We start from the raw sequence: 288,358 nt of genomic DNA, 5'->3' as shown, positions 1-288,358 counted from the left end.
AGTTTTACTTCGTAGTCACAAAAGCACTGTTCCACCCTTCTCAAGAAAGTAACCCCAAACTTAACAATGAATTTACCATTCCAAAACTCAAAGATATTTATCTCTTCCTCTAAATTAAACCATCACTTTCAAAACCAAATTATACACAATACACAACACCTAGTCCGGGGTACTAGGGCCCATAACTAACAATTTAAATAAAGGGTTAAACATCATGCGGTCACAGACCGTCTTTGCCCACGATATACGATCTACCCTTCTCACTATTGGGACATATGACCATATTTCGTATAGGATTACTCCAAGATCAAATAGCAGAGTTAATTGTTAAAGGATTATAAGGGATAATGTTAAATGTGATGCTTCTAAGATTCCAGTTTAAATTAAGCCGCGGTTGGAGGGTTATTCGATAAGTGCGGTTTAAGTATCGGTTTAGTTTGCCTATTAAGATATTAAGGTTTTAGTTTAATTAGCTGTTTGGATTAATTTAAACTTAAGACTGAAGAAAGTGAATAATATTTTCTACGAAACAGGCTTTATTAAAGAAATATTATTAGATGAGAATAAAAAAGAGTTTCTTTTATTTATTATTGTTAAAATGCCAAACATTTTCGATGCGTACCATATCAATTAATTACAGGCATGAAATTAAACGTGCACTAAGTTATAAAGCAGAAGCGGCTACCCATCAATAGGCTATCCTCATCGCGTTGCATAATTCATTGATCGCTCACGATGTAATCTTAGAACTTCTTAAATAGGAAATTATTAAATGGTTCCCAAATCCCAAATATATTAAACGACTTTTCCAAAATATCCTGTTCCAATTTCCATCTACCGATACCCAATACGTTTCGTACGGGCTAAGCTGAGCTTATTCACGTAGCACAAGTAAGGATATAAGGCTTTACATAGATTTTTAAAGTCAGTCCTGTGTCGTAACAAGTTGCGCCGTTACTAGTTGTCGGGGAAATTCCTACGGTCTGAGCTGGTTTGCGTTTTGGCCCAAAAAATTTGGAAACGCCCAAATTAGAAGAAATAGCGAAATAAAAAAAAATATATATCTAATAATATGAGAATGATAAAACTGTGATTGATAGTCCAGTCGTTTTTAGCTCGATTCTCTACCACTATCGGCTACCGACAACCGGCTAGCTATCGAATTATTTTGTAAGAAAATCTGATCAGCGCCTCTAGCAGGCGTTGCAGGAACTATTTTGGCTGTACATTTTAAATGTCAAACTTTCGATACACGACAGTACAGAATCGCGCTTCTAAAGTCTACAATAATATATTAATTAGATGGTGATAACATAGATATGAGTCTGGAGTGATTGAAGTCTGGCAGACTTTAATCAGTGAAAGATAAGAAATATCATGAGATTATAATATGTTGTGTCCAAAAATAAATTTATACGACAAGTACGTGGTAAAATTGTATACTTTCAATTTTGGTGTTACTACGCCAAATAGAAAAGCGAAAAGGTGAGATAAAAAAGTACTAATTAACAAAATTAAAAATTATCAATTTAATTAAGATCCGCGGTCTCTTACATCTTAATCCGTATCTACGCTAGATAAATCCGGATATGAGCCATCCGGTTAGTTTCACCGGACGGATTTAACTATGCTTAACAAACCGGAGTTTCGTACAAAGGCGATACGGTATGCTTGTGATCTCTGTTGAAAATGTTTGTACACGTCATCGCTTTATGACATTAGGATTATAGTTTAGTTTGAGGACTTATTTTAAGTTGTGTAGAAACTGATAGTTTAGGCTTTTGGTTCATTAAAAGTTGTTGTACCTATAATGCATACTCAGTTGTTCATCATGAGATCCTTAATTTGATAACGTTTGGCGAGAAAAAGATTTGATAAAAAAAAAATCACTGCCACTTGACAAATACAACCTTGTTCAGTACAAACTCGTATTTTATTATTTATTTTTGTTTTGTCTTTTACTATAGGATCGTTTCAGAATATCATTATATCTTTATAGAAAAATAAGGCTTTATTGTAACACATATATTTTATTAATAAATATTTTATGTCACCAACCTGTACTTGTCCAGCGTGTCGTCAGCCCAAAACCTTAAAATCATATACCTTCAACACAGTTCATAATAATATCTACAAAAGGTGTATCATTTTGTATGACACCAAGAAATATAATTTCAAAAACAAACAACGACAAAGTACTTGCAACTAAATAAAAACACGCCACTAAAAGCGTACAAAACTTAGTTCAAACAATTTGTTTCAACGTAACTCGGCCTTAATGTTTCAACGAAACTGTAAGCTATTTACATCGTATTGCCCCAAACTTTGCACTTTACACCAAGATAGTGCATTAAAAATGTAAGTTTCAGTTTGTAGTGCACTGTTCTTAATTCTTTGTGAACTTAGGGCGGCTTTTTTAACCACTGGATACAAAGAGGTAGTTGTTAATGTGATTGTTTTGTGTGTCTGTTTGTCTGTTTATTTGTTTGTCTGTTTGTGGTTAATGTGATTGTTTACGTAACTGTGGCTCCTAAACCAAGAAGCCAATTTTGGTGTCTTTTGTATGAAAGTTGACATGATTGAAATATTTCATTGCGATATTTTTCTGACATCTGTACATTTGTATCGTGTTTTCTTTTATATACTTTTCTTTTTTATTCAGATAACGACACTTTGGCAAAGTTAGTAAAACAAAACAGTAAAACAATTTGTAGGTATTTTTTCATAATATTAGATACCTACGGTATGTCTATCATTACACATATAATTAAAACTGCAAAAATGTGGTTTTCACAGCCATTCCAGAAAATATTTTTAAGAACCTTCTTCCTTATTTATGTGTTAGGTATTTCTTTAACGTAATTTCAGTTTGAAAGCGTGTTACAAAATAGGACGCTCGGGTATGTTGAAGTTGTACAAAACTTTGTTTAAGACCTCTAGCAGTAAAGTTTATTTAAAAGGAAACGCAAAGACGTGGTAATAATTACGATGCTTATGTATTTAATTTAAAGTTATTTGATGTAACGACTACCTGATATATTTATAGTAAATTGTTTACGCGAATCCGCTTAATTATCGCCTATGATAATCTCTACGTTTTAGAACTATAATGGACTAGACAAACACCTTAGTAGTACCTGTACCTATACCTGTAGTCCTGTTAATAATAATTTCTGTGTGAGAAATTATTATTTTACGATATGTCAAGCTTTACCTTATCGGATCATGTAAAAATATAGCCTTTAAACTATATCATAGTCTTCCTCAACATTTTATTTAACCCACTGTCCCACTGCAGGGCATGAGTCTCCTCTTCAATAGACTCTCCTTCGACAACGAGGGAGGGGGACCACAGCATCATGCATATTCTAAAAGCAACCTCAAATTATTTTCACTTAAACAACAATTCAAACTCCAACAACAAAATTACAAATTCGTATCACATCTCTACCCTCCTAGAAATAGCTCTAAGATATATCAATACTGAACTAAAGCATAGTTCTTAACTGCATTATACATTCTCCGGCTTCTCGGCCACTTTGCCAACTGTGAGTACTATGACAGTTGCTTAGGGACTGCCCGAACTCCAGTTATTAATTTGATCTGTCAAGTTCGCCCGTCACGCTAAACAATGGACCGGCCCGTCCAGGGAATTATTTGTTTGCCCGTTTCTGATTGGTAGCTCAATTTGATTTGTTATTGAAAGAATAATTGGGGTTTGTGCAGTGTTTTGTTATGTTTGATATTTCTTTGATGTTTTATGGGTAATTTAAAGGTTGGTTACCTTTCTGTGTTTTGGTTAACTATCTGTTTAAAAATGTACCCTTTGACAGATCTTCTCACAACTTTTTTTATCGACATATTATTAGAACTAAATAAAGAAAAGACACTCGCAACACGAACCTAAAAATAATTTTACAACCTTATCAATTTTTGTTGAATAAAATCTACGATATCGTATCAGGTTAAAGGAAAGAACACATACTTTAATCTGTCCAACAGTTTTTATTCTTGCAATCTTATAAATCATAAAAGATAATCACACATTTATGATAATCATCTTGAATCACACTTAGTTTTATAGTTGCTTTTTGGTAGAGTTATACGCCCTCTTAAATATTTAAGCTTCTTTAGGCCACAGCTCACTTTGAACAAAAGTCAGGTGAAATCTCTGCATGGTACGGCTGCTGTAATTCTCCGCGTTATGACGAACAGTGGACACGAGTTGATAAGTTCCACTCATAGAAACACTAGCTCCTAGGAAGCCAACAGCACAGCTGGTGAAAGGCTGGACTGCTTCAAGGAAAGTCACGGGACCTTCGGGTAGTCGGTTCAGGGGGAAGGCTTCGTAGAGTTGGTTGTCGGGGTAGAGGATGTGGCAGGATTCCAAAGTGTCCAGGAAAGATTTGGGAATGCCAATAGTCTTGGCAATCAGAGGGTTTGTAATAAAGGTATGGTATTGATCTGCTAGGGTAATTTCGACTAAGTTGCGTGACGCAGGAACGCCAGCGAATCCTGAAACAAGAGACAGGTAGATTAGTTTTTCACATTTATTAAAGTTTTCCATACATAATTATTATGATATACTTGATCCCTAAAATACACACAAGCTGCTATTTTCAACATGCTCTTTAAAATCGGAGCCGGATATATCTCATTTTTGATTCTGAAATCTCCTCAATTTTATAAAAACTTGTTTCACTCAAAAATAAACTTCCAAGTTACTGAGTATTAAAATATCGTTTTTATATTTGGATACAAGTCACTTTCCATCAATCTCAACCTTGATGAAAATAGACAAAAAGTCGCAAGTAATGATATAATTTTGAAGGCGCCAGAACTTATTTATTTGACAAATCCTTTTTTAGACCCAAAAACTTTTGCTGCCATTTTCCATTTCATTTCTACGTCCTTTCAAATTGTCACATTTATTTTAACTTTGCCTTTTGATATATTGCCAAAATCTTTTTCACACTGAAAATGTTTTCACAAATTTTGGCTTCGAAACCCTTTCATAATTCATTTCTTAGAGTAAAAAATTTAAGTCACCAATAGGGTCACGGTCAAGCCGTAGACAAAAAACTTATTAGTAGCATTTGACACAATAACTACAATGTAAAGGACATTTTTGTACTGTTTTCGACAACCGGCATGCTACTGACAATTTTGTATGAAAACACAATTAGCACCCCTAACGTCCTTTTCTAGAACAATTTTCTTTAAGTTAATCAAACGCCTACTAGTAGATAATACCGATTATACAATATCACGCTACAGGACACAAATTTAGCACTAAATGGATCACTTATAACAAAAAATAAAGACAGTAGATATAATAAATAAAAGCACCTGGAGCGACTGCTGCAGCAACCACAAATAAAATCAAGAATTTAGCTGTCATTTTGATGTCTAATGAGAATAAACTGTACAAAGGAACTGAATACAAACCTTTATAGAATTTTCATAGATTATGCAATACAATCTCTTATTAATCCGCAATCAAATCAGCGACTCACGATTAGTTGTCTACAGATTTTATCAAAGTATTGTAGTAAATATTGGATATTCAGATTGTAAAAAATCAAACATTTGCCGATTTTATCTGCTTGCGAGGGTTCCGTATCCATATCAAACAGGAACCTTATTACTAAGACTTTGCTGTCCGTCACCAGGCTGTAACCCATGCACCGTGATGGATAGAAAGTTGAAATTTTCACTCTGGTATGGTCTCTGTTGTCATTATAATAACAAATGCTATAAACATAATAAAATAAATATTTTAAGGGGCTCTGATACGACAAACGTGTTCTTTTGCCGCTTTTTATAAATAACGTACTTAAATGTACCGAGCAACACTTCGAGCACAAGTCTAAGACGCACTTGATCGGTTCTTTTTTGTTTAAAAGGATGACCACAAAAACAGCTGATTGTTTTATGCCGTTCATCATCTAAGTCTATCGTGAAATAGAATTATTTGTTAAGATATTATAATAATACTAGCTGACCCGGCAAACGTTGTTTTCTATCTAAACCATTCTCAGATCCCCTTGAACACACACAAAAAATTTCATCAAAATCGGTCCAGTCGTTTAAGAGAAGTTCAGTGACATACACACTTACAGAAGAATTACGAGTATATATATAAAGATATATATTTTTATAGTAAGTAAGTACCTATGATCGTTTATACAGGATGTTTTCAGAATAAAATAAAACAAAAATTCCGTGTGGCAGGTAAATTGAAAACGATAAATGTTGATTAACACTTTGATTAGATGTTGTCAACTATACTATATTGAGTTTCGACTGATTAAGTATCGAGATACAGTCGATTACGACTTGATACTGAATCAGTATTAATTTATCATCTATAATTAACATTTTTAAATTACAAGAAATTGTTACTATCAAAATCATATAATGTAAAGTACGGATTTATTATATTACCAAGAATTTAAAAATTAACCTGTTTATGACAAAATTTAAACTGTTTCGGACTACCTATGGACTTCACCGAAACTTTTTAATTTGTATATTGACCGCCTGATTGGAGAGCTGAGCAGCACAGGAATTGGATGTCATATCGAGGGAATTTGTGTTAACAATATTAGCTACGCAGATGACATGGTGCTGCTCAGCCCTTCAATCGGAGCGTTGCGCAAGTTACTTCGAATATGTGAAAGGTATGCGGAGGCCCATGGGCTCAGATACAATGTTAAGAAAAGTGAGGTTATGGTTTTTAGAGCTCCCAAAAAAGATTACTCAGATATACCACCCGTCTCACTCTACGGTACACCTTTAAACAGAGTCACTCATTTCAAGTATCTGGGCCATTGGGTCACTGAAGACCTTAAAGACAACATGGATATGGAGAGAGAACGTAGGGCGCTGTGTATCCGCTGTAATATGTTGGCTCGCAGATTCGCACGTTGTACTGAACAAGTGAAGGTCACACTATTTAGGGCATTCTGTCAGACCTTCTACACGTGCAGTCTGTGGGCCAATTACACGCAGGGGACGTACAGCGCTCTGCGTATACAGTATAATAATGCGTTCAGGGTGTTGATGGGGCTGCCGCGCTACTGTAGCGCGAGTGGCATGTTCGCGGAGGCGCACGTGGACGGCTTCCATGCGATCATACGCAAGCGCTGTGCCTCGATGCTAGCCCGGGTGCGCAGCAGCCCCAGCACCATGCTGACGACGTGTGCCGGCCGCTGGGACTCGGTACTGTTGGCACACTGGATAGGCCTCCACACGAGAGCAAGCGCCTGACTTATGTGTACTTGTATTTGTATTTTTACTAACATTAGACTAAGAACATTGTTACTAACAAGAATATGGACAAAGTCTGAAATAAATGTTATTATTATTATTATTATTATGGAGGGTATTAAATATTATTCTTTACGAAGATTCTTAGCAGTCTTTCTTCCAACTATGTTGGAGTCGACTTCCAGTCTCATCGAATGCAGCTGGATACCAATATTTTATATGGAGCGACTGCCTATCGAAACTCCACAACACAGTTACCTGAGCTATAACACGATACCTTTCCCTAAGTCTGGCTGTCACACTTTCAAGCTTCTACGAATCTAAATACAGTCCATATTTTTATAAATATTGTTTTGATAAACACAATAAAGTTTATTGCATTGCAGGATACGGGAGAGTATGTAAAATTTGTGGGTAAATACGAGAGCATACAGCACCTGTGGCGCAATTTATTGTATAGGCTTAAATTGTACAATTTGTTCAGTACATTTGCATGTAGAGGATATTATACGGATGGCTGTTTTTATGACGCGGTCTGTGTGCGACTTTCGTGCAGAAGTCTTTGGTTCGTATCCCAGGTAAGGCCAAAAAATTGTTCTGGTAATTTCCCAGAATGTGAATGTTGAGGTGTCATCTCAAACCCCTTCAGCTGAAAGTAACATACCTGTAGTCGTCTGTTTTTCGCTACATGCTATCCTCTCGGCGTTCATCAAATAGGCCTGATTGGTCAGATATTAGACTTGTGATTCCAATTGTACATTATTCGTACATATAATCATACTTTCTGTCAAACAAAAAAAATCATTTGCTGTCATAAACATTTGTTTAATTCACATATTGTCATACAGGACCGCCGGTTACATTAGTACTACGCTCCTGACCTGCTTTTAAAGAAATCACGCAGAATCTGTGTATGTCTTTCTCAAATTGAGACCATTTAAATTTCCTATTTCAAGTGACCTAAATCGTTCTACAAACATTATTTATATTTTTGACTTTGTCAGACGAGGTTGGGCCCAAAATTCGACTGTCGAAACATCTTTGAGAAGGGATCGAGAGTGAGACATAGTGACGCATGGACACTTCCATCTGATTCCTTAAGTGGAGCTTGTGATGGCAAAAGCGAAACTGGAATAGAAAATGGAGATGTATTTTGGGAGTCACTTAAGTCTAAGAAAATAAGATCGGCGAAACTGTTTTTTTATAATTTAAGAAAACGTTCAAGACTATGCCTTAACCGGCTTAACCCCGAATTTTACCTATTTAGACACTCGATAGAGTAAAAGGTAAATATATTTGATTTTTAAATCAGTGTAATGAACACTAAAAACTGCATCTAGAACTGAAATCCTTTGAATATTATCCTTTGATATCAATAGCAAACAGACACACTTACTTATATAAGCTATAAATGTAACGTGTACATATTCACGAATATTCGCGTTCTTTACGACAGCAAAATGAAAGGAATAATAGAAGGACATTAACCTCATCTTTATTAAAAAAGTAACAGTAAAATATAAAGTCATTGACCTCAAACTTAATACAAAACAAATGAGTGGTTTTCAAACAATACTCCACTAATATAAGTCACAATATAGCAAAGAGAGTCGTCCAATAACCGCGTACTCGATAAACCGGGTAATTCTCCAACATCGCTAACCACTACTGATCAAATTAAAATGGAAAAGCTTGCCTTTTTCCCCTTTTTTCCTTCCCCATTTGTTTGTTTTTCTCCCTTATTAGCGGGGTAAGAATGGTGATAGTGTATTTAGTGTTTATTTTCTCTGCTACGCTTTTGTGTTAAGATAATTAGGTTTTGGATTGTGTTGCATGTAGTACCACTTTTATTTGTAACGAACGTTTTTGATTTTGTGCATAATTTACAGAATAAATTAAGATTTGATGTATTTTTCATTCATTATTTTTTTGACAAGCAAATGTCTTAAATACCTAGACTTAATTACTAACAAAACTAATAAATAAATAACTTTCCAAAAAAAATAAGATTACTTCGGGGATTTGCTAATGCAAAGTGAAAGTATGCCTTGAAAAATTGACAAGCAAAGAAAATGTCACTATTACAATTACACAATTTAAAATCATATTTTCCAAATTGTAAGAAGTATTCCGAATCCTCTACTAATATATATTCTATCCTACTAATAACTAGTAGCTCTACAGTAGTCGTAAAAGTAAGCTAAAGCTTCGAAAACGGATATATACCAGTAGACGAAGCTCATCAATTTATTTAAATCGTCCATAACGCAGTTCTCGGTTACATTGGACTATAATAAAGAGTCCACCAATCACGTGACCGCATACTCAGTGGCGATTCCGCAACTATTGTATTTGTATTACAAGTGCAATATAAAAATTGCAGTTTTAAAATTGGTACTTATTTGTTTTTAGTTACTTTTTTTGAGAATGGACCTTATCTTGTTATTTTTTTTATCTAGCGATAAAATTGCGTTTGGAAAGGTTTTTAATTAGATTTTCCTTAATGTCATATATTGTTTTATTTTAAAGCGTGTTTGAGTCCTCAAAATCTTTTTACACTACTTCAGCAGCATGATTCTCTACGATCGGAACCATCAAGGATCGGGAGTGTGCCATTTGAAATGTACTGCCAAAATAGTTTCTAGGACACTCGCTAGAGGCGCTGAAACGCTTTTCATACAAAATTTTTCGTCAGCTAGCCGGTTGTCAGTAGTCGATAATGGTAGAGAATCGAGGTACAGTTTATCTTTATATATATGTATAATTCTTCTGTTAGTGTGTATGTCACTGAACTTCTCTTAAACGACTGGACCGATTTTGATGAAATTTTTTGTGTGTGTTCAAGGGGATCTGAGAATGGTTTAGATTTTTGTCCGCCGGACAATGTTTTTTTAAATTAATTTTTAATTTATTAGACAGGACAACGCCTGTCGGGTCCGCTAGTATAATTAATAGAAATATACACTATCACATTTTTTCGCTTATCCCAAATATCCAAGCAAACTTAAGATCAATTAGTTACATAGTACAGTTACAAAGGAACCGCTTTATTTTTTCCCGGAAAACCATTGACCCAATTGTCGAAAACCACATCAATCAGTTAATGTCACCAATAACGCCATTCTCGCTTACATGGAGCCATAATAAAGAGTCAGCCGTTCACATAGTTGAACGTAACGCTCAACCGAGCGGGTAATTCCGCAACAGTTCTACCGCAAACCACTGGTAATCAAATTAAAAGGTTATGGCGTACTGAAATACAACAAAATGGGAATTAATTAAACGACATCCGCGGATTCCGTATTTACATTTATATTGCACTGATTTGGAGGTGGAAGGAAGCTCGTTTGGTTAAGAATGGAAATCGATTTTGAAGCGTTATTACGGTAATGCTTTTTAGATTAATATGGTTTTCCGTTTATTTTTGTTTACTTTAAGGCTTAATGCTGATATTTATTTGGTGGAGTTATATTAACGTAATACCATTAACGCGAAAATGAATAATCTTTTGATTGCATAAATAGATATGAATAAAAATATATGTGTATTAAATACATGTTTTTAGGAAATAATCATAAAATTTGTTTCAGAAACAAAATAATATTTCATCCCCGATCTGCTTCTTCCGTTTCATTACATCCCCATCTCAGTTTTATTCACTAAATTCAAGCATCTCTGTATATTTTTAACAAAAAGCTATGGCTTTTATAATCTTCACACCATACAATATATTCTCATTCCTTCAAAGTATACCATTAAAATCTCGTCACCTAAGAAATCGGTCGATAACTTTAACAATTCAAAACGCGTCCAAAGAGAACAGTCTCGTTCGTTACATAATGTGACACGTAAAACAATTTCCAAGACCCTTATCCGAGACTACGTTGGGAATACAATACACGTTGCAAGCGGCCATTGAAACATGACCTGTCTGGAGTAACTGGTCCTATAGATGATTGTGAAGATTGAGAGGTCAATGTAAGTTGGTTCAGCTATGATATCATTGAGATCTGATGTAGGGATGGAAGAGTACGTCGTGCAGAGGAGGTTGATGGAGTGGCTTAATAGCTAAATGATTGCGTAGGAGCGATGATAGGCGAGGTACGACATTAAATGAGAGATATTAATGCTGTTTTAATAGTGAGGCTTGATAGACTGGAGGATAAGGTAGGTGTAATTTATTTAGAATGTGACCTAGATATTTTGAGATTAGATGCGCTGGAAGGATGTCGACATAGTGTAACGGAAATTGAGTCATTTTTGTGCTATTATTTTAGGCATTTGCCTTATAATGCAAGTGAAGTTAAATCTTCACGTGGAAGTATATGAACATAAATGGATATTTAAGTAGTAGAAAAATAAGGTAACATGAAAATGTGAAATGGGTATGTCTACTCGTATAAATATGTGATGTAAATTATGAAGATAACCACATAAGTGCTAAAATTGTTTTCTCTAAAAAAGTATTATAAGATGTGGTCAATTATGCACATCGTAATTTTTGCTTGACTATATACTTAGCGTACAACGGTTGTACCTAATTCTACTTCCAACAGCAACCAAATAAATGTACTACCACTACCTAAACACAAAAACATTACAACTAAACAATTTACCCGAAGCACATTACTCCAGAAAACCACTTAAGAGCTAAAAAAAATCAATTTATAACATCCATTGAAGATATTTACGCGACTTGTGCAACAGAAATAAACGTAGCCGTCGATGGATTCCGTACTCGTTCGGGTAAACTGCCCAACTTCTCCCATTTCGTACACTCGTCCTATTTACAGCCTCTTATTAATGTTGTTGGCTTATTTTTTTCGGTTGTCGAGTTGTGAATTCTTTGTACAATTGTTTTGGCAAGCATTTTTTTGTTGCAGGATTTGCGACTGTTTTGCCAAAAAATACTGCATTGTCAGATTTTGATGCTTATTATTTCTGGCAAAAACAATTTTTCCCTTTCAATTCAGAGACAGAATATGACAATAGTTTGCAAAACAGTAAACCTTTGGCCTTCTGTTTTCGAATCCACCAACAGCTAGTATTAATTTCATTTCTAGAGCAAAATACTAAAATAATTAGAATAACTAAAACTGCAGCTAAGTAATATTGTGGCATTAATACATGTGACCCAGTTTAAAATTATTTATAGAAGACAATAATGTAGATGTATTAGTAAATTTTTACAACTGTTTGACTATCCGTTGTATAATGTGTATAAAGTTAAAAATCATCTATAATTCCAGCATCAATTACTCCATATTTACTACTTCCATTTTCCCTTGATTGAGTTAGTTGCAGCTCTGAAACAATTGAGTATCCCTTGAGAACATGCGCTCTTTCTACTTGCATTTCTTTATATTTTTTTGGAATCTATTGCAGGAATTATTGTTTATTATTTTTAACGGTTAAAAATAGTAATAAGCGCCTGTAATTAAATTTAATTCTTGAAAATATTTGACATAATTTTTGCTTAGTTGAACCTAGATTTGTTTTCGTAATTTTAAAACGAGCTATGACTATTATAGCGGTCTACTAAAGTGAGTTTTAGATTTAATCACTCAGTAGTACGTTGTTGAAACCTTAAAAAATCAAATGTATCGATATCTAAGCAGCTCTAATCAATCAACCAAATACTGCTACAGAAAACCAAGACAAAACAAACTAAACCTTACTTCAAAACCACTTAACCAAAATTTAATCATCCACACATTAGCTATCCTAAATCCGTACGAGAGGAACAAAAAGCTGCACATCCACTCTCGTTGATTAGGTATCGTAGAATCGTTAGCGACCATCCATCATGGTGTCAGAACGGCTCAACCCGTCCAGCTTTGTCTCAAGAGTGGCCAAAACTTGCTTCAGTTTAATAAGAACTGCTATTGATGTATATTATAGATGCGAGGAATATATGGATGGATATTTTGAACGTGCACGGGCAAAAGAGTGAAATTAAAAACAATACTTTGTTTGATCAGCTTGCTTATTTTTTTATTTTATTTTTTTGATATAGAGACCATTGTCTTACTAACCAGCAAAAGATAAACTGGTACCACTTGGCGGATAAGTCATTGTCAATGACATTATCATATTATTCCCGCTATACTGTGTATCTAAACTGATAAAGTTATTTTATCGCTTTCTGACAACTTATTTCCTATTGAAAATTAATTATATGGCAAACTAAATACGCAATAAAAGATAGATCACTTTTTGGCATACACTCAAAATATTGACTCAGTTTCAGTCCGGATAAAAAAAACTGCATAAAATCGAAAATGAAGAATAATTTCCGACTATAACTCGACTATATTCCGGCATTAAATTTTTTGACGAAACAATAAAGCTGTGATAGGCAATCAGGTTCAATTCCACTGAAATTTTGAAAGGAAATTCACATATTCTTCGAAAACCGCGTTTTTGTGCAATTATTTTCCAATATGTTTTCAAACACCGTCGATATTTGAACTAGGGAACTAATGTGTCTTGTTGTTGTTTAACTCTTGTATATTATGTTCCTAAGCGTTACCTTTCGTGTGTGAGGGCTATATTGAACAGAGTTTGAACCAAGTTCGGGATAAGATAGTTATTGCATATCGATATCGTACTTAGAGTGAACAAGAACGGGATGGAAACTAATTGCAGTTTCGTGTTATGTAGTAGTTCTTCATTTTAATTAGATTATGGTCAGCTATAGAGCAATATTATACAAATAGGGGGATATGGTATTAAACGACGAGGCTTTTCGAACTGACCACCAATGTTTTTTTAGAGTCGAAGATTTCAGTAGTATTCTTCTTTTTGATGTGATTAATTTCTATTACATTATCTTTTCTTGAATGAGTTTAAAGCCGTTCTCGGGAATCTTTCCTGTCTTTCAAAGCTTTACACCCCTTTTCGAAGTGATAGAAAATTCAGTCACTTTTATGACTCTATACATCCTGTTCAAGCTAAAACTGAACTAGCCAATTTTGCCTCGCTATAGCAGTAATAGTTTTGCGACAGTTTTGAACGCCGTTAACAGTCAACATAAAAATTTAAATAAATTCAAACCAAACGCACTAGCAGTTTCAAACATTCAAACGTATAAACCCCACGTTACGTTTTGGCATCTGAACGCAATTTTCAAAAACCCGTTTCGCTTAATATTCCCAACGCATTCGCTAAGCCTACATAAATGCACTGAAATGGAGTATCGCATTAAATTTAATTGCAACGGACCTTTTCAGTGCAGGCGCGCACTCGCCGTAATGAAGTCATTCCTGTAATGCTATTACGTCGCGATTTGGATTACTGGTTGAGCACAGATGGCTTCAAAGCTCAGTTCACAGGTCGTAGTCATTTTAAACTATTGTTATTAGTGACGTTTCGAATCTGCGTCGACTGTTTTAGTACTGACTAGTTGACTACTCCCAGCAATAGACTGCCCAATATTCTAAAATGTTCGTCAATGTATTTTAAGTACAGTTAGTCTGTCCTAATTTTATCAGTTGTTTTACAATGATTATACTAGTCTGCAAAAGTCAAGATTCTTTTATATCTATTGTCTTAAATAAAAAGATAAAACAACATGATGAACATAACATAATCAGCATGCTTAATATTTATTTAACAGATTTCTTGTGCATGGAAAGTCTCTAACCGTACTTAGCCAGTGTAGTGGATTCAAGGCATAACCCCACTTTTTTGTGGGGAGACTCTTACCCAGCAGTAGGACAAATACTAAAAAACCATCATCAACATCATGGTGTTTTGTCTTAAAGAGTTTCTTTTTAATTAGAAGTCTCTCAATTTTTTTTATTTTTGCATGAGTACACCACATGTATTAGATCTCACAAGATTTAAATTCTACGATTCCATACGAAGATCTACGATTGTCTTAGCAAGACAGGTGTACTCTAATATTCAGAATCTATACTAACATACGTTCAACGTGAACAATACAACAAACCATTACATATTGTAAGTGCTCACGACAAAGGGATTACGGCACGAAGACGGGTACCAGTTGTGTACGATCTAATATTAGTACTAGGTACCTACTAGTACTTGGATTAGGTGGATGTGTTACTGATTGTAAACAGAAGCGGATAAGCATTAGTGTTGAGCCGACTATTGATTTACAATCAACGATTTTGTACGAAGGCACCACCACAAAGACCTTAGGGCAGCTATGACACTCTCTTGACCACTAGCCATACGATATGAGAAAATAAGACACGAAGCGTCGTCACGTCCCCTAAAATATTAAATTAGTCTAGTGTTAAAGGCGCTATATGAAAAATAACACCGTGTTATTGAAAAGAACGTAATTTAGCATTTAGTAGTGTAGCGTGTAAGAACGAATTAGTTCGCTTAAAAGTTAAAATGTAGTCGCAGGCTAGTTGTTTCTTTTTTATACAAAGTAAAAAATATATATAATTATTGAATCACTTGGTTGTAGATATTTACATTATTTAAATTTATGCTTGGTCGTCTTTCAATAAGTTCGATTTAGTATTTTTTTTTTCTTTTAATAAATCTAAATATTTTTTTTAAAAGCTTATTTTATTTGCAATCAAAAGGCATCTTCAACACTAAAATCAAACGAAAACACACTATATACCTACAAATACCTAACCGAGTAAATACGGCTCTTATTTATTTACAGAGGTCTGATGTGGTAGCCAATTATGTGGGTAAGGTATGTACACATGAATGTTTACCTATACATCAAGTAGGCATAGAAAATATTGGTACGATAAAAATATAATTGACTTTCTGAGAACGAATAAATAAACGAAATTGCCTCAGTCACTAATGAGAGTGGTCTTTGAAATGAAAATAATTAATATTGGCGACATTAATTTTGTTCGCTGTGTATTTTAATTTGTTGAAAATATCCTCAAATATTCTGTAGAGTCAATAATAATAATTGAAAAAATACATATGACATAGACCTTATTGTTTATAAACATGAATACTAACACCTATAGAATTGTAGTGTAAAAACAAACTCAATATTTTTGTATCTTCTTGATATGATATTGATTTATTCATGTGAATGAATTTGAAATTCATGAATAATACCATGATATAAATTTTTAAACTCTCTAGTTTAATTAATGTTTTGCATGAATATTAATAACTCACAAGCATAAAAAATGTAAGTACGACAAGTATATAAACGTAAATCAGAGTTTACAAAACTAAAATTTCAATAGCAAAGTCGATAGTTCGTAATTGCCCTTCAAAAACTTTAATAACACATAGTTGGTAGTTGTACTCCGAATTTGTTAACAAGTGCAGTTAAAAGTTTTCGATTCTTACTTACACTGCACTACTTAAATTACTGCTTACATTCTTACATAGTATACAATGAATCTCTTAATATACAAAAAAATGTTTTACTTTCCGGCTATTCATCCCATATATTAGTGCAGTAAGCCATTTTTTACTAGGTTTAAAGACTTCGCTGTCTGTCTGTTTGTATGTCTCCAGGCTGTATCTCATAAACCGCGAAAGCTAGAAAGTTGAAATTTGTAGGTCCGTATACAATAAATGTTTTTTTTTCATGCACGAGTCCGACTCGCATTTGGCCGGCTTATTCTCCTTCTTTCAACGTCAAAAATATCTTACCCTAACACTTCCGTCCACTTGGTCTCTGGCTTTCTTCTTGGTCATTTTCCGGAGACGGAGAGCTACAAAACCAGCTTGCCAGCGTAATCAAAACTTATATATTTCTCTTAACAAAAATATACAAAAAAAATGTTTGTTAAATCGCTCGCAAAGCCTTATCTTTTAAACTCTCGCGTTGCATGTTTAATGTATAATAGAATACGGGAATTAACGCGAACACGCATTTTACCTTAAAATGCCTAACGTTTCGGCGCAGGTTGCACTCGCCGTGGTCCCAGGCAGACTGGAGCAGCGATGACAGGACTTCGTGTATATGAGGCGGACGAATGTCCATCCACCCTCATATTTTGATTTTTCTGTAGTGTTTGTGTTTATTTGTGTAGTGTGTGTTGGCGGTTGGAAAAATCAAAATATGAGGGTGGATGGACATTCGTCCGCCTCATATACACGAAGTCCTGTCATCGCTGCTCCAGTCTGCCTGGGACCACGGCGAGTGCAACCTGCGCCGAAACGTTAGGCATTTTAAGGTAAAATGCGTGTTCGCGTTAATTCCCGTATTCTATTATACATTAAAGCCTTATCTATTGCAAAATCCTAACAAAATAACAGTTTAGGAAAAATTACAATATAAAAAAATTGCTACTAAGTTCTAAAGGTCAATGTTTGAACTATACAGAGCTCTGAGCTGTATCGTCGCTGTACCCACTCATACAGAGTGGTTGTTACACATTCTCTCTACCCCAGATGTACAGTGATTAAGTGACACTTAGAGTAAGCAGCTCTAGAGTGAATGATGTGGTGGTTCCATAATGTAAGCTGGTGTGTTCTTTGTATTGCACTTTCTTAGTGGGCTGTGTGAATGAGAGTGTTTGTCATAGGTGTTAATAGTGTACGGCTTATTAAACAGACATTGGGTATAAGAAACTTTGAAGTATTCACACGTTGCTATTCAGCTTTTGAAGAAACAAAACGATCTAGTCAATGCCAATTTCTAATTGACTTTAAACGTTTATGACAAAATTTTTCATGGCGAGGGTTTTAGGTGTTTGAATAAGATTGAAATCCAAACGCATGACTTCATTAATATTTTCTGCACAGCTTTACAGAACCTCACACATAGTTATCAGATACAAGCATTTCAAAAGCAAAATGATTAGATAAATGAAAAAAAGTGAAACCTACGTTTTGATTGCCAAAAACTCACAGTCAACTGTCATGTCACGCTCAACTAAAATAAACTGCCAGCAAAAAACAAAAACCTAGTCTGAATTCCACTTATTAAATATCACAAACTGAACTACAAAGAAAGAGCAACGCAGACAGTATTTTAATAAAGCCAACGAATAATGAAAAGAGAAAAATATTTTGACAAAACGTGAAAATTGGCAAAACAAAGTTTCTGTAGTTCAAAACGCTGGTAGCATTTTACGTGCATGCATGCGGGCTTAACGTTTTCGAGTGTCAAAAATTCAACATCTCGACTCCGAATTCAAGTGGTTTTGAATTTAAATAGAATTGTGCAAAAATTCCTACCGTATGCATGTTGCTTTTGTTCTTTTTTCTTTTTCTTTTTTTAGTTTTTGGCTACGGTGTTTGTTCTGCCGATATATGGCTTTGTTAGCTATGGCCAGTGTTTGTTAGCACTGTTTGAATTTGTTTCTAAAGTTACAATGTTGTAGTTCGAATTTGAAACATAGCTCTAGTAGGAACAGGAATCAATAATAAATAATAATAAAATATATGTGGCATATAATAGTAAGGCGAATTTCATGTCCATGTTAGGAGAAAATAGCATTCAAACTTTAGTTTCGTATATCACGTCAATTTGTCCATCAAATTGTCTATTTGAATTTGGCCTACTGGCATCCAGTCTCTTTTCGTTTGATCCAGTAATAGAAAAAAACATTAGGATAATATGTACATTATTTTTCTCATATTTCGCCAAGGACGGAAAAATCCACGACACATCAAATTAAATTTTAAAATCAATGTATATTCCAACGAATTTTCCTACACGTGCCTTCAATTTGCAAAAGAAAAATACAAACAAAATGACAGCGGCAACAAACAACACTTCCGCGGTTTTCATTTCTTGATAGAAAATGTACAAACAATTTATCTAATTAGTACATAAAAGGTGTCATCAAACAAAGTCAGAAGGCAGCCTTTAATGAGACCAAAGCACGGAAACGTGGATACACTCCAGATGTTCATATGTCGTCACAAATTCTTAACATTTCTCACAGGGAATTACGAAGCGCGAACGTTGAAACCAAACAACATTTCATTTGCTTTCTTCTAAGAAATATTCACGCAAATACCACCTATATGACTATTGCCCTAAAGATTATAATTCCTTGATGTGTGTGAAAGGAATGCATGTAATAGGTGGACCGGAAAATTAATGTTGTCATCCCAAACCCTATTTTCGATTCAAGCAACAATTTTCACGTAGAATTGTAACGTAATTTTGGATATACAATTTTTCATATGTGTAAATCAATCGTCATATTTATGTCAACCCTTATCTTTTGTTTTAGAGATGAATTTGCGGTGTGATATATCATATTTCACGAGAAGATGTCGGTATTAAACTTGAACTAAACTTTAAATAATAGGTATACAAAGTTTATAATTACATCTGCCTCATTGAAAACCGGCTAAAGTTTAAAATGTATAACTCACTGCACTAAAAAAGGGTAATCGAATATTGCCCGTAAAAGTCAAATAAGGTATTTTGATATACTAGTATACTATATTATAATTTTAATAATTTGATGTACAGGGTGTTAAGCAGAGGGTTGTCCAAAATATAAAGTTATCTAGTCTAAATTTGAAATAAATAAATAAAATAAATAAATTTCCGCCGATATGATTGTGTAAGTTGAACAGTACCATCATGTTGGCAGCAGCCTAGACCACCGACAACCGTCCACCTAACACCCTGCATAACCTTTACTCGGATATTGCAAATATCTACAACAGTTGTTAAAATAACACTCCCTTTTTGCAGTCAAATGACAAATTGGTCTTTAACAATCAACAATAACATTTAATTAATGACAAACGAAAACAGCCACTCGAGAGCTTTAGCCATTACTTCATTATCGATGTCAACAGCCCCCCAAGTGTCGCCATAGAAAATGAATTCTAAAGCGACTCTCACATTTACAACTTATACAAACGTACCCCTTTATTTTAAAGGCACTTATCTGCCCTGTAATTAGTAGTAGTGTAGTTTCTGGTGCTATTTTAAAGGGTGGGCCACGCTAGAGCGATTGTAGTGGCGATGTTGAATGCAGGACGCGCGATCACGTAACAATCAGTTCGTCAGCGTCTGCTACTCTTGTATCTTTATATGACCTTTGTTTGCTGCAAACTTTACATAATGTAACCTAAAGCTACATACACGACAAAGCAATCGACACAAACGATATAACAAGTGTACTTAAATCCTATAGTTATTGATAAGGAGACGCATTACTTTTTTGTACTTTTGCATGCGTTGGTCAGCCTTACGTAAAATGATATGGCGACGCGGCGCCCTTTGCCTCTTATACAATTGACTTACGCTGTTCATCACGCGAGACACATTGCACTAGCGTGGCATTCGTATAATTACTAAGTCCAGACATTATTCTGGCTTAACCGGTTGTAGAGAATTCTTTAAAAATTTACCGTCATTAGACCACTGTTTCCTTGAAAGTTTAATGTCTAGTAGATGTTATTTTTTATTTAATGTAAGGAGATGTATCGTGTTGTGAACCCGTAAGATTGAGTTTTCTTCACTTGTATTTTATTTTACAGTAATTCTATTAGTTGTGTGTTTATTTCTTTAAATTATTTACACACATAATGCTATTTTTACCCTATAATATAACCATCTTGCCCTTTATATTGTTGGTCCAAGAGACGATAGGAATAAAATTATTTGATATAATTTGCTCGAAACACCCAGTGAAGTTTTTCATTCCACCTGTCTGATTTCTTCTGCGAATACAATTTACTTTATATTAATAATTTTTATTTGTTCACAGCAAGCAAACGTCAATTATTTCGCTAACGAGGTATCAGTAATGACTGTAAATCAACGCCTACGCGTTCATAAAAGTACGGGAAAATAATATCAAGAATCATTATGAATGGAAAAATATGTCAACGTCGTTTCTGAATTGGCTAAAAATAACTTATTCATGAATGTTTTTCTATTTTTATTTCTCTTTTTTGACAGGAAAATCCCCAAAAATATTGAAACTCAATGCAAAGGTGGTACGTCATCAGGCAAATTCAGAAAGTCTTTATGAGTGAAGTGAATTATTTCAGAGCGTATTAAGTTTATTCATGCATTCTGTGGATAAACCAATTATTGAAAAAGCATTGAAAGTGGGTTTTTCAGGTTTTTGTGTGAAATGTATGTCTAAATGTCGTAAACCTGTCAAAACCCTAGGATTGAACCTTAAATCCAATAGTGACTTTGACATATGACATTTACTCATAACGATTAAATTTTAATCTTTGGGTCATTTAAATGTCTGTTTATTATTTTTTAAACATTTAATCAAAATGTCAAACGTTGGAAATTATTAGAAAAATAATGTATAACGGTATAAGAGGTGCTAAATAGACTTGCTGAATTTCCTATAAATTTTGGAATATTAAATCATAAAAGTTTCCAAAGTAGAAAGTATCGTTTAACCGAGATGTTCGTGAATTATTTAATTAAGAACACGTGGTATACTTTGCACGCCGTGAGTTTGAACTTATGTGGTAGCTGAGTATCCATTTAATTTTAATATGTTGAATAAATCATTCGAAGTACCACGTGCAAGACATATCATTTCTTTTATACTTGTTCGTTTAATCTGATAAATCTTTTACCGATAGATCCTAGAATATGATTCTTCTGCTCAAGTAGTTCAAGTCATAGGCCGTCACGCATTTCTGCTCTACTTTGCGAGCTACCGAGCCTCTAGATATCGTAATGACTAGTTTATTTGCACAATATAGTAAACCTAAGCAGGCAAGATACACGTTTCCACCAATTTTACGTTTTTAATGAACAAGTGATGATCTTTAATCCTCTATTTTTGCTGAATTGTCACCCAATTCGACTTTTGTTTATTATTTAACCGAATGATATTAAAGAACTTTTGTTTCGTTGTCCCATTCTACATTACCGTAGAATGGGGTTACTTTAGGAAAATTTGGGGTGAATTTGATTATAGAAATAAGTAAATTGTTCGCATAAATAGCTAGCGACGAGATCGGTTTTCTGGTTCTTGGTACTAAATATCGTTATGAATATAATTATAGCATTTCAAATGAGTGCTGACCTTTAACATGCCTATTTTTTTCCATTTTAAAGTAACCCCTGTATTCAAAAGTAACCCCGTTCTACCGTACATTATTTATTCGTTTACCATCCGTCAGATACCTACTGCAGAATACATAAACACGTAAAACCTTGCCAACCAGGCATATTTCCTCCAAGTTTTTACCATCGCGTGGTAATTTCGCTTCAAGCGTGTACTAATGAATTTCTGAAGGCCTCCCTAATCAAAGTTTTCTCGTTTACGATGATGTATACCGTTATCTCGCAGAATTTAGGCTGTTTGTTAAGATAAGTGGAGCGGGGAGTGAGGCGATATCTGAAAATATGTGCCAGATTTAACGTGCGTAGTGTCAAACATATTTTTTAGGTTTTTCCCTTAAGTAATATGTTTTATCGGACGTCGATCGTGATTGGTAGTCTGACTGTAGAGACGACAGAGACAATATTTGATCCTTAAAACTTGAGATTTAGAGGGTTAAGGAAAGTACCAGCGGATTACTTTTATTAAAATGTTCTACACGAGCCTACAGTTTAATAATGTGTCTTGCATATGGCATTAGATTCGCTCCTATTACAGACATATAGCTAAATTGTATATGGTGATACATGGGTTTATTTCATATATTTCTACCTACATCTTCGGGTATAACTACTATTATTATAATGGAACAAGAATACTAAGCTTACACGCTTCCCCGCCCCGCTATAAGTTCCGCTCTTCTAACCGTACGGTCTTATTTTTTGACAAATTCCCTTTTTCGTGAATGTTTTAAGTTGAAGTTATAGATGGGAAAAAGAATTGTTCTTTCTTTTTACTTGAAGTTTTGAGGTGACATGCTGTCCGTTTCTGTGATCGAATTTGTGAGAAATGGATATAGGATTTGTGGGATTCAATTTTGTATTGTATATTAGGTATGTGTTTTTATATTTCAAAGTGAAAATGGAGAATTTTTTTAGGAATGGAATATATTCTTTTTATTTTTAAACAGTTTAAGCTACATACTTAACAGTATGTTTGTTAGTGGATTAGCTTAGTCCGGTTAAACTTATTTATAGAAGTAACATGTACCATAAATGTTTTTGCCATTGAATAGCAAAACCATTTTAGCCGATTTATTATTACGTGTGATGTATAGACAATAATTTAATTTTTTTTAATAGTAATCGAATTATGTTCTTCTTTTCGTGGATAATATTATTTTCATGAATATCAAACGTGTACTTTTCGCGCGTGTAAGTGCTAGTGAGCCTAATGTGTCATAAGCTCATCAACTTTTTTCTCGTTAATTTATGCATATATTTGCCCGAATATGAGACAAACAAACAAAAACCACGTACTCAAATATTTATCTATCTTCCCTACCTTTGTAACATAAAACTTGACGCTCAAACGTTCTCAAAAACAACAGTGGTATGTAGGAAATAACGCTTCATCTTAATTAAGTCATCTCCTCAAATTGTGACAACCATAGGCGAATGTGCGGCATTCTTTGTTTAAACGTATGACGCGGGTAAGTTATGTATTAAATGAAATTGTTGAAGTCAGGGCTTGCACTGACAAGATAACGTAATATTTTTTGCACAAGTTAACGTAGTTTTAATTAAATAGTCTAGTTTATAGTATTTATTTGTTAAGTTAATCATTAAAAACATTCTTAAATGTGCATCTTGGGAAGAAGGCGAAGGGTTTAGGCAGACCAGAGAACGCCAGTACGATTCGTTTAATAAAAACAACTAACTGTGTATTTGTACTTGAAATTAGACTTTGAAAGTACTTATTTGGAATTAGCTGAAGGATATTTTCTTAATCATTATTTTATTATTTCTTAAATGTTTTAAATAACAAATATTTTATAAACAACAAGGTTTGTTGTCCATCAAATTAACGAAATACTAATTTGATCTAGGTTTTTTCAGTGACAGAAATACTTAAGATTTTTTGAAAGAGACCCTTCTTGGCTATCATGTTTAGGTACTATCAAGAGTGACAGTTGAGCCTTAGATCTACCTAACGTTTTTATTAGCGACGTAGAAAAAATCCTCATCTGCGGTAACCCTAAAGAAAAGTGGAGAGTAAGTAGCAATTTCAACATTATGAAGAAATAAAAGTTTTATAATACCACCAGACGTTTTAGTACGAATATTTCGTAAAAATATATTTTTTCCAAGCTTTGTCCCCATTGTTTTCTGTAGCGACGTTGACTTTTTAAAACTCATTTGTTTAGGTCTCAAATTCAGGGCGTGGAAATGACGTATAATTTTTTTCACACAATGGAAGGTGCGGCTATAAATTTAATGAAAACGCGCCTACGCTTTTAGTATAGCAAACAAACGCTGTTTGTATAATTACTGCAGAAGTGAGATAGGTAGGGACGTGAAAGACTAAGCTTTTGAGTTAGTGCTGTACTTAAACTGTGTTTACAGTTCTAGACACTTTAAAACATGTAGTGTTAAATTTATTTACCTTGGTTAAAACAGGTGCCTAACTTCAAATATTTATTTTTCAAACAATTAAATGGATTTGTAAGTACCAAATTAGATTATTACACCCGCTAGGTCATAATTGACATACATTTTTGGAAACACCTGGAATTATTGTGTATGTGTTAATACACCCTGTACATAAATAACACAACAAGACATGAATCAAAAGTTGAATATGTTAAAGCGAGTAAACTTGTGAATTTAAAAAGAATCCGTTTCCAGTCCAGTTTTCAGGATATTCCGGTTTCCTCTTTTTTTAATCGGTTATTTGGGAGTGAGTTCACTGCACATGGCAGTAAAACGCGTGCGTGAACTGTGGTCAATTAATCTTTGGATGAATGACTGCTGTTTACTATTCCCGACTTTTTGGCGATTTGGTTGAAGTAGATACCGTTGAAATATTTATGTAATAAGTTATGTATTTTAGCCCCTAAAATGTATTTTATGGATCCTCATCTTCGGTACGGAACACTTTTATATAAATGCTAATGTATGTATGTACGTGTATGTAACGGTATGTACGGTAATTTCATTTCTTCACTAGACATATTTAAAGACATTCATAATTCCTTATTTATACTATTGTGCAAAAATTTGTATGTCTGTTGCAAATTTTATTTATGAAATTTTGCTATATGTGGCGGTAGTTGAAGACCTAGGACAAAACATAGCAGTAACAAACATACTGTTGGTTTTATTCTTGTTCAAAACAGTATAATTTAGACAAATGCGTACCAAAACTCTGTAATATTCATGTCACATTTCAAAACCCTACCAAATTCACTTATAGTTTTCAATTCATTAGCAATTTACAAGGTAAAAAGTTTATAATTCAAATTCTCTGTATTTGTCTGTCGTGTGACTGAAGTGAACTGAACTTTTTGTCACTGATTAGGGTAAACATTTACTTTTCACTTTTACAGGAACGAGGTCCGCATTGATTGAGATACCTTTCACTTTTACGTTTTTAGAAGTTGAAAGTGTTTGATTATTCCGTTGATTTAGACCCTAGTTAAGCCAAACTAAGAAATTTTATTATTACATTAAAATATCGCGATTACAAATCAATGAATGGATTTAAATTTAAAGGTGTGGTCAAGTATTTTAAAATGTCGCGAGGACTTTTGCAAACATACAAATGATAGTTACAAGGATAGGTACCTGGACCTACTTCAAGATCACATAAAGTTTTGCCTGAAATGGGAATAAAAGTATCGTCAATGCAATAACGTTATTCAAATAAATATTACTTTTAAAATGAGTTTTCCCGTTTTAATTTTTGAATTTAGTGTTAAAGAGGCCGTACTAGACTTAATAGAAACGAAGCGTCAATTTAGCCGTTTTCCGAACACGGTAAATTTTCCAGGAAATATTGAATATTCCCGAAATTTTGAAATGAACCTCTCTCGATTTTGTCATTTCTTGTTAACCTTTGCAAATAGTGTTAGCAAACGCCTGGAACTATTTTGAAAGTTTCGCTAAACTTAAGTTAGTAAGTCTCTCTTTAGGAAGGAAAATAATGGATATTCTAAGATACGGATACCCCAAAACAGTAGATTATAAGTTTGTTACCGATGGGAAGCATAACAAAACTGATAAGTTTTGCTCTGCCCCCCTACGTCTGAAGTAGCAAATGAGAGGGTGATACATGGGATCAACAGTGGTCGAAGTGTCACCTCTAAGAAAAGATAAAAAAAAAGTGCTATGTTATATATTAATTTTAACAACTGAATATTTCTGCAGAAAAATTTTACCTCAGTAACACATAAGTATGTAGTATTGTAACTACATTGTACATTCAGCAAAGTTCCCGGCAGATGGCCATTGGCCTATTACATGGGACTTACATAGTTTATGGCAAAACGTATAGGTAGAGGTGGTGGTGGTCTATCTATACGTTCGGTTATAAAAAGTCTAATATTAGGTATCTATGTATTTCAGTGTATGTTTCAAGTATCGGATACGCTTATTAGTTAACGCATAAGCGAATATGATATCAATAATAGATAATATGAGATCATTGTATCGATAAAGCCAATTCAATTGTACTACATTAACACAATAGGTTTATTAGCTATGTGCATTTCCTAGTATAGTCGATAGCGGTTTCAGTTAATTCGAACAATAGTAATTGATAGCTTTATTTAAGTCAAGTGAGCTGAGAATTTGTGGGCAGTGCGAATTAATTAGCGTTGATTGTACTAATTATGAATACAATTGGATAATAAATGAACGAGTTATTTAACATTTTTTATCTTCTGTTGGCAAGCGAAAATGTATGAGAGACGATTTCCTTCCACTATCGACCACAAAGGAGCTATGGAGAATTTTGTGTGAAAACCAAATCAGCTCCCCAAGCGTGTTTTGACCGAACTATTTTTACCCACAGTATTAATCTATAGCATATCGAACTTATGTCAATTCTGAGTTCGTTACCCGTGTTGAACAAAGTAATATTGGGAATGTTAATATTTGTTACAATGTTCTCAATAGTAACATAGAGATTGATATGATAGCATGGTATCAACATCATAAATGGGGTACTCTTACTTTCAGTCTTATCCATACCCTTCGATTGTCAATTGTAGGGTTTTAAAAAGGTAATAGTGAAATAAAGAAATATAAAAGTTCATTGACTTCAAAAATTCATGACAAAATGTAAGCAAATAAAAGACTTGGTACTTAGTCAAATAAATGCGACGGATTTATTTTCTTTTACAACTAAACTGTCTTCGTGAACTTGCCTTCACAGTTAAGTGTTAGAAATATTAAAAATATATGCAAATAAGGACATTACTGTCCTTTTGTCGGGGCAGTTAAAAAGTTATTTTAATATAAATACACTCTTTATTAGAAAACTTGGTGTAACTCATTTATCTTCATAAGAATTGTCGTAGGATTGTTTATTGCCAGTTCTAGAGGTACTTTGCAATCTTTGAAGTTAAATTGCGGTGGTTGTTTTAAGTTTTTAGATATAATATTCATATTTATTATTTTATTCTTATTCGCTGGATTTCTTCTGGTTATCCAAAAGTAGTATTACCCTTACTTATACTATTAGATAGAATTGGATATTATATGAATTTGATAGTTGGTTTTGTAAATTTACTGTCGTCTTATCTGGCAAATAGGTTATCCGACACTTTTTCATTAGCTTATGTTTGTAGTATTTATTTAGTTTCTTGTTCCGTGAAACTACTGACCACATTTAAAATATATAACAAGTACAAGGTTAGACCTAGTTCTAGGCGATTAAAGATTAATTTCATTCACGCAACTGCCGGTTTTACGATTGAGAGTACTATATTAGAATTCACTTGATTCGTAGACAAACATACATCCGCACATGCCACTACTGACAGTGCACTGCGGAGAAAATTAATATTGATCCATACATTTCTATAGAAATGCCACTTATAGTAGTGACCCTGTACCACTTCCTTGCAGCCGGTACTAGAGACTAGTGATAATGGAGTATTAAGTTGGACATGTAAAATGTATCGCAAAAATAGTTTCTACGGCACCCGTTAGAGGCGCTGATTAGTTCTTCATACAAAATTTTTTGATAGTTGGTGCTCGATAGTCATAGAAAATCGTGATATTGGTCTGCGCGAAAGCATTTTTAAGCGTTTGCTTAGGCTCAAAATATATAGACCGAGTAAGATAATGTAATTACGTATAGTTAAGATCTATTGTACTAGTTTGCATTATTCACTCACTAGGAATATGAATCGGGGCTTACAAAAGAATGAAACCGCATTTAAAAAAGCGTTCCATTCCTAAAAACAAATATAATTACCGAAACACAAACATTAAACAAAAACCATGTTTATTGCAAACAACTTTTCCCGAGTTATGGGTTTATTACACAAAAATATGCAAATATAAACATTAACAGCTCTTTTGTTCGACATCTTTCGAGAAGGTTCGTGATGAAAAAAGTTCTTAGGTCTTATTATCACAGTTTTGGCGAAATTATCTCGAAAGTCTTTATCGCCTTGTCGATAACTTTGTCTTGGAAGATAGCGTTAAAGAGTTGGTTTTGGAGATTGCAGATAAGTTGGAGTTTTCTTGGGTTGGTAATTGGTTCGGTCGGTTGCTGGGTTCATTTTGGTTGATACTTATTAAATATTTAAAAAAGCAAACACCCTTTCTTGCAAAGGCACAAACAATGCTGTAGAGTTTGTGAAAACTGATCACTGAAAAATTTCCCACCATTATTAATTAAATTTACAACTGAGAAACTATCAACAAAGGAATGTATGAACAACTTATCAGCTCTCTTAGTGGGTGCCATAGGAACTATTTTGCAGTACACTAAAGAACTACTTTGTTAGTCATTTTATATGTTAAACGCTCGCTAGTAGAGCATTGTGCTCCAAAATAATATAAATTCTATTTAAATTTAATTTTAATTTTAATAGCTTACATATTCTTCAAAATGAATATTACAAAATTCGAAACATTATAATGTGCATATTTCAGTTCCTAGTAATCACTGTTTTGGAATATTACAATCCAGGTCAATTACAATCATATGAACATATGAATCACAATGAAATCCACTAAAAGCCTCATATTTTACTATGGAAATAACAGGGGCTTTATTCCAATACATTCGTGTTTTCAAGCTAAGCTATAGTGCTCATTCACGTTGACTCGCGGGCGCGGTGGCGGGCGCGGTCGCGAAATATCAAACATATGGCGATGTACCGAAGTGTTCACGTACAAACCGTTCGCGCGGTCTAACTAGCGGGCGAGCTAGCGGTGTCGCGCGCGGCCCGCGTGGCGCGCTCGCGTCAATATCAAACGCGTGAAGATGTTCGTGTGTGTTCACGTCGAACTCGCGGTGGCGGGCGCGATTCACTCGCGACGTCAAGTAAGTTCAACCAGTTTGAGCCAGTTTGAGCCAAACGCCCGCCTGGCGGCCAACGTGAACACAAAACGCCACGTCCCCGCGCTCGCGACCGCCACCGCGCCCGCGAGTTCCAACGTGAACAAGCACTTATGCCGGCTCCACATTATTGCCGTGAAGCTCCGTGAACAGACGCGAACGTGAATGTGGACGGTTTTCACGGGGTCCACGCGCGTTCACGCCTGTTCCCCGATCAGAGTCGGTATTAAGTCCCGTGACAAAGGGTTCGCGCGGCGTTCACGCATACACATACACATTCACGGCCCCGGCGCAGTTTACTGTGGACTATAATTATTTATTATATAATTACGATGTATTTCTGTCATCCACCATCTTCTTTTCGAACGTTTTCTTTTAATAACTTTCTTGTTTTTGACATCTATATAGTGGTATAGGGACACAGCAAATAAAGTTATCGCAGCAGCAGCTTCTACGTCCATTTCGCGGAGGGCTTCGAACTATTGTGAGCATTCCGTGAATGTGGAGGGCATGGAGTCGGTCCGTTAATTCACGGCGAGAATACGCGCGTGAATTCACGGCAATAATGTGGAGCCGCCATTATGCAGTATTTGATTCACGTACTGTGTTGTTTCTGAGAAATTCCTGAACGAAAAATCAAATAACTATTTGGGAATCATAGTCTCTTTGTTATTCACACAAAGCACAGTGTTGGTTTAATAGTGTTTCCGTGTACAATATTGATGCATGCGCCTAATTTCTGTTATAAATCTAAAGATATTCTGGTTTTTATTTGTCCTATTTTATGTAATGTCTTGAAACTTGGCAATTATGGTGTCCTGTTCATTGTTGTACTGCAGGTCTTGGATTTGGGTCCCGTTCAATACAAATTCTTGTGTTATATACTTAAGTATCTAGCCTAAGTATTGTTTAACCTTTTCACCGCCACGGACGTTAAGAGACGTAAAATTGAAAATCGCTCACGACGCCATCGACGTGATAGCACGTCAAAAATATCACTTTTTTATAGTTCAAAATAAACATACAACAATACGTTTCAAGTGTTTTCTTTCTCCTGTTATTATTACCTAAACATATTTATTACATTATTACACAAAGACATATAATAATTAGACAGTTGTACCTGAAAAAAAAACAAAGTAAATCATCATGCAAAATGTATAAATTTAGCCCGCAAATCCACGCCACAGACGTGAAGACGCGTCAACTAGTGATGTGCAAGGAAAAGGACTACAATCTAAACACTTTATGCAATATTTCGAAAACAAATTGAAATACTTCACTCCTTTCTGAAAAAAAAAAATTTTGTCTGATATGTTTTAAATTAGATTCAATACAAACCTAAATATGTAATAAAACTACCATATCTAGTGATAAACTCATGACTAAATAAGTGCAAATCGATCATTTTGTGGCAACTCTCGCGCATCTCTATTAGCGGAATCCCTTACAGTGCTTCGTACGCCACTGACGGAATCAGACGGCGCGCTCTGACGTCACCCGCGCTGCTGGACACTCGTAGTGTTGTTGCAATACGTTATTAATAATAGGTACATAAATTCTTGTGTATAATAAATTTTTCGTACACCATCTGCGCCACAAAAATGTCTTCAAGTCAAATGACGACAGAAGAGCTGTTGAGAGTGTTAGAAGGTGTAGAAGATGATGTTACATATTCTGAAGCAGAATCTTTAAGGAGTGACGATTTAGAGGTAAGTTATTGTTTGAATACATTAAACAAACAATAAAGGTATTATTAATGTTGTAGGACTAACAAAAAAACACAGTTATCATGCCAATACGTACTATCTATGTTTATTGTACCTTTTAGGTATAGTTACTACTTTTGTCGTTATTCAATATTAGAAATATGTTATCACTACATAGTATATTTGTATGCTTAAATCTTTAAAACTACGCAACAGATATTGATGCGTTTTTTTAATAGATAGAATGATTAAAAAGGAATGTTTTATGTATAATATTACATTCAAGAAATAGTGGAGAAATATTGTTATTAAATACCCGTGCTAAGCAGGAGCGGGTCACACTGGTACATCTCTAATATAAGGCGGCAAAATTTGAAATCGCAGCGCTGACCACGCCAGTGGCGTTTCTTAACGTCAAAAGGTGTCGTCACAACTGGGATTAGTGCTGTGACTTTTTGAATAAAATATTTGAATTAAGTACTTTTTTTATGCAAATTGTTCGTGTATATCATTGTTATTTTTGGGTAATGAGTACTGAGTAGTGTAAAGTTGACACATGGGAGAAATTCAATAAAATTTTGTGGTACTTTTATGCAATTTTTACTCATAATATAAGAACACGTAAAATTAATCGAAGTTTTATCGATATACACTTTTCCCGTGACTATTATTTTGTAGGTATAAACGAAGGAATTTATTGCTTGGCGTGGGGAACACCGATTTTCAATATTACTCTGGCGGTGAAAAGGTTAAGCTATATTTAATAGTATTGTATACAAGTAGGTACGTTTCATCGTTATGTCATCAGCTAGCTAGCAGCTACAGGAGACAAAATATGATGTCTGCTTAGTTTTAATTCAAATGACTATTATTTAAGGATATTACTCAAAAGACAATATTATGTAGGAATGTGAATGACTTATAACATAAGTCATCTTTAATACAAAAAAACTAAATTGAAATCACTGCATCCGTTCGGGAGTTATGATGCCACAGACAGACAGGCACACACACAGGCAGACAAACGCGTCAAACTTATATCACTCCTCTTTTCGGGGGGTTAATAAGCTCGTATTTAGCTAGATTGTAGCAAGTGGCGCTCTTTAGTCACTACCAACATTCACGAGAAAAGGCATAATTTTTGTATTTATTAAAAGTCTGTCCTATTCACAAACACAGTTCTCATCCATTTTCCTAGTAAACTAGTTGCCAAACAAGTATAAAGGACGGCTACACTGGAACTCACGCGTTTGGCACAGAACTCAAAACTATTTCTAGCGTTTGTACTGGCTATTTTTAGCTTTGTTGCCTTTGCTGCTACGATCGTTTTATGAAATGGGTTTCTTGATTAAATATAGAGATTTCCATGTTATATAGCTTTTTACAACATTTTGTTACTATTGTAGTTTATAAAGTCGCTGTTTAGTTCAAGAATAAGACAGACATTATTGAGATTTTCTATTAAGAATCTTGACAAGACTTTGTGTATTAAAATCTCACCCATGTTTTCTTGTTTCTTTGAAGATTATATCATTGAAGACACATTTCAAATGTCGCTTCTGGTTAAAGGAATAAACAAAGTAATGCTCTAATTTAGTTTTAAAAATGTGTGGGATTTAACCTAATGCTGTAAGGTATCCTTTGATTCAAAATCAAACATTCTCGTGACTTTCGAATTGAGCACTTTTACTCTAACGTTGTTAGAAAAACGTCCAATCCGAAGCAACACTACATAAATTTCTCAAACACTCGCTAACTAAGCTAACTCACGAATCAAAGGATGCAGAAAATACAGAGTGACTTCCGAAATTCAACAGCAGTTCTATGTGTTTCTGACAGCCCTTTGAGTACAGCAATCAGTTGATGATTTGACGTAAAATAGTTAATGGTTTGAGATACCCTTTGAAGGTTTGATTTCAGATAAAGGCTGTTAAACGATTCAAATATTTAACAGTAGATGATGACGTGTAGTTCATTTTAACGTATATACGTTCAAAGGTTAAGTCTTGTTATGTTGTTGTCGGTAAGTAAGAAGTATAAGGAAACACTTCTTTTACTTTGCAAATCAAGAATAAATTGGGACCTAGGCCTGGGAGAAGTGGCATATCACAGGATATATACTGTACTTACATACCGAAGGAGCAGTGGGTTTCAACTGTAGTGTAAAATATCATCCTTTTTGTCTTACAAGTTTACATTGAATTAATATTAGGTCCACATAAATAGCTTGAAGTTAACTTAACATATCAGAAAACCTGTTGCTACACTTGTGTATCTTCCAATTTAAATATCAATTTACAATAATTCATATCTATTTATTCAAGAAAACCAATAAAATCATATTGCCAATTTTCACAGACATTTCAAATAGTAATGTAAATGCTTAAACGTAAACACATTCTAAAAAATACATCGATTTATACAACTGAATAATACACGCGTTATATTACAGGGGTGAATTATTCAATAAAAATATCGGCTCCACTAAAATGTTAAACGTTAGTAAAAATATGTAAATTAAAACCTATTTTCGAACTATTAGAATAGTCCATTTGGACATAATATATTCAAAAAAATATCTGAAAGCCATTTGACATTTGTCGCGAATGAAAGCACTTGCTGGTAGCAATTTCCTCTTTAGGGGGCGGCCGTTAGTGACACGGAATTGTAACAATAATATTTATGGAGCTTCGCTATGATGAAAAGGGTCATCGAGTTTGCGGGCTGTCCAACGCACGCTTAATAAAAACTATGTGAATTTTTAGTACTGCCTAGTCATAACATAATTTTGTGGAAAAAATATGTGAATAATAGAATAAAAATACATTTGGACTAACCTATCGTGTTAAAGTATTTTAAGCTATCATAGCGAACCCACTTGAACACAATGAAGCGAGTAATATATCACGAAAAATATTGTAGGAAAACTTTTTTTTGAAATCTAGTTTAATCATTCATAAAACATTCAGGCAGAAGCAGGTATTATCGAACTAATGTCAAAACTCGATGTTGTCGACTATACGTCATATTCGCTCACGGTGTACACGCAACAAAATTCAAAAATGTCATAACAAACGCTTATCAAATAGCAGCTTCATAATAAAGGTTGGAAGGGTGCCTTTGTATGATACCTGAACGGAATGTCAAGTCATGGGCTCGCGACTGCTGAACTTTGAAGAAAGCTCCATCGTTAATGGAACTGAATTCTATTGAATGGGTTTCGGCTGTGAATTTTGAAAAGCTGCCCTTTTTAATGTGGTTGAATTTGTAAAGTGTTATGAATATGAATAGCCTTAGCTTTTATGAAGGAACGTGACTTCCAAGATTTTGGTGGCATGTATCGCAGTTTGTGTATAGGTACGTATTTTCACACTATAACAAAAATATTCATAAAGTTAAGATATGAGTATATTGAAAACCCGATTTTCTTGGTTAGAAAATGTTTTCAGTGGTGAGCCACCTGTAGTTTTAATTCATTATTTTTAACGAACTTCAAAAATAAAGGCGGTTTTGAGTTTGATACACCGACACAAAATAAATCAATGATTAATTAAGTACATAATTATTTATTTACTTTTTGAAAGTAGTATTTAGTTTTTTTTTTCAAATGTTTTTATAATCGAAAGATTCTAACTTTTAACACAAATTACGAGAGAGCAGCCTCTCTCGTAATTTGTGTTAAAAGTTAAAACATACGATCTCTCAAACAAAAACAAAATAAAGTTCATTGTAAACTTTGGCATCACCTCCTCATATTAAAATAAAGTAACTCTACACAGATGTACGGTGAGAGTGTGTTACGTCTAGACGGATTAAAAACAAAGTAGAGCAACATTTGATCCGATTAGGTGCGCACTGAAGCGGTATGCATATCGCACATCGCTGGATTATACAGGACAAAGAGAAACAAGCCTTTTTTGTACATACTGCATCTCTATTAATATTCTAATGATATTTGCAGGATTTTATTCTTTGAGCTGTCTTTGTTTATCAAATTTATTTTGTTGAGGAATTTCATTAGTTAAGACCAATTGCATGAACTCACGTAAAGCAATTTGAATTCATTGAAGTGATAAGCTGGCTAGTTTAAACTGAGTTTAAAAGAAAATAGAAAAGTATTTTCTTGAAATTAAATATCTAGTTGCTTAGTCAAAAATATTTATTTAAAAAATTATCCATATTAACGGCATTGTTTCCATGGCGATTTTATATATCTATCTTCTATTAACAACTGGGTAGATATCGACAAGTTTTGTATGAAAACTTAATCAGCGCCCCTAGCGGGTGCAGTAGGAACTATTTTTAAGTATATTTGAAATATCACGTTCTTGATACTCTATAGCACCGGCTAGACTGTTGAATGATTCTTTTGAAATAAAGAGTCATCGACGTCTTAGCGTGTTATCGGCTTTTTGTATATTAAACTATCAGAAAACAAATTATCAATTAGAATTTTTCTCACAAAAGCAACACAAACATTAGGTATACAAAAACCCTATCTTAGAGACCAGGTGAAAATGACCGAGTCTGGCCAGTTATAAATCACTACCCTATCAGGCTAGTGTGGATGAAAAACTGCCATGTCCAACGTTATGAAAGGATTGCCGATGATATATACCGCGGCCTGATCTTATATAATGACATTGTAGCGAAATACACGCGAGGGTTCGCTCTCGTGATGGTTTTTTTCTTCGTTAGCGGAATAAAGGCTGTTGATAGTTTTGGAGAAGATTTTTGGTTTCCTGAATTTTGTGGTTCTCTCTTGGTATTTATAGAAGCTTATTTCATAATACATATATTTATTTAAAAAAATACGTTGCACAGTGAATTAAAATGATTAACGTTTGAGATTTATAAACATTGAAATGGTTGCATCGATTTTCTTGGTATGAAAAAGTGTCACTTTTCTGGCGACATCATTGATTTTTTGGCTTTCAAGAACCTTTTTCATTAATCAAAACTAAATTGGAAAATTTGAATATTTAAAAAAAAAATCCTTAAATTGCTATGTCTAGTAACACATTCGCAAATAATATACTCGTATAAAAAAAAGCCTAGCCATATTAGAATTATATTTTCTTCTAAATACTGATACCTAGCTAAAATTCTAAAATACCGATGCAATAACTTGAAACCTCTCACGTCCCAGGGACCTCATTCCAGGCAACTTATGTAGCATTCTATAACACCTGTTACCAGTTAGTCTCAGGAGACGTCCTACGATTAGTTTCAAAGTTCAAAACCTTTAGATATAGGTCCCCAAAACATCATTTCTTTACTTATATAAGATTAAAACTTCCGAAACTAAAATATGAAACTATATTATAAAAGACGTCTGGCTGTTAGTTCCTTTTTACCGCGTCAGTGTTAAACCTAAAATTCGCTTGAATATTATTTTATTCTTCTGCGAAAGATTATCATAAACTTTGATTCTAGAGGTATATCAATATCATATCATTGATGTCTCACTGCTAGGCTCGAGTCTCATCCCGAAATCAGACTAGAGGAGAGTTAATTCTGGAGTACACATAAGTATAAGATACTTTAAAAATATAAGGTATATTAAGCGCAGGCAAAGTCACGGGTAAAAGCTAGTTAAACCACAACATGTAAAAGTCTAAGACATTTTGTAATAACAAAAGCCCGACAATTCCATCCAAAGCCGCTTAAACTTGGATAACTTTAAGAAAATATTGTGTACAAAGTTTTGTACAGGAAAAATTCTTATCTGGCCACCCTTTAGTGGATTCCGGGAACGTCTATTATCCTTGCTTCAAAGGATGGTGATCCTAATTGCTGCTTCAAGTTAAATTCTGCTGTGGTTACTTTAAAAGACAATGGATTGAGACTGTTGTATGAGTTTTGATGTTATCTTTAGGTTAAGAGGGTCTTCGCTTGAATGTTGTCGTTTTTGGCCGTAGGGTTCAACAAAATTGGCGAATCTGCACTTTTTATGGTAAGTACAAAGGTACAAATGTGTAAGTAGCCCTTGAAACGAAAGATGCAATGGACTGACATGTGTTTGTTTTTGTTCTTATGTGTGTTATCTAAGCGAATGGGGGATTTCGCATAAAATACTTTCGAATAGATGTTAATGAAAATTACTATTTAGAATGTTTTTCACCTTAATTGGTACAATGAATACAATTTTCAGAAAATGGTTTCATAAAAAGACTTAACATATTGAATGTCTATTAAAAGATATTGTGCAATAACATAAATTATGCAGAAACTGTTTATGGACGTAATAAAATAAGACTATAATATGATCAAGACATGTAGGTTATATGGTAATATGGAATCTTTTTATAATTTTACTGTTTTCTCTGATAGCTAGATTGATTAGCTTAAATTGCTATTGGATATAGAACGTGAACTAATAAAACAGAACATAAAATCTTGCAGCATTAAACTTAAGGCTATTGCCTAAATGGAAATAAGTGTGTTTTTAGTTTAATATTGGAACAAGATATTATATGGATGTGAATGAATCAAGGGCAGTCAGTAGGCAACGTAACAAAAGATCTTCTTTGGTGTCTAGTACCCCTTAGGAAAAATACGTGACTTTATGTATGTTTGTACAATTATGTCACTGAACAATCGAAATCTATATTTGACGAAAAAGGATTCAAAATCAGTACCATGAACTAAATTAATTCTTAGAAAAAGTGTTTAGTTTCACAGCAACGAAGATTCACAGACTACCAAAAATTTCAACTCAAAAATATTTTTTACAACATTTTCTTTTTATATCGTACAAACATCTGCTCTCAAGAAGGATCGATAAACTCCTAGCTTAGTACAGAGGTGAACATTGTTCCTAATTGAATCTAGAAACTTGGGAACTTTTTAACAAGAAACCCAGTTATACTTTACTTTACGACCTTAGAAGCATCGTGCGAACTAACTTAGATGACACGTCAGATGTCAAATAAAAGATAAGAGCCTTTTTTGAGAAGTTTATAATTTATGCCACCATATTATTGTATTGTGTTAGATCTATAAAAATGAATCGCAAAATTTATTGCTAAGCGCAAATTTCGGAAGCAGTAAGGATTTCGCTAACCCTTTTATTATAATATACCAGAAGTACGGGAATTGTTCTTAGAGAGAGAGAAAAAAAATGCAAAAATATATTTAACTGGCTGACCCGCGCAACTTCGCTTGCGTCACATTAGAGAGAATGGGTGAAATTTTTCCCCGTTTTGTAACATTTTTTACTGGTACTCTGCCCCTATTGGTCGTAGCGTGATGATATATAGCCTATTAGCCTTCCACGTGAAATATTTTTTCAAATCGGACCAGTAGTTCCTGAGATTAGCGCGTTCAAACAAACAAACAAACTCTTCAGCTTTATAATATTAGTATAGATTATAATATTAGTATAGTTTTAAAAATAAAGTATCGATTGTAAGGCAGTACAAAGTTCGCCGGGTCAGCTAGTCTATTATAAAAATACTGTAGAAAACCTAACATAACATTATTTTTCCCTACATCTTATAGGTTTATTGCAACCTCAGTATTGTACGGTGCAGCTTTATAAGCAGAAAAAAAACATATATCCTTCACCCACATATTTACCGTTTTGACACCACTTGTCAAGCTATTTGGAGATACTAATTTTTGTTAAGGATTTAATTGCCTTTAACAGACGAGGTCTCATCTAACCTTGGCGGTAGCGCTATAATTAAGATGGCCAAAGCAACAGTATTCGAAAATCAACACGCTCGTAATTATACTATACAGCACGAAAGAATACAAGTGATTGTTCAAGACGGTATTGAGTTTCCTAAATAAATGTTACATGTAATTCTCACAATTTCATGCAATTTAAAATAACACTATCAATATGAGTCACTTGACTACAATAATCGAATTATCTTCGCTAATTGGAAAGTGTTTTTTTTACATTGCTAGAACAATCGCCGCTCTAGCAATTATGTTAATTATTCTAATCGTTCACGGTACACGAATTTTACCTTCCGGCTGTTGCCCTTCCAATGTCAATGTTGGAACCAATCGATTTGGTTTGGATTTAAAAATAATAGGCTGTTTCCAAGAACAATAAATTACGGAAAATTAGATCCCATCAATATTGTCAATAAACATCATAATGTTACAATGCGAAACTAACGTAGTCTGTCGTTTACCCTATTTTTTACTGTTAAGAACGATGTTGTGATTATATTTTATACTCGAGCATTGGTATTTAGTTAATTACACGAATTCTTTTGCGTGAGTAGAGCTACAGGCAGAACGTAGTAAAAAGACATAAAATATTTTCCTATACATTAAAAATAAAGGCTTAATGTTGACTTTATACAACACATAGCATTTACAATTTGCTAAGCAAAGCGAACCATGCGATAATTTAAAATAGTATTCTCAGGTCATAATTTTTATCAGTAAGTAAGCAAGTAACCTTACCAATAAAGAAACAAAATTCTTTTAGAACACAAGGTTTCATAGCTTTGATACTCTACCTGAATATTTCGTAGAAATACCTGTATCATGTTGTCTTTTGTCTGGAACTTGGTCGATTGATCCAAAAGGCTTCTACGAAGGCTTGTCCAGGCTTTATTGGTTGTTTCCATGAACCAATCCTATTTTCATCCCATGTTGCTCAGGTTTCTGCAACCTTTTCATTTTCACGTTTTCAATTTGTAAATTACTTTGAAATTGAATGCCTATTGTTTTCGAGTTTAATTGGTTAGATTTGTTATTGTATGGTATGTAATTTGATACAAGTTTACAGTCATTATAAAATGTATAGATACTGCGAAGAAAATAAATTTACTTAATTTAAATTAAAACAAATAATCATAATATCCGGAATGAAAAATGAAAGGCTTTAGAATATTTATTATTTCGTACTCAATTTTACAAACTATTCATGAGAGGAGGACTTCGTTTTCCTCTTGTTAAAAAAAAAACAATCTAACTCTCATAATAAGGAAGTTGATAACTCAAAAAACTTCTAATAACACAGTTATTTATAAACATTTTCGTTAAATAAAATCATACATTATCTCATAAAAGCCTCGTCAGTTTTATTTACTCTATTAAATGATCCAAACACACGAGTTAACTGTATTCAGAAACACAATACCTATAATTGTGATATCAATTATTTCGAAGGCCGGGCCATTGATTGATGTTGGCGAATTTCTCCCGAAGATTGTATTGCTGCAGTTTGTTTTCTGTGCCACAGGAGTGAGTTATAACACAAATTTATTGTTATATCGTATTTATGTATGTAACAGAATGTATGGCAATTTTTTAGTAGTTTAAATTCAAATTATAAAATAATAAAATGAATATATAAAATTCTAGTAAATGTTTTTATGGCACCTGACCGACACTTTATACGTATAAAATGTTTATTTATTTATATCGACCAAGACTCGGCACTGAGCTGAGGCACTTATAAGCCTCTAATTTGTTTATATACTAAAAATGTAGTGTCTCTTCTGTATGTGCAAAACATAATAATATGTAATGTAGATATCAGAAGAAAAAAAATCAATAAGTTAATCGAACCAAATCAATAGTATCAAAAAAATGTATCAAACTATAATCCTTCCAACAATCAAAATACTAAACTGAATACTACTAAAACTCATTTTCATCTCACGACGCAAACATTATGTAAAGTAGTATCGGTATTGAATGGCATGTATAATTGTACATCCATACATAGTATATTTGTATAAACAGCTGAAATGATGCAATGTGACTTGTTGCTGACGTCAAAGTGCTCATTATGACTGTAGTGCATTTTTATCTGAAGGCAAGACTAGAATCTAGAGATTTCAGTCGGCGCAAGAGTCATAGTCATGTGGTAACTGCATTATTTGTAGATATTAAAGATTATCAGGGGTCGAAGATTACTTGGTGCGACACTTGTATCATATTTTCGTTAAGATGAAATGCCTAATATAATGTTGTATGCAGCTTGAACTCAAATTTAAACATTATCAACAAACACATCTATCGTAAGCATTTTTGAATAACCCTTTTGTGAGTACAAGCTTAATATTTTTTTGTTAACCTTGAGTTTTGCTAATATGTTTATTAGTTAGTTTATCAGGTGAAATTTTGACTGTTGTTTTTATACACTAGAATCACTTTATTTATCTTTCACTTATTCGCAAGCCGTGAAACTGGCACTAAGAGTACCGGGACTTACAGTCCCGTTAACAGAGGGAGATTTCCTACTACTATCGAAAAGTTTTATATGAAAGCCCGATCAGCGCCTCTACCGGGCGTCGTAAGTATTATTTTCAAAGTACATTTTTGATGTCAAACTGTCGGTACGATACCACTGGCTGCAGACTAAACGCTACTGATCGTAGTGTATCGATCTTACACTGAGCAAACCAAAGCAGTTGTGTTTGTTACATGACTGTTTAAATAAGTAACCACTTGTTGGTACATACTGTTAACGAATCGATAATTGAACATTTGAGATGTTTGTACATAATATATGTATGTATGTGACTGAACTATATTGATGTAACAGATCTTGAGCTACAAACCAATTACTTTTTGTTACTTTCGTGTAATAACTCAACTCGCATAATAATTGTGATGTTTTGACCATTAAAGAGACACATTTAAAACCAATATTTTAGCGTTTAGATCAGATTCTTTCAGTAATAAAGGCAGTTGACTAATGTAAAAAAAATGGCGTGAATTTGTGAATTAAGTTTAACTGAAACCATACTAATGAACATGCTTTTATCACTCAATAAAATACAACAAGATTCTCAATAGAATATCCTGTCTAATGTACTTAAGAAAATATGTAAGAGTTTAAACCGAACGTCTAAAATTATCTCGTTACTGGTGATGAAACAGCCTCGATACAATTTCTATCAAGATAACCCTTGGAAGTCAGCTGGATCATTATATCACTTATTAATTATTATAGTACTCGTTAACCTAAAACCTTTGTAAACTTGACCGTTATTGATAATGACTACAGATCATGACCCAAGGAACTATTACGGCATTAAGAGAATACCGGCAGCTCTATGGATGACCAATGCACCTTTTTTAATAGATAAAATAAAAATTTCACCAAAAACATAAAGGTACAACAGGAGAGCCAAGGTCAATACAAAAATTATGCTTGGCTGTGGGCTTCGCCGCAAAGAAAATGGAGACGCTAATTTCTCCACTTTTTTTTGTTTTTTAGATTTTTTCTATGCTTACACGCAATTGTCGAGCTAGGTTTCAAATTTCATCATTCTAGCTTACTCGTCTCACACGTGGCGACATTCCTCTAGCTTCATGTCAGACATAGCTGTTTATCGTGTGATCGTTACGTGGATACAGTGCATTGTGCGTACGACAACAGACAGAATGCGTGACGAAAGTGTGTGATACGTCGACACAACGCCATCGCAACGAAATGTGTGGGCTGGCTTTACGTGATCCGATCAAGTATCAATATTCTGCCATCCTTAACAAGATTAATTACAATTGCGAAAAGAACTGATGACACTGGACCAGACTGAATAAAGAGAACAAAAGTATTTTTTTAGAGAAAACTAAGATATTTGCTACGCTAATTTACGCTATACTTAACGCACGTATTCTATTTACAACAGATGAGATTATAGTGAAATATTGTGATCCCTAAAAAATAAGTCGTGGGAATCACTAAATTCAGTGTGGCATAAACCACTTACTATGGGTGAAAAGTCAATTAGATCACTCTAGTTTTGCCGTCGTCAATTGACGCACGGAAGCCGTCTCTTATAGTAGGAAATCTCTGGTTTAAAAAACATACGCAAATATTTGTACTTGTAGCGTGGCAAATCACGTAAGTTTTACGATTGTGATAAGCAGTCAACTCGGCACTGAGTGTGTGTCACACAGACAACAGCTGATTTAAGTAATCCTTTTGATGTTTTGATGACACGGCATAATCTACAAGACCCTTTTTATCGGCAAAAAGATAATCGTTGTTATGGAGTTATTGCATAATTATTTTTTCTGTTTACTAATATAAAGTACATTTTTAGAATCCTAATGAGAGATAGTAATTTGAAACTAACCCCTACTTCCGACTTTATTATCGGTCTGATGACATTTTGCAGCTAAACGACTGAACCTATTTTGATGAAAACTTGCTGCTTAAATTCCCTATAAGTATAATAACAGTTTAAAATAGTTGATTGAACGGATCCGTAAGGAAATAGCTAAGTTTAAATAGTAAAATTATTTCATAATATTTAACACAATTAACTCACTTTTCGCCATCATTTCAATTTCGCAACACATCTGTATAATTTAGTTTATTAACCTTTTTAAAAGTAGCACGATCTAATATTATTGTTTTGCTGCTGTGTTATTAATTATACGTTGATCGTAAGCTGACGCAAAAATTAAAATCAAGGTCTTGGCCGCGTCATGGATTCTGAATCGATAGCGATGTGCGCGTTTCCATTGTATGAGTTGATGATTCAACGTTATGTCATGTGTTGCGTGTTTTAATTTGTGATGTTCTTTTCTATGTGTACAGTATGCGGTGAAATATATTTCTGATGTTAGAGAGAATAATAATATTGTAATGAGTGGTGATTATTCGTTTATGAATATTGAATTATTGTTTAGAAAGTTGTCGATTGAAAAAAACTGTATTTAAATGAAAAATATACCGGTTTAGTTTCTAGACACAATATGTATGTGAAGCAAATGTATGATGATGACACCGAAGAAAACAATATACCTACAGAAAATGAAGATTGGATCAAAACCAATTTTATAAAACAATGTTGTGATTTGTTGTCTATTTCAATACAAATAATTATTATTTTACTTCTGTATTACTAAGTCACGATTTTTTACTGAGATCGCAAGAAAAATCCGCATTCAAATCCATAGGCAATAAATCAAGATAAGCAAAGGTGAACGACCGCGTTAAACAGGGGCGAATGGATTTATTATCCATTAAACTTTAGTCGCACCCCTGGGAATCATTCAGTATCTTAGCCTAGGAAATTTATTTGTTTCTAGGCTACTGAGAGATACTAAATTTTAATATACAGGAAGTAAATAAAACCAAGAAATAAATGTTTTGCTTAATTTTACAATTGACAAGTAATTGTATTTAAAAAATTAAACTGTCATATATGACAGATTGCGGAGAGTATACAAAAATGGCAAAATTATTTATTGATTATTGATTTATTGATATAAGATTGACGACTACTTAATGGATAAGAAAACATGGGATTAGTTAGTTACGCGTTCTACACAAATCAAGATTAAATATCTATATATTTATACATACATCTTTGCATTATATAAACATTAATCAGTCATTTCAACTCTGTAACAGAGAGGTATTGCACGAGTCTCAGTGGTATTCATTATGTTTTTTTTTCATTGAAATGGTGGGCTCCCATGCTAAGGTTCGTCATGCTCACTAAAATGTCATTGCTTGCGGCGGCGTCGTGTGCCGGGTCACCCCCTTCCCTCTAATATGTGCGAAGGGGGTGATGGCTGGTCCACGCGTCATACTCGTGAACGGGTGCTGCTTGGGGTGACTGGTCGTCCTGGGTGTGGTGACTGCCATAATTTTAAAGTAACTACGTTTCAATAACTGTACTTCCTTTACCACAGTATGCTCTTGAAATGCCTCTTATGATTTCATTACTCTATGTGGGTAGATGCTCCCATCATGCTTCCAATACTATTTATATCTTGTTTTTTAGCACCTTAATATATTGATTTAATTTAGTTTATGACCAAAGTGTGTTCGGTAGTGTTGGTAGGTAGCAGCTACTTACATCATCAATGTTTTATACCAGCATAAATATTGTTAAAATCATTTGGCGATTAAAAAGAGTGGCCAGGAGTTTCTTGCCAGCTCTTCTCATTGGCCCTACCTTCCGAACTGGCGGTAAATTCACTCTCTGTATCATTGACTATCATAAGTGTCAGCACTTGACCTAAATGAATAAATGATTTGATTTTGATTTTGATTGATTGAATTAAGTTATTTGACAGCTGTAGTGAAATTGGACGGTTGGAATTTATTTTTTAATAAAGGGATTTAGCAGAGTGCATGCGTTTATTTTATTGAAATATTTTTTTATTTAATACATTTTTGTAACAATTTGTTTTATGTATTATAATCTCTAAGTACATTCTTCATATTACAGTTGTTTCTATCTTTCCGCATTACAAGTGTGGTTCCATGAAGTACTTTATCGCAACAGTGTGCTTATCAAAATAATTCAATGGCAATTACTCACAACCTTGTATTCGTTATATTATCCGTTGCCCTATTTTATTCCCGTTTAAACATAGACATAGTATATCAACTATATAATACTAGTACGAGACGTGCATTGATAATTTAAAAAAATGAGTTGGTTTTACATTCAATATCCCTTAAAATTAGTATAATCAGAAAACAGGATTTTCTGGTCAATAAAATCCAGATGACAAGCAAATAAAAAACATGATTTCGTCATTTTATCTACAAAAACATATAATTAACAAATTATTTCGTTTCTGTAACAAAACTACGACATCCAACCTACACAGTTTTTTAACAGCAATAAACTAAAATACTCTACTAAAAATCTTGAAAGATCTCAAACTCATTAAATCTTAAACCTTATCAAAAAACCAAAACAGTCTTCTTTCCTAAAGAACAACGATCCAATGGAAACGAACACCAAAACGTCAACTTTATATTTACCCGCGTTTCCACGCAAGCGCAGTACGTAACGCGACGAGGTTATGAGCGCACGTGTGAATCGTTCCACGTTTTATCGTTAACATAAAAATTGATTAGTGAACATGAATTCTACCCCTGTGCCTTTGTTAGACTTGAAACCTGAGGAGTTTCAACGTTTCCTGGATTCCTTCGACCATGTGTTTTCGGATTGTGATGGTAAGTTTCATGTTTATACTCGTATGCTGTCGGTTGGACTATTGTTTTAGACGCATGGGTGTTTTTGCCCGTTATAACAATCATTATATCGTCTCCTACCATGGTTTTGTTATAATATCCTGGTACATATTTAATTCTGATAAAGTTAAAAGCTTAGTGCTGTGTGTTTTCGTTTAATTTGGTGTTTGTTTTTGATAGTTCGTAAGCATACAAGATTAATTTCTAATGAATAAATTAACTTTGGTAAAATATTCGGCTTTTTAAGATGGCATATTGTAAATCAGTACTTTTATCAGTTCCACAACAATTTATTTGGTGTTAGACAGGTATTGCACAATGGTTACCATGGTAACGCAAGATGTTAGGATGGCGTCGTTATGCAAAAATGTATTCCCGTCTCTTTCAGTCTGATGGTTCCTAACCAACTTTTAAACCCATTATAGTTACTTAATAAACGTGATTTCGTTTTACACGATATACCTATGAGAAGAATAAAAATAAAAGCATAGTAAACATACACAAGCTATTACGAAACAATAAGATATAAAAATCTTAAAATATTACACTTTAGCATTAAGATATGATAGTTATTTTACGGTATGAGTGAAAAAAATCACTAATTTTTAATTTCCAACCAACTTCATATTAGAATTTTTATCTAAAACGAAGAAACCTTTAAATAAATAACCTTTTTTCTCCGTCAAAAATATCAGAACAGACCATTTAAAAAAAACAATATTGACTCTATGTATGTATATAACGCAAAGTAAGTAATTCGTTTTATAGAGATGGTTTAAAGAAGGAAAGACAAATACATAAAATGTGACTCAAGTTTGCATTCTGCTGTAGATAGGTGCATAGAGAGATAGATTCATAATACAACTTCCGCTACACGTAAGTTGTTATTCTAATTAGTTTTATTCGCTGAACCAGTTTCAAACCCGTCTGATCTAGTTGTTTTCTATTTTTATTATTTTCAGTACTTATCTATTATGTTATTGTTCGTGGTTTACCGGTATAGTCAGCAACAAACGTCAATTAAAGTACCTAACTAACAAGTAGTTTTTTAAAGTTTTAATTAGAATCTTTTGCAGTACTGACGTAATCTCACTACTTGTACTAGTGTTTGGGCTTAGATGACGAAGTTAGTGGGAGGGTTAAGAGTGTATCCCACTGAAACGTAAAAAGAAAGGGTTAACGAAAAATTATATATAATTATGTCATGTCACATAATATTTTCTTTGTACACTTTGCGTTAAATTCACTCTATCAATAATTGACTATTATAAATGTCAGCATTTGACCTTAATGAATAAATGATTTGATTCTGATTTTCGTTTTCAGAGTCATTACTCTTGAATAAAACGGAAGTTTTTAAAAATTAAGGTTTGTTCAGCGACCTTCGTTAACGGTACTTATATGATTCATAAAATCATCTGCTCGTACGAATATGGCTGAAAGCCAACGGGGGAACACGTGAAGTGGACGGAAAATTTCATTCATCTGACGTACATTAAACTTCATGAAATTGATGCTCGTAATCTATATCTATATCTATAGTTAGTAGTAGCTATTTTATGCAAGTACACTCCAGAATTGATTATAGAAGCAACGTTTTTGAAATCCTACTGCAATCATGTGATGATACGATGATGAAAACTTTAGCTAATGAATCGTATATACCGACCTGTTTTTTTTAAGTGGCTAATGCTTTAAGCATACACCTGCACTCTGGGTGGAGTGCAGGGTTATTTGGGACTCACCTGCCAGAAGGGCGGGCAGTGTTAGTACCGACCTGCTAAAAAGCAATGAAATAATTTTCCGATTATAAGTCTAGCATAACTACATTTACTTCCTGCATCAATTCAATTTTACGGTTTTGTTTCAGTCAATCACTGAAATGGCAATCAATCATGTATTGTTCATTGTTTCATTAATTTGTTATTTCATGGTCAAACAGTAATAAGATCGAAACAAATAACTCTTAATAATACAGTAAGGCTCGTTTAAGAATCAACTTATAACGTTGACCGTTTATTCTCCTCTCAGAATGAGGAGGTCTTGACACCGGTGCCAACTCTACCAGTGACGTGAAAATTGTTCGGATTGATTTTCATCCCTCCAAAAAGTTTTAAAGAACTCAGTCAGGCATGTTTAGTTTCATTACGGCTTTTTATTTCCCATTATAGGTCAATATGTACTATTATTGCACTCATGACTTCGATAAATTATTGGTCCGATGCTTTGGGTTTGAATTCTCGAACTCTCGCGAAGTTATAAGAGTGCCTTCTCTCTTATAACTTTTATAATTAAATGTAGGATAAAAGTAAAAGGTACAATTATTGTTGTATGTATTTTTAAAAATAGGTTTCTAAATCCAAGTTACCTTGCCCACCTTTTGCTATTCTCCAACCGTACTGACAGCTCCTTTAATAAAATGTTTGTATTTTAGTATATTTTTTATATTCTACTGTAGCTTTAATATTAGAAATACTACATCATATTATCGTAAATTTTATCGATGCTATAAATAAAATTGTTTGTCATGTAAATAAACCCATCAAATGTTTATATTATGCAATTACACAGTTCAAGGTTCATATTAATGTACGAATTTGACTATTTTATCTGTAAATAAATATAATTTTATTGATGAATAAATATTGATGAGTCACTTATTGCATGTGCGTATAATTTCACCAACTGTAAATAAATGTAACTTGATTTAACAAGTAAAATTTTGACATAATATTATATTCAGCGTTCACGCTTTTGCTGTCATTTATTCATTGTAATTGATTGAAGAAATAGCCACTTACATTATGAAATAAAATAATAATTCATGTACAAAGACTAAATGTAGCAGAACGAATATACGAAAAATCAGCAGTAGTACCTACACGTAACAGGTGGTCCTGTACGACAAGATATATGGATGTCAAGAAAGCAAAAGAAAATTGTAAGAATAGTAGCAAGTGGAACTCTCTTATCCGTACCCTACGAAAAGGGCACACTTAAAAATATACTACTGCCAATAATAAATAATAGTCTGTCTGGTCTGACAACTAGTCTAACCTAAGGGTATTGTTATAACCTAAGTAACTCGGTTGCGAAGGTCAGATAGGCAGTCGCTCCATGGAAAACACTGGTACTCAGCTTCATCCAGTGAGACTGGAAACCGACTCCAACATAGTTTGGAAGAAAGGCTAAGCCATGAGTTATTATCAAAATGTATCTATGCATCAAGTACCATTACAAAACCTTATGCAATTTCTTCATACCGTTGTCTTTTGCAGGAGTAATATGGACAACAAACGCGCTACCTCGAGTAGGCGAGTTCTTCGATCTGATGAAGAAACATGGAAAGACTGTCCACTTTGTCTCAAACAACAGTATACGAACACAAGAGAACTATGAAGATATGTTCAAAGAGGCTAAAATTGAAAATGGATTCGTAAGTATTACTACTACCCAAGCTATATCAATCGTAGTAGGCTTTCGAGTTTGTTTCTTTTGAGTTGTTTTCAAGCTATTTTTGATATTATCGGTTAGTGCTAGAAGGTATTTTGCCTATGGATCTCCATTGGCTAAAAAGTTACCTTTCAGTCAGATTTTATTCAGATGACTATTGTTTCACGAATTTGCGAATTTGTGTTATGTGTTTTTAATATATCGCAGGCATTAGATGGGATTATAGACACATCTTAGTCTATCAATTTATTTGGTTTCATAAGATTTGGTAAAATTTTGTATTTAGTACCAACATGGTCTACTTACTATATGTCATTTTAAACACTTAATATTACAAATCAGAATAATACTCTATGCTACATATTATTATATATTATTGCATTCTACTTCATCAGACTGTAAGCAATAAAACAATAGAAAAGTAATATAACTATCCATAAAACTGGTATATTTCCCATATGTGCACCAGCTAGATTAATTTTATTGAAGAGGTGCTCAACACTAGTGATATCTTATCTGCTACAATAGATTAGCTGGAGTACTTTATAAATAACTAAATAAAATACTGTGCTGTATTACTGCTTTCCGCAAGTAATAACCCAGCTGTTGGTATTCAAGGTCAAATGTATAACTGAAGGAAAAATATTAACTCTTAACCCTCTAGAGTTTATCGCGATATTCAAAATTAAACTGAGCCTGTTGCTACTGCCAGTTTGTATTGATCAAGTGTATGTGCTGTGCGTAAATTCTTCAATAAGTCATAACCCAGTAGATCAGTAAGCCTTCAGGACTAGGGACAGCCTAAGATGTAACTACGAGAATCTATCCCCTCAACTTCTAACCATTCTGTCAAAATATTTGTTGATTGAAAACTTCAGGAACAGCCTTTTTGTCTTTAAAAGACCATTAGACTAAATAATTATGATCGTTTCAAAGTACAAGTACCCACAAATTTGTCCAAGAAACTTGTCGTTCTTTATAGAGTAAAGCCACGGATACACACAGGGACAAATATTCGATGACATCTATGCTTGACTTAGCTCGACACGATACACTTCGCTTAGACTACAGACATACAAGTTGCGCGCTGTCGCCAGATCGAATCAAAGCAAAATCGCCATTTTCGATGGACATGTGGACATTTATTTTGTCCCCCAGTGTATTCGTATCTTTACCTTTATGACCTGGACTGGTATTCACATGTATCTCCAACAGCCCTTAAACCTACCTGTCGCGTGCCAAACATATAACAGCACTTAAATGTGATTATTTCCTACAATGAAACGTTAGTACGAGCAGTTAAGTTTACAACTAAACGACTATTTTACTGCTCAGATAAGATTAGTTTTATACTTGCATTGTTTTCTTGATGGTGTTATTAATTGCTATCAGATTGTCTTATTCCCGGTTTCTGAGTACCTTAGTTAGTTTATCTATCCAATAGCGTTTAAACTCATATAAAAAAACGCAATTGAATAGATAACTACCGCTAAATGTACCTCAGATACCGTGGGTTAGTAAGGTAACTTGGTTTACTCGTAAATTAAACTCCTTTACACAGTGATTTACATGCGATTTTTTTTAAATTATGTATCAGCCATCATAACGACTATCATTAGTGTCCACTGTCCACATTTGGCCTAAATACAAAATTTTTATTTTGACACCCACTCAGATGAGGCTAATGATTGGATATCGATAGGATGACCTAGACTCGTCGTGGTCATTGATTTTGCATATTTCTGTATAATTCTGAATTAAAAGATTACTGCTTAGTTCTATTAAATGGATTTCAAAGTAAATAGCAGCAGTATCCCTTCAACCAGAAGATATAAAAAAAAAGATAAAGTGAAAAATATACCAAATTATATAGAGTTTTATTTAATTTTAGCCAAGACTCACAACACCCTCCGTGGCTATCGTCGAGTACTTAAAAGCAGCGAACTTTAACAAGGCAGTGTACAGCATGGCCTGCCCGCAGACAGTAAAGATGTTGGAAGCTAACGGCATTAAATGCAAAACAGGGGTAAGTGTTAATTAATGCTGAACGAGATAACAATATATTTATCTATAGAATTTTATACACTAAACCACTTCCAAATAACTGTGAGTCGCACGTTTAAAATGTACTACCAAAATAGTTCCTTCGCCGCTCATTAGAGGCGCTGATCAAATTTTCATTTCTTGATGACTAGTCGGTAGTCGATGACGGTAGAGAATTGTGCTACCGGTAGCTTGTTTTATAGGGATATTTTGACAGTTGTTTTTATACACCTGCTGTTACTTTATTTATTAGACAGGTTATCTGGCACTTAAATATAAATTGTGAAACTGGCCCCTAGACGAGAGATTTCGTACAGTTCGAATATTTTTGGGCCTAAGTTATTGACTTGATAAGTTTGCAGCTTACCTGGTAGCAAACAATATCTTAACTTTTCATTTTGACCAAGACAATCATATTTTTTATATTACCTTTTGTTTTTCTTTTATTCGTAGCCAGATCTACCAGCGGACTACTACGAAGATTTCATCGAGTACTTACAAGAGGACCCGGAGATCGGCGCCGTGGTGTTCGACTGTGATTTTAGAGGGAACCTCGCAAAGCTGCACAAATCTATCACTTACTTGAAGAACCCCGAAGTTTTGTTCCTATGTGGAGCAACTGACAGGAAGATTGTTTTCAAGAAAGGATATTCTGCTTTAGGTAATTATTACATATCTACACTAGGGCTTAATAGGCGTAGTCCTTTGAAGGTTGTGAAAAACTTTCTTAATGCATATTATTATATTTATTTGCCAGAGTCCCCTCACTATCGTGGCTTTTGGATTAGTTGTCTTTTGTTTGTTTATAGACAGCAATCATTACTTTAACGCAATACATCAATTAACCATTATCAGATAAAACGTTAATCCCAATGTTAATAATTGTGGTGCTCAATATTATGATCAGTTTTTTGAAGAAAAATATGTTTAGTGCCTACAACTAAAATCATAGCAATACGTATTTTGTCGGATTGCTATACTTTTTTTTCAATCGCGTGCTTTTCTTGTAAGTGCACATTCAATCGAATTTGTTACGAACTCATCTAATATAGTATCTTTTCTTTATTTGTTCAGGTTGTGCAGTATTCACAGAAGTAGTAGCAGCTGAAACAAACCGCCAGCCGATAGTTCTAGGCAAGCCTAGCAAAGTGTTCGGAGAGTTCGCCATGAAACGAGCTGGCATCACCGATCCTAGCAGAGTCCTGTTTATTGGTGATATGTAAGTTGTGTTTAACATTTTTTATGAGAGAAGTAGGGCGTATAAGGGAAGCACGTTCCCACAGTTATGTTTTAAGTTTTACCAAACACAAACGAGTTGCCAAAATTCGAGCCGTTGATGACAAAGTTGACTCATCAATTGGATAAACAGATTTTTTTTCATTCCTTCTTTTTATAATTTTTTACACATACTAAAAACTTATTTTCAAGACAAATATATAAATAAAACTTTAGCTACTTACATATTTTAGATATTTTTATCAGTTTTATTTGGATAACACTGGCCTCAAACATTTAAAAGTATTTCCATCAATTTTATAACACAATCTTCTTTTCATGCAGGATCGAGCAAGACGTCGGCCTCGGCAGAAACACGGGCTTCAAAACACTGATGGTCCTTACAAACATTCCTAAAGAAACCATGCTCGCTCACAAGACCACGAGACCTGATTATTACGCCGATTCACTCGCCAGTATAGTGCCTTTACTTTAAACAAATTGCCTTAAATAAATGTGATACTTAGATAATTTAAAAATGTGTTTTATTCCAAATGGTATTCAGATTTTTTTTATGACATAATATAATATGGGAAATGACTGGATCGAAGCTAACATACCGAGGTCAGACCTATCATTCAGGGATAAAAGTACGCTAACGTGGCACCTGATATTTTTTTCAATAATGCAAATATACATTTTGTTAGTATTACCATATTTTTAGTACTAAATGTAAAAAATGACACACAAATGGCTCAATATGTATCCACTAAATAATTAATGATGAAAGTTCCAAAATCCAAACATTAAAGTATATGCAAATACGTAATTATCTAAAAGCTTATGAACAAATGTAATAAATGTCGAATTTTATTTATGTTTTATTACTTTTAATGTGCTATACGTGGGCGCCTTGTGTTCGACGTCAAAAGTTTATGGGCATAATATTTATGACTTATAAAGTTGCGTGAATTTTGCAAATTGATATGAATCGGTATATTTTGCAGCAAGTAGGGAGAGGTCTTATGTGGTCTTTGCACACCTTTAATAACTTCTACCATGAATTTTAAAGGAGGCTGTCCGCCCGCGTCTTTGCCCGCGTGACATTTCACCCAATGGAATTTAGGAAAACACTCTCTTAGTGCTCTACGCTTTCTAACCAATCTACATACCAAAATTTCAATCTTCTATGCTCAGTAGTTTCTGCTCTGGGTGGACCATCAGTGTGTCATTTAGAAACAGAAGAATCATATTATACTGATTAAAGTATTTATTGGCGTTCGTTCCAATTGATTATTTTAAAACGATGAGATTACAATAGAAATAAACTTAACAAAGTTGTGGTTAAAATCCTTAATTTTAATACAAAAGCCACTTTAATATCATCCGTAACAACGGCGTGCACAATCCCTATCAACCCAGCCCAAAAAGGCTTTTGTGTGACAGGGGATTTTTATCAGCAAAATCCAATCAAACTTCGGGAGTCGAACCCTACATCAAACTTTAGTCGTGCAACCAACTGTTGCCGCTAAACCGATCCCTATAAATCACCAGAACAACATTGTACTGATCAAATTGGAATTTCCACCGAAAGATCACAGGATGAATTCAACAGTTGCAATTAACTAAAGTCGACCTTGCTAAAGAGTTCATATTTTATCTCCACAATAAGGAATTAAAATCAATACAATTGTGTTTCCTATTTTCTAGTTGAGGAGTCTCGATTTTGTCCTCAAATTGTGCCCAGTGGGCTGCAAAAAGGGCGAATTGATTACGTATCCGAAAGCATTTTTATTTATTGGTCTTTTTTTTCAATATAAATTCTAGCCAGCGAATGTTACCAATGCTTCCGGAATTCGTATTGGTTCGACAAAAAGTGGGAAATAGCCTGAAATACCGCAACTTTCTCGTTTTAGGATTCCTTCGGTTTTAGTAGGCTTAGTGTGGGTGTATCGTACGTTTACCTATATTTTGTAAGGGCTTGTAGGGTAATATCGTAGGGTTGCTGGTAATTCCGTAGAAAGGGTATAAGGACTATAGGTGGAGAGACACTTGCCTAAAATATTTACCTTCTGTAGGTGTAAGTATCGATCTCTCTAATGTGTCACTGAGTGAAGCTAATGGAATTAAAAATGTCACAGTTAGATACACTTTTGTTATTTAACTTCTTGCAAAAAAATGTTAGGGGAACGTATTAAATACCGAAGCTCAGTATTTACAGGGCATGCTAGTTTCCAGATATTTCTTCAAATATGAATGTAAATAAATCAAGGCTACAAGCAAGTAATTTAACCTGCAGCGCTCAGTTGATAGATTTACTACGTTCACCCATATAATAGTTGTTTTCGAGTTACAACTGTTTGCAGTCACATTTATTTCATTAAAGCATACCGCACAAGCGCGTACATAAATAACACAAACGTACATTCTTGAATTGCAGGAGTAGAACAGCTGATTCCCTGTATAATTACTGCCAAGTAAATAACAGCAACTATGTATAGGTCCTTATTTCAAGAACTCGAGTTCCAAAGGTCCCCTTACATCAAAAAAGCGTTCCCTTTGGTGTGTAGTAAAATGAGGACTTTACTATGGAGTAAAGTATGGTTTGTATAGATACAAAATTCCCTGAATCAGAAAAAAAACACATACAACATAAAGAAATAAGTCATTTTTAACATCATCATTAATGAGCGACACTAATTGTGATAATTACGAATCCACGCAGAAGTTAAAAGTCGAACCCAATAACTACTGATGGCCCACTGCTGAGCAAAACTCCACTCATTTCGATATTCTGACAACAGTAGGAGAAATATACCAAAATATTAAAAAAAATTGAACCCACGTCTAAAAAGGTAACATCCCACTTTTCCGTAACAATTTTTTTTCAGTGGCCACTGTAAAACGTGCACCGTTTTATTGCGGTGTGATGTCATTCAACTTTTTAGCATACATTCTGGAGTTTCCACCGTTTCGTACAAAACGTTGATACGTTGGTGTTTACAGATTCAAATGAGAATTTGTATGTTCGTGTATCTTTGATTGCTGATGGTTTGAGTTAGAAATGCGTATTACTGGAAATCAGTTTCGCTTATTTTTACTAACTATTTCCTGCAGGAAAAAAAACTATTACATACTTCTCGTAGTAATGTATTATTACTTTGCTAAGTACAATCTTTAAATCGTCAGCCACAACAGTAAAGTTAAGTTTTACTAAAGCAATTTTCTGTTAGAAAAAAACTACATACATTTCTAAACTCAAAGAGAATCGGTATCAGTTCCGGTCAGACCGGAAAACAATCACAAAAGCATATTAATTTAAACATTTTTATCATTTATTATAGACAGCAATAATTCCTATTAAAATAATATTGCATACGTAGTGTATCAATAATTGGAACTAAAATCATTGACTTATGTGAAATATCGCAATAACATAAATTTTCTATCTGTAAGATCTAAAAGACAATAAAATTAACGATAACAACAATAGACTGTCATATCGCTACATGCAATCTTTCAAAAACAGCGTTCAAAAACGAATTATGTCTCTATTTTCAAAGTTAATAGTTGAATGGTAGAAAATTACTCTAAGATATTAAAATACATTTCTGCAATTGTATTTGCAAATACCAATTACAGATTTAAAATAAATATTGGTGTTATTTTAACGATTTAACCGTAGAATTATTAAATACTTCCTTCCCTCGATGAAAAAACCAACTTTTCAGTTATGACTGAAAACTGACAAAGAAGCAATTATTTCACCTGAATAACGATTAATAATTTCAGCTAACAGGTTTTAATTCTATATCTTATCGTTATATATGTGTGAAAATACGCTTAGAATACGAGGTCGATTTATCATAAAGGAATCGGGATGCTTATGTGGTTGATATTATTTGCTTTAATAGTAAACCTCCACACTTCAATAGCCCGAGATATTCAGTGCAAAACCTCCTCAAAGAAAACATAACCCTGTCAAGTTACAACGCTCTATTTTTCCAACACATTCTTCAAAGCGAAGTGGCCACTCACCTCGGTCTAGTTTTAGCAAACTTGTCAAAGCACTTTTATATCGAGTGGCTATTCCGCAGAGGCACCTGAGTTTTACGATAATGAATATTACGGTACAAAGTTAGTAAGTTTAGAAGTATGAGGGTGTGTCGTGATGAAAACCTGGTTGCCTAGTTTCTGTTTTAAAATATGATTGATATTTTAGTACGTTACTGCTAGTTCATTTTTTTTCTTCCTTTGATTGTGTCGTTGAAATTGACAAAATAATGTCATTTGCTATGAATTTATGAACACTATATAAGTTTCTTTTCTTCACCCCAGCTAATGAATTTTTTACATTACATTGTAAAAATTAGAACATTACAAACCTCAAATTTCCATAGTTCGGTAAATTATCAGTCTGTATTTTTCTAAAGTTAGTTGTTGTAAATAATGCATTTACATATTTAAATATTCAAGGAAGCGACATTTTCAATTACTATCGTCAACTGGCTAACTACGGAAATAAAAAAATATATAAAAATCTGACCAACGCACAGTGTGTTATAAACCCTATTTTTGTTTCGTCGTCTTTTTATTGAATTAATCGATAGAGTATACCATTCTGAGGATTAGAGTAAAACTCCGGGCTCGCTAAGACTTGTACTTTTTTCGTTATTCAGTGTCAAAGTTCCGGAATATCCGACTATTGAAAAACGAAAAAAAATTAATTACAATTTAACGGAAGTACTTATTCCAGAATTTATTTATTCTATCGAAAGAAGATGTAATAGCCGACCATTCCACCAATTCCTGAAGCTTTAGCATGAATAGGTCGAGAGATATGATTTTTTTTCTCATTTTTCGTTTTTATTTTTTTATTCATCTAAACCGCCGTAGTAGGTGGTCATTCCTACATCAAAAAATTGCTAATACTTTCTTTTATTTGCAGTATTATTTCTAAAACCTAACTCGTTGGTTTCCAGGAGATATTTGAAATTTTAAATTTTACTTAGGGTTGTCACTTTCGAGTATCCGAAAATTATATAAGATTATAAACCTTTATTTGAAAAAAAAGTTAGGGCAAGCCCCCCGGCCGTAGTTCTGCACGACGTACCTCAGTCACGCCTTACTGAGGTTGTTGAAGTGCAGAGTACGGTTACGGTATTAAGGTTGACTCGCTCAGTCCCCTAAAATTGTTCCAACTCCAGATGGAACAACCATTGATTTTGCTTGTTAGAAAAAAAATCAACAAATATAATTACATAATATGTGTATAAATTATAATAAATAAATTGTTGACGAAAATAATTTTATCGTATTTTTAAATAAAAAATCGACACAATTGATGTAAGTACATACATGATAAAATTTGATTTAAAATTATAGATAGGTAATGTATAATAGAATACGGGAATTAACGCGAACACGCATTTTACCTTAAAATGCCTAACGTTTCGGCGCAGGTTGCACTCGCCGTGGTCCCAGTCTGCCTGGGACCACGGCGGCCAGGTGTTCGCGTTAATTCCCGTATTCTATTATACATTAAACATGCAACGCGAGAGTTTAAAAGTTATAGATAGGTATATAATTCATGTAGATATATAAAATACATTAAAAATTATTCTTAAAATTGTTATACCACAAAAATTACAATAAAATTGATTTAAAAAAAAATTGTTGTAAATCATTATGAAATATATTTTGAAAAAAAAAAACAAAATTTTGTAATAGTACTTATGTTGAATGTTGATTTATAGGTATACTTATGAGATATCGGAAAGGATTTTCTTTCATTTACTATAAGTTGAGTCTTTTGAGTTAGAATTTAAAGACAGATTCCAAATAAATGTATCAATCAACATCATACCAATTTCTTAATTTGTTTTTTAATTTCCTTTATAAAATTACCCAATCTTTGCCATTTTAAGCCACAAAATTATGATATCTTGTTATGGTCGTGATATAAAAGCTAAAACTTTATAAAAATAAATTTATTAAGTTTTGATTGAAGTGGCAGCCCTATATGCGGATATTTCGGATATTACTAAACTTTCAAATATCTCCTGGAAACCAGCGAGTTAGGTTTTAGAAATAATACTGCAAATAAAAGAAAGTATTAGCAATTTTTTGATGTAGGAATGACCACCTACTACGGCGGTTTAGATGAATAAAAAAATAAAAACGAAAAATGAGAAAAAAAATCATATCTCTCGATCTATTCATGCTAAAGCTTCAGGAATTGGTGGAATGGTCGGCTATTACATCTTCTTTCGATAGAATAAATAAATTCTGGAATAAGTACTTCCGTTAAATTGTAATTAATTTTTTTTCGTTTTTCAATAGTCGGATATTCCGGAACTTTGACACTGAATAACGAAAAAAGTACAAGTCTTAGCGAGCCCGGAGTTTTACTCTAATCCTCAGAATGGTATACTCTATCGATTAATTCAATAAAAAGACGACGAAACAAAAATAGGGTTCATAACACACTGTGCAACGCCATATGTCAAAATTTCGATACTTCATAGTTGTGATTGTAAAGATTCGTGCTAAAGAACTGTAATAAAATAAAAATCTGCTGCTAAATATATCAGTAGAGATCTTTATTTTACTGCACCAAACATCTACTATTTATCCCAAAGAATTTATTTCATTAAATTCCTCCATGGAAATGCAACTGCTGTTTACATTAGCTCTCCAACGAGAATATAATGGCTCTTACGAAGAGGTTTAGCTTGTAAAACGTGGTGTAAGTTAATGTACGCTGTGGTTCAATTTTGAGGGAAACTGCATCATGTTTCTGAAAGAATAAAGTACTCAGTGAAAGAATGTTTTTGAAAGAAAAGTGAGCTTTATTTTAGATATTTTAGTTGGAAGCTTTAATCTTTTATTTTAGATGGGAACATTTATAGTATTTTATATACTAAAGGAATAAAATGATGGTAATATCTTGCTCAGGTAGTACTCATAAGCGGTCCTGTATGACAAGGTGTCTGGATGGGAATGAAGCAAGAGAAGTTTGTAAGGATCGAACCAAGAGGCGTTCTTTGGTCTCTGCCCACCCATATGGGAAGAAGGCGTGATATTATGTACGCTGGTAAATATTAACACGAAAAATGTGATATTCCCTTCCTATTCAAACTGGGTATGCTTAAAGCTAGTTTATTTGAAAATGAAGGGCGTGCAAAGTATGTACCATGACGCCCCTATTTATTAATATTTTCAGAAAAAGCAGGGTTATTTGAAGGGAATGGATCAATGCTTTCTTTCTGTGTCTTTCTTCATACTCAGTTATATGCACCTCAAAATAAATCTCCCGACATTGTATCCAGCTACGATATAATAGTTACAACAGTAAAATAAACTCAAGAAAATTTATTCCCAGATTGCCTTTAAAAACGTTCCCATTCAAAATTAAAAAAAGCGGCTTCAACCGGTCACAATATTGAAATCGGCGACGCGTTCATCCTTGACCTATCAAATGGCATGTTTGCCAATCCCACCTAACATAGCATAAAACCGAAAGCAATCCACGTTGAGCTCGTTCAACCCTAATAAATCTACCTATGTCCCCATTCTGGAATTTTGTTTACATCGTCGTTACGTGTTACGAATACCTCACTAGGGTTGTCCAGAATGTATTTTTTGCAAATGATCGTTACAGGTGTTGTTTGTTTTGTTACTGATAATGATTGATGGTGAGTGGGTCTTATTAAGGACTAATTTGACCACCTTTGTGACAAAGTCGGTAATTTATCCGGCTGTTGATCATGAGGTTTCGGGTTCGATTTCCTAGTCGTGTTTTTGGTCTTTTCTTATCTGTTTTAGATTTTTTCCGCAGTTTGATAACGTGCCTGATAAATGGTAATAGACTAGCCCCCTATTACATGCGACTCAATTTGAAAATTCCTAACAGTTTAAAGTTTTACTTAGACTATGACTAACTTAAATCAAAGGAGCAGACAGTCATCTGGTGCCAGAAGGAGTTACTTTTAAATTTAGGTTTAGTTTTAAAATTGAATCCATTGCGCGAAGAGGTCCATTAAGGAATTTGTGATACGTAATGGAGGAAAAAATAATCATATCCGAGTTAAAAAGATTCCTCCGTTTTGAAGTCGCTAAAAATAAAACAATTTTAAAAGTACTCACTTTAAAATAATCAGCCATCATTGTCCAGTACAAAACCATAACAAAGAGAAACAACAAACGATTGCAATCCATAATTGAATACAGTAACAAACCAACCACTTGACTATTTCATTCGAGCTTCAAACACTTTTCTCAACCTCAATTCACTAGTCCGTATAACTTGAACAAATTTTCAAACCGGCTCAACGAGGTACGTAAAAATAAACAAAAAGCTAACTGTATTCCACCGGGGTTCGAACTGTAGAACAAACGCTAATTGGGTCCTAGCCGGATGATTGCGTTCATCAAAACTTTAGTGCGTGTACCATGGAGGTACTATGGTTTGAAGATAGTGACTGTAGTTACGTGCTATCTTCAGTTACGGGTAGGCTTACTTAAGTTTTATTATAAAGTCGCAAATGTTAAACTAGCATTTCACTGTAAAAGATATCAGATTGACAGACTTTTTACACACATAAATCCTCGGGACATGTGAACTTAAAGTGGGAGTAAAAATTTTGTGTAAGTATGCTGATTGATTAGCATATGATTATGATTTAAGTATCAAATGCTTGAAACGCGTAAGTCAAATGAGCCCTTTGCAAGCTTGAAAACAGATTGGTCAGTCAGCTTGATGCAGCCAGCCAGTGTCTTCACTAATAATTATGTTTTTCTATTTTTTCCTAGCAAAACGTCTAAACGTTTTTGTTACGTTAACTATAGTAGTTAACCCATAGTAAGGCCAGTAGGCAAACGTGTACCGTCCTCTACATCGGTCGATGTTAAGCAATTATGTATGTTGATCACGTTGCGTGTTGCGTCGCGACAATTACGGATTCAAGTAACTTGCGCGTGAATAACACGGGTATATTCATTTAGCTGAAATAAATCCTGTGATAATTAACCTGCCATAATAATATGTTTGGTAAAATTTTTAACACAAAAATATTTTTAAGACTATTGTCATAAAAATCAATGCCTTTTTTGCAATTGTATTGAATGACAATAATTAATGTATATTTCCTGGTATTATTAGTGCGAAAATCTGTCAGTTACAATTTTAAAAAGAATTTTAAAATTAATATGATTGAAGACACAAAGGGTATTAATAGAGTAATACTAAGATGCGTGACGTACTCCTCTCTGCATATTATATTGTAAATGTTTTAATTTTAGATTTTTATTTGTATTAGTTCCAAAATTAATCATGTAGTTTTATAAAATGAATTGTAATATTATTAAAAATATATAATGCTTCTAAAAAAACAACAAATGTTGTAAATTCTTGTGACTTCTTCAGCGAATTCAATAGTTTCCTGTATTACAAACGCTATAACAGAACAAAAATATTGAAAATTTTCAAAACACAAGCCGGCATTAAGGCGTAATCCTCAAAAGTTCTCCACATCCAATACCGCAAGCCGGATAGCGTTGTGTAATCCCAGTTAGTGTATGTTACGGTATAATGGAACAATATTCATTATACTAAAGCTCAGGTGTGCTGCCATCTAACGTGTCTTATTTGTGTAAAATTATAAAAGGATATGAAGATATTAAGGCTGATGAGGTTTCGTTTACTTGGTGTCTGTTTTTTTTTTGTTGTTCTTTGTTGAAAATTATGCCGAAGTTTTTTAATACGTATTTTTAGGTAATATTATTAATACTTGAACATCGGTACTTATATAAGATAAATGTGGTAATAATATGATAATTGTAGAAATGGTCTAGGCCATTTTTATTTACTTCCTTTTTTAAGACTAATTAAAAATATGAAAGTAATCTTATAAAGGCTTTGGAAGAATGTTTACGAAATTGAAACTAGTTTAATTTGAACTTTGAATTACTCTAAAAAGCCTTTAATAACATATTTACTCATTATTATATGTAAATAACCAAGTGATGTTAGAAGAAGAAAGGGTTACTTAAAGTATGTGTTAATATATAAAATTAAATAAGTGGTTCTAGTTTCTTGCTAGAAAATTGTAATGTGTAATAGTAATCAAAAATTGAGATATCTGAGTGACTGATATATTTTCGAAAAGTCATAAAGTTTTTCAATTAGTAATTTATAGTTGGGTTAAGTTATATTAGTTTAAGTTTATTTACAACACATTATTACTTTGTTTATTACTTTTTGAAGTTCTTGCTAACTATGAGATTAGTTCAATTAATTTTAACTTTAAGAAACTTGTAAGTACACTTTGTAATTCTTGAGGCATATGTACTTATCGAATTTGTTACTAACGAATATTGTAGGGCTTTATAGTATAACTAGCTTGTTGTAACATATACCATCTTATAATAATATATCAAATATTTTTTTGTATTTAGTCGCTTGATCTTTCTTAACGGTATAACTTATACTCCTTTATACACAAAGGTATACTAATCCAGCAGGGGAATGCAAAAAAAATATCTACCTTTACTTTCAGTTCCTTATTGCATTGGAAAACGGATTAAACTTTCCATACAGAAACAACGGCTTGTTGGACACTAAATTAATGAATGTTAAAATTATCAAATAATCAAATACGTAGCTAAATATTTTATAGATGTACACACAACAACAACTACAAGAACCTACCAACTATATCTCAAAGGTATTAAACTCGCTACCAATTCAAGTTCTGCTAACTCCGTCATAAAATCTATGTTGCACTTTCATTGCAGTTTCGGAAGGCAGACATCTGTGGCCCCATCTGTACCAGTCTTCATTGTATGCTAACGAGCTTTCTTTGAAACTTTTCGAACATATAAACTGCAGTCCCATCAATTAAAACTTATAATGGGACATGTGGCGTTTTTGACATAGTAAAGAGAATTTTCTTGCATATTCTAGAAAGCATTTTTATTTGTTCAGAGATAGTTTGTTCAACTTTAAACTACACTGTGGGCGTTTCTTTGCTGACGTTATGTGCGATACTGTAAATCGGGTAATTTGATAGTTCTTATAATAAAATTACTGAATCTACCACCAACTCGGAAAGTGGGGAAAAGATTTCGTTTAAGGCACATGTTGTATACTAGCAAATATAAAATAATAAATAAAATAAATTTAATTACTGGCCCACTGCTGGGTATTAAAATAGACCAACACTGCGATTGGAAAACTCACATAGAATTTATTTGTAGTAGGCTTGATCGATTCGTGTATGCACTTAAAAGGTTACGTATCACAGTGTCAACAGAAGCTGCTATTAGCGCATATCACGGATACGTATCATCCGTTCTTTCGTATGGTCTCCTATTGTGGGGAAACTCGGTAGACATCATAAAAGCATTTAGAGTTCAAAAAAAATGTGTTCGTGCAATCTGTGGAGCTTCAAACATAGAGAGTTGTAAGCCACTGTTTAAAAAGTACAATATATTACCTCTACCGTGCATGTATATCAAAGAATTGTGTCTTTTTGTACAACAGCACCCAGAATGCTTCACTAAACATATTGATGTAACTAGAAGAAAAGTAACACCCAGAAATAAATATAAGCTTTGTCAACCACTGTGCAGACTCGAATTATACAAAAGAAATTCCAGAAATATTAATGCAATAAAAGTGTACAATAAATTGAACAATTCATTTAAAGGTTTGCCATTAAGTTTGTTTAAGAGAAAACTAACAGAATGGTTAAAAGAGAAATGTTTTTATAATATAAAAGATTTCATGTTGTATCACGAAGAAGGAAATGAACCGTTCAGAACTTAAATAATGTATACATTAACTGCTAAACATCTATTATTGTTATTATAAAGATGACATAAAATAAATACGGACATTCCATTACATATATATGACATTCTTCTTTTTTTTGTCATTTATTCTTTATCTAATAATAATTTCTTGACATAAAACAACTATTGTACTAAGTAATTTAATTTCCATTGAGTAAGTCTTAATATTATGTAAATAATTTTGACATTATCGAGCCGTAATTATTTTATATTCCCTAAAATTGGACATTTGCACACCATATGTTATGGTAGAAAGTAATGGACCAAAATAAACTTAAGACCATACTATGTACTACTACTTTCTGGCAAATAAAAATAAAAATAATTTGAATTTGAATTTGGGCAAGGGTCTCCTCCCGTAATGAGGGAGGGGTTAGGCCTTGAGTCCACCACGCTGGCCAAGTGCGGGTTGGGGACTTCGCATGCCCTCAATAAATGTATTAAACAAATTTTAGGCATGCAAGGTTTCCTCACGATGTGTTTCCTTCACCGTTGGAGCATGTGATAATTATTTCTAATACACACATAACTTCGAAAAGTCATTGGTGTGTTGCCTCGAGTTCGAACCTGCGACCACTTGAGTAGGAGGTGTCAACTTATACCACTCGGCTATCACTGCTCTTTAGAATTTAGAATTGTTTGAATGGTATACTATTGTCTGTACATGCACCTATGTACCATAGTTATTGTAGAAGCAATTGAAAGATAACATCTTCGATAACATGAAAAGATAAATTATCTTTACATATTTTTTCTTTATACTATGCAAACTGTTCTACATTCTAAAGATCATACGCTACTCTAAAATCAACGCTCATGTAAAGGATGCTTTTCAGCTCGATTATGATCATGTGTAACATAATACATTTACTAACCCTATTTGAACAAAGTATAATAATTCTACTTAAGTTATTCGTAAACAATAAAGACGAAGATGACGTGTTCAATACACGTGTTGTTAGCAAGAAATGTCTAATGTAAATCAAATCAGGAACAAAGAAAATTCATTGGAGATCAAATTCTTAGAAAATTGAATCCCTGTTTACTTCAAAAGTCCTTGATAAATAAAGGAAGAAGTGAATTGAGAATAATTATTAATTGGACGCTTCTTCTAATTGTGAATAAAGGCAATATAAACATCACACCTGGATTTCTTTGAAAATCTCTCCTTTGTTAATGAAATTAATTATTTCTAGCAGAAGTGGGAAGCAATTCATTTGTTTGCAGATTTTATAATACGTAGGTATCAACGTTTTATAGAAGAAGGCTTTACTACATTTACCTAAGACTAGCGACCGCCCGTGACTTCATCTGCTATCCATAACATTTTTTATTGTCGTTCCACTTCTATTAGTTATGAGCATGAACCTATAACCTTTTGTAATACATGAGCTAAACAACACAAAAGGCTATATATGTATGCCGGTAGTTTTGGAGTAACAAACCAACTCTTCAGTTTTAATTATTTATTTACACTGACTTATACTTTTTAAGACATACACAAAACTTATTATTATAATCGAGATAAATCTTGCATACTTTTCTACTTCAAATTACATTATTAACACATCACAAGCCTGAAAATTCCGAAAATAACGTAATATTACGTAAATATCTTCGCTATAGTAATTAACATAGTATAAACGGGCTATTTGAACCTAATCGACCATTACTCCCTTACCCATTATTTGAATATCTACATCATTAAGCGATAGAGCTAACGATATGATATCGTAATCAGTTGAGGTCAAAAGGGACGATACTGATCAAAATGACCCAATTTTGACCTTAATTTTCAATGGCTTTTATTGATACAGGTCTTTTAGATGGTCGAGTTGAAGCAAAAGGTATTTGAATATGTTTTAATTAGTATTATTTGGCGGGGTAATTGACAAATCTTTGCGAAACAAATTGCTGTTATTTTAATTTAAACTGTACCCTACTTAGTAGTTGTGGAGTAAAATATATATTATGTATGTGTATGGTAAGTGGAAAGTTATTTTTTGTATTACTGAGCCCGTTATTTTGTTCAACACTACATGGGATCCGCAGTTTAACTTACCTTCCCAAACACTTAGGGACTCCGGTATGTGTAATAGTCACCCACCCACTGACCAACCTCAGCAAACGTAGCTTAACCCGAGAGATCGATCCGCGCGATTACGAGTTGAGTCCAGTCCTTTTGTTCCAATTTAAATATTTGTACGGCTTCAGCTCTTTATACAATGGACCACGTAATTTGTGGGTTTAGATGAATATTTTGGATTTTAGTTTGAATAGTAATAAGTACGTAATATGTTTTGTCTGTAGTTTTTTAACGTAAAATTGAGTTTTGTTCATTTTGTATACTTAAAAAATATAGTGTTTTTTTTTAAGTGTTATGTAACAGTTACTACAATATTTTTTTATACTTTGTTATTTTGTGTAACTAACTAGTTAAATATAAAAGTAATAGAAAGGCAATATGTGTGTTTGGTTTCTTGAAATATTGTACATTTTTAAATAATTCGTTGTGTATTAATTTGTATAAGAAAATTAGAAAGACTATCACTGATGGTCTCAAATAAATATATAAACTGCAATAACTAGGTTACTCTCTCAACCATTAATATGTTATTTTTAAAACTTCTTCTTGAACTTATCTTAAAAGGTTATTTAATTACATAAAAAAATATAGTATTGCTGTCAACAACTCATTTTCAAATAAAATGCATTTATATTATTTAACTAACATTCAAAATTCTGAATGACCGTCTGTAACCAGTTTTCAAATTTAGTCTCATTTCAACCATATAATAACGCAGTCCAACGTTAAATTAGACTTATGTATAACATTATTTGGATAAATAGGTTTTCATACTAAAATTGTGTTTTTAAAATATTATGTGGAATGTAATAGTATTATTATCTAGTTTGTAGTGGCTTTGGTTGTATGAGGTTATTTATTCATGAAGGATGACTAAGTAGGAATTTTAATAATTTAGGGTCTGCATAAATTATAAAGAAAGGAATAATGAATTCTCAGATGGATTATTTGGTCTATGCTTAACATTTAACGCAATTAGTTATTGCGTATAGCACATACTCATCTTCCTGACTTCTACTATAGGTACAAAACCTTAATAGAATCAAACTTTGATGTATTTTAACAAAGGAATATTTTCATAGTCTCCCTTCTCATAAACTACACAATTTAAATAGTAATCAACCACAGAAATCAATACACTCTAAGACCATTCAAGAAACATTTTCTTCAGATTTAGCTCAACAGTCTAAGCACTTGCCAACTTAAGTGAAGAAAATGAACCAAAAAACCCATTTCTTACATCTCTCAGTCTTTACTGACACTGCACTCTACGAATGCCAATAAAACATAGAAATATGACATAAACCACGGTTGGAAGTAACTTGGCTCGAACAAGGATACTTTAAAAGCATTCGCCAATGAACGCCAACATTGGCTCGCCACCAAACCAAATGTGTTTTGTGGCTATCGACTGAATACTAGATATTTTTCTGCAGTTATACATATTATAACTTTAGAGAAAAAAAATGATATTTAATAAGTATATTTTAATTCGAGCTAATAATCAACATTGGCTCGGCACCAATCGGAACGTGTTTCGTGGTTATTGTATTTCGTATACAAAAATCTAGATTTATGTCAGTAGATTTCCTTCAAAAGAAACTCGGCCGTGTTTTTTTACTACATTTCGATACAAAGGAAGTATGAAAGTAAAACTACACAACCATATTCTGCCTACATATCTATAAAGAAATTAGCAAATAACTTTAAATTGAAGTTTAAATATACGTTGACTTTTTCTTAAATGTCAAAAATGTTATTAAAATGCGATAAAATACGTTTCCTTTACATCATAGCACGAACAAACAGTCAAATTTTAATCAACTTCCCTCCAAGACTCCACTATCTTAAAATTAATCTTCTAATCTTTACTACTATCTAATAAAATTCCCGAGAGTCCTGTTTACGACGTGGATTACATCTTTAAACAAATCAAACAGGTCTTATCAATATCCTTTATTAAAGCGATTATTCATAACCACGTTTAATAACTACGCAGTGCCCGAAGCATAGTGTAATTAGATGTAAGAATTCCTTGATTTAGGGGCCTGTGAAGAATAAATATTCCGGAATTATTGTTTGCTATTTTAAAGACTCGCAACAGTACCGATTCTACGTAATGTCAACAATAATTTTGGTGATAATGATTTTAAATGGTCTTAAAAATGCCTATAGCTGTCGCGTCAAAAAACATCTTTGGGTAGTTTTTTTAACATTTTTATAAACGTGGGAGTCGCATACAAATACATAGCATTTTTTGCATGATTAGATTAATTAGATTTTATTTTACCAAATTATATACTAGCTTACTGTATACACTGTAATATAAAGAGGGTTGCCAATAAACAAAGAACTGAATACCACTCACCGCTGTCAACTGTGGTGATAAATCAAGGTATCTATTAAAATGGAGCAGTGATTTTGAATATTAGCGTACTTATTCAATTGACAATTGTTCATTTGTAGACAGAAAATAATTATATGTATAAAGGGAGTGAAGCTGAATGCATCCGCATAGGCCTTTTCAGCCACGAACGAAAGTGCACTAATTCTACCTGATGCCACCTTAATCATTTGCAATAGATGTATTCAGGCCAATGATGATGATGATGAAGCTGAAGCTGGCAAAACAGCTATTTAAATTAAAAGAAAATTTTAGGTATATATTATAAATTTTTAAACTGATAATTAGCTGTCATACCATTATTGTTACATCAATAAGTACAGTGATATTTCACTTTTCTTAGAAAGCTCGCTATCGGTAGACTAGCCCTAAACTTTACTGCATTAGTGGATATTAAAAAAAAAGTTTCCTTATTTTTTAATTGTGTGACAAAAAAAAACATATTATATGTAAAGCTTCTTTAGTATTTAAATTTCAGTAAAGCATTTGCAACCCGTTTCTCCAATATAAATGCGCCTTAATATCTATTAAAATATCCCAGCAAGGCTTAACCGAAGATAACAATACGATGAATGGAGTTCATAATTTGATACGTCTATAAACTTAGCTGGTTTATCGAGCGTTGGGTTTCATTGGTACACGGTTAGTGGTAATATTGTAAGGAAAAGGAAATGGAGAGATATGTACGTGTATTTGTTTTATTGCTATTGTATATCGCTGTTTTTTTTTCTAAACTTGGCTTGCTTTCGCTACTGATATGCTTCAGTAATTGATATTTTAATTTCTATAATTTATATAATATGTGGCAGCACTTTTAGTATTAATGTAATTTATTTATTAAATTTAAGAATACCCGCTGAATTCTGTAGAAAACGGAATATCCTAGAAGTAGATATGACTATTTTGAAAATCGTTCCACCAGTAACACGATTCTTAACCCCTATCAGTTCACAACCAGCTAGTTATCGAGAAAAATTGTATCAAATTCTGATCAGCGCCGCAAACAAAATCGTGCTACTGATTTAACATTAGTTTCCTTAAGAACATGAAATGCAATTCAAGTTGACCTGTCCTCAACTTTATGGGGTCCAAAACAAAATTAGGCACGCTTTATGACTGAACTAACACGTCTCGGCTTTTTACGAGTTTTACAACTTTTTGTAAATTTTCTTTTTGAGGTACGATCGTAAAAAAGTTTTCAAATGATGCGACAACATTACTTTGAGAAGTGAGTTTAGGAAATGCTGTAAAATTCTTCGGGCACATAGCTATGGTATAAGAAACGGTAACTCAGCGTGAGTGCTTGTCTTTTGATTTGGAATACTATATATAAGTATAGTGCTATTTTCAACAATGTGCAAAATAATCTTTTCTGCTTAATTGTGCTTAGTTCGAAGTTACATGTTTTGTTGTTATCTGTAATGCAACGTACAACTCGGGAGACACATGACGGGTCCTTAGGAAGCTGTGATGATGATAAACAAAAATATCTGAAAAGCTTGCGAAAATCTAGCGCAGTTCACCAATGATTACGTAAGTAAAAAGACTAGTTGTCTTAAAGTTACAAACTGCCCATTTGAAATACAAAACCATTTTCATTCAAAGCTACTAGAAAAAAATCCTCACCGTTTTACTTCAGCCACACAAAACTAAAAATAAACTTCAACTAAAGTTCATTCAAGTGAAAAGCTAAACAAACCTCGGAAATTTTAATAGGAGAAAAAACTAAAAACCTTACCTTAAAAGCCGAGTTCAATGAGCGAATGAATTCAAAAAGTTCTTCAGACTCATTCAAGAAAATAAATTTGTTTTTGGCAAAGAAAACTCTGATATTGAACTGTTTTATTAGGGTACGTAGGCTAATTATGTATTTATTCTAATTTTATGAAAATAATAATTATTATAAGTATAATTGCTATGATTCAGTTATAAAGACAGAGTGATTAAAAGATAATTTGAAATCAATAAAATACAACACAATATTATTTAGATTGAGGAATATGGGGTTGAAAACAGTTAAAAGATATTTCGGCTTCCAAACGTAAAAAGATGCTAGATTCTATGGTAGCTGTTATCAATATTCTATCCCAGTTACTGCTTATTAAATACTAGCTGACCCGCGCAACTTCGCTTGCGTCACATAAGAGAATCATAATTTTCCCCGTTTTTGTAACATTTTTCACTGGTACTCTGGTCCTTTTGATCGTAGCGTGATGATATATAACCTATAGCTTTCCTCGATAAATAGGCTATCTAACACTGAAAGAATTTTTCAAATCGGACCAGTAGTTCCCGAGATTAGCGCGTTCAAACAAACAAACTCTTCAGCTTTATAATATTAGTATAGTATATGTAGATATAGATTCAAAAACAATTTTGTTATTAGATTTCATTGCGTGCATTAGGAATTATTACTCGAACCAAAATGTTCATAATTAAGTAGAAATTTATTTGGCACTATCCCGGTTGAAAAACAACACCCATTCACCATTCATCAGTAATTAAATGTTTCCATAACCCTCACGGTGGGCACATTGACAGCAGAAATATCATTTAAATTGTACATAATTGTCCATTTCAATTTATTCAACCATGGGGCTCTAGGTTTTTTAAATATAATCTACTTGTCTCTTCTGGTTTTCCAAAACCAAACCCCCATCTGATCTGTCTCATCAGTACTCCTCACTATTTGTTAGAAACTTCAATCAGTACACAACAGTAAGGCTATCGTTTCCGCAACAAGTATTTAATTAATTCTACTACACCTTCAGTGGCACTTAACCTAAATGGCGAGCTATTGCAAAATCAATACTCAGTAAGTGCTGTGTTTATTTTTAAAACGAACTTCAATGTTTTAAAAGCGTTGTGAATCGAGTTTGTTTTATATAGAATTGAGTGCATGTATAGGAAGATTATACATGCCCTATGTTCTTATGTAGACTTAACGTTTAGCACTTAGTAAATTTATTTTGACGAAACATTCTGAAAAGGGTTTTCACAATAACGTTAGCAATGACACTATTGATTGGGATGCCATTAAATATTGTCGTTCGTGCTAAAGTAAAAATGTGTTAAAAATAACTAGTTGCTCAATTTATTCTTAGATGTCACACTAATCACTACACACTCTTGATGTTGCTTATAAAATCAAGCAATGGTTTTTTGTGCCTAAATTTCAAAAGGTTGAAAGTCCAATGATTCAACTCACTTCTACAGCAATAACACCTTATCTTGTAAAACATAAATTCTAATAAAACCATCAATAAATATAAAAGTACAATAAAAAACTTCCACAATACGTCAGATGTCAATAGACTTTATCAATATTCTATCTCGGTAACTGCTTAAACGGACCGTTAAGGGGTTCGAATGGAGAAACTTTTCTCATTGCTTTTACTCACGATGATTCCCTTAAGATTAGTTCTGTTAAAGTGGTAATATGTTGGAGTTTGTTATAATAGAATACGTGTTTACTTTTATGGTCTGTTGTTCTTTTTGTGGGGAATATAGAACGTTATAGTAGGTAGTCATTATAGAGGGGAAGAGAAGACACGTGGACGGTCAATAGAAAGGGAGAATACATGGTACAGTAATGAAGTCTAACGCAGAGAGAATTTAAGTTCTTATTTGGCTGGTAGTACTGGTCGTGGAGGTTTTAGGCTTGATCCTCATACAAAACGATTATTTGTGTGATTAAAAAAATGATGATTGTTTTTAATATGATTGTACTGTGTGTTCATTAGTGTAAGTTTGTAAAAGTAGTTAAAGAAAATTGCCATCTAACAAAAAATTTAAGTCAGACAATATAATATAGATTCTTTTAGTTCTTCAACAATAAAACAAGTAATATTTGTTCCAAACTGCATAAACATTCTATCTATTCCCACTAAATACTTTTCGTAACCACACTCCCGAAACTATTTTAATCCCATCAAACACTACTCATCAAGGGAAGTTTCAAAAAGACAAACACAATTTGGGATACACTGCATTAGAGGAGTTTGCACCCTTCAGTTTGCGCCCTTTGTGACGTCAGACAAAGGCTTGCATCATGGCGGGATAATGGTGCTTTCAATCTCGTTGCTTCAGATCGTATGTGTTTTATACGTGGTGTGGTTGAATGAAAATTGAATTATAGAGAAGTATATTACGACATAGCAAAGGAAAATGTGAGGAAAATTATTTTTAATGGTCTGGCTGATGAAGACAGTTAATTTAGTAAGTACATGCGTTGTACATGTCAACGTATGTAATGTATAATCAAACCACCATTTAAATAGATTTATTCCTTTTGCGGTCCAGAAAAGTACGAGTAAATTTTTTACAAAAAAGGAGAATGGGCAAAATAGTATGGAGCCTGGGCGATCCGCGGCCAAACTTGATTTTTTGATTTTTTTAATGTAGTTTAGTCCTATAATTACCGTGTAGAAGTTTTATTGCCGCGACGCACTTATATGACGAACAAAATACATTTTTGTTTTTGAGCACTTTTAATAGTATAAAAACATATTTTTGGCTTATATTCGGAGATTAAATAAAAAGTACTATTTATATTATTGCATACAAATGTAAACATTATTAATATTCGAACAATCATAACATGTAAATATATAAATATCGTAACAAGTAAACATCTTGCTCTTCTATAATATATTCACTGAGACGACTCATCTGTCTTGAATGCTCAGCTTAAAAACGAGGCGTTCATAGCCAGTTGCGCTCACTGGTCGGTAAACAATCTGTTGGTTAAGCAACCGTTGGCGCGGTCATTCCATAGATGGGTGACCGCATTGTGGTATTTGAACTGAGCTTCTCCGTGCTTCCGAGGGCACGTAAAAAGTCGGTCCCGGTTGTTGTCAACTAAGATAACATTCGGGCGGCTTGAACAACTTTGAAACTGGGTGAACCATATGATAGATAGATACGAGTTACGATTATTGTTCATTTTGATGGCATTGCAATCGTTATAAGAAGATGTAACGTTATTACACAACATTAAATGCATTACAGACACGAAATAATTGTATTTGTTCTATGAAATTCCATTATATTTACATGTCAATATATTGTTTCCTGAAAGGATTGCAGCGAAACGTTCTTAGTAAAAGTTGTTCCTAGTTATCATTACTTTAATTTGACACTACTTTCATTAATGGCCGCCGACCGCCCAGGAGTGCCCATTCTCCTTTACTCGTACTTTTCTTTCTCTCTTATAAGCTATACACACAAGGACTTGGTACAGATTAGGTTTTCATTTTACAATTTTAATCAATAACTAAGACATAACCATTCACCGCGTATAGATAAATAAACACAAAAAAAAAATCTACTGGATTCAAAATCAAAATACACCTACAAAGTTATTTTACAACAATATCTTTACCGAAGCACTTCATTATCAAAGTATTCAGCTTAATTTGAGAATGAAATATAACCCTTCACCTCGTTAAAACTTCAACAATGGCTCAATTAACGGATTCTTAACTGGTGTTCAAATAAAAGTGCTTAAGTGCCTACTCGAAGGGCGGACTATCAATTTCTAATTTACCACATAATCTTGCTAAGTTCAATATTTGAGTTTGAGTTTGAGTCTGATCTTAGTTTGAAAGTATAATGGTATGTCTATAGAGTTTGAAGACTGAGAATATGAATAGATTTTGAGTGACCTGAGATTTTGTGAGGGATAAAACCTGAAGAAATGTATTAAAACATCAAGTTATTTTAATATCTGCTAACATAAAATGTTTAGGTAGACTTGGATTTTTTGACATTTTTCAAAAGCTGAAATAATTGAAAATAATTAATAAGAAATAAATCTGCGTAATATAAGCTTCCATGTGTCTTAGGGCAAGATTTTTTATGGGAACGAAACCAAGCGCATCATAGCTCATGTTAATTAGTGTACTTTATTTTTAAACAATAAGATTAGAAAATGCTTATGAATCGGAGGTGATTGGAGTTCACTGAACTTCAATTAAGATTAGTTATTGATTAGATTATTTGAGACTAGAATTACCTTTAGAACGTGGAATCACAGACTCACGTTTACTGGCACCGAGTAATAACAATAAAATTAAGCCAACAAAAACCCAAGATTAAAAAAGCGAATTTCATGAGTCATTAAAAAAATAATTCGCTTGTTTAATTAAACAGATTCTGCGTTAAAGTAACTTCGTTTCAAATTATCATAAAAGCGTCTTAAAGTTTCAGTTTTAAGCTATCAAATAATGAAGCCCGATATAAAACGAAATCCTGTGTCAATCTTGATGGATTGGACAGATTTACTTGTAGTCGATTATTAGAAAAAAAACTAAGAAAAATATTCACAAACTTAGGTCCTTTCCAAGCAATTACTTTGCTTATCAATTTTGTTGAAGAAGACCAATTTTATTGTAGCTCAAATCTTTGTCTAAGTAATAATACTAATGCTATCGAATCCTTTTTGCACTGATTACTTTTTATATCTTCTCTGGGTGAAAGTAATTGTCGAGATGAGGGACAGTAATTAGCTTTAAGACAATTAGGCTAATCTTGATTGTTCATAGTAATTACGTGGCAACCTGTTTCGTAGTATGTCGTAAGTGGTAAGATGCCAAAATTGATCAACACTGATTGCTAGCTACATTCAGAATTCATTTAATTATTATTTGCGAGTGGTATATCTTTTGCCATGATATTCTTCTACGCTGGCGTTGCATCGGTCGTGTACGTTGGTCGGTTTTCTGGGACACGACACTGATGTGCGCGGCTCCTGTGTAATATGCAACTGACAGTTCGCCAGACCGCCGACAGCGTAAGAGTAAACAGATCCTATGGGTCGGTTCATATCTGACGGAACACACGTCGCGTATTATGGGTCGCGTAACGCCCGAACAGAAAAATGTATTAAAAAAGACTCGGTTCACACTCAATCGATGATGCGTCGGTGCGAATGCCCATACTAATTAAGCTACGTCCGACGCATTTTCCGTCAGAAGTGAACCGATCCTAAGCCTTACAACGACGCAGCAAATCTAATATCAAATCACAATCTTTGCTGTAGACGCAAAAACGTGAAAAAACACGTACAGACATTAATTTCATATTATGAAAGATTTATTATAATCCAAGTGTCACACATGCTGGAATTTACGCCAATCCCAGGTACTGAGTAAACAAACAGTGAAGGTTCCAGACGTTACATATAGAGATAAAGAAAATGGTGCGTCTTGTACTGATACAGATTTTGTAGTCTGAGTTAAAACTCGGTGGGGTCCAAATGATTATTTTTTACAGGAATATCTAATACGAGTTAATTGCATTTGTCAGTTTCAGTAACAATAAAAAACTCGTAAGTTATAAACTTCGTATATTTATATATAAGTTTTCAGCTTCGGCACTTTCAAGATAATAATATGAATAAGAAAATAATAGATATTTAGCAATAATGTTACTCTGCGTGATTGTTACACAAGGAAATTTTTCTGCTCTTTCCCTTGGTATAGCGAGGAGCTCCTGACACGACCACTCATAATATATCTAGAAGAAAAAAAATGTTGATTGTTTAGTTCAAAATTTTATCACTGGGTGGCGTATAGGCTAATTCAAATATTAAAACATACACCATATTTCTTGTTTATAAAGTTTTCACTTCTTGAGAGTATAGTGATATTCCTTTAGTCTTTAAAACTATGTCATGAACCTTATACATTTTTCTCGCTGCCAGTCACACCGTACCCAAAGGTAAGGTCTCAGGAGAACGCTCACATCTTCTTATTGCAGAGAGTTTTTCCATCAAATCGGTGTCCTTTTTGTCAGACCCTGTTTGTAAATTGTACCCAAAGAACAATACAGACATCTCGCGATCAGACGGATGTTGTTACATAGAGCAGTAACACACTAGCACATGACAGTATTAATAGTTCCACTTTTGTTTAAATATGTGGACTACTATTTTTATGTATTATTTACCAAAAAATATTAAGGAAATAGTTTATGTGTCTTCAACATCAGTCGATTGATATAGTAAATAAGTAACAAATACCTAAACTCGTTAGGTTTTGTTGATATTTTTTGTAACAAAGACTACGAAATTTCGCCGACAAATTATATTATTCAGACAAAAACTCATTTATTCGCAAAAAGTCTTTAATCAGAATACCATAGTCGACTTTCGATAGTTAACAATAACTTTACTTTTTTATTGTGACAGTAGACTCATAATTAATACTCAGCGGTATCATAAATCTATGATCCTCAACTACTACTAATCCTTACTACAAAATATCATCAATGGTATTAATATAAGAAAACCGCAATAAAAATATTTCTAAACGTCGGTAATTACAAAGGGAAAATCCCCGCCAATAAAAACCTTTACCACTTTCAATCATAAAACAAAACACAATCTACAATTTGGCCATCATTGTAACAAGTTACCTATATTGTTCTACTTCGGTGTGACAGTCAGTCTACCTGAATATTCTGGAACAAAATTGTGATAAACCTTTATTGGTGCCCTAAGGTACCGAACAGCTTTGTACGGAGATATTTTTTGTGTGTCTGTACCGTAAAATGATTGGTACTTTAGCAACGATGAATATCGTGAGGATGTATGTAGAAGTCTGGGAAGAATACATTTTTTGTGTAGTTTGAAAGGAAAATTTTGCGATACATGGTCCCGCCACTAAGCTAACGTGTCGTAGGTTCGATTCTAATGCTCAACCAACTTTTGAATGCTCCAATAGTAGTAGTTATTTCGGGTCTGGTAGCCATTTGTGACGGGTGTCTGTGGTGAACCTAAACTCCACCTAAACTCCTTCTACTCTATGGTAGATGCCATATATTAATCATATAACGATTTGGCATTCTCTGTCAATAAATATATCAAACACGTAATGCTCGTATTTTATTAATACATAATATTGGCGACGAGAAAAAAACTGAACCTAAATGGAAAAGCTACGTAAAAAACGGAGCACCCTACGTGGGATGCTCACCAGACTCGATACCTACATCGAGCAGAGGGCGACGATGTCTGACGAGGACATCACCGCTCGCTCCGCAGCCTTGAAGGACACCATAACAGCACTGCGAGAGTTACAAGAGAAGATAGAAAACAAAACCATAGATGATAACGATGAAACAGCGTATTTACACGAACAAAATTACGGCTACGAATTCGAAGAACTTCACACTATTTTAGTATCAAAACTTTTAACAAAAAAAACCATTATTCAAGGTCAGCGACAGGAAGACCAACATAGAATATACCAATACCATAAGATTATACCAAAAATACAATTTAATCCTTTACATGAATCAGAAACGTTCAATAACTTTAAAAAACGTCTGGAAGTGTACTTTAGACTTAATGAAATTACTGAGCCCCACATGAAGACAAATATTCTTCTGTCTACATTATCACCAGAACTCCATGAAAAATTATGTGATTTAATAGCACCAGACGAACCATTGAATAAGACATTTAACGAAATTACTGAAACACTTGACGACTACTTAGACCCAAAACCTAGCAAATGGGTTCTACAACATAAATTTATATCGAGAACTCAAAAATCGGATGAAACAGTAGCGCAATACGCCGCAGATTTAAAAAAGCTCACTACCAACTGCGAATTTAAATGTCAACACTGCCAGAAAAACATTTCAGAAAGCTTTTTATCTCTTCAACTCATAAGAGGATTGAAAGATAGCGACGCACGTACAAAAATTTTACAAGACCGAACAGTATGTACATTTAAACACCTGACACAGATTGCAACATCTATTGAAATGAGTAAAGCAGAAAATACATCAATGCTTCCGAATGAACAACCAAGTAGTGACAATATCAATAAAATTTCCACTGATTCCTACAATAATTCAAAAAAATCTCCTTTTAGAGGAATCACACCAAGAGATTTAAAAGGGAAATGTTTCCGCTGTGGTTTAAATCACGAAACCAAGAAATGTAGCGCTATAAACATAACATGCTATAAATGCAAGAAGGTCGGACACTTAGCTAGTGTGTGTCTACAACGGCGCTCAGATGCGAAGCCCAGTAAGACTACACCGGATATAAATCAATTAAACGACTCAGCGATAAGCGATGATGATGAATGGAATGATATTAATGTTATATCTGGTGAAACATCCGAAAAATACATGATAACGGTAAACATTGAACATGCTAAGATAAAAATGGAATTTGACACTGGAGCCACACTTACTTCTATGTCATTACGAGACTACAGAAAATTGAAAATCGGCAAAAGAATCTTTAAAACTAATATAAAACTCAAAACATATACCGGCGAAGTAATCGAACCTGCAGGTGTTGCATACGTTCAATGCAGATGCCAAGGAAAAGAATTCCACGGTAAATTATACCTCATCAACAACAACGTTGACCCCGTTTTTGGCCGGAGTTGGATGAAAGAACTCGAAACTCTAAATTTAGCAGATATAAAAACTTTACAGCAATCAGAAAATCTAGAATTAGACCAGCTTTTGGAACTTTACAAGACATCAGTATTTCGATCCGACTTAGGCGAAATACCCAATTACAGAGGACACCTAAATCTACAAGAAAACACAAGACCAATTTTTATCAAACCACGTAGAATACCGTACGCTTTAAAAACCAAAGTGGATGAAGAGATCGAGCGACTATGCAAACAGGGTGTCATCACGAAAGTCGACCACTCTGATTGGGGTACTCCAGTGGTACCAGTTGTCAAACCGAATGGGAGTATCCGATTGTGCGCTGATTATAAAGTTACACTAAATAAAGTCATACAAGATGAACAATATCCAATACCTATGATAGAAGATATATTTGCAGAGATGAACGGAGGTAAACTATTCTGTACACTCGACATCACCCAGGCATATCTCAACATGACAATGGATGAAGAAAGCGCAATGCTACAAACACTAAGTACGCATCGAGGCACTTTTAAGGTGAACCGCCTAATGTTCGGCGTTAAGGTCGCGCCGAGCCTTTGGCAGAAATTTATGGATAAACTCCTTCAAGATCTCGAAGGTGTAAAATGTTTCTTTGATGACATCATCATTCAAGGCATCAACAAAGAACAATTACTACAGAGACTTAAGCTCGTGTTAGACAAACTAAAAGAAAGTAGCCTACGAGTAAACAAAAATAAGTGCCACTTTTTCAAAACAAGCATCGACTATTTGGGACACACTATCGACAAAGAAGGTCTACACAAAAACAGAGAAAAGATTAACGCAATAATTAAAACAAAACGCCCAGTCAACACCGCAGAATTGAGGACATTTCTTGGAATGGCAAATTTTTACAACAAATTTATACCCAACCTATCATCGATCACGAATCCACTGAACAACTTACTCAAGAAAGAATCTAGTTTTCGATGGTCTACAGAATGCGAACAGAGCTTTATACACATTAAAAAAGAAATTCTAAGCGAAAGAGTACTTATACATTTTGATCCCAAGAGGCCCTTGGTTCTTGCAACAGACGCATCTCCACTGGGAATCGGAGCAGTACTGTCACATAGACTCCCAGATGGATCAGAAAGACCGATAGCATTCGCTTCCAGAACACTATCGGATAGCGAGAAGAAGTACAGCCAAATTGACAAAGAAGCTACTGCCATATACTGGGGATTGAAGAAGTTCTTTTATTATTGTTACGGTAGAAAATTTATCCTAGTGACAGACCATAAACCACTGACAATAATTTTCCACCCACATCAAACGTTACCAGCAATGAGTACAATGCGATTATTCCACTACGCTCATTTCTTATCTGGATTTGACTACAACATTGAATACAGAACTTCGCCTAACAACTCAAATGCAGATTACCTATCCAGGTTCCCAGTAGAAAACACAAAGGCAAACAAAATGGACCAGAATTACAGCTTTCAACTTCAACAAATACATACCATTGATGTCAACCCAAATATCATAGCGAAAGAGACAAGTATTGATTCCGATTATACACCATTAGTACTCGCATTACAAACTGGCCGATCACTTAAAACGCTCGGTTACAATGATAATGAATTTACTTTACAAGATGGATGTATACTAAGAGGAACGCGAGTCTTAATCCCAAAAACATTACGCGAACGAGTGCTGGACGAACTACACCTCGGTCACCCGGGCATTGTGAAAATGAAGCTACTGGCCCGCAGTTTTGTATACTGGAAAGGAATTGACAATGATATCGAAACAAAAGTTAAGTCCTGTAGAACATGTAGATTACAACAAAATGAACCAGAGAAAGCACCACTACACCACTGGGAACACCCAAAGGGCCCCTGGCAAAGGCTTCATATTGATTTTGCCGGACCTGTTTACGGATACTATCTTTTAATAGTTGTAGACGCATTTTCGAAATGGACAGAGATTATACCTACTAAATCAACGACAAGCTCTTGGTGCATCCAAAAATTGAAAGAACTATTTTGCACCTATGGAACACCTCTACTCCTTGTCTCAGACAATGGCCGACAATTCGTATCGGGAGAGTTCGAAAAATTTCTAAAAGACTGTATGATTTCGCACAAAACCTCTGCTCCATACCACCCTGCAACCAATGGACAAGCTGAACGATACGTACAAACAGTCAAGAGAATCTTACGAAGCTTAGAGGGAGAAAGGGGTAATCTTCAAGAGAAACTTGTTATGGTAAAAACTCGCCTCAGACGGACACCAAACTTGAATGGTCAGACACCTTATCAGTTAATGTTTGGAAGAGAAGTTCGAACAGCATTACACTGCATGTTTCTAAACACCCATAAGGAAACTACATCAAAACATCAAGAGATCAAGGTCAGACAGTTGGAAGTCGGCGAACGTGTACAGGCCCGTGACTACACGAGTGCTTCGCACCGTTGGCAGTTTGGTACTATCACAAGACGTCTAGGCCGACTTCATTACGAGATCCGCACCGACAACGGCGATGTCTGGCGCCGACACCTCAACCAGGTGTTGGCTGCATCTTATATTCAGAACAGCTAAGAGGTTAGGAGGGGAGAAATGTGGTGAACCTAAACTCCACCTAAACTCCTTCTACTCTATGGTAGATGCCATATATTAATCATATAACGATTTGGCATTCTCTGTCAATAAATATATCAAACACGTAATGCTCGTATTTTATTAATACATAATAGTGTCAAATTTATAAAATCCTGGAATTATAAAAGTTTTACAAAGAGCAATCTCAATTTCTTAAGAATTTTCTCTGCAAGCCAAGTAAATTATTATCGTTAGATTTTGGTACAATACATGGAAACATACAATTGTTTGGGGAAATCTTTGAAATATGTATGTGATTTCTTTTTCCAGGATTACTAACATAGATCAGACTTGAAAACATTTCTGACGATATTGAGTAAAATGTACCGTGATATAAACCACATACATACATAATAATTATAATATTTATACTGAAAGCCCAACCCCTCCCTCATTTCTAGGGGAGACCCTTGCCCAGCAGTAAAAATATATTCTTATCAAGTCTCTCTTCCATAATATCTATGCTGTACTCATGAGAAAGTAAAATTTTCTTTAAGTTTTAAGTTTACAAGCACACATTGTGGATTGCAATAAATGATTGCCATACATACATACGTAATATCACCGAATGTTAAACCTGAAAGAGGAATGTAGTATGAATGATCGAATATTGAATGTAGCACTCTTTTCAGCGCTGTTTCAGTGGTGTTAATTACAAAATAGATACATTATTAGCAAAATCAGAGTAAATAATTTAGCGAGAAAATTACTCAAATAACAAACAATACGCTCACACGACAGTACACAGAAACAAACATTCATATTAAATTACATTAAACATTTGGAGTGAATCCAGTCGGAATTTCGAATTGATTTGCGGCGCTGATAATGCGTGGAATTTAGCTAACAAACTGACCTAATACTCGTAATAATAGGTATTGGAAATGAACTGAAACTAATATGTACTGTGTAGCGTTATCGAATAATATCGTATGAAAATCTAATCAGCGCCTCTAGCGGACGACGCAGGAACTATTTTTGCATACATTTTAAATGTTTTAATACCCGATAGTTTGACTATAGAAAATCGCGCTTTTATACAGTCCGTAGTATCGAAGAGCAAAAGTTTGAGTTTAAAATGATACTACGTTTAATATATACTACAAAAGTAGTTTCTACTATGGCCACTAGAGGCACTGATCTAATTTTCATTCAAAAATTTCGAGAGAATGAGCTTTGATTGAATATATAGACGGGTGATTTGAAGCATTAAGTCTTACCTGTACTTTTTGGTCTCTTTTCGTGGTTGAAATATACTTTGGGTCGTTTGGGTAACAGGCGTCTATAAGAAATAGTGAATTTCTAAAATACAAGTCTAAAATATTGACAAAATAAATTCTTGTGTCCCAGCAAAGGTCTTGAGCATATGAAAAAACACGCGGAGAGATACTTTGTACGATGAAAAATTAATATCAGGTACACAACACACATACACAAAGGAAACAAATAGGTACTTTAAAGTTAACCCGTTCAAGCAATAAAATATCTGTGCAAGTCTATTACAAAATGGCTCGCTATTCTATTTCTGTAAAATATATGAGAAAGCAATTGTCTTGAAACGTTCGGTCTAACCAATTGCTTATCTCGAGTTGCCAGACTGGCCTCACTCCAAATAGATTCTTCGTGGACGTAAAGTACTGTATTCTATAACCTAAGTTGAATGTTACACACAGTACCGAACAAAGGCTAACTTTTTACACATGAAGCAACTTTGTCTATTAACAATTGCAATATTTTCGACTGATTAAATCACTTTGGGAATTGCAACGGAAGTTTTAAGCTACAGTAAAATTTTGGCATGCAATTGCAGTGTAGCATTTCTGTCTGTAAAGTTTAATAGTAAAAAATAAAGTTTGTGTTTGTAGTAACACCAATAAAGGCACGATATGAACTTGCATTGTTCATTTTCTGTGTGTGTTACTTAGTTCTTAAATATGTGCGTACACATCGTAGTATTTGCCAGAGAATTTAAGACAATCAACATAATATACGAAACTCTTCTGTTAGTCAGTGACTGACTGATGGACAAAGCCGAAACTACTAAGCGCAAGTTGAAATATTTTGAAGATTCCTTAGGAAGTGTAAAAGAATGAAATTTAACGCGGGCAAAAAGTTAGTCTTACATATACTAGTTGAAACACATACAATATGAGATTGTAGGCAATCAGCAAACATAAACAAAAAAAAAACAAAACAATAAAGAACATAACATAATTTTGAAACTTCTAACAAAAACAACTATCCACAGTCCATACTCGCTGTGTATCACTTTATGAAAATTGCATCGTAACATTTTAGTGTCGTAAAAACATTCATTTCATACATCCTGATCCTCACTTGTAATATGAGGCTATATTTCATATTTTACGAGGTCAGGCCTCAACTTTTCTCGTACCGTCAAGTTCCCAACTATTGAAAAGGCGAGACATACACAACACGGTTGCGAAACGAACTTGCATTGAAGCGATAGTATATACATACTAAATAACTCTATGTATCTGAATAACAAAAGAGATACAATCTTAATTTCCTCTATAGTCTGAATATAGCAACAAGACGTTGCGGCAAAAGGGAAGAAACAGTTATTCTACATCGACGTCACTCGCACGCTTTCCCTGCGTACGTCTCTTATATGTAGTTTTCGTTTACTACACAGCAATTTGTTGCTACATTCAGGTAAACAAACAGAATGCTATACGGTATGTATCATTCAAAGTCTTTATATGGACGGTAACATGTCCAAAACGGACACAACAAAAACCACGCAATCGAACTGCATCCGCGTCTTGTCTGAAGATAATTAACCGCGCGGCTCACGCATTGTAAACGCCGCGGCACGCTCCCGCTCTTCATGTGTTTCTCTTCAAAGTATGTTCTTGTGAACGGATAATGTAAGAAGAGAAATTGTATTTTGCAAAAGTGTTAAAGTTGTACGTTATTATAACAGCCTTTGTAAGTTCACCCTTTGGATAAGCTGACATGTTCTCAAGTAATTTGTTCTGACAGGATAGTGCAATAGGTACTGTCTTAAGTTTTATTTTGCTTGCATTTTATAGAGTAAACATCTGTTCACAAACTCTTTACATGCGAGATAGTTTTGTTTGTCTGTCTAACTTTTGAAGAAAGTGAAGCAACCTTTAATCTTACTATTTACAGATTTATTAGAGAAACCGGTAACGGTTTCGAGCGTTTGAGGATTGATGGACCTTCAAAAATAGTACTTGCGAAATACGCTAGGGGCGCTGACTAACTCTCCACACAAAAATACTACAAGTCACGACTTCGTACATAAAACTCATTACTCCTAAGTTCCAAAATATGGTTTCTCTGATCAAAAGAATTAGGTACCTTATACATATGTATATATAACATATATAATAATAAAATAAATATGAATGCAACACTATTTCAATGCATGTAATATAGTAAAATCCACTAATTTCAAAACAGATTCCACGTTGAATACTCAATCAGTAGCAAATTAGGTCACGCTCGTGTTGCTGTGGTCATACATCAGTGGTTCCGTACAAATATTTGTGGCATTTAAATGATATTCCGATGAGATTTACGTGGAATATTATGTTAGATTTGCCACAAACACTGTTATTACGCTTATGTGATGATGGGTTTTGTTGCAAAACTAGTCTGTGGATTAATTCCACATATGTAGGAAATGTACGAAATACATGAAATACGAAGCTACGGAAAAACAGTTTTTTATGTCTGCAATTTGTCCTATTATTCGAGTAATATTAATAAAGAATAAGAATTAAGTGGTATTTTGCCTATATAATTTGCACTGATAGACTTATGTATCCGCACAAATGTTAACAGATATTATCAATGAAGAATATGAAGGCACCATTTGAATGAAATCCCCATTTTTCGCAATTTATTTGCAAGCATTCAGAAAAGCTCTCGATTTAAAACCAGTCATCTTAAGGCAGTTTTGGTCATAAACAGACGCAATAAAATAGAGATTATTTTCTTTTAAAATCAATAGTCAGGTCCCAAAAAAACCATCAGACGTTAAAATTATTTTATGAATAACAAACCCGAATGAAGAAATAACGTCCTTTAGTAACTGTTCAAATAAATTCAAGATGCCAAACAATACCGCTAAATTAGTTTCCATATTGATACGCAAATATACTGAAAGAGATAAAAATGTTTTCCACTGCTCCATTGATTCTCATCCCAATAAAAAGTTTCTTGCGTAAATCCGATGTGTAACGATCTACAATATTTATTATAGTGTTTTTGTTCTTGTTATCAAACGGAAAATGGTCTGAATGAATAGAAACTAGAGAAAAATCTTTGTAGTACTTATGAGGTAATGTGTTATTTTTCAATAGCTGAGTCAATATAATATATAATGTTGATGTCTAAAGAGGAATGGTGAGTCGTATTTTTTTTGGCCAATTTATTTACGTGCATGAAGTTCTTACAATATCACTACTTTTTACTTCTAATATAAAGCTATTCACACCAAATGGTTTAAGCGAGGTCTCCTGATTTAACCAATATAAAAAAATTATATTCCGTTGGTTTCGTTTCAAAATAGCTATAGTCGTTTTAGAGATATTACTCTAGAAATGAACTGTCAAGTATTCTTACTCTAAAGGTAGGTTACTTAAATGTTAGTTAAAGATAGATAGTTACTACTCAGTAAACGTGCAACTACTAGTATTTGCACTTAAAGCTTTCTAGCTTCAACATAAAATATCGAGACCCATATATCACAATTATTGTGAGCAAATAACTAAAGTAGATAAATTATTCTCGGAGCATAAATTCACGCGAGAATTCTTTTGTACGAGAAGAATCGAAGAATCTTAACAAATAGGATAGATTTTCTATAAGTCCGATTGTGAAAGGATTAATAAGTATAAAACATTAATTCTAATCCACTTATCGAAATATAAGCTATTTTTAATCTTTAACAAGATTGTGGGTGTTTTTTTTAAATACTTTGAATTATAATTATCTTCCGAAGTATTAATCTTTTAAACCATTGGCAAATATAAAGCTACAGAGGTAAAACTATTTCCTGGAAAACAAAAAAAATATAATGAAACCTTCATTTACTCTTCAAATATAATAACAAATAAGTGATTGGAACTAAATCTTATGGTTGCACAATTGCTTACTGTGATTTAAAAAACTGCCGTAATACTACGAAAAATTCGGTCTTTAATCTGGTCACACTGAAGAAAGAAAGAATCCATGCCTCACAACATAAAACTAACAAAGCACGCCAAACCAGGAAAAACCCGAAAAATACTACAAAAACCTTCTAAAAAATGGCTTCAACAATACACGTCAGATGAAACACGAGCGGTAATAATTCCAAACTTCCCATAGTAATACGTTAGGAGTGGAAATTAAATTTAGGAAAAATTACCCAATCCCAACTGGGTCCGGCTTCGTAAAAGTTATACGTCATTTTTATGTGCGGTTACGTTGTATGTAACCAAATATTTGTATTGTGTGTGGACGAGTAACGCATATTTTAAGGATTTATGTCCCACCTTTTTCTATTAGGGGAGTGAGATCGTAAATAAAATCAGAGAATTTTGGCTTCTATCTTTTCGTGCTGTATTTGGCTTGTTTTGTGCTTTTAGACAAATGTGCTACAAAATTACTGACATAATTTTCGGGTCTGTTAAGTGCATGTTACAATTCCAGAAAAAGTATAATAAATGTGTGTATTAATGTCCAACGGACGCGGCGGTCGAATTCCGAATATCGGATTACACTGGCTAATGCAGACGTTGGATCCTTCAAGAACTAGTTGAAAGAACTTTCTAGCAAAATAGTCTATGTACTCATTAATTTCCAACTGATGGGAGATAGAGTCCAGAATGAAAGATCTCGTTGGCCAAATGAGGACGTTGCATTCTGTATGAATGATTTTAAAGTATTTTCAAGCAAAATATCCTCAGAAATCCTGAATTAAAAATCAATGCTTTAATAATTACGCTTAATAACTAAATCTATTCATCTCCTCTTCAACGGGGACTATAATTTCAAATAAATACGAATGCAATTCGATCAATTTCAAATTTGCTCGTTAAAGAACGATCCAAAGGCAATGCTCGACCATGCAAATCTTTGAACCGATAATGGTGCTATTTATACGAAGGCTTCTCTAAATTCAATCGACTTTATTTATATATTTTTTTCTAAATATATTTCCACGGCGTACTTACGCTGATTACTCTGAGGCCGATTGATTGAGGTCTTTTCTACTTAAATGAAGATTTTACCAAATTGGCCTCGTTTTGAATTTTATCAAATATTTTGTTGTCAGTTTTTTTGTGCCTTTTCCTTATTTATTTGGGTTAATCCTTAGGATTTTTTTACACAATAGGTTCAAAAAGTTGAATGAAAATTACTTTTATTTAAAAAATGTTGTTTCTTTTGTTCAATATGTCCTTGATATTCTTGATCATTGAATAAATAAGACTGGTCCTAACCAGTCGTCCAAGAGCTGTTGTTACCAACGATCCCAGACTCTTTTTACTGTTTCACAGTCATAAAAATACTTATTTCGTATAAAAGCGTTATTAGATAGGTTTTATATTCGTCTTAGCGTCACCTATCAAAAGCCCTATGACTTTTGAACGGAGAAGAATGTTAAGCTTGCTTACCATCGTAAATGAAGTTGGTGTGATGATTTTGTGTTCCCCAGTTGTCCATTTCAAAAAGATTTTCAAAGATTTTGATACACAAACTACTTTTTCACAAGACATTTATATTATTCTTAAATGACTTACGTGTAGAAACCTTCCGGTAAGCTAGCTTTAAATAATCTAACAAGACTACTGTCCAAATTGTTTTCATAATTTTCACTTTTCATTGTCATTTTAACATTAATTTCGCGTCAAAGTCACAAACAACATTGTATCAAATCCCACGAGTAATTTTACAAACTTTACTAAGTAATTTGCATACATATGGAAAAATAATTCTGCCTAGACGTAATTAGATATTTCTAGGTTATGAATACATGATAGGCTAAGTTTGTACCTAAGGGCTTTAAGGGTGTTTAATTTTAAATTTTAGGGTCTATCGTATTTTCTACGTAAGCTTGTATTAAATGTTATTAAAAGTTATTTCATATATTTCAATAGAGTCAGAGTAATGTAGAACTCAAAAATAACACTCTGCTTGTGTGGTGTTCAGAAGATTTCTTCAGTAGTACCTAGTAGTAGTGTACAAATCTGTGACACCCAAATCGGCATAACCGACATAAGAAAGTTACTATAATTTCCATTTGTAACGAGATATACGTTAGACAGCCAGTATGTACCAACGAGCCATTGACATTTTAAACTTCTTGAAAAAAAGTTCCTGTTAAATACGTTAGGGGCGCTGATCAGTAGCTCGATTCTCTTTTACTACCGACTATTGACAACCGACCTGTCATCGAGAATTTTTTTATGAAAATCTGATCAGCGCCTCTGACGGGTGTCGTTGGAAATATTTTGGCAGTACATTCTAAATGTCAAAATTTCGATAGCTAGCCGGTTGTCGGTAGTCGATAGTGGTAGAGAATCGAGGTACAGTTGTTAAATTAAATTTGTCAACCGCTACTCGATTGCCGATAGTGATAAGAAATCAGCTGACTCGTCTTTATTCAGGCTAAATATTACTAGACTATTCGGTCTACCTGTCCTTTCGGGGAATACTATCGTGACTTTTATTACCTAGTACTTTACAGTATCAATTCACTACCTGCATTTCTAACAAAGTAGGATTTACGTTTGTTCCTGGAAGGGAATTAAAATAACGTGTTCTGGAATATCCCAGACTACCGATTATAGTAATATAATCTTTGTATAGTTTTATTACGAGGATGAGCTTTTTATTATACCAATACACTTTTTAACTGTAGATTTATAAAGAATAATTGAAAGTTTTGTTTTCTTGCATTGATTTAGCATAATATCTTTAGAACAGTTTATATTTATTTAAAGAGGTCCAACAGTGACAATATTATGAATTCAGTTTTTGGGTACAAGTCCGTATAACTGTTATAAGTTGCGTAAAAGTAATTCGAAAAGTCATAATTAGCGTAAAACTTTTAAGAGTATAATCATTAGTAAACCTTACTACATTTTTGTCAAATTTTATTCAGTCTAAAAATATTTCAACAAAGCTTCCCTTCACAATACGAACAACTTTTTATTCCTCAACATTTCACACACCCTTTATCAACTGTCACACGAACAGATTCGGATAATTACGCATGCATACATTGAAATTAACATTATTATCGTATAATACGCATTCACGAAAATTCCAGAATATTTTATTCAAAATGTAGACAAGTAATATGAAGTTATAATTGGGTAACTTTTACTATAGTACGCTGTTGTATTCGACTTCTGTGCACTGACAGAACGCGCGGCTGGTCAACGCGCGGGTTGAAATGTATGAAACTTTCTATCTCTGTAAAGAGTAAAAATCGGACTTCTTGGCTTTTATAATATGCTTATCTTTATAATAGAGCTCATTTACTTGCTGCATATATTTATCATTTCAACACAGCGTGGATACAATTTATAGGTTTTTGTTAGGTTAGATAATAATAATGCATGAGTGATAGATACAGTCCACTGTAACCCCATTTGCTGTGCTATATACTATTCTTTGTTATTACAAAATTTTCTTAAATTCAAACATATTAAAGTCGAAATTTTATTAACAATTTACTCCCCATGAATTCACGAAACAGACGCTTACACGCGCGTTCACGATCGGACTCGTCTCTAGTGACGTCACAATAAGAAGAATTCTGCACTCGCAGTCATTACCGGTCGAACAAGCTTGCACCAGAACCGTGCGACCGGAAAGACACAAATAGACTGCATTAAAACGACCTTGGTGGAAGTTAACGGTACATGCGATTCAAGTTTATCAATGAAATGTCGAATTTACTCGATCGAAATTATTGTTTAGTATACATCGATGCATCTTTATATTAAGTTTCCAAAAACCCGCCTAAAGGATTGAATTTCTAACATCATTGTAAAGTGTTCTGCTCAAGTGATTATTTATCTTATTTATGAATCTCGGGTTTTTTATTCCCAGGTCAAAAAATTATAATTATGCTATGATTAATAATACAAAGCAATTAAGACAGTCAATCCTACATACACGGAATAGATTGACAAACCGCGCAATTTGCAACCTATTTCATTGTAAATTTGTAACTGTGAAACAAGCCTTAGCAAACAATAAAATATCAATTCATAGAATTTTAATGCGATATTCAAAGTTCAACACATGAGCACTAGGATTTATTAGATCATTAATTTTGTTTTTTCTCCGCAATCCAATTGTTTTTGAAGATAATTTCCCAACTGTAATAAAATTGCTTCAGTAATTGTGGCTATTAGGGAACGTGATTTAGTATTAAACTCGTTCCGTTGTGTTTTTTGGTCTTTTGGCACATAAAAATCTTTTTTTTGAATACTCAGTACTACAATGCCTATTTTATTCACAAGTTCACTTATTTTCCCATTCACTCACGTGTTATCTATACTTATAATAAATCTGTAGGGAGGTCAATTCTGTACATTGAATATATTGAAAAAAAAACCAATGGGGGATGTTTAGTAACGGATACTGATACCGAATCTGCAATTTATACCAAATTAATTGGTTGCATTAAGGAAATAAATTGGATAGCTATAAAACAGACTATGTGGTAAGTTTTAAAAAATAAACAACGGATGATATATAAAAAATAATTACGGGCTACGCGGTTTCGGACGTATCATCGCAAGTATACATTATTACGCGTGTGAAGAGCTCCGGCGCAGATAGGTTTGTCTGTACCTATAATAATACTCTGAATCCAGACGGGTAAGCAATGGTCAGTCTATAATAAGGTATTATATTTTACACTGTAAACTGGTACGGATACAGACGAGAGCGGAAAAGAAGGTAACCACAGGAAATCAGGCCTGCCTGAGCCTGTGTCACATTGTGTGCCCTTCAGGTCCCTTTCGTAAATAACCATTAGATGACAAAGGAGTTGTTAGCATTTTTATGTGTAGGTGTATCGAGTGCTTCGCAATTCGCGTGCTCAAACAAATAAGAAACAGTACGAAATTCACGCGAGCGGAGCTGCACGGGTCAGCTAGTTTCCAAATAAAAATCGAAAAATTTAGTATTTCTTTTCTAAAAGTCCTCTTTACGGTTTTTGATATTCGTATATTTGCTGTCGTAATAGAAATTTTGCCCAATGTTTCCTAGTATATGAAGTGATTAACAAGTGCAACATTAACTTAGTGAATGCATAGGCAAAATGTATCAAAACAGTTTTAAAGTCAATAGTTTCTAGCTTACGTCAGCATCTGTCCAAACTTGCTCAAAAGTCGATAGATAAGCCTTTACAAAATCTGCAGATGTTACCAAACTTTACCTGTAAGTAGACCTGCTAATACAAATCCTTGCACCTTTAACACCCATTCACTAATCACAATAGTCAAACATCAATGGATTACGAAAAACCCGAGCCACATTTTTTCTCAGAAACCCATCATAATTTACAACCTTCATCCCTTTGTCTTACACTCACCATTGTGCTTTTAACCTTATGTTTAGCTCTTAGAGTTGAAAATGGTTTGTCGTGTTAAATTAGTTTTATTATTGTATTATTATTTAACACCTGTCAATGAGTGTCAATTTCAGTTAGTGTTCAGTCGTCGAGCAGAGGAGTTGTGTGGTTCTTAAGACGTTTTCAAAGTAGTTGCGTGCGAGTGTTATTGGATTTGGTCGCCATTGTGATTGTCCTGGGATCTTTTGTTGAAGGTTTGTTTATAATTTTATATTACATATTATGTTTATGTTACAGTGAGACTTGGTTGAAGTTATTGTGTAGAGGGTCAGTCGGTTTGTTGTATTATTGAATAGGCAATTCCGGTACTAATTATGAATCGGCTTGGCAGTTAATAAAGACCTAATTACTATTACTTGTAGATTTCATTCATTATTTTGTTCTTTGCGTAAATCGAACCTTGTGCAATAACTATAGGCATTTATCTATGCGTCACGATTGCGTTAATTGAGTAATGTACAAACCATTAATGACCAACCAATAACTAAATTATCGGTAAATTAAAAGGATGATAACAAATTACTTCCGGCTTTCTATCATTGTTGATAATTACTATTCGTTTAAAAAAATATATAAAAAAATCTTTATTAAACATTGAACAAAATATTTTTATCAAAAGTTTGTAACCTGATTACTGCACAAAAGGATCATCAAATAAAAAACCTGAAGCTTTATAATTTGTATAATCGATGCATTAATTAGTAAACTGCAATCATAACATCATTGTATCAATGTAATTAATAAACAAGGCAGAAAACTGGATCACTTCTCAAGCTTCACAAAACGAACTGCATTGGACCCATTTATACAAACAAGAATCATCCCACAACAGGCTAGTTTCGAGTAAGCGACATATTTTTACTCGGATGGGTTGATATCACAAGTGGTTAGTAGTCAACCTTGTGTCAAAGCTTTACAAGCCGCCTGAAATCGACATGGCTAAACGACTGCTATCTTAATTGACAACAACCGGGACCGACATTTTACGTACCCTTCGAAGCACGGAGACGCTATGTCGAAATACCACTAAGCGGCTACCCATCAATAGAACGACTGCGCCAAAAGTTAGACACATAATAGATTTGATTCGTATTTATGGTCGTCAGTACGTAAAAATATTTTTTTCTTGATCTAGTAAAATGCATAATTGCAACGCCTTAAACGTACTAATTCAATTACTCCAAATGTTTCCGTGGTTCCCCTTGCTGCCAATAGTTCCAATTTGCATAAATAGGTCCGATTAATAACTCAAGGTAGAGAAAAGCCTGTTTCAACGTATTGTAAAACAATAAATACAGGAAAAAACACTTAAAATTAAAATGTTTCCAGAAAATTGAATACTCTGAACGCAATGAATAAAATGAAATTTTAATGTATTAAAAATATTGCATTATGGATTCTTACTGCGAAATACTGAATTTTAATTATTTCATTTTTAGAGTTCCGTATATTTTTGTATAGTGACTAAGTGTATGGATATTATTTTTAAGTCTCGATTTCAAAGTTTGAGAAGAAACTTTGTGTCATAAAACACAGATTTACAAAATCTTTACATTGATTATATAGTACATATTTTTTTAAGATACCACTCCCGCATTTGTGCGGGAGATTGTCATAGTCTTGTTCTTGTACATACATTGATGAAAAATAAAATTTTGAAATAACGATTTCTACAATTTTTTTTATGTTATTAGATTAAGAGTAAATATTTCCGTGATAGAAATTTCAACACGGATGGAAAATATTATCAGATTTACTTTTAAATACTGAAACATTCGGCATCAGTTTTTTTATTCAATTCTTGTTAAGCCTAAGCGGCCACCCGCCCGCGGGCTATCCGCTCTAGCGGCTGCTTTACACAAGACCACAAAAAGTACAGTATCGCACTTATTCCAAACACTTTAGTATGCAAACCCGTACATCTAACACCATAAAAAAGAAAAGTATTTGTCTAATCTCGAGAACAATTGAACGGGTTCCGTGTGAATCCCCCGCTCATAAATTACAAACTCCTTGTCGAAGATTTGCTTGTATAATAAATTGCTTTTCGATAAGTGTTAAGGTAGGGGTAAAGTTGCAAGGAAAACGCCATGGGATTTTAAAATGTCGTAAAGAACTTTTATGGGAGTTTTGTTTTATAGGGTTAAAGTGTGTCCTTAATATTCAGTGCAGAGAATGATGATTGAAGAATAAATACATTAGCTCGATTTTTTAAAGTCGATAATATTATTTTTCTAGATGTGTTATCGAGAGTTTGACATTTAAAATGTATTTCAAAAATAGTTTCGCCCGTGCCCACTAGAGGTGCGGATGATCCGCACCTTTCATTTACATAAAAACGCAAGCCATCGAGTAATTTTGTATGAAAATCTGATCAATGCGTCGACTGTCGTCGAATTTGTACTAACAAATCATGTTTTAAAACTATGAAAGTACTAAGTTTTCCGACTGATACTTCAAAAAGAATTTTCAAAGTAAAACACCCACCAACCTACATTTAAAACAAAGGCTAAGAATTCCAAACAGTAGTTCCACCTGTTTTAGTTATAATGTTATATCTGTCAAACAATCACGTGTTATTGAACTAAGTGTCGGGCAAAGGTTAAGTAAACTAAATATGTGAAGCACTAGTCATAGGAAATATTATTTTAATAGACAGTGTTGATAAAACACTAGAAAAGTTATAGGATTGGAATTTAGTATGAAGAGGAATAAATGTTCGAGAACCAACTATGACCGTTTTTTTTATTATGAGAAGCTTTTATTGTAGTTGGTTTTACGCCCGTTGTTTTACCCGCGTGGAATTTCACCTCCGCCGGGGTGAAATTATTAGTTAGTAATAATTAGGATTCAAATAATTAGTTAATAATACAAGAAAACAAGTGCTAAGCGTTTATGACCGGGACAATATATGTATTGTTATACATTGTGTTTAGTAAACGTAGGATTGACTTAGGCTTCTACGGTTGTTGGCGAATGTTTAATAGTTTTAACTACTACATACTTTGATAAAATTTCAATCAATATAATTCTAGGCTTCGGTTCCTTTTTAGAATGTCATTAATAACCCAATATCGATTATATACAAAAAAATATCACAAAGTCTAATTGTAGTAATTATTTTTACAAACAAACAAAATAATTTAGATTACTCACATTTTATGTTGAAAAAATCAATTGTTCACAAAACGCAATTACAAATGAACTTACTCATTACGACAATTGTCATAGCTTTAATTAAACATTTTGTCCATTGAAATGACTCAGTCACGCAATTAGACTATTAGAAACTAATCGAAATATAATTGTCTTACATTATCATAAAAAGAAACATTGTGTAATTGGTTGAACAAAACGTGCCAAAGCTAATGTCGTAATTTCTAACGTTACAGATCCAAAATGGAAGCAATAATGTCAGAGAACGCTACAAAAGAAAATATAATGCAGCCAACGACACTTCAAGAGGCAATAAACATTATTAAATTCCTGAACACGACACATAAACAAGAAGTTGTGAGGCTGAAGGAAGCATATACGAAACAGGCCGACGTTATAAAGAAATTGGAATCGAACAGGAAAAAGGAATTGGAATTCCTATCGGGTGAATTGCAGAAATACGAAGTAAATTTGGCATTGAGAACAGAGGCGGTGGCCGAACAACTCGCACAAAAAGATTTAATTATAAAGAAGCAGGCGGATAAGATCGATGAGTTGAACAAACAGCTTGCAAAAGTAAACAGTTTCAATGTTAGCATACCTGAAATAAATATAATGGTCGATTCGAATTCTGACTCAGGTGTTGCTCTAGAAAACGACGATAGTAAAGCCGAGGAGGCTAAACCTGAAATGAAAGCTGTTAGAAAATGTAGTCGACGGTTTGGCGATACTATAAGTTTTCTACGGAGAGTTGACTTCTCGCCGATAAAGTATAAACCTTGTAATCGAGAAGGGACGAAAAAGAAAGACGAGAAAAAGGACAAATTGCAAGTGCCTACTCCTAATAAAAGGATGTTTCAACGTCAGACTAGTAACGATAAGTCGCCGAGCGATGACGAACGAACCGCACTCGATGAGGCTATATTCTCTGACAGTGGGGTAGAACCTTTAGTAATTAGGCCTAATAAAATAAACGATAGTATGAATAATCACTTTTCTGATGATGGAAGTGAAGACACCAGTGAAGAAATATTTGACAGAGTGATGACTAGAAGCAGTATAAGAAGATCAGTTAAAGCTAATCCTAAATACAAGAAAATAAATAGAACAAAATCCAAACTTCTAGAACAAGTCAAAGTAAATATTGTAGATTGATTTTTGAATAATACTTTTGATAAAATGTGCAATCCTATGTAAAGGCCTGAATATTAAAGTTCTTTATATCAATAAATTTTCTTTCGATTTTATTGAATCGTGCTATTTTATGAAAGATAAAATAAAACTTGTACCGAAAGATATGATTGTTTTATTACGCAAATCTAAAACAACTTTTTCCGAAGTTTTTCTAGAATTCACAAAATATACAATATTTTTTCTAGATATTCCACAATACAAGGCTTACTCATTTAAGACATGTTTTAACCCACAATCCTAAGTCACGATAGTAATGCCTGATAAACACAAAAGGATAGAAAGTATTCCTAACATTTACATATTTTATACTTATCACAATAGCACTAGTTTATAAATCCGACACTAATGATATTTTCTGCATACAAATCAACTCATTCACAACTTCTCATTTCATAAACAAAGGACACCAATCCAATTTGAGGATTAATCGCCAACCTGCACCATCAATCCTTTACCCTACACAAAACTCCATAGAAATTCCCGTCCGAAATCAATTGACACAACAAACGCAACTAATCGAAGCCATGCATACAAGCTGTCGGAAAATAAACATTAAACCTGGCCAAAGGTCGAGGGTGTAGGGAATAAATCATTCGTGAACGAAGCCGACGAATAAATTGAGGGTCGAGGCCAAGCATAACGTATTTGTATGGTTGCCGACATTTTTTACAGATTTGAAAAATTTCCGAGCAATTTTCCCGACCACCGATTTTTGGCAGAAAGTTCAGAGTTTGTGTTTTTAAAGTAGCTTTAAGGTCAATAAACTGTTCGTAGAACGCCTCATGTTTTCATTTAGAAACAGGGTTTTTTTTTTAATTGGACTTTTGAGAAGATCATCAAATATAGTCTTGTAGTCAGCACGGTCTGTGTGTTGAATACTTGGATCACAGCCTCACTTTTATTCTAAAGTTTAACGTTTTTCTAGCATGTTCATGCGTAACAGGAAATGCTAAAATACAGGACTGTATAGAAAAAATAAGTAGAAATCCTTCTTCAGTGGTGGGGGCAGACAGTCAGTTAAATTTTTCCTTTTTCTAAAATATTTATCCCCTAGAACTAAAACGTGCTCGTAACTTCCTATTTCCACATCAAAAACTTCAACTACAGAAAAACTGATCTAAAACAACAATTACAAGTCCGGATAAGCTGAACTCTTAACTGAACATAACTCTAACGAGAAAGATTATCTTAAAGACAGCGGACATAGTTCAGTTATCTCGGGCAATAACAATCTACATGGAAGTACGGCCGTAAAACTAGTTAAACCGACCAAGTTAAATTGTTTAGTAAACAGTTCTGTTGCTGGGAGTGTAACTATTTTGTAAGTGGCAATTTTATCTTAACGGGTAATCGGTTTGGATAACTTGTATTATTTGCTATTTGAAATTATGTGGTAGAAATATGTCGGTTAGATATTCTGCCGCAGCGCGTTTTCACTATCATTTCCAAAATGTAAATTCTCTTGGATAGTATTTTTTGGATTTGTTATATCAATGTAGGTAATTGGTAAGTAGGTATGTTTAAAGAATCACGCTTTTTTTCCAATTTCAGCAATAAAAAGAATATTTCATTAGGTTTTGAAGATTTTTTTTGGGACGCGGAGTATCCAATTGGAGGTACCGTGTCCTGGCCACTTTATGGTGACAGTTGAAGGAACACCGTCAGGTTTTTAGTCGGTATGCCCAAATTTAAGCCGGAACGCCTAGCCGGCGGGAAAGCCCGACAGACCCCCGCTACCTCCCTGGAGCGGGACATGCAGTAATGCATTTTCCAGACGAAAAAAAAAAAAAAAAAAAAAAAAAAGGTTTTGAAGATTTTAAATCGAATTCTAAAGTTCCTTCACTACTGTTTCAGTGTCGTATATAGTGATCATTGCCATATCTCATCAACCTCAAAATATCAAATCTAAACGAAAATGCAGTAAGTACAAAATATATTGGTAAAAGTTAAAACCAAAAAGATCTAAAAACAGACAGTGAATTTAAAAATAAAAGCTAATGGCGGAAGTGTAATCTTAGAACAAAAAAAAAACTAAGCCGAAAAAATGTTCTGAAAGTAAGTAAAAATAATACGGCCAGTAGCAAAATTTTCTAAGCCTTTAACTAAAAGAGGAAAAATAAAAAGGTTATTAAAATCCGGCCGCTACAGCATAAGCCAGATTACGTTTACAATTTTAAGCAATTTCAAAGCTAAAAGGTACTGGAAGGATTTATGAGATTATTTTTAAGCATTCTTGAATCTTAGCGATGTTTTTGAAACATCTGCGTGAGCTAAGTATAGAAATAAATGAATACGTTTAATGAAACAGATAAGAAAAATCCTTGGTTTTCCGAATAATCAGCCGAGCATTTAATGTTTTTTCTTTTATTATGCGTAAAACCTGCATTTATAAGACTTTTTTTGTAGATTATTTAAAATCTCTAAGAAAACCATTACAGGGTTCATAATTTGCTGTTTTGGACCTGTATTGCACCCACAAAGCTTTATACCTTCTTATATAATAATAATAATAATAAGCCCCCTAAATTCCTACCTTACGTCCGTGCCGAACGTCAGGCCACGTGGGGGGCGGACACGCATACTATAGAAACTTATGCGGCCAACGAGGATAAAGGTAAACCCTTTATGGAGATGAGTAAAAAAGTATACAATTTACGGTCGCTGCCCGGGGGTCGCCGGGGCACATCTGGAGCCGGTGCTGGGTGTAGCAGCATGCGAACCGTCGGCGATCAGGAGTCGAGCAGGCGGGCTCCCATCGATAAATCTATGACAGCCGATCGTCGGGGGCTGAACAGGCGGGCTCTTGGCGTAGAAGTGACAGCCGATGACTCAGGCGATGAGACTAATTCATTATTTTCTTCCATCCCTTCGACTCGCCCTTCATACATGACAAGAAGTACATCTACCTTGTCCACCATTAGTACGCCCGACAGTGTTGTGCAAGAAGTCAATCTCGACTATGAGCTTGCACCCACCTCGGGCCAAACGCGCAGACGATGGACACCTGAAATAAATAAGTTCATACTGCGCACCTATCTCCAATTAACCGCATTAGAAACCGATACAAAAACTTATTTAGAACCCCTGCATCTTAAATTCATAGAGAAGTACCCAGACATTCAAGTTAGCCGACAGCGATTAGGCGATCAGCGTAGAGCCATAGTACGTAATAAATTATTACCGCAAAAAATAATAGACGAAATATACAGAGAAGTTAAAGAGGAATTGAACCAGCTACAAATAACACTACAAACACAACACGTACAAAATCCATACAATCAACAAAATGTACCTACCCAAAACACAGTACAAACGGTAAGCTTACGGCCACAATCCCAAAACACAACACAGACACGAATGAGATGGACTAATGAGCAAAACGAAGCTATCATGAGATCCTATTACCGTATCACCAATCTAGGCACTAATGAAACGGCATATCGTCAACAGCTGCACGAGGATTTCATTTCCCGATTCCCTTCACTAGCCCACCTAAGTGAGCAAAGAATTGCTGATCAGAGACGTGCAATAGTGAATAATAACTATATTAAAAAGGATAGGTTAAATATACTAAAACAAGAAATAGCAGAAGAACTCCAATCACAAAACCGTAATTCAGCTGTAACTTCTACGGATCATAATTTATTCTGTAATGAATATAATATTGAAAACACACAACAACCACACATAAACACAGAACAATTAGACCTATTTGAAGAATTACCATTGAACATACAAACAAGTACGAGTATAATAGAAGCACAGACTATTTTATCTAGGGAACCACACATAGACGAGACATTTCAACAAGCATATACATTTTATAAAGACACTGAACCAACTAACAGAACATACATACCTAAACAAAAACCATCCAGAAAACTTGCTCACATAGTAAATTACTTAAATATTATCACACTTAGCGAAAACACTAACAACGACACTGATTTCCACACCTTACAGACACTTATTTACTGTGCAGCGTGGACGGCTGCAAAATTAAATGGAGCGAAGATTTTACTACAGTCTGGAGACAACAACACACACCACACTAAACAAGAATATAAACCAAGTTGGCAGAAAAGATTAGAAAGAAGATTAGAGGACTTAAGAATGAAAATAGGAAGAGTAACCCAATACATAAATGGTAATAGAAGTAGGTATATAGTAAAACAAGTCCAGAATATAATGAAACAGTACAAAACACACACCATTCATGAAGAACCTAACACACAAGCCGCACACACCCTAGACACACTTAAACAAAAATTGTCAGTAGTAACAGGTAGACTAAAAAGATACAAAGCGTGCGATCTAAGGAAACAACAAAATTCACAGTTCACACACAACGAGAAACTTTTCTATCGCAACATCCGACAGGCTACATCCAACACTCAAGACAATAGACGCCCCAGTGAAATGGTCAACACTCTCACTCCAGATTTATTACACAGTTTCTGGGCACAAATATGGCAAAACCCAGTACAACACAATGCTGAAGCTAGCTGGATCCAAACTGAAATGACAGCCAATTGTGCTGAGGTCCAGACTATGAATTTTGAGTACATCTCCCCTAGTATTCTTGACAATGTTCTCCGTCATGTACACAACTGGAAGTCCCCAGGTTCTGATAACATCCACAGTTATTGGTACAAGAAATTCACAACAGTACAGCCATACTTGCACAATTTTATTAATACCTTCATCCAGAACCCCAACACAATGCCGTCATACCTGACTTTAGGTAAAACATTCATGATACCAAAAGACCTCGATGACCTGTCCAACCCTGCTAAATATCGACCTATCACATGCCTACAGACCCTATACAAAATCATTACTTCCTGTGTATCAGAAGTCATTTACCAACACATCGACTCCAACAACATCTTGGCTGAGCAACAAAAAGGGTGTCGAAGATTTAGTCAGGGCTGTAAAGAACAACTAATCATCGACTCTGTAGTTCTAAAACAAGTACAGAAAACGAAATCCAATCTCTTCAGCATGTATATTGATTACAAAAAGGCATATGATTCCGTCCCCCATACTTGGTTAGTACAGGTACTTGAGATTTACAAAATTCATCCAACAATAGTCACATTTTTGAAAACTATTATGACACAATGGTCTACTGTTCTTAAACTCACTACATCCAATGAATCAATAGAAACTCAGCCTATTCACATACAGAGAGGCATCTTTCAAGGTGATGCTCTTAGTCCATTATGGTTCTGCCTTGCCCTAAATCCATTATCAAATATTTTGAACGCTACTACATTAGGATACCCTTTGAATGACACAATAACTGACGGACAGACAGACGGCCAGAGAAACTTATTAAATCACTTACTCTACATGGATGACATCAAATTATACGCTGAAACTGAAAATCAACTTACTGAGCTCGCTAACATTACAGAACAGTTTACAAAGGACATACAGATGGAATTCGGCATTGATAAATGTAAAATTAACTCAGTCAGAGCAGGACAAAATCATCAACATAACTACACCCTCAGCACAGGAGAACATATAGAGGCACTTAGTGAACAGGACGCCTACAAATATTTGGGATACAATCAACTTTTACAAATACACCACAAACAAACAAAACAAAAACTTACAACACAATTTCAACATCGACTTAACACTATATTAAAAACACAGCTTAATTCAAGAAATACCATAAAAGCAATAAACACCTTTGTCATCCCCTTACTTACATATTCATTTGGCATCATAGCGTGGACTAAAACCGAACTAAGAACACTACAACGAAAAATAAATACAACCATGACAAAGTTCCGCAAAAATCACCCAAGATCTTGTCTACAACGTTTGACGCTACCGAGAAAAGAAGGAGGCAGAGGAATCATAGATATCAGTAACCTACACAACAAACAAATTACTTCTCTTCGCAATTACTTCTTTGCTAAGGCAACCCAATCTACACTACACAAATCTATAGTCCAAGCAGATCATAAACTAACCCCCCTTAACCTCAAAGATACAGCAGAACAGCCCAATGAAAAAATAATAGACATTCAGACTAAAGTTAGAGAATGGACCCAAAAGTCTCTGCATGGGAGACATCGCCATGATTTGTGTCAACAAAATGTCGACAAAGAGGCGTCGAACGCTTGGCTCAATCGTGGCGAACTCTTTCCAGAGACAGAAGGGTTCATGATTGCCATACAGGATCAAGTTGTTGAAACTAAAAACTACAGAAAATATATCATCAAAAACCTAAACGTAGACACATGTAGAAAATGTAATAGCTCTCCTGAAACCATTCAGCATATAACTGGTGCATGCAAGACATTAGCCCAAAATGATTATAAACACAGGCACGACCAAGTAGCTAACATAATACACCAGAAACTTGCACACCGGTATAACCTGATTGACTCCATCACGCCTTACTACAAGTATACGCCACAAACTGTCCTAGAGAACACCACAACTAAATTATACTTTGATCGCGCCATCCTCACCGACCGAACGATTCACTACAACAGACCCGACGTCACATTAATTAACAAAACAACAAGAACAGGTTACCTAATAGATATAGCAATACCAAACACTCATAACTTACAAAATACAATAGCAGAAAAGCTTTCCAAATACACAGAACTCAAAGATGAAATAACCCGGCTCTGGAATCTACAAAAAGTTACAATAGTCCCTATAGTCATATCCACAACAGGAGTAATACCAAAACAACTTCATCAGTCCATAAACACCCTCAACCTACCAACGAACACATACCATCTCATGCAAAAAGCTGCTATATTAAATACTTGCCGAATAGTGAGAAAATTTCTTCAAACCGAAACCGATCTCCCACACAACACGGTTCAGTCAAATATCCCTAACTCAACCTTATCTATTTCTACTGATGTTCACTTGGCTTAGGCCCGTAGCATTGGTTTGCCCGGCAGTACGCCGAGAAAAATAAAAATCAAAAAAAAAAAAAAAAAATAATAATAATAATAGCCTTTATTAACAATCTTTTACAAGTTTTTTTTTTTTTTTTTATAAATTACAACTTTATATTATACTATATTATTAGCCTTCTTATATAGCATACAAAAATACTGGAAGCAAAGTTTTTTTTTACACACGTCGGCTTGTTTTATCAAATCTACAATATATGCTGCCTGTACTGAACTCCAAAGTCTAAATTGAAAAGCTGACTTGAACTATTACTGTCCGCAAAAGTACTAGAGCCTACATAAAAAGAAAAACACATCATGACACATGAATCACAGATATCAAACCAATATTTAATACACACAGTAAGCCTCCCTTTGTACCTTAAAGAAAACAAGATTAACTTTACAATTTCAGGCAAATTTCAAAGCTAAAAGGTACCGCTGGATTTATTGCTTGACCCGCAGGTATGCTTAAGCTTTCTACGTTATTCGTTTAAATTTCTTGTTTTCGAAATGCGTCTCTTGTGTATTTCTTGTCGTTTGAATAGCTATTGGGCGGCGAAGTGTACGATGGAAAATGTCTTGGATTGAAGAAGATTTTGATGCGGCATTCTTTGGTCCTGAAGTTGAAATTCTTTGGATATTGGGTAAATTAATGGATGGATATTTTGTGCATGTATTTTTAAGAAAGATCATTATTACTATAAAAAATGTTTCTGAGACGTGTGTAAGCACTTATGTGATAAAAAAAATTAGAAGACGTCTATTAAGCTGAGCGTATATCACTTGGTAAGAAGTCGATAAGATAATATAATAAATAAGATCATAAAGGCGTTACATCGAAAACATCATAGGCAGCTAAAAAAATCTCCAGTTCTCAAATATGCCCAGAACAACTGCTGAAATCTTCCATATACTTGTGATATCTCAGGTGTTTTCAAGATATTCAAGTTTATCGTATCTACGTATAGTTTTAATTCTTGTAGAGTGCCAATAGTCCGTGTAATGCAAGAGGCGACAAGGCGCCAACTTGGACCTCCCGATACAAAACTTTTCACTCGATGTATGCTGATTTTTATATGAAGTAGGGATTGCAAAAAATACAACAATTTTCTCTGGTAGACTACTCCTATGTAAAGAAGACGTGATCTTATACTTATGTATGCACAGCAATTATTATGTATAATGTTTTGAATACACACATAATCATCTGCGTCGTTAGAAAATATGACGGGCAATGACGGTGAGAGAGATCCAGCAGAAAGAGAACGGCTATTGACGATATCTCATGTACGTTAGGGTTAACATTTTCTGTTCAAAAAAGCGCGAAAGGGTTATTATTTATAGTAGAGTCAATGATACAAAATAAAGCCAACAGTGAATTGGATTCCCAATTCCTATAGATAATTTATTAAAAAAACAACTCGGCTCACTATAAAATCCATTGTCCACACATCAAACAGAGCTTTAAAAAAGAACGCACAAAAAAATTACAATATCAGTAAAAAACATTTATTATTCACCATTGTTTCAGCATCAGCGAAAGAGAGAAAAATCGTAATTTTTCAGTATTTACCGCGTAATGTATGACAATGTTTCATGAAAATCCAACGTGAAAAATTTTTCGGGGGGAAATTCAATGTGAGCGCAGTTTTACGGTTGGAATCTGGACATATGTATGTTGTTTACATCGACAAAATGGCGGCTATTGTGCAAAGCACAGGTACGCTATTGTATAAAACTTCTGCTATAGTAATAAATGTCATTTGCAAAACCCGACTGTGCGATTGTTTGGATTCCTGTATAATGGGTATCTGTATGCTGACGTACGGGAAGTGGTAGATACAAGATATTATTTTTTGAAACAATATACTTTTTTGTTAATAATTATAATTAAACGAGCGTAGCGTGACTCTATTTAATCGGTACTATGGATTTTCTAAGTATGATATTTAAAATACCTACATAATATATTGAACAATTAGTACCTACGGTTTTCGGTTGAGGCGCTGATTAGGTTTTGAAAGAAAATTAATTATTTATTATTATAGTAGTAGGGAATGACCCTTTTGGATAGTTACCGTTAGTCTGTGATAGTCATTCACCATTATTGCCTATCATATGATTAAGTTGAAATATCGAAATCATATTCGTGACTAAAAAATACCTCTTCCTAATACATTATGACAATGAGAATATTAAATTACATAAAAGAAATAACCATTGGTCCTTAAGTTCAAACACACTAATATCCAAAAAAACCTATGATTTAATTCGACACTTCAAGTTCTTGTTAATATGTGAACGCTACAAGTTTAAAACTTTACCGTGCAGTGTGCACTCCGCCCATCACGGGCACATTCTGATATACGAACGAATATCCTATGAATTGTTAGTACACACGTTCTTTGGAAACTTTCGGTACCTTTATGCTTTGTATGTTTGTATGGCACAGAATTTATTGAACTGCTAAAATGATATTGGGTTGTGTAACGTTAAATATTTGGCCAGATAACGATGTCAACTTTACGATCAAATGCAACAACGTCACTCCTTTCTTTAAGAAATTACTCAAACAAAATTATTTTATGCCGTTTAGACCTGAGAAATCCGAGTGGTCTCAGCTTGTCAACGGTTTAAACCTAGGGCAGCCCACCAATGGTCTTTCGTAGTTGAATTTTTGTATGCCTGAAAGTTTTAAAACACATTTCTTAAGGACATGCAAACCCTCAAGTCCCCTACGTGCACCTCGCCAGCGTGGTGGACTGAAGGCCCTTTCCTCATTTGGGACTCTTCCTGGCAGTGAAACAGAGTGCAGTTTAGGTTTTGAAATGTACCAAATTTTAATGTGAATATCTAATCAACACGAAATATTACATTCAAACTATCATTCAATATTGAAATTTCGATTTGATTTGCTAAAATGATGATTTTGACCGATTAATTAGTAATTTGATTAGGGAAATGATATTGAATATAAGCTTTTCAAGTCAAATGAACAAAATAAATTGGTAATATAATGGAACAGAAACCAATTTTCCATTTAATTTATATTCATACGTAATCATACTGAGGATAATCATAACTGAATTGTATATTATTACTTGTTATTTGACTGCCTCTGTGGCAAATTCTGTAGTGTATGCGAGCAGCGGTCTCGGGTTCCAATCCTGAGTCGGACCAAAAAGTATTTTCTAATTCTTTCTATTAAGCTTTTCTAAGAGATTGCCCAAAGTTGGAAAGTTGAGGTTCTAGACCTCCGTGCCTGTAAAGCCATCGGTCCTGAGCCTGACTTCTCTGGTCTGGTCGGCACTGGTCGTGTCGGTTGAGTAGTGTATGTGTAAAGAGCTTACAAGTGTATTGTGTACACACTTAGACACTATGAACAAAGTCCTGCACAGTTGTTGTGGTTTCAATGTAACTGCTGCTGTAGCCGAATATGGACTAAAAGGACATTATAAGTACGCAGCTCTGCTCATGTCAAAAGCTTAAGTTTTAATAGTAGCCTATCTTTCATAGCCTAGCTTAACGCCAATTACTATATTAAACTTCTTCAATATCCGTTCAGCAGTTCAGTCTTTGAAGATAGATAAGGAGGCAGACAGCCTTTCACATACATAATATTAGTCACGTAAGTATGGACAAATACGAAACATTGTGAGTACTCAATTTTTTTACTCATTAACGCAAAAACTATTGAAAAGTTTACGATAGAAGGCACACAGATTCCTACGATAAAAATTAATAAAGTATTTAATGAATACTTTTTATTTCAGAGGTTTTACCACAGGAAGCTTTTCACTCGTAATCTTTCTACGCAAGCAATATCGCAGGTAGAAACTAATAACGCTATAATAAGTAACCTGATTCAATTATAATATACCTTTCTACAAGTAAGAACCCACGCTAATACAATTGCACCACAATTGTTTGTATAGTCTAATGGACTGCACTGAATTAACGCTGATTGAATACAAATAAATGATACATAATGATATTGCTTCGTTACGACTCATTACTTCTAAATTATAGGTTTATTGATCACTAGTTGTTAGATTAGATTGCGTAATAATGGTCGTATATATTACTATCTATTTTAATATTTTAGTACAAACACATTTCGTCGAATTATGGATTCATTTGGGCGTCTGCATTGCAAAATAAGCTTTTCTGAATGATTAAGTTTATAAGAATTTTTTGCTCGATATTTAAGGTAGAGCCAGAATCCGTGTTTTCTAATTCTTAGAAAATAAAGATTATAAAGTCACTCTTTATACTTACCTATTCAACGCAGAAGTTTATATACTGCAGGTTATGTGACAAGAGCAGGGCCTTAGCGTTTCAGTAGACACGTCATCGACTACATTTGGAGACTTGCTTGAAAACGAGCTACTCTGCTAAAAACGAAACTAATACAAAATAAGAACTACGCGAGAACTAGCTCCATATTCCGTTCACAAAACAAACATTAGCAAAAGTCACTAACATCTATCCGTCATCCAAAATCAAAAAACTATAAATAAAAGACCATATTAAATATGACATAGCGTCAGAGCAACGCAACACGACCGAAAAGGAACACATAAAAAAATCAAAGAGACAAGGGTCGCCTCAAGGGACAATATCGTCCCTTCTGCTATGGACCTGCCCCCAACAGAAATATAAAAATAGAATGAAATAGTAAAAATGTTGACGACATGCGACTATGCGAAATGATAGGACCTTCCAATCTACATTTTGGGTGGCGATTTACGTCATACAAGCATTTCCTGGGTATGTTTGGGATCATTATAAAGAGGCTTACATACAGCGTGAAATGTGATTTTGATAAAAATAGGTTGTGGTCTTATGGTGGTTGAGTGATTCCGTTCTTTTGTTTTTAGGGATTTGATCGCAATTTCGATCATGACAAGAAAGTACGTAATACGTACTGAAATTTAAAAGTGTTTGATCGAGACATACATCTTGAATAATTTGTAGATATACCTACAAATATTTCTGTGTGGCAATCGACGGGAAAACGATCTTGTTTTCTATTAAAACAGAAATCTAACTAACGATATCTGCGATAATACAGTAGTTTCATTGTTTTTGTAGACATCATGGCATAAACTGCATCACTGCATTCCTAACTAGTAACAAAAAAAATAAAATAACTATGAGCGCAAAGTATACTAACGACAACTGAACAAAATATCTACTCCAAAATTGTCTCCACAGGTCTCTTTAAAATTGATTTTATAGTACTATCAACATCCAGCGCCCCCAGTGGGTGTTATTGAAACTAATTGTTCAGTTCATTTTAAATTTAAAATTGTCGATGCTCGTTATTATCGATATCGCGCTACAGTAGCTTGATTCTCCACCATTATCGAACAGCCTGCTAAATATCGAGATCTGCGTCGCTAGCAGGCGTCGCAGAAATTATTTTAGCTGCACATTTTGAATGACAAACTTTCGATACGCGACAGTACCGACACTAGATAATAGCACTACAGTTGTCTTCCTCTAACTCACCCATTCCTAAACCGTCTGGCTGTTATGTATACGTTGCATACAGCTCTAATAATTCTCCATTACTATTCCTAGAATTAATAGCCATAGCATGTCAAGACACAAGTCATCTTAGCAACAGCATACAGACAATAATTAATCCTGGTGATCCGGTCAAGTATCAATATTCTGCTATTATCCTTAACAGGATTAATAGTACCATATCGTAACAATAGAGGGAGCGACTGAAATGGCAACAATCGATTAGAGAAGTACGGCAATGTTGTTTTGTTTTGTATTTGGTAGGTGACCATTTAGGATTGGTAATGTTAGGACAATTTAAAGCTTGTTTTGGCCATTCATGCTTATTTTATAAGTGCAAAAGACTATTCGTCTGTCAGAACTTTCAAAATTTCGTGTAGTAACTATGTTTTTTTTACGGGAATTACCATGGATTGCTTGACGTTTCGGCGCAGGTTACAATGGTCGTAATCACAGGCGGACTGAAATTTGTGTCTTTTACGCTCTTAACTGCTGCATTGTTTTTGGTAGAATTTAGCATGTATATAGATTATTTTTCTTGGCTAGACAACTTTGGAACTACTCCTTTGGAAAATAACTTTTTCAAAGAAAAATTTGCCAAAAAATTTAAATCTTTGTTAGATAAAGTTTCTCACTATAAAAATGGCCAATAGATGAAGTCAGTAGATCATGAAAAATGTATACAAGAAGATGTAACAGTAAGTAGAAAATATTGCAACAGTGGCATTTTATACTCTCGTGTATGTAACGTATGTTAAAAGGCATTACACGTAGCTTGTACTGAGTAAAACGTGGTTTGTTTTAGAAAATATCTCTAAGACGAACACAAAGCTTTGGTCCACTGAAAATACCGTACCTTGGGAACACATAGTCCGAATAACAGTAACTGGTATTTCCTGAGAAAATATTAAGAAGCGGCTACAGTTGCAGTCTCCTTTGACCACACTGTGCGGGGGCGTTTATATTCACGTACTATTGAGAGCTGCCTTAAGACACAAGTTAAAGCGATTTAATTTTGTTTGACTGTAATTAGCAATTGTCAATTTTTTGTATAATTGTGATAGTAATAATGTTTTTGTGGGAAATGTATGTTGAAACATTAACCATTCTTTCTTGTGATATTGTATGGTTCATATTACAGTTTCTGTTACCTACTCTTTTTTTGATATTTTTTAGAAACAGCCTATTTGAGGTCTCATTTTCAGGTATGTTTTGCTTTTTTTCACAGTGATTTTGATGTAGCATAGTTAATTCCAGACATTACAGGTACTTAAGTCATCTTTTGAATGCTACAATTCAGGAATGAGAGTTACGAGCTCCTTGTATCAAAATTCAAAATTTGGCACAAATTGGGATAAACTAAACACTATTGAAAACAATATTTTGATATAAGTCAAAAAACAATTTAGCTATTAACACCTTAAACGAAGTAATTACAGATACGCTATGCCCTATAACTTATACCACACTTAGTGGTTTGTGGGTGCAATCGCCGAGCGTCCTTTGTCTCCAGAGAACAGTTTATACCGACGTGATCATCATCAACACTCGCTTACAGGCAACTCTTATATTGGAAAATGTTGCCTTTCGACAAAGTAAATCTAGAGAAAATTAACAGGAAATAGGTATTTTTAGCACTGCAGAATGTAGCATAATACATTTTTGAGATTTAAAAAAAGTGAATATCTTTTTAATTTTTATATTAATATATGAAATAATATCATTTAAATATAGTTTTGTTTAGTAAATTATAATTAAAAAAAAAAAAGTAAACCATGTTTACAAGTTTAAGTAAGCGATGTGGTCAATTTGACAGTGGGTACACTTTGAATTTAACACAAGTTTCACTGATTAGTATTCCAGTATAAAACCTTAAACAAATCTATATAATTGAAACAGTTCAAGAATTTGGTTAAACACGAAAAGATTTGAATCAAATATTTACAATGCAAAAGTCTATGCGATGTTGCCTATAACAGAGGTTATGACAACCTATAAAATTGAAGTATGTCTCTATCCAAATAGAATTTAAGACAAACTTCACGAATTTTGCAAATGTCATAACATTTATGCGGCAAATTAAAGGCTTCCCCAAGTAAACAGCTCTCAACTTTCGACGAAAATCGTCATCAAAAATGCATTTACCTTCAATTTAATAGAAAAAAATGTGCGAAAAACTTGAACATTACAATTGCGGGTGTACAATAGACGATCATTACAACGACGGAACACCAGACGCTAGCAATTTGCACTAAAGGAAATCCCGCGGAACAGACGTGCTATTGAAAATAGCAGACTGGTTAAAAATGTTGAAGAGGTTATTGTTGGAAACCATTGTGTGGAATGTGAAGGATTTAATTTAGATTATGAAGTAGGAACTATTGTGAAAACCGGTTAAAAAAGATATTATTTTTATATGGAAGATACAAAATAAATTACAATATCAGGTATTTTCGGTGGCACTGGGCTTTTCACAGTGAAAATGAAACTAAACTACTTCATATAAAAACACTTTGAAAATATATGTTTGCATCTTTATCAAAATAGTCCGATTACGTTGAGAAAGCATTAAAATATCACTAACGTAACAACGCCTAAAACAAATCATAATTATCAGAAAGGAGTGGACACTCACATTCTATGACCAATATCTTTTAATACGTGTTAAAACCTGTATATAGAACGCTTATTACATTTCAAAAATGTCTCACTATTTTCTAAACGTAAAGGTTGTCAAAATATGAATATGAATATGAATATATCTGAAAATCTACACAACGTTTTGCCAGCAAGTATTTATAATTCAGTATTCATAAAGCTATAGTCATATTCGTACGACATTTTCAGTTTTATAGTCGCCGAGGTGAGATCTTCAACTTTATTGTTATTACATTTTACTTTAAAAGCTTCGTCGCATTACAGAAAAATTGTGTGCAGGTTAACAGAATATACGTGTATTTGCTTTTCTGTTGCGAGTTAGTAAAATAAAAATGGTAGGATAGTAGTAAGCGGTATTAGTGTAACAGTAGAGGTGTTACAAATGTAGAAATCATTTATTTATTTAGGTACTACCCAAAACTGATCTTAATACAATTTAGAGACAACATGCATAATGATGTGATTTCGATTTTATACATCACAACTTGAAGGAAATAGATAAAATATAGTAATATTTTGTCTAAAAAATATAATAATTATGTAAAATATCGATTTACTGCAACATCGTTAGTCATATCGATATTTTTTTTTGGGCTTTGAATACCAGAATTGTATCTTAATTGAAAGCAAATAGTTTCATTAATGTTGTTTTAAAATAGCTATACAAAATCAAATTGTAAATTACTACAAAATTAGTCATAGTGCAACACTAAAGGCTCCTTCCTACTAAAATCGTGACCCCCAAAATACTCAAACCAGGAAAAATATAATCTTATCCAGTTATCTGAATGCAGATTTCAACAAATGGAGCTCGGGTTACACTACATTAAAACATTTCATTATTTTAGATGCGAAAAAATTATACAGGGTGTAGAAAAACTTCGGTAACGTACGTTGTTATGTTAAGACTTTATATTTTCGGTATTAGTAATAGTTTATAAGAAGCAAGGTATCGGCAATTTGAATAAAAGTTAGGTCCCTTATACACTCCGTTTTCTCCGACCTAACACTTCTCCGATACGCAACGCCTTCAAAGGACTACTTTTATACAAATCTAATGACATTCTACCTCCACGAATCGCATCCGGCATTAAAAAACAAAGTAGCTGTATGAATTTCATTGATTATTAAAAAAGTATCGATAATGTGCTTGGCAAGCAGTGGGACACAATCAACATGAAACGCACGAAGGGCTGAATCGAGCAATCGGATTCGACATACATACATTTTTAAAGGTCTATCTTTCAGCAATCCTGTATATAACAAGGAAACTGCAACAGAAAGCTTTGGCGTCAAATGTTTATTCATTTTTATTCCAGCACTGGTATGATGAAAATGTACGCTTTTGTTTAAAATCACTGCATTACTGTTATTACGTTTGGGATCGCGGTCCCGGAATTTGATACTGTATATTCGTGTATATTTTATTCAGAGATATTTTATTTTGCTTGAAAAATGGTAAATAATTCTTTGAAAGTCACATACTATTATTATGTGGCTATCATGATAAAACAAAAAACAAAATACGAATGGTATTATAAAAAGTTATCGTTTAAAAAAGCCTTATCACAATGTGATTGACATTGTATGAAAACTTACTAAAAACGTGATTGTACTACGGTGAACAAAACATACATATTTGACAACGAGCATTTTGGGTCAACTTACAATAAAATAAAAATAAAAATTAATCAATCCAAAAATGTATTTTATTATTATTGTATTTTTTATTAAAATAAGAATAGTAATATCCCAATTTATTAATGTCATTAAATGTATTTCAAAAACAAAATATATATTATGTCACCAACTACCCACATTTGTAAAAAACAATATTTACAAACATACCCTTGTATTTCTCTATTCTAATAGCATGACGATAGTAACCAATACTTGACGCGATTTTATCAAAATTTCAATTACTTATAACCTGCAGTGGTTTCAGTAACAAACTTATTTTTTCAGAGAATTTAGAAAAGTAAGTAGTATCTTTATTTACTTATAGTTTTTAGCAAATTCTTAACACTTAGGAAATTAATTACTTTTTTATTTTGAGCGACACATGTTTTTCAACATTCTAAAGAACTTTATTTACAATTTATTAATCATTGTATAAATACTTAATTTCAAAATGTGTTAAAGATGTCTTCATCGGAATGAAAAGCCGACGTAAATGTATTAAATACAAAAATCACATAAAAATAGTACCTGTTACGTCATTGTTTTTATTTTTCTTTCAGGTATGTATCACAATGGGTCCCACATCACCAACAAGTAGAACATTATGCTCTCGCCACGAAGCCTTACTAAATGCATCAACACAACTTGAGGCTGAAAACCTACACTACCTCAGAGATGCCAGGCACTTGCTAGCAAGAAAGAAAATCATCAAAGGAAACATCATCCTCAAACTGAGGAAGAAGATGCAACCAATGCCAGCAACTCATTGCCATAAACTTTGCAAAAAGCAACTGGTAGCATCAGGTCCGATACCAGCCAGTAATCTTGTTACAACATGTTATCCATACCAACAAGATTACAATTATCCTCTCACTATGAACGATTGGCCACAACCTTTGTTCAGTGCAGTACCTGTCATAATACCTAGTACTACCCAAGTTTTCGCTACACATCTTACTCCTGTGATCGGTACAGTTGTTCAACCTCTACTGTCACCAGTAATACCACAATACGCTCAAGATGATGCAGGGAATATAACAAATTACGGTCAGGAGTATGGTTTTTGTACGGAACAGACAGATGAAATTTCTAATGAACAAACATACTACGTACAAGATGAGGTTTTATCAACATTAAATACAACGGCTGATGTAAGCGAAGTTGAAAATCAAGATCCTGTAGAATCTTACTTGAAATTACCAAAGGAATTATTTCCGACCCCAAATATGTTGGCTGTCGACCCAAATCCTATAATAGATGAATTTTGTAAAATGCCAAATTTGCAGCGTCACATGCCTTGGATATTGGACTTGGAGTTTGGTATTCCAAAATCTCCAATAACACGGCCCATACCGACGTACAATGTGAAATTTAATAGTATACATTGCAAGAATGCGCCTGATGCCATACATCCGGGCTTTGAGAGCTGCGACCCTGATTTCAAGAGGGTTTTACTATTTTACTATGATTGTATAGTGTCTGCGTGGTACAGAGGCTATATGATAATGCATTGTGATAGATCGGTAGAGAATTTCCAATCGTGGTTGTTACTGCCAATGCAGGTACTAGGGATGTGCTGGCCCTGAAGCATGTTTGCATGATTTAAAAATATGTTTTTATTTTCTTTTTTAGAAGAAATATGAAAATTACCTCAAAGGTTTTGTTTTGGTTTTAATAAATTTTGAATGCCTTGCTTTGTTTATTTTATTCAATCACCTGTTAAGTTAAAATGATTAACAGAGGACATTCACATACCAATTACGATGATAATTATTTTTTAATGTATGTCTTTTATAAAAAATGTGAGCTTATTACCATATACCAGCCAAGTAACTAAAATTCTGTATACGTTGGGTAGCTTCTAAGATTATTCTAAGGGACAATAGACATTCTTGAAGCAACTTCGAAACCGGGAACCAAACTTGAAATATTATGATCAACATTCCAACCTATGGTAGTCAAGTCCTGATTTTATAAAAACATCTAACTTCCCACAATTTCCTTGCAAAATATTGAATAATAAAGACCTAATGAAAATGAGAAGTGACATCAAAACACAGTAATGACACGACATTATAACAAATGAGGCTTATTTACCATCTGATACGGACAGAGCACCAATTTGAATCGATTCACACAAACCACTAATAGATGAACTGATTTTAGTCACTGAAATAGATATGGCGTTAGATAAATGAGTGCTTGTTTCAATGGCAGTACTTAATTGATATTAATTTTGTTATGTGGTCGCATATTGGGTTGTTTTTTAGATATTTTAATGTTAAGTTGTGTAATTATTAGATAACACATCGATTCATTTTTTTAATGATAAGTAATTTTAGGTAGTTTGTATACCACTAGACTCTGGCCTTAGAGAGAGAGAGAGATAGTCCAAAATTTAGTCAAGGCATTTGTCCAAATAATAATATGGGCTCTGACTAACAAAGTGGGCTGGTAATGGATAGTTTATTTTAATGAAATACCTGATATTTTTATTATTTATAATCAATTTAAATGGAAATTTTAGAACAATCTAAGAGTAATTTGAATTATTTGGAACCTTAAGTGAAAAATATAAAAATAGTTGTAAAATACGTTAGATTAAATTTAATTTAGAAATCATGTTTCTCACCGTCTACCTTTCTCAGTTGATTGTATAATGTAGAACCGCATTCTCTCATCAAAATCTGACCCAAATTTAGGGTCCCTAATGACCCTGTGCAAATTTGTGGGACCACCGTCGGGAATTCAATTCACGCCAGCTCTTTATTTATTGACCTCTAAGTTGAATTCTTCGGAGGTAATCAAGCACTAGTTGTTTGGGTAGACGCTAATTAATTACTCATTTTGTGTATGTAGAAGGGCTACTCGTTTTAATGCGCTTTATGAGCTTGTGTGAATAGAGTTGCAAAATTAATTTTGTTTTAAATATACTTGCACTAATTAAAGTGAATGAAATACTAACTTTCTTAGATTTAATTATAAGCCCGATGGGTAAATATTTCGGAATTAATTTCCAAGATTTCAATGCCTACCAATGCATAAAATAGTAATTTTAATCCTGTTAAGGATAGATTGATGTTTTGCAACAAAATTTGATTTGCCGTATTTTTGAAAATAATATAAATTAGTTACCAACCAATTATTAAAAAAAAAAATATAAATGCGTAGCGAATGCAATGGCAAGAATAAGTAGGCAAATAAGGATAATAGACATAGCCAAGAATAAAAAATCAAAAAAATATCTCAATATTTTAATAATTATTAACAATAATATTATTGTGAAAACAATCAACGTCATCATAAACTATCATTTAATAAAATCGCAATAGTTAACTAAATCAAACAACATCACTTGAGCGCCGTTATTTTACTAAATGCAGTAACAATGCGTGATTTGGTAAAACTCATCCATTTTGTTTATAACAAGTTAATATCAATTTACAAAAATATATTATTTATATTATAATAACTAACTGTTATATTTGAAACAGTATACACTGGAGTTATAGGAATAGACTTGCTATCACACGAAGTAGGTATATTAACGCATGTACGCAAAAAAATCGACGGTTACAATACTGGCTGTTGTATATTTGAATCTTCAAAGAGCTAAACTATAAGTAGCTCCAACTGGATGTATCTTCAAGTTGGGTACGTATTTTCATTTTTCATTATATCAAACAATACATTTACCACTGGTTTCTGAGGTAGATTTAGCGGTAGTTTATCTATTCAATTGCGTTTTTTGTATGAGTTTAAACCCTATTGAATAGATAAACTACTGCTAAATGTACTCAGAAACTGGGCATTACAAAGATTATTATAACAAGCACATAAACACCTGTCTCTTTCATTTAAAATTCGATAAAAATTACATAAGTCAACACTTATGTTATTCTTCAATTAAGTGTCATAGCAAGTCTATTCAAATTCCTATCCGCTTTTCACAAGGAACTAAATTATTTACAAAATATGCAATTGAAAATTGTATAATACTGTATTATCAGTAAGCTTAACTAAACGGCAAGATACATAACGCAATATTTACATTTGAGCATATAAAACTTATGTAAAATTATACTAGTAAAGATAAAAATGATCTTAAAATAGATTGTATTTACAAAGAACTATGTTTCAAGTGCATAAGGCAAAGTAGCTGTATGTTGGAATTAGTGATCGTAGTAACTGTTTTCAAAATATTTATTTATTTTATGTCAGATAATTCATACAAATCTCGTTCTAACTAATATCCGATAGCTAAGGCATATTTAGAAATGGTATAAGTGGGCTTATAGAAATAGTAAACCTCACGTTATTAAGTTCAGTGGTGAAGATTTTCAACAATCAGGAATTCAGGCTTAGTTGTATAGACGAAACTAAATTTCGAAAATGAAAGGTTTTACTATCGACTCTATTGACAATAACCTATCGAATAATTGGCAAGATTTTAAAGTTACTGACCATTGAAACTGCGTACAATAGAGAAACAGTAACCATGATCACTAAAACACATACTCATGCTTAACGTTCAGGCGTCTAAGTCGTTGTCAGGCGTTTCCGAGCGAGAAAATGTCACCATATTGAAGCTTCAGGTTGATGAAGAAACTCGCCACAGCGAGTCTCACACAGCTTCTAGGAAGTTATTCGATAACAAAACGCCTCAGAAAACGTTGAATCAAATCAACATTTTTGAAGGTAACGCTGCACTTGTAACAAATTCGTTTCGAGTCATCACTCAACACTTGTGTTCTGAATGTCACTTTCACAGTTCATGTCGGCTTAGGAGTTGACAGTTTGCAGGATCCAGGGTACGAATTTTGATATCCTGGTGCAAACGCCTGGTAAGTTGGCTTCGCCGCAGCCGATGCCCCAACTGATGATGCCGGCCAGGAAATACCTGGAGTCTTTTCCTTTGACCTAAAAGAGAAAGTAGTATAATACATTTTAAAAAGTATCAAATCCCCGCTTTTTCAGCCAGAGCTTTACACTTCTTTATAGATGTTTAAAAATTTTGGATAAAAAGTGTGAATGCTTGCAGGTTCACATCAACGAAGGTATGTTCTTATCCAATGCAAATCAAGAAAGGGGTGATGTAGGCAAAGAAAATCACCTGGCTTTAACAAATACATTTGCAGATCATACTCAAAGGCAGTCGGCACTAGAATGTTTTATCAAGGGTCTTCAGCTTAACTTTTCTTCCGGCAGCGAGTCAAATTAATCAAGGGTAATTAATTCAAAGCCAGATTACCTGCAAAGGTCCCCCGGAGTCCCCCTGGCAAGAGTCGTGGCCACCCCTCTCGTGACCAGCGCAAAGGAAGATGTCAGGAATAAATTCGTGTCTGCCAGCCCTCAGGAACATGGATTTACACCTCTCGTTTGATACTATCGGTACTTGGACCTGAAAGATATTAAAATTACAGCCTTTTTAATATATTGTCACGATTAGTTTTTAATCACTGTGCTCACAAAAAAATATTTTGTTACATGGATCTAGCCATTGTCTAAAAATTCGTGATTGTCAATCACTACATAATAATATGTGGTCTTTAAAAAATATTAATTATTATATTTCTGACTGTCAGTATCATGATAGTATAGCATTTTTACAACAATTCTTAATATCTTGTCGAGATTACATATCAATCTTAGCGTCGACACACAAATTTATATATATCAGCAACACAAGTTACCAAAATGCGCTTACCTCTTGCAAAATCGACGGCAACACACCCCCTTCAGACAGTCTTCCCCAGCCAGTGACGGTAGCATTCTCTCCCACTAGCAGATCATCAGTAGCCGGCAAGCAAATGGGTGAAATATGAGGTGCAAACACGACTGGAGACTCCAACTTTACCAGAGCCAGGTCATATTCATATGTATAGTAGTTGTATTTAGGGTGAACAGCTTTTCTGGCGACGCCGCGCTCCACGAACGGATATTCTTCGGATACTGATGAAAAGTCGTATTCTCCAACACGGATCCTTATTTGAGATGTCAGGAGACTGGAAGGAGAAACATTTCGTTAGAATAAAAACTATAACATTAATGATGCTATTGGTTCAAAAGAAAGAATGCATTCTAAGTATTTTTTATTTGCTCTTATGCTATTAAATTTATCCTTCATATTAATGATTATACAACTTTTTGTTTCCTTGAGCTACCTATCAAACCACAGCCGGTGGTAAGCAAAAACACAGATCAGAGCAAGAAACAATGTAATACAGTTTTTTATTCCATGTGAGACGCCTGTATTCAAAGGATTAAAAATCCATAAATCACACGAAATATATTAAATTGAATACGAATAAATCTTATAAAACAACATTGCTTCAATTGTCAATATAATACCGCTGTTTGACAGCATTAAATATTTTTATTCACAAAGGCTACTTTAACACTGCAAAAATAAAAACAATGGACAATATTGACATTAATCCAACAAAAGCACAAACTCAAAAAAGAGCCGAGCATATTCAATTCAAAAAGTAATCATATTAGCATAACATCAAGTCATAATAAATATCATAACGACGTCGAGAATAATAAACGTCACTTCTCATCCACTCAACATGATAAAAAGTATGACATTCTTTTTGTTCAGTCCCATATTAACATGGAAATTGAAAAGCCGACGTGAAATAACGACGGACGTAATTTTCAGGCTTCTGCACAAGCTTTTGTCATTCATTGAGAGGTCTGCTTACCTCAATGAGATCAGGACACTCGTAAAAAAACCAATCTATTCTCTCGAACATAAAAACCACAGACTTAAACATTTTTTAACTAGGTTATCCGATTTAAGGCAGACTCCATTAAAGAAGTTCGTTTTAATTCTTTTTTACGGTGTTTAGACCATTCCCTTTACTTTGTTTTTACAGTAATCTACTTAAAACAGACTAAGAGATGGGAAATATAAAAAATAAATGAAAGGAAACCGTCCGTCTGTCTGTATGAATGCGTTAATCTCGGGGATTACAAAATGGATTCTGATAAAACATTTCTCAGGAAGGCTTAAGATGTTTAAGACTTTTTTTCGTGATAAAATGGAGGGCGGAATACGAATTGCGAAATTGTGGCCAGTTTTGTTTCAAGCCTGTTATCCTTTGTAAGACGGTTGAGTTTCGTGAAGTGCTAACTCTTAGAGTGAACGTATTTCATTAATATGTATGAATCTTAGGAGATATTTTCTTAATTAAAGTAATTAATCATTAACCTACGGGAATGTTCATACTATCTACGCCTTTCAACTTAATTTACTTTTATTATATTCTGACTACAAATAACATTCCAGAAACAAAATGAATTTCATATCAGCTAGTTTTCCAATTTCATCAAGTATAACATTTTCGTTTATACCAGAGATGCAAGAACACAATTCTTTCAGCGCAGTGATTCCGACAAAACTAAAATACTTTTAAAGCATGTAAAAGCTGGAAAACAGCCAGTCCAATTTTCATAGAGTTTCTTTTAAAATATAACTGCTTTATCATAAAACGAAATCGGCGCACACTCGCTGTTACGTACTTACATATTTATTCATAAAGAACGGTGAATGTTTGCGTTCATACAATAAATGAAATGCAGCAGAAGTTAGATATATAATTTTATAACATAATACGAGTGAAGATAGGTTCTCGTAGTTTAATGTTTATTTTAAACTATCAATAATATAAAGCTAAAATCAAATCAAATCATCTCAAACCAAAATATTTGATACATGGCACTTTGAGCCGGGCGTCTGCATAGGAAGTTTATATAGTATCTAGTATTTTTAACGATAGTTCGTATATTCATCAAAGTTTATACGTTGCCCATAAACTAAGATATGTATGTGTGTACAGGACACTTTGAATTTAGTAGTAACTAGCGGTCGGCCTCGGCTCCACTCGTTTTATATAGTTAGTGATTAGCCTGAATATAATTTTGTTTTGATCACTTACTCATCAACACAATGGCCAGCTGTAGCTATCCAGCCTTCATTGATGATGGCTCCTCCACACCTATGAGTGGAAGAGAAGCCAAAGAACGATGTTCTTCTGACGGAGACCTGCCACGGCCACCGACCGAAGCTGGAGTCCTTTCCACCCATGATCCGCACCTCAGGTCGCGGCCACATTGATGTTACACCACATTCTGGAAAAAATATTTATTAAGTTATTATCCAGGCAAGTCTACTGCCATATGCCGAAATAATCTGGTTTAAATTAGAATAACCCAATAGTATTTTGCCTGACCTAGGAATAGAACCCGAGATCAGCTGATCAGCTTCATGATCAGTTGTCGTACATACTATAGCAGGAACCACAAAGGCAATTTTATTTTGTTTTATTATCGTGCTGCAAGTTTTCTGAAAACTTGAAATTTACCGATGATTCGTTTGTTTGGTGCAAATTCGTCTATAATATAAGCAACACGCTTATCAGGTTTTCTTGCCGGCTTTCGATAAAAAATGGTGTTAATTTGCTAAAACTGTGCCTCGATTCTGTACATTCGATACTAACGTCACGCTATCGAGTACCATACATTCCTATCGAGCTACTCGTTAGGAAACCGGCAGCAATCCGGCAGAGAAACGCGACCTATCGAGTATCGAAAACTTGACATTTAAAGTGAGAAAATGTTTCGTTCTGAAAATTCGTTCTTTAAATAAAATTCTATTGGTAATAATTGTGTCTAAACTAATTTTAAATACATTCTATTGTGGATAAAAAATAATCATGAAAGGTATTATTCTCATAAATAATAATTAAAGTCTACTTTAAACGGTATTAATAAAAATAAATCAATAATATAAAAATATCATAGTTAATGTTGTTCAACGAAACATTTTCACCACAAAAAAAGAATCAGCGTCATTTTTTTTCTACGTTGAAGCAGGCAAAGGAGACAATACCTTTTCAGCCTCGTTGGCCTCGTCTTCCTAAAATTATCTAATATAGAATATTTAAATAATTTATTAAAATTAAAAATGGAAAGAATATTTTATTTCGAAATTCGAATTTCGAATTGCCCCTAAGTGCGCTCCAGCAAATAAAATATTTTATTAAATTTGATTTTATTTTATTGTTTGGTGGAAAATGGCGCCATTGAAGAACATAGTTGTTGCAAAAATCCGCTAGGGGCGCTGATCAATTTTTCATACAAAATTTTTCGATAGCGAGTCGATAGTCGATACTCGATAGTTGTACAGAATCGCGGTACTGCAGAGGCGATGTAATCAAAATACGATAATTTTTCACGGCAGTAATCATGAGTATCACTTAAATCCCAAATGAATTCATTAGTCTTACATTTTTGCGCATCATCAGCTTCCATTTGCAATGTAAATTGATTTTTAAAATGCTAATGGCGATCCGAATAAATGAACGCTTAATGCCTCTTAAAAATTAAACCTAGTTTTTAAGCGATGCATTTGCACTGATTTACAGAAAATGCGGGCGAAATGAAAATCATAAAATGCTATCATACGTTTTTAATATAAAATTAAAGGGGAAAAGTTGAATTTCGTACTCCATTTAATGCATTTTAGGAACGGAAATGTTTTTGAGTGGAAGATCTATTTCGCTTTGTGCTTTCATTCTTTAATGAGCGAGAAAATTATGCTTTAATTTTCTGCTTTACTGTGTTTAACCATTTGCTTCCCAGTTGAGGTTTTAATTCTAGGGTACATTGTTTCACTATTATAATGTTGCTCTCATGTACTAGAAGGCGAGTTAATTGTAATTAAAATAGACACATTATAAAATTCCGAAACACTGTTTTAAGGAAATTCAAACAGAAGTTGAAAAAAAAACGTAGGTGTTAGTAACTCGCGACTCAGAAATAGAAGCCAAAACCTCGTAAACACCGCAGTCTAATATACCGAGATGGTCTAATGAGGCCCATGGTAATTTTATAATCATAATATTTATAATAATTATAAAAAGCTAGAGCACAATTCTACCAACTGAGAGAAGTCTATATTCAAGACCACTTCTTTGCCTCATGCCACATCCTTTGAAGATACTTCCAAAAAAAAAATTCTAAGTGTAAGCCTAAAGAATAAGAATACAAGCCTAGTCTAAAGAAAATAGATCTTTTTTCTTTAGACTGCGTCTGTGGCAGTGTTCGTGGGTTCGATTCCCACACGGCACAATAATAATTATTTGTGCGATTCACAAAAAAAATTATTAGGTATGGTTGTACTTTGTGTGGGTTGTTTGTGTGTTCGTAAAAGTCTCCGCGACACAAGAGCAATTTTTAGTGCGGGTGTTGTCTTCAAAAAAAAGATCATCTTACCAACAACATTAGTAGCCGCCGTAGTCTGTGCCGGCGCTTGTGTAGACTCCTCAGTCCTGTTTATCATATTCATTGCTGGATCCTTCAGCTTTATATGATTCTTGTGTGGTTTGCTTGTCGTCGTCGGGAATTTCTTTGTGGGCTTTGGTTTTCCAACTGGCTTATCCCAGGATGGCCGCGGCTTGGTGATGAAGGAAGGTTCTGTTGTCGCCTGCCAATGTATCGTGTTCAGGTTGCTCGGCCGCGATATGAATTGTGCTGGAAAAGATGTGTGAGGTGTACATTAATCATAAGTTTAATCACATTGTAAGTTTAACAAATATGTGTCTCGAGAATCGAACTCAGACCTTTGTACATTAATCATAAGTTTAATCACATTGTAAGTTTAACAAATATGTGTCTCGAGAATCGAACTCAGACCTTTGAGAACAATGATTATTTTAGGACCTAAAGTCTGCAATTTTATTTAGATACACTGCCATCTATTTTTTGTTGGCTGAACCACAAGTGTTCACGTTAAAAACAGATGCAAAAATGTTTTGGTTTGGCAAATTTTGAACAAGCGAATATTACTATGTTGTGACATCTAGTATTATCATTGTAAACTAAAATGATACTCACCCGAGTTGATGCTGTTATCAGCGTGTTGCTCTGAGACGGCCATAGGCCGCGCGCCAGACAATATGCTAAGACTAGACGAAATCTTATTGTGGGGACTAGTTTCCTCGCTAGGCCTATTTACATTTTGGTATTTATTTACATTGTTATAAGGTATTTTATTAACTATATCACTATTTTGTTCTAATGAAGGTAAGTTTATTTCTGGCGGGCGGTAGGAGTACGACGTAGGCCCGCCATCTATTGGTTTGGTCATGAACGACGGCCTCTGTGTCTGCCAGTTACTGTTGGGCCGCGAGATGGTTTGTGTAGTCTCTGGCGGAAGAGTTGTGGTGAATGCTGTACTAGATGGCGTTGAGTACGTGCGCTCCGAAACTGTGACAGTTGTAGTTTCTGAAAATATTATGAAAAATTTATGAGAAAAAGATAATTACATACTTAATGAATTGCCTGGCTTGTCGTAATAATTGTGCATGAGTAACATTCTTCATCTTTCTGTTAATTAGATATTTTCAAGATAATTTTATATTAATCAATACAACTGTTTCATTATCACCCTTCACTGGGGGTTCAAGAATTTAGTTTAGAGTTATGTGATTTCGTTCTTTTCGCCGGTATTTTTTACGAGGGTAAACTGAATTCTGAGATTACCTTCCACATGCACAGGTTTGTCCGGCAACCGGCAACAGGAGCCGAACATGAACCCGTCGACACAGACTCCTGCATGTGTACCACCCACTCGGTTGCACTCCTGCACCCACATGCACGCGCCGCGCGCGCCGCCCGCCACGCACGACTTGCGCGACATCTGGTAACCTGAAAAATAAACATTTTGATAAGTAAGGTTACAAAAATGCGCTACAGATAAACAAGACCAAAAACACCAAAATCCAAATCACCGATTCCGTGCCCAACGGTTTTAAGAAGAAGTACTTAGTTAAGATTAGATATAAAAAAAATTCAAAGTAAATATTTTTAAGCCAATTTTCAATCCTAAATGACAACTCACACAATACAATAGCATCAAAAATTCAAAACCCTATTCTTCTAGTAATGATAACGATACTATATTACATCGAAACAACCAGGTATTGCAATTCGTACAGTAGTCAATTACGAAGTACTACCGAACAAAAGAAGGCCACACTAATGCGGTTTCTCATAACTCCGCACCGTTAAAATCTCACAACTAAATGCATTGTCTATTTTCCATTTCGCGTATGATTCTATTTTATGCGAGCTAGAATGCTGCGGACAATCTAATCGGCTAGTCTGAAGCACGTTTTGTTACACCCATTGTTGTAAATCATACGAGGAGGGAGAGGGTGGTGCCAATAAATTTTCAACTGGTGGTCTACAAACGGTTTGCCGGAGGCGGAATTTGATCCATCTGTGTACCGTAACTGAAGAAACAGAATGCTAAATAGGTTGTGTTTTTGAGACTGATTTAGAAAAAAACATTTTCGATTTGTGTTTGAATTCTTTTTTATTTTTATATCATGCCGTCTATTAAGCCTTATAGTTTAATCAGATGTGTATGTGCCCATCTTCTGCCTGTTGCCGTATACCGGCCACGTTTTCACTATCCAGGCTACGTTTGACAATATTCTAACTGAAATTACTATTTATACTAATTAAAAATCGATAGTTTTTTCTACATGGGATAGCAACTAAAGCCAGTCGCAGGCCGCTTTTTCACGATCAATAAATATCGCACAATATCGATCAATCAATTTGAACGTCAGCTCCTATCTCAAAAATATTGCATAATATAAGGTCTGTGAAAAACACAACATTGCGCAATATTATTAACTGTCTAGGGGAGTTCTTAGGCATTTGCAAGTTCTATTCGGACCCTCTTAGAACATATTATATAGCTTGTAAATGAGTACGAAGCAGATTAAAATTCGCACTTGTATTAAGCCAAACGTGTTTATAGCCCATAATGGCCAAAATTATTACCATAATTTATATTAATATTGCCTTTTATGGAGCTACTGTATTTTTTTCTTATGGTGGTCATGTTAAGCAGAGTTAGAACTAGCTTACGTGATACCGCTGATATTCGAATTACTCTTATTTAGCCATAAATAGTTCAAAATTATTGAGTGAAAAGTGTAAGACGCGAAAGAAGCGATACAACATGCTTTATATATGGTTTATAGTACCTATTATTTTATCACTTCGTTTCAGATTATGTAGAAGTAAGCACCATCGTTATTTAAATAGATTAATTATCTCAAGACTCTTTAAAAAAAAATCAATAAACTTCTCAAATAAGTTAAAAAACCCTTCCCTTCAATTAATCTTCCTTATAAAAATGTCATCAAAATCCGTTCCGTTGTTTAAAAGGTCTAAGCATGCATGAAGACAGACAGTGAAAAGCGACTTTGTTTTATACTTGATGTTATTCTTGAGAAAATAATGATAAATCACTCAAATTAACGCTTATTAATCGTCACTTTATAACGAGTACCGTTGTGACAAAAAATTGGTTAGCACAATCGTTTAGAAGCGACAACAAGCAGACTTTAGTAACGTACAAGTAAATAATAGTGGTACTAAGTGGATCTAATAAATTATAGACTTCGGCCGAGTAGCGACAGGCTCGAACACTATTACGAGGCCACTTTATTAACTTCATTTTTATAGGTAGCGTTGATGATTATAGAATATTTGGCTAGTGCTATAATTATATTACTACTTACTATTACTTTTAAAAACTTAAGGGAATGTTAGAATATATATTTAGGTTCCGTTTTACGTTAAAGAAATCAGCCTAGCCTTCCTTCTGACTATGTTGGAGTCGGCTTCCAGTCTCATCGGATGCAGCTGAATACCAGTATCAACGTTAAACAAGATCTTAACGTATTTTTTTATAAAGAAAATTTAGGTTACGTCCTACGCTTTTAATTTATATTGAGAACTTTTTATAAAACCAAAATCAGATGTGTCATTATTTTTGTACGTAAGTTTTAGATATTAAAACGGTCAGACACACTAATAAAAAGCCTTGGAGCATTAACTCTAAACTGTTATAAAAACAAGATTAATAGACTAAAGTTCTCTAAAAAAGCATCTCACAGCTAGAACTTTTTGAACAATCCTACCAAGGTCCAAGTTTTTGAATTCGTCTTGAAATACGACCCACTTTTGTTCCACTCCCCATTTCCATCTGAACTATGAAAAGCACCTAACCGTTCTATTCTTAGCTCTATTTAAAACTGGCAAGGCCTCGAGCGAGATGAGAAGCAGAACAATGAATGCTTTCGAAACTATTCAATTTCAGACATTTATTGTAGAAAATGAAATTGGTTTATAGCTTTCTTACTGTGAGGGATGGCCTGGATTTACGTAAATAATCGAACTGCCGATAACGTATTTCATGTATTGATATTATTCGGTCTAAATTCGATTGTCAAGCTGTCTATTGCGATGTCAGTACAGTTTGATAGTTAATTTGTGATTAATGTGTATTGTTTTTGCGCTCATAGCCAGTAGCTTCGGTCGGTAAACGATCTGTGGGTTCAGCAACCTTTGTACATATTTTTTCATTTATTTTCGTATATTCGTAATCTGGGTTAAGTTATAAGTTGGGTTTAGGGTAAGTTATACACTTCCGCCTATACCTTCGGGTTTAACAAGCGCGATACTATGAATGTATATTAGATTGATCTACTTAAAATAAAAACTAGAAGAAGTCTAAAGAATATATAATACTCTAAAACTCTAAATCAAAATTACGTATACAGCCAATACACTAACAGGTATCTCGGTCATAAAGCACAGGAAAACATCGTTACCGCATTGCCAGGACTATCAATATCTTACACACAATAAACTGAACAATATAACACGAAAGTACAATCCAACACACGTATAAAATCAATCCATCAATTTATACTTTAATAAAAGTTTTGTACGCTAGTGGTAAAACTTACTAAACGTAAATTTGTTTTTATTCCATTTCTTCGATGTTTTAAGCACTTTACGAATTCATCATGAAAACATAGTTTAAAGTTCATATAGGTGATAAAGCTTATCTAATTGGGGCAATAATGCTTCTTTCAAAAAAGCATTAAGCAATTAATTAATCGTATAGTAATCAATTAATTAATTGCTTTCTTCGGTTCGATTTTAGCGAGAACCGGCTAGCTATCGAAAAATGTTGAAAATCTGATCAGCGCCTCCAGTGGGTTTCGTTGGAACTATTTTGGCAGTACATTTTAAATGTCAAACTGTCGACAGTACCGACTGTAAAGAATCGTTACAATTATAGCTGTCTAAGAAAATGATGTCAACAAATTACAGTAGTTGCGTAGCTTTACAAAATTGTTCCCAAGTGTACCTTCTAACAACACAAAACACAATTTTATCGTGTAACTTAAATTCCGTACAATCGGCAACATCGTCAATATAACACAGACCAATAAACTTGGCCTGTCCTCACAATATCAGATTTGCAGTAACATTACATAGCAATAACTATAAACTAGTCGACACAGCTGATATAACCATAACCCGTTCCCTCATCTTTACTCGACGATTTCAAGTCGTATTTTGTTAAACGTTGGATTTTCATCGAGAAATAATTTTCAAATAGCGATAAATTGTTAGTAATATATTGTGAGTTAGTGCGCTGGGACTGGCTACCGGTTTGTAGGTGACTGTTTTAAGTGATAAGATTGAGCGGGTAATGTAACTAGTCCATAGATTTTGCTGATAAATGTAGGAGCCACTTTGAAACGAGAGTTGTCAAGAAAAATCGATGGAAGTCTCATTTATTCTAGCTTTTAGGCTTAAATATCATTGTTGTTCAGTTTTAGACATCACACAATTCAATCTTTCATACTTTGTCAGCCTACAGAAAAAAAAAGCAATGCGTAAGAATTATAAAACATACTAAAGTGTATGTATTCGAATAGCAAAAAGTTTATTTTAAGTCAATCTAGACTTACTTTGTCACCTAGGTACATAATTTTTCTCATTTCGTTACATGATACCCATACCCTCTATAGAAGAAAACTTCAAAAGTTCACTGCCAAATGACAATATCCTAATTTAAAAAGTTTATAACTTAAACCGTGTCTACAAGCTCGTTCTGCAGAAGGCTTCATCGATGCGATCGGCGCACGCGACGCCCGGGGAAAGTGTGTGCTCAGCTTACAATCATCTTTACTTTGCTTTATACCCATTTTCCGTTATGTCGTTGACAGGATGCTTGATAAAACAGAATATATACATCCAGCGCAATATCCGTTGAATATTTAGGTTTAACTTCAAGAATTATACGGAGGTTTTCCTTTTAAAATTAGATAGAACTTTATATTTTGGTCTGAGAAGTACCGGCAATAAAGTGTTAATAATACTCAATTTCAATGGACATTGTTTTTTAAATTTGTTTTTTTTTGTGTTCCTACCGTTTTCGGTTTTTGCCAGGCAAAGAAAATGAAAATTATTCTCGGATTACATCACAGAAACTAAAAAAATACTTTGCGTTTATAATGTGAGAGCATGGGTATAATCTATAGATAAACTAGAAATTTGCAAAGAACAATCATACAGCACTTTTAAACCGAACATATGTACGTCTAATAAACTTATATACGTCTAGTAAACTTTATCAATAAAGAAAAATACAGCAACCCAAACAGTATTTACCTTGACTTTAATAGAAAACGAAAGAGAATAAAAATAAAAATAGCAACTACAATTCTACCTGAAATTCGTTTCTAGGAAAACCTGAACAAAATCCCAGCGGGTCACAAAAACTACAATTGTGTACTAAAAACAGTTGTAATCCTGGCCTACAGACCGAGATTTGAGAGGAAAACCCCAATCACACTTGAGATCAATGAATCCCTTGAGATTCAATTGTTCGACCTGAATTTATCGTTGTCTTGATTAAACTTCGAAGGAAAAGTCACAAATCGGCTGTGTTTTGTTTAGAAATGTTGATGAAATACAATAATCGTAAGATACTATCAATTGAAAATCAAAATGGATACATGCAATTGTACTCTGGTTAGTGTAGTTAGATTATTACTTATAATATTTGTCATTGATAAATACAATTATCTTGTCAATATGATTATAAAGTGTGTCTATTTTTTTTTGTTTATCATGTCTGTAAATTGACTTCAATTAAAGCAAAAAACACGTAACAACTTTTCTTATACATGTAAATAATATTCTCCCTGCATACATTTACAAACACAATTTTAGGTAAACATAATATTATCAAATTGAAGTCCTAACTCATGTAAGTTTATATTTTTGACCATAAGCCGTAACTAAACCTCAACGTTCTGTACGAAATGAAATGTATAATACAGAAAATATATTTTACTTCAAAAAATAGGCCACACAATCTTATAAATCTTTGACGAACAGGTGTAACGTTATCATACCTCTAATTAAGGCAAAGGAAACAGTTCTGAGTCCCTTTTAACTTATTTATATCTCGATCTGTAGCTTATTTATGAAGTATACAGCCTTATCTCCAGCCTGTATCCTTTCAAACTGGGCCTAGATCTATGAAAAATATGTTCATTAGTAGTTTTGTCGGCGTTATTTTATTCCAGATATTGCTTTTAGATGATGCCTTTATGATAGTGCATTGCGTGTGGATTAAATATTGGATGGACAAGCCATAACAACATGTTTAGTTTTTTTTTTGTAATGCAAATGTGTTTTGTTTTTTCTTTTTTTAATCCTGTGTTGAGTATTGAGATAGGGAGAAACGATAATCGTAACACATTTGTGCAGAAATATTGTTAATGAAAAGGTTATATTAAAATATTTGTATTTATAGTCGTTAATTTTTAAATGAAAGGTTAGTTAATAGAAAATATTTCTTTATATATTTTTTTAATTATTACTGTTTCAACAATATTAAAACAAATTCATCAATAACATAAAACTTGCCAAAATTACATTAGCATCAAAATTGTCTTCTATCAAGCATTTCCATTTAATTAACAACTGTCATTTCCACAAACGTCAAATACAAATTGAACATAACCTCAAAACATTTGAAGCAGTCAAACAGTTTACATGTTTGTTCCGTTGTAAAATTACTCTGCATCCGTCCCTCGCATCTCTTTCCTGGATGTCATTTTCCTGTGTTCCCTTCCCTGTACGGAAGCTCATTCCTGTTGAGATTGTATAAGGGTACTTACGTTTTGTTTACAATGACAATTTTACCTTTGTATCGCTCCTTTGTTGATACGGACATACTTTGTTCAAAGGCGCTTCATTTTTGAAATAACTCATGCATTTTTTTGACTTGTTTCTTTTTGATCAAGAATTTGGGAGATTAAGGACTTGTTTTTATGTATAAAAGTATATCAGATTGATAAACTGACAAGACAGACTGAACCAATGTTAATTGTAGATCGTAAAGCAACTACGGATGTGTTAGTTTTATATGTTCATATGCGTGGCAGAGAAAAATTTGGCTGCATTTTATTAGAAGATACATATATACAGCTTTTTATTGAAAAATAAATGTTATTCATTGTCTGGCTTACACTTCCAGCTCCTGTTATGCAATCTATTGAGATAAATCAAAAAGAGCACCGAAATATCGTACCAAAAGACGCATTATCATAATATCGAAGGGACAATTCGAGAAAAAGGTCTCATTATGTATATCACAACTTGAAAAACATCAGAGAGAATTGCAAAAATTCTGTTTTTATCCAGCGACTCAAGAATACGTTGAATTATTTAATATCTCATTTCACTGACGACTTCAATGAGAGTCCACCTTTCCGAAAACGTTGGACATTTGAGTAAACTTTTCAAATCGAGCCCAATTCCACTTACAAAAATGAACCTTGACACTTGAATTTAAAGTTCAAAATTAGTTTAAAACGAGGCCTGTCAATTAAGGCAAGTCTCGTCCCCTGTCGCACTTGATTTATGAATGAGCACGAGAGGAATAACCGTTGAATCCCTTTGGACTTAAACTTTCGCTTTCAAACGGTTACGTGCTTTGTATCGGCGTCGTCCTTGCGCGTACATTGACGGGCATAAATCAATGTCTTGTTATGTCATAGAAGATTACCGGCAATGAATTTGGAATGTGTTGGAAAAGTCGATTGTCTCGGGAGGCACGTGTTGAATAATCATGAAGAAACGTGAATGGAGCTTGAATAATGTAGGGTGAAGGTTGAACTAATTCACAGAGGACAAGGTTTTTTGGTCGTGTTTGAATTGCGATGTGGGAAAGCGGATTACTTTTACTTTCGAGACGTACCGCTGACAGTACAGGCGTAATGAAAGGCTATTTAACTAAGCCCTACATAATGCGATGTCGTTGCCTTTACTTCGATAATGAGATTGATTTGGAACTTTTGTATCGAATAGTATGCGTAGCGGATATGAAATAAGAATGTTTTTGTTCTTATAAAACTAGTAATGGTTGGCCTAAGAATATTTTTTTCCTGCCAATACTTAATGATATTTTTATTATTAAATATAACTATCAATTTACAGACATCATTTTATAAGCTCGTGTACTATTAACACCGATTACAGCATTTCTAATTAAATAGGTTTAAACTATACTAAAACTTAACTTCATTAAGTTTTCTTTTTAATTAACATAAATTGAACGTAAAGGAAACATTAAGAATCAAGTGTTTAGCATCCAACGACTGTACATGGTCAGTAATTACGTTATTAGAAACATAAACGGGAATAGTTTTAGCCTCAAGACAGATATGATGTAAATTACTGAGGGCTTTAATAGCGATAACTAGAAAATCTTACTGTGAACAGCTGGCTACTACCAATTCTCGAATTCTAATTTTTAACGTACTATTTTGTAAAATCTGATCAACGCCTCTAGCGGACACCGTAGAAACTATTTTTGCAGTACATTTTAAATGTATAGTCAATACTCTCGATACTCGATGGCATCGACTGTATCGCGAAACTGAATTCATTCTTTGCGGACTCGAGCTAATGTCAAATTCGAACTTTTTAAACTCCTAATTCGTTTCGCCATTTATTAACAATGCTTGACCCGTGTAGTAGGGGCGAGACTATTGCCTTTTATCGGAGACGCTACCAAACTCTAGACGTTACCAGACTATTGAGGAATATGATAATATAAATATGACAAGACCAATCGCACTTTGCCCGATCCGGGAATAGAACCCGAGCCCTCATAATCAGTACACAGAGGCAGTTAAAGTTGTTTGGAATTTAGGGTTACGAATTTAGTAATGCTCGAATCTAATAAAAAATAATTCAGATTCGAGTGTCAGGAGTAACCAGCTGATCTTATAAAACGGAAAGGCAAGTTTGTTTACTGTTCGATTATGAAGTGGTGCTTAGTGGGCATTAGAAAGACACATAATAATTTTAAATTATCAGTAGCGCGATTTTCTATAGCCGGTACTATCGGGTACTGATAGCATGTTATTTAAAATGTACCTACTTAATATTCATTAGGTTTTCGTTAAAGCTTGCAAGTCGTTGAAGAATCAATAGTGGTGAAAAATCTCTCTGCAGGTTGTTAAAATGCTGAATCAATTTCCAGAGCTTCAAATCTAAAATACAAAAATAATCATTTAAATCTATGATTCTATATTATGTTACTAGTATATGTCACCAATTTTCACCAATTTCACTTACAAGCTGGTGATAATAATCTTTTTATAAAATGTGTAACATTTTTATTTCATCTGCCTATTTTTTGTACACTACACCTATCTGAAAATAAACATACCTAACATTAGTCTTTCTAAAAATAATTTTACAAACAAATGAAAAGTAGAATTCAAACCCTACTAAACGCAATATGAGATAGCATCAAGTCGTTACATTACGTGAGCACGGAGAAGTTAACTCATTTGTAGAACAATAAGGAGTGTATCATACACTTACATACGCTTCCTCATACAACAATGTGTGGAAGTGTCTCGCTTTTGTTCCGATAACACGTAATAATGTTCGAGATTGGTCACTTTCGTCTTAAGAGAGTTATTTGCGGTAGTTTCCTTTTATCATGTTCTTGAGCAAAAAACGGCGTTACGTCCTCAACATAGAGAAATTACATTATTTTTTTAAATAATTATTACAAAATAAAGACTTAAAAGCAAAATACAGTCCTGTATCCTATTATATTTTCAGTTTTTAATTGGGAACCTTCTACTTTTTGGATATCAGCAAAAAAAGGCTGTGGTCTGTAGGAATCAATAGAGAAATAACAAGAAAAATTGTGTGAAATTGAACTGATAATGAATTGTGCTTGTCGTACATTTTATGCTTAATATACCTGAATGATATAATTGTGATCAATTTACTTGTTACTTGAATCTATTTGTGTAACTTTTACCATATTTTTTTCTACTAAAAATATTAGAGTCTCCATCTACCTTTCAGATCTCTTTGAAGCTAACAAAATTTATAAAAATTACTTCGTCTCTCTAAGTTTTGCTCACGATATGTCTTTCGCCTTACTTTCAAAACTTTGCTAAGTCTCGTTATTCTCCGAAACTTAAGGATTACGAAAACTATATAGTTCGAAAATTACTTTAAAATTGATATAAAAATATTTGTGCCTGAATTACAATCCATTACTGTAAATTCGTTCATAAAAAAACTGTTAAAATCAAATCAATAAGGATCATAATATAAAATGTTTTATTTATCTTATGCCTGTCCTCTTTCACTCCTTGAAACAAAGACACAAATGACAGTCATTTCATTACATTACTGCCCTGTTTAATATTTCATCAAGCTAACACAAAACATCATCATAATCATACAACATTAGAGACAATTTCAACATTTCATCCGAAATATTACACAATACATTTGTTACACCTTATTACGAATCAGATTATTTTATCAAAAACTAGACCGTGAATCGTTTGGCCTTAATAACTTGAATTATATTTTCCTAAACCCTTTTGTTTTCCAACAATAGGGTTATGTAACATTAGGACATGGTACTGTAGCCTTATTTCTGTGTTAACAATGGTTTTCACCATTCTTGATACTCGTCGTATATGTCACCGAAAGTACCAAAATTTTTGCGCCACATTTTTGGTTTTTGTTTGATGTTTCGCGTCAAATTGTGCAAATGTTTTTGTTTGTTTTGTGTTTATGCCGTAACAAATGGCTGCGGATTTGAGTTGAGTTTCGCTGTGTTGTTTTTTTTTTGTACATAAACGTTGTTTTAACGACTTAATTGTGTGATTAATTTGACTACACAACATAAAAATTATAACGAAACCTATTGTGTGTTATATAAAGTTTTCACTGTACACACTTATCGTGCCACGACACTTGCGAAAGTTATAATTTAAGTACGTGTGTTATTCAATTATCAAAAAGCCTCTAATCAATTTCCGATAAAATTGTCTACAAAGATAACTATAATTTACGGCCTCGAGTAACATACAGACTTCATTATTTTTATACCGACTAATTTTGCACCGGAGGAATAACGTTAATGCAAGTAAGATAGAAAAATAAAGCATGTCTTAAAGGCTTGCTTTTACTGACGTAGTAGAAAGCTTACTATGAAAAGTTTTCAAAGGTGTGTAGCACTTAGCCAGCCGTGAACTATGCTTTCACGACCACTCCATTTACGGTTCAAACTTATATACTAGAACTATATGAGATGTGCAATATACTTAAGTATAAGTTTTTCTGTGAAAGTCTTATGACAATAAATGTATTAATGTGAATGATGTAAAAGAAGTTTGCACGGACCATACCAAGTGGTGTTCTTTAGCCTCTGTCTATCACTAAGGGAAATAAGCGTGATATTATGTATTTATGTAATTATGTATATATTTATATGTGTATGCATATATGTATGTATGTATGACGTATGTATGCAAGCCAAAATAAAATGAGTATCACTTTCAAAGTCAGAATTTTCTGCTACTCTGTTTTTAACCCAAAAAATCTTGAAATCCCTAAGTCTGAAACAGAAAAGGTTGCCCTTTTCCTGCCCTTTATGTGTAATAGTAATTCAATTGAAGGCTTCACAATCTAATACTGGACTTTTTACCTGTCCCGGGGGAGCACGTACCTTGATCATTTTGTACCGAATGGCTATTTCAGAACCTTTTTATTTTGGCAATTTGTTGACTTGTCACTCTGTGGGATTTGTCTTTAGGATTTGAAATTGAGTAAAAATGTAAAATGATACATGTAACTAAATTGTTTAAAGTTAATTTAAGATAGGTATTGCATTAATTCATCATAGAAATGGTCATCGTAATTTTGTACCTTAAACTCTAGTAAATACTAAGAAAACAATGTAAACGCTTGAATTAAATCACTAAAATCTTAGTAATAACATAAAAATATTCGATAAAACGCTAATGAAATTGATAGATAACGTAGATTCCAAAAAAAATATTTGGCAGAATTCACGATTTTAAAAGAATTAGTATAACAATGATATAACGATAATAGGGAATACTTAACTACTCCCTATTAAATTATTAAATGCCTACCTAAAGCCGCTATATGAAATCCTTATCAGCATAGTTATTATCTATATCATGGAACAGTTTCTATGAAATAGTGTGAACCGAGGCAGCTAGTTATCAAAATAGGAGAGCGGCCAATAACATGGCTAATTGTTATAATAACAGTTAAAATAACTGTTAACTACGTCGTCTTAGAACCTAGGAGCCAGGATAGGGTTGCTATAGGGGAGATGAATCATGGAAGATAATTTAGTACAACGAACGTAAACGCGTAAGTAAAGTTTCGAACTTTAGAAAGAGTTATTTCCTTTTTGAAAATATGGACTTCCAATAAACTGAAGATTTGTTCGCTAAACAAATGATTAAACTTATACCTATGATTTAAAGTTTCTACCAATGTGGGAGATGACAAGAAAGGGGGGATGCCAAGGATTGCTATGGTTGCAGAGTCAACAAGCTAGACAGAATTACACTAAACATCAGATAAAGTGAAGTTTTAAGATTTGGTGACTTCATCTAAGTCACCAAATCGTAAAACTTCATTTTCATTCGCTACAATTATATTTCATGAACCTTAATACAGTCATTTATAAGACTATAGCAAAAAGCTTTGTTGTACATTCGGAACTCTTACAAAATTAACTTCAAGTAGTAGCCCTAGAATGTAACGTGAACACTGAACAGCTCAACTATTTCTCTAGCCGCGGTCATAATTTTAATGCGTCAAAACCAGTAGCTATTAAGATCCAGGATACCGTTGAATACCAAGGACGCTCAACATATTCTTACGAGTTCCTACTATGAGTTATCGATGGAAAACTCGAAGGAAAATTGCCTGATTATAATCTAAACATCAGGTTTACAAGGCTGTTTAAAAAGTGAATTAATTTTAGAATGTAATGAACACTTTAGATAAGTGTTTTTAAATGTCATGTACTATGTTTAGAAAACTTGAAATGATAATAAGGATGATCCAATTAACGCCATTGCCATTGCATTTAGATTATCATACACATTGAAATGTTAATAAATGTATTGACAAGGTTAATAATCAGATTTAGCTTTTGTTACATACTCTTTATTCTTTGTGTTCATTATGACGTGTTCATATCTACATTATCATTGGTACGTGTCCAGGTATTGTCTATAATTTGTAAAATAGTAAGTTTTACAAATCTCTGATCATTTATACTTAAATATGTATGAACAAACAAAGCATAATTTCCAATTCATTTTAAGCAGTACCGATAGCAAATACCAATTCGACTCTCAACAATTCACGACCAAAACAGATCGTATCATCTTAAACAAATTGATCGAAACATTATCACCAAATCTGACAAATGGTAGGGTCTCCAGTTTGCGGAAACTAAAGTTTAATAAACGGCTCGTACGACAGGGTATCTGTATTCTTAATCAATGTGATTTGCGGGACTAGGCATTAAATAGCCCTGGGGGTTACAATTATTCTTTAAGGTTACAATTACACAAGCCTTGTAGGCGTGGAGAAGACAAGAAGTAAATCAGGAGTTAAGACCGCGAGAGCTTTATTTATGACGCATTTTCTTGATGACGGTAAAAGATTGTATCGGGAAGCTGTTATAAAAATTATGTTTGGTACATTATTGTTCATAGAATGGGATCTTTTTTGTGTTTTTAGTGCCTTTTTGTTCTGAATTTTGAGTCCAAGAATGAGCAAAGTATATTTCTGTATTTCGAATTTCTATTGGAATATTTTTAATACGAGTAGCAGCCTAGAAATTTGGTAAAGTCTGTCTATAGCTATAGGTTTAACTATAGTATGAAACCAAAGAGTGGAGTATTTCATACCCCTTTTGTAAATCTGATCACTTTAAATTATAACTAAGAAACAACAACTATCACTACACAGCAAATTGTAAAACAAAATTCCCTTTCAACTTTGAAATCTAAAATCTTTAGCTTAAGTGTTGATTTCTCTTTAATATGAAGTCTTGATTATTCCTCAAAGTATACAAACTAACTTATATAAGTTGTATATTTGATCCTTTACTCTAGTTCCATCGCCTCAATAACATAAAGTACTGAGTAAATCGATCCGTCCCGTATCCATTAGTCCCTCTGTATATTTAAGTCTACTTTGAACCCCTATGTAAATGAGAGACCTAGAACAATTTAAGTAAATAGATTGAATGGTACTTATATACTGTTAGTATCTTTGTAGCTTGAATTAATTTGAGAGTATGAAAACATGGCTCGTTATTTATTGATGAAAAGTAAAAGGATTAAAGGAATATATTCCTTGGTCTCTGCTGCCACTAGGAAAATAGGCGTTATTTTATGCATGTAGAACTATTAAGGCAGGATATTTTTAAAAGGATAGATTTTAGCAAGATCTTCCGCATATTGTACAACATACATTAGTTATGCTTTATTCTGTTACTGACTTTAATAACCAGTAGTATTCAACAATCAGTTAACGATCAGGGGGTTATCGCGTATCTCAGTTGACATTCTATTTGTAAGCCATTGCGCTGTACATTATTTTTTTTCTTAGAATATAGTGATTAATATGTCTCACCAAAGCAGCAATGTACTGAATAGTGACGATCAATTTGACGTACACTAGTTGTCAACTGAGATACGTGATAAGCCCGCAGATAAGTTAAGCATACATATTATCTCAAGGTAGTATCCAGCTATATGGATGTTTGATGCACTCTCACTCAAAAACACTAAACCTATATGAAATTAGTCACACAGACAGTTTTATAATCAGAATTAACATTAGAATAATCTACATACATCCTGGAAAATCTTTCTACGTTAACGAACTAACGGGAAGGAGTCGGTATTAAAATAAATGTAAATTCTATTTTGCTTTAATAAGTAATGTGTTTGAAAAGTCAAATAGTATGTAATCAAGAAATCCGGTTTCTTGAAATACGAAAATAGTCATTTAATCAAAAGTCGAGTACCTGGATAAGTTTAAATTAAATCAATCTACTTAAGTTCGTTCAAAAGATCTCAAACCTAATGAAGTCTTCCTTGAAATTACGAAAAGCATCCACCTTTTTCTTCTAAGAAAATCTCTTGTAATTTTCCACTAATACTACACAATACTACATTTGATTCTGACCTAGCAATAAATTAAAAAGTAAGGTTTTTTCTCAGCAGTGGGACCCGCAGCGCGGTAAGAAAAAGTGTATGTGTATGTTTCTATAATTAATTTACACGGCAAAACTATCTAGCTAATCGATTAAGATATTCTTCGCTAGGATAATAGATTTTATTCAATCAAATCAAATTATTTATTTGCATGAAATATGGTATTATTATTATGGTATTTATAATTTTAAAGAAGTCTGCAACCAAATGACCTATAATAGAACTGAAGGTTATTTGTTTTAAGCAAAAAATATACCTCTACAAAGAGAGAGAAGTCACGAGTAAAAGCTAGTATCCTATAAAAGGTAATGAGTTCAGTCTTTTTTCTTTTTGTTCAATCAGAGAGACAGAGGTGTTCGTTTCCTGTTTAACAGCCTTATTTCCAGGGAGAGGTTCTTTATTTAATATTTCTTACATATTACGGAGAAAATTTGATTTGTCTGTGGCCTTTGTAAGTCGAAAGGTTGAATTTGTTACTTTAAAAGGTAATTTAATTGGGCATTATTTTGAGTGGCTTTTTTGTTATTATGATACTGTTGTTTGTTTTTGGTGTTTTATAGAGACTTTCCTTATAGAGCTTAGTATGTCATTGTGTGTATAATTATTGTCCATGTTAGTTGGTTTTTGTGGTCGTGTTTCGTAGAAGACATTATTTTTTAAATGACATAATACACATACTTTCTAACCTCGCGCCTAGTTAGCTTAGAAGTTTTTTCTACCAGACTAAACAAAGTTACCGACAAAAATAAATAAAACTACGAAGTAAAACACAGTATCTATACGTCATTTAAAGTAATCGCTAGAAAAGATGTGCTTCCAATCTCCATATACTCAAATACAAGTAATCTTCAAATAAATTCTCCCAATTCACATCTTCAATTCACATTTCTTAACCAAATAATATAACCGAATCAAAAGTTTAATTAAAACAAACCGTAAGATTAAATTAAAAAGAAACAATCGTATCAATACCGTAAATCGGAACATAATGGATAACGGAACGTACTTTATATTTGAGCATCGATTAATTTCGTTTCAAAAAAAAACGTTGCCAACAAAAAACAAGGCATATCAATTAAGACTGCAACACCCTGTACATGTTACGCGTTCTAACGTTTCAAACACACACGCAATTTTAACCTCTACTACTAACAGTATAAGGATTATTTTCGCTTGAAGTTTTCAATGGACTTACGTTGAATTTAGGCGATAGTAACGAACAATAGAACTACAAATGGTGTAGGAAATAAATGATCTGTAGTTTTCTATTGTTAGTTTTGGCAAACAATGGGATGCGATACCGTTTTTTTCTAAGATTTCGTAAGTAATGATGAGTGTTACATCCTTGTTGGTCAATGGTTTTTGGTAACAAAAGAGTAATGTAGGAATTACGGAATATTTTTTGGATTGCGACTTTGTTATTTTACTTAGAATATGTTGTTACGTTCAGATAATTCAATGTATGTTGAAATTTTGTGTAATGTGTGGATTGAAGATACAGCCTCATGTCGTCATCAAAATCTCTTTAAAAAATTAAAAGTACGCTGCCATGTTGCAATGTTGTTGCAATAATCTTAGAACCTACTGAACGAATTTTAATGCTGTTTAGACAAATAAATAGATTATGTAAGGATAAAACATGATGACGATTGTTAAAAATATTCAAAAATCCAGCATAGACTTCTCTCAGAAGTGACTTGAGTTCACTAATTCGTATAAAACTAGGTTCTGTCCAGGACTTAGTCCGCGTGAAATAACTTTCCGGAGTAAAAAGTATTCTATGTGTTAATCCAAGTTATAATTTAAGTTATCTGTGTACAAAATTTCATCAAAATTCGTTAAGTAATTTTGGTGTCGAAGAGTAACATACATACATGCATTCCCACAAACTGCAGTGCAGTTAGTTATATTATCAGGATTATTCAACTAAGGCAGTCATATTATAATCTTACGAGTCAATCATGGGTTTAATATCTGTTGCACGTTTTTGCAACTTTGTTGCAGCAGAAACTGGCCTATTCAATTACAATGGATATCCATCAGCTTTGTATTAACTGTATTGCTCATGTTTACGATATGATCGAAATTAAATCGTTCATCTATACGTACTTACAAATTCTTAAAAACCTGTCTGTATTTTACGTTTTCTCAGTAAAACTACTGTATTATTATTAATGAAATGTTACATGAAAATAGTTTGAAGTTAGAGTTCAGACAGATATTTTTTTAAAACATAAAATCATGCCTTATTTCCCACAGGGGTAGATAGAAGCCAGAGAATGCCACTTATGGTATGACCCTTCCAAACTTCCAATACTTCATCCACGTTTATATTCAAACAACCATTACTTATCAGAAACAATGAAAATAGGTTTAGGAAAGTATTGGTAATTCTGGCTATTTTAACCTACAAATTATTCTCCTAAACCTACAAACAAATGCAGACATAAAACTGTTCACAAAAAGAGACATACAATGCAACAACAATCACAAGCGCGACTGTGCGACCAACAAAACAGTCGCAAATGCGACCGCAGGACAGTCACAGATGCAACCGCACACAAAAACTACAACACTATGACATCATTATACATAGGATTAAAAAAGCCAAGAACTGTGGTTACAAACACGAAGCAAAGTGGTTATAAGTAGAAAAAGTATTCTATAGATATTTTTTGTTAAAATCTGTTTAAAGTATGGTGATATGACGCGGTTTGATCATGTTTGTTTATCGTGGTTTAATATTAGAAGGAAAAATATGAAGCGTGATTGGTTAAGGTGAGGAACTAGCCCCCGGTCTCTGAGTACATTTAGCGGTAGTTTATTTTATTTTATTTTTATTTTATTGTGGTGAACGAAGCAAACAGTATTATAACATTATGTAATAAAAACATTAAATTTTTAACACTGTCACCAATGAAGCTTCAAACAATGAATAAAATTTATCTATTCCATAGTGTTTTTTTTGTATGAAATTTGACGCTATTGAATAGATAAACTACCGCTATATGTACCTCAGAAACCGGAGGTAAGTCTATTTGGACGTAGTTCATCGTACAAATTCCCTAAACTAGTCTTACGCTAGACTATACAATACATAATTATAGTTCAGTTGCCAAGTTGTGATATTTTTTTTAAAGTAATTGTTGTCTTAAATTTAGTACCTATTTAATGAAATTGTCTTTGGCATATACATACGTTGCTGAGAGCATCCATAAATGTACGTCCTTACTAACTATTCACAATGAAATACTTAATCAGATTTTAACACAAAATTTCTCTTAAACAAAACACGGCAATTAAAACAAGGACAACACGAATTCTCTATTAAGAGTGAAAAAGACAAACATAATAATGAACATAATAGGCGTGGACTACTAGTTTTACCCACAACTTAAACAAAGCTTGTTTAAGACGACATCTCTATTAGCTAGCAAACAAACACCTCCTCCGTGTGAATATCACCAATCAACAGACACATAAAAAACAACCTAACCTCGATATTAAAATATTTAGGTGATAATCTATTACAAATAATTAAATACATCTACAGTACCGTTTGAGATCACGACCATATTTCATATAAACTAGTAAACAGCCAATAAAAATCGAAATTTTAGCTTAATTACCAAATCAGCATCTTAATATACTAATTATTTTTTTTGTATATAATATGATATAGAACCGGTAAATTGCGAGAATATTTACGTGAAAAAGTTGATTTGTTTGTTTGTTATCGAGTGCTCAAAATTTATTTATTTTTATAATTCCAATGGACAAAAAAAGAACTACCAAATGTGGGTTTTAAAATATCTCCCAGTCTTTCGAAGTTTTAATTTCAGTTGCAACTGTAAATTTAAGCTTTTCGGTAGAACATTTTTATATACGAGCCAGTACCACCTGTTAATCCAATTTTAATTAAATTTTACACACATACGATACCGTAATTTACGCGATTATGAGGATACGATGGTAATACGTATACAGCACAGCTTTGTACAAACAAAATATTTCATTAAATATTCTGAGTTGGTATTTGCAGAAAGACAGGTACCGTATAAGTTTAGACAATAGACGAACCTATACTATGGTTATGTCTGCTTCTTCTACGTTCATGAATGCCAAAATACTCTACTAGTACTATGAAATTTTGCAACAGCGCTTAGGTCAGCCAAACTGCTAAGTTCGGTTTAAATGAAATTTCGAACTAAAAAAGTATTTTAGTGTTAGACTTTCGAACATCTTTTGTAAACCTACAGCGCAAATCTCTACAGTCAGTACTGTCGAGTATCGAAAGTTTGACATTTAAAATGTACTGCCAAAATATGTCCTACGATGCCCGTTACAAGCACTGATCAGATTTTTATACAAAATTTCTAGATAGCTAGCCGATTGTCTGTAGTCGATACTGGTAGAGAATTAAGCTACTAGTATATTTATGCGACAAGCAAAACGGTGTTAAAAGTTTATGCTATAAAAGTATATAATTAACATGTTATAATACATATTTAAATATTCCACCTAATGGATCGTTACCTATTAATTAAGTAAATTAATTTCTTTGGAAAAAATTACTTTGAGAGCCAATTAGGAGACGAAAATCAATTATTTATTTTTGTATAAAAATAAATTTATTATAGACTTTCGTTCTCCTAATTGGGTACTTTACTTCTATTTGAAGTTTTTTTCGGAAATAAGTTTTAATTTGAAATATTTGAACGAAGACGAAATGAGTTTACATTTTATTTATTAAATCTCTTTTTCAAGCTTTTAACATTACATTGCAAGGTTTGCAATGATGATATTACACAAGGATTAACTTTATCTTAAGTCTTATCATCTTTTAAACAGATTATTAAAAATTGCCTGTTGATATTATTATACACGACAAAGTTACGGGTTAGCAGAAAACTATTCCTAGGTACCTACATAAGGATGCGTATAGTCCCCACATTTTGCCAAGTGCAGTGAACTAGGGCCTCTCGTTTTCAGCGGATACCTATTATTAGGTATCAGATATAAGTTAATATTTCTCTTCAGTCTAGCTGCTGCTGGCGAAGCATTGTGTAAAATCTTAATTATCCTGTCATAAGTTACGCAGTGTTTTGTCACTTTCAATTAATTTTGAAACAGTATAATTAAGATTGAAAACGTTTCACACATAAGTAAAAAAAAAATACACGAAAATCAAATTTAACAACATTAATGAACAAAATTGTTTCATCGCACGTTAATTTACAAAGGTGTCTCTATTTCATTAATTATTTCCACACTTGCGTCCTCAAACAGACACGTAACCAATTAAATTAATTAAGATGACTTGCGAACTGAAACGTATAACACAGACAAAATAAAAATACCTACTTCAAGTATAAAATTGTAGAGAATTTGTCATATTTCATTTGACAGATTATTAACAAGGGTACAATCGGGTACAAAAGTATTTGTTAAAGTACAGTTACGTACAGATTCGTTATGAAAATGGTTGATGATATCACACAAGTTGAATGTTTGACAAAAAATATTAGACAGTTATAATAAGCTGCCATGTTTTTGAACCTAGGACTTCATTATATCTTTTTTTAGGAATAACGTGATTTATTTGTCAAATGCGTCACCGTGACTGGTTCAATTTGCTTGGATCGATAGAAAAAAGGTATCGCAGTTTTCAATGCATTAACTCTATTTATATGTCTGTCAATTATGTTATTTCTGATGAACAGCAATGTTAAAGAAAGTCGCAATTAGGACGCTGAATGTGTTGATCAATTTCCCATAAATCAGCTCTTTAGCGAGATTATTATCTATCCATATAATAAAACAGAAGTCTAATATAAATCTAGCAATGAAAAGATCAAAACATCAATAACTTATTACTTTCCTTAAAAACGATTCTGTATTTGACAGATTCTTCGATTTTATCAAAAAATTCATCTAAATATAGATTCCCGACGTTGAAAATTCGTTGTCAAAAAGTGTAAAAGTCGATTTTCATCAAATTGCTAGCGCCTAGCACACAGAATTTAAAAGAACTGTGTTGAACCGTGAATTGCACGAGCAGTCAGCATTTCGTCGCAGGCTTTCAAATTGCATTTCTGTTTCGGACCAAACTGTTATCGAGTTTTACTTTTCTAGAATTTTTTGTTGCAGAGTGCAGTTTTAGAAATTCTTTCAATGTTTTAGATATTTGACTACGTGACTGACTGACCCGCCATTTTTTCGATTATAATTTGTAATGATAGTTGTATCACTCAAAAACAAAAATATAGTTTTTCGCAGTATTAAAAAAAAACATTCAGAATAAGATCAATTAGGAATTTTTGATCGTTTAGTAGTTTATACGAAAAAGCGTAATTATAAATACAAAGTAGCAATGCTTCTCCATTAAGTGCGTAACGTGCCTAGTATACGGCAATAGGCTCGCCCCCTATTATTTCGGACTAACATTGTTAATGGCGAAACTTGGGCGTATTTCATACACTCTGCCTGCATTTTTGGGTATAACAGGCTTGATATTATCTATCTACTTTTAAGTCACACACATACACACAAATATTTTATTAACTCGAATCAGAGCCCGTACTCCCCGTGTCTCGGTTATAAGATGGTGTTAAATTTTAAATGACTCCATTTATATTTTTCTAACAAAACCAACATAAAAAGGCTATAACACAGACACGTCTTACACATTCATCTGCGAAATAAGGCTTTAAATATTTCAACAAGTTTAATTTAAGCGCCGTAAAAAGCAAGGAATATGAGCAATGCTAAGATAAAATAAAATTTTATAGGCGTTTATCGCGCGTTAAGGTGAACACACACTTGCTTTACTGATCTTATAAATTGTCTTTTGTTTTGTATTGTTAGATTATATTTCTAATCATCGCGACTTAATTTTCGCTTTGCTAGACAATTGTACAGGTACAGATAACATATAAGCGTATTAATGCAATTTATAATTAAGTTGTTGTTTTTTTTTTTGTTTTGATTTTGTTAATGATTATGTTGGTGTCTTTTCAACTATCAACAAAGTCTTATTAACTTAAATAATAATTAGCAAATACTAATTATTTATTATGTCAACCAGTATTTGGCCAGCACAGCGTGGTAGACATACTCGTAAGATTTTCCCGGCGCAGTGGGGCAGTCATCGGTAAAATTAATTTTAAATTTCATATGAATTTAATTTCCATTAAAGTAATGACGCAAGATACGTTTATTTATTCCGTTATATTACGGGGTAAAATACTTTGAAAAATTAAATATAGTATTTCTAACGTTTACTTAAATTCCACGCAATGAAACCAAATTCTTCTTAAGATTTTATCGCAATTTTATTATTGAGAAATCTATAAAATCTGGAATGTATTTAATTTCAATTAATTATATCAAATTCATGAATATTCATATGTAATAGTATGCCAAGGATTTAATTACAGTTTTTATAGTAATTAATTAAAAGATTTTAATATAGTTGTTTATGTTAATGTCATCAAAAATGTGATAAATTAATAAAACCAGAATTTTAAATTAAATTGAATTTGAAATTAATGGCTAATATTAACGTGCTAACCTTTTAATTTATAATTAACAATTAATTAAAATGAAATTTCGCTTGCCTAAATATATTCTCACACAAAAATATAACGGATAAATAAACTACCGCTAAAAAGCGTTAAACATTTATTATCATCAATTATAAAACCTAAACTGAAATTGGTTTATCCCTTTCACAGGACTGTTCAATCGGCGTACTGCGCATCATCGGCGTGTTAAACCCAATTGGCGCACTGCGTCAATCGGCGGGACAAGTCAAAAACACAGTGTGAACGGTCATTTACAATTCGACAAACGGTACATGAAATCACGTACCGAAATTAAATTCGCAATACTGGAAAAGGGTCGAAAGTCGTTGAAGCAACAGTTTTTTACCAATAATTATGTAGTTATTCGTTGATATCGCGATACCTTCGAAATGTTAACGATTTAATCGTGTAGTAACTGTATTGGGAAGACTTTATTTGATTTCTGAAAATATTGTTTCTTTTTAAATGAGTTATGGGTTTTTTCGGAGGCCTTATGGCATAACAGACTCTCTCTGAAGACGTAGATCACTACTTTATAAATAATAAAGTATTATCATCACAATTACCTGCTGCTAAAAATGAATCGGTTTTCTTTTTAACTCCACTACAAAAAATAGTTCCTACGAAACTCACTAGAGGCGCGGCTCTTTATTTTACACAAAAAATATCGATAGCTACTCGGTTGTTTATATTCGACAGAAGCAGAAAATCGCCCTTTTTAATACTACAGACGATATTGTTAGATACACAGTCTTAACTTAATTCGATTAAGCTATTTAATAAAAAAAAACAAATACATTTAAATTAAATAATACAATGACATCATAGTAACTGTATTGTTCGAATCTTAGTTTACATCTGACAATCATTACGATCAATCTTGTAACAGTTACAGATCGTTACGCCGTGCACCGTTATTTACGATTACGCGACGTTACAATATTTGTATTGTATATAAGTTAACCTTTGATTGTGATGACGTCACTGAACTATATTATTTATTTTATATGAACTTTTACCACCTTCGGGACTACGAATAGATACCCATTGGGAGGAGATAATCTCGTTTATTAAAAAATACATTTTAATGTGTTGTGTTTTCAAAGACTGCTTAATTTCCAAGATTTCATCATGCTGAAAAGATTGAAGGGTACTCTGAAGATTTCAGAGTAATCCCTAAGATTTTGACATTCAACTTCCTCGAAGATCTTTTCATGGTCCATTTAACTGAAGCGGATTCCATTTAAACTCGGTCTACTATTAAATTAATCCATTTAGACTTCGATCCTCTGAGACATTTGATTTCGAAAACCCTCATAAGGGTTGGTCTCCATAAGATCATTTTTTTCTGACAGAACTGCAAACATTCACTTGTTTTCACGGTTAAAATCTATTTTAGTGATCCAAAAATAGTTATAGTTATTATTTTGTGCTAAATGGTTATTCGACGTTCAATTATTCATCATTTCCGATATTCAGTTAACGACTACGCACAATACTCGTTTCGTGTAAGTTACGGCAAGCATTTGTAAAACTTATATATGCTACAGTTTCAATGTAGATGAGTGGTAGTTTGTGTTTCCACCCTTAAATGGAGCCTTGAAAATGTTCGATACAAATTCAGTAAGGGTGCTACAAACGTTAAAATATTTGTTTGTGCTACACTTCTCGATGTTTTGTTGAAGCTGAGCTTAAAACGGGAGAATTTACAAGTATTTGAACAAGGCTCGAGAAGGAACGAAAGCAAACGATTCTTTTGATCATCAGAAAATGGGGTTTCGTTTTTGGTATATTGAGTTTCAACACTTTTGATACTTTGATAACCTAAAAGGATTTTTGTTTAAATAAAATTGTACCAAATATGACAAAAAATAGTTTGTTCATCTTTTAACAATCTTTTGTTCAGTTTTTTAGATCATATTTTATTAGCACGTAACTTCTTACGATTGAGAAACATAAACTAACAAGAACGCAAAAAGCCAGCCAGTAACAAAACACTGACAGATATTTTCATCCGTCTGTCACTATACCTGCTAAATAGACTATCTGACACTTGTTTAAAAGTCGTGAAACTGTACCTCGATTCTGTACCACTATCGACTACCGACAACCGGCTAGCTATCGAAATTTTGACATTTAGAATGTACTGCCAAAATGTTTCCCACGACACCCGTCAGAGGCGCTGATCCGATTTTCATACAAAATTTCTCGATGACAGTTCGGTTGTCGGTAGTCGATAGTTGTAGAGAATTGAGCTACTGGACGTAAGTATCAACAGGTCATCTTCTATCCACAAACAATCCTGTACCTCGATTCTCTACCACTATCGACTACCGACAACCGGCTAGCTATCGAATTTTGACATTTAGAATGTACTGCCAAAATGTTTCCTACGACACCCGTCAGAGGCGCTGATCAGATTTTCATACAAAATTTCTCGATGACAGTTCGGTTGTCGGTAGTCGATAGTAGAAGAGAATCGAGGCCCTGTTCAAAGATTGCATACAGCATTAAACGTAAACAATCACTAAAGTAGTGCTTTACACTACAATATTTAACTCATAACGATATCACCATTACCACAAATTACTTCACCCGAACCAATACCACTCTCCATAAAGCAAATCTCTGTGGAAGATAAGCAAATATTCTCAAAGAAAAGTCATAAAACATTCCACAAGTAGCCCAGCGAAGCTTTATTTAATGTTCGCTTGAGGCTACGACCAAAATAGTGCTGGCAACTTCCAAAGTCTTTTAATCTTTGAAATATAGTAAAAAAATGCTCGAATTTATTAATGAAAGTGTCAAAATCGTACTAATTTTGCAAAATTAACGATATATCTACAGGTTAATTACGTTGCAATAATTTTTTATTTGAGACGATTTTTAGGTTTCTGTGTCGTTATAGTTAGGGTACCCAAGTAATGCCGAATTTGAACAACTCGGACACAATAGAATAACAAACTAGCTTATAACTAAAGAAAATAAATTACGTATTTCCAAAACATCTATCTGGCTGCAACTGCATTCTATTGAAGCAAAAACCATCACCCCAAGGGCAACAAAAACCCTTAAAATAAAGTATTGGAGTTAAATAACACTTGCTTCTTAAGAATTAAGACAAAATCTTGAACTAGGAAACAAAACCAAAACGGGCAGCTCTCAAGAATCATTCACTCAGAATCAGGTTAGTCGTCACGGCTTTAATCCAATGCGAATTGAACCCGTTCTACATCACAATATATATGCATATATGTATGATCGTGAACTGCCGGACAGTTCGACTCAGACAGGTGAAATGGAGGGCAAGAATAGAAAGATTTAGGACGGCTGATTTAGATCGTAGCTTCTAGAAATGCTGGGTTTTGTTTTACAATTTTGTGTAGTTCGATTTCTAAGGTTTAAAGAATCAACAAGAAACTAAGACCAAAACTACCAGCTACGTTTATTACTTCACTACCGTTAATTTTACTGTGATGGTTAATACTTTATGAATTCGTCAATGTTGCACAAAAATTAAAATTCGCATTGACACTACATTAAACCAAAACTTATCAATTAGACGAAAATGAAAGTATATTGATTCTACAAAAAACGGCACTACAGTCTTGTAGTAACCATTTCTTTGATTGAATCGTGTAATTGGTAACGAATAATATTGTTTGAAAAACATACAGACCTATAATTTATGATGTTTTCGGTATTTTGTTGAGGAAAGGGAACTGCTGTCAATATTATGAATTCGACTTGCAAATAAACAACTCAACCGTAGAGTTTTGGAAAGTAATTATTCGTTTGAAACAAAAGCTTTTGAATAACAGGAATAAATTAATACAAATCACGATAACAATCTAAACGGTCTAACAAATACATTACAAATGAAAATATTAACAGTCAAAGATAACAGCTGTTTTTAATAAATACCATTTAGGTATTTACATTATACACAAAATATCGCTACCGGTATCGAACAAATAACAATGATGCATGGAGTTACGATGAGAAATATACGTTTCTATAATTTATAATTGAATCGGAGGATAATACCGGATTTACTTACTGCCTGCACAATATAAGAAAACAAAAAAGAATTAAGTCATGAATACAACATGCGTAAACAAAACTAAAGAAGTTAGCAAAGAACAGCAAGAACTTAACCAACACTCATTTGTTTACAAAACTTATTTTAGAAGATTAAGAATACACCCATATAACGACTTTATACAGTCGTTACTATCAATTATCGAAAATTTGACATTTAAAATTCACTTAAAAATTAGTTCCTTCGGCACCCACTAGGGACACTGATCAGGTTTTCATTCAAAATTTGACGATAGTTAGCCGGTTGTCGATAACCGACAGTAGTTTAAAATCTGCCGTTCTTACGTCCTTTCGGTCTGTGTTGCGCCTAACGCAGGTGTAATGTTATACCATTAAAGCGTTAACGCATATAAATACAGCGGTAACTACACTCAGTCTAGTTTACGTATCTAAGCAGATCTTAGTGAATAGCATCGTTTAATTTCACGCCAGACGAGAGTGTGTCTCCATTGTTGACGCACGATATTGCACGATTTTAATATAATTTTATTCATAGCAACATTTTAGTTTCAATTTGTGATAATATTCTTCAAAATAATACCATAAGGTTTCAAACATATTATTACGACATATTGGTTTTTTAATTTGGGTGTTAAGGGGTACAGAAACTTTTAGATAGACGTCAAAATAAACGATTATAAGATGCGATACGTTATTTTCTCGTTTAATTCATAACATCCGCTCTGAAAGGAAATGCCTCTATTAGTTCTTAAATGATCACTCAATTAAACTATGAATTAATAAATTGATTTCCAATTTGCGTATTCATGATAGTAGTTGTATTGATATAGGCTGAAATAATAATAATAATTATTTTTAGGCTGAAATTAATAAAGTTGTTCCTCTATAATAATCAAGTTTTCAACGTATTATTTTAATGAATATGTCTGTTACTCACATCATATAAGTCGTTTATTGTAAAAGAAAGTGCTTATTCGATTTCTAATAATAATCAGCTTATTCAGCCCTTTCCTTCCCACTATTGAGGGCACATGTCTCATCCACTGCAGTCCTACACTGCTTTTTAATTTACTTTAATATAAAAAAAAACTAAAAATCAGCATCGGTTATGTATAATGCGTATGTAAAAAATAGTATAGTTAAATTTTTATTCGTTTCCATAACGAATTATTTTAAAAAAATCTTATAAACGAGAAAAATAAAGACGCCAAAAAACCTCTTATTTAAATACAGCAAAGAAAACAAAACATAACATAAACAATATTACGAAATAATCACGTCAAAAATCCCGTATCGTACAACAACGGGAACGGCAAAACCGTTGAATTATACCGCATCAGGCTAGCCGACGAAGTGCAGTAAGCAAACGACCGATGTTTTCACTATCGTTCGCCGGTACTGTTAGCTTGGTGCTGCCAACGACAGCTTCGTAAGGCTACGCTCGGCTACACTCATGTAGATAATGCCTTAGGTTTAAAGGTGGGTTTTTTGATATTTGGTGGATTTCAATCAGGCTATTTTTACGATTCAGTTTTATATTGTTAAGGACTTAGCTCCGACATCAAACCTATGAGTAATTACATGCATAATTATTTTTTATTGACTAGGTTTGCACAAGACATGCTTTATATTCAATCTTTATCTAGTTTTTTTTTGTTGTAATGAGTCGTCGGATTACAAACTTTTTTTAAATATATTTTTGCATTCAATATTTTATTGAGAAAACATTTGACACGTAGGTAAATGTTTTCTCTAAATATCAAACCAGAATCAACATACTTTTTGATGTGCAGAATTCATAAGATTGAGTCTGTCCTATTTTGCTAAAATGGATGTATAAATATGTCAAATCAAACCAAGTCAACAAGTTTATTAATTAAACAAATATTTATTTATTTGTTGGCTCTGAGTTTACTTTAAATATCAAAAATAATATTATGTCAAATAACCTAACTACAAAATAATTATTTCAAATATATTCTTATATTGTCTTATTTTAAAGAAACCTTTACCTCTTAAACAACGAAACGCGTAAAATCTCAGACAATAATACTCTTCATTCAAACAATTCGAACAAGCCACAGCAACACATCTGACTGTAAAAGATAATGGTCAACGTCTGGACGCCTAACGTTTTCACTATCGTTGGAAAGAATACAGTTAGTTGGGACCCGAACCGTAGCGGCGGTGCTAAGGTGTACTCCACACTGTACGAGTGAGACGTGAGCGTGAACAAAATGCAAGTTAACTTGCTGATATTTTGTTTTCATTTTATTTGTTATGTATAAAGATTGATTGAATGTTAATATTTTTGTGTTTCTGGTTTTGTACAATAAAACGAGCTTGTGGTAAAGTAACGCAAATAGATCTCTGAGATTAAGCTACGCTTACCAAGGTTGGTCTGTGGACGGGTCATCCCATAAATATACTGAGATTCTCCGTGTTTCGGAAGTTACGTTCAATTTTGTCTGTGATTTTTAAAGATCTGAAAGACAGTCGTTCTACCGAGGGGTATTGTGTTATAAAAGTTTTAATGTGCTTTATGATTTAGTTACTTAAAATATAACAACAAAAGTAAACAACAACAACATGACCGAATAGGAACGCATTAAAAATGCGTTTCTATTGTTTCAGAAAACTCCAGATTATTTTCTCTAAGAAAAACACTTAATTCTTGAGGTAAATTTTCGTGAACTTAAATTAAACATACTGGGAATACCAAAAATACTATTAGTTTATTTACGCAAGTCCAAATTTTAGACGGAGCCCGCGTAAATCACTCAAGTGTACGTTTAGACGTTGATAAATCTCACGCTGTGAAAACACAGAGTATTCTAGAAATACTATTTAAATAACAATTGTAACCACGACTTAATTCAAAGCTAACAATTCGAGATATTTTTAAGATAAAACAATTGTAAACCAAATTGCAAACATCGCTTGAAATCAAAGTTCAACAACGTTAAGTTTTGGAGTACATATAATTTTGATTTATGTTTTTCATTTAAATTTCTGATTAGTAATTGATCACTGATAACTTCACACGTAAAGAATTATAATATTGGCGACCATTGCCAAAGTCTAAATTAGTCTGAACCCTCCCCTGTTACGTTTTCAACAAACCGAAGCAAATATTTGCAAACAGAAAAAAAAAACTGTAAATTTGATTAAAAACTGTAGCAATTTGTAACTAACGAACCAAAATAATATTTTAAGTAGTTTCAAATAAAAATGCCGTCGAAAACATATGAGAAATATATTACAAATATTTAAAACAGCTAAAAATATCTATGTCCCAGGAAGCCAAATAAATTAAACGACAAATCCCGTAAGTAGGGGAGATATTTTGCATTGCAAATGGCGAGTAAGTGAAAAGTATCATAAGCCTAGCTTAGCCCTCATTAGCGAACGCAACGGCGTGACCGAGCCGCAAACACGGTTCACTTGTCAACCGGCAACCGTACTTTTATTTTGATTAGACAAATTGAATGAACGGATTAGTAATAAAAAATATTGCTATTTGCAAAAATAGATGACGTTCTGTGAAAGAAAGCCTTTAACCTCCAAGCTTTTACTCTCTCCCTCCCTTCCATGCTATGAATCCCATTTGGTAGTAGAGTCAGTTTTCCTGATCTTTCTCCTCGAATTCGCTCTGTCCTGGACATCGTCTTCGGAAACCTTTCACTCACTCATATCTTTTTACTACATTTAAATGAATTAGTTTAACCCATTATTGTTTCACGGCTGGGTATGTTTCTGCTTCCAGAAAGAACCAGGAGTTAGGCCTTGAATCCACACGCTGGCCATTTGCGCGTTAGAGGTTTGTATCCCTTAAGAACTGTTTCGAAGAATTCTCAGTGCAGTGTCAATACAATTTTACCTCAATTTGTTTTTAATTCACAGAAAGCTCTACTATTCATCTATTATAATTAACATAACTTTTAAACTTTCGCGGTGCATGTTTAATATATAAAAGGATACGAAAATTACCGCGAACACGCATTTTACCTTGAAATTCCCGTATCCTATTATATATTATAACTATATTGAAAGACATACAACTACTTAACCATCAAACTATTTTTCTCCATACAAAGCGCAGTAACATCAACTCTATACCATTAGCTATAACATTTAACAACTCTACGCGCCCATTAAATATTATAATATGAGCTCTTAACTGGGTTAACCAATTTACTTTTACTGAGCCATGTGTAATGATATCTGATATGAGTAGATATTGTCGTGAAAGTGCTGATGGCATTAGGATCACGATAACTTGGAGATACGAGAGCTACTTATGTAGTTATGTGTATGGATTTTATAGTTGAAGAGTGTGTAGGGCTGTTGACAAAACCCTGTGTTATAAAATAATAAAACTATAAAGTTTTTTTTATTTAATCGTACAAATATACAGTTGAACTTTAAATTAGGTAATGGTGAATAAGGAAACAAGTTAGGTGCTTTTTAAAAAACATAAAAAAGCATGAATATAAAAAACAGAGCAAAACAAAACTAGCTATCAAGAGATATGTTAATATGTTTTTAAAATGGGAACTAGATCTACAATACTAATACAACGTAATAGTCTTTATTCCAGCTACCTTAAAAATATCTACATGAAAAAATGTGCTGAGACGGAAAATCAGCTCACTTGTAGTAACGCAATCATTATCTATTAAAAAACATAAAAAGTTTTTTTTTCTAAAAATATCCCAAAAAAGTCCCTAATCATTTTTTCCCAACTTGTGTCTAAAGTTGTCAAAAGTAACATTTTAATATAAAATGTGTGTCACGCGCTTACAGATAGGGCGAGTGATTGATCATTCATGTTGTGATTGATGGCAGTGCGTCAATGAGATAACTTGTGTAAATCGGACTTGTCGACGTCAATTATGTAATGGCGGATTGATGGTTTAGTAGTAGATCAAGTTTCGAGTGTAGTTTTATAAGTTTGGGTTTGGGGTATTTGATGTAGGCCTGAAGTTTTGTTACACAAGGGTTGGCATGTGGTTCGATGAAATGCAGTGTTTGAATGGTTCACTTACTGTCGCTGTAAAAAAAGACCTAATGGTGGGTTTGGTTCCCACAATTATGTGTATAAAATATTTAATGTGATAAGAGCTACTTGTACTTGAGACACAGTATCAGGTTCTCATGTGCAAGCTTGAGTTGCTCATACCGAGCGGCACAACATTCTTATATACCTATATAGTAGATATTACAAGTGACACTTATCTCGTCCAAAACAGTCGAAATCTTTCATTCATGCATGTTAATCTTGATACAAAAATTGTTCTGTTAATTGTCTGTAGATATGATCATAACTTAATAGTTAATTTCTACAATCATCTTATTTTCCTATAACACTAATGATCAATCAACAAAAGATATAACATCAATTACCTGTAATCACCTATTACATGAGCGGCTTAATACGAAAATATTGCGTGTTACACGAGAGCCAAAAATGAGACAGAGGTATTAACACCAGACTACCTCTGTGGCGTAGTCAGCAATACATCTTACTGCTGACCACGAGGTCTAAGGTTCGATTCCCGGTTGGACAAAGTGCTTTATATGAGAATATATCAATAGCAGTCCTGGGAACGTGCTCGATATGTGGCAATAGGCCCGCCGCCTATTACATGAGACTAACTGGGTTTATGGCAAAACGCGGGTGTATTCCACACATACATGTTATACTTTGGGTATGACATGCCTATATTTGTCTTAACACAAATTTCTCCAAAACACATCTTACTCATAAATTCATCGACAACTCATTTAATCCAATGATCTTGTAAATTTAAAACATATTGACTGTTAACGGAAATGAAAGAGTCAATAAAGCCTCAAATTGCAATAAAAATTTAATTCCGAAAAGAAAAACTTATATAACTCCAATTAAAAATACCTGTTAGTTTGTTAGTTTATTATAATTAGTTATATTTTAGTAAATTTCTCTTGTGTTCTGCACGTGTTCAACTAAATTGATAGGTCTTATAATCAATTCGTTTAGAATTAATTGATATTCAGATAACTAATATTATGCAGACTATTATAAGAATATATTATAAACAATAGATAGTAATAAACTTAATCATTTGGGACGTCTGTTTATTTTTATGTTCGTGTCAATCTACAAAACTACTAAACGAAATTTGATTGCCATTTCCATACATTAGAAACTAATATGCTTTCGGGCATATGTGGACAACATTTATCGTCTTTTTTTCTCTATATTTACAATTTTATCTACTTAAAATAATAAATTTAAAAATATTTATAAAAGTATTTTGAAATTGTTCAAATTGTTAGCCGAATCTGAGTATGTAATTACACCCATTTTTCTTATTTATAGCACTAGTCCTATGTAATAGGGAGCGAGCCTGTAGGCATATACCGGGCATGATACCAAACTTCGGGCTACTATTGAAAATGTTCCAATTTATATTAGAAAAATAATTATTTTTACGACTAAAGTCGAGTGCTTCATTAGTCTCAGGATAATTGCTAAAGGAAATACGTTTGAGAGTGAAAGTTCCGGATCAATTTGCAAAACTTTTTTTTAATAAAACCTGTATTTGGATCATTAAAAGATGTTACATAAATGTCTTGTTATACGAACTTTTGTTGCTTTCTTAAAACAGGACTCAAGGGAAAGTGGACACGAAAAAAGAAACAGGTTTTAAACAATAGCATGGAGTTTTTTATTCTTTTGCTTTCTACTAGGTGACCGATTATTCCCCGGGATATAATAATTCTTTTTGTTTATTTTCATCTTAATTGATATAGAAGTTAAAGCCTTGCAAACGTTACTGACACAGACCATATCGGCAATGTTTTGCAAAAAAAAAGATTGATACACAGCTATAACAAGCGATGACCTGCTCAAATGTCAGATGCGTATTATTTGTAACCGGCGGTCCTGTGTGACAAAATTCACGATTGAGAATTAAGTAAGGGAATTGGGTCAAGATCGTACCAAGCAAGTCTCTGGTCTCTGCCCTCCCCTATGAGAAAAAAATATGATTTTATGTGCTTATATTTTACTCTTTTCCTATTTCTACTCGTATAATTAATATTAGTACAAACTCTACATTTGCATAACTTTTTGTGGCAAAAAGAAAGTTTCCTCACTGTAATAAAGAAATTCAGGGAGATCTTTTCCCTATTTTTAACTTTCCCTGGAAACTTTTTCTGCCAAGATTTCTTCTTAAAAATGAGTTTCTTAGTTTTTAAAACCAGTATTAAATTCGCAGGTGCTAGCTGTCTAGTTTCCACGTTATAAAACGGCAGGCTATTATAGAAAGCGATTGGTTTGTTTATCAACAATTTACGAGCTTGTTAAGATTTTATGATTGCCAACTTGATTTTGTCTTTTGATGTTTGAATAAAAGTTTATGTTAGGTTGTAGGAAGGTGTTTCTTAAAGGGTTAAGGTAATTTACAAAGCTCAGTTGGTTAGATATTAATGTAAATTGCAGATGAAAAAGTATATTTTTAAAAGGAGAGTAAGTTTTAAACAAACTGCAATTATAAATTGAACTTATACAATTATTTCATTAACCTTTTAAAAATGTATCAATACGTAGAGTATTGATAAATTTCTGAAAGAAAAATAGTTTTCAAAAAAAAATATAATGAAAGATGTTTCTTTTATTATAATTTTTATTGAAACCTATTATATTTATATTAACAAAACAAAAACTTAAATACATATTTTGATAGACTTATCTACCTTTCTCTTCAATATAAAATAATCAGATCAATATTACAGTATTGTCATTGAATGGCTACAATGGACAGCCACGCCCGGACTTTATCTAGTCTTGTACAATAGAGCTATTTCAATTGTACCTTTGATGTTGTGACACATTGATAGACGGTTGTGACAGCTAAAAGAAATGGTAAAAGTATTTTTTTTATACCATGATTTATACTATTTGATTTTTAATTGATTAAACTTGCCTAAATGAAAGCGAAAGGTAGGCTTTTATATAATCAATAAAAAAATATTCTAAGACTGATAAACTCATTTCCTTTATTTGGTTTTGTAATAGTAGTATATTAAAATGAAGCTATTAAGAGTTTTGTTTATAAAAAAAGTCATGTTTCATAACGTTTAAGTCCTACATGACTTGTCTTCGTGTGGACTTTTCACAACTTCTTTATTACTGCTCCACTGCTATTAGCTGCTATTAGTGATACATATATGAGTCAAAGGGTATACTTATAAACTGTATAGCCTTCATCATTTCATGGACTATTCAACACAAAATATTTTTTCAGTTGAAATCAGTATTTTTTTATATTAACGTGTTCAAACCAACAAACGAATATGCAAACTTACATATATTTTTTACTAACTTTAGAAATGTTTCCTTACCCAAAATTAAAACAGAAGCTATCCAATATATTTTCAAAAGTCATCCTAATTAATCTTCCTTTACATTCTACATATATAAATAGTGGCTATACATAAAATCTGTCGCAGTACACGACACTAGCCGTATCACAAATCAAGTTCAGCTAATAAATATTCAAAAGACGTCAAACGATATGAGCATGAACGTTAAATTAGCATACCGACTTGATACCTGTTGATTAGGAGTTTATAGTTTACAAGTGTATACCTGCGACTTCTCCTAGGTTACATGAGGTTAAGTTTAAAAAAATATGCACTAAAATCTTCGCTCTCTTTCACTATAATAACAAAATTATAATGACTATCTGATGGTGAAATCCGCATAAAAATCTGTTTAGTAGATTCTGCTTTTATCATGAATAGACAGACACGGTTTGTAACTTTATAATAATAATGTGAGTGATGACTGACTAGTAACCGCCCGCGACTTAGGATTTAAGATTTCCTAGGATAGAAAGTGTGACTACTATGTGGTAATCCAGATTATAAAATATTCTTGTGCCATATGAAAATCCGTTTAAAAGAGATGTGGTTTTGTGGTTGAGTAAAAAACATCCATCAAAAATTTTGGTATTTATAATATCAGTGAGAGTCATAATTAAATAAATAACTGTGAAGTATCATAGAAAGTCTACTATGTAGGCTAGATAAGTACTAATAATTTAACTAATTGCGCTTATCGGTCTGCACACGATCAGTGATTTAAGTTGAGAGAAAACCTTAGACTTATGACTATTTGACCGTACACTTACTATTATAAAAATATAAGTATAAGACTTGTAGCCAAAGTGTACCTACAGAAGTCATACAATTAAAGACATAAGTTACAAAGAAACCCAAAACCCAGTCAATATGGGTCAAATGCTGTTGTTCTATATTAAAAACCAAATCTACGACCCCGCGCAACAATAGTTCAGTTACATATATGAATACAATAGTAAAAGTATTTGTCAACAGTAAAACTAGAACTGATCGCAAACATTCCACGAACAGGGAAATCTAAAGTAAACAATTTCAAATCAGGTTCACATTGCCCTTAATATCTAGACTATCAATTTCTCTTAAACGTCCGTGTTTACAACAAAACTTACGTTTTATCTTTCATAACGATCACTTTGCTACTAAGATGTTCTATTTGGTACAATCTCGTTCAATTCCTACTATATTTTAAACTACCTGATCCTGTGTCTACATTCGCTTTCAGAATTTCCTCTATTTAGTTGTTGTATGCGTTAATTTTTGCAAGAAATGTGTATTTCATCAAAATTTCTTCCACGGTTGAGAGTGAACACCTGACAAACAGATGAACAGACTTTCACATTTTGCAATATTGAAATAGATATGATATTCTGTATGAATGAAAGGAAGTCTGTTCCTCATTTGTTAAAAAAAATCTGAATTAATTGTAATGAAATTTCCCTCATAAATAGCTTGCAACCTGTAATATATCATAATTTTTACACCCAAAAATCTTTCCTCGCGGACGAGGTTGCAGTGGCTAGTTACACATAATATTAATATTGGTTTTATGGTGACAGTTTCCTGTCACGGGTGTCAACTACAAAACCGAAAAAGCTGTATTTATGGGACAGTAGTCCCATATATTTAACTTATGGGTACATAACTACATTTCTGCTGGGGCACGGTTTATTTAGTATTAAATGGCACTGCCAGGGGTCTTTCTTATATACAAAAATATTTGGGCTCTATTCGAAAATTTTAATAAATTGTATGAATATTTATATAATGATATTTATCCATAAGAATAAAATAAATCGTAACAAAACAGAGGCCTCGCCGACGCTAAACAAACACGTGCCATAATTTAATATTTCCTGTGCTATAAAAATTCTAGAACACCCGATGTATAAGCCAATAAATTGCGAACTTTTGTTTTAGCCTAAAGCTTTATACGACACACAAACAAGATCAACACAATTCAGCCTATCGGAAGTCTGCAAATCATACTGGATTCCGGTTATTTCGACCGAATTTCGGCGTCTTTGTACTTTCCCGACTAAGAACTCCTACACACTGAGCGCTGGATATTTCGACTTTTGTTGATAGCGTACCTACATATTTATTACTATTGCTTGTTCAGTTACCGGATTTCTAGATTGTGACTCCTTTTTTTGCAGATATCTTTATGTATATCTAACAAGATGACAACTGTTAACGATATTACACTCACAGTAGTAGCGTGATTCTTTATCACTATAGTCTATCGACAACCGGCAAGTTATAGAGAAATTTAGTTTAGAATTTGATCAGCGCCTCAATCGGGTACCGCGGGGATAATTTTTGCAGTACATTTAAATATTAAACTATCAATACTTGATAATATAGACAGTAGAAAATCGCGTTAATGTGTCAAAACGTCAGGCTAAAAATAAGTCAAATAGTTTGATTGCTTCAATATCCATGTAATAATACTTTACCTAAATATTTGGTCCTGTCTCTTAAGTACCTTACGTAGTATTAAAATTGGTAAATTTACAAAATACTTAATGCGTGTTAGTATTTATTTGCTGCTCTACTTGTCCGTGTGTACACCGACGCGTCCATTTCAAAACAATTTTCTCCTTTTCACCTTAATGAATTGAACAATGTGCGGCTGATGGAAAGAAACGAATGAATTGGCGAAACATTGGCCATTCAAGTGTGACTTCAGATAAAAGGGTTCCAGTAGAACTAAAATAGATGAGAATAGCTTTGAAGGTAATTGAAAGAAATGAGCACAAAGTGTTGGAATTTATTTCGTACTTTTTGTTTAGAAAATAGTCATGAAATAGATGATAAGGTATGTTCTGAAAATCCAGTAGCTTGGTCAATTTTCTTTCTCAGCTCGTAGGTACGGAGACTGATGTGTTTGCCTCACAGGATTAAGAAACTGTCACTAATAGTTATATTTCAGTAAGATTTTTATATACTTTCGACACTCTTTCTACACAGTACTTATTTCTAAAGTATTTTCTTTAAAGTAGCCTTACTGATTGCGAAAATAATAAAAAGAAACCACCAAAAATCAGTTAGTTCTTTATATTATGTTTTTTTTTACTCATAAGTAATCTATACTAATATTATAAAGCTGAAGAGTTTGTTTGTTTGTTTGAACGCGCTAATCTCAGGAACTACTGGCCCGATTTGAAAAATTCTTTCAGTCTTAGATAGTCCATTTATCGAGGAAGGTTATAGGCTATATATCATCACGATACTACCAATAAGAGCAGAGTACCAGTGAAAAATGTTACAAAAACGGGGAACATTTTGACCCATTCTCTCTTATGTGACGCAAGCGAAGTTGCGCGGGTCAGCTAGTATACATGAACTGGACAGGTAAAGAGTAACAAGACAGTTGGTAGTACTAACGGCACTATTCTCTTAAAGTACTTCACCTTCAAGTATTTAAGGAGACACAGCTGTGTCTAATTTTTTAAAAACAATCTACAGAGGTGATTTTATGGTGATCAAAAGCCTATTTAATGGAGCAATCATTCTAAATATATACCTTATCTGATTGTCTGTACAAAAACGTTGTAAATAGTAAACGAGCTTAGACATTTACTAGCAACAACACAGTAAATGATTTGACAAGATGACAAAAAGACACGATATAAAGAGTCTCTACTTAGGCACATTATTACTAAATATAAGCATTGGAATGTTCAAAGTACAATTTAATTCTCTGATTTTATTGAAGAAACTTACTAACACGGAATCAATTAAGACAATTGTCATTGAAAATACCGTAGAAAATAACTACAATATTATGCATAAGCTCTTAACATATCCGTAAATAGAACTGCCTTCAAGCATAATCATTTTCCAAGCAGTTATTTGAAATTGATAAGTGTCAGTTTCTCAGTATACAAATTACAGGAGGATAATAACAACAAATGTATGAAAACAATTATCAAACTTCTACCTGATAAGTTATCAGCTAGCTCTTAACTTAACCAGAACTGGTGAAACGAAGCACGAATAAAAGAAAAAGTGGTTTTTCAACTGTTACTTTTATCATGCCTATTTGACTGTCATCTCGGAATCATAATTGCACTTTCTATTTCAAAAGCCAAATTATCTTTTAATTGAAATTCAATGCATTACATGTTTGTTCAATCATCGTAACTTTAAAAGTGGATAAGCTATTGGTGTTTGATTAACTAATGGTTTAGAGAGGTTTTCCTTTTATTTTAAGTGTTGACTCAATATTTTTGTTCTCACAAACAATACAAACAAATTAAGTTCCTTTCTTCTTAAGTAGATGGTGTGCTTGGAGTGGATGTTTGTTTTTAATTTTCAGAAAAAATATGTTATTAAAATATTACCTAAATTTATTACTATTTAACAATAAATGTGGTCAATTCATTTTATTGATATCAGTTTCTGTTTTATGAATTTTGAGTTATCGATAGATAATCAAAACAATATTATACCTTTATTTAAAACTGCATAAATACAAACATTATGCGGGTGGACTTCATACGAATATTAGGGACATTCCCTATCAAACAACATTAGAGAAGGAAATGTAGAAATAAAACGATGATAATGTTATTCTCGATTAAATTTTAAAACAATTCTTAATAGCGCGATAATAGTAAATAATTTTATTAAGTTGCGTTGCAGCCTCTAAAAAGCTCGAAAGCGATGCCGCCAGCAATAACTAGTACCTAATGAATCTCTTTGAGCCGTGTGTACTCAAAAATAATAGTACTAAGAAATCGTATGCATTCAATTAGAGCGAAGTGTGTCACCACCTGCGCATGCGCACAGCCAACGAAAGCGACATCTGACACGCTTTGTATGTACAAGTTAGGTAACCTGATATTGTATACGAATTTAAATGTAGAAGTTATTGTTTTGAAGAGTGAGATGAGTTTTTAGAACAATTCAAAAGGTGTTTTTTTGGTTCTTGTTTTTTCTTATTGAAACTATGCGGGATTTTATATAATAACACATGTGTATAAGGGAAAGAAAAAGAATATAGGACTTACCATAACAGACTTTGTTGTATATTTTATTTCAAATCATATTGGATGGATATGCTAGAACCATAATGGATGCGTGCAAAGAATTGCATTCCCTGCTCGATATAATTATGACAATTGTATCAGATTCCCTATGGCGATAAAAAATATCTCTTCCTTGAAATTAAATTCTTTATTAAAGCCGTTGAAAATACTTTTTTTCTCCGAAACCTTTGAGGAAAATAAGCATTTAAACACGTGGATCTTGCAATCATAATTTCTCCTCTGCACTTCGTAAGTAAAGAAAAGCGTAAGTAAACAAATGTACTTACTACATGACCTACTATTGTATGCGAAAAGCTAAGACTTTCCAACACAACGCGTCAATGTATACTGAAGTAAGTATACATGTAGTTTGTTGCAAGCAAATGATGTAACTTTAAAGTAGGACTTTTGGCATGAAGATGTCACAGATGCAGTACTTCATAGACTTATCAACTTATCTTAATAACTCACTGTAAAAATGAGAAAATTATCAGTGGGATCAGTTTTTCCAATTTCGTCGTAATATCAAGTAGATAAAGAAAACGTTGCGTGGTTCATTAATTGCATTAAGATATCAATTACTTTAACGTGATATGTATGTTTAAAAAATACCAAAATGAAATAGGTACTTACGTGAAAAAAATGCTGTCACATATTATTGTTTCAATTTATCAAAACCAGCGGGCTTATCACGTATCTCATTTGACAACTAGTGTACATCAAATTGATGGCCACTATTCAGTACATTGCTGCTTTGACGTAACGTGTTAATTACTATTATCTTAGGAAGAAAGCAATGTACAGCATAGTGGCTCTCAAATAGCTGTCAACTGAGATACGTGATAGCGCCCCAGATCTCTGCGACGCATGTTTGATGGAAGATTTGACATATTCACAATTCAATTATCCGGCATTAACTCTCAAGAAATAAAGCAAATATATTTCTCCAAACAGGAGTAAAACGAAAAGAAATATTATTCTATATATTGTAAGGAAAAACATCAACAATCTTATTTGTTATAAAGAAAATGTAAAAGAAACAATTCATGAAGAAAGGTGCGAATTTTCTTGTTGTTTGCTCCGCTGAACTCGTTTTCCTTTGAGATGTAGAAAGAAACGAAATACAATCCCTTTTTGTATAGAAAATACTGTTGTAGGAATAATCTTGACTGTGTTAACACTGGGCGGTAATTGAGTATTAATCATTGTAAAACTTTGATGTTGATAAGAAAAATAGAAGAGTGTTCATGATTATTTTGAAGTTTGATATATTATTATTTTTATATTATTATTTAATATTTAATAAACTTTAAATATTGATATATTTTATTTAAATCAGTCCAGTTTTTATGATTTTTACATGACAAGTAAAAGTTTTTTCTTTGATTTTTATAATTCGTTATTAACTCTCATCATTTTGAACAGTTAAACGTACCCATGATAGATATTTATAACTTTAACACGAGTATTTTACAATATAGTCCCATAACTCTTGTCGTAGCTCTACAATTACATCGAATTTACACCTAACAATGTTGCAAACTAACCAATTCCGTGTCAACAATTTTCGATTACAATCTCAAAATGGATTTATTCGAGCCATTTATGAAAATCGCCCACAATTTCCGACATATTTATTATGTATTTATGTTATTGAAACTCAAAGGAAGGGTACGACTGGTGGAAACTTGAAAAGCCACATTACTTGGCTCATTACATACAAGCTTTGGTTTCCGCTACTTTACCGACGGAAATCCTACAATTACACAAAGGTACTGTATGGAACGTAGAAACCTTTATAACGGAAAAATGCTAATGTTTTAGGTACTTTTGTATGTTTATTATATTGTACTCTGTATTACACTAAATTGTCGCAGAGTCCGGCCGGTAAAAAGACTTAACTTACTTTAACATTATTACAACAAGTTCCACGTAAAACAATTTTATGTAAAAACGAAATATGTATGTTTCAGAGTAATAATTTTACTGTGTTATACTGCAGAGTAAAATAGATCAGAATTGAATTGAATTATCAAGTTAGCTGAGTGTTATTCCATGACTAAAAAGCATTTAAAAATGAGCATTATTTATAAAGTTTACAAATCAAATGTTACCAAAGGTCGAAAGCAGACCTTCATCTTACTTTGCTTAAATTTACTAAAACTTTTTACTTAATTTTACATCCTTAAGTTGTTAAAATTATAAAAAGTCACATTGGCCACCCATCTAGAACTATGCCGTACTAAATTTGCTTATCCTAAGCTGTCACTTATCGACTACATAGCTTAGTAGCTAGTCCTTTTAAACAACAACAAAGTTGAATAAGAACATTCAACAAGCTTTTAAACTTAGATTTCTAAGTAAAGAAGCAACGTACCCACACCTTAGTGCAGGCACTTTCATCGTGAACTGTTCACGCTTCGGAAGCAATCGTCGCAATCTCTCGCGTTATCACCTACGATGTCGTATAGATAACATGGTGTATGTCAGTAGCTCTTTAATGTAATCGACAGATCTTGAGAAAACTGACGGTGAAAATTATAACTTTTAATAAATGGAAAAGGTAGCTGAAGCTTGCATTCGACTGCATTGATAATATTAATTTCTTGGGTTAATAAATATTATAATGATATGTTCCAAAATGTGGTTATCGAGCCGTGTGACAAACTAATCAGCGTCTCCAATGAAATTAGTAGAAACTGTTTTTCAAGTTATTTTAAATAATAAACGCTTCCTGCTCGATCGAATCGATGTATAAAATCGATATTTATTCTGAATCTAGATTATTTCCATAAACTATATATATTATATAGTATAAACTAATTCAGGTTATATAATACGTCGGTGTCCATATTACATCAAAATACATAAAGCAGTTTTTGACTAATAAACCTCCTCGCAAATTTCCCGCATCTACTCGTATTTATAGAATGTAATAGTTGGGAAAGTAAAATTAACTTCGGGACTATTGAAATTGAAATAGTTGGAGTAAATACTGTTTCTGAACGTTTAGTTTCGAGTAACGCTAATGTTCTATGCACGAATGGTTGAATACAAGATGTTTTCCTTTGTCGACTTGCAAGATGGGACTTGAAACGCTCATAAGGAAAATTTTGTTGGGTTTTTGCGTTTTATAACCTATGAAAAAAAAAATACAATAAAGTTACCTATTAATAGTAAATTTCAAAATTGTAAGGCTAGTTTAGGAAGATTAGTTGTTTGGTCGACGCCAAAGGGATGTCAACTTACCATGCAACAAATAAGGACTTTTGAATTAGCTGAAACACTACTGTTATTTAATTACTGCTAGGATCACATAAAAATCAAGATACATATGTACATATGCATACAACAGGGCATTTTAAAGGCTTTATAGCCTTGATAAATGGTCATTCATACGTCTTTTTGCTAATCATAATAGGTAACTTTTAAGAGCGTACTCAATTCGTTCATGGTTTGAAAGCTAACAAAGCAGCACATTAACAGATTAGTCTAAAGGCCTAAAGATATTAAACTATATTATCATCAAGAAAATATAACAAACAACGCACATCCATTTACCATACATCTTGGTTGACACAGTCCCTTCGCAATAGCCAGACGACTGTCCACCAGTAGATTTCACTTGGATTCCAGTTCAACAATCTTATATGTGCCTCGTCTTTACGCTATGTTTCGTTCCTATGTACCCTCGTTATATTGAAACAGTGGGTTTGGATTTGTTATGTTTAAGAACTCTTTATTCGTGTATAATATGCAGAAATCTAGGTAAATAATGGTTTACGATTATTGAGTAAATTTATACTTTTAGCTCTATATTTATTATGCTGTTCTAATCATCTTTTCTTCAAGGAAAATGTAATTCAATATGCAACAATACATAGAGCGATTACCGAGGACGGTTTTAGTGCAGATTAGGATTTTGTGTAAAATAATGTGTTATAATTAAGGGCGAGGCCTAAGCAGACTGCTAATATTATAAAGACCAATTGTAATTTTTTCCACCAAACGCATATTATTCACATTTCTTTCACTTTTTGCCTGTATTTCATCTAGGGAGCGATTTTAAACAGTAGTGATCAAGCAATCAAACTAAAACAACAACTTGCCAGTACCAATAATATTTACGTACACGATACTCAAATATCGACAACTCACATTTCTAGATAAAGGTGAAAACTCATTACATTCATATCCACAAGAAAATTTATTTCTGTAATTAAATGTTCGACATTCAGTTGGATGTCCTAACTTTCCTTCCTACACTTGATAAAAAAGTACTCAGAGTGACTGCAGAGGTAAAAATTATGCTCGATATTTGTTAACAAGTATGAATAGTGTCACTAAAAGCTTAAATCTATACGTCCGTACAATTAATTCTGTCTGGAGAAGATCCTCAAATTTAGTTTTTTTTTGTAAATCATTTTTTAATAAGTACACACGTGGTATGATAATAAATTAAATAGCAGTTGTTTTCCGTTGCAACCCGTTGTGTGTATATGTAACGCGTTATCTCTCCGATGTGGATTTACCTTATAACTTGAGTGAAGTGTTGATACTATTAGATGATCGTTACTCGAGAGCAGATGAGTGCAGTTGAAAGTGACAAGTGTAACTGAACGAGTTGAAAGCTTCCATATATTTTGTAGGGTGTGTCTCAATTTTTAGTTTTCATTATGTCTTGACAATGTTTTTGCAATTTTAAAGACAGAAATTTCTTCAACGAATAACATTAAGGTTTCCGACAATACTTTTGAAATGTAAACTAAGAAGATAACTAGCCTCTAAGAACGCTTCCAATTTAAGAGTACATTTTTTTGCGAAAAAATAACACAATAAAATGACGTAAAACTGAAACAAACGAACGAAGAAACAATACTCGTAAAAATACATTGCTAACCTAAATATCCCATAAAACATCAATAACAAGCTCCAAGGGTAAAACAACAGTGTATCTACGACGTATCAACGTCAACCCATGGCGTACCGAAGGGCCGACATCAAACAAATAAAGGCGTGTTCCCATCACGATAATTCGTAAGAAAGTGAAACCACTTCGCTTTCGCCTCGACCCTCGTACTTTTGGTTATCAAATAAACAAACACGAGTTACGGATGTGACTCTAATTGTTGATATTTTCTCGAAATTAAGGTATTTTTGGTAGTTTAATTAAACTGTGTGAGAGTTTGTTATTAAAAATGTGCAATACACTTTTGCTCTATTAATTTCGTCACTGAAAAATAACTAACTAAATTGGGTCCTTTCTTAATACGCTCGTACCGCTGATCAGGTTTCCCTACAACATTTCTCAATAGTGCTTTGATCTTCATAGTCGACAATGGTATTCAATTGCCACCTCAGAGTAATAACCCAAGTTCCAGAACGTGACTATGATAAGAGAAATAACAATTCGTTATAGAATCGTCTGTTTAATATAAATATATAAAGGAGAGTTCGTTTAGTCAACGTAAAGATACTTATAGTATTTAGTTTTATAACTAACTGGTAGGTCTAGTGCGTGACCTGCGCGTGCACGCACTTGTGTCATACTCGTCTTCCGTCACGCAAACATTACCAGTCTGACATCTTCTTTGAACTTTATACATTTAAATGACCGTGCACAATCGGACTTTACACGCACGTCTAGTGCTTTTATTACCAGACTTGCTTTAGCTCCATTTAAAATACATGTTAGTATTATAAAAACGAAAGTAATTCTATCTTTCTATCTTTTACAATGTGGCCGTCACCAATATTTATTTTTTATGAGAACCGAACTCACACCTTCCACCCGCTTTTAATAGCGTTGTAACCATCACAGTAATCATCATAATATCCACACAAAAAGAGTATCATTGTGATTATACGCTTGGTTATAGTTTGTTTGACGTTTCGGCACAGATTGCTCTGGCCGTCGCTTTTTGCTAGCTGGCGGTCTGTTCAGTCAATCAAATCAAGGTAATATTCGTAAAACTTCTTAATTCTCATGCAATATGAGATAAAAATCATAAAACGCAAAAGTTTAAAAGTTATGATAACCGCTCAATTAAGGCTCAGTTTTATCTCGGACGTATGGCCATAAAAGCCGCGATTTACTCTATTCCTTACAACGGCGTTGAGGCGTGGAACAGATGCCGTCATATTTCAGGCTTTACGAGTCCGTTTAAATGACCCGTGATAAGGAAGTTACTGCGCGATAACGCTTTATATATTTATATAAATATTTTTTATATAGACAGTTAAGGAATAGACGGAGAAAATATAAAAGTACCCTTATTATGTCGTTTTCGGTAAAAATACCAAACAGTAATTTGCCCAAAAGTATATTAATTTGCAAAATAAAATTACATTATGAGGCTACATAATATTATGTAGGGATTCAAAACTGCGTTATATAGTAATTGCTTATCTCTACAGTAGAAGATAAAGATTAAATAGGACGAGACTTTAAAATATAATGACTTTTTCAACTTCGCCGAAGAAAATTATTATTCACCTACTACGTTTTCCAATTACTTGTTTTGAAAACATTATAACTGAAGGTGAAGTTTGCACCTTTCCCATCTATATCTTCAACGAACCTACTTATCACCTAAACAGACTCATTTCTTGAAATGATATTTCCCAAGTGTTTCTGCTGAAGAAATTTTATGAAACGTATATGAAATGCTACATTTCTACACAAAGATTTATCTTCATTACATTCTTATTTTAACAAAAGAGTATTCGTAAATCAAGACCTTTCCACCGCATCGTAATTTACCGCGCTTTTACCAAAATTTTGTGCTAAAATGTAGGCATTTACCAACAAAAACTTTACGAATTTAATTTGTTTAGACATAAATGAAGTCTATTTGTCAACTACAAAAGAAGTAACATATTGTGTATGTTTTAACGCAATACTATTTTGAAACTAAAGTTATATGAAAGAGACCCGCGGTTTGCGTTTTAGTAGGAGACGGGTCGATTAACTGTCGTAAAACGCGTATGTTGCGAGACTTCAAGCTAATTCATACATATTAGCAGAGCCCAAAATTATTTAGCTTTACTCAGAAATTGAACCCAAGCTCCCGCGGTTGACAACGGAGGCAATCATATCCAATTAATTTAAGCCTTACTACACTTTGCCTAACCTAGGAATCGAAACCGAGGCCACGCTAGACCGCAGAAGCATGATTTCTTAACTAGTACTATTTCGCTGATTTCAATAACCAGTGCTCATAACAACAAATATTGTGAGAAGTCAGCCGTACAACATAAACCAAAGTTAACAATATGCAATACAATAATTTAACAATAACTATAACTGCGCGGGATTTGTGTGCATTCTTGAACAGATTTGCTGATATAAATATGCCAGTTCAATTGCTGTTGGGATGCGGTTTTATTGCAAACTGGATGAGTGAGGTTTGACTTTTCATGCTATAAATCCTTAATTTCTTTTCATCACGATAAAATACTTTTTTGTGTTATTGTTACAGTTTTTATTTCCTGATCAGGGTGATAGTCTAAGGTTTAAAATTACATTATGATAATCTTCTCATTTAGTGCGCTATTTGAAGTATATTATTAATTGCTTTGATACCCTTCTTACAACACTAGTCGCAGGATTATAGTCAAATTAGAACAGAAAAATTATTAAATAGAACGGCGAATATTTTAACCGTTATAACTTTCAGATATCCATTAATACATTTAATTCCCATGGAATTAGTTAGGGCCACTGTATGTTCGTCTGTTGAAGTTCACAATCAATATTTTCATTGATTCTGCGTTTTGTAGTGATCTTATTAAGTTACTTTATATTGCTAATACCTTGCTACCATTGTTAAAAACACCGTTCATCTCCGCTCAAGCCATTTACAGTAGAGCTCTGCCTTACAAATAATTGTGCATACAATGTTGCATTTGAATAGAAAACTAAAAACGGTAACAATTTCTGTTTTATGTAACAATTTGAATAAATTAAACCTACCAGCTGGTACTTGCGATTTATGCTAAGTATACCTTTACTTGTAAACACTTAATACTTTTTACATTTCTTTTACAGATATTTATTTGGAGTGTTGTGTATTTTGTAGCCTAATGTCTAGGAAAACGTTGTTTGTTAGTACTTTCGCGGCAAAACAGCTGTTCCAATTTCAATCAATTTAGGCGCCGTGATAGATCATACTTCGAAAAAGGACATAGGACTCTATTTTAAACCTAAGATTACAGTCATAAACAAGTTTTGGCAAAGGCAAAGAACGATATCAATGATAATAATTTTTACACTTGCAAAACAAATACTGAAAAAGACTTTAAAAAGCTTTTAAAAGTAAAGCAACGCTTATTTTATCTAGTAAACCGTACGGAGGCGTGTGTGGGGCCACAAAAACCGCGGAGATAATCCGCGGCTTTATGTCCAAGTGTGATAGCGAGTCGTGACCGCATTGTCAACATCTTTGTTACTGCGATTTATTCACAATCATTTCTAGGTTTTATGCTGTGTAATGCCGTTTGTTTGCCTGACGTATTACTCAAAATATAATGGTATTTAACTACCATGCATGTTTTTCTGTGACATTTATCCGTGAATTTAAAATAAGGCTAGTATTAAAACTGATTGTATGTCAATCTTTACGCTAGTCGACCATATTTACTTTCCATAACTAAATCGCGAGGAAACCTGTCAACTAAAAACTTATCCTCCATCAGGTAAAATTAGGTCTTAGATTGCTTTCATAACTATTTTCACAACTATGAAGTGAAAACCTAATTTACAAACTATCGCCAGAAACTTATTTAAGTTCCAAATTTTGTGAACTATTTGGATTCGTTTTTTGCAAGTGACGTCTAACCCAAAGGCACTTCCTTTAACCAAAACTATTTGTCCACTACACTGTACGACAAAGAATTTAATCTAACACGAAAAACACTTGAAACACCCAAAAAAATGCTTGAACAAACAAAGGGTTCGAGAACAAGAAATAAAATGCCTCTACCTGTTTTATTTTCCTTACATTACCTTTTCTACGACATAGTTTTGCTAAAAAACTACTTCACTAATCCCTTTTTGCTTTTGGAGAACTGAATTCCTGGACAAGCCTACTGCTATGACTTTGCTTGAATGTTTATGTCTATATCTCTGGATTGACTATTACGATTTAAGTAAAACTTATATTAATTTACAGTTAAGAGTCCAAGCTTTCAAATGATGCATAATTTATTAAAATACTAAACTAGTTTTTGTGTAATTGTTTAATAAAAAATACAGAGGCTGACCCCACTCCTATATAGTGTACTCATAGCATGGAAGAGAGTTTAAGAAATAATTAAAGACTTAAAAATTTGGAGACAAATAAAAACTTTTGTTCTCTTAGATTCACGAATTTAAAATAAAAGTACTATTATCCGTGTGTAATCATTGCTTCAGTATCTTTTTGTGAAAAGTGAAAAAGAGAGAAAAAACTTAGGAAACGCGCTGAAGTGTACGGACTGTAATTTTCCACTCATCCCAAGAGTTTTAATACTTAGACCATTTCTTTTATTCAGTTGCCAACTGAAGGACTTTCTCAGCGGTAAATGACTAAATTTAATGTTCTGTAGAAAAAGGCTTGTCGTGTTCCAGTAATGAGTTTAACATAAAAGCTTGTTTAGGGGTAAAAATGTTATGTTGTCGTTATATCAACGGTATTTCTAATAAAAACGAGAGAAAAACAAGGCTTATTACGTGAAAAAGATAATATTATTGTAATGTTTAGTCGTTTTAAGAGCATTTACTATGTGTCGTATATAGTTCACCACATTGAACTTTGTATTTCTGAAAACCGTTTTAATTTGCTAACAAATACACATAATATCGTTAATGACTTATATATCTTATAAAATCGGCTTGTCAAGAAGTTAATAAATCCTAAGATTAAAAGTAAACTTTACCCAGTATGTCCACAATATCAATCCCTTATAATATTTTTAAAAAAACTTTAAAATGAAGATGATAACAAAAATCCCATAAAAAAGAATAAACCATGCGTTTAAGATGATATTAATGTTATTAAATAATAATTATAAATAATAATGTCTTGGAACATCGAAAGTAAGCGCTATACTTACTTCGTCTGTTCCGATAAGTAAGTGAATAGTCGACTGATTGCGCGCGCTGTACAATAGTAAACCTCAGTACTATAATTCGTATAACTTCTATAAATTGTGTGTAACAACTGGCAAATTGTTTAGTTTTGTTTACCAAATGTACTAGGATAATGGGTAATGTAAAGTTCAATGAGCCCTGAGAATTTAAATGGTAATTATAATTATCATAATTAAATCATTTTCCCAAACATCGAACCTTAACCTTGCGATCGACTGTAGGCAATTAATAATAAACCAGTTAATCACATAAAATTATTTAAACATTAGCGTAAGATGAAATAACTACAAAAAATAATCACGGCACCACAGGACCGCGATGGCATAAACTTCGTTTCGAAATATCATTACCCCTCGCGTCGTGCAATCAGTCGCAGAAACATGTGCAATAAATAGATGCTTACTGTAAAATTGCTCACCATTGCCCGCCCGGGGCGCGGGGCGGGCGGGCGCAGACAGCGCTAGCAGCGCCAGCGCCCACCACCATGACATCACAACCACACCTGAAATAAAAGAAAATATTTTATTAGACTCGTAAATAAAGCCTTAGGTTTTTGAGCAAATGCTTAACTAATTTTACAGACAGTGTATTGCACTCTTATTGGGGTATTCTCAACTTCACGCTAAACAAAAAAAACTGAATATTTTTTTCCTTAACCGGTTTGAGTGTCCCACTGCTAGGCAAAGGCCTAAACAAATTATAAATTATTACATTAAATTAATTAGTTTGAGTTGAGTTTGCTACCTCGAGTAGTAGATGTCATTCAGAACCAAGTTAGAACTACTTTTTGTAATCGTAAATTATATTGAGACGATTATTCATGTAGTTAATTTTAAAACGAATAAGCAACCTAATATTCTTAATTAACTAACACATGAAATCAAATTACATACATGACCACGACAACAGCACAAAAAACGCCTTTAAGTCGTCACGTTATCGTTATCAGAAGCACATTAACGTGTAGCATAAACCTCTAAACCCAGCACTACTGGCCTACTTTACATTACTAGCAACACACTGTCCGATAACGCGAGAAATCATTGCGCTCGACTTACGACTGTACTCGTAAACTTTATATTAGTTAGGTGAGGCCTTCAATATGAATTGGGGCTTTAAAAATTAAATGGTTGTTTAAGGTGAGTACAGATAAGTTTTTGAGGTATAAAAGGGTATAAGAGTGTAATTTTTACGTACTGGCTAGTTTTACAGACTGTAGATAAATATTGGATAGCTATCTGATGGATAACGTGAAAATGTGTGAAAAAATATGCTGTTTATATGTCTCCTGATAAGCTAAATGTTACTTATTCAGAGGAGATGAACCTAGCCATAGGTCTTGTAGTATACTAACGTGTCATGAGAAAGAAATATTCAACATATAATGTTTTAAAATGTCGCCTATGTGTCTTCGTCTTAACAAAATTTTACGACAAGATTTATATATATTTATTGTACCATAAACAGCTTAAACTTAATTTAGTTAAACAAAATTGTGGGCATTAGATTAATCTGGATTTAAAGTTATTATTGCAAATCATATCAAATTAAAAATTTACTGCTAAATAATCTTGCGAACTTTATTAATATCATTTTTAAATATGCAAATTGATATTTGTCTTTAATTAAGATACTGTTATGTGATAAATTGTGTGTTATGGCTGTTTTACTAATTATACGCTATGTCAATGTCGCAGATCCCCATAGCGTACGAATAAATTACGGTATTTTTTTGGCACATAACGATGTGCAATTAATTAGACCCTGGATGATCGCTTACTTAACTAAACTTTATAAAAAACTTGATCTTTAAACTGAACCTACGGTATACTGATGAGATTATAGAATTTTCGAGACCTTATTAAACTCAATATTAATTAAATACCTACATATGTAGAATATTAAATATATATTCAAAAGATATTATAAAATGTTAAAAATTACCGTTTAGTTGGACTACTTAACTACTGCTTAATATCTTAAGACTATCTGAAAACTCCAGTCTATCTAATGGATATTCGTCTAGATCTCTACCTTTGTCAAAATAAAGGCGAATAATCAAAATAGAGTAACATGGTGATGTTTTAAACAGAATATACCCCGATAAAGACTTCCATTTGGAAATTTCCAAATTTACTTAGCAGGCAAGTTGGTGATTGTAATCAGTTTGCACACCTATTTCATCATAGATACATTTGCTTTATACCAAACATACAACAAGTCTCCATCAAACACAGCTCTGAAATCCAAACTAGTTACAAAGCAACACATCACATCGTTATGTATGCGAGAAACTTCAAAAATTGCTTTCCAAATCTCATAACACGAGCGCCTTCGAAGGAGGAACTTCAAAAACTCTGTTACACGACAAACTATGTAGGATTTTACATTATAACTTTTGTTATTCCGACGAGAATGACTTTGCTTGTTTATTTTGTGGTTGAGGTAGTTTCGGGGGTGTGTAGGTTTTTGTTGAATAGTTTTTGTTATTTAAAACGTAGCTATGGGGTTAATTGCCATGTTATTCGTCATTATAAAGTTTATTTACACATCAGCACAAGAAAAGCTCAAAACAAAGCGCGAACTTTTTATCAAATTATCCGATAAATATAGTGATAGCAAATATAAAGAATTTGTCATTGTTTCCTCAACTTAATATTGTGTTTTCCCGCGTAAAAGGACGTAAAATGTATTTTCTAAGTAATTCCAGGCAAATCAGAATCTTATATAAACCATCATTGGCTTTTCCAATAGAGAGTTAATAAAATTACTTAAGGATTAACTTAAGATCATTCAACATACCTATAGCATTAATTTTACAAGTTAACCAATCAAAACTGATGTCGTGCTATCAAATAATGTTTTATGAAGACAAACGAAAACTAAAACTTTTCCTATCAAAACGTCGCCTTAAACCCAACCCCATTAAAGCCCCATAAGAATACTTTGTAGACACATAAATAAACAGATCGTTAGAAAACTACCATTGTAAAGTTTTACCTCAAGCCAGTCACGCAGACATCAAGTCATTTAGAACCGTTTAGGTGTCATTAAAATATCTGCGATAAAATATTCCGCCTTAATTATCACTACGGAATTTCGCTGGCACGTCTATTTCATTTTTAATGCTATGAAAAATGTTCATAATGCCCAATTATGGAGTATAATAGCTTTTTAATAAAAATTTACTTTGAAATTAATTGGCATTTTCTGAGTTTGTTTGACATAGAATGCGATTATAGCCATATTTGGTTTAATGTCTAGGAATTCGATAATATCATTATTAGTTGGAAACTTTCTATCGACCAAATTATTGTTATTGATTAGTATTTAGATATAAAAATGAAAGAATCTGATAGCTGTTGTAAAACAACAATACTATTTCGAATAAGATAAAGATCTCGCGTGCGAAAAATATTTTTTGTGTCAATGGTATTTTCGTTATATTTGCCTAAACCTTTTTTTAACTGTTATTTTTAAATAAGCCTTTCAAGGCTTGAAAGTTTTGTGTCAAAGAAAAGCTTACACACATACAAAATACACAAACGAGGTAGATCAAAATCAAGTGAAGATTGCACGAATATTTTTGTGGGACATAGCCATAAGAGAATCAGTTAAATGAATCGTTTTGAGGCAAAAACTAGACACTGTTGACACTAGACTGCCTCCGTGGCGCAGTGGTTAAGGTCGTCACGCCGCTACCATTGCATCCGAACGTCGTAGGTTCGATTTCCACACGGTAAATTTGTAAAAGTGAGCGCGACACAAAAGCAATTCTTAGTGCGGGAGTAGCCTTAAAAAAAGCAAGATATAAAAATTAAATTCATATTTAACTACAGGATAAGGTGTAAGTAAACGAAAGAAAGAAATTTACGATGAACGGAAGTTTGTTAAGCTCTATGTCTGGTCATACGATTCATGTGGTACTTACGATTTGAGCTTGTGAACCGACGTGGTAGTTTATAACCCGCATTAATACATAAAATATCCCGTACTTTTACATACGAGCGAAATTACTCTTGTGGGCAGGAGCAAGTTATCTAAAAGTGTTATTGCTTCTCAATTAGTTTTTAATCAATATAGAGACATAATTATTCAATTAACCTATGGAATACACATCCAGCCTTTGTAAAAACTGTCATGCATTTTGTGAAAATGGAATCAAAACAGATCGAAACATGTTTCAAAAACTACATCAATCCTGCTGTTAGCTTTTAAACTACGCTTTTCTTAGAGCCCCATACATCGTTTAGTGATCTATTTGTCAGCAGCTCTTTTATTGGAAAGATAGCCGGACGATAAGGAAACAGTCCCCCTTCTCCCCCCTAAACATGTCAAACACATAAATATTCGTCCCGTAAAGGAATTTTTATTAAAAAAAACGTCTTCGGAAAACGATCTTATTGGAATAAACTGAAGAGGTCGTTCACCTTTTGGAAATGCGTTGGTGTATTATCATATTACAGGTAAACTTCTTGAAAATGTCAATAACATGTTATTGAACGAACGAAAAGTAAATTTGTTTGGAATTTTGGGTAATCGAATAACGCTTTATATATTTTCTTTCTTATTATACTTTGGCAAAATTCCTGGTGCTTTAATAAGAGTGGTTACTGGTATGGTACTTCCATATCGCTCGTTTCACTCCCTCATTTCATAATACCCAATGAAATGATTAAAACACTTTTTGAAGATAACATCAATTTATCTACGAATTAAATTTTATCGTTATGATTTTCCAACAATACATTAGATTTTTGGATCCACAAATAATTTATTATCCACGAAAATCAATATTATGACAACCTAACACAGGGGTAGCAGTTTGAAAACCACTGTATTTTTCATACTCGCACTACTATAATTAAGAATATAATTCCACTACGCATCAACAGGAAGCAATACATCTCACGTCGTCCATTTTCCGATGTCATATAAAAATAGCAGTGAAAACTGGGTTGTGACAACCAGTCGAACACCGTCATTAACGATAGACCACCTGAGTTAATGTCCAGCATTTCAATAAAAGAGCTCACGTAAAAAGCTGACAGACTAGTCGAAGATGTAAACGGCGAACAGAATGTGGCATTGATATCTTGTTTAATTGCCGTCTATTTGCCTTTTTTGAATAGAAAAGGTAAGATGGATGTGAAGTAAATTAGCTGTGATTGGTATTAGTTGTGATGGTTTAAGTGCTCGTAATTTATAAGGAAAGCTGGCTGTGGTTTTTTGATCTTTGACTATACTTGTGGTAACAAGATCTGAATGTATTTACTATGATTTAAAACTTTTTCTGCGACTGTCGACTACCAACTATCGGCTATAGAGAAATTTTGTATCGAAATATGCAGTCGGTAATATCGAGTATCGAGGTTTATATATTTAAAATGAACCGCAAAAATTGTTCCTATGATGCCCGCTAAAAGTGCTGTACAAGATTTCATCCAAATATCTTTGGTAGCTAGCCGATTGTTAATAGTTTATAGTACTAAAGAATCACGCTACAGTTGTTCAATTCTCTTCAACTATCGACTACGGACTAGCTAGCTATCGAGAAATTATACACGATAATCTGTTTAGCGCCTCTACCGGGCTCCGAAGGAACTAATTTGGCAGTATATTTTAAATATCAAACTCTCAAATACTCAACAGTACCGACTTTATAGAATTGCGCTATAGCTATAAAAGGAAAGAAAAATATAAAATAATTGTGTTTTGTTATCGTTTCCAGTGATTCTCGCTCTAGTACATTACCCAGTGGCAGGTGTAGACAGGCGTGCGAACTAATTACAGACTCAGCTACGGGTGCTTAGAGAAAAACTGTTATAAAACTAATGTGGTTTTTGCTTTTATTACCTTCGTTGAGAGTTAATGAGAACTTTTATAAGCGATATTGCTATTTATAAGGTGTTTTTAGATAATCTGTACTGATGATTACTTTTAGAAGTGGGTTGTGGAGCTTATCACTTTTCGTTTGTTATTTTGCTGAAGTCTAGCCACTTGTAAAACGTAAAATATCTGCTTATTCGTTACTAATGAGTAATTATTTATGGCGAAGATTAATCCTTAGACAAGTTTAGTTTTAGTTTATAGTGTAATGTGATATTTTTTTATCTTTACGTACTATCAAGAAAAAAAGGAGTGTTTTTTCGCACATCCACAGAAATGGTGTGATCCAAATGTACCTGTGTACCTTTATATTTATTTGTTTACTTTATTTAATTCACATCTAAGAATTACAAGATTAACAATAAGCAAGTTTAACTTTATAATATAAAAGCGAAAATTTGATGTTTGAATGGATATTTGTTTCTCAACCTCGACAAAACTATTGAATAATATTTAATTTACAATGCGGATTAACACATAATAATATGTGTAGGACACTTTTTACCCCGCATAATGTTTGTTACGCGGCGAAACTGTTGACAAGCTCCATTAATTTTCCAAGCAAACACATATAAATCTAAACTGATTGAGTATTTGACTCAATATCGTAATGAGTGTAACTACCAGTCGTGTCTATCTGCAAGCTAAATGGCAACAAGCGTGGCACGTATAGGGCATGAGGTCAACTAGCGCTGGCGGCGGTCATTTCAACTCTTACTGCTAAACTATTAAAGGTTTTCGAGACGTTTGCGAATGGGAGAACGAATTGATGAAATGTTGATTGTGGTGCAATTGTAGCAAATTAATATACATATATGTAACTATCGGAGCTTGTGCACAAGTCGTCTGCTACAAATAAAGTGCCATAAATCTTAACATAATAATCAACACAAGTATAAAACTCGTTACAGTCGAATTGATAAAAGAAAAATTGATATATTTACGACCAAACACAGTAGTACAAGTATTTTATAAGTATTAGTGTATGTTTTTTTCGTTTTCATATACAGGAGTAGAAAGGTTGAAGGGCACAATAAGCACTAAACCAAAAGGTTCTAAAAGCATAAAACTATTTTACAAAGTTCAGAAAGACATTATACCACTTTCAAACTAAAATCCCATTAAGTACCTAATAAATGCAATAAACTATAACAATACTCGTACAATAGTTAGAAAGAGAAACATAGTATTTTTTATTTTGTTAACACATTTCTATTTTACATTAGTACTTAATTTTAGGGGAACCTATCAACACCAAAGAAGCCTACATAAGTACATTGGTTGAAAATGTTTTAAAAAATGTTTACCAGATTTCAACATTCGCATGAACATAAATTATTCTCAAGATATCGTCTCGGAAACCCTTTACGTTTTCATTATGATTTGTTGTGATTGTTTAGAAAAGCTAATTTCATCGTACGTATGTTCTATGGATTCGAAAGTGATTCTTATTGTTGTTTACTAGACAATTTGTGTTAGTATACATATGTTAGGTTGTTATACTGGGAATATATTGTTGAAGTGATTTGTTAAATGTACGGTGTCTTTGAAGTAAATGTAGAATGGGAAATTCTGGTAAGAATTAATTTAAAAGATTACCTTAATATTAGTGCCTTTTAATCAAAAGTGATTTTCTTTATAGAAACAAAGATACAGGCAGAGGTGTAAATACAGCCACTTTTTGATGTTTACGCGATAATCTCATTTTATAAGGGGTCAGAAAATTTCAAAATTAATTAAGAGACTCAAATCTAAGATTAGGTAAATTTTAATCATCGCGAATTGTTATACAAAGCATGAGGATATATCAATTTAAAATGCCATATTTTCTTTTATATTATCCCAAAATCTTATACAACACACGATATGAAACTCAAGATGTTATTTTTGCGTGAAGATTATCTTAAATCCAGATACAGACGGCTAGATCACGCATGGAGAGCTTAACCTACTTGATCCCACTTGAAAATCATGCGACACACGCACTCCAAGTAGAATAAATATATTGTTTGAGAAACTTATTGTCGGATAAATTCTGGAATTGTAAAAAAAATAAAATATAAACAGTAGCCCGATTTTCCATTACTATCATGTATCGGCAACCGGCTAGCTATCGAGAAATGTTGCACGAAAATACAATCAGCCCCTCTAGCGGGCGCTGTAGGAACTATTTTTGCAATACATTTTTAAATTATGTCAAGCCAAATATTCGAAGATATATGCCAACTAAAGAGAATAGCGCTACGGAACAATTATTGCGATTACGAAATGGCCAGTTTCAAATAAATAGCTAACATTTCTCAAACAGTTAAAGTGAATACTGAATCATTAACAAAATCAATGCTTTTCGAAGCTATTCGCAAACATTTTTATTTTCAACCAACCAAGCAAGTAGATTATCTGCGAGGAAACACTTCAAAAAAACATAAAAATCTATAACAAGAGCATGCATTTCTACCGATCATATCACAGTAAAAAAACTACACGAACAGAGCTATAACAGCAAGTATCATTACTAGTGAAATTGTACTTTCATTGGAAAACTAAGTGGAAAATCGGAAGCGTATCAAACGTTTAGACACAAATTAGATGTCGTATATGTGAACCGTATGATGGTAAATTGCCTATACTTAACTTTATTACAGCTTTGATTGTATCAGCTCTACTTGTTATAATAGATTTCAATTTTCACTTTTTTGTTGAACGATTTTAGTTTATTTATCCATTTGTAGATTTGAGGTTTCAAAATGAAATAAGTGAATTGATTACGTCGATTATTTGCTAGTTTTATTTCTATAATCTTTCAATTTTCAGCGAATATCTTTGAAAATTCACAGTCGAGACATTTCACATCTGAGAAATAATTTCAAGCGGGGTCGTGGGCAAAAAATAAACAGTTTTTTAATTTGGAAATTACTTAAAATATGAATCAGGCCAAATTGAAAAGGAAATATACGTATATACCCAATTATTAGGTAAAATGCTTTTTTAATAACTCTAAAGGCTAACAATGACATAATCTTGATTCCACAGTCGTTTAAGACAACTATATCAAACTGTAACTCTAGTTCAGCGTCATTAAAACTTTAAAAAAAAAAATCTACAAGCTTCTAAACGATGAGTGGGAGGTAATAAACAAAGTTTTCCATTAATTCCCGGTACGGAAGAAATCCATCGCTAAAAGGGACCTGATTTGCAATTTCTACGGAACACCGCAACTCAATTAAATTATCTTAAGTAGTTTAGCTTCGTTCCGCTCGCAACAACTTTCTTATTTTTCCTTATAGAAGCAAGAAAAAAGCACTGTCGTGATCGACCATTATAATGAATAGGGCACTTGGTTATATTGTTTCCTTATTGTACTAATAACGATATGAAGGGGAAAGTCACGCGTGATAGACGTTATTAATAAAACTTTCCCGGAGTTTTTGTACCGCTATGGATATTAAAAGTATCGCTAACATTTGCTCAAATTGACATCGCGTAAAACGACAATCTAATAATTTTGCAGTCCTACAAAAAGAAGGCATTGAGAACGATACAAGTTCATTTTATAGCCTCAATTACATATTTTGTTTGAAGTGAATATGAAAACAAAATTGAATCTTAGACAAATTAATGGAGTATTCTAACGTGGGATAAGTTGCAGAATCTTCACACTTATCATAGTTTGTATTTATGAATTATATATATATATATATATATATATATATATTATTAATAATGATAAAATATATATATATATATATATATATATATATATATATATATATATATATATATATATATATTTTTTATCATTATTAATAATTATGTATGTATATACTTATTTATGTACACTCACATGACCCATTGTTATTTATTTGTAAACCTCTTTCTCAAATTAATTTTCCTCTTTTATTATTTAAGCACCTACTTCATTTAATCTCTGCATCACCCCAAGGTAGACTGGCAGAAAATGCCTTTGGCATTAAGTCCGCCTTTATACAATTTTTGTATAAGAAGTTTAAATAAATAAATAATGAACCGTAAGTAAAAGAAAAGTGGCGACATGCTGTCTAGCATTTTAAAAAGAGCTGGCTCATCTATCGGTTATCTATCTATGATATAAGTGCCTATACCCGTAATGATAAGATTAGAAGCATCGTACCATGTGGCGTTTTTTGGTCTCTGCCTACCCTCTTTGGGAAAAAGGTGTGATATGTATGTACTAGCAGAAAAATAACTCCCACAAAATTCGTGGCTCAGTGGCTTATGCTTCGTGAAGGTTTCTATATATATACATGCCTAGAGGATGTTAAGAAAGTCAATAAGTAAATACAGATATGATCAGCAGGATGGGGCCTGGTTTGATGAGAACTTACTTATAAAGCAGTCGTAGAAATAAAGTCGGAAAAGCTTTCACGACGCTCCGAGGGCGAAAGGACAAAAACTGATTTATTAAGTTGTAAAACTTGATTGCTTGATAAATGGCACTATATAATCTGACAGCCTGGTGTTTACAGCCGTTTATTTACTTTTTGTTTGAGTTATAAAATATAATACACTGTTTTACTAATAAATGTCGTGTAAGCTATGATTAGTGACAGTGTTTTGTCAATAACAATCAGTTTTGAAAAAGTATATGGGTAAAAGGGACGGTGGTTATTGGTGAAACAGTTTACACAGTACATCATAACGAGACCAATTACTAATTATATGTCCAGTAGGGACATACATTTGTATGCTTTCATTTGGTCTCATTATGGTTGCATCCATATCTTCTTCCTGATTTTTCCCCAGAATTAGGGAAAATGGGGAGTCTATTCCTGTCTCCCCTATATATTGCTGACGAGTTAATCCTTCAATTTTCGAGAAATATAATTAGTGCAGAATTTTATAATTAGTAAGTTGTATTATGCAGTTATCCAAATCTTTTTATATTGAAAGTAATCAACATCTCTGCATCATTTTTAATCAATTTTCAATTATATCAAACGTCACTTAAATCTCTTCACATATTTCAACCTTAATCTAATAAAACGCAACCGTCAGACAAACAGCTATTACCTTAATATGTTTGTATCACATGTGCTCTGTATGTAGGTCGGACATATTTTACGACGCCGCTGATGTATGGACAATGCTTTATGTTTTATTTTTGAAACGTTATCGTCCTCGTTCGTTTTAATGTTCGTTGTTCGGAGTTTTGTAGTAGATGGTTGTACTGTATATTGATAATATTATGTGGTGATTTTTATGAAGTATTTTTTTTTGTTTTGTGACTTCTTACTTGGATTCTTGTCAGTCATAGTTTTCTGATTTGTTTAATGTGGTGTTGTCCTAAAATACATAAAAAGCAATTAATATAATATGTTGGTTTGCTTGACGTTTCGACCAGTATGAACCACCTGTTTTCACAATCTGACTAGCAATAACAGTAGCTCGATTTTCTACTACTATCGACTACCGAGAACCGAGCTGTCATCGAGAAATTTTGTATGAAAATCTGATCAGCGCCTCTGGCGGGTGCCGTAGGAAATATTTTGGCAGTACATTCAAAGTCAGTGTCATGTTCTATCATTAAAGTAATCGCAATTAAATGTAAGTATAAACAACTTTACTACTTAAAGTAGCTTATCCTAATATCTAGTTACAAACATAATTTGCATTCAACAAACTTTCCTTAAACCTTCCTAGACGCTTAAGGATATAAAAATATAAAACAACTATAGTTCCATAAAATAACATTCCCGACATATTCAGTAAGTCTTCAGTGAAAAGAAAACGAGTGACATTTTCGCAGATGCAGAAGCTAAATTTAAAATTCGAATGCAGACATTTGAATAGATAAATATTCATGTAGATACAAGGCGCTTTTTTGGATTGAATTCCAACGTACTTCAAAATGGATGTTTCGGTTTACTTTGTCAGTCTTTTGTATGTTTCTATTTCTGTATTTTAGCTTGAGAGATTCTATACTGAAAATCGTTGCAGCTATTTATTGTTTGAAGCTGTTTTTGGTAAGTGCAAATTCTAATTAATTAAATGAATTCCATTGCTCTGCAGACCAAATCTACTACCTTAATGAGAGATGGGTAAGGCCCTAGTAGGTACTGTCCTTTTTGTCCCAAACATTTATTTATAAAATTTTATATCAACATCATTTTATTAATAATATTTAAAACATTGGCATAAGTACCTAAATAAAGGAAATTTTCACTTTCAAAAACCACTAATTTTCATCAAAACTAATAGCAAAACAGTAATCTGATACATCAGAGTTGAAAGCGAAGATGCACGACATAACAACAGCCTCACAGACACTACAAAAATTGCCCAGTCACGACCGCACTAAGGGCACACAACACACGCTTTCTTCAAATTCGTCATATGTTTTGACAAGTAAATTTACCCGCGTACTTAACCTGTACTTTCTCGTCTCGCGTCCCAATGATTGACAGCGATGTATCAATGCCTCCAACGTCACTTTCACTCACTGATGTACCGACAATCTCGCTGACAGCTTATCTCGAACTTCTATAACAAGCCAGTATTGATAGTCCCATTGATGCAGCAAACGATTCGATTGAGGTAATTGACGATGATTGATTCTTTTGTTACAACGATTGGCGTTTATCTGATATGTATCGTTCACATCTTTGTTGTGAAAAAATGAATGTAAAAGTGAATTCTTGTTTAAATTTATTGATTGATTTTAAGATTGACTCCTACTTGAGATAAGATTAGCATCTTGTCGTGCACTTTCTCAATGTGATTGGATGGTACGTAATCTAATAATCTACTTTATTACTCTGTTATTATAAACCTGAATAAATTTCCATTTTTCCCGATATCTGATGAGTTTAACAAGTCTCAAGCAATTTTATTAAAACATGTAGCATAATAATCGGTGCAAACTCACTAACAACTATATTTAATTTAGCCCGATGGGTAACTTATCCGAAAGATAAAGCTACAGTAAATGACGATACTTATTTAGAAGTGGGGAAATCGGGCTATTCCCCACTTTTGACTAAGTATCGTTTAATTAAGTAGATGCCTTTACGGTTTTCATACATTAACTGTCACTTTGTCTATCGAATAATCCATCGGGTTATCTGAGTCTTACCCGAAGCTATGAAACTAGCGTTTAACTTGTCATTGCAATACATTGAACCATTGTCATGCAAGTATAAAAGTACACTACACTATGCAACACATATTCCTTTTTACGAAACTACTCAATAAAACGCAAGTGCCTCCCAAATAAAAGAGGATCTACAAATAATTAAATGAAAACAATAAGGGAGCGACAAAAAAGGGAAAGTAAAATGGTTAACAGGATTGATGGCGATGGGGCGTATTGCGAGTAGACCCCAGATGCTCGTTCCTGTCCTACGTACATTTTACTAGGAGAGCCACTACACATATCGCATACCCAGAACGAAAAGACGTAAGTACATGTGCGTCGTTTTTGTTACAGTTTTGAATAGCACAAGTAGAGATATAAACCATTTTCCGTGCAATTATTACGTTCAATATTTTTATGCTAAAAAAAACTGTTTTTGTCGCGTCTCATTAGTTTAATATTCTATCAATGAATGTCGACAAATAAACATACCTACGTACGATGTAAAATGTAGTCAATCTGCCAATTTTTTGATTATAACACAAGATAAATGGATCAAAAATATTACAGAATACTCCTAGCTATCTGATAAGGTATGTGTATTCCACTATTTCTCTGGCTGCAAAATATTTGACAGAAACAAATCCTTGACGATAAACATCCAAAAAAAATTGGTATCGAAATACCAAATTCTAGAACCTATTTCGTAAGACTTAAAACATGATAATTTGGAAGGACAGGGAATTTGGGGAATAGTTGTGCAAAATATGGCACAAAACGATTATGCTAATGTCTTTAGCATTTAGTCCGGCTAAATTGGAGTTTTGCGACGTTCAGGGTTGGTCTTATCGGTAACTGGGACAATGGTTAGTATAAATTGAGCGGTTTTGTCGGCCTCTATATTTGAAAGTAAGTAGATACATAATATGTACATACACATGTTAAACTTTTAGTGGCTATAAGTAAAATCGGTATTTGGCTATATTACTATTATGTTTTTGCCTAGATCCCATGTAGAAAATAATGAAGCTATGAGAATATTCTATAGATTTTTACATGCATGCATATATGTTTAAGCTGTAATTTGTTTATTGTATTTTCTATTGGCCTTAGTTGCCTGAAATAAATGAATAAATAAAAAATAAAATAAATAAAATTACATTTTTTCTATAAAGCAAGGCAGACAGACCATAAGCTAAAAAGGCAGAAATTTGATTTTTGTTATGAATATTCTGTATTGTTCACTGTTATTGGCGTTATAGCTAATTTTTGACTTGCACTGGACGTTGCATTAAAAAGTATTTTCTGTAATTTTACTAAGACACATTAAGCGAACTTACAGGTGACTTAAGACGTTTTGGTCCTAGGTTGGTCACTTACGTTAAAACACAAAATGAAAAAGGAACTTTTCCTCTCTTTCTCCATCTTATGTGTGTATTCAGTTCCTTGATTAACAGAACAATCTTGTATGTATGTTCAAGCCCTTTTGAACAAATTGGTTAAGTTGTTCTATAAACAAAGGTCAGATTGGTCTGACCTACATGGTAACAATTTGCACTTTTGTTCTTCAAGTAGGGTGTGCTATCAAACTTAGTCGATGTATCAACAATACTGACTGCTGTCGGAATTGAATGAAGGATCGAATGTGTTTGTGTGTGGTTTTATTACAGTATAGCGTAAATATCTTGATACTAAATAGTTATTTGAGGTCGAAGAAGAAGTAAGGAAACCACTTTAACATCTCATCTTCAGTGCTAATTATGTTTTTAATATTACTTATTATAAGAATATAATCTATTACATAAAAAAATGGTAAGTACTCAACTAGCCTTAGAATATTTCAAAGATTAAAAATGTCTTGACTTTGGTGACCCTAGCTGTTAATAACGCTTCACTAAATCCAATTTCAGTTTTTGTAGACATTTTTCAGACACAAATTGAGCGCAATTATAACACCACCCAAAAAATATTAAAGAAGTACTAAAGAAATTTTCTGTATGATTTTTTTTTAAGGAATATTGGGGATCAATCCACCTACAACCGATAATTCATTATACACAAAGTAAATGAAATCTAAAATGCCGAATTAATCACATAACGCATCTTAAAATCATTATTTTTCCTGTTTTATTTCAGACCTTGATCTCGTAGAAATAAAACAGGCCGTAAAATTGACAGGTCCAATTGGTATCAAACTTCAGAATGCAATATCATTCAGCAATAAGTTCCACTTTCAAATGCACAATCCCTTCAACACAAGAGAAGATGGTACAAACGCAGTAGCTCATAACTCTACGACTTTCGCCAACCGCTTGTCCGACCTATTTGCCAACATGATGGGTTGGACGTCACTTGTTGGCTTGTTACCTATCAAAGGGAGGTACAGCTAATTGCTGACACCAATAAACTCTCTCATGAACTAAAGCTGACTGAGTCTGTGCGATATTGTATATTGATTTTGATTTACTAAGCTGTTTAGAAACATAAATTTGTTGATAGAAAATGTATTTTTGCTTTTGGAATCATTGTTTTTTTAACCTATTTTCCTTACCAACCGTATTTTTTGATAACTAAGTAACTGGGGTAAAAAAAAGTTAGGAATTTATAATTATTTTACGTATAATTCTAGAATATTGACATTTTATGTTATGTCAGACATACTCTCGCGATGAGAAAAAAAGTTTTGCTGAAATATTATTTTTTAGCAATAATTCTTACCTATAGACGGCGTTGTTATGTGTTTATACGTCGTACTTAGCGAGAGCTAAAAATGAGATCAAAATTATTAGATTACTTGCAAATTGCGATTCGATTTGAAAGAATAAATCACTTTTTTTTCGGATCTCTTCATTATAAATTGAAAACCTAGTATATAAAAGTGAGATCTAGTGTACAAGTTCTGCTAGACTAATTCTTAACATACGCGAGTTACCAGTTGCCTTATTAAGTGAAAACTACGAGCATGCGTTCAGTGGAAATCGCGAAGAATTATTGTTTGACGGTTAGTTTTCTAAGATCTACCGGTATGTGGGCATTGCGGAGTATTTGATAGCTGTGTCCGGTGGGTACTTTATATACCAGCATTTAAATTAAATAAATACTTAAATATATTAAAGAGTAGTTACTACTTGCTTACTATCATTAAAATATGTAAATTGTGCTTGTTTGTCCTTACTTCATTGTCAAGATGAAAAACGATTTCAATATCTAAAAGTAAAATTATATTTCGGGAGAGGTACTATTATTGTTAACAAAAATCAGTAGAATTTTGAAATGAATTGACAGAATCTACCATTTTATTGACTTCAATAAATGCATTACAAAACACAAATCTTGCAATTTACATTATACTGGATATAATATAATAAATATAATAGACAGTAGCACGGACTCTATTAAAAAATCAAATAAAACCATAAACGTAATTACAAATTCACATCACAGAGCTTCTAGCAGAATGCTGGCAGCTTTAAAAAAGAAAAATTGAGTTAACTTTTTTTCTGAATTTTGTATCAAAGGCGTTAAAGCGTTCCAATTTCGAATAGTCTGAAGAAAGGAAGATCCTTGTTAAACTTTTTAACAACAGTCTAACTTTGTTCAGTACAGTTTCAAGAACTATCTTTTGATCGTAACTTTGTTTACTGTTAGTTTAAATTGACTTAATTTGTTAGGATTCTTCTACGTATTTTTGTTTTGGAGATAAGACGAAGCTTTACGATATTGTTTAACTCTAAAACTCAGAAAAAAATGGTCACCGCAATGACGAAACCTACAAATTCTATTTAGTCTCTTTATTGATTATACCCTTTCTATAAAAAAAATACCGTATCATACACAAATACTTCGCAAAACTGATAAATAATTCTCGAGATAAGCACTGACAAACCAACTCTCCGTATTTAAAAACATTTTTATTTTACGATTATAATAATATATACGTCCAAATGGCGTAAAAATAAAATATTGAATTATAAAACAAAAAAATTCTACATCACGCAAAATGTAAAACCAAACTAAAAATAGCAGCAAGAACCTTATTACCATTAACAATCTTATAATATAAGCTGTACTTAATAAGTTTTAAAGGAAGCAATAAATAAGGAGGTTGTTTGTAGTAGTTTATATAAAAGAACCGCCCATCCAATGTACGGTAGGACGCTGCGGCAATTGCGACAAGCAATCATGCGGGATTAGCACGAGTAGTACTAATGAAAATCTGATTGAGAATAAGTAAAATAGAAATAAAAAAAAAATTCTTAACTTTTGTCTGATGGTGATTAAAGACTATGAAATCTCACCTATTTGAAAGGTTATTCAAATGTCCGGATTTGATGTGTCAAGGAAGTTAACTTTTGAATTCTGTTTGTCCAGTGTTTTAATCTAAAGTTTCGAATTTGATTCTCGTAAGAAGCAAAATGTTTCCAGAGCTATACCTATATTTGGACCACAAGGCCGTTGGTTCAACAGTGTGTCAAATAGTCAATTTTACAAGGTTTCCAGCCCCGTATTATAATTTACCAATGGTAATGGGGAAGTGCATCTGATGTAATTTACCTCTGCTAACACTATCGAGTAAAACAGTAAAACATGTTATGAAATAAAGGTATTAATAAATAAGACATATTTTAACATTTATTCCCCATTTCATGCTATCCTTAGGCCAAGCCAGTATAACAAACATAGGTATATATAAACTAAATGAGTGGTACTTATGGAATTTCATTTGATCTAGTTAATTGCTACATGAATTTTCTTGTCAACGTTTACCCGCCACATGTATGTACAATATGTACATGGTCGTGTAAATCAGGGCTGGAGCTTTGTTAAGATGAAACGTGCGTGTGAGAGTGTTACGGGTAAAACGTTTTATAGGTGGAATGTGGGAATAACTTGGTAAAAAAGTTGAGACAATCTTTTTAGGGTACGAGAAGTCTCAATTGAAAATCGTAATTCAAAGCTGATTTTGTTAAAAAAGCTTAAAGGTTACCTCTGGTTTCTGACGCATATTTAGCGGTAGTTTGTCGATTCAAACTTTTTTTTTGAGTTTAAATCCTATTGAATAGATAAACTATCGCTGGATGTACCTCAGTACTACCGGGAGTTAGATGTTTATAAGCAGTAAGTTGCGCTCATTTGTGAGTTAACCAGAATAATGAAATGTAAATAAGCATTATATCGGAGACCTATTAGTGTCTTTAACGAAATGACTTCGTGCTTCTATTCTTTCCGATACAATTAAAGCTTTCAAGCGATTTAATCCTTTGACTCTAAATTGACTTCTATATACAAAGAAAGTGTAAAATACATATGACTGGTTGAAAATTTAGCCTACAACACGTATAAATGAATGTTGCGTGAATGTGTGCGTGGGAATTTACCTTTGTGACTAATATTTGGCAAATTGTACCCGCTCTACTTGCTGAAATATTAATGTAGGTTAAACTATAGGTTTAAATTTAAATAATTTACATTCCACTGTGTACGTTTTAGTTTCCAAATGTAAATTCCAGACTACTACAATCGAGATGCCTATTTACATAAACTATTTTAATAACTATAAGTTATATCATCTTCTAAGGAATAAACAGAGGACTATTGTATACTGTTTCACCAAGTATGGAAATTTCCAAGAGGCTTAAATGATTTAATAGTACGAACTCTGTTAAATCATTCAATCCCATTGACGGAAAAATGTCTGTCTGTTTAGTTTCACGACTTGACTACAGAACCGATTTTTATTTGAGCGTGGAGAGGGTTCAAGACTCTTGACCAAGCATAGCAAGTATATTTTTTCCGAACCAATCACTTGCAAGCAGAGCCGCGCGCGTCAGCCAGTATAAAAATGTTATTAAAAACAATTGTTTAGCTTATTTCACTCGAGCATCAAACCAAAGACCTCAAGTTTCGCACTAGTACTCTCACTATTAAAACAAACCACGCCTATTAAAAACGACTTTCTCCAAACAGAAATCAAAATAATCATTTTACAACCTTTCTTCAATCCGCAAGAAAAATACCATTTAAAAAACTAGATAGCAGCGGATGTTTGCAATTAATAAGTCATAAGCGCCAATCTCAAATGATCGGTTGATCAGGGAAAGTAAGTAAAAAAAACCATACAGTTTTACACAATAAAAATGCAAGCATCTGGTATTAGAGCTGTATTAATTATAGTGCAGTTTAAGCGCGTACCACACTTGCATCATCACAGTATTAACTGCTCAGACTGACTCGGTGACACTGAACTTGCCAGTGGCTGGATCCATTTTATTCTATCGAATGGTTAGAGGTAAACCTAGTGTCTAAGTTGTTCAAGCCGCCCGAGAGGCCTTAGACATGGCTTAACGACTGTTATCTTAATTGACAACAGTAACGATTTTTAACATGCCCTCCGAAGCAGAGATGCTTAGTTAAATACCACTATGCGGCCACCCATCTATGAAATGAACTCGCCAACGACTCACAAACTGCAGTACAGTTGGTTCATATTATTAGGCTAGATGGACACAGCATATATGTATGTATGTATGTATGTATAGCAACCCTAGTAACCCTACGGTGCTTTGTACAGGGCTTTTGCATGAGACATCATTTTAGCAAGTGTGTTCTACGCACGGTACAAGTCGCGATGCTTCGTGTGTACACGCCTTACAGTGAAACTGTAGATTCTTAGACGTATAACGAACAGTTTATGGAGCTAAAGAATTTACTGGTGATCGTGACAGCGGGGTGCCTGTTCCGTGAAAACAAAACATATTGCATTGCGAGAAAATTTACAATTAAATTATGATCTTTGCTTGCGAATAATTAGTAGATTTAATGCTGACTTTAAGGAATTTTAATTGCAAATTGTGTGTGATCCTGTCTGATAACATGTATGAATATGAATAATGCAAATATTGGAATCGTAGCCAATAGCGTTCTGCTGCTTTAGCTGCTAATCAAATCTAATATTATAAATGCCAAAGTCCATTTGTCTGTAAAACGTTCACGACTAAAACTAAATTTATAAACAAATTTTAATTTAATTTAGAGTGGTGATAGTCGAATACCCGGTCTTCCGGTCGCCCTTCAAAAGTCTAGCCCTAAACAGACTGGTAAAGTATGGGATGAAATATTGTTCGGCATGCGGCTGCGGAATAGCGCATGTCAGTATTTCATAACTAAAATGTTAGTTTACTCCGAGCGGATGAACTACTATTTATTTTGTCAACAGTATTTTTACATTTACGAATTCGTATTCTAAAACGTTTAGAAATTATTTATATTCTACAAGTAACCAACTACACAAAAAACAAAAACCACAAGGTTGACTACAAACAATACGAGAAAGAAGGAAAAATTAAGGAAATTACACGTCTCTGTATCATGTTTGTGTAAGCCTAATACACACAATCCTTTAACAAATGACAACAATAAAGTACGGTAACAACGGTAGCAACTGGCCGTCAGTGTCACAAACAACACCGTTTGTTTGACAAGCCAACACGTCACTTAAACGACACAGCTTTTACCGACTGACATATGTCACGAAATATACTGGCCGCTGTTGTGTACCAAGCTTTAGAGTATTGTTTTTTGTATGTTTTTGGTATTATTTTAGTTGTAGTATTTTAGGTAGTATTGAGTTGATATTATGAATTTTGAAAAGGATACGTTTTATAGTAATATACGTAACTATATCTACATAAAAAGTGCCGTTTTTTTAAATTTTATATTCTCTTATTTTGCATTTATTTGGACATTTCAAACTTTACTTCATTAACAACCCATAAATGACTTAGGCAATGATCCCTTCTGCAATTAATATTGTTTTGTATTATTCTGCTATTTAACCATTTTTTTAATAGCTAGTTTACTAGTGTTATTAAGGGAACGTTGCTTCACTAAAAGCAACTGCGTTACGCATTCCATAAAGCAATTCAAATGGACATAAGTATTACGAAAATGACTGTAGAGCTATCAAATTTTAATATTAAACGTAGTTAAACACACATCTCGAAATCAATCTATCGCGTTACCTACTACGTAGGTACATTATAAAGACACCGAATTTTCATCAAGGTTAAAATACTGACGTCGAAATACATATAATGAGTGTCTTTAATAACACTAAACCACTGCGGAACCTCATATCCAGGGGACATAAACAAACAAGTGAAATCCTTGACACCAAGGACACTGCATGTTGCCAAAACATATTCTTAAGAACTCTCTTCTAAACACATACATTCATAATCCACAAAAGAATTTATCGTCTTCGCAGATTACCATGGTACATTATATCCCTTGAATTAGCTCGACGTTGACCATAAATCCCAATTCTGGCTACAGAGATAACACCAATATATTTCCTGCAGGAAATGTCATTGGATTCACACAATTTATCTTAATTAAGCGGATTTCCTTTTACTTTATATATATTTTTATTCGGCTACTGTGTTAAGGTGAAACAGACAGAAAGCAGGAGCGTAGCGGACGTTTTCAATGCGTGAACCTTGCGGAACATTGTCATCACATACAACGCAGGCTTAATATCGACTGAAGCTACTGTTAGTACTATATTTTTATTATATCGTCCCTTGTTGGGCAAAGGCCTTCGCCATAGCTCGAGACTTTTGTTTTTATTTTTTAGTTCCTTTCAGCGACTTGCGGCTATGTTCGGAGACACAAATTTACTTTTTTGTTTGTTATAGCTACAAATACTAAAAGTCATAGGTGACGGGCGACGTTTTCGCATCGCACTTATACCGCACCCGTCACGCAACCGCGCCGTATGTGTAACACTTTAATAAATATTCTCTATCTATTGTCGCGATATCAAGAGAGTGATTTATCTTCTAGTAATATGCTGGAGTGTATTTAAGCTTCGTCTGCTTAAATGCTAGGTTATATATTTGGTCTTAGTCGCATTTATCATGTGAATAATATTCAGCTTTTTGTCTAGATTATATTAATAATAGACTTACTGATACGTCTAGTTCCTTTTTCTAGTATATTAATGCCGCACTGTATCGCAAAAAGATGATATAATATTGTTTTATAAGTATTATATGTAGGGCACAAATTCTTATGCTTAAAAAAGAAAAGGGGTCACTGGGATACTGTTTGCTTAAATTAGGTTTAGGAAACATAAAATCGCCATTTTAACCTAAATTCAGAACATATGAAAAAGAGCACTAATGCAACAAAATATAAACATTTGTGTAAGAATCTCCAAAAATATGACATACATTCATAACATGCAAGATTTTAGTGCAATCTTAAAATAACTTTGGCCCACTCCACTAACAATACTTAAAACCGCTTTAAACCGCAATAAAACAACAAATTACCACAACACCGGTAATTAAACGCAAAAACCGTCATTGTAAAAAGAAAACCGATTCGCGAGCGTCTTCGACACTTTATGGTCCAAGCAAGTTGGGTCATAAATTTCGCTTACCGAGGCCCTACTATGAGTCACATTCTCATTCGAAGATATCTTCCACGTATTGACAACGATAGACTTATGTGAAATGATATCGAGAACTAATGTCTCTCGAATTGAAAATGTATGTGTGTGTTGAAGTTTATCGAGATTAGAATAGTGAGGAATAGTCTGTAGCTTTCTTTATGGAAGGTACGATGAACGTATGAGTAAGTGTTGTTGGTTTTGATAGTAGTGAGTTAGGGTTGAATATTTTATAATCGTCGAGAATAAATCTGAATAGTAAATAGGAATCATCATTTGCTAGATTAGAATAATATAGTATAGGTAATTTTAATTCTACAAAAAAATGAGATAACGAATGTTTTGAATTTGGTATTGATATTATATTGAAAACAAATCACAGAGAATTAAGAAAATGAATTCCTTTTTCTTCATTCTCTAATAAGTTTAACGATACGAAGTGGTGTCGATACTTAAACACGAAAGGTGAAACATATAGCAATAGTAATTTAGCTAATTTTAACGTTAGTTTGAAATCATAAACTGGTGTTTCTTAGTTACCATTTAAACTGAACAGTTTAACGTTTAACTATATTATATCACTATGAAATCTTTCACTAGATTAGCCGCTGTAAATCTTAGTAACGCTTTCTTGTAAGTTGTAAAGAGATCTCGATTTACGACAGAAAATTGCGGTTTTCAGAAATTCGGTAATAAACCCCCTTCAGCCGTTTAGGAAACCTAAGTTTGGAAACTGGTTTCCTAAAAGTATTTTTTTATACTTATACGTAACTGGTTTCTTAAAATGATTTTTTAATACTTATAGGTAACTGGTTTCCTAGAAGTACTATGCTTATGTTAATAGCCACCTATACGAAACTACTAACCACATTTCAGTAGAAATGTTTACCGTCATTGATTATTTTGGCTTTTGTTGTAATTAATTTAAACCGTAATTGTACTTAATGACACTATTGTTTAACCATTCTTTTTTAAAATATGTATTGAATTTGTTTATATCCTCACCAGTAGGGGACTTTTTCATCACGTACTGAATACCACTTTCTATGAAATTTCGTGGCAATCGTGCGATCCCGGCACACCGTGAAACATGGCGTTTCTTGCCAGGGGTTTATATTTTCAGGATTTTACTCTTTCTGATTAAGCATCTATTATAATGGAAATAGCATCCTTTAATTTTAATTCCTGAGTTAACTTGACGTATTACTTTCATAGCAGATATACAAAAGAGGTTAGTTATACAGTTACCTATAAGTATTAAAAAATCCTTTTAGGAAACCAGTTACCTATAAGTATTAAAAAATCCTTTTAAGAAACCAGTTACGTATAAGTATAAAAAAATACTTTTAGGAAACCAGTTTCCAAACTAAGGTTTCCTAAACGGCTGAAGGGCTCCTACCTAATAAAATAAACCTTTTCGTGATTTTGTCAGAAAAATTGCATTACGAATCTGTGTTTAGAAGACATTTGTATGAAACACCGTTGTTTAAAGTTTGTTAAAATACTTATAGTAATAAACATCATAACGCTAAACTTTTTTCAAAAAAATATAGCGAGGTCAATAGTGACATATTTTTTCGTCTAAAGTACAACGTCTGAAAGTAACTCACTGTTGATTTTCATCAAAAAATTCGTACGATGCCAAAGCTTTTAGTTTATTACCTAAAATAAAAATATTATATTCGGAGCTCGAGAGCTAGCTCATCTTTATTCACAAAGAATTTCTTAAGAGCAGCGTTACTTTCAGCGTTATCTGAAGTCCAGACCCATTTTAATCAAAATTCCGATATCTTTCTTTGTTTTTTTCTTATCGTATGGTTAGTGGTCAACCTAGTGTCAAAATTGTTCGAGCCGCCCAAAGACCACTGACGTGGCTTAACGACGGTTATCTTAATTGACAACAACCGGGACCGACTTTGTACGTGCCCTCCAAAGCACGAAGACGCCCAGTTCAAATACCACTATGCGGTCACCCATCTATGAAATAACCGCGCCAAGGTTTGCTTAACCCACAGATCGTTTACCGACCGGTGAGCAAAGTATTTTATCATATTTCAAAAGTGTCTATATAACTTGTGATTTTGAGGTCCCTGGGTCGTTTGCAGTGCCCATGCGGTGTCCGAACATTTATGTACCGATCGTCGGGTTATAACCCAAAGATCAGTGTTCCAAGAACCCGGTTCCTTCAGCCGTTTAGGAAACCTTAGTTTGGAAACTGGTTTCCTAAAAGTATTTTTTTATACTTATACGTAACTGGTTTCTTAAAAGGATTTTTTAATACTTATAGGTAACTGGTTTCCTAAAAGGATTTTTTAATACTTATAGGTAACTGTATAACTAACCTCTTTTGTATATCTGCTATGAAAGTAATACGTCAAGTTAACTCAGGAATTAAAATTAAAGGATGCTATTTCCATTATAATAGATGCTTAATCAGAAAGAGTAAAATCCTGAAAATATAAACCCCTGGCAAGAAACGCCATGTTTCACGGTGTGCCGGGATCGCACGATTGCCACGAAATTTCATAGAAAGTGGTATTCAGTACGTGATGAAAAAGTCCCCTACTGATGAGGATATAAACAAATTCAATACATATTTTAAAAAAGAATGGTTAAACAATAGTGTCATTAAGTACAATTACGGTTTAAATTAATTACAACAAAAGCCAAAATAATCAATGACGGTAAACATTTCTACTGAAATGTGGTTAGTAGTTTCGTATAGGTGGCTATTAACATAAGCATAGTACTTCTAGGAAACCAGTTACCTATAAGTATTAAAAAATCATTTTAAGAAACCAGTTACGTATAAGTATAAAAAAATACTTTTAGGAAACCAGTTTCCAAACTTAGGTTTCCTAAACGGCTGAAGGGGGTAGGAGATACTTTTGCTATACTGTAAATTAGCGTAACGTTAGTTAAATGCTCTCTGAGTTAAGAATTCATTCTTGACTGTTCAGTATGAAATAAAAATCATGAATCCTTCAAATCTTGGAACAGACATTTGACTCTTAACCTGGCGTATTCCGTGTACATATTCAGTAATATCCTACTAGCCGAGTAGGTTTTAGTCATTTTATGGTAGCTTCAAGTGGTTTTATCTCCGTAGAATATCTGAGATGATTTCCTGAACTGAACTTACTTGAAAGCCACACTAGTGCTATATTTCTGGTATCAGAGTTACGGCATGATTTCAGCCTCGACCTTAGCGGCGACCGATGCGAAGAGCAGCCAAAACTAAAGTACAAAAGCGTCTGAATCTGATGCCTGATGAAAAAAAATATATACTGCTCACTGCCCGCCAAGTAAGTAGTCATAGCGGCAAGATTTTTAACAGGCTTTTAAGGACAATAATATGTAGACAGCAGGGGCTACCATGTTGTCGTTCATCAACAGAGGAGATCTGATGTATTCGTGTGTTCTGCATTAAACTCCGACGCACTAGCGTGGCTACTGCCTAAGGGTTAATATAAATATATATTTTACGTATTCATAGAGCAATTTCCGTTTTATAGGGAATAGTATTGTTTTATGACTAAATCCGTTATCGGGTTTTACTGTTTTCAGCTGAAGTCTAGATTGATAGTTGTTAAGGCAACGGATCCCAAGGAAATCCAAAGATTATATCAAATATCAAATTAAGATATACCTGATAAATGATAACACATTTTCCTGTCGTAGACTGTTTCTTTAAAAAAATGTTATGCGCTTGAAACTGCATAAATACGAACACTAAAAATAGTAATTGGTTTTTCACAAATATTTATTCCATGCCGGAATAATACCCACTTGTCCCACCACTACTTGACCCACAATGTCCGTAGAATTTTACACTACGTAACGTCATAATTAAAAATCTTATTTGTTTACATTCAGTCACTAATTGAACTTAATTATCCAAAGTTAAATGCTATCGTCACTATTACTACTGCTTAGTAGTAATACAGCGCGAGCGGTTAGATAAATGTTCATTATCATTAACTTTAGTAGGTTAAACAAGAAGCCGAGTCTAATTAAATGCTTGATACAAATCGAGTCTTTAAGTTAAGTTAATGCGTTGAACTATCAGTAGCTTTTGGAAAACTTACGAAAAAGTGTTCGTTGAGAATTTGACACTTTGTATGGAAATAAGCTCTCTCATTTTGGAAGAACTAAATATTTCTGTGGCGTGATTTTCTACTGCTATCGACTTTCCACAAGCTATCGAGAAATTTTGTATGAAAATCTCATCAGCGCCTCTAGCGACTGAGAGAGAACTATTTTCACAGTACATTTCAAATGTCAAACTTGATAGTCGATAGAACCAACTATAAAGTATCGTAGGACTGTTTACCTTCAAATCGAAATTTTCTGTCTGCTTGACAGAACAGAAACAGTAGCAAAAATTATAAATAGGGAGTTCCTACCTCTATGAGAAATGGTGTGATTTTATGTATGTATCATCACATATGTTATGACCGGAGGTTTAAGCAGCGAATTAGGAAATAAATAAGGAAAAGGATGTATACATGATAATAATATTAATTTATTTAAAAAACCTGTAAGACCTGAAATTGGAAGCCCTTCAAAAGTCAAATGGGTGCCGATCATCAATCAAGTCATATAGGCAGCATGGGTAGTTTGTGTTCATAAGATAGCAAGTAGCGTTTTTAAGTCTCTGTCTATATTTACGGAAGTAATCGTTATAATAATACATTTGACACGAAGTTGACGTGACATTTGTATCAAAAATAATGTCACTTCGAATCATGTATGAGAAAATTATACCGAAACGATTTCCTTAGAGTTATGTTTATGCTAATAGTACATGATTTAGAGAGGCTATAAGCAGTAATAGTTACTGTGGTTATATTGTTAGCATTATGTCATTGTATTGTATAATTTTGTTATTATTATATATTTCACTCTCTACTTTTCGGGACAAACGGTAAGCAAATTAACGTTATAACGAAGACAGTGATAAAATGTCACGTGATGTTTTTCGGTAAATAACAAAATATTTTGATTATAAAATTGCTATGTTAAGCATTACTTTTTCCCATTTTGTCGCGTTAAGTACTGGTGTTAGCAGAACTAATTACGGTTAAAGAGAATTAACTACCAAAAATAAAAATAAATAAGAACTCACTACAGTCCAACAACTTAGTGGAAAGCCTTGTATACAAAGTTCACAACTGCCGAAGGTATAAAAAAATGAATTATAAAATCAGTGATATGCAGATGGTGCAAGTCTATTCGATACTGCTACGTGGAAATACACAGAGCTTATAATTATACTCTAGATAAATCGTGAATCTAATCCTACTAAGCGGTCCAAATATAGGAATGTATCAAAAAACGAGTGTTTAACTTGAATATGTAGAAAAGTATTTTCTTTTTAAGGAAAACAACTTTTTGTTCATATCACTAAACCTTATCGCCTCCGCTTCAATCGGCGCAAAATCTCAAAACATGCAAATACTCACATGCATAGGCTTTTATTCGATTTATATGTTAATTTATTTACGTATTTCCGCGTGGAATTATATCTACATATTAGATGTAAAGGGTTTTTGTAGGATAATGGGAATCCGATGGTTATTGCCGTCGATTTCCGATCATACGGCTCAATGGTTCGGATTAAGCGATTTTTTAAAATTGACGTTAACATATGCGTTTAATGACTTTGTTCAATACAGACATATTGTATGTTTTTATAAGCATCAACCTGACCTGTCCTACTGTAAAATTAAGGACACTTCTATTGAGATAGACCATCTCTAGCTATAGCTACTATAGCTGTTTGTGGCCAATCTTTCGTAGCCATTGTTGAGGTATTATCATCTAAGATAAATAATATAGTATGCATAATATGTCCTATCAAAAAATCGATTTACTCTTTATGCTATCCTAAATTGAGCCCAAAAAAATCGTGAATTGGAATGAAACGTCTAACGTAACGAAATGTTCTGTAAACGTTTTCATATTCGCTGTGTAATATCTACATTTTGTTTTTTTTGTTACATCTGATATTTGAAAACAGTTAGTAAGTAAACTAAGGTTTAAGGTTTCCTATTTAAGTAAGTAGTCAACTAATGTTCAGAAGCGCAGCTTAAATTTTAAACCAAACCAGTAAATTTAACAAAAATATAACACGATCAAAAACTATATTCAACTTTACATAATTCCATAGTTATACAAAATTCCTCAACTCAATTCATGCTCATCTAATCGATTTCCCAATATCTTAATGATCTCACAAAGTGCAGCTTCTAGCGATATTCGCACATAGCAGTGGCCTCTTTATTGCTCTGCACACCGTTTAAGGGCAAGAGGGCGTGAAGATAAGAGATAAGATTCATTACCTTTCGAACATTGTAACGTCTAGGCTTTACTGCGACAACGTTGTAATAAGGGCGAATAGGGTAAGGGCACATGTAGTTTTTGGTAAGGTAGTCGTATACCGATCGATGTGGTCATATTTTAAGGTCTGACATCGATTAAGTCGTGAATCAGCAAACTAAGTAGGAAACGTTGTTAGTCGCGGATTTCGTTATGTAAAACTTTAATGTACCTATAATAAATTTTTATGTATACGACAAAAGTTTAACTAAATAACCATAAAGACAAATTTGCTTCCAAATTATGTCTCACTAGCTGACCCGCGCAACTTCACTTGCAACATAAGAGAGAATGCGTCAAAATTTTCCCTATCTAACACTGAAATAATTTTTCAAATCGGACCAGTAGTTCCTGAGATTAGCGCGATCAAACAAACAAACTCTTCAGCTTTATAATATTAGTATAGATGAGACACAAACACAGAAATTATAAAAAATATAATATTACCTAAAATTTCATGAAAATTAAGGTGATCATGTATATTTATAGTCCTGCTTTGTTTAAAGCGTTAACACAGGATACACCGAAAAAGTCATCAGTTAATCTGCCATAACTTATCTACATACTTTAAATCCAGTAGCAGCAGTAGTGCAATTATACCATGACGACAAAGTTACCCACTTTGCAACGAACCATTAAATCATGCAGAAGGCAAATAACAATAATAAAAGCGGAATCCTATTACATTTGAAGTGTGTTTAGTGCCTTATAACGGCCTATAGCAGCTAACTGTGTCGAAGTCCGATGAAAGATTTAATCTGCAACACAATCTACTAAGTTAAATACCAATTTATGCGTTCACATAAACCAGTTTATGACACTAATGGTTATAACAATTTTCTAAACTGTTTTCTGTATAATTATTTGGAAACGAAGTATTGACTCCCGTTTGTATTAATCGCTGAGCAATTATGTTCATATAGCTTTTGACTACCTCCGTGGCGCAGTGGTTTAGGTCGCCACGCCGATACCACAGCAACGGGAGGTCGTGGGTTCGATTCCCACACGGGACAATTGTTTGTGCGATCCACAAATGATTGTTTCGGGTCTGGTTGTGCTTTGTGTCCGTTGTTTGTATGTTTGTCAAAGTCCCCGCGACACAAGAGCAATTCTTAGTGCGGGAGTTGTCTTTTTTTAAATATAAAAAAGCTTAGCATAGGTTTCCTCGAATGATTTCGAACTTAGAGCATACACTGCCATTACTACCTCCCGGTTTCTGAGGTACATTTAGCGGTAGTTTATCTATTCAATAGCGTTTAAACTCATATAGAAAAAAACACTATTTAATACATAAACTACCGCTAAATGTACTAAGAAATCGGGGTTCAGAGTGGTACGTTAGAAGACCTTTCTTATGACAAAGTTAAGTTGTACTTCTATCTCTGAATTAGATAGGACCAGAACATGTAAGTCTTTCGTAGTAAAAAATCGATGAGAAGGGCGATCATGGGTGTCCTTCCCCCAAATGTTGGATAACTTAAGCAAGCAGGCGATGATATATACCAGTGTCATCTTTGAAGCCTAAGTTGATCACCACTATCAGCACATGTCTTTGACACTCAACTTTCGTAGCATACGTTAACCAATCCCTGACACATAAACATCATTAAGGTAACACTAATAAAGTAATCTAAAATCAAATCGATCATTCCAATAGAACATTAACATTCATCGATATTTCTCTATCCTTCTAGTTTTCCTTTGATAGTAATAGCATAATGAGTGCAGTAGCAACGCGGACTGAATGCTTAACTATCCTCGATCAATCAAAGACCGCTTCGTTACATTGTAAGAATCACACTTCGAATTGCTTGCTCCGATTTAAAGTGCCTTGAAAGTGTTTAATGATAGTTGAAGCTAAATTATATCTTGGTTTGATATCTTTATGACTAATAGTCATTAGTCAGTAGTGTTTCTAATCTCCAGTTGATATAAGGCCTCTTTAAATATTTAGATTAAGACATTTTTAATACAGACGTTTATTAGACAAGAAAAGGACAATAAAGAATAATAAGGACAATATTTTATACAAATGCGGAAAGTTCAGATGTGGGTTCAAGAATTTAGCTTTTTCAAGAACTACCTAAGCTCTCAAAAGCTCTCAAATAAGATAGGATCATCAGAGGTGTCAGCATTATAATTTTTCGTTTACAATACGTAGCAACTATACTTATATGAATTATGTAATTTTTTTAAAATCCATTTCTGTCCCACTGTTGGGCAAAGGTCTTGCCGAATGAGGAAGAGGTAAGGCATTGAGTCACTCTAACCAAGTGCGGGTTGAGGACTTTACATGCTCTCAAGAAATGTATTAAACCATTTTCTGGAAAGCAAGGTTTCAGAAATCATTACGATGTTTTCCTTAACTAGAGCTATCGCCTATCTATGTTATATATTCTATGGTAAACATATATTAAAAAAATAAATTGTTTCCTTAGACCAGTCTTATCATACAAAACATGAATACCACGCCACAGCAAAGTACAAAAAGCAGTTCTAAAACCACAAGTGTAATTCTGTCATTTAAATATCACTCCCACGGTTGACATTCAATACAAGTTGATGTCTTGATCAGATAGAATTATTAGCAGTTATAAGTAATACAAGCCAACCAAAATGAGATGTGTGTGGGAACGAAGATATAGGTGAGTGTGATTGAGATGAACGGAATTTGAGATGATTCGTTGAACTATAAAGAATAGGTGCTGTTAACTGTGATACTGATTGAAGTGTATTTTTTCTTATTTATACGTTTAAAATTACATGGGTTATGGTAAGAAGCTTACTAAAAATAGGTAATTCTATCTATTGTGCTTCATGTCTGATGAACCAATAAAAAACATACATAAAGTATAATCACTCCGTCTTCTCTTCGAGTATGATAGTTACCAAAGAAATGTAAGCTTATTGCCATTTGCTAAGCGCTTAGCCAAATTATGGCCTACTATTAAGCATACTGTAACAGAAATTGCAGATCAATACTGCTTTCAAATACCTTATCTATCGCTATACTGGATTACTCATAGTTGCAAACCGTGGTCGTGGAAGTAACACAAGTCAAATTGGATTCATCATCCTAACAGCGTAAAATATAATAAATTGTTGTTGAATGTTTATGTATGGACTGCTCATGTATGCAAAACGGTCCATGTAATGGTTGTCCACATAGAAGTACTTTGTAAAAAGCCACTAACGCCTAGACTAATGGCTATTATAATAATAAAAGTCTCCTTATTTCAAACGGCCGTTACAATTTACATCTAACTGGTAGTAATTACAAAAAGCTTTTATTACCCATTACCCTTTAAAAAACATTTAACAATTACTAAAAGCCAGATGGTAATTTCTTTGCCTCTAATTGCCCAGCAACTGTTACGTTCCATATATTTTTCAAAATACTCCTTTGCAGAAATACGCTTCATTTAATTTTATGTCCAATTCTGTGTAGGTTCAAAATTTCGCGTAGTTTTTTAGCAAAAAATCGGCAGAATTTCATCATATACTCACACATACATTTACTCGTCATATTGATATTTTTTGGTCGGATTGCAAAAGTGTCAACATCAAATTTTCATGTGGCTTCTCGCATTTATGATGCATCAAATTTCATTCCATAGTATTTGGTTCTGATTCCCAATGAGGGTTGAAGTCAGGCTGGTCGTTAGTTGCAAAAATATGACTCAAATCCTATATAAATAACATTTTTGTATACAAAACGTTAAATATAAGTAAGGACAAGAAAAATATAGATTTTTTCGTTCTGAAAGGTTCTTTTGAAAATGATATAATAAACGCTATTCAACATACTTTATTGCTTATACCTTTCATAATATTACTACAACTATACAAATCTAAAGACTCCAGACTACGTGCATTTTCATCATAACAACATTATTTCTTCATCTTTTTAAAAGGGAATGCATAAAAGCCTGCACATAGCTCATTCAAGATGGTCGTGCCAGGAAATTTTAAAAACTAGGTCGCAATGTAAAGCCTTACCTGTTAAGAGCTAGGTATTACCTTCTTTCAACAATTTGATTCATTCAGAGCACAGCTTGAAGTTTTTAATACAATCTTGAATTAATATTCCATAGGCTTTTAAAACTGAATAAAATACTGTAAATGGAAAATAGGTCGCCAGTTATGTAGGGATGCTTAATAGTGTTTATTTGTTAGATTATTTATTAAATAACCCAGCTGATTCCTTAAAGTAGACAAACTATTGATGAGTTTAAAGTGAATGAAGCAAAAAAAATTTGTATTGATGTACTCGTAAGTGGCATATTCCGTTTACAGTCTACCCCTATGAGAAAAAATGCGATGAAAAATACTAAAGCATTTAGCAGCATAATCAATTTTAAGAAATAAATAACATTCTATGATTTAGCTTTGTAACAATCAATCTTATATTACAAAGTATCATTTTTTTTAAACAACGCCCTTTTTCAAACGTCATTGACCTCAAACCTCAACAATTTCGCTCACATTTTACAAAAGTGAATGAAAAAACAGATGGTAATCACAGCAGTAGCTAGTTTATAGCGACGAGTTGTATTATCTTTGTACGGCTCGTACGCGCATGTTGTAAGTAAGCAAATGTGTCGGCGTGCGTCCGGACACGGCACACCTCGTGAGGATGAGACATACGGACGGCATGTCTTGATAGCAATTTTTATGAATTTATATGTAGAAAAGGTGAGTTTGTACAACATTTATTATATATTTGTTAGGGATATGTGGCTCTCACTCCTTTTTGCTGTTTAAAAGAGAGAGAGTTTGATAGTCTTTCAAAAGATTAGTAAAATTATTATGTGTATTTTTTTTTCTTAAATTGACAACTCACCGCACTAAACTCTTGTGTCGCGGAGACTTTTAACCAGACCCGAAACAACTATTAGTGGATCACATTATAATAATTGGTCCGTGAGAGAATCGAACCCACGACCTCCATGACCACTGCGCCATGTAGGCCGTTATACGTATTTTTTTGTCATAAATGTAACGATTAATAGGACGTCATATTTGGTACAGATTGCTAAATCAGCTATAAAGTAAATAAATCTAATTTTCGGTTTTATAAATGCCACTGGTACTTCTTTCAACTGTCACCCAGCTGGCTTTTTTCCTTCAACATAAAATTGGATGTTTTATGAAGACACTTAACCGCACTCTTTCACCCTTTTTGCAGAACAGCTTTCACATTTTATAGGATTTAAATGCGCAATAGTACGCGTTTTCAAGTAATAAAACTTTATTGCCTAGATATATTTATGTTTACGCCAATAAATAATTAAAATTTAGATTTGCCGGGATTTTATTGGACGTGAGCGTTTAAGCTCGTATTAAGGTTTATAATGTGGTCTCTCTCTCTCATGTTGCGTTTTCAGTTTATATCAACAAATCACAAAATACATAAAATATTGTTAATGAACTATAACACTTAATATTATATTTATTACCGACCCCAATGGAAAGTAAAATGCATAAAGTAGGTTTTATTCCGAATTTACTACTTGCGCCCGCGGCTGTACCAGTGTGTGTTTTTATGAAAATAGTAGCCAATGTCATGTGCCAGTGTCCTTTGGATTTAACCCATCATGCCGTCAAATAATATTTAAATCTTAAGCTGTTTTAACATAGAAGAACAAACATACTGTCGAGTTTACGCATTTTTGCGCTGAGCTTAGCAAATATGGATTAAGGATTCGCTCATATTTTTGATTCAGCATACATACGTATGCACTATGCAGTAATATAGTGGTAGAATATAATAATGCCAAACCTCACCAGCATGTTGGCAAACAAATTCGATGGCCAAACTTAGGTACTCTACATTTCTGACTTGTGACGATCCGTAAATCAGCTAGCACGATCAAGTAAGGTCCATCATAGATCACTATCTCGACACTCTGTACCGTCCACATGCAAAATGAATAATGTCTGACTATCTCAATCTAAAGGCGTGCTTTCTTGAGAATTTTGCTTAGAAAGTTGATGGCTCAATTTGATCTAAGTAATAACAATACAATTTTTGAGTGACTCTCCGGGGTTGTGAAGCAGGTTATCTGAAATTGTTGGACAACACTTTCACTTGAAGGAGTTTCGTTTTTACGTAAAATATAAAAGGTAGTCAGTTAGGTCAGGGTGATTGAACTTTACCCATCTAGATGTAGCAACTATTCATACACATCTCGCTCCTTCAATGCAAAAGGGCCACAACTCAAAAAATATTGAAAATCGTTTTATTGAAAAAATGCCACCTGAACCGACTATATTTTATAGTAAAAAAAAAACCCCCATCATTTTTGCTTATATTATGGCTGCACTGACTTACTGCCCTTTTTGCATTAGCTCACTTTGACAGGTAATGTCAGTGCAAAACAGCCACTTTGCGAGTTGCGCCCGGAGATTCAACGCAAATGCTCGTCAGTTGCATGAAAAAGTGCCACAATCCAAAATATGTCTGTGTTGGGTGCAAAATTTCAAGTTAATGTGATTATATTTTACAATACAAAACTGCCATATTTTGGACAACGTCCTTTTTGCATTCTAACTATAGTATTTGTTACCAGATTTTGTAATACAAAAGTGCCATATTTCTGAAAACGACCGTTTTGCATTCAAACACTAGTATTTGTTATTATATTTTGTAATATAACAGTAGCATATTTTGAAATACGTCCCTTTTGCATTAAATTATTGTGGAATAAATAATCATTTTTAGCGTGCTAGAATGGGAAGGCCAGAAATATGACCGTTTGGTATGATAATAATTTTAGTTTTCGTTACAATTTAAAAAATAAAATAATACATTTTGATGCAGGCAAAGTAAAGAGGCACCCTTTCCTTTCAAATTCCTCTTTCAGGGGCAAGATCCGACCAGTCCTTTTCAAATGCGTCTAGGTCATCCCGCCATCTCCATTTAAGGCTCCCGCGTCTGCTATGACCATATTCTGGCATCCAGTTGGTAGATATGCGGGTCCACCTTTCCGAATGCATATGGATAACTAGCTGACCCGCGCAACTTCTCTTACGTCACGTAAGAGTCATATTTTCCCCGTTCTTGTAACATTTTTTACTGGTACTCTGCTCCTATTGGTCGTAGCGTGATGATATATAGCCTATAGCCTTCCTCGATAAATAGGCTATCTAACACTGAAATAATTTTTCAAATCGGACCAGTAATTTCTGAGATTAGCGCGTTCAAACAAACAAACTCTTCAGCTTTATAATATTAGTATGGATGTGGCCGGCTCAGTTCCATTTCAGCCAGGCGGTCTTCTCCCTTACATCGGCTATGCGAGTTTGGGAGCGCTGTATAGAATTTCGGACGTGACCTGTTCTTTTGATGCATAATATACTATGCTTCATCGCTCTCTGGCTCTTTCTGGTTTTCCGTAAGGGACTATGTTTGGGCAGCGTAGGTAAGGACGGGTAGTAGGTATAAACATGTCGACGAGCTTTCACTTCAGTGACAGTGGAAGGTTACCCTTCATTAGCTCTTTCCTGGACCAGGATCTCTTTCAGGCACTTGTGACACGTTTGTCCAACTCTTTGTCCCGTCGGTTGTTAAAAGAGGTTATCTGGCCCTAGCAAGTGTACTCGTCGACATAGTCTATGACGTGCCCGTCTACCTCGACCCTACGTTTTGTGTTGTTGGTCATAACCTGGGTTTTTGTACGGTTCTTACTCAGTCCAATCTGAAGGTTTGCCGTGCTCAGATCTTTGAGCATTGATTCGAGTTCCGATGCCGAAAAAGAGAAGAGGACTGTCATATATCTACAAAACAATGGTTTGTTAACTGTTTACCACTTACAACTATGCTTTTGATTGCCATAACACCGCCAGGCTCCTGAAAATTTCTCTGAGGGTGCTGGTAAATAATTTGGGAGATAGCGGGTCTCCCTGTTTCACGCTTGGAATGATATTGTTGTCTATTGCTTTGATGAGTTTGATGTATGAAGGTTCGATTCTACATAGTATCTTTAAGTAGGACTTGGATGGAGTGATGATTCTATGGCGGAATGAGTAATGCTGTCAAAAGCTTTGGAATAATCCACGAATGCTAAATATAAAGGCTTATAAAACTCAAAAATCTTTTCTATTATCTTATTTCTTTAATACTCCTGCTGCACTCAGTCTACTCGTCACGTTACCCATTGATTGATGATGATGATTGATGTTTAATTTTACTAAATAATGAAAGTTACGCACAAAGTTGATCTCAATAATTTTACTTACTTAATAAAAAGTTAAGATTTTTTCATTGGGATTGTTTAATACAATGTTTTCCTGGTCTATTCAGTTATGGTTTTACTTAGTAATTATTATTAAACTTTTTGATACGGTTTTTTTACCAAAAAAGTACAATTAACCATTTTTATTTGTAAAACTGTGTTTAATTTTTGACATATTTCTCATAATATTGGTTCAAATTTTGAATGCAAAAGGGACTTATATGCTTTTTTCTCTTAATAGGCAACAGCTATTACAAAGTTTATTTTGTAGAAAGATAGAGCTAAAAAATACGCATCTAATGATATATTAACATCTTATATTTAATAAATAAATATATGAAATGTTATAAAAAAACAGTTTCAAAAATTTGTATTGGCTCTCCTGTAAAATTTATAGATTTCGATTTGTGGCCCTTTTGTATTCAAGGAGCGATCTGTTTGATGTCTTTTGTTTTGTTTAGAATTTTTATCTGATTAACAGCAGTATGTTGCCATATTCATACGCACAAAGTTAAATGGCGCGTATTAAGTGACAGCCATATTTCTACAACTATAAAAAATTTAAGATAAATTTTGTATAGTTGTTCATACTAAATTTACGGCTAGAAAAAAGTTCACAAATGCAAGAAAATAAATTTAAACGTTAGTAGACTTCCTAAAATATGGGAGATACCGTAATACAGTACAGCAATGAATCGACTCTTTCATTCTTATTCTGAGTCTGGCCTTCGTCTCGCGTGTTGTGCGTGATGTGTATCATATTAGACGCAAAAGTCGTATATATTACTTGGTTATCTGTATTATAAAAGTCAAGAAAGCATGACGTCTATCAGGCTTTACTTTTATCTATATAGTTACTAATGTGTTGTATATTTAAAATTGCAAAATAAAAGTCGTCTAGAAGTAAAATATCTGGGTATTACACAAATATTTTCAAACGGTACAGATCTAAAGCTAAACGCATTTTTAATAGCGAAGGAGCATCTTAGTTTATCCACCTAGAGCCCGATTTAGTTTAACAAATGATGCATTATTTATAATATAGATCTTAAAGAATTATGATATATTTAATCTTTGAAATACAAAACAACTTACTAGTTCGTAAGTGCGTGCTTACAATCGATACAACAATAAAACAAACATCAAAAGGTTGAATAGTCATATCATTCGGGTCGACAACTCATCCAATCGCAATGCAATCACAATCCTTCGCATTGTGCATCATTTATCTAATCTCCATACATATAAAAACTCATCCACTGTTGTAAAATAACACACGATCTATTGACCTTAATCACACGTATTAGAAATGTGACTAGCAAACAGAGAAATCAGACATTACACCGCGTTCCCGATATGTGACGGCCGCACAAAGAAATATTATTGAAATCAAGTGAAAATAATGTTTCCGCCGCAATCTAGTCATTATATTTTTCCATCTTTCTCTATCACGCCTATTAAAATTAATCTATTGTCTCTCTCCCACCGTGACGGCTGAGTGGTCCGATTTGTTTATTTTGTTTATTGTAAAAGCTGTGTGTCAGATTATGATTGTCCGTTGATTCCGGGTTTCTCATTCTATTTTAATTGTGAATACTTTGACACTTTCATTATTACAGTGAAAGTACTGTAATGGTATGTCACGAATCGATTTTGATCAAAAAAATGTGATTTGCTAAAACATCGGAGTCGTGCTAGTGATAAATGATGGCAACATTTATTCGTGTTAAGATATCATCTAGTATTCAGGGCATTTCGCGATATTTCAATGAAGTTTCGTGAGATCTAGATTTCTATTCGGTATGAATTATTTTGTTCAATGTTTCTTCTTTATTTAAATGGGTTTTGCTTGCGGGTGTTTCAGTCGAGTGTGGGAAATATTTTATTTTTAAATAAGAATATCAGATTGTACGCTATTGTTCATATTAGTAATGGTTAGTACATCACTGCGATAGGTTTTACCCAGTTATTTTTTGTTGATCTCTGATAGTATTTGATGAAATTAAAACGTACCTGCAACAAGAAAAAAAAACATATTATTATTGTTATCGCATACACATATCGAAAATTCAGGAACTATAAACGAAAAAATATTTTCAAGATAGTGACAATCACTCAGACAAACAGACTCCGCAAGGAGAATTAAATTTTTAACAGTAAATCGTCAACAGTAAATCTTTTCGATCTGAAGATCTGATCGCACAAGTAAACTAAAAATAAAAGTCCCAACCGATTACAAAATCATTTTAAGGTATTTTTTAAACGTCCCAAACAATTTTCGAACATACCCTACCAATAAAGGGCCATAACTATCTTCAGCATATTATTTATCTCTACCCATCTCATTCATTAAATAAATCGTCGTACTTAGGAAAGTCATCCGTTTCACTTTCATACACCCAATCTTTGTAATGAATACCTATAAATAATAATGTATAAAGGCAATTATATGGCTGTGTTGTAAGAGTGCATACATACACGGTCCGGAGAGCATGCATTTATAAGGCTGCGTTTCTATCAGATGTGGGAGCTAAGCTCGTACTGACAAAATTTACGCGTTTACACGTTTATTTAAACACACTATTAAACTTACTAATAAGTGCTGGGTAGGCTTTCGTTGTAAAGTGTTTTTTTTAAACATCAATGAATTTTAATTTTAACATTGATTGAAGGTGACATATTATATAAGTGAAAAAGACAAAACACAGTATATCTTATCCGAGCTTACACGACTGGTAAGGCATTAAGGAAATAAATAATTTTCGGAAGTCTACCCGATATATTTTTATTATAAAAAGTAATTTTAAAACGTATTAAAAGGTAATCAAATATTATAAATGATGAAATTGGAAATTTTTAGTATTCAAGTTTCAATAATTAGTTAATTAATTATTAATCAGAACAAAAAGAATAAAAAACATCGTAATTAGATCTGTTCTCCTCAATGACTCTACGTGAAAGGACCCTAATACGTGGGTTCAAAATAGCCCTAATAAAAAGTGAAAACTTAGTCCGACACGTGTTGGTACACTCGTTTAGGCCGCCCGCACGTGGGCGACGAAACGCTTCGATTAAACGTCGCGATTATTCACGCCACGTACTATCCAGTTATGTCTATAGATTACGTTTTTAAGGAAAGTTGTGAAGTAATATGTTTTAAATTACAACAATTATGTGTTTGTTTGTTTGAAATTTCTCTTGTTTTAGAAGATAAGGTTTTATTGCTTTGTGCTTGTTTTTTTTTAAGTTAGACATACATAGATGTATTAATACATTTAGTAAAAAATCGTTCTCTAACTATATTTTCAATGAGTTAAAGAGCCTTTTAATGTTACTCGATGTATCTTTTTATTTCTTTAGTGGAAGCCCTAGCAAAGTAACAAAGTTAAACATTATATTTTTTTAAGATAGTGCAGTGCCAGTCGCAAAGTCCATATGAATTAATTTTAGTTCATAAGTATCAGAATATAGTATCCGGGCTGAATAAATAATCGTTATGTAGTCAAACTATTCACAACAATTGCGCTTGATCTTATACTCCATTAGCAAAAGGCGGCCGACCACTATCAAAAAACCATAACTAACTTCAAACAGATTAAAATACAAATGTATTCTTATACACAAATACAATTTATCTCCAAACAAATCGATCTTAGGGCACTCACACGTGGGCGACTTCGCGACATATTTATAGATCACGTTATCACATCGCAGATTGTTACCGGACTAGTTTGTGACTACTGATAACTCTGTTTTAACTTGTAATGTTGATAAAATGAGGGTGGTGGAGGAGGCTTGTAGTACACGTACCAATGCTCTGATCGTTCATCCCTGTATAATTAGTAATAGCAATGCAACATAAAAGTTTTAAAGTTGTGACCGCTCAAGCTGATGGCTGTGTGCTCCCTTTATCCTAAGATCATGTATCTTATGATAAAGGGAGCCCAACTTTAAAGCTTTTCAGCCAGCCATCAGCTTAAGCCGTTCGATAATTCATTTATTAAAATTACAATAGCAATAGGGATACAAACGCCAACTAATCAGCATCGCCTCAACTCGTTGACCGGCCGCCAACGTATGGGCATCAATCAGCGTACGATCTCGCGCCGTTTAGTCCGAATTGCTGATCAGCGTTTTATACGTGTCTTCTTTAGTCATCAGCAGGTTTTCATGTTTAATACTAACTTTTGAAATTTGACGCTACCAATAGTTCCACCATAAGTATTCTCAATTATTTCAAAACCTGATTGACAGAAATACAAAAGGTAGGACCTCCTTTCCAAGTGGATATTGTGTACTGCAAGCTTTACAAGTACCTTCGGCCTGATTTCGTTTTATAAGGACATGCTTTATGTTAATTTAAGACATTATCACACCTGTTTTAGCTAAGATGTTTACTGTCCGCCTATATTCCACTAATCGCAATGTTTTCGATCGTAATCACAATCTACGAGGGAAAGGAACTTTAATTAATTGGTACAACTATCGATTTTATCAAACGAACGGTGTAAGCCAACGTACTGAATTATTATCTAGTACTTACACGGATTTCTACCATGGGTGCATTCCCTGAATGAGGATTTACAAAGAGGCAAAATTTATTTGCAAAGATAGTATCTAAAATATTAAATATATGTAATGACGATAATAATAATACACATAATTAATAAATTTTCTTAACATATCTTACCTCTTAAGAAATATTATATAGAGGTAATATTTAATTGGAAGTCATCATGAAATTTGTAGGACTGCAATGGATGAGACTAGCGTAGGATAGTAAAAAATGGTGTATTGAGCGGAGGCATATGCTCAACGGTGGGTAGAAGTAGGCTTAATAGATATACACTAAACTTAATTGGTTATTTGTTTCCCGAAAGAAAGTGTCTAAAACTAGTGAAAACATTTTATTACCAATTGAATCCGTCGAAAAGAAACCTATTTTACTTCTGCGTGGAATAAAAATACACATCATCAAGGATAATCTTTCTATACAGACATCGTCGGAAAAATCCATACAAAAACCGATGTTAAACCACATCGGGTAAAAAAGCAAAAGTCTATAAATACTTATATAAACCACAGTTCATTGTACAACGTTGATCTTGAACTTCACGCTTCGAATTGATTACGAAAGCGTTTTGCCGTAAGCGAAACATTGACGCGCTATAAACTGTTGAAGTCGATAAAATATTGCTGTCTTTGTCACTCATATGATGAAGCTGATGTTAGAAGAGTTTAACCTATGAAAGGGTTGGAAAGGATAATGTTTGATGACATGAATTGGTGAATAGCACTTCGATTTGAAGCATTGGAACAAACATCTTTGAGGGATTTATACCGAATACTGTATAGTTATAGTAGCTTTAATATACACTGGTGTTTAATCAGCTATTTATATTTACGCTACAAGAACCAACCCGGTTGTTTGTGGGCCACAACTTATTAATTTTTAAATTAAGACTATTATATTTTATAAAGACGAGAGAGAAGTCATCAATAATTATAATTACACCTGTAGGTCCAAGATGTCTCGATCAACTTTAATTATCGATTAAAACTACGAATAAAACAACAAAATCTGTTACAATTATACATTTTCAACAAAATAAAAGACAATCGAATAATAATTATAACCTTCCAGACGTATCGAAACTTGAATGAAACTCCAAAAAAATACTACGTCACAAAAAAATCGATAGTAGAAACTTCGACCCACAAAAACGGCTATAACATAAAACAAAAACGTTTTAAGCTCGACGCATTGAAGCGTAACCACCCATAGTAATTACAAGAGCAATTATCTAAAAAGCAGTGAAAGTTATAAAATAACAGTTTTTCTCAACAAGTTATTTTAAAAACACGTTACACTCTATCCGTTACGTAAAAACATCGTTTGTTGAATACCTAATTTCTGTGCCTCTAGTGAAAAAGGGTATAAGTCCGAATTTGTCGAAAATGAATATTATTGGACAACTTACACACGGTCATTTGATTCCAAACTAAGCAGAGCTTGTACTATGGTAACCAAATAACTGATAAACATACTTATATACTTCTAAATACATATGTACTTATATAGATGAATTAACAACCAAGCTCAGAACATATACTCGTGCTCATCACACTAAGATATGTCCCGGGTGGGATTCGAACCCAACACACGCGGAGCATTACATTCATCAATGACAAAATTGGACTTATTTCGGATTTACCTACTTACAATACTAGAATAGTCAGAAAAAAATGCTCCATCGATTGGTAAAAACAGATATTGTTTATCTTTCAAAATGAGAAAATTAGCAATGTGCTTAAACTAAATATATTACAACATTAGGATATAAATGGACTCAAATTACTTAACTCATTTTCCTCAAAATCGGCCTTATACTCTTTTTCATTTGTGGCACAGATTTGTTCGTGACTTCTATACTAAGTTTTTACGTGGTCGAGTCATCAGTGAAATTAAAAGTGTACGTTTTGTTTCAGTGATACGAATTTGTGTTGAATAATTAAGTTACAACATGGAATGACTAGTGATTAATGTACCGTGGGAATACTTTTTTGTAACTTGAAATGTATGATAACTCTTGGACTCTTAATGGACGAAGATAAAATTCAATTTAGGGAAATTTATATTAAGGGCAAACGAATTCTGAAGCACTTTTGTAGCTTATAAATAAGTGTGAGATAAACTATCTGCTAGATAAAGTGACCTGGCTAAAAAGAACTGTAAATATTCCATGTGGTAAACTATCTGATATTTATCCAAAAGTGAGACCGGGAAATTATATGAATTTCGTTGTCTTGTCGTTACAGACAAGATAATTGCTACATGCTATTTTTAAGTGAAATTAGTTTCACAGTTATGTGTTTGTTTCTGGTTTTTCATATCTAGAGACTGGTCTAAAACAATACGAGTATTTTGTAGAATCCATTTTTGAAGAAATGCATTCACACAGTGACATTTTCTTCTACATATTTGAGGCGAATGTGCACAAGATTTGTAGAGAATTTATTTTGTGCATCGACATCTCAACAGCGTACCGGCTCTAGTGTAAATCCGTAAAGGGATTGAAGAATTCACACGAGATTTAGATATTCTCGAATTCTTTTTGTATTTTGATATTTTTTTTAAATAGAATTTAATATAAAAAAGTCCCTATTTTAATTATCACTTGTTGTTGTTTACACAAGAATATTTCAATTACACAAAAATTCCTTTTGTGAAGTCGGTTAAGTAACTGGGCCTTTATGATGTTCTTTTGGCACTGATCATAAAATAAAACTAATTTTGTGTATCAATTCATTGAATTATTCATTTAATGGTTAACTACGCCACAAAATACGCAGAAGCTTTAGTGGTTCCAATATAAGTTTTAAAACTGCCAAAGATGAAAATATTGCAAGAATTTCTAAGAATTATGAAATTATTACTCGAATTGCTAAGAGAAATATTATAGTTGGAAATAAAAGCAATTTTAAAGCTCCAATATCTTTATGACTGCATCTCGATTCACTCTAGAAAAATATGAGTTCGATTTTATTATGTTCTTTGCAGTTTCTACGTCGGCAATAAACGAATTTAATAAAAGTCTTACTAGTTCATAAAATTGGTAATAATAAGCTATGTTGTTTCTACTTAGGTGCAAACTAGTTTCCGTCTGTCACGCTGTCATTGTTAAATGCTGAACTGATAAAAAAAAATTATCACATAGATAGATGGAAATCAAGATCTGTGCATGTGATTGAGGCAAAGGAAGTTTGTAAGGATGAAAAAACGGCGTGAATTTATGTATGTATGTCTAGATGGAAACCTGCGGGCTTATCTCGTATTTCAGTTGACAGTATACGTCAAAGTGATGGTGACTATTTAGTACATCGCTTTTTGACGTTACGTGTTAATCATTATTCTCTGAGCGAGAAAACGATGTACAGACTACCAAATAGTTGCCAACAGAGATACGTAATAGCCCCCTAGGTAAATCAGAAAATTCTTTACGAACCACAGAGTACAGTAAAGCACATGACACAAACTCAGATCAATATATCTAAGATATTAACGAGAAACTATCACTGAAATTCCAGTCTACGTTCAACAACTGCATCAAGTATTCTGATAGAGAATATTCAATATGACATAGTTCAAGCTTGTCAATATGCAATATCGTGTGTACTACGCTCAACTACGAGTATATATCCTTTCATTATTGTCTTGTATGTATTGTTGATAGACGTTTGTTATTGTTTTCTTTTGAAAAGTTTGGTAGATGTATGTACTCATATTCCCATACTTACCCAGCAGTGGGACAGAAACGTGTTAAAAGAATCTTGTACTAATGTATTTTAGGTAGGGTTAAATAGTGGTACTTTTTTTTCAATAGTAAGTACTATATTTTTTTTTATTTAACAAGTTAATCTACAAGAACTCGCGCTTTGTTTTGGCTTTATCGATTTTCCACTTACAATTACTTGAAATATTTGCTCTACTTTTTTTACTTTTATTTACTCTGTATCAATAACATAACAAAATACCATGATTAGAATTTGAGGTCCACAGGTTCAAGAACTCTGTTTTTCCATACTTATTGAGCCTATACACGTGTTAAAAGTAAGTTGCAAAGAAAACTCACCCAACACAATGTCTTTTTGCCATTACGGTAACAAAATTTGTTACAATTCTAACTGGCCTATGTTATAATTCTAGCATTTTTTGCAGCTTTTTAACGCTTGCCGACAACATAAAGAAAGGTTGAATCGCTTTGAAAAGATTCAAAGGTCGTAATTCAATTGAGAGTACGGTTTTATTCAGTTCAATGTGATAAAGTGAATATTTTTTGTGTAAAAATCGTTTGTATTGTGAGATTTATACGACGTATTTCAATAAAATACTGGGAATACGATTGTGCTTTTTGATCTGTTTAATATCTGAAATTGATAAGAATTGTATAAAATGTGAACAATTTATGTTGTCCATTGTACATTTGTGACGATTTGCAAATACTGTTACTGCTTTATACTCCGGTCAATTATTTAGACATTTGACCCACGACAAATTCAGGGGAAGCTGAAAATTCTTAAAATTGTTTAAATTATAATTATAAACATTGTCTTAAAAGTCCCAACCGATCCCATGTAAGGAAAAAATTTTAGCGGGGTAATAAGGTCCAAAAAATTAGTTTTTCGCGATTTTCTTGAAAACGGTAAGTTTTATCGCAAAATTACCCCAGACATAATTTGTAGATCAGGGAATTTCCTATAAAAAAGGTTTCAATAATTTTTTCCCTAAAAGCCACCGCTTCTGAGATATAACGATGCAAAACCTCTGGAAAAGGATTATGTATTGAGAACCATTCCAAAAGTTTTCGTAAGTCTTTAGCATCTTTTTTTACTCGTGAATCACTTGCATCAACATGCTGCTCGGTCGTATCCATCCTAACATTAGCCAGATCTTCTAATTTTTCACAAACTGTATTCATTGCATGCATACTATAAACCCATTTACTTATGACACTCTGTTTTGTGCTTCTTCCTCGAGCAATACCTCCATCTGTCTTCATAGCTTTCATCATAGACTGCTCAATTACCATGTCCGTTGAAGTGCCACAGCTTAATTTGTCTGAACGTCTCACAGTGAAGAATCCTTCAGAAATTTTTTTATAGACTTCAGGATCTATGAAATTCTCTAATTGTAGCATATCCTGCAAGTATAGGTGTGCAGACTTAGCATACGGAAAATGTCCAGACGCGTGAAAGTAAGGAAGCATTTCTTTGACGCAGTTTAAATGAGTTTTCCAATCCCCCATACGTTCAGCTCTTAAAAACTCTTTAAGAATTGAAACCATATAAAAATATTGAATCCAAAGTTTCGCTGTTGGTCCTCGTTCCTCATAATCCTTAAGTTTTTGATTCAGTTTATTAAGTAAAGCTCCAGATATTTCATCATTTTCAATATCATTGTATGAAAAAATTTTATCTACTATATTTTCGATATTAATTATTAAATCAGCATCCATGATGTCATCGATTTCAACTTCTTTTAATATTATAATTGCTAAAGCAAGTTGAAGTAGTGTATGAGTGTATTATGACGCTCGCAATTTTTTGCATCGTTATATCTCAGAAGCGGTGGCTTTTAGGGAAAAAATTATTGATACCTTTTTTATAGGAAATTCCCTGATCTACAAATTATGTCTGGGGTAATTTTGCTTTATCGCAAACTTACCGTTTTCAAGAAAATCGCGAAAAACTCATTTTTTGGACCTTATTACCCCGCTAATTTTTTTTCCTTACATGGGATCGGTTGGGACTTTTAAGACAATGTTTATAATTATAATTTAAACAATTTTAAGAATTTTCAGCTTCCCCTGAATTTGTCGTGGGTTTACTGATTTTTTGGTCTAATTTGACCGGACTATTACTTAAAGATGTTACGTTAGCTTCGATTAGCTGTACGGTGCTTTGTTTTCGTCAGGAATTGACTGTTTCAATTGATCAAAAGTGACTTCAGGGAGTTCAGTTTATAATTCAAACTTGTCGAGAGGTCAATCTTTGCAAGCAAGATCAAAGAATGTTTATTATAATATCTTAGTGTGTTTCTTGATAACCCAATATAAATAATTAATAAAATTAATCTTAGAAGTTTTTGAAGAATAACATTTCTTACTATTAACCGACTCGAAAAAAGAAGAAAATTCTTCATGTGTTGCGATTTATTCATACGTAAATTTTATTATAATAGAAAAAAGGCAGATAGATTTCAACCACTGATAGATTCATAATATCAATCGCAATTGACTCACACAATAAACGATCATTCATTTAAATTCACGATGAACATTTCAATACGGTACTAACATGATAAATACCACACCGTTACTAGATATTAGATCTACTTTTAATAGTAATACTTAATTATCATAAATCATTTCAAAGAAACCATTTCAGCAATAAACGTCTACAAATCGGTCCATAATATTATTTATACCAAACAAAATGAGTTATAATATCGTAATTATTATAAATTAGCACCTTTCATGATAGATTTTATTTATATTTTATCTGTGGACTTAGTGCTGCCCAATCAAGTTTGAGAAATAAATTAATATTTTTCTAGTGCAACATTGATTTATGAATTTTTGTTTTCAATTTTAGAACGACACGATTCAAGTTATAAGTTAGTTGACTACCAGTCAAATCAGCTACTTTTCATGAAATGTCAAAAACACATTTTAGTATAGAAATACAACACAGAGACAGACATTACATAAGCATTTTCATAGACTTTAACGAGTTAAACAATATAATCTTTCGTTAACCCAGTCGATTACACCATTGTAATACTTATACCTGTTTATTTTTCGTATCGATTTAACACTTAACCACTGCCATGTTTTTAATTTAATTTACTTTTCAATCAATAGAAAGCGCAAGTGCAGTCACGTACGACAGCTAGTATTATCCTAAAGTCTAGAAAGTTATTAAACAGCGATAAAAACTTGGGTTCAACGTTAAAAGAAGTATCTAAAACCTGTCAATCTAGCAATCAATCTGTCTGGATTCTGAAAGCAATATCGAAGGCAATTTAACTGGAGACAGACGAGACTAAATCAATTCGAATGAACATAGGTATTTGTTGAATAAACGTAATAGCTTAAAAATGCTGATAGAATTAGTGTCTTTTTGCAAATGCGTTTACGTTTAAACTGATGACTTGTGATGTTGATATAAATGCGTAATCGCGTCGTACGTTGTGGTAATACAATAAGTAATCTAAAAGGGCATCACATTTTTATGAACATGATATAGATAGTATGTGCAATGTGCACGTAACCACAAAATACCTACATAAGTTTGAGACAGACGCCTTTGACGGTATAATGTAAATTCTTCACTAAGATTTAATTTTATAAGGGAGATGAACCTTTCAGAATTTCTCATGCCTAAGACAAGATATGGTTAGAAGATATCGCTGCGATAAAATCAGTTTTATTTCTATTTTAATTAATTCGGGTCCTTTCAGATATCGTTCTAAAGGCTCTGGATAAAGATATAAGGTAAGGGTTTCAAATAATTTAAATGTGATAATTTTAGACAGATCTCTATCTGAACATAATTTTGTAGAAATGTAAAATTAACTGAAATTAGATACAGCGAAAAGTTATTACACAATTTTTCCGTTTAGTTTATAATGGGACACTATAACGAGAATTATTTTTCATTAGAACGAGATAACATTTCTTTCTCTGTCAATATAATGTCCGTCTATCAAACCATTGTTACTGCGTTAAAATAGTTTAAGTTACTATGAGCCGATAAAAAAAATTATTAGCTAGAACAAGCTTGACACTTGGCAGTCGAAGTGAAATAGGAATTAAAACTAAATTACATACCAGTATAAAACTCTACAATTCTACATTGCCAGTATCTTTAAATAAAATGTAATATTTAAAACAATGGTAACAAGGTTAAAGCCCAGTTTCATTTGTTTGAATCCCGAACGTACGTTAAAATTACAGCAACCAATCAAAATCAGCTGCACACTTCACGGTCTACAAAAAAAACGTCGCAACTGACTATTTAGTCGACATTCAAACCCAAATTTACAAAGCGGTGTTTAACCCATTCTCTTTCGCCCATTATATACCAATTTTCCCGCGTAGCTATAAACAAAATGATGAATGAATTGTAAGAAAACTAATTTTGGTACGCGTTTGTACGTACACTGGTAACGAATATTTCGGCCTTAAAATAAACCAAGATTATATTTTATAACTTCGAAGTTACTATCTTGTCAAATAGTTGCAATGCACAAAATAACTAGCTTTATTTTGTCTGGTGTTCTGTCAAAAAACTAAATTGTGGTACGTGTGCAACGTCTGTTGAAAAAGAACAATATCAATCAGTATTCCAAAATTATCTGTAATGTATAGACATAGCCCCGTTACAGTTTGATAATAGTGTTTGTTGGTACCACTTTCTATAGTCTTATTGTGTTGGGACTTTGTTTGTTTTTTGTCAACTAAAACCAGACTGTACTTACGAATGTTTGAACACGTTTTAAGGTCATTTTCACTTTCGACGGTATTGTGGTGGAGTGTATTCGGGCGCGCAAGTATTTACAATTTAAAATTCGAATGCGATGTTTTTTGTTTTGAGAATATGGCTACTGTTTTTTTTCTTAATTGCGCTTTTCATTTAAGAATATGCTCATTGCACCTTTTTTGTCAGACTGTTAACGTCATTGTCATTAATAATTTAATTTTAAAATACGTATGCACAAAGTATCTATAAAGAGGAAAATTTCGCGGAAATATTACTTACTTAAATGTGCCATTTCATCAAATATTAAAAAGATTGTACACTCGATGAAAACGAGTCTTAAAACTCTATAATTTATTCGTAGCACCGCCGTCGCCGAGCGTACCGTGTCCCAGAAAAACGGCCAAAGTAAATCGTCTATTATTTTTTAATATTTGATTTGCCCTTAAATGTACCGATGATAATAGCCTTTTTATTTCAAAGTAAATAAGTCTTCACGGTTAAATTATTACGCGGCGAGTTATATTGAATGGAACTTTCCTGTCCGGGAAATGGTTGATGAGAATTCGAATGGACGGCTTTTAGGAAATGTATTAACGAATGATACTAAAATAATAGTTTCTTAGTAAGATGGTTTTCTTATTAGAACAATTTCTGCTATTCATATTAAAAAAAAGAAAATCTCTTCTCCTTTTATAAAATGTTTCTTTAGCATTTCAAAGATTTCATTGTTTTCCTTCATTTATCATTCACTGACTGACTGACTGATGACTGAACAACTAAAGTTCTCAAAACTGTACCTACCTCTAATTTGTCAACATTTTATTTCCTATCTTCATAATTATCTATCACTAAGAACAAAACCAACATTAGCAAAGGTATTAAAACAACCCTCAAATTTGTAAACAAAATGTTAATTAAACTTGTTATGAAGAGTTTTCACTTTTATTGATTATTTACTCTAGCACTTAGCATACTGAATGCAGTTTTCTCAGCGGAATGCGAGTGAAAACACAAATATTTGCGCTGTAGACATGCAGATGACATGTTTGTGATGTTAAACGCTTTCATGTGCTTCCTGAGACGGCGAGATACATGATGTGTATGTTTCTACGATATAGAATAGGTGTACATGTTGTACGTCGACATGATGAAAGGATTTGATCACGAAGTATGTTAAAAAAAATCTTTAAAATCTTTTACCAAACGAATGAAAGTAAGGAACAGTGCCTCGATTCTCTACTACTATCGACTACCAACAACCGGCTAGCTATCGAGAAATTTTGTATGAAAATTTAATCAGCGTCGCTTATGGGCGTCGTAGGAACTATTTTGACATTACATTTTAAGTGTCAAACTTTCGACACTCGACAGTACCGAGTGTAGAGAATTGTGCTACAGATCTCTGCTATTGTAACTTAAGTACGAAATAAAAACTTATGTCCTACGTCTGGTTTCACCGCTTCTGTACAAGTATCAGATAAATTATATTGTCACTAAATCTTAAATCTTCGTGTTATGTTAAGATCTAGTTTATAAAGGCAACGTACGGCACAGTAATAAAAGCAGTTGCATTAATTGCAAATAATTTTATGAAATCCTAAAGTGAAACATCGTAATATATGTTCTAAATACGTTTAAGGGTATAAGTGCTATAAGTCTAATGACAATATTCCCAGCGTCATGTCCCAAGTCCCGTCTCAAACAAAGACCACTTAGAGGTCACCCAACCAGACTAAAGACAGCCTAATTAACCTCAGCTAATTAGAAACCGTTGACTGCAACGAGTTCATAGAATGCAACTAAACGTTGCAAACAAACAAACATACATACATAATATCACGCTTGTTATACCCGAAGGTGTAGGCAGAGGTGTATGAAATACACCCGCGTTTTTGCCATTAACAATGTTAGTCCCATGTAATAGGGGGCGAGCCCATTGCCATATATCGGGCACGTTACCAAACTCCAGACTACTATAAATTGAAAATGATCTAAAATAAATCCTACTAATGTGTCCGTTGTTTGTATGTTTGTAAAAGTCCCCGCGACACAAGAGCAATTCTTAGTGCGGGAGTTGTCTTTTAAAGAAGAAAAGAATATTATAAATGCGAAAGTTTGTGAGAAAGTATGTTTGTAACTCTTTCACAAAATTATTACTGAACAGATTACGATAAAATTCGGTACATAGGTAGCTGAAGACCCAGAATAACATATAAACTACTTCTTATCCCAGAGTTCTCGAGGGATCGGGATTTACACGGGAAGAGTTTCCACGCAGACGAAGTCGCGGGCGGTCTCTAGTCTGACATAAATTAGAAAAAAACCAAGAGAACTTTGTCCAGCCTGGGAATCGAATTTAAGTCAGCAGAATAAGATACAATATCCAATATAACTCAGTAGTCACCGCACGTACTCATTACGAAGCACGTAGGCCATTGTGAACAGAATTATTGATACAGCCTTTGTTATTAATACCATAATTGAATACTATCGAAACATCGGTACCGAAATATCGATAACATCGGCCCATGGAGATGATTTTTAGAATCGATTGTGATCATGGGAACATTTTGAAGCTCTTATAACCGCCGGTAGGTAAGCAATCTACGAGCTAAGTAAGCTTTAGCGCGGTCTTTTCATAGATGGATTGCTAAATAGTGTTTAAAGTGAGAGTCTTTATACTTTCGTACAAGTTGGAAGTTATTAATATCAGTAAAAATTGTCGTTGAGCTATCCCAAACGTAAGCTTGAATAACTTTGTCTCCAGGTGACCGCTTACTAAACAAAAATAAAAATTGCTTTGGGGAGTTGTCGGACAATCACACATTTTCAACTTATGCAATGACTATTATCTATTTCTACTATTATACTATACGTATTATACTATAAAGAGCTTGCCATTTTGGAGCAGGTTACATTAGCCGTGTTATATCGAATTATACAATGACATGAATTTGTAAAGGGATTTGTATACGTATAAATTTGTTTTAAAATCAATACGGAATATGTTTTTGTAGTCCCAGATTATTTTGAGGTCGGACCGTTATTGAGTTTTGTTTGTTTATTTCAATTTTTGCAAACAATTTGGACTCGGACGTGTGGTTTGTATACTGTTTTTATGTTCGCAAAAGCACATTGACACAAGTCTCATTTAAAATAATGTCGGAATTTATTCACTTTGTCAGCTTCATGTTTAATTTATTGTTTGATTTAGGAAATAGATGCAAATTATAAAATTTGGGAACGAACAGCGATTATTTAATTTCGGGCTAGATCCTAAAAAGTTTGTTGTAATCTGTCCTAAATTTTAATGTCAGGAAAGGGTATTTCTAATCGCAGTCTTTTACTGGGATTTAACCTAATATAGGATTCTGTAACGTGTACTTAATACAATGGCTCTAAAAGAAATACGGAAAAAAACTTGTTCCGTATAAAGTTAATACATTTAGATATATTCTAAATTAAATAAAACTGCAACAATTCCAAGTATTTCCTAATCGAACACAACAAGATTTCAACAAGTTCGTAAACTTTGCTATTTTTTCATTTCCGGTCTTAGTATAATAGGCTAAGTTAAATATAATGTGAAAATAATTAACCTTTGACATCTCCGGTCATAATTCCATATCAATTTGGCCCCGTACAGTCATTAAGTCAAAAATATTTTATTCAAATATAACTTTCTTGAATACATTATCGGAATTGCGATTTGAAGTTTAATTTATTCTTTGTTTTATGTATCTTGTTACTTGTTTAAGAATTAATTTAGGCTTCAAAATAGAATCAATTAGAATTGTTTATTACTTTCTTTTTGATACATATGCATGATTAAACTAGATGCAAATTAATTTTATTATAAATACGTACCAAAGAAGAGACAAATTTATTTAAATTTACGATTTCATGATTCTATTCCAGGGAAAATATCCGATAATTTTTATCAATTAAATTCCGATAAAAAATATCGAGCGATAAAAATTATCCAAAACGCAAAAATGTAAATCGTCACGCTATCAAAACCACATCCCTATTATTATTGCTAACAATAGTTACAATAATACAATAATTTTGTTCTTGTAGCAAGCAGGTTAATTAATTTTCGTATTAGTATATAATCATTTGCCAATTTTTTGTAAAAGGTATAATTATTTGCCAGACAGATCGAACAATAGCCACTTTTACAGCAGATATTTTGTCTCATACCTATTCATATAAAACGCAGGCTTACTAAAATACGAAAATTTTCTTGAAGCCTCAAGCCGGCCTCATTAAAAGCCGTCTTGCGACCCTTAAAACGTCATTTTACGGTCTTTCAAAGTACCGTAACTTTACGCAGAGACTATAAAAGATATATGCTTCTGAAATTATTTATTTAACTTTGCCAAGCTTATGTAACTTTACATAAAACGTGATATATTTTAAATACAAGCTTTGGCTTGCGACTTTGTCCTTGTAAAAAGATTATAACTTTTCTACAAATAAAAGAAGTGTGTTATTAAATCCATCCTTTTGTACCAAAGATTACTTCTTGAAAACACATAAACTTGAAGCAGTTTGTTTTATTTTTCTTGATAAGCAGGTAATTGTAGTTCACAGGTATCTAAAAAGCAAGTCACATCTTTTAATAAAACAGGGCTACAAATATTGATTTTATAGTATATGCTGTTATGCCACTTAAATCGTGCATATCAAAACACGCTACTTAGTTGTTGGACTATAGATGAAATGCCACTTTTTCAAATAAAAGATATAAACTTTACGAATTTTCTAAAACAATACAATTTAAAACAATCCCTTATTCTATTATTCGTACTCCTTTATTCATGTACAAAGCGTGAACAATAATTAGTAGACCATTTCAATAACCATTTCAAGCACCATTGTAAACGCATTATGAACCAAACAATGAGTTCTGAATACGCTATAATAATATGGTATATTGCTAATATAATATTATTAATGGCAGTAACATATGGCTCATTTACTCTCACGTATTCCTACTTTGTATAGTCATGTAGGGTATGATACTTTTATCTTTCTTTACAATGTTTAGCTAGAGGAACTTGGTTCAAGTTTTTACTCTTCTTCTTCTTCATCGTATGGTTAGTGGTCAACCTAGTGTCAAAGTTGTTCAAGCCGCCCGAAGGCCTTTGACGTGGCTTAAGTTTTTACTTTGTGTAAGAAAAGTTTAATTATTACGTCGACAATAATTTATGAGCGATAAAAATATAGGTAATGCAAATTTCAATGGCACTGATAAAGGATATTACATTAATTTTCTTTAATTCACTGCTGTACAAACACTTCCCCTTTGGTATTACGTTATACTTTTAACATTTTATTATTCGCCCTTTCACTTAAAAATCTTTTAACTGATTTGGGTAAATCTAGCAGATCCATAATTATTATACCCCGGTGACGGTCACGCTAGCGTGCCTGCGGGAGTAACAGATGATATTTAGATAAGGTCTCTTCCATTCATGTTTACTGGTAAATTTATCGTGTATTATAGCGCTATTATAATGAATATCGCATATTTGAATGCGTGCATTGTCCAAGTTAATTAACCACGCGTTCTTGCGGCAGGGCGCCTCAAAAATGTATAGAATGTAGGTCGCCTACTCGCTCCTGTAAGACTGCGTGCACACAGAGTTGGGTCTTACTCTGACGGATCAGATTTTTTGAAGGATCTAAAAACTAAATGTTTGTGTAAACTCTTCCATAGAAATACAATACGGTAGTTGACTACCAGTCAAATCAGCTACTCCTTATTCAAACGCACATTGTAGTATAGAGGACCGACACAGTAACGTCAGTGTCGATGTTATTTTCGTTGGTATCAAATGAGTGCTCAATAAAATGTTTCAGTTTGCTATAATTACAATTTCAATGTTGTTTACGTAAAAAAAATTTATAGCGTGAGCGTTTTGGATGAACCTTTTAAGAGTACGAGTTTAATAATTTTTCAGCCTAGTCAACTAGCCAATTGTCGCTGACACAGATCCTGCAAAAAATCTGATCTTACAGTGGCGCAGTGGTTTTGGTCACCACGCCGATACCACTGCGTCGAGAGGTCAAGGGATCGCTTTCCACCCGAAACAATCATTTGTGGCGAAACAAATGGTTGTTTGGAGTCTGATTGTACTTTGTGTCCGTTGTTTGTATGTTTGTAAAAGTCCCCGCGACATAAGAGGAATTCTTAGTGCGAGAATTGTCTTTTAACATACAAAAAATACCCTTCCGTGTGATCGCAGCCTCAGAGGGTGGAAATACTAACGGTTCGTCACAAGACTGGGCTGTTTTCATGTAATAAGGCTCGGGAATTAACGCGCTCGTGTTTACCTTTGTTTGTGCAAATATGTACGGGAATATTTGGAGCGGATACTAATTATCTTTTGTACAAACTATTCTGTGATGTTATAGTTGTTTTATAATTGTGTTTTCTTACTTTAAAGTATATGTCTATGGGTTAGTGCCCAAAGGCAGTAATAGCCTGCAAAAAGGTTAGGTAGTTTTTTTCGATGAACTGATTCCCGTATGTTTTGTAAGTGAATTGTATTTATTGTCATGCCCAAGGTTTTAAATATGTGTATAGATTTGCTTAAGTCTTGCGGATTATATTAACACACACGACTTAGCTTACTCTGATATAATATGATAATAATTATTCTAAACATTTTTATTAATAATGAAGATTTGTCCAGAGAGAGAAAGGCAATTTCAGTACATAAAATGTTGGATCAGGAAGCCAACGTTTTTATTCATTCTAATTTAGTTTGAGAATGTCGAGTGACTTACAGCTTAACTCTGACCCATACAAATAATATGAATAAAACTCCTTAAAATAATAAACAAATCTTCACGATCATAAATTCGACTAGTTCATTCAAACGTTTGTTCATAGTAGGGGCCACGTCAAAGTCATAATAACCTCCGTGGAAACGCTTCAAGAGAATGTCGTTATGAACACTGAATGTAGACAATTTACGGCAAATAGTTTGCATATATAACATCATAATTCAGAGCTATGAGCTATCAGAAACGGTGAGATCTTTACCATGATAATGACATTTTTGTTGAAGCTGCCGTCCCATTTCATGTTTAATGTTTAGTCACATTTTGACTGCATGTTACTTTGGCAAATAGTTACCTAAGTCAAGTGTGACAATTTCTTTTCGATACCTACTGCACTATTTTATGTACTTATGGGAATATTTTAGACATAAGTAGTATGACTAACCTTAAAATCAATATTAAATTTGGTTTATTTCATTTTGGTTTTGTACTTCACAACTTACTTTTTTACCGTCTAATCCAAATTTGCATTTTGTCTAAATACAATACCAATATAATTGTGAGTATAAATATGACGCCCTACTATCAAATATAAAAAACTAAATGACCTATAAACAGCAAAGTAAACTCTTAACCTCAAAACGAAACTATAAATATTCCCCTACAACTATTACATCCCATTTCCATAACTACTAACTTATCCATATAAGTAAATAGACTCAAACCCGTTTAGTTTTCTAACAATCTTGCCACCATTATGCTTCAGTAATTACATAGATATAATCTCAGTTCTCTTTATAATAAGGTTTAGTATACTGTACGAAGATTCACATTAAAATTCTAATTTTATGATAAGCAGCCACAAGAGAGATGTTAGGCTTCAACCTGTGAGGCTATGAACTTTTGTTATGAACTATTTTGCATACATTTTGTGTAAGAATATAACCTAGTTTTAAAGGTAATGTTTAAGGGAAACTTTTTGCCCGTGGTTTTGCTTGTGATGAAGATGTTTTATAAGAAAAATGTAGCTTCAGTTTTTATCCGGAACATTAGTTTTTTGGCACTGTTCTCTGTTAATCAGTTCAGTGGCTAAATTACGAAAAAAATATTAAAATATAGATTAAGTTATCTCAGTTCCTTAACCTTAGTGCTATAACTGTAAGTATTAAATTTTAAAAAAAATATTTTAGTTATGGATGGCTCAAAGCGTATAATTTGTTTGGGACAGGTGTTGACAATTCAATTTCTGTTAAAGAGTATCCTTACTTACACCCACATAAGCAGAATCGCCCTAAGTTCATAGGTCAAGGTGTTTATAAACTTTGATCCATTCTGACTTTTCTATTTCTGTTCTCTGCTACGCGGAGATACGCTCCTATCTAAATGCTATGAAACATGAACTAAACAACCATAAAATATTTAGCGAAAACCGAGAATAATGCTCATAATTTTGTTCAGAATACAACATACGTTATTTTGATATCCGTCTGGTATAAGCACTTATCCTAATTGTAATTTCACGACTCGTTCACTAGCCTCAATGGGTAGAGCAGTTAATATAGTTAAATGTACGGGATCCCCAGTGGTCCATGCGTTTGAGACGCAGATTGCACATCTGACCTACAACGCAACTTGTCTTATGTAAATTTTATAATTTGTTGAATCATTATTCGTTAGGGCTGTCATATACTACGGCTTATAAACTGCGGCGTCGCAAAGTATTAAAAACATTTCATCGATTTAATATAAATAATAATTATAAAAATTAATAATTTTAGATTATTCGTCTTAATCTTATACTTATAGTTAGAAGCAAAGTTTAATTTTTTTTTTGCAATCACATTAAGACTTTTTAAAGCATATAGTGCAAAATTTCATCGTGTAGGTAAATTAAAGATTCATCTTAGCGGATAATAAAGATTAAAATATTTAACAAAATAATTTCACGACTTCAGTTTTAATCTTAAATATTAAAAACCATTTTATTAAAACTGCTGTGATTGAACTAACCTATTATAGAGATTATTTAAGCGTCAACCCTAACAGTGTCTTGATAGGCGTTTGAAAGTTTGTACCGAATCATGTTAGTCGGCAATGCGTCGTGTTTATGTTAATAAGTATTGTAATCTTTAGAATTAAATGTGAATAACTTGCTATATAATATGCACCTTGGAAATGCATATTAGTTTCCATAAAGGGCTGAGGATATATTGAGAACCACGCATAAACTACATATGAGCGAACCTCGGCTATAATTTTAACGTAAGTATCTAAGCGCAGAGGCAATATTCCACACCTTTTACTATTAACGGTGTTATGCCTAAACTATACTCAACAATTGAAACCGTCATGAATTTCGATAGCAGAATAGAATAGATGGAAAATGTATTGATATATGTATACATTAGCCTGTAGAGCGTCTAGCTAGGCTTTGTGATAGCTGTATTAAGATTGGCATTTATAAGTACTTAAAAAATTGTCCCTGTTCAAAAAAAACACCAAGAAAATAAGATTTTAATGCAACACATTGATATTTATTTCCATACAAAATAGGCAAAGGAATCATTCCTTTATAGTGTCTTTCTTCCTTGTAGGTATTGAATGTAACAATTCCAGTCATGTATTTACAATCTTATCCACAAAATCATTAACACTTTAACACATTCTAAACAGTGACAGACAAGACTCGAGGATTACTTCAAAGAGAATGTCAAAAAAAGTGAAAACAGCATTGCCAAATTGTCTTCAGTAAAAGTCCTTAACGTAATAACTAAACCATTACTCGCAAAAGAAATTCTGCGCTGATCTTATGCTAATTTGCAACTGTCGTTTAAAGATAATTAAAAAGAAAAAGTGTTTGTCAGAATTAGCATTAGTTAACGAAAGTTTGAGATGTTGAGTACAATGACTTTTTAAATGTTTTTCAACTATTTCGGTTTGAGAATTTTCAAGGACGTTGTGAATGAAAGTGCGTGAGTCATCAGCTGTTATGCTTAGTACGTGACATTGTGTGAGTGTGACAATACATGTTTTGTATGGGACTGAAGGAGAAAGAAATATGAATTACAAAATACCAATAATATTTTCTTTAGTTATAAAATATAAGACGTTCTTTTAATCATTAATTATTCTGTCTGCCTGTTTCGTCAAAACAGAATTATTACCTGATTAAATCCTCTGGCAATGGTAAAACTATTTTTGATTGATCATTTACTACCTGTGACTCACGTAATACATAAATAAACTATAATATCGGTGAAGTAAGCAGCTAAGCTTTACAGCGAAATTAACACTTTACGTAAGCTGTTACTAATCACCTACGTCATAAATAGTATAGAATAACCGCATATTTTATTATTTGACAACACCAAGTGCAAATATAACACACCAATAAATCGATTGACGCGATGCATAATCATCCTTGTGATCCTCTCACAACGATGCTACTCATTTATCGCACTAACACGTTGCCATGGCAACAATAAACAACTGAAGCATACAAAGCAAACATAAATTGATACAATAAAAATTGATATAAAAAGAGATTATTCGTAATGTGTTTAGAGACCACAAATCATGGTTTAAAGTCTAACGACACAATGCGAGCAGCCTGCAGCTAAACAGACAAATCGCACCTTTATAACAAGCCTTAGAGGCTCTTTACATTGACCGATGCCGATAACTATGGATAACGTGTTTTTACTCACACGTTAAGATCTGTATTGCGATTTCCTACACTCCTTATTATCGAGAAGCAAGCGTTAGACATTCAATTTAAATTGTATGCATAAAATTGTTCGAACCAAATACGCTAGGACTGCTAATTAGTGTTTATCCAACTCAACACTAAGTTTCAGTTTTACTTATGTATTCTTGCACTGATTCCTGGTCTATGCTTTGTTGGTTGTCCTTAATAATTAAACTGCTTAGGTTTCAATTTATGGATCACATAATATATTTTTGCCTCGTATAAACATCGTAGTTACGATTCTTAACGCGTATTGGCAGTAGTACTATAAGAACTAACCATAAGCTGAAAAATATTTATTTAAACACTAACTTTTCCGCTTTATAGATCTTCCATTGCTCGTAACACATTTGAACTGCTTAGGGCTAACCCATCTTTTTGAAATAAAATGGCCTACTCCAATATTCGAATATTGGAGTGCCCCATTAAAATTGGTTCAACGGTCTAGCTATGAAAGCGTAATAGACACGAGTTTTTTTAAGTACCGATACTATCAAATTTTGCTTTATTCTTCTTACCAGTTTATGCGAAAGGATTTTAACACTTAGTCATAATATTGGTTGTCATATTCAAATTTATTACACTCTAGTTACTACTTGAATCACTTTCACTTGAAAACGTATCGCCGTACAAAATACGAGTGCGTTGTGTATGCGCGATGCGTTCGAAAGTCTTTGTATGTATTGTGAATGTTTTATAAATGTGTCTTTTGATAAGTGGGTGATTAATATGCGGTTATATGTTGTATTGCATTAAGAACTGTTACACGTTGTATGCTTGAACGGACTGCTTTTTGATTGATATTATTACAACTATGGCTTAGTATTATTAAGTTAATTTGAAACCGAATAATTAATTTTATGGTCCCTATAGTTTTTGGTGTAGTGGATCTCTCTCAATTTAGGAGGAGACCCTTGCCCAGCAGCGAGACAGTAGTAAAATAAATTGAATTTTGAGACTGCCCCAGAAGATAACTTTACTACCTCAATGAAATATGTTTTATATTAGAATACTAACGCGTTACTAAACATTAAGTGACGCTTAAACCTGGTGTTATTTATGAAACCTGAATTATACCGATAAAAATACTTTCTTCAATAAGCTTTAATAGGAACTACTTAATTACAATTTAACAACGTATACGAACTTTATATCATAACAAAATACATTTTACTATATACAAAACATTATCAAATCATTATTCGACGCTCGGTATAAAACGTGAATTTGTATACGCATAATACAAAGCACTTCACGGGCCATTTTGGTTTAAAGTGGTTCCCCGCTGGCCTACATTTTACAAGGACTGGCCGCTCGTGAGAGCTACGTCATAATTCAAATGCTCTATTTTTGTCACGAAAAATCTTTTACATTTTTCGCTCCAAATGACAATATATTTATATATTTTGTAACTACGAATATGATATATAACATTTTAACAAAAAAATATCAAAAATATATTTATAGGTAAATGATGAAATACTTTTCAGTAGTTTTGTGCCCGGTCGGAATATACATAATTATAGCGCCGAAATATGGTGTCTACCATTCTATGCTATTATTTGCCAATTAGTCCAGTCTATTGATAGTCCAGTTAATACCGGACTATCAATAGGCAAATATTATAAATTAATGTCAAACATAAATGCCGATATTTTCTGATTAAAATAATCATGATTTATGAACCATAAAACCGTTGTACTAACAAATTTACGAAACGATATAATTGTAAAAAAAATCTCGTTATAAATCAAAATCAAAATCAAAATCAAAATCAAATCATTTATTCATATAGGTCAAATGTTGACACTTATGATAGTCAATGATACAGAGAGTGAATTTACCGCCAGTTCGGAAGGTAGGGCCAATGAGAAGAGCTGGCAAGAAACTCCAGGCCACTCTTTTTAATCGCCAATTAATTTTAACAATCTTTCTATTAGGTATAAATTTTTGATGATGTAAGGAGCTGCTACCAACACTACCGAACACACATAGGTATAATATAAATAAATTAAATCAATATAAAGGTGCTAATAACATAACAAGTGTATTGGAAGCATGATGGGAGCATCTACCAAGATCATGATAGTATTGCAGTCATGAGAGGCATCTCAAGAGCATACTATGGCACAAGGAATTATATCGATTAATACTTATTTACTTAAAAAAAAAAAAAAAATATTTGGCAAATTCACCACAGCCAGGACGACCAGTCACCCCAAGCAGCACCCGTTCACGAGTATGACGCATGGACCAGCCATCACCCCCTTCGCACATATTAGAGGGAAGGGGGTGACCCGGCACACGACGCCGCCGCAAGCAATGACATTTTAGTGAGCATGACGAACCTTGGCATGTGGGAGCCCACCATATCTATCAAGAAAAGAAAACGAGTGCCACTGAGGCTCGTGTGATACCTCTCTGTTACAGAGTTAAAATACTACTGATTAATATTTATACAATGCAAAGATGAATATATACATATATAGATATTTAATCTTGATTTGTGTAGAACGCGCAACTAATCCCATGATTTCTTGTCCATTATATAATCGTCGATCTTATAATAACCCCTTTTAATAAGATGATCTTTAACAACTAATTTGAATTTTTGTTGGGGTAGATCCATAACACTGCTGGGAAGTTTGTTGTACAACCGAACACCAAGACCTGCAAATGAGTTGTGTACTTTTTGCAATCTATTGCAGGGACCTACTAATTTGTGCTTATTTCTGGTATTAATGTTATGAATGTCACTATTCTTAGTAAACGAATTTATGTTTTGTTTGACAAATATTCAAATATTCAAATTAACAAATATTCATTTTCTATTAAAATTCAAATTGTTTCATAAAAAATATGTTTGGGAAAAAGAAAAATGCGATGCGAAAGCATCATAGACTCTACAAAATAAATAAAATCTTCACGTTCAAAGTAATTCATCTCCATATTGAGATAACCATCAGACGTTAATAGGTGCCATGCGTCTTTAAAACAAATCACTCTGATTATGAACAAGTTCATTTCTATAAACAATGTCGTATGTATCTTTGACACGCCTACTTTTTGAACTGGTTATTTATATAATACACTACCTTTTGCCCGGGACTTTGTTTAGTCACAAAAGTTTATTAGGTCATATGACATTTTTTTTTTATTCTAGTTACATTACATTTAGGGACTTTTATCTATACAGAATTATGCCAGTCCCATAGTGAGGTCATATTATGTTTCCTATAGTTTCAAAATAATACAATCAATGATATTTGTTTAAAAGTCAATCCTGACAAACTTTCGCACACATACATCCTGACTTTCGCATTTTGTTATATTATGTTGTAGGATTTCCTTATCTGTGCCTTGGCTAAAGAAGTCTAAATTGAATATACTAGACTAACTCATTCAAGTTTACTAAATTTCATAAAATTCCATTCATTCATTTTTGATTTTAATTGATAGATTACCAAACAAACGTGTCTTTTTTTTTTAGCGACGACTTTTATTCCGACCGGTTTTTATATAGAGCATAAGTGTTGTAATATATTGTGTGAACTAGTTAAATGTAGGTGTTAGTTGGCCCTTCGATTTATAAGTGTTAGTTGAAATACATTGTTACATTTTGACTGGCATCTGTAACTGCTCAATCTAATTCATTTTACTGCACTGTTAAACTACGTAGCAGAAAGAGACGTTTTACTAGGCCTTGCTAATCTTTGCGAACTTAAATAACGCATGTCATGTAAGCTATGTCGTACCTCAATTTCCTTTTACACTTTATCAAAATTACTATGAATTTCTCAAAAATCATCAGTAAATTAACTTCATAAGAAAATAAGTTGACTCTTAAGACGTAAAAGGGTACTTTATTGTACACTACTTGACAAAATCAAAGACACCATACGAAGTTTAAAATCGTTTCCTAGTGAAGGAATTTGGTCATATCATCCCTCGCAAACAAGTCATGCTCCTAAGCCTTAATAATAATATGGTTAAAAAACTATAGCCATTTTCTCCCAACTACGTATTAAACTTATCTGCATTCAAAGTCCTGGCTTAATTGCCTCTCATTAATCGATTCTGCATTAGCGAGTACCGGTAATGGGTGTGCAAAGTTTTGGCTGATATCCCAACGATATTAATTGATGAACTTAAGCGTTAAGGCAATTAGTAGTACCTATATTACTAGGTATTTTCTTTGAAAAACAGTTTCACTACATAATTGTAATCATGTTTCAGATTTACTGAAAAATTCGGCCGATTGTAAAAATAATTATATGATTCAGAAAATCAAGCCAAATTCGTTTACCAAATTCCTATTGAAATATACGTTTTCCAATTTTAACAACAAAATAAGTGCTTACATGAATGGTTAAGTCATTTTGTAAGCTTAAAATTTATACTAATATTATAATCTATACTAATATTATAATCTATACTAATATTATAAAGCTGAAGAGTTTGTTTGTTTGTTTGAACGCGCTAATCTCGGAATCTACTGGTCCGATTTGAAAAATTCTTTCAGTGTTAGATAGCCTATTTATCAAGGAAGGCTATAGGCTATATAACATAACGCTGCGGTCATTAAGAGCGGAGTAGCAACGAAAATGTTACAAAAACGGGGAAAAATTTGACTTATTCTCTTAGGTGACGCAAGCGAAGTTGCGCGGGTCAGCTAGTTTAAAATAAAAATAGCACTTAAACAACTTTCCATTTCTAGTAACCATCTGAAAAAAGCTTTTATATTTATTCTTGTAATCGTTGAAAGGTATTGAAGTTTAGCATAAATGTAGTAGCACAGAATAAACAAAAGATAGACAGACTCCAATTATACTCAAAATTTACAACCCCAATTAAAATCAAAACTTTAATAAAAGCCTAGATTCTACTCTATTCTAATCTAAGTTTTAATAAAAGGCATTTCACAATAAACTTAGCGATATTCTACTGTTTGTTAAGGCGAACCTATTCTATTGTGTGAAGTGAACAATTGGTAAAGTTTCAAAGCTCCAAGTCAAAATTTCCCTTCGAAGATGTTGCTTAATTAGTTAGATTTATATTGTTTAGTTCTAGAAGTTTGATTGTACTATTTCAATAGTAATTTCGGGGCTCAAATTAGATCCTAGAATATAAATACAACAAGTTCTACGGCTTTGTTTGCGCGGAATTTCACATAGATACCTTTTCTTCGTAAGGGAATTACGCGGAATTTTAATTAAGAGGTAATTAAGATGTACCCGGTACTAAAGTATTTTCTCATTAACGAAGCATTTTTACAAAGTAAACTATATATTACTGAAATAATAGGGGTTAAACAAACATGCAATCTAATAGGTTCCTAGTATTTATACAGTATATATTCACATATTACGCTGAATTACATACCTATTTGTTTGTAAATGAATGTTCCATATAAAATATCAACTGCTCTATTTACGACCAACATACTCGTATCTAGGAGATAACAATAACTTACATAATGAGACTCAATTTTGCACATACGAACGGCTTAAACCTACATGAGTTGTAAATTCCGTTTAAACTTCATCTCATAAAATAATTATAACTTTATAATCCAAGCCAATTATTAGATATATTAAGCTAAATTATTAGATATCTAGATTTATCTACCCAGAAAATTGCATAAGACCTCTATGTATATATGTATGTATAACTTAGCAAGCAATAAATGATTTCATTTAAACACGAAAAATTATAGTAACGAATAAACACCCAAAAGCATGAAAGCCATTAAGTGCGAAAATCGGTATAAATAATGTCGGTGACGTACTGTCAAGTAAAACGAACAAGCCGGACTGATGGAACGCTTTCCACGGTGCATGTATTATTCATGAGTGCACTTGCAAGTGGTCCACGTGCTCTCAGTGTTATTCAATTCAAATCAGGTTTATTTCACATAATTATCCATTTGTGTTTGCTTTTTAACGCCTTTGTTCGTTAACGATTGTTTTGTTATAAGTGTCAAGTGTAAATGATTGGAAATGTAAAAACTTTACTATCAGAAGATGAATTGACAGCCCTTGTGTGTAATTTTAAAATTGTTTGTTTAGTTCTCCACCCGGTTCACTCACTAGTTAACAGAATCATTATCAATATCTATAAAATCAATACAAAATGTAGTGTCATCATGTTACATTAACATTTACTTATCGAGAAATTGATCTATCATCAATTTCTTAAAGATATTTTGCTCTACACTTAGCTCCACTCGCGTTTTATTATGTGTATGTAAATAGGAGCTTTTATGTATAATCTACCCCTTAGCTAATTATGCCCGTTCTAATACTAGGTACTTATTGTACGTTGAAGACTTCTACATGGATCAGTGTATATGGTGTATAATTAAATCTCAAAAGAATGCCCTAGTATCTTCAATACAAACAAGCACAACATTGACATTCCCTTCCAAGAAAATTCATTAAAAGAAAAACATCGTAACAAATGAGCTATCGACATCAAGTAAAACCATCAAGCCGGACTGATGGTACGCTTTCCACGCTCATCGCGCGATGCATATTTCATGAGTGCACTCTCCGGCTTGTCCATAGTGCCCACTTTTTATTTTTATTGCCATTGTCAATATTTAAATTGGTGACGGTGTTGCAAATTTTATTAAAAGTCAGCTTTGAGTGCTGATTTTATGCTTGTCGTTATTAATATGAAAAGGAAAATGTGCATAAAATTGACGAAAATTATCTGGCATTTTATAAATAGGCTTTAGAGTATCGGAAAAGCATTATAGGGCTCATCCAAGGCTGAAATCCTTTTGACCAAACTTATTGATGTCTATAATTGTGTAAAAGATACTGATACATTTTTATATGCCTTTGCCATGGACCACAATCTAGGGCCCTGATAGCACCGTACTCAGAATAAATCCTGTGTTTGAGAAATATAACAATCATACCATTTTATATCAGACGGAATAATGAACTATATTATTATGAAAAATAAAGAACTGTTGAAGCAACGACATCCAATACCTTAGTATTAACAATCTAACCACTGCAACACACGCATTCAAGATTACCAGATAACAAAATGTTTACAAATCACTAAGAACACTGAAACACGCAAATTCGTGTACACCCAAACAACTACATCATTTCACTCAATTGTAGTGTCAAAATAACTAACATTCTATTGTGAACAACCATTTAATATCAAAAATAAGGCCAGACAAATTCACATACAAATTACATGCACGAAAACATTTTTCTTTCAACTAATGAGTACATAAAAAAATGAAAGCATTATAATACGACCTAATTATGTTGAAACTGGTTTACAACGTTATCATAATAAAACGGTGAATGTTTAATTTAGTCGGTTTATGTTTATTTACAATGATTGGAGTGGTTTTATAGTACGAAAATGTTTATGATGTCTGCTTTTGAAATGACTGAAGAATATGGCAGTAACTTTGTTTTAACGATATTATATTATTAACATTAAATAAGTTAAATGTATGAGCTCAATTAACAAGGAGGTCGGAGGTTAGCTTTTAATGCGACGGAAATTCTAAATTGCGAAGTTTATCATAATATTATTGTATCCTTTCCCATTATGATTGATCTATTATTTAATTTCGGGAAAATTTCTATACTTGACTTTAAAATGCAATACAACTAGAATTTAAATCGAATGATCAGCTTAAGTTTGCAATTTCGTCCACGTAAAACACATATTCCCGTGTAAAACAATAAAATATGATTAATTAATTATTTAATGTTAAAAGTATCTACTTGATAAATTAAATCAATACAATAGACCTAATAAAATACACCTAAGATTATCAAAAGAAAAATCATTCAGCCGTCCTACAAACTTTCGTATTTATAATAATAAGGAAAATTTAACTATCCTTATTGATATAACTAAAATTAACACCAATTTAAAAGTTAAAACCAACTCAGAAATAAAACCGCCATTTTCCGTGAAACAAGGACAGAAGTGCTGAGTGCAGTGCTGACGAAGCCCAATGACAACGTACTAATGAATCCCGCGCCAGTAATTAAATGTTCCACTTCATTATTTTGTTCTGCATTTATTTTGAGCTGGCACTTTGCGGGACTGTTGAATTTTGTGTGACGTGTGTTGTTTTAGTTCATTGCTAATTACAGTGTTAGTTGTAATAGTCATTTTTAATTTGTTTCTGTTTTGTGACTAAATATTGTAATTTTTATGGCTTTTCATTATGATGAAATCACAGGATACAATTGGTTCATAGTCAGACAATAAATGTGACAGTGTTTTTTTTTGTTGGATTTTTCCTCTTGTGACCGAAGAGTCGATTTCGATATAAATTGACAGGGTAGCAGCTCATATTTTATAGGGCAGGACATAATACTTATTTTACGCCAACAGATTCGTAGATACATGCTAGCAATAAATAGGTATGCCACAATTGTCTTACTTGTATTTTTCTACATTTTAACGGCTACATTGAGACAGCGTATTCTCTAAAAAGATATTAACAAAACCCGAAAGCTTAAATCATCTAGATTCTGTAACATATAAAATTACTTAAACTTCAACGTCCCTTTACTGTGAGTCCAGTTTTTACCATTACCATAATTAAGTCGGCCCAGTTATTAAAATGTTTGTAAAATAACCTAAAAAACATTCATATTCATTCAGTGAAAGTGTTTTTTCAACAATTAGGCTAATAACAGTTTTTAAAAACTTAGTTTTTAGAACAGTTTTTATGATACCATTATTCTTTGGTCTCTGGGAACGGAGATGAGTGGGCAGAGTTTTAATATATTGTTGTTCCATGTAGTTTAATATTTTATACGCATGGGAACACGTTTGAGTACTTTTGACATCTGTAATTAAGTTTCTAGCAAAATATTTGATGTTTCCATCATTCATTTTGGAATTGAATTGAAGTGGAGTATGTCAGAGTTTTATTACTTTAAGTTTAGTGTGTGATGAGTTTACGCTAACCCTTAGGTAATTCAGTCAGTAATTAGTCATTTTACTTTGTACTTGTCAGTAAAACACTTTTTTATTAGTTGTTATATTACTTTTTTGATATATTTGTGGGATAATTTAAACAATTACTACTAATTAATTATTTAATAATTACTGTCTCCTATTTCATTATAAAAACAAAGCATAATCTTCTGTGTGCATATTTATATTTCGAATGCAACTCAACTGTTTGAGTTATGAGATATGATAAGATAAAGACATACAAAAAGAAAACGAAATATGACTATAATAAAAAGATGATCCCATCAAATACCCAGACGCGGATGGAAAACATAACCTTTTACCGTAAGCCGTCAATAGAAAACTAAACCATGGGAATATATCCCATAAAACAGAATAAAACATTCGTCCCTCCAGCCTCTATAATATACAAAGAAAATCCCATCCCAAAGGAGATCTTGTTTTATATCATTAGGATAATTTACGGTCGTTTTCCTTATAGACATATAAGCAAAATACCCCATCCATTTTCTTCATGTGTCTACTTTTTCTTATTCTCAACAAAAAACTGGCAAGGTCTGATGTTTTTTGCCATCACGGCTCATCCTATGGCATGGGTAGAGTTATAACAAACACACTTACACGTCGTTAGCAAACAATTTAGTAAAGAATCTTGTATGCAAAGTTCGTGGCTGGCGTGGGTAAACCAAAATTAAATTGAAAAATGTTTAATTTAGAAACATCATACAACAATCAACATCAGTGAGTCGCCTGTGTATGCAGTTAACGGTGACCTGTGTGTCATACTGCTACTTTATTTTGAAAATACACAAAATTATTCATTATAATTTGGATAAACAATGCACGCCAAGACTCCCTAAGTTCTAAGTTGCAATGACTTAACTACAGGGCTCTACGAGATAGAAAAACTCAACCATACTTTGTCAGACTCGGGAATAGAACTCTACTTCTCATGCTTAGTAGCCACATGCATATCCTCCATGCCAATGCCATTAGGTACTTTATGTACACATGTTATTAGCAATAGCCATAATGTGTGCCATACAAAATAATATTACGTTTTTTTATTATTTATTATCGCTTAAGGCTTGAAATAGAAGCGTTTGTATAGCCACGGGTACCTTATACGATGAATGGAGAATAACAGCTGTGTCATAAACATTCGTGAAATGTGCACCTTTATAAAAATAAATGTATTGCAAACGGTATCGATAGTCCGACATTTAACAGTCTAATGCAAAAAAAATAAATGTCGGGGTTTTAAACAATGAACATATGATATAGATCTAGAAAAGTTAATGATAGTAAAAAACTTTACATAAAAATATAGTTATTTAAACAAAGTTTGTGCCAGGCAAAGTAGTAAATAGGTTACCACATATAAGTTTGATTTCCATTCTAGGCAATTAAGTATTTGTTTTTTTAACTCTAGATTGTCCCGCGTCCCACTGCTTGGCATATTATGTAGATCTCCCCAAACTAGGGAGTGGTTAAATTGAAACAAAATGTATTTGTATGTTATTCTGATATACATACAGAACATGTTAGTTGGCAATATGCCAACACGCTGGTAGTCACTTAAACCAACTGTTTTTAGTTGTGTATATGCTATTCATGTGTTTGACATACAAATTTATTGGTACTTACATTTTTTATACATAAAATCACGCCTTTTTCCCAAATAGTAAGCAGAGGCCAGAGTAAAACAGTAAAAAGACTTCGTGTAAGGAGCATATGAAATAGCTTTGTCTGGTTTATGGTTTCCCCTGCATTTTTCAGTAACATTTAAAAGAATACATCTGTTTTATGTCATCATTTTTATATCAAAAGACAGTAGTAATGCCAAGCATTTATGGGTAATGTAATCTCTAAAACTACCAACACACTATTAAAACCCAAAGTATTTTTAAAGCAATATTTTCATTTTTACATTCGCAAACAAGTAAAACAATCTCAAAACTACTACAACTAAATAACATAAAAACGTACAAATAAAGCGTAAGATAAATGTAACAAAAACAGTAAATGTACGAGAGAATACAGAAACAATATGTTTTGTGCGAATGCCGGAGCAATTAATGTTCGGTATTGGATTCCGATAGAACAAGCTGTATCGCTCACCACTTTTCCTTTGTTAGTTTATGTGCACATTGTACATTGCTTAACAGCTGAAGATTTTTGTGTTTGCAATTCAAGAGAAAACAGAATTATGTGGTTTTAATTTTTAGTATATTTTTGCAACCAGCATTGTAAAATAGGTAAGTAGTAATAACTATTTGAATTCTCATATCACGTATTCTCCAATTAGGAGTCTATATTTTTGTCTTTACTAAAAATCAAATATTGATGAAAAATAAGCGCTAGTTTGATATCAAATCAGCAGAAAGCGACCAAGCGATTTAGTTGTTTAATTACTCCTTTATTTCTTGCCTAAATATCCATTTATTTTATACAATAATAATATGTTTTGATATACAATTACTAATTAAATTAAAGTATTTCTGTAACTTTAACTTATAAAGAATCAATAATATTTTTTCGTGACTTCCAAAGTCCTTAAATAAAACCTCACCCTAACGTACTTAAACTCGAAACCTGCAATACATTTCACGTTCAAGTAGACGTACAAAAAGTATACATCGATGTACGAGCAGGGTAAGCGAACAGTTAGCGGCCGTTGATATTGGATTTCAATCGAATATACACGGTGCTATACAGTTTTCCTTCGAGCATTCATTTATTTTGGCTGTTACCATGCTTTCGATTTTTTTCAGGAAAGTTTTTAAATTATAAATTAGGAGATAATTTAAGAAGACTCAAAAGAGAGGAAACGAATTAAGCAACATAATCGTATATTTTCAATGAGAAGAAATTGAATTTTATTTCAAATTCTGTAATATTTTGGCCGATAAGGTAGAAATATTGAGAGGTATTTTTTTTTAAGTTATTTATTTTGAACATATTGCTTAACACAATTCCTGAAATGTATATGGGTTTGGGACTCAAACCCGCACTTGGCCAGCGTAGTGGACTACAAGGCTAAACCCTTCTATGTAACGGTAGACTTTTGCCCAGCAGTGGACAAATTTTTACACGAGCAGGGTAAGCGAACAGTTAGCGGCCGTTGATATTGGATTTCAATCGAATATACACGGTGCTATACAGTTTTCCTTCGAGCATTCATTTATTTTGGCTGTTACCATGCTTTCGATTTTTTTCAGGAAAGTTTTTAAATTATAAATTAGGAGATAATTTAAGAAGACTCAAAAGAGAGGAAACGAATTAAGCAACATAATCGTATATTTTCAATGAGAAGAAATTGAATTTTATTTCAAATTCTGTAATATTTTGGCCGATAAGGTAGAAATATTGAGAGGTATTTTTTTTTAAGTTATTTATTTTGAACATATTGCTTAACACAATTCCTGAAATGTATATGGGTTTGGGACTCAAACCCGCACTTGGCCAGCGTAGTGGACTACAAGGCTAAACCCTTCTATGTAACGGTAGACTTTTGCCCAGCAGTGGACAAATTTTTACACAATAGGACCGAATTTTATCACAACATGACTAATAAACTTAACACTTCCTTTACAAAACCACAGACTAATAAAACAAACAGATTTTTCAAAAACCCAACTGTGTCCATTGCAACATGCGGATTTGGTCGCGACCGCATGCGTTAGTCACGCATGTGTTCTGAGTCAGGCATGTTGACTCGACGCGTCCTGTTTCATTACAAAACAAACCTTTTGGGGAAATGGTACAAGGTTATATTATAACGTTAACGTCTATACGTATATATCACGCCTGTTTTGCTCGATGGTGTAGGCAAAGTTGTTTGAAAATACAAAATACTTTCGCTATTACCAATGTAAGGTCCATGTGATAGGGGCAAACCTATTGCGATAATTATGCCGGGCACGTTATCAAACCTGAGTCTGGAAAATTATCTCATATCAATTAGAAAAAGACCAATAGCACTTTGTCCGACCTGGAAATCGAGCCCAGGATCTCATGTTCAGCAGTCCGATACCATGTCTACTGCGCCAAAAAGGCCGTCATTTATGTAACATTGGGTTTAAGGAAAAGATAAAAAATAAATAAATATCTTCAACTCAATTATGTTTTATATAACTTTTTACTTTCTTTTTCACTAATGAGTAAGTAATTGTGATTGATTCTTAATTGCTAAAACAGTGGCAAAGTATCTGCTGATTGCGAGGTCTGAACTTTGATTTCGATTTGGTAAATTTATTCGGGGTTTCCTGATACTTTCATTTGTAGACCGGTTCTTGAAAATATGCTACATATTACATCAAATCGCATACGTGACGTCATGACACACATACATACATCGTTTAATATTAATGCACTCTTAATATGTGATACCAACTAATTTAATTTGTAGACTAATTTAATCACCATATTTTCTGCGAATAAATATAACTTGAATTTAATATTTTAGGTTAAAGAGCTCATCAAAGCATTAACATTATTCTTTATGGTAAGTAGATTAATTAAATTTAATGAAGTCCAAATAAAGAATGCGTATTTCATGGTCACCGTAGTATATGTATCTAACCCAGTTTACCCCAATCCAATTGGTGCTGAGAGTAAATTCAAACAACTGTTACTGTAATAATTGCATCATGCTCGTAAATTATTCTAAGTATTTGATATTTTTGGATGATTTTGAATGAATCCTTAATAAAAATGTCATATTTGCGCTTTATTTATAATTTGACTTGAATGGTGGTCTGAAAATGCGATTAGTAATTCAATGCGTTCTTGCGATAATTTTTTAACAAAATAAACATTGTCAAGCATTTCGTTTCATAATTTCCAGAGTTCGGATAGTTCTACTGCATTAAAATAAATATTGCCGCTTACCAACATTTAAGATACTATACTATGGGATAGTCTCAATAAGTACCTAAGTATAATAAAAATACGATGCATGTCTCTGTGGTTCAAGTTTTTTTTACACATCGACATTGAAGTTTTCTATACGACGACCTTAAAAACGAAATACCTATGTATTTAAGTATCGATGTATGTAGTAAGTAATAAACGCATGTATATCTTACCGGGTGCGCGGGCGGCATGCATGTGTCGATCGCCGGCGCTCGCGGCGCATCACCGCACGTGCAGCTCCAGCTACACACACACCCTGCAAACAAACGAAAACAAATATAAATAAAGTAAATTTAACCCATTAATGTCCCACTGCTGGGCAAGGATCTCCTCGCGTAATGAGGAGGGGTTAGGCCTTGAGTCCACAACGCTGGCAAAGTGCGGGTTGGGGACTTAAAAATAATAATATATCTATTAAAACCTGGTAAAATGGCATGTCGTGAATATAAAGTGCAAAAACGTCAGTACTAAGTTTCCAAATACAATCTCGATGAGAAATAATAAAAATACTTTCCCGAACACCATATAGGATGAATTGAAATAATATTTTTTTGTTTAGTGATATGGTTTCGTGTTCCAAACAAATGTACGACTAAAGAAATGTATACAGATATAAAGCTTGATGCAACGGATTAACGATGGTACAATTTGCACACAATATATTATAACTTCTAAAAATTTCTTAACCTATAAATTGTAGGTCAAACCGGTCTTGTGTTCTAAGTTGACAACATATTTGGTATTATTCCTAGTCTCCACTTTCATTCTAATAATACTTTCACGGAGAAAGCCTAACCTTTATGGTCTGTCAAGCACATATTTAGCCATCCTAAGTCCAAAATCGTAAAAGGTTGTATAAAGAAAATGTTCCTATATGAACCTTAATGAAATCCCAACGGAGGCGGGGTGGTCCAATTTAGGGATGTTACTTTATGTAGATATTTCGAAAATGAAACGAATCGCTCAAAACACCGACAGAGATACACACATCAAACACAATGCATTACAGTTGTAGCAGAGCTAAAGTTTCAGGATGACTTCACCAACAAAAAAAGTTGAGCGTAATTCTGTACAGTCGGTACTATGAAGTATCAAAGTTAGTCAAATATTAAATGCTGTGAAAATAGTTCTTACGCTCTTAAGCGCTGATTAATGTTCTATACACAATTTCTTATTAGTTACCTAGCTGGTTGTAGATAGTAGTTGGGAATTGCGCTTCTGATACCGAAGTGGGTGCCAAGTTCAGTGGACAGTGCTAAAAATATTTACTTTAAATAGATAACTTAGCACATATTTACCTAAGTTAGGGTATACCGAAGATCTGAATCTGATCTCTGGTAAAAAATATCTATAAGGCAAAGGTAATATATATAAGGCAAAGTTGCAGACAAAGAAACTGTTCAAATAGGAAGTTCTGATTTTTGTAGTCGGAGTTGGAACTACGTAACAACCCTATCCCAAACGTTGGTTATTAAGTTTTTATGCGCTGAAGTTAGTGGGCAAGGGGTACTTTTCTGTTTTAATAACACTTTTGTGCTCTAAAGCAGTTTCAAGCCATTCATAATTATGAAGCTTTAGAACTGCAGTTTCGTTTCAAGCGTTGTCCGAAGAAACTGAATGAAGAAAATGCAGTTGATGATTATTTTTTATTTATCAAAAAAGGTAAATATAAGATAATAACATTTATTTCTGTCAAAGTTCACAATATTTTAAAACGATGATAGCCATATTATCGCGCTGTTTGTATCGCGGTATCAAGTAGCTGATTGGTAATTGGCTAACCAAAACTTGTCTTACATATAAATATAACAACTAACACTAAAACATTCTAGCTAAACGATTAACTACGCACAGTAAAATAACTTTCTCTTAGGTTTGTTACTACCAAATATTCTACGAAAATAGCTTACTGCCAGCTTTATTTTTTATCTTACCCAAAAATTCGCCCCAGAGACCTAACATTGACCAGTCACATACTAGACAATAAAAAATCACTAAAACCAATATTACACGTGCATCTTTTTCACGTACACATTACTCTCTTTTCCTAGTTTTTGTAGTTTTAAACGGAACGTCCCAGATATGTCAATGACAAAGTCGAGACTTGTAAAAAGCTGGCCAAGTGCGAGAGGAAGAGTTCCGTACCAAAAAAATGCGAAAGAACATGTTTATTGTATGGGGGCTCCCCTTACTGTTATTTTTTTTTATCTTTAGTATTGTATTATATTTGTTATCCTAGCCCGCACTTGGCCAGCGTGGTGGACTCAAGGTCTAACACCTCCCCCAGTTTGGGCGGAGACCCTTGCCCTGCAGTGGGACAGTAATAGGTTAATAAAAAAATAAATTGTTACAGCGGCAACTAAATTACATAATTAATTGTGAAAATTTCAGCTTTTTGACTACCATGGTTTATAAGATGCGGTCTGGAGACAGACAAACAGACAACGGAGGCTTAGTAATGGGGTCCCATTTCACCCTTTGGGTACGGAACCCTAACTAGCATTCATCCTTCGACAGCGAGTTAGTTTTATTACGTGAAGATTGGGTACGATTCAAGCTCTATTTTGTTTTAAGGTCAGAACGTGGCCGGCTTTAGTGACCACGAAAGCTTAACTGTTTATTCAATTAGGACTTAGTGGCGAATGAGGTAAAAATTATACCTCGAAATGCACTAGACAGTTTTTGCTGAGCATATCATTCTAGAACCAAATATTTGCAATCGTATACAGTACAATCTTAAAATAATAATATATTGTATTTATAAAATCCTTTTTGCGATAGTAATTTTAAACTAGTTAATGACTAAATAAGCATTTTAGTAAACTTTGACTTTTTGTGATAAATTATTGTAGCAGATAAGATAAGCTCCATTACAGACTTGCCTACTAGAAATCATAGTAATTAATCGATGAAAATATATTAATGAAATGCTACTAGCAGTGTAAATCAACTAAATAAAAGTAACTAAAAGTAATAAGTAAAATACACTTAAAAAACACGACACTTGTTAAAACATTTTATTTATACAATAACTTGTCATTTCATAAAGCTCTCATAGTCAATTCTCAATTCTCACACTTTTACTAAACGTTCCTATAATAAACTCTACAATCAACACCAAAGAAAAATATAATCAGACATTTATTTGATTTCAACACAATCACATAAATTTTCAACACAAATAAATGTCAAACGAATCAGCTGTTGGATGTTTTTACGTATGTTTAATATAACATTATGATAGGTAATCGTTGTGTGACCGCTAGTATAATGAGTGTCACGTACAGTTATGCGCACGCGCAACGCCGCGGGAAAAAAACGTGAACGTTTGCTTTATTTTGATGGGGGAACTGGGTGAAATTGTATGAAACTAGCTTCTGTATGTGACTTTGTCTGTGTTAAAGTATCCCGTGTGTTGATCTAGGTCATAAGTTATCAGGGTAGCAAATTTAATTAAAATCCGTCTAGTAGTTTTTTCGTGAAAGAGTAACAAAAATACATACATATGTATCCAGCCATACTTTACAAACTTTTGCATTAATAATATAAGTAGAACTAGTTTCTGTTCGGTATAAAAAGTATCTTATGTGTTAATCCAGGTTGTAAGCTATCAGTGTACCATTTGATTCTTCCATATCGTTCCAGTCACTTTCACGTTATTTAATATAATGAATGATTGTCTGAAAAAGACAAAATTGGATACTAAGATAAAATACTAGTTTCCAAAGTACTAATAATCATTTATGGCATATACTTGAGAATGTTCAAAAATTTAATAAACCTCAAAATTACTAAGTTTACATACGTAAAGTTCTTATTCCATAACGAAAAAACAATGGTAACAAAAGTCAAAAAATTGCGGTACTTGCTTTCGAAAGTAGACGAACAAAAATAATAATGAAATTACGTAATAACGATCGTTGTTATAACATTATTTCACCAAATAATTTAGGAAGCGTTGACCTTACACTCAGTGTGTTATGTCAAACATATATTGCGGTTTGTAACATGACTCATGATTTCATCAAATGAGAAGCATACAACATTTTTGTTTTAGCTTCAACTTAAACATTTTTGTCCGAAATAAAGTATTAAATAAGTGGAAGTGATAAATGACTTTTACCTTTAAGTCTTTGTAAATTTAAACAGTTTCAGTCTATCTTTGGTCGGTACTATTATCTCTTAACCATAGAAGGTTGAACTCTGCTCTTTAGAACTCAGACAGATCTACTATTATGTATATTGATGTAGGATATAGACTATAATAAGATACGGTGTATAGACCCAGCAATGAAACCCGAAAACTGAGGTCTTTTAAGTCTGCTGAGGCAGTCGTATGAACTACTAACCGCGCCACAGAGGCAGTTATAATATACTAGCTCTCGGCCCGCAGCTTGACCCGCGTGGATTTTAACTCCCAAAAATCCTCTCTTTTGCACTTATTTTTTTGGAATCTTCATACCATATTTCATCTTTCTACGCTCAGTAGTATCGGCTGTGTGTTGTCCATCAGTTAGTCACTCAGTAACGTAAGTTTTATTTGTCTTGATTGATTTAAACAAGATAAAAACATATGTTTTTGTAACTTGATGATGTCCTATAACTTAATAATCAAATAATAAATTTAAATATCAAGTTTGTTTCAAGCATAAACGCCAGTTCGCAAGTCATCCTCTTATGATTTACTTAAACGATAATAACATCCTTTACTTTATCTTCATACCGATCAATTAATAAAATAAAAAGCTACTACATAGTCTTTATGTATCATGTAGTCAAACCACTACTAAATAAATCGTATAAGAGATCTTTATCTTTTATTGCTATAAATTGATTGCTGTTTAGATTAGAAAAATACGTTGTAATAAAATATCGAACCTGCTTTATATACCTAAGCTAAAAAATCCTGCTTAATTGCTTTAGTACGGCTTCTTACTTCTGTACTAAAAATAAGATTACATTATAGTCTGCGACCACGACTAGCGTAACCTGTGCCGAAACGTCGGGCATTCCCAAGTAAAATGCATGTTCACGTTAATACATTGTGTTATATAATAAATAGTCAAGACAGATATTCATACTCACATTTGAAAATAAGAATGTTGGAAAAACTATTAAAAATAAATGTCTACAGTTCCTATTAATCTCCCTTCTATAAAATAATCATGTACTGTACTGAAATGTGACCATGTCACATTCTGATTGAGAATCAAACTCGGGAACTTATTCAAACGGTTCGTGGAATAAATAAAGCACCCTGTAGTTCCTGTCTCATCTCAGAAGACATTATCGCTTACTGTCATTTAGCCCAAAAGCATGCGTCATTTCGGTAAAATTCCGCGTATATGTACTGTTAACAGCAAAAATATGTGTACCGTGTCACATTTTTAGCAGTAATTATGTCAACGAAAATAGTAAAATTACTAGTGTTCATTAACTTCAAAGTAATTTAAAACTGCCATTTTGTAGTTATAACAATAAATAAATTGATATTTCCATACAAAAAAAATGGTAATGAAAATGTCTGCCTCGAAAACACACACACTTTTTTGTATGGAGTATCAATAGAAAATTTTTATATATTTTTGCTCGCAGCTGTACGATTTTACAATGTGACATATTTTTAGTAGTTTCTTTCTTTATTTTACGAGTTACATGTAAATGGAAAGTGTTCATAATATAAGTATGTCGGTTTGTACAGCTTTACTGTAGAATAATAATATGATAATATTGTGTACTTTACAATGATATTTCAGTGCTTTGTAGGAGGTCCTAAGAATTATCCAATTTCCATAATTCTATAACACTAAATATACTGTCTAGGTGGTCTAAGAGGTAGTTTCTCTAATCCCAAGTAAAGTCAGCGGCTATGGTAGTTTGGTGTTTACTTAGGTATGCTAAATATACTTATTATAAGTTACCCTTGCGCCGTAAAGCCTTACAAAAAAATTTTCAACAGAGTGATACATATAGTATATTACATAACTGAGACCACGTTATCCTTAAAAAGTTCCTTGTCAGTGGGACTTATTGGCAAAAGCTCGTCGCAAAGTATTATAAAAAATTGAGAAATATAGTCAAAACGAAAAGTTTTATCTGAAATCTTTCTAAACACAAACCGAACAGATTTTAAGACTTAAATTAACCTCTTAATAAAGCATCAAATTGTATTAATCCCACTTTCAACACAAAATACGAATCGATTTCAAACAAAACACGAAACTAAAACAATAACTGTGGACCGTTTAATTCTTAACCCGAAACAATCTTAGCAAATTATTCAAATTCGAAAGTGGAGGAGAAATTGCACAAAAACGCTGAAAATGACGCGTAATCGATGACAATACGGTACGCCCGACGATTTGCGGACGCCCAAATTGTTCTAAAGCTACGTACTCACTTAACTGTATAACATGACTATAATATTTACTCAAATGTCATATTTTGAGAAAAAAATATGTCACACCTACGTAGCTGAAGATACGGTCTGTCATGTAAAGGCGTAGCGGAGCTGACGGCGAAAACGACACGAAATCGTCGCGAATGCGAAGCGAAATCGAGATGATTTATGTATGGGGCAGAGGCGATGCGACAGCGTGGCAAAGACGATGCGACAGCGAGGCGTAGGTTAATTGGTATTTAGTTTTTTGAAAGACCGCGTGCAATAATACTAATTTAATGTCGGATTCATATCGGATATATCGGAATAGAAAAGTTAAAAATCATCCTTCACCTAACTTAAAAAGTTAACCTATTTTTTATACTTAGAGTTACTTAGTGATTATAAAGCTCAATATAATATTAAGCTTACAAATAAGCCTTTGGCTTTGACGATGATATTGGTTAAATAAAAACTAAATGTATACCAGAGAGAAAAAGCAAAAGGTAGAGCTGAATCCATTTCAGTTACATTACACGTTACACCTCGAAATGAGTACGAGTCTTTACAAAAAATGAGGTAATAACCTCTTTGAAACAATACGTGAGAGCACTTTGCAGTAATAAGACCAGTTGCGGTGAACGAATTATCTTCATTTACGATACTTTTGTATGGAACTGCTGTAGTTTCGGTTTTATAAAGACATTAGTTCAGAAATATACTGGTTAAAGTTATTTTGGTGATTGATTATGAAATTGTTACTATTTTAGGAAACTGTTATATTACTATGTTGCTACTAGGTATGACGTCAGTCAAAGGTGTGAAGCGTTATAGTGTGTGCGATTCAATTGATATTTTTTCGACAAAATCTGCGTTTAGGTAACCTAAGCAGACATAAAGTAAGATACCAAAAGTTAAGACCTCTTGCAGCGCTCACTGCGCGGATAATAATTTAATAATAATACGTATATTAGGTTCTAGATCTTTGAGTTTAATGTACATAGAAAAGCGAAAACATTTTTACCATTCCCTATGATAAACAGCGCAAATATTGTTTTCAAAGCACTACTACACAATTACTTTTGAACCACGTTTCAGTCTTTGCATCAAATACAAAATGTACCTTTCAGTCTCCTTTGTATAATATTGTGTGTAACAACGCATGCCGTTCTTTGTAGCGACAGTTTTCACAGATGCTTTCCTATTTGCTTATGAACGTGTTTTAAAATCTATACTAATATTATAAAGCTGAAGAGTTTGTTTGTTTGTTTGTTTGTTTGAACGCGCTAATCTCAGGAACTACTGGTCTGATTTGAAAAATTCTTTCAGTGTTAGATAGTCCATTTATTGAGGAAGGTTATAGGCTGTATATCATCACGCTACGACCAATAAGAGCAGAGTACCAGTAAAAAATGTTACAAAACCGGGAAAAAGATTTACCCATTGTGTCTTATGTGACGCAAGCGAAGTTGCGCGGGTCATATAACATACATCGTGAAAGCAGATAATAGAAACAATGTTTTTAAAATTGAAAGTTTGCTCTTATTCTTTTGTAGTATTGATTATATATATTATCACTAAGAACAAACGATGTGTATAGGTAATTAAAAATTAAGAAGAAACATTACCAACACCTTTGAACCTTAATGCTTAATATTAAATTACTTAACTTAAATATTATAACAGGATGTGTAATAGGATACTGCACAAATGTACCGAAACGTTAGGCATTCCAAGGCAAAATGCATGTTCGCGTTTATTCCCGTATTCTATTACATACCTAACTTTACTGAACTTACAGTCAAAATATTCCCTAACATTTATCAATATAACTAGGTTAAGAAGCAGCACTATTCTAAAAATCATCGTCAATTTTGAATTTACAGCTATCGAACTCCGCACGACCAAGGATCACGAAACCCAAAACTAATGTACCGAAAAAAGGCTTTCTACTAAAACTAGTTCAACTTCACAAAACTCCACATCCGCAAAGCAAATTGCATTTAATGGTACATAATAGCAGGATAAGTATCACAATGCTTTTACAAACGAATTTTATTTTCTTCTCGTCACTACACACAAGCAAATTACAGTACACAGTACACAGCAAATTGTTAATATTACATTGTTATATGAAAATATCTATCACTTGTTTCAACGGTGAAAAACATCGTAATGAGAGTTCTTAAGAACAGTTCTTGAAGGTGTGCAAAGTCACCAACAAATTCAAATTCAAATTCAAATTCAAAATATCCTTTATTTCGTAAACTTTTTACAAAGTATTTGAAATAGTCACGTATTTGTATTTCTTTTGTCCGTTTCGGAAAAGCTGGTTGCTCGTGAGAAGAAACGGCAAGAAACTCACGGCTTGCTCTTTTAAAATGTCAATTTGCTTGATACAAGATGATTTGATGATTTACTGTGTACACTCAAAAAAAAGCTGTAAATAAATCTAATTTAAAATTTAAGCTAATAAAAATTGTAATAATCTTCAAAAGGAAACTTATTGGTAGGACACAGTAAAACATTGTACATTAAAACATTAGTACATTATTTGAAACAGACTTGGTAGAAGCAGCACAGTCCCAAGCTTTATTATCGTCCAAATAATCTTTAACAGTATAATAGCCTTTTAAACATAAGTTGCGTTTAATAACTAATTTAAATTTATTGAAGCTTAAATTTTTGATTTCACTAGGGATTTTATTGTAGAATCGCACACATTGACCTCTGAAGGATTTGTTTATTTTTTGGAGCCTAGTGGCTGGAATAACAAGTTTATTTTTATTTCGTGTATTAATGCTATGTATATCGCTCTTTTTCTTGAAATGTGTTATATTTTTGTGTACATAAATTAGGTTTTCATATATATATTGACCTGCCACCGTCAATATATTTATCTCCTTAAATTTTTCCCTTAGTGAATGTCTACTGCCTAAGTTATAAATTGCACGAATAGCCCTCTTCTGCAGCACAAAGATGGTTTGGATGTCGGCAGCATTACCCCAGAGCAAAATTCCATAAGACATGACACTATGGAAGTAACTGAAGTATACTAACCTAGCTGTTTCAATGTCAGTGAGTTGGCGAATTTTTCTGACCGCAAAGGCTGCAGAACTAAGTCTATTCGACAATTGTGATATATGTGGACCCCACTGTAACTTCGAATCTATTGTAATGCCTAGAAATTTGGCTGTGTCCACAAGGTCCAGCTCATCTTCCTTAATCTTTATCAAAGTTTTCACTGGTTTGACATTAGGTGTTACAAATTTTATGCATTTAGTTTTTTGCTCGTTTAATAGCAGATTGTTAACATCAAACCAATGTACCACTTTAGAGATAGCATTATTCACATCGTCAAGATTAGTTTGATGTCGTTTAAGTTTAAATAAAAGTGATGTATCATCAGCGAATAATACTATCTCGTGACTATTTTTAACAAGATGAGGTAGGTCATTAATGTAGATTAAAAATAAAAAAGGGCCAAGTATTGAACCTTGTGGCACACCCATTTTAACCACCGACCCAGCAGATCGTACACCGTTTACGTCGACTTTCTGAATCCTATTATTCAAATAGGAGATAAGAAGATTCAGAGCCGCATTTTGTACACCGTAGTGATGTAGCTTCCTGATTAATGTTTCATGCGGGACGCAGTCAAACGCCTTGGATAAATCACAGAAGATGCCAAGAGCATCGTGTGAGTCCTCCCAGGCATCAAAAATATGGTTTACAAGCTCAACACCAGCATCGATAGTGGAGCGACCCCTTGTAAAACCAAATTGTTTGCTATGTAATAATTTATTTTTACTAAAAAAACTAAGTAACTGATCTAATATTAATTTTTCAAAAATTTTACTGAATGTTGGCAGTACAGAAATAGGTCTAAAGTTAGTGGGGTCAGATGTACTGCCTGATTGCAATTGGCCATCGTGGTGGACTCAAGGCCTAACCTCTCCCTTATTACAGAAGACCCTTGCCCAGCACATTAATGGCTTAAGTTTATTTTATTTAATGAAACTGTTGACAACTAAAAAGACTGGCCGTTTCTACTCACGAGCCACAGTTTTTCCGAAACGGTGGTAGATAAAAATATCTATGCCGATTTCAAATACATATGTGTTAAAAGTTTATGCAATAAAGCATATTTCACTTTACTTTGAATGAGGACAAATAGCGAACTAACAGTAAATGTATAGCAAACAAAAATTTCGCCATTACAATCGATCAAAACTCGGTATCTGCAAAATGCAACGAATATGCGCGGTGAAATAATATGCCGGTAACGAATAGCTTTCGATGCGCTTAGGGTTAGCAGTCACGTGTAATTTTATTCAAATGTAACTTTTTGACAGTTAATTATATTAAGAATAAGTAAACACTTTCGTAATGTTTAAGTTATGTGGCAGTTGATCAGGTAATCATGATTCTAGTACCGGGTTAAATAAATTTTACCTTTTTATCTATTTCATTGTATTTGTTTTTAACCAATTAATAATGTTTAATCGTAGTATCAATGAATAATTATACAAAGCTTCTAAATTATTATTTTTCGATTCGTTGACTAATTGTCACAACTCAATAACTTTTCAGCTGTTTTACACCAATTGGACCGGACGGGACAGTTTTATTTTTAAATTTCAACTTTTAATAAATCAATAAATGTGGATCTATGAATACAGTCTCTCTAATAAAAGGATTACAACATAATTGTGCCAACGAAATACTAAGAAAAAAACATTTTACCGTAACATTTGAATCCTTAAGGATCATTCAGATTATTCTACTCTAAAGAATCTTCAGAAAATTATAATTGATATCTCATGAAAGCGTTAAACCCGCGATCATAACTATAGAATACAATTTGCATAATTAAACCGCAGTAGCCAGCCCTGGGCACGGCATGCGAACAGCGTGATGCGCTCAGCAGTACCGTTGTGAGTCGCGCGTCGTGTATCAATAACGCATCAGTGGCTCGCTAACCATTAGCTGGATTCTTGCTCCCGCTGCTGCCAGATACACTATTCTGATTTATAACAACCGCAATGAAAATTTAAATAAAACGGCTGATTTCAGATTTGAAGCATTTGAATTTCAAATGCGTTAATTTGAATTTTCAGTGGAGAACGGTTGGTGGTTTTTTTTTTGTTTATTATTTATGCTGTGTTAAGTTATTGAGTGTTTGAGTAATTGCAGTGTTTGCAGCTGTTAAGGTTATATAACGCCTCGTCGTTTGGCTTCGAAGAGTGATCAAAACAGAAGAAAGTAGTTATGACAACATGTATTTACCCTTTCAAGTATCGTTTTACAAATCATATAGGTACAATGTACATACATTCTTTTAAATAGTATCACATTCCGCAAAGCTTACTACAGTTCCCAATACATTTTTCACTACAATCCCATAACACAAAAAATCAAATCCTCATAAAATTAGACTCATAGTAACAGCAACGTATTCAGAATAATCCGTCACATCACAATATGCTTGTAAGCTAATATCTCTTCGCAAACGGATAGACTAGTGGCGCACTCTAGCGTTTGATAACAAAACCAAGCGCGGAGATTTCCCATGAAATGTACGGCTAAGATCATTTGCAGTTCATTTCGATCTGTGTTAATCGGATTCATATGAATGATATATGCAGTGAAGCTGAGAATAAATAGTTGAAACTTTGAGATTACACTTACGTCTTTATCTTGTGCTTTAATCGTTTTTTTTAATCTTAAAAATGTACTTGATTTCTACACGTTTTTCTTTAGCCTAACTGAAAGCTCGTCAAAAGCCGGAAGGCTTCCCTTCCCCAAAATCACACTATCGACCATTCTCCACTTGCTATGAAACATGTTATTTCGCGAAAAATGGTAGTAAAATGAAAGAAAGTAAGTGGTTAGTTCCTACATTTACCATTATATCTTTAGAAAATGTACGTATAACTTGAAAAATACTCTTTAACTGTTTATAAAGAATAGCCATAAGTCACAATACTCAAGCATACATATATTATATAGATATTTTTTGGTACTAAAGCCACAAGGTATCATATTTCTGCCGTTTAAAGGACAGACCAAAACATAACCACCAAATCCGAGAATTTTATTACAGTTATTTTATTGCAACCGAAAGTAGCTTCATTAGTTGCCTACTTCCACATTGCCGTGGCCGAACAATAGTTTACGACGGACTATATTGGCCGGTTCGACCGTAAACTGGCCGTATTTCTTAGTAATAGAACAATAAAGAAAATAGAAATAATAAAATAGACCAGCAATAAATATGGTGGTGATTAATGGCTTATAGAGAACGGCTCATTGGATTTTGTTGTCTGCTTTTTTTTGGTGTGTGTGGCGAATAATATTGTTGCTAAGTTGCAGAATTTGACTTTGCCTACATTTATTTGTGCTATTTGCTACGTACATTTTTACAGAGCCTCAATATTCGTCTACGCTGCCATTCGAATTCCGTATAGTGGTTTGAAGAACAAGCGTCACAATATGCATCTAAGCTGGCCTTCGAATTGTGCATACTGACTGATTTGGAGAACCTGCAGGTCACACCATAGTTGTGTTCTCAACATATGCATTCCACAATTTGTGGGGCATTATCTAATACTGTCCTTAAAATTAATATCTGCAAAAGATGTTAAACCGAAACCTGATAAACTCGGAACATAATAAAGATCGTTAAGCGGTCGACAAATTTAGATAAACTAATTAAGCAACAACCACGCACAATTGGTCTCAACTAACCTTTATTATAAATGATCTACATTTAATCGTCTTCAATCCCACATCCCATTCATCAACAGTATTAAATAATTCAATTCCATTCGATCACGAGCCCACGCTAAAAGCGCCACATTTAAACGCCAATCAACTATATTGATATACAAAACGCGAACAGTCCGGTTGTTGACACTTAGATATAAATCTACGAAACGCTAAGGCTTAATAAGGCTTAACGGGCAGAGGCGTGAGAGAGCAGCGAAATGAAGGATTACTTGAAGAAGGCTTGATATATGACTTGAAGGCACCTGCTCTAAAGCCCAGCTTATAAACGTGATCTTTTACTAGATTGCAAGGCTTTCACGGTCGAGCCTTGAAAATTTGTGATAGATAAAAATCTTTTTTTTTTGTTGGGACGTGAAAACGTAAGTTTTCTCCCTAAACAAAGAAATTCTGGAGAAACAAATGGGACTTTATAAACATACAGTTTTAAACATAAAAATCAGACCCGAATAACTTTCTGCGAATAGAAACAATTGTTCTTTGGGATAATCAAAACTAAATTACGCAAAGTAAGTGAATTCAACGACCAATTATTCAATGGATAGATAAATCGTTTCGATTTTAACTACTTTTCTGAGTAATTCTCAGAAATGTCAAGATTATGTCTCGACTAAAATTTTAACTTTAACTGCTTAATTTACTAGGCTATTATTTCTCATAATAAAGACATTTGTAAACCAGCAATTAACACTCGATCCAATCAAAACATCTCGAGATTTCATTGCACATTGCTAATGACAATAAATTTAAAAGTCATACAAGCTGCCACAATTTGTTCGTAGAAGTATTAACGAATGTCGTGCTAACAATGACATGTTTATGTTCAATTAATTATTGCGAATAATTGTAATAATTATTCAACGTCTGTAATTATTACATGTCATTAAGTAAACGGTTTCTTAATAGGTTCGCGAAAAAAAAGCGTTTGATGTAATATACGTAAGCGATAACATCATTGTAATTACGCGATTCTCTACAGTCGTTACTATTGAGTATCGAGAGTTTAACATTAAATCAGATCAGATTCAATCAACCTTGGGATGTTGCTGGAATAAGATTATTGGGTTGACATTCTCGGTCAAAACCTTTAAAGCAAACAAATAAAAATTATTGTCTTAATTCCGTTCTATATCAGTGTATAACTTGTAAGACATTTGGTATTAATATTCCAATTTCCTCTTCAACGGAAGCGGTGAACAATTATTACATACATTCAATTATAAAAACTAAAAAAGTAGAGTTAACAAAAAATGAACTACACGAAAATGAATTAATTATTGCACAAGTCAATTGTTCAAAACTACACAATCACTTTTTAACCACATAAGGAAAACCCAAACTGAATTAGTTCAGCAAAAATCTAAGATCATAAAACAGTTATTTACTTTCATTCAACAAAAAACTGTTGTTGAAAGTATAAGGCGGCTACCTGAATTCTAACGCGTCATAACTTATAATGAATCTTTGAAAGAACTAATGTAAAAATTATACGATATTCGTGGTGAAGTGGTTGGTCAGAATGCAGCTACACACATGGAGGTCGTGGGTTTGATTCCCATACATAAATAGCGAAGCTTTGCTTTTTGCAGTATCAGTCCCAATTAATTATAGGGGGACAGTTTGATTCTCAAACGGAATAAATATATGTGGATATGTGGTCCATAAAAATTGCTTGACGTTTCGGCGCTGGTTACCCTGGTCGTCAGTTCTAAAGTTACATAAATAGTTAATTTAATTTATTAATGTTCCACTGCTGTGCAACGGTCTCCTCCGGGGATGAAGGAGGGGTTACTTGAGTTGACCATGTTGGCCAAGGGTGGGTTGGGACATCTGAAGGTTAATATTATGTTAAATTGTACGTTGCGTTCCTTACCGAATGTGTAAAAGTTCTCAAAACACAAACAAATTTCTACCACCGAAATTTCTATACAAAATGAACAGAATCTTCAAAAAAGTTCTCAAATGACCCTTGTGCCATGTCAATGAACTCTTGATGAATACATTATGCATGCAGTGAGATAACGTATCGAAACAATTGCTTGTTCAAAATTAGTTAAAAGTTCTCTAAACGGTTTATTTTGTAATCTGATTTAAAAAGAATGTAGCAACTAACGTTTATCTTCTTGTGAACATTTGAGATTGAATTCAAATGCTGTTGTACGTTTGAATATAAATTAAATTGTTTTTCTTTTGTATCTTTTCTCTTACGTAAGTTACGAAACATATAAAATTTGGATGTATATATTTTTATAAAACAAGGGGAGTTTGTAAGGATCGTACCAAGTGGCTTTCTTTGGTCTCTGCCTACCCCTATAATAAAGCGTGATTCTATGTATGTTATATTAAGATAAAATAAAAAGTATTTTTAAAAGTAAAATTGTTTGGAATCTTAAAATTAAAAGCTAATTGAGAAATTAAGATAATAATATACAGTAAAAAATAAATAGCGTTTAAAAATTGCTATTTTAATTACAAAATTATAATAAAAGTATACTAAAAATAAAAAAAGGCACTTAGTTAAAAATACTTTTTAAAAAGAGTTTTTACGCATCTCTCAATTTCATTACACAGTATTTAAGCGAAATGGTTTTTACAAAATTAACAATGAATTTTAATGGAAATTAACCGAGAACCTTATTTTAATTAACGGTGAATAATTACGAAAGGCCAGAGCAGTGATAGCCGAGTGGTATAAGTTGACACCTCCCACGCCAGTGGTCGCAGGTTCGAACCCGAGGCAACACACCAATGACTTTTCGAAGTTATGTGTGTATTAGAAATAATTATCACATGCTCCAACGGTGAAGGAAAACATCGTGAGGAAACCTTGCATGCCTAAAAATTTGTTTAAAAACATTTATTGAGGGCATGCAAAGTCCCCAACCCGCACTTGGCCAGCGTGGTGGACTCAAGGCCTAACCCCTCCCTCATTACGGGAGGAGACCCTTGCCCAGCAGTGGGACATTAATGGGTTAAATTTATATTATTTAATTACGAAAGGCTTACATAACAACTTTCTACTTTTAAAACGAAATGCTTTGTGCAAGAGCTTAAAACTTTTGACTGATCAGTAAATGATCAAATTGAGTAATCAGTTTTATGGCTAGATATCTAGAACTTAGTTAGTCATATGGAAGTTACCAATTTTAGAAATGGCGTGGGCTTATTGTTATTTTGAATGTTATTATAATTATGTTTTCCTAGATTCAAAGCTGCTAATTTCGTGTTATGGTTTTGGACTGGGTATATTTAAAAGCAACTACCATCAGCACTTTGATGGTCCTCACAGTATTCCATAACGATAGCCATACACGTGCAAGTGTGCTTGCACAAACGAAGACTCGTGCCAGTTTGCTACAGAGTGCTTTAGAAAATTATAACCCAAATTTCTAAAATACTGGATTGATAGACTATTGCATTCTGATATACAAGGAATGTGACCAGCTTAATTCTCAAGACAATATTAAGTCACTAAGTAAGCCGTAATCTTCGCTTAAGAAGACTATCAACTACAGCAGTTATCTCATCTTTCCGTCTTTCTCTAATCTCTTAGATCCAATCGGATCTCTCACTCGCACTAAGCCGAGTGAAGAACTTAATTCACATCCAATACGCTCTCGTTGAAATCGTTTATCTGAAACATTTCTCAATGTCACGACGACTGATAATTTTGTGGAGAAATTATCTTTTGACTTTTGTTTGAAACTTTTTTATTTAAAGTAGTTTTTAATAACTAATGTTATCTTTGAATTTAAAAAGTTGATAAGTGATTATAGAATTAATGAATGAGCGGATCGCGTGGAGCGAAAGTTTTTGATTTTGTATGTGTTATTTTTTGTTTTAACAGTAGTTAAAGAAAAGTTGTAGATATAAATATTACTGTTTAACTTATCTAGGTTACAAAAGAATAGTTTTGATATAGGGGATCTTGTAATCATAAAAATCGCAAAATCCCACCATACTTAGCGTAAAATTATTAACTTAGAATTACCTTTTCTTGCTGGCCTATTTATGTAACGCAACACAATAATTTAATAAGAAACTCTATTTTATTCTATTCCCCGCTACGAATCAAAACCTCATCAAGCCCAAGAGCACCGAAATTACATCATTTTGCATTCGAGAACATCAATTTACTAAAAGATAATTGAGAAACAAACATCTCATTATCCAACCAACCGAGAATATTTTACCATTTATAACAACTAAAAGGATTAAATCCGGATTTTGGACCCAAAACTATTATTTTCTGTTCCACTGCCCCGTATCCTACACCCAAATTAATTAAACAAATATTTCACTAATTAAAAAGTATTACAACAACTTAGTCTTATCACTGCTAAATTTTAATTTCGTTTGCAAAGTAGAGAACTATAAAGCACGCACGAAGAATGGCTCTTGCGTCGCGGGGACTTTTACGAACATACAAGCAGCGGACACAAAGTACAACCAGACCCGAAACAATTATTCGAGGATCGCACAAATAATTGTTCCTTATGGGAATTGAACCCACGACCTCTCAACGCGATGGTGACCTAAACCACTGCGCCACAGAGGCAGTCAATTAAACACATCTTTCACTAATTAAAAAGTATCAAAACGACTTAGTCTTATCACTGCCAACATTTAATTTCGCATGTAAAGTAGAAAACTATAAAATGCTTTATTTAGCATGTGAATGTTATTTCAATATTTAAAAAGCTGTGAACGCGAGATAACAGTTCATTTGCATGAAGATTTATGCGGTATCGATACGGCAGATGAAATAATATGAAGATGGTGCCGATTTTTATATTCATTGTATATCATATTTCGGTGTAAAAGAAAGCTATAGGTAGGCTTTTATTGGCATTCAGAAGCGCAATATATTAAGGTTTCGACATTTTTTAAGCTAAAACTGTATTTTAATTTTATATTTTACCGATTAGTTTGGTAGTTGTATGAATTTCCGCAAATAATTCAGTAAAACAAATTTACCAAAAGCCTAAATTAAGACAAAACGTAAAAATAGTGACCCATAACATTCCAAAAAAATACTTATGCCAATCTTACTTTTAACTATAAACTTAACAACTTAGGATACTTAAGTCATTATCTAAGTATAGAAAACTAGCAACCACACACTAACGAATAGTATTGACAAGCTAGAAAATAATGTAGGTTAATTAGAACAAAATTTCCTTTACATTGGAAGTAATATAATTGTACAGTATGCAATAAAACGGTACAAAAATACAATTTCCTATAGACTGGTCGGCACATTCTAACTCTCACTGTACACACGAGGTGAGACATCGAGATATATCTCAAGATTTGCATCAACGCATGTATGAGTGAAAATATATGGGAATTCATGTATACAGGCAAATACCGAAGCGCAACACTTTCCTGAATCGCGATTATTATATTTCCATATGGAAACAAGGCGTGAATTGATTTATGTATGTAAGCATGTATGTATGTGTGTGTGTGTGTGTATATTAAATTGAAATAAAATGAGGCTTTGAATCTATCATAATATTTTATTAGGACACTAGCTGACCCGCGCAACTTCGCTTGCGCCACATAAGAGAGGATGGGTCAAAATTTTCCCCGTTTTTGTAACATTTTTCACTGGTTCTCTGCTCCTATTGGTAGTAGCGTGATGATATATAGCCTATAACCTTCCTCGATAAATGGACTATCTAACACTGAAAGAATGTTTTAAATCGGACCAGTAGTTCCTGAGATTAGCGCGTTCAAACAAACAAACAAACAATCAAACAATCAAACTCTTCAGCTTTATAATATTAGTATAGATTTAGTACTAGATACACAGCTTATGGATAAGTGTCGGATAACCAATCTGTTAGATAAAGCCACAGCAAGTGTATGCAAATATCTGTCAAAATTCCGCATGATAATCTAACCAATACTGAGCCCTAAATAGGTAAAGGGTTTTATGTGTTACCTTTCTTAGTTCTGACAAATATCGTATTTATTTTTTAAAACAAATATTTAGTTTTTCTCAAAAGTCATAAAAAATAATTGTGTTAAGTATAAAGTTTCATTTAACAAAATATCGTAAAATCACGTAAAAAAATCGTAAAAAAAAAACAATAAAAAGGGGAGAAATAAAATATCAGGTTGCAAATTCGAAACCGATAAACTTTTACTCTCGAACTTTTCCGTATTTAAATAAAATTCATAATAATATCCATAAATGTCTTTATGACCGTTAAAAAAGTTGTTAAAATACCTATAAAAATATTTCGAGTGTGCTTTTCCATGTACCTAATAAATCATATGCCATATTTTTATTAATTAATTCTAAATATTCAATAACTAAATTAATAAAGCGACCGTGAAACATGCTTACGAAGTGATAAATAATCATATTTTTAACATAACTGCGAATTAAATTAATTCGCGACAAGACTTTTTTAAAATTAAAATTAATTTGTACATGACACTGTTGGGAATATACGAGATTTATTATGGAAATTATACATATTTTATAGAAATGTAGGACTGTGATGTTATCTAGATTTTTTTTTGATAGGACCTAACACGAATTGAGAAATAGAAAGCTATAAATTATTGTTCATTTCAGTACACATCAACAGCATACAGCAACCTTATAGCCCGATTCTCTTAGTATTTATCGAGAATCAACAACCGGCTGACTAACGAAAATTTTTGTATGACAATCTAATCAGCGCCTCTAGCGGGCGTCGTAGAAACTAGTTTTGCAATAATTTTTAAATGTCAAACTGTCGAAACTCAATGGTTCCGATTGAACAGAATTGTGTCACTACTAAAAAGATTCTACAAACCATCGCTACTATCGCTTTGAGGGTGGTCTAATCGGTGAATGTGACAGCTAAGGAGCTATCACGAATTTCTCGTTGCTATTGACTTTAGCATGGAAATTTAATCAGTGTCGTTTGGCTTACGGCGCAATTTGTCCCATTTCGGATTTTTATACTGTCAAACGGTTTTTATCCCACTACAACTCATTATAACCATTTATTAATATTAATTAGGCTGGTTGTTGCAGCACATTTTTAAAACTAATTTAAACATTTACATTCTATTATAATTTTTGAGAATTTTCAGGTTACAAATATGCCCGATTGTCCACGCTCAAAGTATTTTTGGTACACAATAATCGCGATTAAGACACCTGTAACTATTATAATGCCTGCTGTTATATGCGTCAAGTAATATAAATAATTGCCCGCGTGAATTTTAAAAAGCAGTAGCAGTTAAGAACGATTATAATCAGTTATCAATCAGTCATACAAGAAGCACGCATGTTTTATAATAAATATAGACTCTCACTTTCATACATTTGTTCCATGATTATTTATGCGTATAACTTTTTTATATTGATATGTGTCCCATCAGATTTTGTTCTGGTACAAGTTATAATATACAGGGTGTCCCAAAACTCAACGATAATCCGAGACAGGATGAAAGGCCAAGTCATACCGGTTCTAGGAAAAATAAAAAAAAAAATCCATGTCACTTAGTTCAGCAATAATAGACATTTTTCAAAAAAGTTAAAATTCCACACCCTTGCTCGCATTTTCAAGTCCTGTGATCACCAATGTCACAATTTCGCTGTGTTTTTTTGAATTTCGTGATTTTCATTAAATATACTATTAATCGTAAAACAAATTTATGCACAAAACATAGTTCATTTCATAAAAAAAGTTAAGTTTTAGTGAGTCATGATTCACAAAAATATCGTTAGTTAATTTTGACGCTTCGTATTGAAAAAAAAATGTACTACACTACCCTTGGCAAGTTATTTCAAAAGTTGGCGCATTTAATCAAGATTTCAAAATGGTGCAACACTTGCCACTTTTCTTTCCATTAAAAATGTTATTTTTATTTGAACGAAGAGTATCCTCGCAAATGGATCGGACGCAGTGATTCAATTTTATGACCTCCTCGTTCCCCCGATCAAAATCCAGTAGATATTTTTGACTGGGAATGCATAAAAGAAAAAGTCTATTTGAAATCAATACAAAATCTATCAGAACTTCGCCAGAAAATTAACACAGCGTCAGAGGAAATAAATGCAAGGAATTTTGCTTGACTGGTGCAAAGGTCTTTTGTCAGGCGTGGCAGAGCCTGTATTCGTGACAGAGGAAAGCAATTATTTTTAGTAAAGAGGTAATTGAGTCATTCCATAACCAATGTTTAATGTAAAAAACATAATAGGTAAAAATAATAAAAAAAAAACAATGAACGAACCATCATTCTTATTTAATTATTCTCCTTAAACTAAAGTAATCCGAATTGTTTTCCTCTGGCACAAATACAGGCTCTGCAACGCCTTACAAAAGACCTTTGCACCAGTCAAGCAAAATTCCTTGCATTTATTTCCTCTGACGCTGTGTTAATTTTCTGGCGAAGTTCTGATAGATTTTGTATTGATTTCGAATAGACTTTTTCTTTTATGCATTCCCAGTCAAAAATATCTACTGGATTTTGATCGGGGGAACGAGGAGGTCATAAAATTGAATCACTGCGTCCGATCCATTTGCGAGGATACTCTTCGTTCAAATAAAAATAACATTTTTAATGGAAAGAAAAGTGGCAAGTGTTGCACCATTTTGAAATCTAGATTAAATGCGCCAACTTTTGAAATAACTTGCCAAGGGTAGTGTAGTACATTTTTTTTTCAATACGAAGCGTCAAAGTTAACTAACGATATTTTTGTGAATCATGACTCACTAAAACTTAACGTTTTTTATGAAATGAACAATGTTTTGTGCATAAATTTGTTTTACGATTAATAGCATATTTAATGAAGATCACGAAATTCAAAAAAACACAGCGAAATTGTGACATTGGTGATCACAGGACTTGAAAATGCGAGCAAGGGTGTGGAATTTTAACTTTTTTGAAAAATGTCTATTATTGCTGAACTAAGTGACATGGAATTTTTTTTTTATTTTTCCTAGAACCGGTATGACTTGGCCTTTCATCCTGTCTCGGATTATCGTTGAGTTTTGGGACACCCTGTATAATATTTTCATCAATGAAACAATTTGAAAGCAAAAGAAAAGATAAGATGATTTGCGTCAAATATTTGACAGCCAATCTGTAGCGCAATTTTCTACAGTCGGTATTGTCGAATATCGAGAGTGACATTTAAAAGGTACTGCCAAAATAGTTCTTATGAAGCCCGGTAGAGGCGCTTAACCGAGTTTCATGTAAAATTTCTCGAGAGCTTGCCGGTTTCCGGTAGTCAAAAGCAGTAGAGAATCGAGCTACTATTTGTATTATTTTTATAATTTTTATTGCATTTCTGACTTCACCAAACACAGTAAAAATGAAATCAAGCGCATAGCAACACATCGAGTAACAATATTTTTTTATTTACAAGCTAATTATAGTTATTATTAACAATAAATTATATAATTATTACTTAAAACTTATGTAAAAATGTCGTGATAAGAAATGGTTATGAAATTAATAATTTACAATTTCATATTTGCGTGTCCATTTATAACTTCAAAATTTTGGGTAGTGTTCGCATGTTTTTGAAAATTTTTTCCTCGTGGCTGTAAATTTTATAATCTTAAGCTAAAATGCACCTGAGACTAAGAAAAATAGTAATTCAAATATTATACAGAGCGAAAATAACTTGATTGCATCTGCATCTGAGGGTTCCAGTTGTGATTCAATTAGTTATAAATACAGGAATCTGTGAGAAATATAACGCATTTGTCAATGTATTCTCTCCGGGATCTCACGGGACATTAATTAATCGACATCACATCTGACCCACCCCCTTCCTTAAAAAAATATATTTATAGTTTAACGTTAATGAGTGCAGATTTCCTGAAACATTTTTAATCCCGTTAGCACAATTAAGACTACCACCGGTTTTTGACTATGGGATGTGATATAGTAACATCTTCGGTTACAGCCTGAAGAGCAATCGCGGGATGCGGATAATTCATAAACAGCACTGTCTACGCGATAAAATATCCTAAATATTTTTATTAGAATATTCCTCAATGGTAGTTTCCTAACGTGCCCAGTATATGGCAATAGGTTTCCCGAGGAATACTCCTTGATGTCAGGAAGGCTGCTGGTTCCAGCAGATCCATTTACAGCGTGATGCTGAACCCCTCTATTTGACATAAGGTCAAGGCAACGAGGAGTATATGACATGGATCGCCTCCTATTACATGAAACTGACATTGTAAACGATGAAAAATGTTGATTACTCCTTTGAATAAAACATATACATAAAAGGCTGAAAACCGTTATCAAACGTAAAACATCCTCATTTTTTACGATCCTTTAGAATTACATACAAACATACAAATAACGGTATATAATTATCACATCCTTGTGCAAAGAGACGTGTACATCGCACCTCGTAACTGTATGTTTGCACAAATGTGCTATTGATGTGTGATTTATTGAACTTGAGATTGCAACAAATACGATTTAATGATTTAATAAAATTTCTATGATTTGTGTTTAACTTTTTCAATTTGACAGAACTTTGTATCCTATAAAAAAGTCACAAATTTTTTAGAGTAATTTCTGTCTAGTCATCAAATTATGTATACGTATATTCTTGATTACTGTTAAGGAAATAAATTTCGGAATCTCGTTAATTTTTTTTCCTTTATATTAAAGTCCAGTAAAGTGTAAACAAAGTCAAAAATATCGTAGTAAATTAAATATTCATCACGTAAAAGCATTACATTCGCAAAAAAACATCATTTGACTAACACAAAGCAACATTTTCAATGCAAGATAAACATTTATATCGCCAAAAGAATACACGAATTCAAACAACTTAATCAATAAATTGATACAATATAACATGAAACAACGATCATTAGAACCGTAACTTATAAAACCGAAACCGAATAACAGAATAGATTGATCGGTGCTTCAGACAATTGTTCCGAATATTTACTTTTACGAGGAACATTATTACGATGAATGAATACCGTTTTCGTAACGATTGTTCTTGAAATAACGACTTTGTGTTATTATCATTTATTATTTAGAGAATCTTTGGAGAAGTAATTATTTTGAGATTTGTTTTAAAATTTGGTTTGAATTTTAGTTTTTTTATTTTTATTTTATTGATTACATATTCTGTTTTGTTAACTTTTACTTACTGTCACATTGTTAAACAAAAGTCTTTTTTAAACATTATTTTTAATGAATATGTAATTTAAAAACTCTAGTTTTACAATTAAACGAACACTACACTAACAGAACTAGGATTCTAACTAACTTCCGGAAATGATTTAAAATCTCGAAAACCTTTCAACTATATCAAAAATGCAAGACTTTTCAATGGCTTTCGAAAAAGAATATATATATGATAACACTTCATTGATAACTTTGCGTTACCAGTTGGGAAAAAACACACAAATATAATATCAATAAGAAGACTCAGATAGTCCAAAAAAAATATTAATTTCTGTATTATTCATTAAAGTTTTGTAAATACCCACATCGTTATAACCTCATATTCAGTATTTATTAGAAAGTTAGGTTTCATAACAGTGCGTATAGGTTTTCCTCATGAATCATCGTCATTGAGTGATAAATTGCATTAGTATGCGTATTTCGTCAATATTTTAACACATTGCAAAAATTTTTCAAAGGAAAAATCTTTAGGATTTTTGTGCTATTTGAGTTCATCGACATAGATACAAAATATTATTGAAAAATGTTATCGTGTTTTCCTTTTCACTTCTGTTATAGATCGTTTCTTTTATTTCATAGTACATGAAGTATCTATATTAGCAAGAATTATTATCAAATTGTTCCATATGAGTTATCGTCGTCATTGGTGAAAACACTTTTGAAATCCATCATTAATAAGGTATTATAAAGAATTCATCATAGGACTTTTTTTACATCCTTATCAATCAACAAAAGACGTTAATAGAGATCAAACTAACTTATTGACCACGTTGATGAAGTATGATTGTGTAAAATACATTTTTGCAATATAATAACTGAACTAACTGTACTAACTGTAATTCATAAATTAATTATGAATTCAAGTTCAACGGATTGCATTATTCGCACGCCAAATTACGTCGCCATTCATTCATAAAACTCATTTTGTATGCACCTACATTCAATTGTCAGTCTTGTGTTTTTCAAAAATCTCATTAGATTTTTTTGTCTGTGGTTTCCCACTAAAGGACAAAGACCTCTACTTTAGCAAATTTCTCTGTAATGCGGTATTCAAGCTAAGCTATTAAAATGTCTAGCTTTCAAGCTATATCTAGTTTACAGTCTGGAATGAAATAAAAGTATTCGGTTTTCATTTGGAAAATATTACTTTCGGAATGTCTTTTTAGTTATTGTCTCTAATGATTTGTTATTTTGCAAGACCCCATAACAAAAATTCATACGTTTCACTCTAGTTAGAAAATCATACATTAGACATTTTTAAGTTTCTAAACCTAGTACCATTCACGATAACTGTAACGCTAACGAGGCTAGTGAAAGATCACAACATCTTTGTCATTTTCCGCGCGTCAAATAAACGCAACTTAACATCATATCGCGTAAAAAGTAGTGCAACATACGCTCCATTCCGTTTGATTGAAAAATATAAGTTTCCAAGTCGTTCTAATTCAATTCAGAGCGTAATGCCATTAGATATCACTCGCATTAAATTGCCCCGGATAAATAAATAGACGTATCTTTCACATTTTTCCTATCTCATACTCAGTGTAATCGGAGTAAGTTAGATACAGCGTGTTTTATCTGAACGCAGTTGTATGCTGCATCTGCCGAGCACGTATCGTGTATGTTCTCCGGCGCCGGCGCGACGCTCCGCCGATTTCGTGCATTTTTTTGCAAGTGACGACTTGGATTTCTAAATAATTTAAATACGCGCACGAAGTCTGAACCACAGCGCAGATCACGTATTAATTGCTATTCAATGAATTGGGTCTGTGTGTACAGAGTCGCGTGCTAATCGACTTCGCTTAGTTTTATTTATGACGTGCGGCGAATAGATCAGTAATAGTGGAGTAAAAGTCAAAACTTACGGTTGTAGACACCGTCACAGAATCCAATTAAAACACAAAACCATGTCACTGTCACAGATGTATTTAGTTTACGGTAGCACTTGATGCGCGACGAGAGTTCGCGAGAGATGTGAGGGGCGTGCGATGCGTGCGTTCAGTGCGATGGCGCGGGCGCGACTGGCGAGCGATCGAACGAGGTGCGCGAGCGCCGGTGAAATGACTTCGCGGAGAACTCGAACGAAATCGCATAAGTAAAATTGTTGCAGTTTTATTAAGGACAGGTTGTAAACGTAAAAGTGGTACTAATCGTGTGTAAATAATTACACCGCACGGATTATGCGGAGCGACGTAATAAATCGCACGGTATACTAGTCACTCTCATCATCAGATTAATAAATAAGGATTTTTCTGGTATGAGATATACGTTTAGCCTCAATAACTGTGCTGGAGGCTTCGGCTGTGTCGACTATTATTTATGTGAGCAAATTATTTATAAGGAAATAGAACAAATATTGGTATTTTATACCTAGAGCATAGATAAATGATATTAATGATTATTACTGTAACTAAGATGGCACTATAATCATAGAAAATTAATCACTATACGTGTTGCGAAAACAGTGTTACAGGTTTATACAATTTCTTGTTTATAATTATTATAAACGAGCAACGTTAAGGCTTAAATGAACCAAGATAATTGTTAGATAATTTAGCTATGTTATTATCTTATTTAGTTGTAGTACAGATATAACGGCTAGACCTCGTTGTCTAATAATGTCAGGCAAAACCTTCGATCTGGATGCTCCGGCTTTTACTTCCATTAAATATTAGCTCGTTTAAGAGTAATAAACGTCATATTACTACATCACTAGCGAAAGAAACACCATCAATCGATGTATTCTACAACACTAGTGTATGTAAATAAAGTGTACGATTTAAATAAAGCCAATGTACTGATTTATTTTTACCCTTAGTTTATTATGCGAACAAAAGACATCAACGCGCTGCCTGCGCACGCGCAGCGTTAAATCGATTGAATAGTTTTAATTGGACATTTCGAATGTAAGTTGTATTGCGTTCGAATTTCTATATTATTTTAAAGATGTTTTGCAGAATCTTATTATTGAGCAATTGTTCAATAAATGTATTCTCTTTACAAGGGACCTAAATCAGTTTTAAACCGACTTCAAAAAAAGAGGAGGTTCTCAATTCGACTGTATGTTTTCTCTTTCATTACTTGTAAAAGTGCCTTACAGAAATATTCCCAAAAAATTGTATGCCTATAAAACAAAAGTATCACAATATAACAATTCAATCAGCTAAGGCTTCACCTTTTGACCCACAAAGGCTTCTACAACGGGTTCCCTTATCTCAACTGTAGTCAATGCCTATCTTCACCTCCATCTTTTTTCAGTTTCTCGAACTATATATAGGGAACCGGTTCGAATCTTGATACATGTTGAGGAAGGCAGGAGAAATGCGTGTTCGTAGCGAATTTAATAATGGTGTATTGGGGATAGGCTTTACATCTGGCTTTGTTTATGGTGTATCGACAACATCTGTACTGTATATAAAATTGGGACTTTTTATTTTTACAGAAATTCTCGATGTATTCCGAAACATCATACAACACATCGACACTCACACATGTTTCCAAGACAATTACCCCTTTTAAATATGATAAGCTGAATAGGTGATCTCAGTGGCTAAATCTTTAGGGGACCAATGTGAGTTATCCACAAGGAATAGGTTTTTCCTATGAAATATTAATTGAGTCTCCATACTTAAAGTGACCCTCAGGAAACAAATTTTCATTTCAGTACAAAAATTTACGTTTCATAAATAGCCATAAAGTTTTAAATTATCGAGTAAAGACGTAAACAGTTCTAAACCATTTTCCTTTAAAATAGGAACAAATACTAAATCAGCACAGTCCTGTCATCCAATCATTCAAAGTCTTCAGAAGATTTATACCGACTCTTAGAATGTGTTGTTATAAAACGATATATCATTCGAGTTGCTTTCGTACATAGTAAGTCACAAATCAACGGAAGATGCCTCTGATTCATAGGGCTGTATCGAATGTATAACGGTTTAAAGCATTTTAGCATAACTTTATCTTTGTTTGTATGTAGATCGTACATTATATCATACTGATTTTACTCAAGGACTAACGCAGGTGAATAAAATACGTTTCGCTATTAACAATAATAATATAAGTCTCTATATAGCAGGGAGCCGGAGGGGATAAAGGAATAGAGGTGAGCGTATTGCCATATTCTGGGCATGTTACCAAATTTCGGACTACGACTGAAAATAAGTCTTATATAAATTAGAAATCACTAATAGCGCCGGAATAGGACCCGAAACCTCATGATCCACAGTCGAATACAGTACCTATCGCACTACAGAAATATCTTTTCTTATTTTGTCTGTAATATTTTTTATTTTAACTCTATGAAAGCAATTTGACAAACTTTCAACGTTTAAGTTATACCTATGTTTTATCCTGACAAGAATATTTTCGGTAAGAATCTTATCCAAATCCCTATAGTATCAGTTGGCAGCCCTATTTCGAGTGAAAGTGATAGCTACGGTATAACGATTAGCCGCATCTCTGTTGCGCCCGCGCCGGGAAAGCCGCCAGCTGTCAAATTTACTTGTCAAACCACCGCCTGTTACACCGTAACGAATTTATGTAGAGCATAAATAGTACAGCGAACATATTAATATTGAGTATTGCTGTATATCATGAAATCGACGGTACGTGTCTGTTTTGTCTTCACACTATCTTACAATGAAGTTTGAATTGTTTTGTTGAAGCATTCTACACGATTTTTTGTCTTATGTTTTTTTTATTCGCATTATTAAGTTTCATTTATCGCTTTTAGAGATAATGTTGGCTATCCTGCTCTTACGGGTACAAAATTCACTGAAATTAATGATTTTGACTTTTCTGCGTAATGTTATTGTGAAGAGTTGCACAACCATGCACAATTATTAACCTCGGATTGCTTGACGTTTCAGCAGACTGACTATGTGTGAAGCAAAGATAAATTAACAATATCGCAATACCATTCATAAACTTGTTACACCGATCACAAAGCATTCGTTTACCTCAAGTTACGCAACGGTGTGTACATCACCCATTTTACCGCTTCTGTAATAAAAAGTGTAATTGGAGACTGTTTGTATCGTAAATCTGTGGCGATGTCCAGACTTGTGCGATCTCACCGCTGTGCCCTTTACGACTTGTTGATGGCCTAACAAGTACAAAGTACTGTCTTGTGGGAATTATTGATGATTTCTATTTAAATGTTCTCTTTAGTTTCGTTCTAGTGCTGAGATAGGGGATGGTTAAGTTCTTTGACACCAACTACTTAACTCAAGGCCAAAACCTGCCCACGTTTTAGGAAGAGGTCCATTTCCAGGAATGGCACGGTTATGGTAAATCCATCACAGTGCTATTCTTAGGCATGGATCGATATTCAATAAATTTGTTTTTTGGTTCGAATTAATTACAGTTGAAAGAAGTTTACCAATCTATGTAACTGCATAAAGAAAGTGGAAAAAAGAGACTTTCGATGACATTATACCAGGATAACCGGATAAATGTCATTTAATCGAAGAGATTACCCCTTGCCTACAAACTTGCAAAATTCCTATTATCACGTTGTAATAGAAGAGGTATTTAATGCAATAAGTCAGATTTAACTATTTCATTAGTTTCCCGTACTATATTAACAAAACTATGACATCAAAACAACACAACACCCAATATTACTAAATAATGTCAGGCACAGATTAGCCTGTGTATTAAAACAGAGTAATACAATAATACAACGTCCGATTCACTGATTCACTAATCACAATTACCAAACGTTAATCCGTTGATTAGTGTTTGAATTTAGAATTTATGAATTCAAATGCACAATGGAACACACATTGTTGTAACGTTGTTTAGGAATTATTGAAACATTGTGCAGAGTTTTTGCTATATTATGAAAATTCAGCTTTAGTTCAGAACACAGAGTTCTACTCCCTGGGAAATCGGCGTGACATTATGTATGTAATTGTGTATGTATATATTGATTAGCTATTAAGCTTTAGGCTTCTTTGTATGTTTTTAAGAACTAATAAAGAAAACTCTTCTGGGCTGGTTTTCCGAAGACATTTTCCATCACCATTATAACATGGATTCCTTTCTTAAGCCATCATTAAACCATTGGGAAATTATTGTATTTTTTAAACAGCATCATACCAAGCTAAACTGTTAATGCCTGTACGTTTAAACCATAACAGCAAAAGCTCGTAATATCACTTTGCCCCATCAAACAAAGATTTTGTACGCACTGAGATTTTGTACGGGATTTTCAAAATTACTCCTTCTACTAGCATAATAGAACAAATCCTCAACAATGTAATGTTCAAAGGTAGTAAATCCGTCGCACAGATGTGTGGACCACACGCCGTGTCTAATTAGGCAGCGGTTTAATTAGTGCGGCCGCAACACCGCTGACTTTTCCCGTTGCCGTACTCACAGCTCTGATGGCTAGGTATCTACTGCTTTGTATGTAAAATAGAATATAAGAGAGCTTTATTTACTCCTTATTTGCAATTAAATTATTTAGCCAATACGTTAAATCGTTGAAAAATTATATTAAGTAATATTAATAGTAAAGGGGCTGTCGTGGATCTCAGTTGACAACTGTTTGATAGTGTACACATTCTTCTTCCTTAGATTATAGTGATTATCACGTCACGTCAAAGCAACAACGAACTGTAGCTTGATACTCTATTACTATCGACTACCGCGACAACCGGCTAGTCATCGAGATTTTTGTATGATAATCTGATCAGCGCCTCTGGCCAGTGTCGTAGAAACTATTTTGATAGTAAATTTTAAATGTCAAAATTTCGATACCCGATGGTACCGATTGTACAGAATTATGCTACTGAATAGTGACTATCAATTTTAAGGTACACTAGATGTCAACTAAGATAAGTGAAACGCAAACATTTTAAGATTAACTACAAATAAAAATCCATAAATAAATTTAAAACAAAATGTTGCAAAAACAGAAACACTACTATATCATTCATGGACACAATAATAAATGCATTCGTTGTTTCACCGATTTAATATGCAACTAACAGTGGAACTAGCTATTTGTATTCACTCACTAATTTATTACGAGCGCTGAATCGCACACGCTCATTGAATTGCTAAATTTTGTATGCCATAAACAATGTATTAGCTGAATTGTGGTTGTGGTATTAACCTATGAAATGACCTGGCTATACTTTTTTTTTATTATTAAAAAAGACAACTCCCGCACTAAGAATTGCTCTTGTGTCGCGGGGACTTTTACAAACATACAAACAACGGACAAAAAGCACAACCAGACCCAAAACAATTATTTGTGGATCGCACAAATAATTGCTCCGTGTGGGAATCGAACCCACGACCTCCCGACGCAGTGGTATCGGCGTGGCGAAGTAAACCACTGCGCCACGGAGGCAGTCACTTGGATTTTATTCGGGAAAATGTAGATGTAGAAGCAAATTTCTGGGATAAAACGTTACTTATATTTGAGCCTGGGTATTTAATTACCTCTTTAGGAAATTGCGTCAAAATCGGTTGATCATTAGACCGAGAACGAGATACAAACAGACAGATAGAGTTCACATTTATAATATTGGTATAACTATTTATTATCTATACCTGCATACAGTATGGATAATAAATAGTTTATTCATCATAATTATTAATGCTGCATTATATTGCTGTTATAATTGCGAGGATTTTTGAGCATGGGTGTTCATTGCTGTTTTAAGCATAAACTATTGAATATTATTAATGAAATTTAGTAAGTGGGTACACAAGTATATATTTTAAAACACGATTTAAGTCAGGATTCTTAAAACGTAAACAATCTTAGAGGCAAAATCTAGCGACTAATATAAATAACAGCTTATTACGCTTACCTCATATTATAATGTAGGAACTAATCAATGACAAATTGGTAATTAAATCTAATGAATTAGTTATTCCAATTTAGGCATAACGCGGAGATTAGTTTAGATAATTATTTTAATTAACATTTTTTTTATTTTTTTTTTTTTTTTTTTTTTTTAAAAAGACAACTCCCGCACTAAGAATTGCTCTTGTGTCGCGGGGACTTTTACAAACATACAAACAACGGACACAAAGCACAACCAGACCCGAAACAATTATTTGTGGATCGCACAAATAATTGTCCCGTGTGGGAATCGAACCCACGACCTCCCGTTGCAGTGGTATCGGCGTGGCGACCTAAACCACTGCGCCACAGAGGCAGTCAAACATGATATAATTATGATTTCGTCGTAGTTACATAATAAGCGATCATTTTAAAAGTGATATTTTTTCATAAAATTAAATTAATATCACAAATTGCGAACTAAAAAGTAGTCACGTACTGACTACTTTTTGTACTTGACTATATAATGTAAAAGTATTTTTAAGCTTGAAATGTTTTAGTGTTTACAATTTATTATAGTTTAAATGATATTTAAACTAAATATGTAAAAATTGTAACATGATTTTTTACCAATTATAGACTTATTAGTCTTTATTCATTATTTATGTTTACTTTAAATATACATAATGATATATTAAAAGATGCTATTAACAAATAGTATAACAATAAATAAAGAGCTGTGAACCAAAACCAAGTAACCTCTTCCCTTCACAAACAGAAACCATGTTCCCACAACAAAACAGTGACAACAATTCATCAAGTAAAACATATGAAACTAACACACATTCTGTCCAGTGATTAAGCTAATTAGGTCGTTAGCTAAATATTTTATCAGTAAGTAAAGCATGAGGATGGTCGCGACGCAGACAGGGGTAAAGTATCGCCGGCCTAGATGCTGCCCGTTCCTTGAATACTTTAAAAGCTAAAAGATTAGGCCTTAGTGACAGCGATTTTATGATACTAAGATTTTTTGTAGTCTTTTTTTGTTTTGAGTTAAAAGTTTAGGTCCAACTGATAGCGATTTTATAACCAGCTTTGTTGTAGTCTATTTTACGTTGTTTAAGCAGCCTTTTTGGCGCGATTGGTAGTATATCCGCCTGCTGATCATGGGGTCTAGGGTTCGGTACTACTGTTTTTTATAACTATCATTACAATATTTCTTAATAGTAGCCCGGAATTTTGTAGCGTATTTTATCAGTAAGTAAAGCATGAGGATGGTCGCGACGCAGACAGGGGTAAAGTATCGCCGGCCTAGATGCTGCCCGTTCCTTGAATACTTTAAAACCTAAAAGATTAGGTCTTACTGACAGCGATTTTATGATACTAAGATTTTTTGTAGTCTTTTTTTTGTTTGGAGTCAAAAGTTTAGGTCCTACTGATAGCGATTTTATAACCAGCTTTCTTGTAGTCTATTTTACGTTGTTTAAGCAGCCTTTTTGGTGCGATTGGTAGTAAATCCGACTGCGGGTCATGGGGTCTAGGGTTTGATACTACTGCGCTTTTTTATTTATCATTACAATATTTCTTAATAGTAGCCCTGAATTTTGTAGCGTATTTTATCAGTAAGTAAAGCATGAGGATGGTCGCGACGCAGACAGGGGTAAAGTATCGCCAGCCTAGATGCTGCCCGTTCCTTGAATACTTTAAAAGCTAAAAGATTAGGTCTTAGCGACAGCGATTTTGTGACAACAAGATTCTTTGTAGTCCGTTTTTGTTTTGAGTTAAAAGTTTAGGTCCCACTGATAGCGATTTTATAACCTGTTGTAGTCTATTTTACGCTGAAAAATGTTTAAGCAGCCTTTTTGGTGCGATTGGTAGTAAATCCGACTGCTGGTCATGGGGTCTAGGGTTTGATACTACTGCGCTTTTTTATTTATCATTACAATATTTCTTAATAGTAGCTCTGAATTTTGTAGCGTATTTTATCAGTAAGTAAAGCATGAGGATGGTCGCGACGCAGACAGGGGTAAAGTATCGCCAGCCTAGATGCTGCCCGTTCCTTGAATACTTTAAAAGCTTAAAGATTAGGTCTTAGTGACAGCGATTTTATGATACTAAGATTTTTTGTAGTCTTTTTTTTGTTTTGAGTAGTAGCAAAAGTTTAGGTCCTACTGATAGGGATTTTATAGCCACCTTATAATAAAATATATACATATATTGCGAACAAAAGAGGATGGCTATTTTATTTTAAAATGGAAGGTCCATTTTACGTTAAAAAATGTTAAATCTGCCCATTTGGTGATATTGGTAGTATATCCGCCTGATGATCATGGGGTCTATGGTTCGATACTACTGCTTTTTTAAAATTATTATTGCAATATTTCTTAATGGTAGCTATGAATTTTGTGGCCGTGAGTTTCTCGCTAGCTCTTCTCATAAGGCTCTACCCCCTTTCCGAGCTAGTGGTAGATTCAGTAATTGTAACGACTATCATAAGTGTCAATATTTGACCTAAATGAATAAATGATTTGATTTTGATTTTGATTTTGATTTTGTAGCCTGCTTAGTAAATGGCAATACGACAAAATTACGAAGAGTGATTTTTTATTCTAACTTAAATAGGTATAATCCAAATATTTTTTTATCTATGTGCGAGATAACAAAAGAAGGCGGTCCGACCATTTGCACCCGTGGGATCAATTAATTAACATCTACACAGCCTTTGTTACTACTTACCGACTGGTTTGTTAAATGAAGATTAATTACCTTAAGGAAAGCTTTCCGTAATGCAAATAAAATTTAATGTAATCTATACTAATATAATAAAGCTGAATAATATAATAAAGCTGAAGAGTTTGTTTGTCTGTTTGTTTGTTTGTTTGTTTGTTTGTTTGTTTGTTTGAACGCGCTAATCTCAGGAACTACTGGTCCGATTTGAAAAATTCTTTCAGTGTTAGATAGCCCATTTATCGAGGAAGGCTATAGGCTATATAACATCACGCTACGGTCATTAGGAGCGGAGTAGCAACGAAAAATGTTACAAAAACGGGGAAAATTTTGACCCATTCTTTTAGGTGACGCAAGCGAAGTTGCGCGGGTCAGCTAGTTCAAAATATTCTTGCAATTAAATTCAAGGTATAGTAAAAGTTCTTTCCATTACCTAAAATTTACACTCTACTTTCCTTATTTACACTGAAAACCTTGCCAACGACGTTAGACAAAAAGTAAAAAGAACACAAACGAAAGAACATTGCCAAATTACACTTGGATATTTACAGTAGTAGTTTAATTTTCGTTACAGGGCACGAGTCCAGAACTCGTAACTAGGCTCGTTTGTAACACAAAATATGGGTTTACATTGCAGTATTATGTGTTACAGTTCCTTATATAATAATTAATGGATTGTAGAAGAACAATAAAAAAAAAATTGGCGATTAAAAAGAGTGCCCAGGAGTTTCTTGCCAGCTATACTGGTTGGCCCTACCTTCCGAACTCATAAGTGACTTATCATCTTGAGTGTCTGCACTTGACTTACATTCATAAATGATTTGCTTTTGATTTTGAACAATTTAATATTCTATTACTATATGTTCGTCTTCAATCTCTTTCTTTTACTATAAACTATAAACATATTTCAGAGACAGTAGCTGAAATTTACATTCACGTAATACTATATCGTTTAATTAATAAGGGTTAAAGATACAATTTTATTTTGACTAAATATATATATAGGCCGCGTTTTGAGGGGAAGGGCTTTACTCAACAATGGTTAGAAGTGGGGTGAATATATAGATAGAAATACAAATAAATAAAAGTGACTTCAAAACAGCAGTTCTTTATCTGACTGTACTGTATAACAATGCCATAGCACTGAAGAATCGATCACAATTAATAAACAGCGGAATTTCTGACTACCCGCTTCTCATCCACGCTATCCGCTATCACTGAGACCTAACCTCCCAACTAGCTAATACCTTGATTCGACTTAGGATTGGAAAGCGGGAATTACAACTGAATTAATAATAGTAGCTAGGAATCATTGCCATACCTTCGCCATCCAACTTTGATAAAGGTGAAGATTATACGAAACAAACAGCTGCGAGTCCCACGTTATTAAACCATTTATAATGCTTTAATTACATACTGTAGGTAATAGGTATATTATTGCTGGCAGAAATGCTATCATATAATATATTTTTATTTATATATTTTTCTAATATTCACTACCACAGGTCTAAAGATTACTTTTAACAGACAATCAAAGAAATGCAACTGTAATGGTAGAAACCGCATAAAAATCAGTAAATTTTGTAGTTATCGGAACAGACAGGTCAATGCGAGGGGACTTTATTTAATAACTAGCTTCCGCCTGCGACTTCGTCCGCGCGAAAAGGTTTCCTGTGGTAAAAAGTATCCTCCGTGGAAATGTAGGCTATTTTCAGTTAAAACAGCCGAAAATCTAACAAGATTTATTCAAACTTTCACACCCTATTTTATTCCCTTGGGGGCGAATTTATCAAAATCCGTTCTTAGCGGATGCCTATGTCATAACATCTACCCACATGCAGCCCGATCCGTCCAATGGTTTGGGCTGTGCGTTGATAGATCACTATATCAGTCACTCAGTCAGTCACCTTGGAGTTTTTTAAAATATAGAAGATAGGAAGTAATGTTGATTTTCGCATATACGACATCCATACCTTTTAGTATTCGACTATCTATGCGACAATTAGTCGGTAGGCGATCAAAACCAAAAGCAAACTTTGCTATCTTGTGGTAGTGTAGTGGTTTAGTTTGCTAACACAATTACAGTCCTTAGCCATGTAGACACTAGACTGTTCTTGTTTGAAGTCTGGACTAGAGCAACAAGTGCGAACTACGGCATAATCGATAGAATCATAGGAATGTGACAATTGGATAGACTCTGATAAAATGACACGACATAGTTCGCAATGCTATTTCCTTTTAGTACTAAGGTGCTTCTTACAATCAGTTTCTAGATTCTAAAATGAAGAATCGAGCATGTAGATGGTTGATGCGCAGGAGTAAAAATTGGGCCACCGCTTTCTTGAGAAATGTAGGGTTAAAAAAATAAAAACGGGAAGATATTTGAAGCGGACAAAGCAGTTTTAGAGGTCAACAGATATAATCACAGGAGCCTCTCACATTTCTGTTTCAATTGACTACTTATCGAATATATTATGCAACATAGAAGTAAACATAAAATTACGTTTGAACCTTAAGAATATCCGATTACCAATGTTAGCTCATTATTAAGCAGTGTCAATGCAAATATAAGCTGCCAATAAACACACTAAAGATGCATTCATGGTGACTTTGATAATTCCCTATAACTTTATTTGACATCCTCTAGTAATACGAGGGGGTTGGAGCGGAGCTGGTAACGAGGTCCGGGGTTCTTTTTCCGGAGTTTTCCCTTTTAATATGGTACAGTATTACTCAATAGTAGCTCAGAGCGCTCTCTATTGCAACGGACTAACAGTTTAAATGGCATAATTTTAATTCGGGTTGCGATACAGTCAATTATTATTTCTTATCACCTCATATTGTCTCACTGCAGGGCAAAGGCCTCCCTTCTCTCCTCCCACCTATCTCTGTCTATTGCTATTTTCTCCCTATCTTTAGTATGAGAGTCAAATCCAATCATGCCATTTATCTTCTGGACCATCCGCGTTGTCTCTAATCATTATTTAACGGCACTATTATTGCGAATAAGAATTACGAAATTTTCCCT

At 33.3% G+C, this 288,358-nt stretch overlaps 7 protein-coding genes across 8 annotated transcripts; 5 read left to right on the top strand and 2 right to left on the bottom strand.

Moving 5' to 3' along the window:
* Positions 1-3,985: 3,985 nt before the first annotated feature.
* Positions 3,986-5,441, bottom strand: LOC142975942 (uncharacterized). The gene is made up of 2 exons (XM_076119106.1): positions 5,350-5,441; positions 3,986-4,515 (listed from the first exon to the last, which is right to left on the bottom strand). The coding sequence occupies exons 1-2, from the start codon at positions 5,399-5,401 to the stop codon at positions 4,121-4,123; spliced, it is 447 nt and encodes a 148-aa protein (XP_075975221.1). The 5' UTR covers positions 5,402-5,441; the 3' UTR covers positions 3,986-4,120.
* Positions 5,442-6,624: 1,183 nt separating this feature from the next.
* On the top strand, positions 6,625-7,272 carry LOC142976308 (uncharacterized). The gene has a single exon (XM_076119595.1). It carries the CDS (start codon positions 6,625-6,627, stop codon positions 7,270-7,272), a length of 648 nt encoding a protein of 215 aa, XP_075975710.1.
* A 38,777-nt stretch (positions 7,273-46,049) lies between these two features.
* Positions 46,050-53,497, top strand: LOC142976161 (uncharacterized). The gene is made up of 6 exons (XM_076119416.1): positions 46,050-46,229; positions 49,526-49,683; positions 51,592-51,726; positions 52,197-52,404; positions 52,818-52,962; positions 53,304-53,497. The coding sequence occupies exons 1-6, from the start codon at positions 46,136-46,138 to the stop codon at positions 53,452-53,454; spliced, it is 891 nt and encodes a 296-aa protein (XP_075975531.1). The 5' UTR covers positions 46,050-46,135; the 3' UTR covers positions 53,455-53,497.
* A 39,012-nt stretch (positions 53,498-92,509) lies between these two features.
* Positions 92,510-97,445, top strand: LOC142976052 (uncharacterized). The gene is made up of 3 exons (XM_076119254.1): positions 92,510-92,800; positions 93,068-93,187; positions 96,386-97,445. Exon 3 carries the CDS (start codon positions 96,393-96,395, stop codon positions 97,302-97,304), a length of 912 nt encoding a protein of 303 aa, XP_075975369.1. The 5' UTR covers positions 92,510-92,800; positions 93,068-93,187; positions 96,386-96,392; the 3' UTR covers positions 97,305-97,445.
* A 2,529-nt stretch (positions 97,446-99,974) lies between these two features.
* On the top strand, positions 99,975-104,261 carry LOC142976307 (uncharacterized). The gene has a single exon (XM_076119594.1). It carries the CDS (start codon positions 99,975-99,977, stop codon positions 104,259-104,261), a length of 4,287 nt encoding a protein of 1,428 aa, XP_075975709.1.
* Positions 104,262-114,314: 10,053 nt separating this feature from the next.
* LOC142976037 (uncharacterized) lies at positions 114,315-115,848 on the top strand. Its single transcript, XM_076119235.1, has 2 exons — positions 114,315-114,452; positions 114,715-115,848. The coding sequence occupies exon 2, from the start codon at positions 114,727-114,729 to the stop codon at positions 115,738-115,740; it is 1,014 nt and encodes a 337-aa protein (XP_075975350.1). The 5' UTR covers positions 114,315-114,452; positions 114,715-114,726; the 3' UTR covers positions 115,741-115,848.
* Positions 115,849-117,394: 1,546 nt separating this feature from the next.
* Positions 117,395-276,834, bottom strand: Sb (serine proteinase stubble). 2 transcript variants are annotated; one of them, XM_076119322.1, is made up of 10 exons: positions 276,662-276,834; positions 250,618-250,700; positions 176,296-176,394; positions 125,705-125,869; positions 125,057-125,446; positions 124,436-124,693; positions 122,098-122,290; positions 119,862-120,159; positions 119,406-119,555; positions 117,395-119,074 (listed from the first exon to the last, which is right to left on the bottom strand). In XM_076119322.1, exons 2-10 carry the CDS (start codon positions 250,637-250,639, stop codon positions 118,937-118,939), a joined length of 1,713 nt encoding a protein of 570 aa, XP_075975437.1. In that variant the 5' UTR covers positions 250,640-250,700; positions 276,662-276,834; the 3' UTR covers positions 117,395-118,936. The 2 variants fall into 2 exon arrangements, with proteins under 2 accessions (XP_075975437.1, XP_075975438.1); XM_076119323.1 differs by having other exon boundaries at positions 176,311-176,394.
* Between the last annotated feature and the right edge of the window lie 11,524 nt (positions 276,835-288,358).

The sequence above is a fragment of the Anticarsia gemmatalis genome, chromosome 10 (genome assembly GCF_050436995.1).
Source record: "Anticarsia gemmatalis isolate Benzon Research Colony breed Stoneville strain chromosome 10, ilAntGemm2 primary, whole genome shotgun sequence".
Taxonomy (NCBI): domain Eukaryota; kingdom Metazoa; phylum Arthropoda; class Insecta; order Lepidoptera; family Erebidae; genus Anticarsia; species Anticarsia gemmatalis.
The sequence above is the reverse complement of the archived record's forward strand: the minus strand, read 5'-3'. Positions and strand labels throughout refer to the sequence as shown.

What these genes read in the sequence shown, in the direction of transcription:
- LOC142975942 (XM_076119106.1), bottom strand. Translation starts at nt 5,401, where the DNA reads ATGACAGCTAAATTCTTGATTTTATTTGTGGTTGCTGCAGCAGTCGCT. An exon ending in TGCTGCAGCAGTCGCTCCAG is followed by an intron (nt 4,516 to 5,349) that starts GTGCTTTTATTT and finishes CTCTTGTTTCAG; the next exon opens with GATTCGCTGGCGTTCCTGCG.
- LOC142976308 (XM_076119595.1), top strand. Translation starts at nt 6,625, where the DNA reads ATGGTGCTGCTCAGCCCTTCAATCGGAGCGTTGCGCAAGTTACTTCGA.
- LOC142976161 (XM_076119416.1), top strand. Translation starts at nt 46,136, where the DNA reads ATGAATTCTACCCCTGTGCCTTTGTTAGACTTGAAACCTGAGGAGTTT. An exon ending in TGTGTTTTCGGATTGTGATG is followed by an intron (nt 46,230 to 49,525) that starts GTAAGTTTCATG and finishes TGTCTTTTGCAG; the next exon opens with GAGTAATATGGACAACAAAC. An exon ending in GTCCTGTTTATTGGTGATAT is followed by an intron (nt 52,963 to 53,303) that starts GTAAGTTGTGTT and finishes CTTTTCATGCAG; the next exon opens with GATCGAGCAAGACGTCGGCC.
- LOC142976052 (XM_076119254.1), top strand. Translation starts at nt 96,393, where the DNA reads ATGGAAGCAATAATGTCAGAGAACGCTACAAAAGAAAATATAATGCAG.
- LOC142976307 (XM_076119594.1), top strand. Translation starts at nt 99,975, where the DNA reads ATGAGTAAAAAAGTATACAATTTACGGTCGCTGCCCGGGGGTCGCCGG.
- LOC142976037 (XM_076119235.1), top strand. Translation starts at nt 114,727, where the DNA reads ATGGGTCCCACATCACCAACAAGTAGAACATTATGCTCTCGCCACGAA.
- Sb (XM_076119322.1), bottom strand. Translation starts at nt 250,639, where the DNA reads ATGCATGCCGCCCGCGCACCCG. An exon ending in CAAACCTGTGCATGTGGAAG is followed by an intron (nt 125,447 to 125,704) that starts GTAATCTCAGAA and finishes TAATATTTTCAG; the next exon opens with AAACTACAACTGTCACAGTT. An exon ending in TGATAACAGCATCAACTCGG is followed by an intron (nt 124,694 to 125,056) that starts GTGAGTATCATT and finishes CATCTTTTCCAG; the next exon opens with CACAATTCATATCGCGGCCG.